At 41.8% G+C, this 288,358-nt stretch overlaps 3 protein-coding genes and 2 long non-coding RNA genes across 11 annotated transcripts in view; 2 read left to right on the top strand and 3 right to left on the bottom strand.

Annotated features, from left to right (window-relative positions):
• The first annotated feature begins 38,830 nt into the window (after window positions 1–38,830).
• On the top strand, window positions 38,831–180,320 carry CRHR2 (corticotropin releasing hormone receptor 2). Of its 3 annotated transcripts, XM_087946981.1 has the most exons (13): window positions 38,831–39,100; window positions 45,971–46,064; window positions 68,343–68,462; window positions 121,816–121,901; window positions 137,782–137,888; window positions 152,229–152,346; window positions 152,992–153,145; window positions 154,698–154,758; window positions 158,529–158,601; window positions 170,046–170,131; window positions 171,710–171,845; window positions 173,389–173,430; window positions 175,752–180,320. In XM_087946981.1, exons 1-13 carry the CDS (start codon window positions 39,032–39,034, stop codon window positions 175,890–175,892), a joined length of 1,287 nt encoding a protein of 428 aa, XP_087803107.1. In that variant the 5' UTR covers window positions 38,831–39,031; the 3' UTR covers window positions 175,893–180,320. The 3 variants fall into 3 exon arrangements, with proteins under 3 accessions (XP_087803107.1, XP_087803108.1, XP_026544544.1); XM_087946982.1 differs by lacking the exon at window positions 68,343–68,462; XM_026688759.2 differs by lacking the exons at window positions 38,831–39,100; window positions 45,971–46,064 and adding an exon at window positions 67,945–68,135.
• On the bottom strand, window positions 119,178–121,064 carry LOC148128752 (uncharacterized). The gene is made up of 2 exons (XR_015745924.1): window positions 119,950–121,064; window positions 119,178–119,830 (listed from the first exon to the last, which is right to left on the bottom strand). It is a non-coding gene; the product is annotated as an uncharacterized LOC148128752 (long non-coding RNA).
• A 35,796-nt stretch (window positions 180,321–216,116) lies between the features above and the next one.
• On the top strand, window positions 216,117–229,443 carry LOC113426405 (uncharacterized). 4 transcript variants are annotated; one of them, XR_015746028.1, is made up of 4 exons: window positions 216,117–216,354; window positions 221,371–223,343; window positions 227,702–227,792; window positions 229,325–229,443. XR_015746028.1 is itself a non-coding variant. In XM_087947700.1 (2 exons), exon 2 carries the CDS (start codon window positions 222,087–222,089, stop codon window positions 223,170–223,172), a length of 1,086 nt encoding a protein of 361 aa, XP_087803826.1. In that variant the 5' UTR covers window positions 216,117–216,354; window positions 221,371–222,086; the 3' UTR covers window positions 223,173–229,443. The 4 variants fall into 4 exon arrangements, 1 of the variants encoding a protein (XP_087803826.1); XR_015746027.1 differs by having other exon boundaries at window positions 227,702–229,443; XR_015746029.1 differs by lacking the exon at window positions 227,702–227,792.
• A 7,208-nt stretch (window positions 229,444–236,651) lies between these two features.
• Window positions 236,652–288,358, bottom strand: part of LOC148128753 (uncharacterized) — a 271,070-nt gene continuing 219,363 nt past the window's right edge. Inside the window, exon 2 of the long non-coding RNA XR_015745922.1 lies at window positions 236,652–237,566. This is a non-coding gene — a long non-coding RNA (uncharacterized LOC148128753). The remainder of the gene's footprint in view (window positions 237,567–288,358) is intronic.
• The window catches only part of LOC113426404 (glycine--tRNA ligase), an 87,677-nt gene continuing 35,970 nt past the window's right edge, over window positions 236,652–288,358 (bottom strand). Inside the window, exons 1-17 of one of the 2 annotated variants that reach the window (XM_087946968.1) lie at window positions 262,922–263,244; window positions 258,811–258,912; window positions 257,492–257,594; window positions 256,287–256,428; window positions 255,146–255,234; window positions 253,549–253,625; window positions 252,685–252,830; window positions 251,589–251,738; window positions 249,556–249,718; window positions 248,439–248,603; window positions 247,646–247,754; window positions 245,009–245,153; window positions 243,354–243,439; window positions 242,511–242,620; window positions 241,346–241,439; window positions 240,385–240,575; window positions 236,652–239,227 (exon numbers count right to left, since the gene is read on the bottom strand). In XM_087946968.1, the coding sequence (XP_087803094.1) occupies window positions 239,102–239,227; window positions 240,385–240,575; window positions 241,346–241,439; window positions 242,511–242,620; window positions 243,354–243,439; window positions 245,009–245,153; window positions 247,646–247,754; window positions 248,439–248,603; window positions 249,556–249,718; window positions 251,589–251,738; window positions 252,685–252,830; window positions 253,549–253,625; window positions 255,146–255,234; window positions 256,287–256,428; window positions 257,492–257,594; window positions 258,811–258,912; window positions 262,922–263,173 (2,250 nt within the window). In that variant the 5' untranslated portion in view covers window positions 263,174–263,244 and the 3' untranslated portion in view covers window positions 236,652–239,101. Of the gene's footprint in view, window positions 239,228–240,384; window positions 240,576–241,345; window positions 241,440–242,510; window positions 242,621–243,353; window positions 243,440–245,008; window positions 245,154–247,645; window positions 247,755–248,438; window positions 248,604–249,555; window positions 249,719–251,588; window positions 251,739–252,684; window positions 252,831–253,548; window positions 253,626–255,145; window positions 255,235–256,286; window positions 256,429–257,491; window positions 257,595–258,810; window positions 258,913–262,921; window positions 263,245–288,358 lie in introns of those variants that run through there. The other variant, XM_087946969.1, reaches the window with a different exon arrangement.

Genomic DNA, 288,358 nt, shown 5'->3' on the forward strand with positions numbered 1-288,358 from the left:
CATAGGTCATGTGGGCAGCACAGCCTTGTGTTCCTGCGCAGCCTGGATTAATTGCTTTGGGGGTGACATTTCTCTGCGGACCACCAAAATTTTCTCAAGCACTGTCTTGGAAGACTGCTATCGTGTCTCCCCTAGTCCTTCTTTTCATTAAACAAGACATACTCAATTCCTGCCACCATTCTTCATTTGTTTTAACCTCCAGTTCCCTAATCCTCTTTCTTGCTCTTCTCTGCACTCTTTCCAGAGTCTCAACCTCTTTTTTATATAGTAATTATCAACTTATGGCCACAATTGAGCTCCAATTTTCAATTGTTAAGCAAGACAGTTGTTAAGATAGTTTTGCTTTATTGTACGACCTTTCTTGCCACAGTTGATAAGTGAATCACAAAACTAGTTAAATGACTTTGGAGCCAGACATTCTCTCACTCCGCCCAGCACACCGTGCAAGCTGGTTGTTGTGGGAAAATAGGACATATCAAGTATTAAATGTGCTGCTTTTGTACACAATAAAGCTGACCCATAAATATATTGATAGATGGATACACATACTCCTCCGCTTACAACCGCAACTGGGGCCAGAATTTCTGTAGACCAGCAAGACAGTTATTAAATCAGCCAGTTTGTGTTAAGCAAATCACTGCAGATCTTAAATGAAGTATGTGGTTGTTAAGTGAATCCGGCTTCTCCTATTCACTTTGCTTATCAGAAGTTGGCTGGGAAGGTTGCAGATGGTGATCAGATGATTGATTGTAAATATATGCCAGCTGCCAAGCTACTACCAAACTTTGATCATGTGACTAGGGATGCTACAACGGCATTAAGTACCAGGACCGGTTTAAGTCACATTTCTCATTGTTGCTCTAACTTTGAATGGTCTCTGAATGAATAAAAATAGACTTATATACCGCTTTATAGTGCTTTACAGCCCTCTCTAAGTGGTTTACAGGGTCAACAATCTGGGTCCTCATTTTACCCACCTCGGAAGGATGGAAGCCTTGAGTCAACCTTGAGCCTGGTGGGATTCGAACTGCCAAATTGCAGGCAACAGAAGTAGTCTGTAGTACTCTGTGTGTGTGTGTGTGTGTATATACATATACACAAACATACATACACACCGTGTTTCTCACAAAATAAGGCCGAGCCTTTTTTTTTTTTGACCCCCGAAAAAACGGCTAGGCCGTCTTTTCGGGGGTGACTTAATTTCCTCCCCCACCTAGAGTGGCCCATATGCACATACCTCGCCGCGAGGCCACTTCTATCGGCCGGCGAAAGCTCCCTTGAAGGCAGAGTCCCCAGCCACTTTGGGGCATGGCAAGGTTGCCCATGTCCCCTCAACCTTTAGGCAGTCTCTTTCGGGCGATGGAAGCTCCCCAAGTGCAGTCACCAGCCACTTCGATCGGCCGGTAGAAGCGGCCTCGGGGCGAGCACACGCACACACACACTCCCCTCGCCGCGAGGCCGCTTCTACCGGCCGATCGAAGTGGCTGGTGACTGCACTTGGGGAGCTTCCATCGCCCGAAAGAGACTGCCTAAAGGCGAGGGGATACAGGCAGCCATGCCACGCCCTGAAGCGGCTGAGGACTCTGTCTTTGGGGAGCTTCTATCGGCTATCGGGGTATTCTAGCCGAGGCTACCTGCAGGGCACTCCTAAAGGCAGGTTTTCTCCCCATCCCCCCTCCTGCCCTTCCCCCCCCATTTCTCTTCCCCTTGTGTAGTTCTAACAAACGATGTGAGAAATGGCGGGGAAACGCATGGATTAAATAGGCCTAAATTTTGGGGGAGGGGCTTAATTTCACCTCATGCCTAGAAATCATGCTGGGCCTTCCTATTGGCGGAGGCCGTATTGTTGGAGAAACACGGTACATACATATATGTTGTGATTCCGGCATCTGCTACAGGTTTTTTGAATGACAGCTCCAGCGAGGAGGACTTATATGAATCAGCAAGTTCTAACGATGAGGAGGAGATGAATGCATTTGATTTGCAAGATCGGCTTGAACCTTCAAACTCCTCCACCCTTCAATTAGGTGGTCAGCCGGGAACGGGTGATAATGAGGAACCAATGATATCTTCAGGTGAAGAAGATGATAATTTGGATGATTGCTGGGTAGATGTCAGGACAAGACGTCTCCTGACAAGGAGGAACCAACGAGGATACAGTAGGAGAGCAGACCAGCAATTAGACTAATTAGTTACTCTATAAAGGGAGAGATATGACTTTGCACTTTGTCCGGAACAAAGTGTCTATTTGCAAGGAGAACTGAAGAGCACAGTTTGGAGGATTTTGATCTGAAATATCTTGTTGGGATTTGGATTTAATTCGTTGGAACTTCTACTTATTGGAATTATTTTGTGAAGGATTTTGATCTGAAGAATCTTGTTGAGTCTTGGATTTAGTTAGTTGGAACTTTTACTTATTGGAGCTATCTGTGAAAATTCCTGTTTGCTGCCTTTCTTTACAAGGACTGTTGCTTTCAGCCTTATCTGTTTACTTTAAAAGGTGGGACATAACATTTTCCTGTTTGCTGCCTTTCTTTACAAGGACTGCTGCTTTCAGCCTTAACTGTTTATTTTAGAAGGTGGGACATAACATTTTTGTTCGGACCCAACAGACCATCTTTGCAACGATGGATTCAACTCAAATGCAACAATTGGTGGAGCAGCAACAGATGCAAATAAATCAATTACTTCAGAGCAACGTATCCCTTCAAAATCAGGTAACACAATTATTATCGTTCGTTGCCAATTCTCAAACTGTTTCAGCTGCAGCTGGAGTTCCCCCTGCACCCCCTGTGAGAAAAATTCCGATAGCTATGCCAGATAAATTTTCTGGGCAAACGGACATGTTTTCAACATTTTTGGGTCAGTGCCAATTCTATTTTTCTGTGAGGCGGAGGATTTTCCAACCGATCGAGTTAAAATTGGCTTTATTATTAGTTTGTTAACCGGGCAGGCTGCCAAATGGGCTACTCCCTTATTAGTACAAGATAGTCCATTACTGGACGATTTCCAGGGGTTTATTCAACAGATGAACGTTATGTTTGAGAATCCAATTAAATCTCAAACTGTGGACAGAAAATTGAGGGATATTATTCAAGGTAAACACTCATTGCAAGAATACGTTGCAGAATTTCGCTTGTTGTGTATGGACTCCACCTGGAATGAACCAGCTCACATGGCAGCATTCCAAGAGGGTTTGTCTGACATTATCAAGGATGAACTAATTCATGCAGAGCGTGCTTCAACTTTGGACACATTGATTACTCAATGCTTACGTATTGAAGCTCGCCTACAACATCGTGGGTGTAAACGGACCGTTGCAGAGCCACCTGTGTTTCCTCGTTCACGCACCCGTCCTATGAGGGTTTTCCAATCCAGAATTCCAGCAGAGGAGCCGATGGAGATGGGCGCACTCCGCCCTCGTTTAACAGTTCAGGAACGATCGAGAAGATTTCAGGAAGGTTTGTGCCTTTATTGCGGGGGTTCGGGACATTTTGCAAATTCCTGCACTCGGAAGGGGACTCGTGGATCTGTATCAAAACCCATTGCTGGTCCGTCGGGAAACGGGGTAGGCCCGACCTCAGGGAAACCCTAGGTCGGGCACAGTATTCACTTTCATCTCAAATTGCTGAAGTTAATTCTGGCCCTCCTCGACATTTACTTTTGGACACTCGCATATTCTTGCAATCTCGGAAGGAGGGAATCCCTGCCGTGGCACTGGTGGATTCAGGGGCTACGACTAGCTTTATGGATTATGATTTTGTAAAACATTTCAAAGTTCCTTTAGTGCCTGTGAATCCCCCATGCAGGTGGAAACCGTAGATGGGCGCGAACTCAAGTCGGGACCTATTCGCTTGCCACCCAACCACTGCGTATGCGTATTGGGGATCACGAGGAGGCGATAAGTTTTATATCACTTGAACCTCCATCTTCCTTTGGTGCTCGGAGTATCCTGGCTGCGTCTACACGATCCGTTGGTGGCTTGGGCGCAGAACGCTGTTTCTTTTCCAAGCCTGCAATGTGTGGACCACCTGAGACATGTCTGCGAGGCCAACATATTGTTGCTTCTGCTGCCTCGATTCCTTCAGAGCTGTCGGATTTCCCTGATGTTTTCAGTGAACAGGAGGCAGATCAATTACCACCACATCGTGTTTACGACTGTCCCGTGGATTTGATACCGGACGCTCCATTACCAAAGGGGAGGTTGTATTCTTTGTCTGAGCCTGAACTAGTTGCACTTCGAGAATTTTTGAATAAAAATCTAGCTCGGGGATTTATTCGACCTTCGTCATCCCCTCTTTCAGCACCCGTTCTCTTTGTCAAGAAGAAGTCGGGAGAACTTCGTCTTTGTTGTGACTATAGACGCTTAAATGCTATCACTGTGAGAAATAGCTATCCTTTACCGCTCATCTCCGAATTGTTGGAGCGGTTACGGGAAGCTACAATTTTCACGAAACTTGACTTACGTGGAGCTTACAATTTGGTTCGGATGCGTAAGGGAGCGAGTGGAAGACGGCTTTTGGCACTCGTTATGGTCATTTCGAGTACACCGTTATGCCATTTGGTTTGACCAACGCTCCTGCTGTATTTCAACATTTAATGAACGATATCTTCGAGACATGTTGGATAAGTTTGTTGTCATATATTTGGACGACATTTTGATTTATTCAAAATCTAAAGAGCAACATCTTCAGCAGGTGCGTCAAGTGCTTCAGCATCTTCGGGAACATAAACTTTATGCTAAATTAGAAAAATGTTTCTTTTTCAGTCGTCTATCGAATTCTTGGGACACATTATTTCTCCTGTGGGCATTGCTATGGACCCCAAAAAGGTTGAGGCGTTGTGTAGTTGGGAAGCTCCTCGTCGGGTTAAAGATGTGCAACGACTTTTAGGATTTGCCAACTATTATCGGACTTTCATTCCAGGTTTTGCGAAGATAATGGATCCCATAACCCAGCTTCTTTGTAAGAAGGTTCCATTTGTGTGGGGCCTCCACAACAACAGGCTTTTGACACTTTGAAAAAGCATTTATAACTGAACCCATATTGAAGCATCCTGATCCGGATCGCCCATTTGTGGTCGAGACAGATGCTTCTAATGTCGCTATCGGAGCAGTGCTGTTACAAGCTTCGGAGGATGGCGCTCTTTTGTTTCCTTGCGCTTATTATTCTAGGAAGCTTACAGCTTGGAACGCAACTATACCATTTGGGAAAAAGAGTTGTTAGCTATTAAGGTTGCTTTTGAGACTTGGAGACATCATTTGGAGGGAGCTCGACACAAGGTGGAGGTTCGGACAGATCATAGGAACCTGGAACATTTGACCACGGCTAGGAAATTGAATCAAAGGCAGATTCGTTGGTCGTTATTTTTGCCAGATTTAATTTCTCGGTTACTTACGTTCCAAGTGGTCAGAACCGGAGGGCGGATGCATTATCTCGGAAACCGGAGTATACTTGTGCCGAAGATCCTCTTCCTTTACGGACAGTGTTACCACCGGAATCTCTAGCCGTACTGCAGGAACCGGTAGATTTACGGGCCCAACTACGAGAGGCGCAACGTTTGGATGCGTGGACGCAGCAGAGACGGGAGGACATTGGCCCAACTTCTCCATGGTCTTTTGAAGACGATCTGCTTCGATATCGGGGTTTATTATATGTGCCTACCAGACCGTTGAGGGCTCTCATCATGACACAAATGTCATGATAACCCAGCCGCTGGTCATTTTGGATTACACAAGACCTTGCATTTGGTCACTCGGACTTTTTGGTGGCCTCGAGTTCGTCATGATGTGTCTTCTTACGTCGCTTCTTGCGTTCAATGTAGGCAAGCGAAAGCAGCATCCGGTGCACCTCCTGGACTTTTGCAACCCTTGCTGACTCCAAGTAGACCATGGGGAGCGATCTCTATGGACTTTCTGACACATTTACCGTCTTCATCGGGGTTCACAACAGTGCTTGTGGTAGTGGATATGTTGACTAAAATGGCCCATTTCATTCCCTGTCGGAAAGTACCATCGTCCCTTTTCACGGCTCAGTTATTTTTGCAACATATCTTCCGTCTACATGGACTGCCTGATAGAGTGGTTTCTGATCGTGGGGTCCAGTTTACGGCAGAATTTTGGAAACAGTTAATGGCGGCTTTGCAAGTGAAAGTATGTTTAGCGTCAGCGCACCATCCGGAAACTGATGGCGGGACGGAGAAGGTGATTGGGATTCTTACTCAATATTTGAGATGTTTTGTTAATTTGCGACAAAACGATTGGATGAAATACCTCCCGTTAGCAGAATTCGCGTTTAACAACTCGCAGCATACCTCTACCCGTGTCACGCCATTTTTTGCAAATATGGGTTATCATCCGCGTTTCTTCCCATTAACTATGATGGATTCCCGGTTCCTGAGACCCGAGAGTTTTTGGAAGAACTACACGCAGTTCGCCGTCTACTGATACAACAATTGAACAAGGCAAAAGAAGATTATAAGCGGTTTGCAGATCGGTCCCGTCGAGATACACCTCCGTTAGTTGTGGGTGATAAAGTGTGGCTATCTACAAAACATCTGAAGGTCGATCGCCCTATTAGAAAACTTGATCATCGGTTTATTGGTCCGTTCCCGATTGAGGCAGTTATTAATCCCGTGGCATACCGCCTCACTTTGCCACGATCCATGCGTATTCACCCGTCTTTCATCGATCTCTTTTGATTCCTGATTCTTCTGTTTGTCGATTACGTGATTCTGCTGAACCGGGTCCGTTATCATTGCTTTCTGAGGAGCCTGCTGTTGGCGATACGGTGGTCGACGTCCTTGATTCCCGTTGGCTCAAAGGTCGCTTCCAGTATTTGGTCAGGAGGAGGGTAGATGACTCGGAGGTTTGTTCCTGGACGGATGCGTCTACACTTCATGCTTCGGATCTGCTTCGAGACTTTCATGCACGCTTCCCTTCGAAACCGCATCCGGATCGCCAGACCCGGGGGAAGGGCCCTGCGGTGAGGGATAGTGTTGTGATTCCGGCATCTGCTACAGGTTTTTTGAATGACAGCTCCAGCGAGGAGGACTTATATGAATCAGCAAGTTCTAACGATGAGGAGGAGATGAATGCATTTGATTTGCAAGATCGGCTTGAACCTTCAAACTCCTCCACCCTTCAATTAGGTGGTCAGCTGGGAACGGGTGATAATGAGGAACCAATGATATCTTCAGGTGAAGAAGATGATAATTTGGATGATTGCTGGGTAGATGTCAGGACAAGACGTCTCCTGACAAGGAGGAACCAACGAGGATACAGTAGGAGAGCAGACCAGCAATTAGACTAATTAGTTACTCTATAAAGGGAGAGATATGACTTTGCACTTTGTCCGGAACAAAGTGTCTATTTGCAAGGAGAACTGAAGAGCACAGTTTGGAGGATTTTGATCTGAAATATCTTGTTGGGATTTGGATTTAATTCGTTGGAACTTCTACTTATTGGAATTATTTTGTGAAGGATTTTGATCTGAAGAATCTTGTTGAGTCTTGGATTTAGTTCGTTGGAACTTTTACTTATTGGAGCTATCTGTGAAAATTCCTGTTTGCTGCCTTTCTTTACAAGGACTGTTGCTTTCAGCCTTATCTGTTTACTTTAAAAGGTGGGACATAACATTTTCCTGTTTGCTGCCTTTCTTTACAAGGACTGCTGCTTTCAGCCTTAACTGTTTATTTTAGAAGGTGGGACATAACACATATATATGAGTGAGTGTGTGTATATAGTATGTGTGTACATATATATATACATACATACATACATACATGCATATATTCATACATATCGAGAGAGAGAGAGAGAGAGAAATCTATTTGTCTGTCTCTAGTCCTTGACTTACAACTATTCATTCAGATACTCTGGTACTATTACTATTCAGTATTTATTAGACTCTCATACATTTACCAGGAAAGAAGATGATAGGTGGTTAGAGAGAGACAGATGAGAGAGATGACAAATATGAGATAGAGATAGATAGATAGATAGATAGATAGATAGATAGATAGATAGATAGATAGATAGATAGATAGATAGATTAGGATAGATAGATAGATAGATAGATAGATAGATTAGGATAGATAGATAGATAGATAGATAGATAGATAGATAGATAGATAGATAGATAGATAGATAGATTAGGATAGATAGATAGATAGATAGATAGATAGATAGATAGATAGATAGATAGATAGATAGATAGATAGATAGATAGATAGATAGATAGATTAGGATAGGATAGGATAGGATAGGATAGGATAGGATAGGTGGATAGATAGATAGATAGATAGATAGATAGATAGATAGATAGATAGATAGATAGATAGATAGATAGATAGATAGATAGATGGATGATAGGATAGGTCGATAGATAGGATAGATGATAGATAGATAGATAGATAGATAGATAGATAGATAGATAGATAGATAGATAGATAGATAGATAGATAGATTAGGGATAGATAGATAGATAGATAGATAGATAGATAGATAGATAGATAGATAGATAGATAGATAGGATAGGTGGATAGATAGATAGATGGATGATAGATAGATAGATGATAGATAGATGATAGATAGATGATAGATAGATGATAGATAGATAGATTAGATAGATTAGGATAGGATAGGATAGGATAGGTGGATAGATAGATAGATAGATAGATAGATAGATAGATAGATAGATAGATAGATAGATAGACAGACAGGGATAGATAGATAGATAGATAGATAGATAGATAGATAGATAGAATAGGTGGATAGATAGATAGATAGATAGATAGATAGATAGATAGATAGATAGATGATAGATAGATGATAGATAGATGATAGATAGATAGATTAGATAGATTAGGATAGGATAGGATAGGATAGGATAGGATAGATAGATAGATAGATAGATAGATAGATAGATAGATAGATAGATGTCAAAAGACAGAAAAGAAAGTAATAATTAGATGCATAGTCGCCCTACCAACTCTCTGGTTCAGGTTTCTCTGCTTAGTATTCCAAATCATGTCTTGTCATCCACCAGGTAGATGAGGGGCTGTGTTTTGTATTAGACATCAGCTCATCCATCTTCTACCAAGCTGACAGCAATATTGATCTCATGTAAGATGAATAGTTTTGTCTGAAGAAGCTAGCAGCCAAGCGAACAAGTAAAATTAGACTACCAAAATAAACAATCAGAATTAAGACTTGAACTTTAACCTTGAACATTCGGAGACAGGATGGGTAGAAGGTATTTCAAATTTATGTTGGCAGTACAAAAAACGAAAACGGCACTGAAGATATTACCTAGACAAGTAAGGAAACATCTGCAAGAAAACAACCAGAGAGCACCAAGAAAAGGGAATTTTACCATGCTGGCTGGATGTTTTAAAAAGCTAGAAAATTCTGAATTTAGATATATACAATGGTTCAGAGGATTTTAAAAATTAATATTCAACTGGGACCAGAGGTTTTTCCTTTAGGACAAACAGCTGGGGGGGGGAAAAGTCATAGGACTTTATTGTTGCATTTAATGACTGCAGTGATTACAGGTTCCTCGCCTTGTGATTGCTATTGAGCCCAAAATTTCCATTGCCAGTTATAAAGTTACCGTTTTACTTAAGTGAATCACTATAGTTGTTAAGTTAGTTGATAGATGAATCAGGTTTCCCTACTGACTTTGCTTATCAGAAAGTTGCAGAAAGGGCATCGTGGCAACTGTCATAAATATGAGTCAGTTTCCAAGCATCTGAATTTTGATCACATGACCAGGGATGTTGCAACGGTGGTAAGTGTGAAAAATGGTCCTAAGTTGCCTTTTTCATTGCATCTTATTGCACAAAGAAGCTGTAATGGCGCCTGTCTTGATACAGAAGGCTGGAGTACATGACACTCTAAGGTAAGTCGTTGCTATGACAGGTGCAGTATTTTGCAATTTATGACTTTTTTGCCCATTTCCGACAAAAAAAAAAAACCCTATTGGCAAAGCTGGATTCAGTTAAAGATCATGAGTACTCATTTTACAACTTGAAAAAATGGTCTTAAAATCAGATCTGGTAACATGGTGACTCAGCTAACGATTTCCCTGGCAACAAAAAAGCAGCAAGGATGATTAGGGGACTGGAGAATAAAACTTAGGAAGAACGGTTGTTGGAACTGGGTATGTCTAGTCTAATGAAAATAAGGACTAGGGGAGATAGGATAGCAGCCTTCCAATATCTCAGGGGCTGCCCCAAAGAAGAGGTAGTCAAGCTCTTCTCCAGAGCACCTGAGGCAGAGGTGGGTATTCAGCAGGTTCTGAGCAGTTCTGGAGAACTGGAAGTGGAAATTTTGAGCAGTTTGGAGAACCGGCCGTGACTGGCTCTGCCCCCTCTCTATTCTCTGATCGAGTCCCAGCTGATCGGCTGGGTCTTCTTTGGTTGCCCTGCACAGGAGAATGGAGCTAGAAAGCAGGTTAGTGTGGTGAGGAGGGAATGGGATCTTGCAGTAACCTTCACCCAGGACTGTGGAGGAAATGAGGATTTTACAGTATCCTTCCCCTGCCACGCCCACCAAGCAACGCCCACCAAGCGACACCATGACCACCAAACCACGTCCACAGAACGGGTAGTAAAAAAATTTGAATCCCACCACTGACTTGAGGGTAGGACAAGAAGCCATGGATGGAAACTAATCAAGGAAAGAAACAACTTAGAACTAAGGAGAAATTTCCTGATAGAATAATTAACCAGTGGAACAACTTGCCACCAGAAGTCGTAAATGCTCCAGTACTGGAAGATTTTAAAGAAGAGATTGGATCAACCATTTGTCTGAAGTGGTGTAGGGTTTCCTGCCTAAGCAGGGGGGGGGTTGGACTAGAAGGCCTTCCAGGGTCCCTTCCCAACCTTGTTATTCTATTATTTCAAATCAAGGACTCTTCCTCAGAAAAGAAGGGTGCAAAAATGAATGTGTAAATGCAGGGATGATGGGCCGGGCATTCGGAATGATCAGCTGCTTTTCCCTAAAATTAGAAATACAGCTGGGGGGAGGGGAGGGCAGGAATGTAGCTGTGTTGGAGTTGCAGCCTTGGAAACAGGCTTGGCTTGGAGTCAGCAATATTTAAGGAGGCTGGGTAAGAGACATAAGGCTCTGGAGGCAGCGCATCGTTATTCTTAGAAAATTAAACCTGTCCAGAGTTTTGCTTGGGAAGCATGCTCAGAATCAAAAGCAAAAGTAGGTATTGTTAACCTAGAATAAAAAGAGAAGAGACTTCAGGCCATCTAGTACGGGTTTCCCCCGCCTACAACCACGACTGACCCCAACATTTCTGTGGCTGTGGGACGTTTGTGGAGTGAATTTGGCCCCCGTTTTACAATGACCACGATTGTTAAGTGAAACGCTGCAGTTATTTAAGTTAGTGACATGGGTTGTTAAGTGAATCTGGCTTCCCCATTGACTTTGCTTGCAGAGGGGGAAATCACGTCACCCCCGGACACTGCAACCGTCATAAATATGAGTCTGTTACCAAGTGTCGAAATTCTCATTGCATGGCCATGGGCAGGGGTGGGCAGGGCCGCGGGGATGGGGCCTACCGGAGCTTCCTGTTTCCGGCTTCCGGTGGTCCTCCAGGGACCGGGAGAGGCCGTTTTCATCCTCCCAAGAGTCCAGAGGCCTCCCCTCCTTCCGGTTTTTCTGGAAGGTCCATATTTCCCCCTCCCAGAGCCTCCACACAGACTCTGCACTTACCTCCATCAAAAATGGGCTACCTGGAGACTCGTGGGAGGGGAGGGGAGAGGAGGAGGGGAGGGGAGGGGCTAGCCTGTCAGTTGAAATACCAGTTCGGTGAACCAGTTGTAACTTTAATATCCAGTTCGCCCAAACCGGTAGTGTTGTATATAGACATTTGCATACTCGTAATACTACGTTCCGATTGGACTACCACTGCCGCCTAGCAATTGGTGGTTAACAACTGTTATGATTGGTCCACCAAACGGCGGGAGGTTTAAAATGATGCCATTGGCCGCGAGCCGCGAGCAGCCGCTATAAAAGAGGCTGCCGCGGCTCGAGTTTAGTTGAAGTTACTAACAGTTAATAAAGAGCTGAACTCAACTCCCGTCTCGAGTCTGTCTTTGTTCTGCGACAGAACAAAAATCCCACCTGTGGCCATGGGGATGCTACAATTTATAATACCTTCATAAGACCAGCTGCGGGCAGGATCCAGCCTGCGGGGTTGCTTTTGATCTGGCCCATGGGGCTACCCTGGAAACAGTGAAGGACCGGCCCACGGTTCCTCGTGGTGTCAGCAAAGATCAGTTTTCATGGTCAGAGGATTTTAGGAGGCCACCACAGGCAAAAAGGGACTTCGTAGTTTTCGCTAGCAGAGCGCTTGAGTCACCGCAAGCATCCCTGAGCAGGGGTGGGCTTCAAACCTTTTAGCAATGGGTTCTCTGCCTGGTTGCCTGGGTGGGCATGGCCATGGTGAGCATGGCCTAGTCTGCCTCCTGCACCATGGTGGCAGGGGACGTTTTTGTCCTCCCCGGGCCCCGGAAGCTTTCTTCGAACCTCCAGGAGGGTGAAAATGGCCTCCTCAGGCTCCGGGGGCTCTCTGGAAGCCAGAAACAGGCCCATTTCCAGCCTTCCTGAACTTCCGGGTGTTGTGGAGCGGCGGAATAACCTGAGGCAAAACTCGGAGCGAACTTCAGCTGTTACTTTATTGAAACAATAAAGGGTTGCTGCGGCTGCCACGCTAGGCGGACAACAGCTGATGCCGTTTGACAGCTCCCTTTTATAGCCCGCTGTCAAACGGCATCAGCCAATAGGAACGGTCTGTGTTCCCGCTAGAAACACGGACCGGAGTGAAGACTTCGGCTTAGTCCATTGCGAACACTACACCGGGAGGCCCGTTTTTCACCCTCCCTGAGCCTCCGCATGCACCCTGCACTTACCTGTATCCAAAACGGGCCCTGTGGGGACTCCAGGGAGGGAGAGGAGGGGTGGGTGGGGCCAGTCAGGAGTGGGATTTGGGGGTTCCCCGAATTGCACAGAATCTTAGCTGGGGGGGGTATCTCCCGAACCCCTGAGGACCCTCAGCAGCCCAGCCATGTCCACAAGGGATGTTGAGCTGGACACACACACACACACACGCGCGCACACACAGAGCCTTCCCAAGGTCAAACACAATCCTGATGTGGCCCTCAATGAAATCAAGGCTGACATCCCTGCTCTAGAAAGAGTGCCAGTGAAGAGCAACCAAGATGATCAGGGGACTGGAGGCTAAAACATGAACACCATTTGGAGGAGTTCGGTATGTCTAGTTTCATGAAGAGGAGGCCTAGGGGTGACACACTAGCAGTATTTCAGTATTTGAGGGGCTGCCCCAAAGAAGAGGGAGTCAAGCTATTCTCCAAATCATCTGAAGGCAGGACAAGAAGCAATGGGTGGAAACTAATCAAGGAGAGAACCAGCCTAGAAATTTCCTGACAGGGAGAACAATTAATCAGTGGAACAACTTGCCTCCAGAAATTTGGAGTCCTTCAACACTGGAGGTTTTAAAGAAGAGATTGGACAACCATTTGTCTGCAATGGTGTAGGGTTTCCTGCCTAAGCAGGGGGTTGGACTAGAAGACCTCCAAGGTCCCTTCCAATTCTGTCATTCTTTTCTGCTCTGTCCTTAACATTGGAGTTGTATGACACCACGTTGTATTACAAAACCAGTGTGATCTAGGTGTTAAGGAGCTAGGCTAGGATTAAAGAGACTCGGGTTCGAGTCCCGCTCACAAAAGCTCCCTGGGAAATTAGAACACAACCCTTCCCTCTCGACCCAAAAGTTTGGGGTAGTGAGGAAAGGCTGAACTGGAGTGGAAAATCCCTTCAGCCGTGGAAAAAACAAAACACCTGAGTGACTTTGAGCCAATGTTTATCTTTCAATCCTGACTACCTTGCAGGGTTGCTGTGGTGGGAGAAAACTGAACTCCCCTCGAGCTCCTGAAATAAATCCAGGATTTATTTTTAGCAAATAACTCAATCCATATCACAGCTTGGATCAACAGACAATCTCTTCTTTGCAAAGTCCATAAAAAGGGGGAGGAATATGATAACGCAAAGGTTACCACCATCTTAACTTTTTTGACCTATCTTGGTGGATGACTATGGGTTGGAAAGCATGAAGGAAGCAGCCTGGCTGTTCCCCAATTCAGGTAAAGATGCATTTTCTCCAGAAGAACGTATAAAGTGGGAATAAAATATGAATATTAATAGCAATAATTTGATACAGCACCAACAGCCCATGGCTCTCAATGGTTTAGCATTTAAAAATACAGTTCCCTTACTGCATGTTTGAAAATCTAGGAGGTGCTCAATTATTTACTCTTTAAAATCATTTTTTAAATAAAACATTTGGCACCTCCTAGATTAAAATAGAGCAGGCAATAGCTGCATTAATTCCCTCCTTCACTACAGCACAAAGAAAACTGTCAGAGGAAGGTGCAGATAGATAAGAGACACATATAAAAGTACACATATAGACTGGGTGAAACTTGGCTTAATAGTAATCACTGGGAGGTGGATCTTGGAGTCTTAGGGGACAACCAGTTAAACATGAGCCAGCAGTGTGCGGTGGCAGCCAAAAAAGCCAAAGCAATCCTAAATTGCATTAACAGAGGGATACAATTGAGATCAAGGGAGGTACTAATACCACTCTGTAAAGCCTTATAAAGGGCACACCTAGAGTACGGCATCCAGTTTTGATCACCACACTATAAAAAAGATGTTGAGACTCTGGAAAGAGTGCAGAGAAGAGCAACCAGGATGATGAGGGGACTGGAGGCTAAAACATATGAAGAACAGTTACAGGAACTGGACTTGGCTAGTCTGGTGAAGAGAAGGACCGGGGAGACATGATAGTGGTCTTCCAATATTTGAGAGGCTGCCACAGAGAGGAGCGGGGTCCAGCTATGTTCTAAATCACCTGAAGGTCAGACAAGGAATAATGGATGGAAATTGAACAAGCAGAGATTCAACCCGGAAATAAGGAGAAACTTTCTGACACTGAGAACAATCAACCAAGGGAATAGAAGTTGCCCTTGGAAGTTGTGGGAGCGCCATCACTGGAGGCTTTCAAGAAGAGACTGGACTCCCATCTGTAAGAAATGGTGTAGGGTCTCCTGCTTGGGCGGGGGGTTGGACTAGATGACCTGCAAGGTCCCTTCCAACTCTGTTAATCTGTAAATCTGTAGACAGAGTAGCCCATAATTGCACAGGTTCTGCAAACAGCTGTAAACGCAACCCTGCTGCCGAGAACCCAATCATGTAACTGGGTTGGTGTGTGTATGTGTGGCTGCTGGAACTCCAGAACCCGGTCAAATGTCACTCTGGGGAGGTCTGTCAGCACTTTAAACAATTGTTAAGTGAGCGGTCATTAAGTAAGGACTAAGTCCAGGAATACCTGTATTTGTATTAAATCTACAGGTATTCCTGGACTTAGGACTACAACTGAGCCCAAAATTTATGTTGCCAAATGAGACATTTGTTAAGTGAGGTTTGCCCCGCTTTCTTGCCACAGTTGTTAAGTGAATCACTGCAATTGTTCACTTAGTAACACAGTTGTTAAGTGGACCTGGCTTCCCCATCGGCTTTGCTTGTCAGAAGGTCGCAAAAGAGGGGGAAATCAAATGATTTTGGGACACTGCAACCCTCATAAATATGAGTCAATTGCCAAGCGTCCAAAATATGATCACCTGACTGTGAGGATCGTAATACAATGGTCGTAAGTACGAAAAACAGTCTGAAGTCACTTTTTTTCAGTGCCATTTAACTTCAAACAGTCACTACATGAACTGTTGTAAGTCAAGGACTGCCTGTGTAGTTTAACTTGCCTCTCTAAACATACGAATTTTCCACCATGTGACTTTTCTCTTTATAATATGTCCTGTTTAATCAACAAAGTCATAAATCACAAATCTTGGGGGGTTTCCATCCCCCTCCCATTTTTTGTAAAATGTCCCATCCAGTCATTAATCAATGTAGATCATGTCTTTTCTCTAATCAAAGAAGTTGGTTTATACGAAGGGGGCGGAGCTGGCGTCGCGATGATACAGCATGCGATCTTGGAGGTCTGAGATCGCTGCTGATATCTTTGCTCCTGGACGGTCCTATTGGATCTAAACCGTCCCGAAGAGATGGTGAAAGTGAAGAGCGCATCCTGTTGATCCCAGGGATACCGCAAAGTCCCTGGTAGATCCAGGAGAAGCTCTTTTTGCCAGCGGCAAAGAGGCAGCCATTAAAGCTGCTGAAGTTGAGACAGCTCCGAAACGAAAGAGAACGGAAAGAGAGAGTGTGCCGGTTTGGTGAGAACTTTTTCTTTATTCTAAGATCTGAAAGGACACCCTAAGGAAAAGAAAGGAAAAGAAAGAATCTGTAAAAGTTTTGACAGAAGTGATTAAGCAATGATTTTAAACAGGAATGTCAAAGTAATGTTTTTTTCTCATTGCTGGATTTTCTATACATGATCTTATATTTTGAAACTGGACTGTTTTTGTCTTCTTTTCCATCTTCACAATTGGATTAAGGTCTAGATTAGAAGAACCTGAAGATTTTGAATTGTTTGAAATGAGTAGGAAATTAACAGCTCCTGGTTCTTCTACTTCCTCCTCTCCACCATCTGGAGGACAACGTTCAATACAGACAATGTTAAGGCAAGAGAAAGAACAAGAAAAAGTGACCCTGCAGATGATTATGCAAGGAATTCAAAACATTCAAACAAGACCAGAGAATATTGAAAAGAGAACAGAGAACATTGAACAAAGAACAGGGAAAACCGATGAAAAAGTGGAGAACATCCAACAAATGATGATGAAATATGATGAGAGACTACTAAAAATTGAAGAAGAAGATAAACAAAGAGATAAGAAGATTGGAGACATTGATAACAGATTAACTGTGGTTGAACAAGATAAAAGTGGTATGCTGAGATGGGAGATGGACAGATCAGAATTTTATCTCAGATTCCAAAACATAGAGGAAGAAAAAGGACAAAATCTAGCTGAGATAATGATAGAAATATTGGCTGAAGCTTTGGAAATAACTGAAGAGAAGATGATGGATGGAATAGATGAGGTCTATCCAGTCTTCACAAGATACGCAATGAGAAATAGCCTACCAAGAGATGTTCACATCAGATTTACAAAGAAAGCCATTAAAACGCAAATATTGCAAGTGGCAAGAGAGAAAACATTGAAATATAAAGATAAGGAGATTGTGGTTTTGAAACAAGTACCCAGAAGAGTGAGAGAGATGAGAAGAGAATACCGATTCTTGACCAAATTGCTACTTAAAAAAGAGGTGAATTATAGATGGCTAATTCCAGAAGGTTTAATGTTCACATGGCAAGAACAGAGATACAGAATTGATTCAATTGAGAAAGCTGAATCATTTTATACAGAATTTTTCAGAGGGAAAAAGGAAGAGGCAGAAAAAGAAATTTCACTAATTGAATTCCAAGAGGACTCCCAAATGACGACTGAAAAAGAGGAAGGTGCAGTAGGTGGAAAGGAGGAAGCCAAAGAACAATGTGAACCAAGATCCACGAGAGCTGCCAAACTTAATTATAAAATATAACCATGGAAGAGAAAAAAATGTACATATTAAAAAGCAATATGAACAATTGTTGATACAGCCAAAACTAGGGAAAATATTTACCTCCTTGACACAATGCAAGAAAAGAGGAGTGGTTTTATATATTAAAGAGACCATTCCAGCGAAATTGATTTATACTGATGACGACAGAAGAATACTAATGGTGGAAATAATGGATAATAATACAAAAACACTCCTGATTGCAATCTATGTCCCGAATGACAAATAAGAAGAATTTTATAAAAAAATACATATGAAAATAATTGAACTGGACTATGCTAATATAGTTATAATGGGAGATTTTAATGGAATTGTAGACAACAAACTGGACTATACAGCACAGAAAACAATAAAGCAAAACAGAAAGACTCTCCCTAAATCTTTTTTTAAAATGGTAGATGAAATAAACTTAAAAGGTACATGGAGAGAAAGAAATGCTAAAACTAAACAATACACCTTCTACTCAAATAGACACTTATCATGGTCCAGAATAGATATGATATGGATGTCAACAGAATTGTTAACTAATATTCAACAAATAAATATTGAAACAAGTACTTGGGCAGATCACAATCCAATGACAATTAAATGGAAAGGACAAAGAAGAAGATCTAGATGGACGTTAAATAATACTATTTTAAAGGAAAAAGACTTCACACAGTGGATGGAGAAAGAACTGGCTTTTTTCTTTAGAGAAAACAAAAAAGAAGATACATCAATCCAGAATGTATGGGATACAACGAAGGCATATGCCAGAGGCTTGATAATAGACTATACAAGGAAAAGAAATACCATGAAAAGATTAGCCTCTAAGGCATTAGAGGATGAGTATAAAGGACTTGAAAAAGAGCTACAGAAAATGCCACAGAAAAAGGACATTAAGTTAAAAATGGATATAACCAAACATAAAATGGGTCTAATAGAAAAAGAAGAATTAGCACAGAAAATTAGAGGTGCTAAACAGAACTACTTTGAAGATGCAAATAAACCAGGTAGATGGTTAGCATATAAATTGAGAACGGAGAAAGAATCAAGGAAAATATTGCAATTAATAGATGATCAAGGCCAAGTTTGCTATGGTAGTAAAGAGAAGAAGGAAATCATTCGAGACTATTATGGGAAACTATACACATAAGAGAATATTGATGAGGAAAGAGTCAAACAGTACCTACAGAATGCTAAGTTAACCCAGATACCTAAAGAGATTGAAACAATGTTAGAAAGCAATATAACGATGATGGAGTTAACTGAAGCACTCAAGAAGCAAAATAATGGAAAGGCACCAGGTCCAGATGGACTTCCGGCAGAATTTTACAAAACATTACAAGAATCGTTGAATCTTCCATTGCTAGAAGTTATGAATGAAGTTATGTTAAAGAAGAGGATACCTAAATCATGGTCAGAAGGTTATATTACACTTGTTCCAAAAGAGGAGACCGATCCATTACAAATCAAGAACTATAGACCTATTTCCCTACTAAATGCAGATTATAAAATTTTTGCTTCAATATTGGCAGAAAGACTTAAAAAATACTTAAATAATTTTATCCATCCTGATCAAAATTAGACAATATGAGAGTAATCTTGGACACTTTGGAATACTACGAGGCACATCCTGAAAAACAAATGGCTTTGATATTTCTAGATGCACAGAGGGCATTTGATAATGTAAATTGGCGATTCACGTTATTACTGCTGGAACAGATGGGCTTTGCTAGAAAATTTATTCAAGCAATAGAAGCTATATATCATAAGCAAACGGCAAAGGTAATGATAGAGGGAGAACTAACAGACTCTATTGATATAAAAAAAGGAACAAGACAAGGGTGCCCACTATCACCTCTGTTGTTTGTGTTAACTTTGGAAGTGCTAAATAGAAATATTAGAGATGAGAAGAATATAAAAGGGATGAAAATTAAAAAGGAAGAATTTAAGTTGCAAGCATTTGCAGATGATCTGGTTTTTATCTTAGAAGACCCACTAGAAACAGCATCAAAATTGATAGAAAAGATAGAGACATATGGAAAGGTGGCTGGTTTGAAAATAAATAAAGATAAGACAAAGATCTTGACAAAGAATATGCTATCATGACAAAAGGAAGAATTGGCAGACCTATTGAAAATTCAGGTCACGAATAAGATCAAGCACTTGGGGATATACTTGACAGCAAGATGCAGTACACTAAAAGAGAATAATTATATCAAACTTAAACAGCGGATAGCGCTAGATTTGGCAAAATGAGAAAATTTACAACTGTCATTAATAGGGAGAATTATCAACCATCAAGATGAATATATTACCCAGAATTTTATATTTGTTTCAAACAATTCCAATTAGGCTTGGAAAAGACTATTTTGAAGATTTAAATAAAATTTTGTTGAAATATATATGGCAAGGTAAGAAAGCGAGAATAAAGTTAAAACTTTTGCAAGATGCTAGAATAAGAGGAGGATTTGGTTTGCCTAATTGGGAGTTGTACTACCAAACTACAAATTTGATGTGGGTTAAGGAATGGATAACATTAAGAAATACTAGATTGTTGACATTAGAAGGACATGATCTGTTGTTGGGGTGGCATGCTTTTTTATGATATAAAGGAACTAAAACACAGGGGTACTTTAGAAGACATTAAATACAGGAGTCTCTGTGGTTAAATTGGGAGAAGATTAAAAGACAATGTTATTTGAAAATTCCAGTCTGGCTATCGACTATTGAAGCATTTTCTTATCCTATAATATACAAACAGGAACAAACAGTTAGATATGGTGAAATATTGAATGAAAAGAGTGAACTTAAATCTATACAAAAACTAGAGGAACAAGGTATAAAGATGAATTGGTTTTCATATGCGCAAATACATTCAAGGTATAATAAAGATTCTAAAATGGAAGGTAAGATTTTGACAGGTACTGATGAAAAGGTGATTAAAAAATTGTATGGATATTTATTAGAAATTAAACTAGAAGAAGAACAAGTTAAAGAAACTATGATTGCTTAGGGGAAGAATTTTGGATATGGGATTGATTTAGAGAAATGGCAAAAATTGTGGCCTCAAAATTATAAAATGACAATGTCAACAGCATATAAAGAAAATTTGTATAAGATGTTTTACAGGTGGCATTTCCCCCCGACAAGAATAGCAAGAATGTTCAAGAATAAATCCGAAAAATGTTGGAAATGTCATCAGACACCTGGCTCATATTACCATATGTGGTGGACTTGTGCGGATGCTAAAAAATACTGGACTAAAATCCACGCATGGTTGGAAAAAATGACAAAAAAACATATAGATTTGAAACCAGAGATATTTTTATTGGGAATTTTACCTGAAATATATAGTAAAGACTTGAAATACCTGATTGTAAATGTATTAACAGCGGCTAGGATTGTATTTGCTAAAAACTGGAAAAATGAGAAAACATCATCACAGGAGGAAATCATTAAGAAATTATTGGAATGTGCTGAAATGAGCAGATTGACATTTGAAATTAGAGAACAGGATGATAAACAATTTTATAAAGTTTGGGATCTATTCTATCAATGGTTAGACAATAAAGTATAGTAACGAAATATGTAGACTTTTAGAAAATACTAAATATATAAACGTGTATTCTTTCCTTATTATATCTACAAAATGATTTTAGGATAGATTTGGGATGAGAATATGAATTGTCACAAAACAAATTAAGTAAAATATGATTATTTCCTAAAGCATGAATGAATAAAAGTATAGTCAAATGATTGATTAATAATGATACCAATGTATTTAATATTGGATTGAAAATACGAGATCATTTACAATGTAATTGTAATTGAAGACTACGAAATGGAAGCACAAAACAATTTGTAAACCAACCGGCACACTGTATGTACATATATGGAAGATGGCCTGATGTTTTTATGTTTTGTTTGTTTTAAAAACCAATAAAAAAAATTTTTTTTTTAAAAAAAGAAGAAGTTGGTTTATCCACCAGTCTCATCAATCAATCATTCTCCCACATTGGTCTCTGTCGGTTTTTTCCATTGCAGAACATATAGTAGTAGTAGGGTAATCAATTAAAGGTAATCCTTGACTTACAAACCTACTGGAGTCTGTCTGTTACCGTTATATGTCATAACAGTTGTAAAGTGGATCATCCATAACTGTGAGGAGGGATCTTGGAGTACCAGTGGACAATCATTTAAATATGAGCCAGCGTTGTGCTGCAGCTGCCTGAAGTGCTCCGATATCTCAGGGGCTGCCCCAAAGAAGAGGGAGTCAAGCTATTCTCCAAAGCACCTGAGGCCAGGACAAGAAGCGATGGATGGAAACTAATCAAGGAGAGAAGCAACTTAGAACTAAGGAGACATTTTCTGACAGTTACTGCAATTAATCAGTGGAACAGCTTGCCTCCAGAAATTGTGAATGCTCCAACACTGGAAAATTTTAAAAAGATGTTGGATAACCATTTGTCTGAAATGGTGTAGGGTTTCTTGCCTAGACAGGGGGTTGGACTAGAAGACCTCCAAGGTCCCTTCCAACTCTGTTATTCTATCACACGTTCAACCCGGTTTTTATGGTCTTCTTTTGTGGAGTTGGTAAGCAAACCCATTGCCCACTGAATGGATATGCCGGGGTGTGTTTTTTGACAAAAACATAATAAATTCAGGTCAGTTGCCAAAAATGCAGTCATGTGACTGAGGGGAGGGGCAGCTGTTGGAATTCGGAGCTAGGTCATAACTTAATTTTGTGGAGGTCCATTGTAACTTTGAACCGACCATACATCAAGAACTATGTGTCCGCAGATAGGCCTCAACTTACAATCATTTGATTGGTGGCCATTTGAAGCGACAATGGCACTGAAAAAAGTGACTTATGATCAATTTTCACATTTAATGACCGCCACAGCATCCCCACAATCACTTGATCCAAATACGGGCGCTTGGCAAATGGCATGTATTTATGACAGTTGCTATGCCCTGGGGTCATGGGAACACCATCGGTAACTTTCCCAGTCCGCCAGAGGCGGTATCCAGCAGGTTCTGACCAGTTCTGGAGAACCGGTAGCAGAAATTTTGAGTAGTTTGGAGAACCGGCAAATGCCACCTCTGACTGGAGATTTTGCAGTATCCCTCCCCAGCCACGCCCACCAAGCCTCGCCCACAGAACCGGTAGTAAAAAAACAAGGATAGGCGAGCAGAATGGAATGGAATGGAATGGAATGGAATGGAATGGAATAGAATAGAATAGAATAGAATAGAATAGAATAGAATAGAATAGAATATGGAATGGGATAGAATATAACAGAACGGAACGGAATGGAGTAGAATGTGTGAAATAGAATAGAATAGAATGTGGAATTGAATGAATAGAATAGAATAGAATGTGAAATGGAATGAATAGAATAGAATAGAATAGAATAGAATAGAATAGAATAGAATAGAATAGAATAGAATAGAATGTGAAATGGAATGAATAGAATAGGATAGGATAGGATAGGATAGGATAGAATATGGAATGGAATAGAATAGAATATAGAATAGAATAGAATATGGAATAGAATAGAATGGAATAGAATGAACAGAATGGAATAGAATATGGAATGGAATGGAATAGAATAGAATAGAATAGAATAGAATAGAATAGAATAGAATAGAATAGAATAGAATAGAATAGAATAGAATAGAATATGGAATGGAATGGAATGGAATGGAATAGAATAGATTAGAATGTGAAATGGAATGAATAGAATAGGATAGGATAGGATAGGATAGGATAGGATAGGATAGGATAGAATATGGAATGGAATAGAATAGAATATAGAATAGAATAGAATATGGGAATGGAATAGAATATGGAATGGAATAGAATATGGAATGGAATAGAATAGAATAGAATATGGAATGGAATAGAATAGAATATGGAATAGAATAGAATAGAATAGAATAGAATAGAATAGAATAGAATAGAATATAGAATAGAATAGAATATGGAATGGAATAGAATATGGAATGGAATAGAATATAGAATAGAATAGAATATGGAATGGAATAGAATAGAATAGAATAGAATAGAATAGAATAGAATAGAATATGGAATGGAATGGGATAGAATAGAATAGAATAGAATATAGAATAGAATAGAATATGGAATGGAATAGAATATGGAATGGAATAGAATATAGAATAGAATAGAATATGGAATGGAATGGAATAGAATAGAATAGAATAGAATAGAATAGAATAGAATAGAATAGAATAGAATAGAATAGAATAGAATAGAATAGAATAGAATGTGGAATGGCATAGAGCAGAGCAGAACAGAATAGAATAATCCGGAATGGAGCAGAGCAGAGCAACAGAATCGAGTATAATAGAAAAGAACTTTATTGTCACTTTAAATGTATACTAATCAGCATACATTAAAATGACATTTTGTTGCATTCAGCTTTCAAAAAATAGCCTCTGTGCATATACGCATACATACGCACATGCATATATGACACAGAAACATCACAATCTAATTTGAACGAATACATATACATGGTGGGTGGGGAAAAAGAACCTTTCGCATTTACAAGAGGGATGGCCAGGGGATCAAAACTGCGACAGAATCCGGCAATCTAGATTTAGACAACCTAGATTTCACAATTGTGGGGAGGGGGGGGGGGAAAGGTTGCAAAATGGGACGAAAACCCCACTTAACCCCTGTTCTGCTTAGCAAAGGAATCTTTGGCCACTGTTGTCGTAAGTGGAGGACTACTTATAGTGCGGCCCCCATCTTTGACTTTATTTATTTATTTATTTATTTATTTATTTATTTATTTGATTTGCCAATTGTTTACAAGATAATAAGTATAAATGTATACATAGTTGTGAATACATGAAATGGGTACATATAAGAAAAATAAAAGAATAAGAGAAACAATAGGACAGGGACGGTAGGCACGTTGGTGCGCTTATGCACGCCCCCTACCGACCTCTTAGGAAAGGGGTGAGGTCAATAGTAGACAGTCTAAGGTTAAAGTTTTTGGGGTTTGGGGAAGAAACCACAGAGTCAGGTAGAGTATTCCAGACATTGACCACTCTATTGCTGAAGTCGTATTTCCTGCAATCAAGTTTGGTGCGGTTTACTTTGAGTTTGTATCTATTGTGTGCTCTTGTGTTGTTATGGTTGAAGCTGAAGTATTCATTGACAGGTAGGACATTGCAATGTATGATTTTATATACCATGCTTAAGTCTGACCGAAGGGCGTAATTCAAGGTTTTCAAGTTCTAGAATTTCAAGTCTGGTGGCATAAGGTATTCTACAACGAGTAGAGGAGTGGAGAACTCTTCTTGTGAAATATTTCTGGACTTTCTCAATTGTGCTAATATCAGATACGTAGTGTGGGTTCCAGACTGATGAACTGTATTCGAGTATTGGTCTAGCAAATGTTTTGTATGCTCTGGTTAGTAGTGTGATATTACCAGAGAAAAAGCTACGTAGGATTAGGTTAACAACTCTTAATGCCTTTTTGGCTATGTAGTTGCAGTGGGCTCTAGCACTTAGATCATTAGAGGTGAGTATTCCAAGGTCCTTTACAGAGCTTGAGTCATCAACAAGATCTTGACTATTCAGCTTGTATTTTATTTTCTGATTTTTTTTGCCAATATGTAAGACAGAGCATTTATTTGTTGAGATTTGAAGTTGCCATTTGTTTGACCACTCTGATACATAGTCAAGATCTTTTTGTAGGGTAGCAGTATTGTCTGTGGTATTGAACAGCTTTACATCATCAGCGAAGAGACGCAATTGCTCTTAATATGATCACAGAGGTCGTTTATGTAGAGTATGAAGAGAGTTGGTCCTAGAACACTGCCTTGGGGAACACCACTATTGACAGGTACTGGATTTGATAGTACGCTCCCGATTTTGACCATTTGTTGTCTGTTTGACAGGAATGCTTCTATCCAGTTATTCAGTTGTCCAGAGATACCATAGGATTTTATTTTTAGGAGTAGTTTGTCGTGTACCACTGAATCAAAGGCTTTACAGAAGTCTATGTAGATTGCGTCTATTGCTTTGCCCTGGTCGAGTTGTGTCGTCCATATGTTTTTGCAGTGTAAGAGTTGCAGATTACAGGATAGTTTTTTTCTGAAACCAAATTGTTTATTGGAGAGTAGGTTATTTGTCTCTAAGTGAAGGATGATGGATTGGTTAATAATTGATTCCATGACTTTACAGGTGACGCAGCATAAGGAGATTGGCCTGTAATTTTCAACTAGGCTTGGGTCTCCCTTTTTGAAGATGGGGATGACTGTGGCTTGTGACCATAGGTTAGGCAAGGAGCTGGTTCTGAAAGATTTTTCAAAGATTATGCTTAGAGGTTTGGCTATGGCAGTGGATAGCTTTCTTAAGAAGTAGGCACATATTCCATCCGGTCCAATAGATAGAGATGGTTTTAGGTTGCGTAGTGCTTTTTCAACATTGTCTTCTGTGAAATCGATATGTATTAGATCATTGTTGTTATCTGTGGTACGGCTAGGAAATACTGGGCATGATCCATTGCTGTTTACAAATACTGAGCCGAAGAATGTGTTAAAGATGTTGGCTTTAATGGTGTCGTCGTTGCAGTCTTTACCATCAGGTCCTATCAAGGGAGGGATGGACCTTGAGTCCTTTAGTTTGTTGTTTACAAAATTGTAAAAACACGGGTGGAATTGGTGCTTAGAAGGTTTTCCTCTTGTTTAATGTGATAATTGGTGCATTCGGTCTTTATCTGGTGGCATAAATTTTTGTATCGGTTTTTGAAATTGGCAACGTGACCAGATTTGTTTTTCCGCCAGAGTGATCTCTTTTTGGATTGAAGTTTCCTTATTGATATGGGTAATCTGCTTTTTTGTTTTGTTTTGGGAGTTGTTGTTGGTACATATAGTTTGATGACTCTTTTGACTTCAAGTAAAAATATGTTGTAATGGTCTTCAACAGTATTACATCCAGTGAATAGAGATTGCCAATCAAGGGATGAGAGATCGTTGTGTATAAGATCATAGTTGCCTTTTTTGAAGTTACAATTGGGAATTACATCATTGTGGTGATTTTTGTGTGGACGTATGTTGAGACAAAAGTCAATCATATTGTGGTCACTACTGGAAAAGGGTTCTTTAGTTTGTATTCCGTAAATTAAATTCAAACTATTGCAGAAGATGAATTTGTTTGACCTCTCTCCTCCGACATCATCCATCCTTCCGAGGTGGGTAAAATGAGGACCCAAAATTATTAGGGGCAATAGGCTGACTCTGTAAACCACTTAGAGAGGGCTGTAAAGCACTATAAAGCGGTATATAAGTCCAAGGGCTATTGCTATTGCTATCATGAATAGTTCAAGGCCAGGGGAAGGTTGATGGGTATGAGCCGACGGTCTCCATGCTTCATGCAAATCATGCCCGTTCTGGATATGGGGATGCCAGCTGCTCGGGGGGCGCCAGGGCAGGACTGAGACATCTGTCATCCATTCCATGCCTGTTATTCCTAAACCCCTTTCTATTTAAAAGGCAACAAAGAGCAGAGAGCTTAAAATACACTCAGGATTGACAAGGACTGACCACCAAAATGCCCAGAGATGGGTGACAGACTAAACACACCCCACCCCCTCCAACTCTCTGCATTTCACACATGATTTTGCACAGATTTTAAAATGAGACCTAAAACAAGACCTGCAAAAATGACAGGCGTCAGTTTAGTTGCTTTGGGGACATTTAACGGGTGGCATCCATTTGTGTGAACTTCCACACTTTTTGAAAGTTGTGGTGGTTGGGTCCCCCCCCCCCACTGTCAGAACACATTTGCGGTGATAACTCGGATGGGTGATGTCGAGGGAGGGTCAGGAACGAAAGTTTATGCAAGTTTTAAAGATGCGTTCCAAGATTACATTGTTCAGTTCATTTTAAAGAATGATAGCAATGAATCTTCTCGTCTGCACTAGCTGGGGGTAGAGTAAGCACACCTTTTGATTTTCCAAGCAGAAATTAGACATCCCATATGTAGGGACCTGGTGGCTCAGTGGCTAAGACTCTGAGCTTGTTGATCAAAAAGGTAGCAATTCGGTGGTTCGAATCCCTATGCTGCGTAACGGAGTGAGCTCCCGTTACTTGTCCCAGCTTCTGCCAACCTAGCAGTTCAAAAGCACTTAAAAATGCAAGTAGAAAAATAGGGATCTCTTTGGTGGGAAGGGAACAGCGTTCCATGCACCTTTGGTGTTTAGTCATGCCGGCCACATAACCACGGAGACGTCTTCGGACAGCGCTGGCTCTTCGGCTTTGCAACGGAGATGAGCACTGCCCCCTGGAGCCGGAAATGACTAGCGCGTATGTGTGAGGGGGACCTTTACCTAATGCATGAATGGTTGGAACATCCACAACTTCTGGAGACAAGCTGTTCCACTTGTTCTCACTGTCAGGAAATTCCTCCTTAGTTCTAAGTTGCTTCTCTCTTTGATTACTTTCTTTTTCTTTACTTTTTGCTTCTTATCCTGCCTTCAGGTGCTTTGGAGAATAGTTTGACTCCTCTGAACACTGGTGAGGTAGACCTGCATGAATACTAACACAAAGAGATAGAAACTAGAGAAAGAACTGGAAGATATGGATGGATGGATGGATGGGAGAAATGATGGATGGATAGATAGAGGAAAAGATGGACGGGAGAAATTATGGGTACATGGATATTGGGAGAGGATGGATGGATGGTCTTCTTTGGGGTAGCCCCTCAGATATTTGAATACTGCTCTCACTTCACACGTAGTCCTTCTTTTCATTAAACTAGCCATACCCAACTCCAGCAACTGTTCTTCATATTTTTTAGTCTCTAGGCATTTAATCATCTTAGTTGCTGTTCCCTGCACTCCAAGGCCCAGCCCTGGCTTTCTTAATTACATTCTTTCCACCTGCTGTCAATTGTTTCCAACAAATCCTGCCTCTGTTCACTTCTTCCGAGCTGTTTTAATAAAGCTCCTTTTTCAATCTGCTTAAGCTGGCATTACAGGCAGAGCGGCAGCCTGAAAAAAAAAAAGGGAAAATTGCCCGCCAGAATCCCAGGAGAGGCCAGTGGGGAGACCTGGGAATCGGGAGGTATAAATATATACTGTAGTAGAGTGTGAGCAGAAATGACTCAGCAATTCACAGCTTGTAGCTTGCCTCCTGATGTGGTTGGACTACACTTGCCATCATCCCCAGCCAATACGGCCATTGGTGGGCATTTATAAGAATTGAGGAGACGAGGGCAAAATCTATTGTTGGGGAACTTTGTGGCATTTGGAGAGACAGGGAGGGAGGGAGGGAAGGAGAAAAAGAGAGAGAGAAAGATAGTTTCTCCTCTGAACACTGGTGAGGTAGACCTGCATGAAGACCCCCACAAAGAGATAGGAGCTAGAGAAAGAACTGGAAGATATGGATGGATGGATGGATGGATGGATGGATGGATGGATGGATGGGAGAAATGATGGATGGATAGATAGAGGAAAAGATAGACGGGAGAAATGATGGGTATATGGATATTGGGAGAGGATGGACGGATGGATGGATGGATGGAAGAGATGATGGATGGATAGATGGAGGAAAGGATGGATAGGATAAATGATGTCTAGATGGATACTGGGAGAGAATGGATGGATATTGGAAAAAAGGATGGATGGATGGAAGAGTGGAGGGAGGGAGGGATAGGAGAAATGGATGGATGTTGGGAGGATGGATGGGTGGAGGGTGGGAAGGATGGATGGGAAAATGATGAATGTTGGGAGAGAGAATGAATGGATGGATGGAACGATGAGTGGATATTGGGAGAAATCATGGATGGATGGATGGAATTATGGATGGATAGGAGAGGTGAATAATGGATGGATGGATGGGAGAAAAGATGAATGGTTAGATCCATAAAAAAGATGAGAGAGACAACAAACAGATGTTGGAGAATCTATCTCTAAGATGATAAATCCTGGAGTTAGATAGACAAACAACAATACTCTTCTTTAAAAAAACCCCACTCAGGCATCCAGTCATTATCTCAACATGGTTTGGAGGCAAGAGAGTGATTCATTTCCCCCTCCCCTTCAATTCTCTTATCCAAAAGGACCCCTTTGAAAACCTGACCTGCCACTTAGAAACTTCTATACATACATATTATCTGCATTATTCTCTCTCTCATTTCTACCACCTTCCCTTCGGGTTGCATGAATGCCATGGACAAAAATGTCATCATCTGGAAGAAGTTTCTTTGTTTCCGTAATAAGCTCTTACCTCAATGGGCCATTGCTTTCCCAAGAAAAGTCCTTGAGCTTTTGTTACAAACTAAAATTAATTACACTGCTGGACTCAGAGGTCCTTGGGTGGGTTATTTTATCTTGAGAGAGATCAAGTTTGCATTCAGTAGACCGCTACTCTACCATGTTGGGTTTCATCAACCTTAAAAAGAAAATAGTGAGGAACTAGATGATGACACTTCTTTTGCCTCCTAGTTTTCTGCCACCCACTTTTTCTAAATATCTGCTTGAAAATGTTGTATATAGCTGGAGGTTTTTTTTTTCCATAGAAGGACATTTAATTGCTTTATGTTTCCTTGCTAATCATACACATATATATTTGACTTATAGTGAGAATAGTTCTCATATATAGGTAGTCCTCCACTTATGACCACAATTGAGCCCCAAATTTATGTTGTTAAGTGAGACAGTTGTTAAGTGAGTTTTGCTTCATTTTCACATCCTTTTTGCCACAGTTGCTAAGTGAATCACTGCAGTCGTTAAGTTAGCATCATGATTGTTAAGTGAATCTGGCTTCCCCCATCAACGTTGCTGGTCAGAAGGTCACAAAAGGGGATCAGATGACGGCAGGACACTGCAGCGGTCATAAATGTGAATCAATTGCCAAGCATCTGAATTTTGATCAAGTGACCATGGAGGGATGCTTCAATAGTTGTTAAGTGTGAAAGCTGCCATAAGTCACTTTTTTCAGTGCCGTTGTAACTCTGAATGGTCATGAAACAAACTGTTGCAAGTCAAGGACTACCTGCACTTTATCAAAAATGGTTAGATCAGCAATTCTGTGGTTTACTGAGTATATTTCCAAAACCCAGGTCTTTCAAATTCTGAATGAAAAAAAATATTTGATTTGAATACTGGCTCAGAAAGGTGAAAACAGAAGCCCATTCAAATGTGAAATTAAGTGAATGGTAATGATTTGGTGCTCCCACTCAAGACACAAATGATTACGCTCAGATTATTCCACTTTGGATACCCGATCTGAAGATCCAGTTCTCTTCAGAAGACCCTGATGCCTTCTGAAAGAAAGGAGAGGAGAGGGAAGGGAAGGGGGAGAGAGGGAGGGGAGAGAAAGGAAAGGAGGAAGAAAGAGGGGGAGGGAGGGCAGAAGGAAGGAAAAAGGAAAGGAGGGGGAGGGAGGGAAGGGAGGAAGGAAAGAAAAGGAGAAAGAGAAAGGGGAGGAAGAAAAAGAAAGGGGAGGGGAGGAGGAATGAAGGAAGGAAAAAGGAACGGGGAGGGAGGAGAGGAAGAAAGAAAAAGGAAAGGAGGGAAGGGAGGAAGGAAAGAAAAGGAGAAAGAGAAAGGGGGAGGAAGAAAAAGAAAGAAAGGGGAGGGAGGAGGAATGAAGGAAGGGAAAAGGAACGGGGAGGGAGGAGAGGAAGAAAGAAAAAGGAAAGGAAATGGGAGGGGGAAAAGAAAGGGAGGGAGAAAGGGAGGAATGAAGGAAGGAAAAAGGAAAGGGGAGAGAAGGAAGGAAGAAAGGAGGGAGGGATGAAGGAAGGAAAGGAAAGGAGGGTGGGAGGAAGGAAAAAGGAAGGAAAAAGGAAAGGAAAGGAGAGAATGACGAGTGGCAAGAGGAGTGGACTCATGTACAGTGGCGATGGGGACTGTCAGGGAATTGTGCCGCTGGTGTCCAAATGGAGTCAGATGCTAAAACAAACTTGTAGCTTTATATAAATAAATATATTTTACATTTATATTTACAGCCAACAAGATACTCAGGCACATCAGCACATCATGAGGTAAATCACAGAACCTCATATAGAACACACTGAAGAAAATGGGGCGGGGGGGGGGAAGCAGGAAGAAAAAGGCGGGAAACTCCCTCTTTACATCCAGCAACCAATCATAGCGTAGATTGCCTCACGCAGTCGCTCTCACTCTCCAACCGATCAACTACAACTGTGTGTTCTGGCCCATTATACACTTTATTCTTCCAACTGTTAATTTAAATATCTTAACAGGGATACTGCCAGAAGAGCTGACCCAATTAGGTACAGATCATCTTGGAGAAGGTCTACCTATGTGATTGGTAAGGGTCAACATTGACTTCATAGAACATCATGAGTCAACCAATGGAAAGAACCAGATTGCTTCAAAAATTCATAATCCTTGGAAAAGTGGAAGGAAAGAGAAGAGGAAGACGACCTGCAGAAGATGGATGGATTTGGTTAGTGGCGATGGGGGCATCATTAGACCAAGATAGAATATATTGTCTTGGAGAAGTTATCTAGGTTAACACTAAGAGTCATCAACCAAATAGATTTCACATCATCTGTCAATGTAAAGATTTACACTAAGAAGCACACGGGGACCACCATAAACCTGGTGGAAGGAAGAGAAGAAGATGACCAGAAACTAAGTGGATGACTCAGTTACAGTGTTGATGGGGACATCATTGGGAGACTTAAAGACCGATTGTCATGATGAAGATGTTCTTGGAGATCTCCTTGGGACAAAGAAAGTTGAAAGGAAAGAGAAGATGAGGACAACCGGCAACAAAATAGATGGATTCCAATAAAGGACACCGTTAGATGGATGCATGGTTGGAAAATTTTAATGATTCAGACTGTGACTAGATCCTTCTGGAGAAGATCTAGCTAGGTGGTTCCTAACTGATCTGATGGGACAAATCAATCAATGGGAAGTTCTAGCTTTCTGGAGAAGACTCCAGTGCTGGATAAGGTGGAAGAAAAGAGAAGCAGACAACCAGGAAAAGGCGGATGGATTTAATTATAGTGGAGATGTGGGTCCCATTCAAAGGAGCAAAGGACCAGGTTGAGACAGATCATCTTGGAGAAGGCTGATCTATCTGGTCATTAAATGTCAATGATGATGGCTCATTACCAATCAATCAGGAAAACAACACATCTTACTTAAGAAGTCCATAGCAGTGAGAAAATATTTCTTGAGAAGCCTACAATGCTGGGAAGAAGGCAAGGAAAGAAAAGAAGAGGATAATCTGCAGAAGGTGGATGTACTCACAGTGGAAATGGGGCATCATTGGAAGATCTGGCTGGAGATACCTCATCTTGGAGAAGCTGTATCCATTTGTTTGCTAAGAGTTGACATCAGTTTAATGGTAGTTGTTTAATATAATCCACCATTCCACCTGGTTGTCGTCTTGTACACACCCTATGTTAAGACTCCAGGAGATATCTCACCACACTTTTGACCCACCATCTATAATCTGAGGTTGTGTGAATCAATTTTCAAGAAAGTACAGTTCCCTGACCTGTTTTCTACTCCAGGATGCACCAACAGCAACTAAAACCTGACCATTGCTTGAGAGAAACCCTCCTATACTACCACCTCTTACAATACTAGACAATACAGTATCAACAGTAGAGACATTCAAGTTTCTCGGTTCTATCATATCTCAGGACTTAAAATGGACACCTCACATCAAAAATGTCATAAAAAAGGACAACAAAGAATGTTCTTTCTGCGCCAATCAGAGGTGGGTGTTCAGCAGATTCTGACCACTTCTGGAGAACCGGTAGTGGAAATTTTGAGTAGTTTGGAGCAAGGGTCTTCAAACTTGGCAAGTTTAAGACTTGTGGACTTCAACTCCCAGAATTCTTGAGCTAACATGACTGGAGGAGGAATTCTGGGAATTGAAGTTCACAAGTCTTAAAGCTGTCAAGTTTGAAGACCCCTGGTTTGGAGAACTGGCAAATCCTACCTCTGACTGTCCCCGCCCCCATCTATTCTCTGCCTCCCATTGAGTCCCAGCTGATTGGCTGGGTCTTTTGTTGCCCTGCACAGGAGAACGGAGCTGGAAAGCAGGTCAGTGGGGTGGGGAGGGAATGGGGATTTTGCAGTAACCTTTCCCCAGGAGTGGGGAAGAAATGGAGATTTTACAATCTCCATCTGCTCACCAAGCCATGCCCACCGAACCAGTAGTAAAATATTTTGAATAGAATTCTTTTATTGGCCAAGTGTGATTGGACACAAAAGGAAATCCCCACCACCAGCGCCAACTCAGAAAGCTGAAAGTGCCAAGGAGCTGCTGATCCAGTTCTACAGAGGAATTATTGAGTCTGTCATCTGCACCTCCAGAACGGTCTGGTTTGGCTCTGCAACCCAACAAGACAGACACAGACTAGAAAGGATAATTAGGACTGCAGAAAAAGCAATTGCTACCAACCTGCCTTCCATGGAGGATCTGTATACTGCAGGAGTCAAAAAGAGGGCTGTGAAAATATCTACAGACCCCTCACATCCTGGACATAAATTGTTTCAACTCCCTCCCTCAAACGATGCTATAGAGCATTGCACACCAGAATAACTAGACACAAGGACAGTTTTCCCCCGAATGCCATCACTCTGCTAAACAACTAATTCCCACAATACTGTCCAGCTACTTAGTAAGACTGTATTACTATTATTCTTCTCATCCTTCCTATTACCTATCTCTTCCCACTTATGACTATAACTGTGTTGCGTGTATCTTTACAATTTATATTGTTTTATTTGTTCCCTAGTATGATTTGATTGCTTATTTAGTATCCCATGACTGTCACTAAGTGTTGTATCTTATGATTCTTTATGAATGTATTTTTTTTTATTTTCTTATATACACTGAGAGCATTTGTACCAAAGACAAATTCCTTGTGTGTCCAATCACACTTGGCCAATAAAGAATTCTATTCTATTCTATCCCTATTCCCATTCCATTCTCTATCCTTTCCTATTCCTATTCCTATTCCTATTCCTATTCTATTCTATTCTATTCTATTCTATTCTATTCTATTCCATATTCTACTCCATATTCTATTCTATTCTATTCTATTCTATTCTAATCCCTTATTCTATTCTATTCTATTCTATTCTATTCTATTCTATTCTATTCTATTCTATTCTATTCTAATCCCTTATTCTATTCTATTCTATTCCTACTATTCTATTCTATTCTATTCTATTCTATTCTATTCTATTCTATTCTATTCTATTCTGTTCTTATTCTATTCTATTCTAACACACCCCAAAGAAACATCACTAGTGGCCTCTACTCATCCACCCATCCCTGCTAGCAAAATCGTTGAAGAGATGTATCTCCCTTGTCTTATAAAAGAACAGTCCCATTTCAGGTTTTGTTCAAACCTCAGAGACATTCTGCCATAAAATTAAAATATAATTTCTTTTGCTCAAAAGAAAAACATTTTTTTTTGTCATGCACACACAAGAACACAAAAGTTCAAGGAGCAAATGTTTCTAAGTAATGCAATTCATGTTTAAAATAAATCAGGTGCCAAGTTTTAAATATCTACCCAAATTGGATTCATTGTGGGATGTTTAAAGAACAGGTGGCTAATCCTAGAAGAGTCTAGAGTAGTATTTCCCAACCTTGGAAACTAAAATATATGGACTTCAACTCCCAGAATTCTGCAGCCAACCACTGCGGCATTTCCCTCCTAAGATCATGTGATCAAAATTTGGACGCTTGGCAACCAACTCCTATTTATGATGGTTGCAGTATCTTAGGTCACGTGACTCTCCTTTTCCGACCTGACAAGAGACGTCAATGGGGAAACCAGGTTTCACTTAACAACTGTGCTACTAATTTAATAACTGCAGTGCCTCGCTTAACAACTGATAACAAAGGTCGTAAAAAGGGACAACATTCACTTACTGTCTCACTTAGCAACAGAAATTTTAGGGTCAGTTCTCGTTATAAGTTGAGGACTACTTGAATACTTTACAAGAAAAATGTAGGATTTCTGGAAATATTATGAAGGGGCCGAGATCAAGTAACATGGTAGTCATAGCCTCCTGCTATTTGGCAGATTTTAACAATTTGGCACATTCTCACCCCTCACTAATGCCTCCATTAAAAACGTTGTGGAGATTATCGGAGTTAACAACTGTCTCGTTTAGCAACAGAAACTTTGGGATCAATTGTGACCATAAGTTGAGGACTGCCTGTAACCCAGTACATTTTGCATACTAAGCTAAGATGCAGCTGATATATTGGGATTTAGTTATTTTTAGGAAAAAGTAACACATTTCAGAAAAATTTGGGACATTTTACAGAAATGATCTCTAAAGTAAGACATATACATCAGGCTGTAGGCTAAGTAAATATTAGAATATCTATTTGTATCATTTTCCTCCCTGTCCCAATAATTTCCATTTAAGAGCACATATTTTATAATGGATATAGTACATATATATCATTTATAAATAAAAACAAACATGGGTCTCTACATTATTTTACTAATAAAGATATACAATCAAAAAGTTTATTATAAACAGAATAAGCTGTGGGCTCAAAAACATGGTTTATTGCTTAGTTATCTGAATCCAGCAAACTGACTAATTCATAAAACCATGGTTAAAACAAAGGATAGCTTAGCTAGGTCAATATGCAACCCAAATTTATTAGCCTCATCAGAACATTTTATATTATGGTTTTTATTCCCATTTTTGCACAGAAGCTCAAGGCAGCAGAAGTTCTCTTTTTCATGTTTTCCTACAAAACCCTTTGAGATAGGCTGTTTGGTCTTATTGATTCTTAATTCTTCATGTATCAGAATTGAGAGAAATTGAGAAACCAAAGATTCTGGTTAAATAAACCCGATAATCCAGCCCCGTTTGCCAAAAACTGTAGGCCTAAATTAATTTATTTTTCCAGTAAAAATTTCTTTAAAAAAAAAAAAAAGACATCATGCAGCCTAAAGAAAACTACAGTTCAAGCATGATCTTTACTTTCGCAAATCTAAAATGTTGAGGCAACTACGGGGTGTCCAAATGAGGGCACTCTATCTATGCTCAGAAGCCATCCCACCTCTCAAACTACATCGACATAAAGACATAAAAATGAAAACCGGAGGCGGGGAATCAAACCCCAATTTCCCCCTCTTCATCTGTCATCCTGAAACCATGTGAAATGCGAGGGATGACCAATTCGCACAAACGTCTTCTTTCTGAGTTCACCCAGTGCGTGTGTTGCACCGATACAGAGCAGCCAGAAATAATCAACAAGATGGGTTCTCACGACAACAATCCCTGGGGGGAAACGGGAAGAGAGTTGAAAAGTCTAATGTGAGGTGCGAACAAATCTTCTTAAAGGCTTTTGTGTCTTTGGAGATTCTCAGACATCCAGGTCATAGTTCTTTTTTTTTTTTTTCCATTAAAATTTTATTTAAGTTTTCCACATTTTAAAAAACATCTTCTTTTAGCGAACAGCATGATTCCAGGTTTTCACATTTCCATACAAACATGACTATAATTACATACTCAACTTTCACATTTAATTTCCTATCTTACCATTACTTTACATATTTTCTATTATTTTTCTCAGATACTTTCATCCAGCTTATTCTATAAGTTTTCCAATACATTCCTTAACCTATTTCCTTAAACTTTAAATAACTCTCATATCTTCATATTCATTGTACTTTTATACTTTCATCTGTCAGGTTTGCAATTTCATCGCATATTCTTATTTCATCATTTCACAAATTCTATTTCAATTCAAACATTTCAAAAAAGCTTCCCCCATAATTACTAATTTGAGTGTGCCACCCTTATAGATTATATATCATTAACTCCCCTTTTAATCCCAATAATCATTTAACTTTTAATTATCACCCAAAATAATTAATAATAATAATCTCCTAACAACTATATAACTTTTAGGTCAGATTCCACATGGTGCTTTCCCCACCAAAGGTGATTCGTTTCAAGAGGCAACTGGACTTTCTGTTTTTTCTCTGAAGACGTTTTGCTTCTTATCCAAGCAGCTTCCTCAGCTCTGACTGGATGGTGGGGAATGGAAGGACCCTATCAGAGCTGAAGAAGCTTCCTGGATAAGGAGTGAAACATCTTCAAAGAAAACCAGAAAGTCCAGTTGCTTCTTCAAAAAACACCTTTCGGTTAAAGGCTTTGCGTAAGGGAGGAGAGCCTGCATAACACGTGTTACAACATATTCCCTTCCAGTGAAGTTACTCCACGTGTGTTAGAAACGTCTAAAGGTGCTCTTTCAAAAGGCAATCGGGCATTCTTTATTTTGCTTGATGACATTTCCATCCATCCGAATAGAGCTGGAAGGGACCTTGGAGGTCCTCTAGTCCCACCCGCTACTCAAGAAGGAGACCCTAAACTATTTCAGACAACTGGTCGTTCAGTCTCTTCTTAAAAGCCTCCAGTGTTGGAGCACTCCAAATTTCTGGAGGCAAGTTGTTCCCCTGATTAATTGTTCTCAGGAAATTTCTCCTTAATTCTGGGTTGCTTCTCTCCTTGATTAGTTGCCATCCATTGCTTCCTCTCCTGCCCTCAGGTGCTTTGGAGAATAGCTGGACTCCCTCTTCTTTGTGGCAGCCCTTCAAATATTGGAAGACTGCTATCATGTCCCCACTTGTCCTTCTTTTCTTTAGACCAGGGGTCCCCAAACTCGGCAACTTTAAGATTTGTGGACTTCCAGAATTCTCCAGCTGGCTGGAGAATTGTGGAAGTTGAAGACCACAAGCCTTAAAGTTGCCAGTTTGGAGTCCTCTGCCCTAGAGTAGACTAAGCCATACCCAAATTCTGCAACCGTTCTTTGTATGTTTTGGTCTCCAGGCCTTTAAACTTCTGAGTTGCTTTTCTCTGCACTTTCCCCCAAAGTCTCAACATCTCATCCTTTGCTTCTCATCCAAGAAGCTTCTTAAGTTTGGGGCAACCATGCCCTGGAGGACTGAGAATCTCTCCATAGACCTAAAGTTCTTTAAATCCATGTCCAAAACAGGTGAACCTCCGCCAGGACCGCTCTCTGCATGTGCGGAAGAGGCGCAGATCTTTTTCAACGCGCACGCCTTCCACCCACCCACCCCCGATCCTCAAATGGTGACTAATTACTTCTCACCCCACCCCTCAAAATAATCTGAAATTCGCCACTGTTCTCCCCCACCCTCCCGAGCATGAGACTGGGGAGAGGAGGGGACGAATGCCCTCTGCGCATGTTCAGAAGCCCCGAGAATGAATTGACCTCCGTTTCTGGAAAGGGACTGGCAAGTTGCCGCAGTCGCTTCACAGGACCCGCGGGCGCAGAGCGCGTCGCCGCGGGGACGAGCGAGGGAGGCGGCCGGCCGGCCCGGAGCCTCGGAGACAGCGTTGGTCCCCCTGAGATGCACCCACGCAAGGGGGCAGCGGGACGGATGCTATGGGGCGCCCGACCCGGCGCCTGTGGAGACCCCCCGCTCTGCGCGCCGCCGCCTTTTTGGTGCTGCCCGTAAGTGGCCGGTGCGCTCCTGTCGTTCTCGGGTTGGGAGGGAGGGGGGAGCGGGGTAGAGAGGGAAGAGGAGGCCCCTCCCAGAATATTTCACCCTTTTAACCAGGGTGGGGTGGGAAGGAGGCCCCCGAACGGAGCCCCTTTTTACTCCTTTGCAAAAACAAGTTTCTTCTTTCCCTTTCCCCCCCTTCTGTCAAGGGGCCCCTTTGGCGAGGTGCAGCTGGTGTTGGCATTGCTGCGGGACGGTGGGTTGGGGGTGGGGAGGCGCTCTTCGCATGAGCAGAGGTTAGGTTGCCTCTGCATGTGTGTGTGTGTAAAGTAGTTGGTTACAGGCCGGAGAAGATAAAGACTTGGTGATGGGTTCTGAACTTTGACTTAGTTTCTTCTTCTTCTTCGGTCTTTAAAACAGAATCAGAAAAGCTTTCTGCTTTTCTCCTATCTCAAAAAGGAAAAAGAAATATATCAAAGAGAGCTCTCTTTTGAATCTTGGCATTTTTGGTGGGGGGCTGGGAGAGGAGGGAGCGGTTGCAGAGGCTACTTTTGCAAAAGCCGCTGGACTAAAAAAAGGCTGGATACGTTGTGGCCTGCTGTTTGTTGATTATTATTTTTGTTATTATTATTTAACCTTGTTAACCTCTCCCCGCTTTTTTAATTTAATGCCCCTATGGTTTGTTAAACTAGGGACCAAAGGATCCCATTTGCATTGAAGGAACGATCAACTAATTAAACAGTCTGGTTCAGGCTACATGCTCAGTTTCCAGGAAAAAAAAAAAACAAGCACGTTTAATACTAACCAGATTTATGCACGATGCAGAAACTCTGCCTCTGATTGACCTGATTAAGAATGCTGAGTGAACCCAACCATTTCCTTCTTTTAAAATGTATATATGGAGAAACCTATGGCTCTGAATGAGTGTACTTCATCCATAGAGCTGCTCTGAATTGGATATCATTAGAAAATGTGTAGCATCCAACCAAGCTCTGGATTTTCAGCCCCTGGGTAAAAGACAAGAGTTTCTCTGTGCATGTACAGGTGTCATTCCAACTATGGGAATGTTTGGAGTGAGTGATTTTCAAGATGACACCAATTAAAAATATTAAAATTATAAACATGATACGTTTATAACTTCCATAATCCTTAACCTGCACTTAGAATGGGTGTATACATTTCTTTTTCACAGTTGCAAAAAAAAAAAAGAGGGTCCTTTATAGTTGCAAGAAGCCATTAAATACAGAGATAGTCCTCTACTTATGACTGGTCACTTAGCAAATATTTGAAGTTTTGCCAAAAACCACCATTTACTTTCAGTTTTTGGCAAACCACGTCCATAATGCTTAATGACTCTGATGTTCACGTAACCACCACAGAATTTTTTTGCAAAAATCAAGTTAGTCATGTGACTGGCCCATTTTACGATCATCGTGACTTACAGCCATGATGGGCAGGCAACATTATGGTCTCATGTCAAGGACTACCTGTACCACTTTCCTGTTGTGTATAAAACCTGTATTCTAGAACAAGCACATGTCTAAATAAAGTGTGGCGAGTTGGCTGCCAAGATGGAAAAAGCAAGAAAAATAATCATCAGACATTTGGTGGTCCTATTAACAGCTGAAATACAGGTAATCCTCGACTTATGACCATAATTGAGGTAAGAGTTTCATAGCTAAGCAAGACTGTTGTTAAGTGAGTCATGCCTCATTTTACAACTTTTTGTGCCATGGTTGTTAAGCGAATACAGTTATTAAACGAATCAGGCAGTCATTAAGCAAGTCTGGCTTCCCTCATTGACTTTGTCAGAAAGTTACAAAAGGGGACTATGTAACCCCTGGTCACGGCAATCGTCATAAATATGAGTCAGTTGCTAAGCATCCAAATTTTGATCACATGACCATGGGGATGCTGCAGTGGTCGTAAGTGTGCAAAATAGTTAAAAGTCACTTTTTGCGGTTATGTTGTAACTTTGAACAGTCACTAAATGAACTGTTGTAAATCACAGACTACCCTAGAGAGAGAGAGAAAGAGAGAGAGAAAGAGAGAAAGAAAGAAAGAAAGAAAGAAAGAAAGAAAGAAAGAAAGAAAGAAAGAAAGAAAGAAAGAAAGAAAGAAAATTGGTCATCAGTCACTTTTCTTTAGTCCCGCTGTAACTTTGAACAGTCATTGAACAAACTATTAAGTCATATATAATCCCCTTTTGTGACATTCCTTCCTCCTCCTCTTTTTCTTTTTCCTTCCATCTTTCTCAAACTTCTCCGTGAAATCACGTTTGACACCCCTGCCCTATGGGAAAGGCCCATAGACAACAGCTCAAAATATTGTTATCTGCTCCCTTCTAAGCCCCTCCCTCCGCTCTCCTGGTCATGTGATCCAGAGGACACCCTGTGCAGCCCACCCTTTGCTTCCCAGTGAACAGATGTTGTATGTATGCATGCGCACTCTCACACCACTGGGTAGGAGAAAACACAAATACACACATAAATCTATCTATATATAAAAGCGAAATACCACTCACGCATCAACCCAAAATCTCCAGAACCGTAAAGCCTACAAACTTGAAATTTGACACCTATGTTCCTCTCGGTGCTCGCTAAGAAAGGATTTTTTTGAAATGACCCTCAGAGCATTAGTATTTCGTATATTATTGTTATTATTAACACGCTCTGATGCTAAGGAGTTCTACTCCCCCTCTCCACCTGAAAATAAATCTGTTCCAAATGCAAAACACAAGCAGAGGAGAGGAGTTTCAGTTTCACAGCACCAAGCTGCTTTAGTACAGAACAGTTGAGCTAAGCCACGCCCAGGCTCCTTGTGGTCTTGCTCACAGCAAATACTGTTTCAGTTTCCAAACAGCCCTCAACTCTCTCACACACTGACAGGACGCTAGCCAGATGAATACTGATGGATGCTGGCAGGCAAAGGCACAATTTCCCACCCACCCCTTATTTTCCTCCCCAAAAACTAAGCCTGACCACATAGTTCCGTAGCGAAGCACGGGTATCGAGCTAGTCTTTTATATTGTGGCCCAGAGGACCATAAAGATGCATCCAAGGGCCACCCCAGTAAGAGGGCTGGAAAGAAAATAGCAGCATTTAGAATTAGAATTTTTCTCCTTTGCTTTTCCAGTGAACCGATCTTCTCTCTTGCTCCCATCAGCCTACTTGATCGACTTCATGCATCTGCAGTTTTTAATTCCTTCGTATCAATGCCTATGGGTTGCTGCCCCCTTTCTCCCCTATCCCAAAGAACTAAAATGCCACTGGTAGTCAGAAAAATTCCCCATTTTGATTTGATTATGGACCATCTCAACTCTTAAGTGACCGTGTCAAACTGTCTTCTCTTGGAAGGTCTATTCTCATCCTGGTCCTTTATCTCTTCCAAGGATACTCGCATCTCCACCATGCCTACGTCTATTAACCTTCAACTGGTGCCCTCTTTCCTTCATTTTCTAGTTCTATAGACTCCTCAACAAGATAGATCCTGGCATTGCTTTGCTGATTGTTCCTTGATGTGTCCTCAAGTCACAATCAGTTCTTAGTAAGCACATAGATCTTCCCAAGACCTTATTCCTTGAGCTCTTCCAATGGCACATCCATCATCATTATGAGTAAGCCCATCTCACTTTCTATTGGTCCTTCTCCTCCTCCTCTTCTTTTTCCTTCCATCTTTCTCAACCTTATGAACTTCTCCAGAAAGCCGAATCTTTGCATTGAAATGATTAAGTGCATCATAATATCTCTTTATGAGTCATGATTCTTAGTAAGCACATAAAAAGATTCCCTTCGTGACTCAGCACTAACCTGGCCCTTCAGATATTCCAAGCATGTCCCCATCTCCTTGCTGATAATTGTTCTCTTCTTCTCTCTCTTACCCCATTTATCTACCATTATGGACTTTTCAAGAGAGCTGGGCAATTGGCTGACTCTCGCTGATCGATTATGTGCCTTCAAGTCAATGCTGATTGATTGATTACATGCCTTCTAGTCAATATTGACTTTTAACGATCGCGAGGATTGATTTTCTCCAGGAGAATCTGTCCCCAATTTGGTCCTTCTGATTTTCCAGCGTTCTTTCCATAACTGAGTCCTGCTCCCTGGCTGGTAGTAATGAATAGAATAACAGAGTTGGAAGGGACCTTGGAGGTCTTCTAGTCCAGCCCCCTGCTTAGGCAGGAAACCCTACACCACTTCAGACAGATGGTTATCCAACATCTTCTTAAAAACTTCCAGTGTTGGAGCATTCACAACTTCTGGAGGCAAGTTGTTCCACTGATTAATTGATCTAACTGTCAGGAAATTCCTCCTCAAATTCCAGGTTGCTTCTCTCCTTGATTAGTTTCCACCCAATGCTTCTTGTCCTGCCCTCAGGTGCTTTGCAGCAGCGGTCGCCAACCTTTTGGAACTCAGGGAGCACCAAACTCATAATTCTAAATCTTGCGGACCACTAATATGAATTTTGACAGACGGCGGCTTGCTGACATTTTCCCAGGGTCTCTGCAGAAAGCAGCAGAGATCCTGGGAAAATCCCAAAAAAAGTATGCAGGAGAATCCCCCACCCCATTTTCCTACCAATCGATCATTCTTTATTTGGGATCACAGGACACCGTCTCCAGCTCCGTTCTCAGGGAGGGAGGGAGAGAGAGACTTTTGGCTTCATGCAAGGAAAACAGCAGAAGCAGCAGAAGTCTTTCTTTCTCTCCCCCAAACGCCGCCAGAAATGAGTCTTTGTGAGACATGTCGTGCCGGCGCAGCCTCTTGGAACAGGAGGCCTTGCAGGGGCCCAAAGACTCATTCCTGGCAGAGTTTGGGGGAGAGAAAGAAAGACTTTTGCTGCTTTCCTTGTGTGCAGCCAAAAGGAGAAGAAAAAACAAGTGGAAAGAAGCAGCCCGGTGGCCAGGCGAGACACGTGGGATGAGTGGGGCAAGTTCCCCCCCCCTCCGCCCTTTCCCCCCTCCCCTCACTACCTCCTGTTGTTCGCAATGCAAGCAACGCAACCTTGTGTTCCCATGAGCCATGTGGGCGGCAGCATAGCCTTGGGTTCCTGCACAGCCTGGATTAATTGTTTTGGGGGGGGGGGACATTTCTCTGTAGACCACCAAAATTTTCTTGCGGACCACCAGTGGTCCTCGGGCCACAGGTTGGTGACCGCTCCTTTGGAGAATAGCTTGACTCCCTCTTCTTTGGGGCAGCCCCCGAGATATTGGAACACTGCCACCATGTCTCCCCTAGTCCTTCTTTTCATTAAACTAGACACAGGTTAATCCTCCTTCATCCTCTTCTCATTCCTTCCATCTTTCCCAGCATCAGTCTCTTCTCCAGAGAGACTTCACATAATGTGTCCAAAGTAGGATAATTTGAGTTGTATCTTTTGTGTTATTAGTGAGAACTCTGTGTCTCTTGCATTCTGAGGAGACCCAGAGAGGATTAAGGACAGAGAGTGTTGAAGATGCCTTCCTTGCAAATTTACCCTTAGTATTGACTAATACATGAATTTTTCAGCTCCAGTGGCTTTGCTTGGCACTTAGTCAAGTGGTGGGATGCTGCCGGTTTGCTAATCACACGCTTTGCGTGCTTGACATGTGCTGTACACACAATTACTTACTTTCAATGTTACTTCGGGGAAGTAACACCGCTGAGGAGTGGTGGGATTCAAAATTTGTTATTACCGGTTCCGTGGGCATGGCTTGGTGGGGCCTGGCAGAGGAAGGATATACTGCAAAATCTCCCTTCCCTTTCCTTCCCTCCCCACCCCACCCCACTAGCCTGCTTTCCAGCTCCATTCTCCTAGGCAGGGCAACCAAGGAAGACCCAGCCAATCAGCTGGGACTCGATGGGAGGTGGAGAAGAGATGGGGGCGGGGCCAGTCAGTCAGAGGTGGGATTGGCCGGTCCTCCGAACTACTCAAAATTTCTGCTTCCAGTTCTCCAAACCTGATCAGAACTGGCTGAATACCCACCTCTGATATGAGCCACATGGTACATTTGAAGGGGGTGAAGGGTTTTCAAAGCTGGCAGCTGCTCGGCCTGGATGCCATTAAATCTGGGCTTTCCCAGTGCAGGATTCCTTCTCTGTCAATGTTAATCCAACAGTCCATGTAACAGTATATGTCAGGATTGCTTTTCAATCATTTTTACACTTCGATGTGTTTAGGTTAACAATGACTGGATCGCTTAGATGGATTTGCTGTGCCTGGTATAAAAAGAACTTCAGACAGATGGAAAGAATGACATCTTTGCCAGTTCCAGTTGGCAACATCTGGACCAGCCTGGTTTAAACCTCTTTTGGCGATGGCAGTTAACTCTCTAATAATTTCTGCCAGTCTCTGAAGTTTTAGGTAGCACCAGGAAAGTTAGTTCTATCTCAAACATTCAGCCAAGTGTATATTTTCAAACCGATGAAAGAGAATAGGTCGCAGTTGAACTGTGGGGTCCTTGATGCTCTCTGAGCTTGGTTGTTTTCTTGCAGACGTTTCATGACCCAACTAAATAATGTTATCAGTGTTACAAGGGATTGGGGTTTGCTCACTTGCATATAGGGGAGAGAAAAACCCAACTCACTTCCGGATTCACTTAACAACCGTGTTACTAACTTAATAGCTACAATGATTCATTTAACAACTGTGGCAAGACAGATCGTAAAATGGGGCAAAACTCACTTAAATGTTTCACTTAACAACATAAATTTTGGAGTCAGTTGTGGTTGCAAGCCGAGGACCACCTATACAATGTAGAACAAATGGGTTTTTAGACACTGATTTTTTTTTTAAATTTGCAGTTTAAAATCTTCTGTTAGAAATGCAGAGTTGTACTAAATCGCCTTGGTTCCCATTCAGTCCTTTTTCTAACTTCTTCCTCCATGTTTTCTTTCACCCAGTTGGTTCTACATTGTGACTCTTTGGTGAACATCTCCCTTCCTGCTTTGCCACAGAAGTTTTGCGAAAACCAACCGTTGCTTCAAAACTTAACAGGTAAAAAAATAACCTAAAGAAAGCATATCGTTACCTGGTAGCTATTTGTAGAGATGCTATGAAAAGCTAATGTTGGTTGGCTTGTGGGTGGCTTTCAACCATAGTAGCATGGTAAAGCTTCCAAATTCAGAGTCAGTATATCTCTAAATATCATAGAACATAGGAAAAGAAGAATTGGGAAGGGACCTTGAAGGTCATCTACTCCAACCACCTGCTCAAGTAAGAAATCTTGCACCATTTCAGACAAATGGTTTAAAAACCTTCAGTGTTGCAGCCCCCACATCTTCAGGAGGGAAGCCATTCCACGGATTAATTGTTCTCACTGTCAGGAAATTTAACCTTAGTTCTAGGTTGCTTCTCTCTTGACAAATGTTCCATCCATTGCATCCATCTTAACCTTCTGGTGCTTTGGAGAATAGCTTGGTGGTCCCTGAGGTCCAAAAGGTTGCCGACCCTTGTTCTAGTCCAGCAGCCCCTGATGAAGCAGGAAATCCTATACTACAGGGGTGTCAAACTCAAGACCCAGCCTTTGGGGTGCTTAAATCTGCAGAGCTAGCCTGAAAATATCAAAGAACTGCTCTGTTTTTGGTCTCCCCATCTCCAGCAGCACTCTGCCAGCCAAAAACAGGTGGATGGTAAATGAGTATTGATTAGCTGATGGCAAGCACTTTTTTTTTTTTTTTTTACCATCCTGTAATCCCTTTATTTGGGGTGGAATTGGGGCCACTGAATGGAGCTGAGCATATGCTGGCCGGGCGCCCTTCCTCACTCCTAACATGGGGCTTGCAGCAGATATTTTCTCTTTGCATCCTGATAGAGAAACATCTGCTGCTGCCTAGGATTGAACTCACAACCTTCCAAGTGAGAGTGGAGTGTTTTTCACCTCTTGGCCACCATGCTGCTGTGTGGGGTAGAGGCAAGCCCTGATTGGTTGAAATCCTTTGTAACTTCTATAGGATTTTCAAACACATCTGCTCAATGCACCTGACTCGATCTCAGGTACTTTTTAAGCTGCAGTCAGAAGATTTGGAAGAAATATAGGTTCAAAATCTGAAATAGTTCTATAATAGGCCTGCGTTAGCACAAACTCCACCCCCCTTTAGATAAACATACAAATATTTGTACTTATAAACTTTCCCAGCTTTAATTAATTTGAAACTATGATAACAGGATCTCCATGTGGCTGATTTTCGGCCAGCAGAGTGCTGCAGGAGGCCAGGGAAGCCAAAAAAGAGCCACACAGGGTGGGTGCACATGGGCCCCTCCACCCCGTTTTGGCAGGGTGCTTCACAAGGGCATTCATCCCGTCTCTTTCCACCTACCACCCACCTCCCCGCGCCTGGCCCACAGAGGACAACTATCATGTTGATCCGGCCCGTCAAGAAATCCAGTTTGACACCCCTGCTATATCTTTTCAGGCAGGTGGCTGTCCAGCCTCTTCTTAAAAACCTCCAGCAACAGAGCAACCACAACTTCTGAAGGCAAATTGTTCCACTGGTTAGTTCCTTTCATGCTAAATATGAGCCAGCCGTGTGCAGCAGCAGCCCAAAAAGCTAATGCAATCCTAAGTTGTATTAACAGAGGGATACAATCAAGGTCAAGGGAAGTACTAATACCACTCTATAAAGCCTAAGTAAGACCATACCTAGAGTACTGCATCCAGTTTTGTTCACCACATTACAAAAAAGATGCTGAGGCTCTAAAAAAAGTACAGAGAAGAGCAACCAGGATGATTAGGGGACTGGAGACTAAAACATACGAAGAACGGTTACAGGAACTGGGCTTGGCTAGTCTAGTGAAGAGAAGGACCAGGGGAGACATGATAGCAGTGAATAATGGATGGAAGAAATAATGGATGGAAACTGAACAAGGAGAGATTCAACCTGGAAATAAGGAGAAACTTTCTGACAATGAGAACTATCAACTCATGGAACATATCAATGCCCTCAGAAGTTGTGGGAGCGCCATCGCTTGAGACTTTCAAGAAGAGATTGGACTGCCATTTGTCAGAAATGGTGTAGGGTCTCCCGCTTGGGTGGAGGGGGGTTGGACTAGATGACCTACAAGGTCCCTTCCAACTCTGATTTTCTGTTATCTGTTATCTGTCAATTCTCTCAACTAATAGGAGAGAATCTCTTGAACTGTAGGTTCCTTGGTTCTCTCTGAGCTTCGTCGTGGTTTTTTTGCAGATAGTTTATTACGCAAGTAGACAATATCTTCAGGCTAGAAAAGAGTGGGGTGTGGCAGTCGTGGGATTCTACCATTTTCCCTGCCAGTTCGGTGACCGTGCACTTCGTGTGTGCGCATGCACTTTTAACGCACGTACGCGCAGTTTTCCAAACATCAGCTATGGCTCTGCCATGCCAATCAGCTGCCAAACCGGTAACATTTCACCACTGGTGTGTGGGGTAAAGGAAAAGTAAGAATGGGAAGAGGAGGAGGAGGAGGAAGGGAAAAAAAGGGGGGAAGAGAAGATTGGGGTTCTTGGTGCTTTCTGAGCTTGGTTGTTTTCTTGCAGACATTTCATAACCCAGCTAGAGAACATCATCAGTGTTAGAACAGGTAGACTTTTAAACTGAGGGTTGCTTTGTTTCTATAGGCGTCAGGCTACTCCAGTTTTTAAATTGGATTGGGTTTAAAACTGTGTGGTTTGAATTTGGGTTACGTGGCTTCCCTTGCTTCTGTCTTTTCCTTCATTATATTTGCCATTTCTGTACGTTGGTAGGTTGTTGTTGTTTTCTCTTCTGCCTTCAAACTGCTTTTAAGGGACATTTTTGGCAATTTGAAATGGTTAAAACATTTGTATATAGGCACAGACTGAAACAAAGAAATGAAAAAGCCTATACAGTATAAATTCATACTCTAAGATCTTGGAAAACATCAAAATGAAATTTTTTCTTTTCTCTTACACTTTTTGCAAAATGAGGAAGGTCCGATTATATGGTAACCTGTCCAAGTTTGGGTTTGGGGCAATTTTGTTAGTTTTATACCAGTAGGATCTGATCTACCCTTTTTTCTGCCATCTGTCTCTGCTGTGTCCTACTTCTATTCTGTCAATTCAAATTTGCAGAAATAGATTGCTTCTTCTCCCACCTCCTTCTTCTCCCTACTCTGTCTTTCACAATCTCTAAGATAAAATTGAAAATGTTTACTTTTTCCTGTTTTATTGCTACTGTAACTCATACATGTGATACATTGGGTATGCTGCATTACATAAAATAAAAAATATCCATTAATTCTAGACAAGGGATCAGTTCAGTGGGAAATTCATATTTTCTCCTGGACTGAAATGGGTTTGTAGATTCTAGCTTGAACAAACCATAAATGCTGGCTCAGTGCAATCTAGGAAGCCAAATTTAAGTCATGTTAAAGGTAATCTTTGATGTGATGGTAATGGAATCTGCCCAGAATAGCCATATGATGTGGTAGTTGTAAAACTGGTTGGGTGTGTGACCAATCCAATATTATGTTTTATTGGCAGTTGTTAAGTGCATATGGTGGTTGTAAGGCAAACACCATGGTCATTAAGTGGACTACGAGCATAATTTTTCTGAAAACGAGATTTAAGTGATAATTTTCAGCAAAACTGTCATAAAATGTTTTCAGCAGACTATGGAATGTTGCAAAATGGCCATAAATGAAGCCATATTGCTGGGCACCCGTATCCAGCCATATGACCTGTCTGGCCTAGTGGTTAAATCATCAGACTAGAAAACAAGAGATCATGAGTTCTAGTCCTGCCATAGCTATGAAAGCTAGCTGAGTGACTTTGGGCCAATGTCCCCCGTTCTCAGCCCAGCCCTCCTTACAAGGTTGTTGTTGTGGGGAAAGTAGCAGGAGGAAGGTGCAGGATATATATTCACTGCCTTGAGTTATTTATAAAAATAATAAACTGGGATGCAAAGAAAAACAAATAAGAAAAAAATGAATAAAATTACCTCAAATCTGGATCACAAGTCCCCTTTTTCAGGTCAGTCATATCTTTGAATGGTCCCTACCCAACCTGCCTTAAAAAGAGGATTACCTATACAGCTTTAAATTCTACCTTTTCTATCAGACTTCTAGGATTTAATTTTGGGCAGATTTCTGGGGCAGCTTTCATTGAATTTCCAGTGTTGTGTTCAATATTCAGCGATCGTTAATTTTCTTTCTTTCCTCTTGGATGGATAATTGATTCTCTTTGTCTCAGAAGCTGAGATATCTCACAAGGGACCAAGCTATAGAGTTGACAATTGAACCCAAAATGTTTTTTAAAAATATCTTTCACACTGGCAACACTTCCATTTAGCTAATGAACTGGCCAAAGCTGTGGAAAGAATGGTAGCTTTAAGGCTTCACACCGTCTCTATTCATTTTATTCTCTGTTCCATTTGTTAAACTCTTAAAAGGCCCTCAAGGTTTTTTCCCTAAGATGTGTGAAAATATTTCTGATATCCCTGTTTTCTCCAGAAGAATTGCAATGCTGGTAATCCTTGACTTCATTTAGTGACCATTTGAAGTTACCGTGGCACTGAAAAAAGTAACTTACAACCAGTCCGGGCATTTATAACCATTGCATCATTCCCACGATCACGTGATCAGAGTTTGGGAAATCGGCAATTTGGCATTGTGTTTGTGAGGGTTGCGGTGTCAAGTGATCGCTGTTTGTGACATTCCCAGCACGCAAAGTTACTGGAGGAAGCAAGATTTGCTTAATGACCAGGTTTTTCACTTACCAACTGCAGTGATTCACTTAACAACTGTGGTAAAGGAAAGCATCGTAAAATTGTGTCGGGGTCATGATTTAAAGCTGACCAGCTGCTACAATGATGTAATACTGGGAATGAGTCAGCAAGGTTTTTGGGCTGATATCACTTTAAGATCCTGTAAGAAGAAGAGGCCCTGTTGGAGCATATCTCTCTCTCTCCGTATGTGCTTCTATGCTGGAATTGTTGTTTGTTTGAGGTCCGACTAAAGTACATGTACGTATATATTCTTTGTAGATAAAAAACACTATTTAAAATACAAACCTCTGTTTACTGTATTTGCTCCTCCTGGGTTGTCTCACATAGTCACACTGTGCTCACTCTGACAAATTGGCTGCGACTTTACTGAACAAAGTCTGGTTCCAGTTGTGGTTATTAGTCAAGGACTACCTGTAATTAGGGACGTGGTGGCTCAGTGCTAAGACACTGAGCTTGTCGATCAAAAGATTGGCAGTTCAGCGGTTCAAATCCCTAGTGCCACATAACGGAGTGAGCTCCCGTTACTTGTCCCAGCTTCTGCGAACTTAGCAGTTTGAAAGCACATTAAAAAAATGCAAGTAGAAAAATAGGGACCACCTTGAGTGGGAAGGTAACAACGTCCTGTGCACCTTTGGCGTTTAGTCATGCTGGCCACATGTCTTCGGACAGCGCTGGCTCTTTGGCTTTGAAATGGAGATGAGCACCACCCCCAGGGCCGGAAATGACTAGCACGTATGTGCGAGGGGAACCTTTACATTTACTTTACCTGTAATTAAAAAAAAGAGGTGAGCAACTTAATTAATTAAGAAATCAAATGGCCTCTTCATTTTTCTTCCACCAATGGAAGTTAAATCCAGTGAGATTCCTTGCTCGTATTAACCACCATTGCTCAACATCATTCGAACATGGTTACTTGAGCACCCATAGTTATCCACTTCCCCACTGGGTAAGATTGGGGTTTCCAAACTTGGAACCTTGGCTGGCTGAGGAATTCCAGGAGTTGAAATCCATAAGTCTTAAAATTGCCAAGTTTGGAAACCCCAGTTTTACAGGATTGGTGTATCCCAACAAGATAAAGAAAGAAAGAAATTACTGTGGTTTAATTTTTGCAGGAAGAAAGGTATTTATTCAACTGATGGGGGTCCCCAACCTCTGGTTCATGAATTGGTACCACGCTGCAGCATGCCAGAAACCAGGCTGTGCAAACAAGCGACGCCCCATCTGTGAGATGCAGGCAGCACACAAAACCATACAGCCCTCTGGTCTGGGGGAAAAACTTTCTCCGTGGAACTGGTCCCTGGTGCCCAAAAGATTTGGGGCCACTACCTTAAAGAAGGTGCAGTCTAAATTCTTAAGAGTCTTACTTCAGAGTCTCCAATGTTGCGTTGGTGCCACAAGGCTGTCATGAACCAACATCGACACGCCTATTTGCCTTTGAAGGTTCCTGACACATTTATACAGCCACACGTATGCATACATATAAACACAGACATGCTATTATTGCTTTATTGCCCTGAAGATGTTCAGTTGCAGCCCAGTTGATAAACCTATCAGTCTTATTTTGGATTTACTTTTTTGGTACTTTTTAATCAGTAGGATTTTATGTTTATGAATTGGACTGTGTTATTTTACTCTTGATAAAATATGCCATTCCCTGGACACATTGATTCTGTCATGGTTAAATTTGACTCCAGCATTGCTTTGTATTATTTGTTTGTTTGTGAATTTTATTGCACTTTTACTGTTTTATTGTAATTCAATGCAGCAAATATATCTACTATTGCTTCCTCCTTCTATTGTCCCTACAACAACCCTGTGAGGCGGCTTAGGGTAAGAAAGGACGACTGGCTGAAAGACACCCAAACAGCTTTTCGTGCCTAAGGAGGCACTAGAACTCAGTCTCCTGGTGATTGGCTCAGAGTCATCCAGCTGGCTTTCATGGCTCATGCAGGACTAGAACTCACTATTTCCTGGAATTGGCCCACTGTCACTTAACTGGGTTTTGTGCCTAAGGCTCAAAACTAGAACTCATTGTCTCCATATTTTGGGGACAGCACCTTAATCACAGGGGTGGGATTCAGCCGGTTCAGGCTGGCTCAGGCGAACCGGATGTTAAATTTACATCTGGTTCACCGAACTGGTAGTTGAACCGACCGACTGGCCTCGCCCACCATGCCCCACCCCCTCCCCTCCCAGTGTCAGCTTTGAAAATAGGCTGCCACATAATTCAAGGAGGGGTGGAGGAGTTGAAAAGTTCAAGGTTATTCTGTATGTCATACTAAGAAATTCCAGTTGCAGTTAATTGGTTCTCGTGATTAATGCGTGAAAATACTTTCACTTTGGGAAATTGCCTTTGACATGACAGATCTGTTTCTAAATAAATCAATTGGAGAGAAAATGTCTCGGAGTGATTGATGCCATGGATACTTTCTGGATGCCTTACATTTATTTCCCAAACCCAGGAGTCTCCACGCGGCCCGTTTTGGATGCAGGTAAGTACAGGGTCCGCGTGGAGGCTCTGGGAGAGGGAAAAACGGGCCTTCCGGAATTTCCAGAAGTCTGGAAATGGGCCTGTTTCTGGCTTCCGGAGGGCCTCCGGAGTCCATGGGAGGCCGTTTTCACCCTCCCAGAGTTCCGAGGAAAGCCTCCGGATTCTGGGGAAGAGGAAAAATGGCCCTCCAGGAAGTTCTGGTAGGCCATGCCCACCATGGCCACACACACCCAGCAACCAGGCAGAGAACCAGTTGTTGGGATTTTTGAATCCCACCCCTGTTAATCACTACGATAAACTGGTTCTTCTGTTCTGTTCTGTTCACTCTGTTCTGTTCTGTTCATTCTGTTCTAGTCTGCTCTGCTTGTCCTTTTCCATTCCATTCCATTCCCTTCTGTTCTATTCTGTTTTTCTGTTCTGCCCTGTTTTCATTATATGTCTGTGGTTCTTGAATTGGTTGATGTCTATAATAAAATTTCAGGCTGCGAAGCAGCAAATGAATCAATGAAGACATAACATGTTGGGATTGAGTTTGGCGTGAGAAGGAGGCTTAAGTACAGCCATCTTATTCCACAAACTCAGCTTTCACAACTGCCCAATACAATCAAGTATAACCGTGTGTCACAATTAAGCATTGCACATTCCAAGTCTGAAAAGTATAAAAGGGAATGTATAACTTCTCCTTAGGGCTGGAGAGATATTAAGCGCCATTTGGTTGTGCGTTTTAAGTTCTCTCTTCAATGCAAATACTGTTTTGGGCCTGCTCAGAATTAGGAGAAAAATTGCATCGTCTTGGCAATTGTCGGATCACTTCTCAAGAAAGAAGAAGGGTAAAGTTTTGACTGAAAGGATCCAGGAAGGCTGCTGTCTTCCTCCAATGGACAAAATGAAATTGGGCCACTGCTGAGGAAGACAGCAGTGATGGAGGTCCAGATAGTCCTCGGCTTACAATAGTTCACTCAATGACCATTTGAAGCTACAAAAGCACTGAAAAAATATTCTTATGTCTTATGACCATTTTTCACATTTATGACCATTGCAACATCTCCATGGTCACGTGAACAAAATTCAGAGGCTTTGGCAACTGACTCATATTTATGTCGGTTGCAGTGTCCTAGAATTATGTGGTCTCTTTTTGTGACCTTCTGACAAGCAAAGTCAACGGAGAAGCCAGATTCACTTAACAACCATGTTACTAATTTAACAACTCCAGGGATTTACTTAAACATGGCAAGAAAGGTCATATAATGTGGCAAAATTCACTTAGCTGTTTCGCTTAACATCCTAGATATTCGGCTCAGTTATGGTCATAAGTTGAGGACTACCTAGTACATAAATGTTTTAAATAAGTAAATGAAATAAATAAATTTAAAATATTATATTTAGCTTGGAAGGCCAGCAATATTAAAGGCTAAGCTTTGGATCCAGTTCACAAAACTTTTATCAGAATTGGATCTCATCTTGCACACCAAAAAAAGCTGCAGGAACCTCTTTTGTAAAGTGGGCAAAATATCCAGGTTTGTTAGCCACACACAAGCCACTAAAACAAAAACGTTCTTTTGAAAGATTAAAAGATGGACAAGGAAAAAAAAAAGAGGTAGCAAAGCAAATAAGCAGAATCCGCATACATCATAGAATTAACTAGGATTAAATTAGATAAGTATTTTCAAATTTCATTAGTTACTTTTATTAATACAAGTCGAAGATCTGAACAGTGTCTCAAAAATTGTTGTTCCTTGCTAAAATCCAATTAGTACCTAAAGAACAGCAACATTCTGCAGAGTATTAATCATGAAGTAAAATAATTACAGTAATGGTGCAATAACTTTATTAATCATAAAGTAAAACAGAGAATTATAGTAATTTTTTGTCTGAACAGAGAAATATTGCCAGAGAAAGATCTATCTTTATTTAACAGAGTGTTGAAAGTTAGAAAAATTAAGACTTTGAAATATACCGTAGATTAAAATCTAATAGAATAGAGCCTATTTTCCATGGTGAGGGCCTTGGAAAAATTATTCACAATCCGTGATCTATCTACATCAGGGGTGTCAAACTCAATATCATTGAGGGCCACATCAGGATTGTGTTTGAACTTGGGAGTGGGGCATGGCCAGCTCAACGTCTGTGATGACCTGGGACATGGCACAAAAGCAACAAAGTCACAAAAGTAGGTAAACTCCCTTTAATACCTCCAACTTGGCCTCCAATGTCCAGTTATCATCAGCTGGAGAAAAAACCTCTCCCAAGAACAGTTTTTAAAGGGAAGAAATTCCATTGGAACACAAAGTACATATAATTTATAAATAAAAACCAACACAAACCACAGCTGTAGCAATTAACAAGACAGGGCAGGATAAGGAATTGCAGACTTCAAAAGATAACGAAACACACACAGTTGGGAGGACGCCAGAACTCAGATAAGACTTGACAAACCAAAATAATTCACGCTTTGCTTCCAGCAAGGTGCTGTGTGCAAACGCCCTTTTTAAATCCTGTTTTCCCAGCTGCAGCTAATGAAGGGAATCAGGGCCCTTTTCTCCCCCGTAACTCACCTTGCTCCCTTCTCCATTCCTCCCTGTGTGACCTAGGATGAAGAGGGAGTGGTCCTGGGTCTTCCTCTGAATGCCCTTCCCCAGTTTCCTTCATAGCCACCACACTTCCACTCCCTGTCAGCTGTTCAACCTCCCCCTCCGAATCAGATTCCAACAAAGGCATGACAACATCATTCGTGTCGGGAGCACCTATGATGGCTTGAGCACTTTGCCAGCGAAAACGGAGTTTGGGAGGGCAGCCCTCCAGGCTCCATTTTCGCCGGCAGAGGCACTGCTGGCCGGTCCTTTGCTGTTTCCACGGGCCAGATCCAGCTTGCAGTCCTTGAGTTTGACATCAATGATCCACATCAACATTTCTCCATCTTGGCAGCTTTGAGATGTGTGGACTTCACACCCAGAATTCCCCAATAATACTGCTTAGGGAATTGTGAGAATTGAAGTCCATAAATGCTGGCAGTCTGAGCATCCAACTCCACACATCTTAAATTTTCCTTGGCTGAGCAGAACTACCTGCAAAGTTGAGAATTATATAAGCCGTATTTTCATGACATTCAAAGCGGAATGTGACTTATAATTGTTTTTCATAGTTACAACTTTGCAGCATCCTCATGATCACACGGTCGACATTCAGGTAATGCTTCTTGTTTCTAAGAAGGCCTACTTAACCTAAGAACTTACAGCTTACTACAGGTAGTCCTCAACTTACAACTGTTTGTTTAGTGATTGAAGTTGCAACAGTATTGAAAAAAGTGACTTACAACCATTTTTCACACTTACGACCATTGCAGCATCCCCACAGTCACATGATTAGAATCCAGACACTTGATAACTGACTCATATTTATGACGTTGAGGCATCCCGGGATCACATGATCCCCTTTTGCGACCTTCTGACAAGCAACGTCAGTGGGGAAGCCAGATTCACTTAACAACCATGTTACCAACTTAACAACTGCAGGGATTCACTTAATAACTGAGGCAAGGAAGGTCTTAAAGTAGGGCAAAATTCACTTAACAAATGTCTCACTTTGCCACAGAAATGTTGGGCTCGGTTGTGGTTGCAAAACAAGGACTATTGTAAACTCAGCCACATGTCTTGTAAGTCGTTCTTTGGGTCTTAGCTCAGCTTGCAAACCCCGGATTGTTAGCTTGTTAAAACCATGACTGGGACAAGCCAGTTTAATGGAATGTCTCAAACTAGCCTCACATCCCTCAAAATCCAGTTTCAGTTCCCAAGTGCTCAAATTGTATTTCTGTGTGTGTGTATGTGTGTGTGTGTGTGTGTGTAAAGGGACTCAGTGGCTCAGTGTCTAAGATGCTGAGCTTGTCGATCAGAAAGCAGTTCCTCGGTTCGAATCCCTATGCCGTGTAACGGAGTGAGCTCCCGTTACTTGTCCCAGCTTCTGCCAACCTAGCAGTTCGAAAGCATGTAAAGATGCAAGTAGAAAAATAGGGACCCCTTTGGTGGGAAGGGAACAGCGTTCCGTGCGCCTTCGAAGGCATTTAGTCATGCCGGCCACATGACCACGGAGATGTCTTCGGGCAATGCTGGCTCTTCAGCTTTGTAACGAAGATGAGAACTGCCCCCTAGAGCCAGAAACGACTAGCACGGATGTGCGAGGGAAACCTTTACCTTTACATTATATATGTGTGTAAGGGTCTGCATGCATTGGCGATGTCCCTAATTTTAATGTTTACTGCATCAAAAGCAAAACATCACTGCAAAACTTTCAAAAACTGCAGAGATGTTTAAAATGCAAAGCGATGGATAGATTAATGAGCTTGGTGCCAGTTTAATCTACAGTACCAAAATTTTATGCACCCATTTTAAACAGCTTTTAATAGACAGTCTCTGAAAAATTGTGTCCTTGTGTCCATACACTTAGTAGTCCCACCGCACACTGCATATTTTTACAACTTTGCAGCACTCATTGATCATGTTTCGGGTGTAATCAGATTGGTTCTTAGTTTATATTGGGCTGGGGAGCACAAAATGGTGCTCATTCTCCTAATAAAATATTGCCACAGTACAGGTAGAAAACATTTTTTTATTTAATCACTTTCTTCTTGTTGTGTTGCAGGCTGTAAATACTTCTCTCTTCCATTTTTCTTGCAGCTTAGGGATACATCATCAGCAATTTACATCTTGGCATTTTCTTTACAAATTCCCCAATTTTTAGGTTGTTTTTCTGTGAGCCCTAAATTGTTCATCTAAAAAAATAACTTTATTAAGGAGAAAGTTGGATAACATTACGATAAGATTTCCCGCCTATACTGGCCGTGGTATTCTGGGACTTAAAATCCATCCAATTTAAAGTTGCAGAAATTGTAAGTCGTCGCTCTAACCGTGCCCTGTAAACTCATCAGCAGTATATACAGGTAATCCTTGACTTATAACCATTCGTTTAGTGACTGTTTGAAATTACAAGGTCATTGAGAAAGGTGCTCACACTTAACACAGATGCCGACAGCCATATGGATTGTGGTGGCGCAATGATGAGAATGGAGTATTGCAGGCAGACTCTGCCCACTGCCAGCAGTTCGATCCTGATGGGGCTCAAAGTTGACTCAGCCTTCCATCCTTCCGAGGTGGGTAAAATGAGGACCCAGATGGTTGGGGGCAATAAGCTGACTCCTGCTTCCGACAAGCAAAGTCAATGGGGGAAGCCGGATTGGTTTAACGACTGCATGTTTCATTTAACAACTGCCACGATTCGCTTAAAAGCCATGATAGAAAAGATCGTAAATTTGGGCAAAGTTCACTTAGCAACCACTTTGCTTAGTTACAGAAATTTTGTTCCCAAATTGACCATAAAGTGGGGATTACTTGTGGTGGTGAAGGCATTCTGCCCGCCTCCAGAAGGGACTGGATGGATGATCTTTAGGGGACCCTTTTCTTTCCACGCTTCCACAGGAAGGAGAGATTTGGCAGGAAAACCAGCTGTTACAGAGATCAGTAGATCAGAAGTTAATCAAAAGTCCAGTGAGGGTTTCCTGGTAGGTGTGAATGGAGTTCTTTTTTAACCAATATGGCATGTTTCTTCTGGACCTTGCCTCACACAGCTGGATTTTTTTTCCCAGTAGAACTTGCTTACGTTTTTAACGCTAGCACGAGGCAAAAAGAATTGCGAAATGAAAAGATAGACACCCAAACCTCCTGCATCCATCATCACATCCCTCTCCATAGCAAATTTAAAACTCCATTCCAGATACATCCTCAATTTACATACATTTCTTTAATAACAGTTTGAAGAATTGCATTGAGCGAATAGGCGGCTGTATAAAAATCCTAAATAAATAAGTTTGCTGGGGGAAAAATGGTGTATAATAACCACTTTTGTGGCATATAATATAACCTGTCCTCACACTTAAAACCACCACAATATCCCTGCAGCCATGCGATCAAAAATTGGGTGGGCATGTGTTTACAATGGATGTTGCTTCCCAGGATCACATGACCACCATTTGCAACCTCCCCAGGATCACATGGTGACGATCCAAATCAAGATTCATTTGCAAAAAGGATCGTCAAATCAGCCACGATTCACTTTTAACAACTGCTTCACTTAGGGATCGAAGTTCCAGTTCCCTCTGTGGCCATATGTTGAGGATTATCTGTATTTCTCTGCTGCCAGTGGCTCTCTTCAACTGGCCTTCAATGGAACATGCAAGGAATTGTAGTACATTTGAAGTCTGCAGGATCGAACCCTCTTAACGGCTGATTTAGGGATATTGAAGACTATACCTGGTGTTTGTAAGTGCAAGGAAGGAAATTAAACCATCAGGCAAGAAAAGCAGGAGGCCAGATTCTGCTTTTAATAACACTGCCTAAAGTCGGGTTGAGAGATTCTGTATCTGATGCAGAATAAGGTGATATAATTACTTCTAGTGATCACTTCTGGTGAGAAAAGGACTAAGGGGTGACATGAGAGCATTCTTCCAATATTTGAGGGGCTGCCCCAAAGGAGAGGGGGTCAAGCTATCCTCCAAAGCACCTGAGGGCAGGACAAGAAGCAACAGATGGAAACTAACCAAGGAGAGAAGCAACCTGGAATTTAAGGAGGAATTTCCTGACAGTGAGAACAATTAACCAGTGAAACAACTTGCCACCAGAAGTTGTAAATGCTCCAACACTGGAAGTTTTTGAAAAGTGACTGGACAGCCAACTTGTCTCAAATTGTACAGGCTCTCCTGCTTGAGCAGGGGGCTGGACTAGAAGACCTCCAAGGTCCCTCCGAGCTCTATTCTGATGGGTCTCGATTCTATCCCTCTATTGACGCAGCCCAGGACTGCACTGGATTTTATGGCAGCTGAAGCACACGATAAGGCTCATCCTTAAGCGCAGCTCTTCTTTAAACTTTAATATTTTGTTTTTACTTAGCTCCAAATCTTTCAAGTACCCCTTAAAACCGGGAAACCAGCCAGCCAAGAGCAACGGTGGTTTTTGTCCCGAGTTCACGTGAAACCTCATCCCTTCTGCCTCAAATGAGCTTCTTTGGGGCTAGTTGGCTAATGGAGCGTGTTGAAAACGGGGCTGCGCGTGCGCGATGGGGACCGTGGAGAGGTCTGCGCTAAAAGGCATCCGGCTGCCACTTCAAAGATGAATAATGGGGAGGGCAGCACCTGTTGCCTAGCAACCCTCCACCGGGAGCCAGGTAGGCCTGTGCGCGAGGCTTGAGAGTTGTGCTCCTTCCCTTCAGATCGCGGAGCTTGTGTGAAAGATCCTCGCGTTGTTGCAAAGCCAGCACCGCTCCTTGGAGTGCGGGCTGCTCCGACAGCCATCGGCTGAGAAACTGCCGGGGCAGATTAACGGAGTTGGAAGGGACCTTGGAGGTCTTCTAGTCCAGCCCCCTGCTCGAATAGGAAACCCAATACCATTTGAGACAGATGGTTATCCAGCCTCTTCTTGAAAGCCTCCAAATGTTGGAGCATCAACAACTTCTGGTGGCAAGCTGTTCCACTGGCTAATTGTTCTCACTGTCAGAAAATTCTTCCTTAGTTCCAGGTTGCTTCTCTCCTTGATTAGTTGCTTCTTGTCCTACCCTCAGGTGCTCTTTCACAGCAGTTTTTTTCCGTTTTCCAAAGCACCTGAAGGAGGGCAAGAAGGAATGGAAACTAATCAAGGAGAGAAGCAACCTAGAATTAAGGAGAAATTTCTTAACAGTGATGACAATTAACCAGGAGTTATAAGTGCAATTATATTTTAACCCCTCGCTCTAAAGTTACATCATAACTCTCTTTCTACACTCTAGCCAGCCTGTCAATCATCAAAACCATAAATTGCTGTTGATTTTTTTATGCAAAAAAGACCATAAGATATTTCCAATCATTAATAAATGTGTATTAATCCAATCTTTCTCAATCTTGGCATTTTTAAGGGGTCCTCAACTCCCAGAATTCCTCGCAAGCAACGCTAGCTGGGGAATTCTAGGAGTTGCAGTTCAAACATCTTTAAAGTTACCAAGGTGGGAAACCATTGCTCTAATCTTACAACTGCAAGCTCATTAGAAGCAATGACAGGTGAAGAAGACATTGTGCCTATCTCCAAAAGGGACTGGGTGGATGATCTTCAGGGGACCCCTTGCTTTCCATGCTTCTGCTGGAAATAAAGACCGGCAAGAAAACCAGTTGTTACAGAAGTTGATAGATCAGGATTTAATCAAAAGGCCACAGAGGGGGATCTTTGCAGGTGTGAATGGAGGTTTAACCAATGTGGCTTTTGCCCGGGCTGCTAGCCTCACACAGCTGGATGTTTTTCACTAGAACACGTTCATGTCTCTAAATGTGCACACAAAGTAAAAAGGATTGTAAAATGAAGGAATCCTTCCACAACAGAGGAATGAACGATAAAGATATTGGTGCGTGTCTAAATTTACTTCTTTTCATTAGAGAAAAGATAGTAGGAAAACCCTCTTACGGACTTTTTGCATGAAACAGAAGATATGTATCTTATGTTTTGTGATTTTGATGACTGGACAGGATAGGTTTTAGAAAGAAGAGAGTTGTGCTGTAATCTCAGACAAGGGGTACATTTATATTTACAATCAAAAAGAAAATCAGAAATGACTTTGCCATATTTTTTTTTAACTTATTTTTGCAGTTTTGAATCTTCCTTCCTCCCTTCCCTTCCCTTCCCTTCCCTTCACCCTTTTTCTTTCCTTTTCTTTCCTTCCTCCAAAGACTCCTTCCAACTCTGATATTCTGTTATATTAGCTTCTGTTTTTTTTTTTTAATCTTTCTTCATTTTTTTTTAAAAAAAAACTGTATATTAAAAAGCAAAAATCCTTTGGCCAAATGCATTATATTACCTAAACAGATATCATATCACAGACATGAAGGCATCCTTTAAAAAAAATAAAACTCAATAAACTCTCCTTGTCATCAGCTGTTCTGCTTTGCTTACATCTGCAGCAAAATTTCCTATATTCTAGTAAAAAGGCTTTTTTTACCCGGTACTGGTTGGGTGATGGCATCTTTGCATTTTTCTTAGCATCGATGCAGGACATGTGTTCCACCACTTTGATTGGAGTTTTTCTTTTCCTTCTTTCAGTTTCACAGCCTAGCCTCAAGAGTTCTCGAACCAGGTAAAAATTAGGCTGACTCTCATGATTGCAAGCAAAATCGGAGTCAGCTTAATTTCCCCTTATTACCTGCCATCTCGGAAATTGCTCAAATATTGGATTTGTTTGCAAGGAGAAGAGGCTGTGTGACTGGAGGACAGAAAGAATTGCCGGCAAAATGGGAGGACAGGATGAACTGCGAAGAGGGTGTAATGGGTGCTTAAGAGGCAAGACTAGAAGTACTGGAGGTCAGGAAGATATTGCTGCTTTAAGGAGGCCCTGCTGGAGAAACACATGTTTGATTCTGTTTGGTACGTCAGATTCAGGCAAAATAGAGAGGATCAGGGGTGGCCATGCCGACCCAGCACTCTGTCCATCATGCAGAGAACCGGTTGCTAAAATTTTGAAGCCCACCCCTGGGGAAAAGACGCATTGGATCAGTGTTATCAGTCTTATTCTGGAGGGAAGAGTTAGAATCAAAGTATCGTCGAACTGAAAGGTACCCTTGTGGTCATCTATTCCAGCCCTCCCACATTCAGAGCAGGAATTCAAAATGAAACATGGTGGGTTGCTGGTTGACTAACGCCTGGTTTATGGTTTCACCACCACATTTATAGCTTGTTTTTCCTCCAGAAGCTCAAGGTATATAGCAGTCTCTGCTCCTGTTTTTTTCTTCACGACAGCCCTGCAAGGGAGACTCAGCTAAGAGGAAAATTCCTACTCCAAGGTTTCCATGACTGAAGATCGATCCTCACTCTCCCTAGTTCTAAAGGCAACACTTTCACCATTATATTACTATGGCTAAAGGTTTCTGTAGAGTGGGTGGTCAGAAAAGTCAAAATGGCAGCCAAATCATACAATGAACCTTTTTAAAGTGTATCCTTCTGTGGATGCTGTTGAGGTAATTCCCTGTTAGGAGAATGAGTGCACACTCATAGTAGTGAGAGTGGTATTGAATAACACATGACCAGCACACAGATACATTGAATAGTAAAATGTAGGTTTTATTTCCAGTAAATGGTTAAGCAAAGTCCAACAAGCAGTCCAAGTCATACACGGTTATAGCAGACAGTTTTCAGTCCAGCGATAATCCAAATAACAAAGTCCGGTATCATAAACAGTTCAGTAACAGACTTACAGCAATCCAAGAAGACCGACAGATCAGCAACAGTCAATAGGGAAAAAATGCAAACCAACCAACGTTGAACATCTAGCAACATCTAGCAACAAGGAAACCAGGTTTCTGGCTCCATCTTATGGCCATTTGAGGAACCACACCCAATTACAATTACATCATTCCCTTAAAGAGACAGTATTAAATGTCTATCCTGGTTTATAAATTTCCAACCCAACTGTTAGGTGACTATCAATTCCTAACAGATGCCACTGATCCTGGCTTTCGAACCGGATCTGTTTTTATCCAATCACTCCCAATTTCAAATAAGTTTGGCAGCTAATCTACATGGTACTCATTCCTAATCTTCATACTCCATATTCACATTCCAGTGATAAATGAGGGTGAGATTCACTTCAAATCAACCAGTTTACTTTGAAGCCAAGGGAAGATTTGAATCTAAGATTTTTCTGGTCTTCATGGTTGCCTTGGGAATTTCGTATCTGTTCAGGTTCAAATGAGCAACAAATAATAATACACCAATGCAGACTCTGAAAGCTTCCTGGATGGATAGTGTCATACCATGATTTAGGCACTAGGTGAAGCCAAACTTGATTATTGATTAATCCAATTCATATAGCTGCTCACCTCACAAAAGTAACTCCAAGCACTGTACAACAATCATTGTGTATGTCCTCAAGTTACGATCGCAATTAGGATCGGAATTTTGGTCGTAAATCATGACAGACATAAGACAAGGCACCCATCTAACCAGATTCAATTTTATACCCATTTTATGGCGGTCATTAAGCGAGCTACGCAGAGCTAAGTTTGAACCCATTCTCCCAAATGGACATTATTTTGGCAGAAAGCATCATAAATCATGATTGTGTGACTACAGGATGTTACGACTAATCATAAACAGGAAATGTGATCGTGTGATTGCATTGGGGGAGGAAATGACATTTTATGACAGTTAAAAATGTTTCATGAGCCGTAAAGCACCCTTCTGAAGCCAAAACAGTCAATTGGGTTGGAATGAAAAGGCTTCTGTTGGTTTTGTTCTTGTTTGAGAATGTTTTTTTTCATCCAACACTTTCCCCCAATAAGTTGGTGCTTCCTTTACTGTCCTCTTTTTCCATTCTTGAGTGTGCAACAAAATGCAGCCACATGGAGAAAAATAATGTGTGGATTTTTTTTGAAAAGAATATTCATAGAAAAGGATCTGTGACCAAGAACTAAAGCTCCAACCCCCGTCTCCTGCCCTCCCCCTTCTTCCCTGCTTTTTAATTTTCTTGCTGCAATTGCACTGCAAAAAACCCAGAGGGCAGAACTTTTCAGCTTTAAACATTCCACTTCCAATTTGTGTCTTGAATCCCAGACAATTTAACAGAAAAAAACGGGAAAGGACCTTGTCCATTCCTTTGTTCAAGCAGCAAACTCTATACTATCCCAATTCAAATGGCTATCCTTAAAACTTCCCGTGATGGAGCATTCACAACTCCTGAAGGCAAGTTGTTCCACTGATTTAATTTTTCTTACTGACATACAATTTCTCCTTAATTCTAGATTGCTTCTCTCCTTGATTAGTTTCCACACGTTGCTTCTTGTCCTGCCCTCCAGGTGCTTTGGAGAATAGATTGACCCCCTCTTCTTTGGGGCAGCCTCTCAAACATTGGAACACTGCTATCATGTCACTCCTGGTCCTCCCTTTCTTTAAGCTAAACATACCTAATTCCTGCAACCATTCTTCGTATATTTTAGCCTCCAACCCCCTGATCATCTTTGTTCTACTTCTCTTTCTAGAGCCTCAACATCTTTTTTTTATGTTGTGGTGACCAAAACTTAAATTTAAGTCATAAAAAGAAAAGGGAACGAATTCAGCCCTGGGGAAATTGTGTTAACTCCCTCAGGCAAGGTGGGCACTTCACATCAAGGCCCTGAAAACATACTAAAAATCGAAAAATCGATGGATCTGAAACAAATTATTAAAATGCCATTCCTTTTCAATAAAAAATGTAATGAAGTTAAACACAATCTGTATCCTCCTAGAAGGTGATTTTCTGAGATCAAAACTAATAAGCCAGCCAAGGGCTGGATGGGAGGCCACGAAGAGATCCCAGCACTTTAGGTTGGAAGGAGAATTTTAAAAATAGTGCTGGAAGAAAGATAGAGGCGACTCACTTCTGCCTCATGCTAATAGACAATGTATGTGGATACAGTGACATAGTCACAGGAATTTCACAGCTTGTGTTATGATTTTTTTTTATGCCTTAAAGACCTGTGTGCTTTAACACTGTCCACTCACGGGGAGATGGATGGCAAGCACATTTAATAAAAAGTAAATTGTTGGGAAAACTTAAGTGGACATCCGTGGCCTTGAATCTCATGAGGTGAGACAATAAAGTAAACAAAACTAAACTAAAACTAACAACTCTGAGGAAAAATGTCTGTCCTTGAGGCTCAGCAACTTTCAAAGATGTGTGGAGTTCAATTCCCAGAATTCCCCAGCCAGCCGGCATGAATTTCAGATCCCATAATTCCTCAGCCACCACACCTGACCTTCAACTTCCCAGAATTCCCCAGCTAGCATGCATAGACTTGAGCTCCCAGAATTCCCTAGGAAGCATGTGTGGACTTCAGCTCCCAGAATTCAAAGTTTTTCGGGCTGAGAAAGACTGAGCTGGGTCCTTTCTCCTTGGGCATTATCTGTTAGTCAGATTCCTGTGCTTCTTTCCCTCTCGATGATGCTTATAAGGTGCAGCAAAATAGCACTCCTTCTCTTCTCCTTACAACCACCCTGCGAAGTAGGCTAGGTTGAGCTTGAGAGATAAAGGGGGTCTCCAAATATCGGGTAAGCTTCCACCGCTTCAACCTCAGTTCCCATAGAATAGAATAGAATAGAATAGAATAGAATAGAATAGAATAGAATATGGAATGGAATAGAGTTGAGTAGAATAGAATGGAATGGAATGGAATAGAGTAGAATGGAATAGAATAGAATAGAATAGAATAGAATAGAATAGAATAGAATAGAATAGAATATGGAATGGGATAGAATAGAATAGAAATTGAAATAGAATAGAAACAGAATAGAAATGGAATAGAATATAGGGATAGGAATAAGAATTAGAATGGAATGGAATAGAATAGAATATAGGAATAAGAATAGGAGAGAATAGAATAGAATAGAGAATAGAAATAGAATAGAAATAGAGAAAAGAATAGAAATAGAATAGAATATAGGGATAGGAATAAGAATTAGAATGGAATGGAATAGAATATAGGAATAAAAATAGGAGAGAATAGAAATAGAATAGAAATAGAATAGAACAGAACAGAACAGAATAGAATAGAAATATAGGGATAGGAATAAGAATTAGAATGGAATGGAATGGAATAGAATATAGGAATAAGAACAGGAGAGAATAGAATAGAATAGAATAGAATAGAATAGAATAGAATAGAATATAGGAATAGGAATTAGAATAAGAATAAGAAATAGAATAGAATAAGGGATAGGACATAGAAATAGAATAGAATATGGAATGGAGTGGGATAGAATAGAATAGAATAGAATAGAATAGAATAGAATAGAATAGAATATGGAATGGAATGGAATAGAGTTGAGTTGAGTAGAGTAGAGTAGAATAGAATAGAATAGAATAGAATAGAATAGAATAGAATAGAATAGAATAGAAAATACGGAATGTAATAGAAAAGAACGAACAGAACAGAACAAAAAATAATGGAACAGAACAGAACAGAAAGAGTGGAGTAGAGTGAAGTAGGGTAGAGTAGAGTGGAATGGAATAGAATTCTTTATTGGCCAAGTGCAATTGGACCCACAAAGAATTTGTCCTTGTGTCGTGGAGCAGGATGGAACTTACAGAAAACCTTCCTTTCCTCTCTGGGCGCCCCCAAACTGGCCCAGTTGCCTAGAAAAGGAAGAAAGAGCCTTTTCCCTTCCCGTCTCCCTCTCATCCAGACCCCAACCACCCCCATTGCCTTGAGGGAGGCTCCCTGCTGGAAAAAGGAACCGCCAAAGCAAGGAGAATGCTGGCTGTACGGCGCGCACACACGCACGTGGGACTCCCTCCCCCCACTTCTTCCCCACCAAAGGTGGGGGGGAGAGGAGAAATAGATTAGTCCTCCCTCAGCCAATTGCCGGATTCTGGGACTGCTGGGGTGGGGTGGGGGGCTTGGGGGCTTGGCGAAGCTGTGCGGGTGGAGGCGAAAGCCCCTTCCTGGGAGTTCCTGCCGTGTTACTGCTTCTCCTCCCGCTGGTTTAAGAATAAGCGAGGAAGCTTCATCTGTAACACGCCTGCCTGCCTGGCCTCTAAGACTCAGAAGCGCTGAGCAGTGGGAGGGAGGGAGAAAGAGAGAGAGAGAAAGAGGGAGGGAGAAAGAGAGAGAGAGAGAGAGAGGGATGCACCCCGAGAAACCCGGAGAAGCAGCTTGGCTTTAATTCCGAACCTCTCCAGGCGGCAGAAGCAGAGCTGCACCTGGGGAAAGTCGGGATTCCTTGCCAAGACTCGCCATGAACAAAACCACAATTCTCCACTTTTTCATTGAGGATTGGGACATCAATTGCAGCCTCTGGGATGCCCTGCAGGAGAGCTTTGACGGTAGGGCGAAGGAGAGGCAGGCGCAGGGCAGGGGGCGGCGAAGGTGTGTGTTGGAGAATCTCACTTTTGCACGGCTTCGGCTTTCCACGCCGCCGGGAGCTGGAATGAATTTTATTTCTTTTCTCTCTTTTGTCTTCTTCTTCTCTCCCTTCCACGCTTCTCTTCCTTCACTTCTCCTCCTCCTCCTCCTCTTAACGGGGCGTTAAGGTCCATCATGTCGGGCCACCGTGGACCAGATTGGGACCTGCTGGCCACGGAGCAGCGGCGGGGATCTGGTGGAGCGACCTTGCCCCGAATATGTCAACGGAGTCAAATACAACACCACTCGTGAGTAGACCGGGACCCTCCCCAAATGTTCTTCCTCCTTTGGAGGCTTTGTTCCATTTCTAAGGGTTGGATCTTGGAGTGAGCTGAGCCCCAAGAGCTGCATCTCCACCCAAGTTATATTTCCTATATAAATCTCTCCCGCCCCATCCAGGTTTGGCTTATAATGAGTTGGGTTTCTTGCAAGTAGATGGGGTGGAATTAAGTTGGGGGTGGGGAATTAAGAACAGGCTGCGTATGTTGTCCCAAATTCTCTCTTCGTATGTGTGTAAAAATGGGTGTATTAGGTATTATTAGTAAACAGTGCGTCTATTCCAACTTCTGTAATGTGTAGAAATCTGTTTGTGCGTTGTGTGTGCAAGGCAAATCTTAACCTTACCTAGAATTCCTTTCCACCAGCCCAGGCAAACGAATTAGTTAAGAGAGCTCCCTTTTTTGCGATATTATTCCTCTGGTGGTGGTTAATCTTCCTTCATTCTGGAGTGGTGACTTCTTGCGAAGCTTTGATTTAAAAAAAAAGAGGTCACGATCCTGTTTCTAGACAAACTTAAGGCTTTCTTGAATTTCAGCTTTGCGGATGCCTCTGTTCATCTCCAGTTGCCCGAATAGCTAGTTTCTATTTTGTATCACACAAATCTAAAAAAAATAGTTTTATTGGGAGGGGGTATTGAATTTGTATAAAATGATCATCCCCCAAAGAGAGAGAGTGTTTAGTTGTACAGGTAGTCCTCGACTTAGGACCACAAGAGCCCAACCTTTCGGTTGTTAAGTGAGGCGTTTGTTAAGTGAGCCTCGCCCCATTTTATGACCTTCCTTCTTGCCTCAGTTGTTAAGTGCTGATAATTTAGTAACCCGGTTGTATAAATTGAATCTGGCTTCCCCACAAACTCTGTTTGTCAGAAGGCTGCAAAAGTTGTTGATCACATGACCCCGGGACCGTCATAAACATGAGTCACTTACCAAGTGTCTGAATTTTGATCACAAGATTATAAGGATGCTACAAAGGTTGTAACTCTGAAAAAACGGTCGTATGTCACTTTTTTCAGTGCCATTGTAACTTTGAACGGTCAGTAAACGAACCGTTGTAAGTCGAGGACCAGCTTACATGTGGGAGAAGTATTTTTGGTTGGATGCAGATAGCCCTCAATTTACGATCAATGAACCCTTAAAAGAATGATCCAGCCTTGAAGATCACCTGCTTACAATTTACAACGGTTTTTTACTAGCTCCCATAGCAAGGAAGGGGTCTGCTGAACACCGTCAGCTGCCAGGAAAAAAAAAAATATTGCAAAATTCAGGTGCTATTGTGCGATGACCTACTTTACAGGTGTCACAATTTTCAATCGAAATTGCCGGCTCAATGACGATTATAATTCAACTATTCATACAGAATTTTCATAGGGGGGTGGTATTCAGGTGTGAAATTTAACATTTATCACACTGGTACTCTCTGGGGCTAATGGCGAAGTTGGACAGAATTAGACAGAATAAGTTAATTACTTCCAGAAAGGAAGAATTAGATGAATGGTGGCAGTTTTTCCGTGGGATGAAATGAGTTTAGTAATAAACCAAAGCAACATAATGGTCTGGCTGAACTTTCAATGTTCTGTTTTTAAAATTCAAATGCCGACCAATTCCAGAAACCTTTTCTCTCATTTCAGAGTTAGTGAGAAAAAAAGAGAGTAAAACGACTTCTCCTTATGGGAAAACTCCCCTTTTACGACTCTCGTCCCTTAACTCAGGGTAGAGTTCGGGCGACTGAATGGAGCTGAGCTCTTACCAGACAGATTGCCCTTCCCGACGCCTACGTGGATTCAGAGCAGATTTTTTTTTCCTTGGCGCCCAGGGAGAGAAATTATCTGTGCTCCTTAGGATTGAGGGAAACGATTGCGTATTATTTCACACTGCCAAGCCTTGAGTGCAGGGTCTGAAAACTCATCCTGGCATTTTGCAAAAATCTATGAACGCCAACAACAAGCCACGTTACAGGTAGTCCTCGCCTTATAACCGTTTAGTGACCGTTCGACGTTTACAACGGCACTGAGAAAAGTTGACCTACGACCATTTCTCACACAATCATTGCAGCCTCCCTGTGCTCCTATGACCAAAATGCAAATGCTTGGCAAAGGGCTCGTGTTTATGACGGTTGTAGGTGATCCCCTTTTGCGACCTTCTGACCAGTGGAAGTCAATGGAGAACTACATTCATTTAACGGCCGTGTTACCAGCTTAAATGACTGCAGTGATTCATATTTAATAACTGTGGCGAGGAAGGTCGTAGAATGGGACAAAGCTGATTTTGTCTCGCTCGGCAGCACAAATTTTGGGCTCAGTCGTGGTCGTAAGTTTAATATGTTATATAAAAAGATATTTTCATTTGTCCTGCTTCTTCCAGCGTTCCATTTCATTAGGCTACCTTCGATTGTAATATTTTGGGAGAAAGAAAATCCTGTCTCCTTTTCCGCTTTATTCAATAAAGGTGCATAATTTGGGGCGCTTAAATCCTGTCCCCTTCATCTGCCCCCTTTCCAGGCTACAAGGCCCAAATGTCACAACTTTTCCTCCTAGTGAAACCTTTCCAACCTCCGGATCATCTTCGTTGGCTTCCTTTAGCTCCGTTTTTAACCCTTTGGAGTTGCAGTGACCAGAAGGGCACACACTGTACAGGTAGTCCTCGCTTAACGACTTGCCGCTCAGCGACCGTTTGGAATTATGACTGACCCTCAATGGTGTGAGCTTGTTCTGGAGGTCCAACAGTGACACACACACACATGGACACGGACACCATGGACACACATGCACACCACAGTTACCCATTTGCTGGCCAAAAGCAAACCTAATAGGGATGTCATCGATTTGCTTTTAACAATTCCAGCCTTTTTTTTTTACAGCTGTGGTGTTTGCTTATTGACCACTGCAAAAAAAATAAGTTCATAAAACTGGATTAGTCACGTAAGTGCCTCAACTTAACAACCATCATGACTTACAAAATTTCAGTCTCCGTTAATGTTGTAAGTGAAGGACTCCCTGTATGCAAAATGCAGGCACACAATTTAATTTCTATAAAAGCTTATTAAATTCCTGTACCGCCCATCTCACTGATAAGGGCAGTTATATGATTATGTTTTTTGGTATTTGTGATTATCCTAATATGCTGTTGGCCTTTTTTTTCTCTTTAACCCTTTATTTACCTAATTCCATGCTCACAAAGAAAAAAAATATCTGAGAAATTACAAACCTTTCATTTAAACCTGAACGGTCCCTATTGTGAATTTGAACCCCGCACCATGCTGATTAACACCAATTGTGCTAATTCTCCAGAGGAAAAAGTCCCCTTTAGAATCTTCCTAAGGATGAGAACAGAGATGCGTTTATGTGCTTAAGGATGCTAAGGAACAATTATTAAGGAGGAATTATTCTAAGTGATCTGGACTTAGTCAGAAATATGAATCATGTTACCATATGCTCACCCTAAGACCTCTCTAAATACATAATTTAAAATTAATTTTGCAAACGAACACCAGTGGATGTATAATAATTGAGCTATTATATTATGGCTCTGATTTTTTTTTTTAATTATCACTGCCTCTTTGAGATTCTAAAAGCCAACTGAACAGAATGACAGAGTTGGAAGGGGCCCTGGAGGTCTTCTAGTCCAACCCCCTGCTCAAGCATTATACCCTTTCAAATGATTGTCCAGTCTCCTCTTAAAAACCTCCAGTGTTGGAGTACCCACAACAAGTCTTTCCACTGATTAATTCTTCTAGCTGTCAGAAAATTTCTCCTTAGTTCTAGGCTGCTTCTCTCCTTGATTAGTTTCCATCTGTTGCTTCCTGTCCTGCCCTCAGGTGCTTTGGAGAATAGCTTGACCCCCTCTTCTTTGGGGCAGCCCCTCAGATATTGGAAGACTGCTATCATGTCACTTTTCATTAAACTAGATATACCCAATTCCTGCAAACGTTTTTGTTATGTTTTAGCCTCCAGTCTCCTAATCATCTGTTGCTGTTCTCTGCACTCTGTCCAGAGTCTCAACATCTTGTTTATATTGTGGCGACTGAAACTGGATGCTATATTCCAAGTATGGTCTTATCAGGGCATTATAAAGTGGTATTAACACATCACATCATCTTGATTCTAACTTCAAGAGGCAAAATGCAACATAGGAAGGCTTTCAACTTTCAATTTGCTGAAACTTCTTTAAAAGTACAGCTATGTTGGTTATTTTCAGGTGAATTTATTCTTTTTCCCCCTCATTTTTCCTCTTGGTTAGAATTCCTTCCCTGATTTGTCAGGATGGATATTTTTATTTATTTTTTATTTTTTTGTCATGGTATAAGTATAAACATAGTTATGAATACATGAAATAGATACATATAAGAAAGATAAAAAGAAACAGTAGGACAGGGATGGTAGGCACATTGGTGCGCTTATGCACCTCCCCTACAGGCCTCTTAGGAAAGGGGTGAGGTCAATAGTAGAGAGTCTAAGGTTAAAGTTTTGGGGGTTTGGGGAAGAAACCACAGAGTCAGGTAGAGGATTCCAGACATTGACCACTCTGTTGCTGAAGTTGTATTTCCTGCAATCAAGTTTGGTGCGGTTAACCTTGAGTTTGTATCTGTTGTGTGCTCTTGTGTTGTTATGGTTGAAGCTGAAGTATTCATTGACAGGTAGGTTAACTGACTTCTTAAAGAATAATATCTTACCTTGGCTTCTAATGACCATAGTTTGCTTCCATCTTAAACTTGTAGCCCTCTCTCTCCAACTGCAGTTTTGCAAAGGACCTTAAAACAATCTTTTTCTTCATTTTAACCCACCTGGTTTGCCGCTGCATCTTAGCTGGAGACGGGGGCTGGTTTAAATAATGGAATTTTGACCCAATCCAAGATAAGGAGCAATGTTTTAATGTGACCTTAGTTAAATAACTATAATTGAAATAGTCAATAGGCAGCTTAACTGTACCTGCAATCTATGGAATTTCATCTCCAGCCCATTTTTAAGAAGTAAAGAAAATCCCTAATCCTAAACCAGAATCAGGAAAAGAAAGAGCATCTAAGAGATTTGGTTGAGTAAGATCTCTGATTATCCAGCGTCTTAGTTGGAATGAGGAGGGAAAGAGGCCACAAAAGAGAAATTATTACATTGTTGTTGCAACTGTGGGATGCTTCCATAAATCTGTTCATTTGTAAGATTGCACTAAGTCCAGAACTTTTTCAACAACAACAAAAAAAAAAAACAGAAGCGATTTTTTTTCCCCTAAGAAAAAAAATTGTTAAATCATATCCTAGAATGAGTTGGTGGATTGTAAGCTGGTATGCTGCAGGGCCTGACTTTCTTATGATCCCATAAAATGTTTTGATTTGTTTATGGTTTGGCATGTTTGGAAAAAGCATGTAATGTGAATGCAGCCATTAGAATTTATTATCCCAGCAGGTGGCAGTGCCTGGCGTACCTTAGAATACAGAAAAGCATTGGAAGATACCTTGGAGATCTTCTAGTCCAGCCTTCTGCTCAAATAGGAGACTAGTCTATACTATTTCAGACAAATGAAGTATCCACGACCTCTGGAAGTAAGCTGTTCCACTGATCCATTCTTCAGAGCTGCAGGAAATTTATTTTAATGGTCGTAAACCAAAATCATTCACTTAATTCACCATTCAAAGTTGCAACAGCACTGAAAAAAAGTGACTTAATAACTATTGCAGAGTCCCCATAGTCACATGATCAAAATTCAGAAGTTTGGCAACTGAGTCATATTTATGATGGTTGCAGTTTCCCGGGGTTACTAACTTAACAACTCCAGGGATTCACTTCACGTGGCAAGAAAGGTCATAAAATGGGGCAAAATTCCCGTAACAACTGTCTCACTTAGCAACAGAAATTTGGAGCTGAATTGTGATCATAAATTGAGGACTACCTGTATAGAAATGTAAGGAAATAGAGGCATAAGAGGAGATCATACCAACCATTAAGAGCGGTCATGTATGAAAAGTTGAAATGGGGAACATTATCGTTACTTTTGAAACCATTTAAATTAAAATTTATTTGTTTAATGAAATACAACTAGAGAGGATGCAGTTCAGGTGGGCCCAGCGGTTGAAAATATGTTGTCTGCTATATGCTATGCCTTAGATATTTTTATTGTTACTTAGCAAGTAGCTATCTGGTTCATCAAAGGTGAAAAAACAAACAAGGGGATGTACAGCGATTAAAAAGAAGAAACAAGCATCATTATTTAGTGCACAGCAAAAAAATAAAACCCAACTTCATGTAAATAAGTCATAGTAGCAAGTAGTAAAAATGTTGTAGAAGATATCAAGATTCAAGGCATAGATTACGGGAAAATCTGGAAGAAAATCTAGAAATCTAGAAAATCTTTAACAGCAGTGAACGAAAAAGACTGATTGGCAGAAAGTCAAACTTAGATGGAGGAGCAAATATATCCACAGCAAGTTTTTTTCAACTGTGGAAACTTTAAGACATGTGGACTTCAATTCCCAGAATCCCCCAGGCAATCATGAATGGATTTCGAGTCCCAGAATGGGACTTCAATTCCCAGAATCCCCTAGTCAACATGCTTCTGGGGGAATTCTGGGGTTTGAAGTCCACACACCTTAAAGTTTAGTGTTGACAAATACTGCTCTCGGGACATATGAACAACATACAGAGACATTTAATCATGCTTGATATCCCTCCACGATTTGAATACATACATTGATGTGCAGTATTTTAAAGATTAATATTCAATTGAAGCCAGAACTGTTTCTTTCTAGGATCGGTGGATAAATAGAAAAGAGATGCAATGAATATTATTTTAATACATGATTTCTGTGGTGAGATTATTTATATGTACAAAGGTGGAAGGATTCAGCATTACCTGTCAAGAAGGGATGGTTGGTGAAATTGAAAGAACTCGCTCAGATGCACAAATAGACTTTGATTAGAGAAAGGTTATTATTGACATTCATCAGTTACTTGAAATCTCATATGGACTTTTTGTGTGAAAAAGAAAATAACTTTGTGATTTATGGTTTTGATGATTACAGGGAGAAGGGAATTATGATGAAATTGGACAGAGCCATTTTATTAGAATTGTATATATAACTGCCAAGAAGAATATCGGAAGGCATATCTTTATAGATGCTTTCCGGGGGTTTTTTATTTTGTTTTTACTTTCTATATTTTCTCTGCAACCTTCTTACACGTTTGAAGATGCCACTTTAATCATGAATTGGGATCGGTTGAAAACTTCCTATAAAACATCCTGGCAAAATCAGTGTTTTGGGGTCTCATCCAGGGATGGGATTCAATTTTTTTAACAACCGGTTCTGTGGGCGTGGCTTAGTTGGTGGCCGTGGCTTGGTAGTCATTTTATTGGCTGGGCGTGGCCAACTCAATATCACTCACATCGAGGCACGCATCTCCTCGCCTGGCCTCTCATGACTGCAACAGTCGTAAGTGTGAAAAATGGTCATAAGTCACTTTTTTCGGTGCCATTGTAACTTTGAATGGTCACTCCACACAAGCAAAGTACCAGTAAAGGAGGGGGAAAAAACTCCAGAGAAGTTCCTGAGACAGGAAGTCTAGTCCTGCCAAGAATGTAATAAGGATCAACGGAGTGGCAGTTTCTGTAAGCAACACCAGAATGTTTCCTTCCTGCCTTCCTTACAGGATTAGCCCAGTAATTTCTTCTAACAACCGGTTCTCTGAACTGCTTAGAATGTTAACAGCCGGTTCTAGCGAATAGGTGCGAACTGGTAGAATCCCACCCCTGGTCTCATCCAGGGGTGGGCTGCTAGGGGTCTGGGAGGGCCCCTAGCTAAGATTTTGTGCAGTTCAGAGAACCGCTAAATCCCATTCCTGGCTGGCCCCGCCCACCCCTCCCCTCCCCGGAATCCCCACACAGCCTGTTTTGGATGCAGTAAGTGCAGGGCGCGTGTGGAAGCTCGGGAGGGTGAAAAACAGGCCTCCCGGAAGTTCAGCAAGGCCGGAAATGGGCCATTTCTGGCTTCCAATGGAAAAAGAAGGGAAGATGGAAAGAGAGCAAGGAAGGAACAAGAAGGAAAGAGGGGAAGGAAGAAGGAAGAACGTTTCTGGCTTCCAAAACGGGCTCCCTACATGCCTCCGGAGCCCGGGAGCCCATTTTCGCCTCCTGGAGGCTCAAGGAAAGCCTCCAGAGCCCAGGGAGGGCAAAAATGCCCCCGCTGTCTTGGTGCAGGAAGTTGACTAGGCCACGCCCACCAGAGGTGGGTATTCAGCAGGTTCTGAACCGGTAGTGGAAAATTTGAGTAGTTCGGAGAACCAGCAAATCCCACCTCTGACTGGAGATTTTGCAGTATCCTTCCCCGGCTACGCCCGCCAAGCCATGCCTACAAAACTGGAATCCCACCACCGATGCCCATCATGGCCACACACCCTAGCAACCAGGCATAGAACCCGTTACTAAATTTTTGAAGCCCACCGTGGGTCTCGTCTCCAACTTCTTACCATGTTTGTGCCCAAAATTTCTTTTTTCTTTTTAAATAAAATTTTATTTGTAGACAAACATACACAAACAAAACATAAATACATAAAGCCGTGTTCCAATTATGTACATACAGTGTGCCGGTTGGTTACAATTTTTTTTGTGCTGGGTCTCGTCTTCGACTTATGACCATGTTTGTGCCCAAAATTTCTGTCGCTAACTGAGATAGTCGTTAAGTGAGTTTTGCACCATTTTATGACATGTCTTGCCAAAGTGATTAAGTGAATCTCTGCTGTTGTTAAGACAGTAACATGATCACTAAGTGAATCTGGATTCCCCATTGATGTTACTTGCCAGATCACAAAAGCAGATCACAACGTGACCCCAGGGTTACCATGCGACCATCATAAATAGAAACCAGTTGCTGAGCGTCTGAATTTTGATCATGTGGCCGTAGGGATGCAGCAAAGGTCGTAACTCTGAGAAATTATCCTAAGTCACCTTTTTTCAGTGCCATGGTGACTTTGAGCGGTCACTACCTGTATTTACTTATTTATTAAATTTAAGGGTGACTCTAGGAAGCCATTTCACCCTGTCTAGAAGTAACCACGATCACATGCACCAGTAGTTCGTATGACCAGTTGCTTAATAACCATTCAAAGATACAATCTACAGCAGGGGTGTCAAACTCCATTTCATTGAGGTCTGCGTCAGGGTTGCGCGTTGAGTGGTGAGTTTCCAATTTTTTTTCCTACCAGTTCTATGCGCGCGCGCTTTGCATTGACAGAGGTCTGTATTTGAGCCACATTTCTTTGCTATAGCCATTTTCCTATCTCTTCTACCAGATGTTCCTGGGAAACATTTATTACTTACTCTTCATACTCCAGTAAACTTCTTATTTCTAAATTTTATACCCCGTTGTTTAATAATAAATTGCTTTTCCAGGCAGAGCCTGATATTTCCAGGCTGTCTAGATTTAAGCAGCAGATCTTTAGGAATCTATATGACCCGGATCCAAATTTCCAACAGGATTACAACTGTTTGCAGCATTCCATGGTCACATGATCACAGGTAGTTGAAAACTGTACTTAACGCATAGCAAACAATGGACTTGCTTTTAATGACCAGAGCATACACTTAACTGTGGTGTTTGCTTAACCACACTATGTTCACACACCTGCCACATTCACTTAAAGACTGCAAAAACATTATAAAATCAGGCGAGTCACCTGACTAATCTCTTTTATGACCATTTGTGTCTTACGACGATAACGGACAGGCTCCATGACGGTCGTAACTCGAGGTCTAATTTAACAATCCAGGGTTTTTCAAGATTAATATCTCCACTTTCCAATAACATCTTGAAAAATGCGCCAGGATTTTTGCTGGATCAGAAAGCTGTGGGTTTTTTTTTTGTTTTTTGTTTACTTAGGTGGGATTCAGAAATATTTTTCAAAAGCTGCCTTATGTCACAGTTCTTGTTTCCTGGCCTTGAAAAGATGAAATCGTGAAATAGGTTGCTAGGTTTTTCTTAACTCTTTGCTGAGGTTTTTCTTTCTCCCCTCAGATTATCAACCAGCAAAAGAGGATTTCTCATTTCATCTCGTTTCATGTTTTGGCTTGTGCAATCCTTAATGAACATCAAGTCAAGTTTCTCTCCCTTTTCTCCTGTCGGTAGCAGCACAAAATCTCCCAGATAGCTTTTAGGGAATCACTAAAAATAGAGCTTTCCCCCAAAGAAGAGCGTTCGGTGACACTAGCTGCACCTCTTCTCGGTATTCTTTCACTCCTTCCCTGTGGTTTACACACTTCAAATGGTGCTTGGCTTCTGCTGAGTTGTGTTGAGCTGTTAGGTTTGCATCTACAAAGCAGAAAGAGACCGAGAGCCCCTGTTTCCACTCCTAAATACAATTAAAAGGGAGATTAATGCAGCTCCCTTTCAACACAAACGACACAAAAATTAAAACTAGCAACTGGTTTTTCAGTTCACCAAATCTTCCGCCTTTTCATAAGATTTACAGATAGTCCTCGATTTACAACTATTTGTTGAGTGACTATTCACAGCACTGAAAAAAAGGGGCTTACTATCACAGTCTCGTGCTTTCAACTGTTGCAGTATTCCCCGCGGCATGGGATCAAAATTTGGAGCTTAGCTAGTAGCTTGCTGGATGGACACAGGTATCATCCTTTAATGGTAGTTTAATCTGTTGACTCAACTGCAGTCGACTAGAGGTTCAAAGGTTAAGCAGGGAAGAAAGTCTAGGGTTACAAAACAATTCAACTGAAATCAAGCCACAGAAGATATTTATGTCCATTAGGCCTATACAGTATCTCTTAATATAAAAATATATAACCTGGAATTATAAGATCTGTTAAAGTTGAGCAGCTGGATCTGATTGAAAGATTATGGATGGCCACTAGATGGCAGCTAACGTGTTTCCTATACCTCTCAGCTGCCCTCTAGTGAGAACACTTGAATATTCTATTCTGTTCTATTCTATTCTATTCTATTTCGTTCTATTCCATTCCGTATTTTCTATTCCATTCCGTTCCATCCTATTCCATTCCATATTTTCTATTGTATTCCGTTCCTTTCTATATTTTCTATTCTATTCTATTCTATTCTATTCTATTCTATTCTATTCTATTCTATTCTATTCTATTCTATTCTATATTTCATTCTATTACATTCCATATTTTCCATTCTGTTCCATCCTATTGCATTCCGTATTTTCTATTCTATTCTATTTCATTCTACCGTGTTTCTCATATAATAAGGCCGGGTCTTTTTTTTTTTTGAGCCCCGAAAAATGGCTAGCCATCTTTTCGGGTGACTTAATTCCCCCCTTATATCTTCGGGCGGGCGGCGACGGCTTGGATGTTGACCTCGGCGTTGGTGGGGCACTTCATATCGGGGTCAACGCAGGCAGCACCATATCCGGGTGTGCAACAAAAGTACTTCCTAATGGCAAGCCCCCCCCACCATTCCCTCCATTTCGCATGTTTTAATATAGGCTTTAATTTGGGGGGAGGGGCTTAATTTCATTTCATGCCTATAAAACATGCTGGGACTTCCTATTGGGGGAGGCTGTATAGTTGGAGAAACAGGGTATTACATTCCATATTTTCTAATCCATTCCATCCCATTCCATTCCGTATTTTCTTTTCTTTTCTATTCTATTTCATTCTATTCCATTCTGTATTTTCTATTCTATTCCATTCCATTCCATTCCGTATTTTCTATTCTATTCTATTTCATTCTATTACATTCCATATTTTCTAATCCATTCCATCCCATTCCATTCCGTATTTTCTATTCTATTCTATTCTATTTCATTCTATTCCATTCTGTATTTTCTATTCTATTCCATTCCATCTCATTCCATTCCGTATTTTCTATTCTATTTCATTCTACTCCATTCCATATTTTCTGTTCCATTCTGTATTTTCTATTCTATTCTATTCCATTCCATTCCGTATTTTCTATTCTATTCTATTCCATTCCATTCCGTATTTTCTATTCTATTCCATTCCATTCCGTATTTTCTATTCTATTCTATTCTATTCTATTCTATTCTATTCTATTCTATTCTATTCTATTCTATTCTATTCTATTCTATTATTTCATTCTATTCCATTCTCTATTTTCCATTCCGTTCCATCCCATCCCTTTCCGTATTTTCTATTCCATTCCATCCCATCCCATCCCTTTCTGTATTTTCTACTTTACTCTATTCTACTCTTAGCCCTAGTGTTAATCCCAGGGTCATGTAATCACCATTTCCCAGCCAACTTCCAGCAAACCAAACTTAAAAACAAGCCAGAGAAGCTGGATTCACTTAAGAACATGCTTCATTCAACAACTGCAGTGATTCACTTAAGAACCATTGAAAACAAGATCATTAAATCAGAAAAAGCTCATTTAAACACTGCCTTGCTCAGTGTGAGCTTTGAAAACTTCTGGATGTACAAGTTGCTGATAACTCCTGTCCCAATTTTAGTCATAAGTTGAGGACAACCTGTGCTTACTTTATCTAGCAGTCATCCTAGAAGCTACTCCCAATTCCCTTCTCAAACTTTTTCTTTCATTATCAAAACCTCTTAATCAGAAAGCTTTATTGAGCTTCTAGAACCAGTTCCTTCCTTCAGCCCCATCACAAACTTTGAACAGTTAGTAAATGAACAGTCATAACTCAAGGACTGTATTATTAAAAAAACATAGATGATATTTCAACCAATGACCATTTTCAAATATATTTTTGTACAGGTGGGAATTTTTAAGTCAAGTTTAAGTAAAAATTTAAATTTTTTAGCTGTGGTTGATTAAGAAAAGCAAAAGGGCACGAGTTCAAATTCTACCAACTAGAACTTGAATAAGGGTTCCGTGACTGATTAAAAAGGAATAGGAGAGAAAAAACAACAACCTTGAAGTAAGTGAGTTGCTTATCATTTCCTTCTTAATCAGGGTTTCTACAATTTTTTTAAAAGAAAATTAACAAGTTCTGTAACCAGAAAAAGTTTAAACACCACAGATTTGGGCTCGGCATGGTACAGATTTCATGTTGTTTTTGCACACATCTAAAGCTACCTGGGCTGTCTCAAGCTTCGAAGCCCTGGTGTGTATTGCGGTAAGTGTGCCATTTGCTTCCCTCACTCACAAGGTTAAGCTTCTGTTTACTTTTTGTTTTACAGTGCTTATTTTAGCATTTACATTATGTACACAATCTGTTCTGAGTGCAATAAATTCAAGCTGGTGTAATAAAAAGGGTGGAGGGGAAGAACTGCTGACAATTTCCTAAATTCTTGGGAAAAACAGCCAGTAGAAGAGGAAGAAACAGATGGATCCAAGATTGTAGAATTGTTGTTGTAGAATTTTTGGGGCTTGTCCGTGTAAAAGGACCAGTGAATAGAGTGGAGTGGAGTGGAGAGGAGTGGAATGGAATGGAATGGAATGGAACAGAACGGAATGGAGAATAGAATAGAATAGAATAGAATAGAATAGAATAGAACAACAGAACAGAACAACAGAACAGAACAACAGAACAGAACAACAGAACATAGAGTAGAATAGAGAATAGAATAGAGAATAGAATAGAATAATAGAATTGTTGTGGCGCGCCGATGGCTGACGCAGTTGGCAGCAGAGTCAGATAGTAGTTAGGAGGTTGGGGAGGAACCTGGGCCAGTCTTGGAGACTGAGGAGGGCTCGGACGAGGGCTCTGCATCAGAGGCAGAGATGGGGCCAGAGCAGGCTGGCAGTCATCAGCTGCCTTCAGACTCAGACAGCAGTGAGGCAGGGGAGTTTTTGGAACCGGTTCCCATCCTGCGCATGCGCAGGGCTACCAGAAGACAAGAACAATTGAGAAAGCAGGATCGACTCAGGAGTAACGTCACAGCTCAGAAATGATTGCCCCTCCCTCCATAGGACATAAAAGAGGAGCGAACGGGACGTGAGCGTTTGCAGGAAGCAATTAGTTCGTCTGGTCGATTCAAGCTTTGAAAAGTTCTGTTTGACTCTGTGTCGAGTTTGGCCTTGCCCTGCGTCTGACAATTAGTTCTCTGGCAGCATTGCAAGTGTGATAAAGTGGGTGTCTATAAACATTCCCCTAAAAGACTGTTTGTGAAGACTTGCAGGCTGTGAATGAACGTAGTGGAAATAAAAGAGGCTTTGCCGGAATTAAGATTGTGTTTTTTCCTAAGGAAGCCTAGGTCAGAACAAGAATAGGACAGAATAAAAACCTTATTGTCATTTTAAATGTACACTAATCAGCACATGTTAAAATGAAATTTCATTGCATTCAGCTCTCAAAAGTTAACCATTATGCATACACCAACATACCACAAACATATGTGACACAGACAACACAGCCTGGTTCGGATGTAGATTTGTATATGGCAAAAAAATCAAAACTTGCGAGTTTACCAGACGGATAGCCTAAGGAACAAAGCTGTTATAAAACCTGGTAGTCTTGCTAAAACTACTTTGAAACCTCCTCCCAGAGGGGAGCAACAGAAACAGAGACTGTGAAGTGGGTGTGCGGGGTCTCTCACAATGCTTCCCTCACTAAGCACGCAGCGTTGGTAAGCAGAACCCTGAATAACAGGAAAGCGAGCCTCCTACAATCTTCTCAGCTGTCCTCACCACTCTCTGTAGGGGCTTTCTATCTGAGGCACTGCTTCCCCGCAACCAAACAGGGAGGCAGTTTGTTAAAACACTCTGAGTTGTGACTCTGTAAAAAGTGGCCAGGACAGAAGGAGAAAGGTGGGCTTTCCTCATTGCAGGAAATGCAAACGCTTGTTTTCATACTTCACGAAAGATAAGCATGGATGCAAACTTCTGCTGTGGCGGCCAATATAGGTAACTTGTGTGTCTTTGTTTAGGAATCACATACATGCAGTCCTCAACTGGGACCAGAATTTCCATTGTAGAGCCAGGTGATTTGGGTTTTTTTACTTTTTGTGTCACAATTTTAAGCTAATCGCTACAGTTGTTGAGTGAATCAGATGGTCAATAAGTGAATCCATCTTTCCCTGTTGTTGGAAGTCCTCCGGTGATCATATGAACCCTGGATGCCATAATAAATACATGCCCATTACAAAATTTTGTGACTTCTGTATGCTGCAATGGTTCTAAGTGTAAGTCATTTTTTTTCAGAGCCGTTGTAACTTCAGATGGCTTCTAAACAAGTGGTTATAAGTCAAGGACTGCCTGTATACAGCAATTAGGCTGAATTAATGGGTACTCCAACTAACATTTGGCTCAATGAGAATGTCATGCCTAATTATTAAAATTAGAAAGGTTGATATAAAACATATCTGAAAAGCAACTTGCAGGTAGCCCTCCACTCGCAGCCAGGACTGAGCCTAAAATTTCTGTTTTTAGATGAGTGAGTTTGCCCCGTTTTATGACCTTTCTTGCTACAATTCTTAAGTGAACCACTGCAGTTAGTAACATGGTTGTTAAGTGAATCTGGCTTCCTCATTGATTTTGCTTGTCAGAAGATCGCAAAAGTTGATCGTGTGATCCCAGGACACTTCAACCGTCACGAACCCATGCCAGTTTCCAAGCATCTGAATTTTCATCACGTGACCACGAGAATGTTGCAACAGTCATTAACCGTGAAAAACTTCCCTGAGTCGCTTTTTCAGTGCCACTGTAACTTCAAATGGACACTGAACAAATGCTTGTAAGTCGAGGACTACCTGTATGTACTGTATATAGCGCACACAGGAATGGAAAACAAATCTTTATCCCAGCCACCCACATTTCAAATAAATTGAATTAAGTGTATTTTGCTATTAGATTTTTTAATTTTGATTGAGTCACTCTTGCATGCTCCTTTCCCCCAGGAAGCACAAGTGGTAATTGAGTGCGGAAAAACAAATTCTTTTCAAGAAGACAAAGAAAAACAGATACTTTCTTTTTATTCTTGAAGGTATTCTCAGATTAGTTGAGCACAGGACACGATCTTCTAAAAAGAAGCACCAACATTTCTCCCACCCACCCCCAACGTTAACAGCTCCAGAGATCATCTGCAGGAATGAGCATCAAGGATGGGCAACTATGGCCTGTTGAAGACAAGGTGGACTCCAATCCCCAGAATTCTGGGAGTTGAAGCCCACAGGTCATAAAGGAGCCATAGTCACCCACCCGTTTTAAGGGCTGATTGCTTAATCTTCCATGTTCTAATTTTTCCCTTACCTGTGAAGATAGTGTTGGAAGAAATATCCATCTGATTCAGTTCCAAGCTGGGAGAAAGATACTGGAAACATGGAGACTGATTGGAAGGATGGTTTAATGATGAAGCAGAACCACCTAGCATGTGTGATTCAGGGCAGCTGACCACATGACGTTGGGAGTGAGGGTTATTATACCTTCTCTTGGGCTTTGCCCTTGAGCTTCCTGTTCCTGTGGCAAGGGCATGTATTCTATTGGCTGTTTGGTTGAAGCCTGGCGGGTGATGCAATGTCCCCAGGTAATTTTGCAATGTGGTGAGTTCTACTGCTACATAATCCTATTATGTCCTGGAGGATCATGTTTTAATCCATCAACCACCAAGAAAGTGAACAATTATTTGTTGGTTGAATTATACAGTCCTTCTCCCCTGTTGAATTACGGTTTTGAAATTTAAATGGCAGTTCTGGAGGGGGAAATGTGCAATATTTTTTTTAACACGGATCTCATCTGCACAGGTTTTATTTATGGAAAAATATATAACAACTAATGTAGTACAAGCAGTCCTCGACTTACAATAGTTCATTTAGTGACCATTCAAAGTTATAAAGCAGTGATGGCTAACCTTTTCAGCACCAAGTGCCCAAAACACGCCCCCACCCACATATGCCCCCTGCACCCCGTGCATATGGGTGTGTGTCGTGTGCCCCGCCCCACCAAGGAAGCACACATGACCCTGAGTGCAGGGGTGGGATTCAAATTTTTTAACAACCAGTTCTGTGGGCATGGCTTAGGTGGTAGGCGTGGCTTGGTCATGTGACTGGTGGACATGGCTTGGTGGTCATGTTATTGGCTGGGCGTGGCCAACTCAATATCACATCGAGGCACGCATCTCCTCGCCTGGCCTCTCATGACTGTGGGGATGTTGCAACAGTCGTAGGTGTGAAAAATAGTCATAAGTCACTTTTTCAGTGCCATTGTAACTTTGACTGGTCACTCCACACAAGTAAAGTACCAGCAAAGGAGGGGGGGGAAACTCCAGAGAAGTTCCTGAGACAGGAAGTCTAGTCCTGCCAAGAATGTAATAAGGGTTAACGGAGAGGCAGTTTCTGTAAGCAACACCAGACTGTTTCCTTCCTGCCTTCCTTACAGGATTAGGCCAGTAATTTCTTCTAACAACCAGTTCTCTGAACTGCTTAGAATGTTAACAAACGGTTCTAGCGAATAGGTGCAAACTGGTAGAATCCCACCCCTGCCTGCATGTGTACTCCCCCTGCACATGTGCATGCGTTCCCTGCGCCCATGGCAGAGATTCAAAGACCAGATGGCCAGCGGGAGGTGCATCCTTGCATCTGTAGTAGAGCTGAGCTGGAGCGACAGCTCACGTGCCCAGAAAGAGGGCTCTGCATGCCACCTCTGGCACTTTTTCCATAGGTTCACCATCACAATCATAAAGGCACTGAAAAGACCAATTTTCTTTTTTCTTTTTTTTGAGTTTTAAAATGAACTTTATTTGCAATGGATTAAAAAGATAGAAACCTATGAGTATACAGAAATAAAAAATAGCAAACATACTAATAGGACAGTAAACATATTTCTTTCTATTACATTTGATAATAGGTTTGATAGTTCATAATTAACAATAATAATTAATAAAAGACCAATTTTCATTCTTACGACTGTTGCATCATCTTCAGGGTCACGTGATCCAAATTCAGACGCTTGGCAACTGACTCATATTTATGACCATTGCAGTGTCCCTGAGATATGTGATCCCCTTTTGCGACCTTCTGACAAGCAAAGTCGATGGGGAAGCCAGATTCCTTTAACAACCATGTTACTAACTTAACAATTGCAGTGATTCACTTAACAACTGTGGCAAGAAAGCTTGTCAAATGGGGTAAAATTCACTTAACAAATGTTTTACTTAGCAACAGAAACTTTGGTCTCCATTGAGCTCATAAATTGAGCCCTACCTATATTTACTCATCTGGGCACTCTCTTGACGTGTGGACACCAGGATTCTCCAAGCGCTTTGAACACTGCTGAGAATTCTGGGAGTTCAAGGCAACCCACACACAAGTGGACTTCAGTTCCCAGAATTTTCTAGGCCCGTGATTGCAAATCTATGGCACGCATGCCACAGGTGGCACGCAGAGCCATTTGTGCCAGCATGTGAGCTGCAGGCAAACATACCTCACTGCACATGCGCATGCTCATAGCTGATTTTCAGCCGGTTTGAGGATGCCAGCCTCCCAGAGGAGGCTTGAGGAGCTCTGCAGGCTTTTCAGGCCGACACAGGGCCCGCTTCGCCACTTCCGGAAGTGACGAAACAGGCCTATTATTCATCCTGAAAGCCTGTAGAGGTTTCCTCAAGCCTCCTCTGGGAGGCTGAAAAAATCCTCAAACCGGCTGAAAAATCACCTGTGAGGCACAGTGCAGGTAAGTGGGGGGGTTGCACGCGCATGCACATGGGGTGTTGTGGGGGCACACATTTCCTTCTGGGTGCTGGCATGCAAGAGAGTGTGCAAGCACGCCCACAATTTTTGGCACAGGAGCCCAAAAAGGTTAGCCACCACTACTCTAGGCAGTGTTATAATTGCTGGAATTCTAAAATCAGAAGTTTGGAAGTGGCCCAGAATGCAGAATCTTGCAATGATGGAATGACTTGCAATTGTGAAGGACGGGATCCCTTGATGTAGAACCAGGGTTGTCAACTCACGTCACGGCGGCATTACGTGACATATCAGGACTTTTTTCAACCATTGGAATCCTGAAGACCTGTGGAATTCAACTGGCTGGGGAATTCTGGGAATTGAAGTCCACAGGCCTTCAAGTTCCCAAGTTTGAAAAATACTGGTCTAGAGCAACGATCCCCAACCCTTTTGGCTTTGCAGACTGGCAGGGTGTGGGGCATGGTTTTTTATTGAGTGCACACACACAGAGCTCCATTTACAGAAACAGCACACACATAAACGCAAATGGATTTGGGAGTGCGCTTATGCAAATGTAGCTGTGTATGTGTGTGCAGCCATGTACATTCACCCAGCATTTCCACGGCTTGATTCTGAATGGGCTTTGATCCAGTACTGGGACGCGGCCAGGGGATTGGGGACCTCTGGTCTAGACCAGGGGTCTCCAACCATAACAAATTTAAGACTTGTGGACTTCAACTCCCAGAATTCCTCAACCAGCAGAGCTAGCTGAGAAGTTGAAGTCCACAAGTCTTAAAGTTGCCAAGGTTGGAGACTCCTGGTCTAGAGTACTTTCATAAAAGTAAGGCCAGATTGTACTACATTGGATTGGTTAAGAGCCATAGCTGGAAACATCTGGATGATGTGGTGAACTACAAATTAAAGTTTCATAGGAATTAGCTTAACTCCATCCATTCTACTGGTGACTTCTCCACTATGCTTGATCCTAAGGAGCATAAAACAACCTTATTATTATTTCTGAGACTAGATTAGTGTTCTCAACCTTGAGAACTTGAAGATTTCTGGACTTCAGCTCCCAGAATATCCCCAGCCGGCTGCCTGGGAAAATTCTGGGAGCTGAAGTCCACAAGACTGAGGAATTTATGTTGACCAGGAAAGTCTTCCTATGGATTAACTGATCAGAATACCTTATTCTCCATTAATTCTGGTTTCTCAGCTTGATGGACGTTTCGGTCCAACTCTCACATTCTTCCAGGTGACCTCACCATGCCACCAAGTCTTTGTGGCAGAAAATTAGGAATGCAGAATTGTCAGGCGAAGCTCTTCAACCTTCTGCATCCTTATCCTGTTGGGGTACGTTGGCCAACCTTACAAGAAATCTCTGTGGTTGTGCTTCCCCAACTGCCAAAGAGAACTAGATGGCCTTAATTCTGCAAGCCTTTCATAAGATCTTAAGACAAGGGTCTTCAAACTTGGCAAGTTTAAGACTTGTGGGCTTCAACTCCCAGAGTTCCTGAGCTGACAGGACTGGAGGAGGAATTCTGGGAGTTGAAGTCCATAAGTCTTAAAGCTGTCAAGTTTGAAGACCCCTGCCTTAAGATCTGGGTATTCCTCCAGGCTTTGTGTACCCCAAATTAAGTGAGTCGTGTTGGTAATATGGCTTCTGTTTGGATTTTTTTTTTTTAACCAAAGCATCATGTAGTCCTTGACTTACAACCAGAGGTGGACTGCACATAATGTAACAACCGGTTTTCCTAGTGCAGAACTGAAAATGTGAGCTCGCATGCGCGCCATCTGTGGCTGCAAAAACACAGGGACTTCCTGCACGTGGCAGCTGCAATGAGTAGAGAGGGCGAGGCGCAGAAGTCAGCTGGGCTGCATGGACGGGGCAATCAAGCCAGAAATACAGAGTGGGATAGCACCAGGGCAGGCAGCCAGTGGTTGGAATTACCTCTTACGGGCCAGCCGGTCTGAACCGGCAGCAGCCCCACCCCTGCTTACAACCATCCTTTTAGTGACTGTTCAATGTTACAAAGGCACTGAAAAAGGTGACTTATGGCCATTTTTCACATGCACAACCATTGTAGTATCCCTATGGCCACATGATCAAAATTATGCTGCTTGGCAACTGGCTCATATTTATGACCTGTCAGAGCTTTTGGCAGCATGACTATCTTTATTTTTATTTATTTTTTATTTTTTATTTTGATTTGTCAATCGCTTACAAGATAATAGGTATAAGTATATACATAATTATGACTACATGAAATGGGTACATATAAGAAAAATAAAAGAAACAATAGGACAGGGACGGTAAGCACATTGGAGCGCTTATGCACGCCCCCTACAGACCTCTCAGGAAAGGGGTGAGATCAATAGTAGACAGTCTAAGGTTAAAGTTTTTGGGGTTTGGGGAAGAAACCACAGAGTCAGGTAGAGTATTCCAGACATTGACCACTCTGTTGCTGAAGTCGTATTTCCTGCAATCAAGTTTAGTGCGGTTAACCTTGAGTTTGTATCTATTGTGTGCTCTTGTATTGTTATGGTTGAAGCTGAAGTATTCATTGACAGGTAGGACATTGCAATGTATGATTTTATATACCAATACTTAGATCAGACCGAAGATGGCGTAATTCAAGGTTTTCTAGGTCTAGAATTTCAAGTCTGGTGGCATAAGGTATTCTACAACGAGTAGAGGAGTGGAGAACTCTTCTTGTGAAATATTTCTTTATGAGATAATCCCGGAGCAACACAAAGCACACAGAGTCTTAGATATTAACAGTGGTTTAATATACAGCAGGTATATACAGACAATATACACATGGTAGCAAAATACCTTTAGAAGCAAGCTTTCTTCTTCCTAACACACAGAGAACTTCTGCACTGAATACTGGTCACAAGGAAAGAGAACCATTCCCTCCAATGGTTGCCTTTATATACACACCTCTTAAGGGGAAGTTTACTCTCCAGTCTTAAAGGGAAATACCCATACTCTGCTGAATCACTCTTGTTACATCATCCAGACTTACATCAGCTTCACAGTATCATGTAGCTACTCACTGCTGGTCAGTTTTTAAATCTTAATACCTTAACATGACCGTTTCAATGTGCTGGGATCATGTGACCCCCTTTTGCAACCTTCTGACAATGAGGAAGCCAGATTCACTTAACAATCGTTTCACTTAACAACTGCATTGATTGACTTGACAACTGTACCAAGAATGGTCATAAAGTGCAGCAAAACTGACTAACTGATGTTGGGCGCAATTGTGTTCGTATGTTGAGGATTAGCTGAATATTTTTACGATGGTTTTGATGTTTATAGTTTTCTCCAGGTCATTGCTATGAAGCTGGGTGCTTTAAATAAATAACTAAGATTGCATGAGGGTGGGTAGAAAGAGTTGACTAGATTTATTGGGGGAATAAATCTTAATAACAATGGTCACCTGTGATAAAACAGAGAAGTTTCAGGATTAATGTCTTACTTTGAATTTTGTGATGGCATCTAGTTGAACTGTGAGGGTGTAGCAAAAGCAGAGCTCTTTTCATTTTCTTATATATACGTGGCAGACAATAAATAAGAATGATCTCCAATGATGATGGTTGGGGATTTTCTAGAGTGCTATTTTTGAAGTGATCTGGTCTAGTATATAAATGCATTTTCGTCGCTTAACAAAACTGCCTTTTTAGGTTTGTTCTTTTGGACACTGAAAAAATTGTTAGCTCTGCTCCTCTGTGACAAAATTGAAATGTTGGGGCCTGTAAAACAGTGTTTCTCAATCTCAGCCACTTTATGAGGTATGGACTTCAACTCCCAGAATTCCCCAGTTAACATAACTGCCTGGAGAATTCTGGAAGTTGAAGTCCACACCTCTTAAAATGGCTGAGGTTGAGAAATGCTGCTTTAAAAAAAATAAAAGAAACACAACCTGACCAGTACTTCTTCATTTCCCTCTATCATTTCTTTAAAAAGAGGTGGTCTTCGGCCGGTTCTGACCAGTTCTGGAGAACCGGTAGCGGAAATTTTGAGTAGTTCAGAGAACTGGCAAATGCTACCTTTGACTGGCCCCGCCAATCCCATCTATTCTCAGCCTCCCATTGAGTCCCAACTAATTGGCTGGGTCTTCTTTGGTTGCCCTGCACGGGAGAATGGAGCTGGAAAGCAGGTTAGTGGGGTGAGGAGGGAATGGAGATTTTACAGTATCCTTCCCCTGCCACGCCCACCAAGCCACGCCCACCAAGCCATGCCACACCATGCCCACAGAACTTGTAATAAAAACATTTTTAATCCCACCACTGTTTACAATGTTCCTTTTTCTTTGGAAAAGCGAAACGAGCATCTCTCTCCTTGTTCAATTTCCAGAATAATAGTTAGCAACCCTTCTCCCATTGTTTCTGCAGAGGTATCCCTTGACTTATAACAGATCTGGGCATTTAGTGACACTTTAAAATTACGTCTTCAATCAAGCAGATTGTGTCTTACTTGACTGAAGCAGCAGGTCTCCCTGGTTGTTGAGGAGAGGCACTCCATGGGCGCTGATTAGCTGAAAGCCTGCATTACACAAGTGGCAAAAATTGAGCTCCAGCTAAGTCCTGAATTTTCATGAGCCTCTGTTTGATGTTGGCAGGCTTCCCTCAGCAGGGGCCACATGCGCGTGTCAATTGGTATTCAGCAGGAAGACAAATGGCAAATCGCATCTGGCAGCCCAGTTAGTTGTGTTAGAGTTGCTAGCCTCCTCTCTTCCCTCCCTAATAGGCTACAACACAACATGGTAGATGTGTAACAATTAATCCTGTTGGGCCATTTAGTTTTGTGTTTGGCAACTTTGAGAAGCGTGGACTTCAACTCCCAAAATTCTGCAGCCAGCATGTTGGCCAGGGGATTATGGGAAGTGAAGTCCGTTCATGCTGGCTGGGGGATTCTGGGAGGTGAAAGTTCATGCTGGCTGCGGAATTCTGGGAAGTGAAGTCCATACTGGCTGGGGGATTCTGGGTGTTGAGGTCTATACAACACTGGCTGTAGGATTTTGAGCACTGAAGTCCATTCGTGCTGGCTGGGGGATTCTGGGAGGTGAAAGTTCATGCTGGCTGGGGGATTCTGGGAGGTGAAAGTTCATGCTGGCTGGGGGATTCTGGGAAGTGAAGTCCACTCATCTCAAAGTCACCCATGGTTGAGAAACAGTAGTATGAATTGTAAAATTGACACATCACAAATAAAAAACAAAAGGGCTGAAATTCCTCCTAAATAATCAATCCATCACCACCTGGAAGTGTAATATAACTTCGACCCACATAGCGGTCCTCAAAATACTGAATTTTAACCAAATCCAATTTTAACCAAAGTGCCCTGCTGCCTCCTTCCACAATCTTCACCAAACTGTGTAATGTTGGTCTGATCCTTAAAATAATTCATTGATAGATACAGCAAGCTTCTTTTTATGATCTTTTGGATTCAGATACAAGCAGTCCTCGACTTACAACGCTTCATTTAGTGACCATTCAAAATGACAAAAGGCAGTGAAAAAAGTGACTCGTGACCATTTTTCACACCTTTGTAACATCCCCATGATCACAGGATCAAAATTCAGATGCTTGGCAACAGATTCATACTTATGACCATTGCTGTGTCCCAGAGTCACGCAATCCCCTTTTGCGACGAGCAAAGTCAATGAGAATGCCAGATTCGCTTAATAACCGTGCTGCTAACTTATAAGCTGTGGCGATTCACTTAACAACTATGGCAAGAAAAAAACGGGGTCATAAAACGGGGCAAAACTCACTTAACAATAGAAATGATGAGCTCAGTTATGGTCATAAGTTGAGGACTACCTGTATTTTCAGGTCAGGAAAAAAACCCACCTCAAGGTTTTTGAGTTTCTGTGATATTATAAAAAAACAGAAAACGTGAGCATGGGTTTAAATGAAAATCAAATGTGAGGACACTCCAATTGTAAATTCAGATATGGCCATCCTTATAGCTCCTATATTAAATGTGATTCCCAGAAATACATTTTAGATTAGTGATCCAGTGGTGGTATTCAATTTTTTTTACTACCGGTTCTGTGGGCATGGCTTGGTGGGTATGGCTTGGTGGCCATGGCAGGGGAAGGATATACTGCAAAATCCCCATTCCCTCCCCACCCCACTAACCTGCTTTCCAGCTCTGTTCTCCTGTGCAGGGCAACAAAAGAAGACCCAGCCAATCAGCTGGGACTCAGTGGGAGGTGGAGAATAAATGAGGGCGGGGCCAGTCAGAGGTGGGATTTTCAGCTTCTCCGAACTACTCAAAATTTCTGCTACCGGTTGTCCAGAACTGGTCAGAACCTGCTGAATACCCACCTCTGTAGTGATCCCAGCTTGCTATTACAAAAATAAAGCCAGACAGTGGTTATTCCTCACTTTCTGGCCTGTTTCCCTGCAAGCCGAATCCGCTGCAAGGTTAAAATTATTTTATTATCCTTACTCGAGTTTGGCGTAGCTTTTTGCTTCCGTAAAAGTATTCATTTCACACGCTTTGCAATCTGCTTGGGAAGCATTGCAAATCTTGATGGAATTATTAAAGGAGGGGGAATTTCATTAAGAGCCAATGGAAGTGCAAAAATTCACGAAGTAATCGAGCAGAAGGGTGACTGCAAGGATATGATACCTGCTGTTTCCACTTGAACTTTTCCTTGGTCTACAATTCATTATCTGACCCTGCCCAAAAGTTCTTTGAAACAGAACGAATAAAACGGAGATATATCGCAATTTGTCTGCCGCAAAGGAGCAAATAAATAGAGAGCGTAGAAATTACAGGTAGTCCTCAACCTACGGCCACAATTGAGTCCCAAATTTCTGTTGCTAAGCAAAACATTCGTTAATTGAGTTTTGCCCCATTTTATGAGCTTTATTGCCACTGTTGTTAAGTGAAACCCTGCAGTTAGTAAGTTAGGAACATGGTTGTTAAGTGAATCTGGCTTCCCCATTAACTTTGTCATAAGGTCGCAAAAGGGGTTCACATGAACCCAGGACACTACAACCGTCATAAATATGAGTCAGTTGCCAAGGGCCTGAATTTTGATTCATGTGACCAAAGGGATGCAGCAACAGTCGTAAGTGTGAAAAACAGTCACTTTTTTCAGTGTCATCATAACTTTGAATGGTCACTAAATGAACTACTGTAAGTTGAGAACTACCTGTGTATTGTAGTCTTCGTTTAATGACCATTCAGAGTTACGACAAACTCCCCAGAGCTACTTACAACCCAGTTCTAGAGTTCTGACAGACACACATAGACAAACACACACAAACACACATATACACACAGAGATCACAATCATGTGATTGCATTTTGGGCAGTTGGTAAATGGCTCACATTTATGCCGCTTGTGTCAGGATTCCGGCAGTGGCCCTAATTTAAATCATGTGATTCGAGCCAAGCTTCAAAACTTCAAAGGATTTATTAGGAGCTAACATGACTCTGTGACTTGTGTGTAGCCGATTCTGAGACACGTAATTCACTGTCACCTTTGACCCTGGTTTTCCCCACCCCAACCCCTCTGGGTATATCATAATTCATATTCTCCAACGAAACACATCCATAGCCAAGAGTCATCAATCATGTTCTCCAAGTAGAGATTTGCTGCAGCAGAAACTCCAGTCACCTAGTTACAATCTCTGCAAGATATGAGTGGAATGCACTTTAGATTTCCAAACTGCTGCACTGCTCTTTCAAACCCCTCCCCCTGTGGGCAGCTATAAAACGGGCATAGAAATGCTTTATGAGTTGACAGCTTATAGCATCCTGTGGTGACGAGATTACAATTTTGGTGGGGTTTTTTGGCTAGTTTTTATTGTATACTTCGTGTTTCGGGCAAAAACCCCACACACTTTTAAGAAAACATGCTTGTTTAATGACCACAGCATTCATTTAATGACTGTAGCATTTGCTTACAGCGTCCAATGACTTCACTGAATTAAATGCAAAGCTATCCTACCACCATCCTATCTGTTTAGCTGGAAGTAAATTCTACTTAGTAAGTACGCGTAGGGTAGCATCAATAATATTTTAAGAAAGGAGATCTTGCGTTGCATTTTTAGTCATTTTTTAAAAAAATGTTCTGCATCCCTGTGCAATTCAATGCAAAATTCCAGAAATATATAGTCTATGGCCTAGGGCTTAAATCCCAGAGCAAATTCAATTTATCAGGCATGTAATTTTAGTTCAGCTGCAATATCCAGCTGGAATTAGAGCTCTGGGCAATAAAAGTTAAATCAAAGTATGTGGTTTAAAGCCCCCTCCGAAACCACCCGAGTGAATAAGAGCAAGCTCTGCAGCTAATGGCTTTTGAGACCACTATCAGCAACCTTATTAAAGGGATCATTATCATTTTTATTTTATCAGCCTACCTACCACCTTTTCTATACACACACACACACACATATACAAGGTGAAAAATAATAACATAGCAAAAGAAGTGCAATAAATAGAATTGCTATGGAAACCTACACCATACCTCAGATCTTTGGGGAAGGAAAGAAGAAGGGGGGAAAAATCCATTTTGTATTTTCCTTACATAGTGAGCAAGAGGAGGCAGAAACACGGCTTGAGTTAAACTCTGTTGGAATTAAATGCTGTGTGATAATAGTTGTAGTACCCAGGCATATGATCATTCAAGCCCTTAAATCTTTAAGACTAAGAGTTAATGGTCGAAAGCAGGAAAGAGCTCTTGAATTGCAACTTTTCAATTCTGCTGGTAATCCTCAGTTTATGACCACAATTGAGCCCCAAATTCCTGATGCTAAGCAAGACATTTGCTAAGTGAGCTTTGCCCCATTTTACAACCTTTCTTGCCACAGTTGTTAAGTTAGTAACACGGTTGTTAAGTGAATCTGGCTTCCTTGTTAAGTGAACGTGGCTGCCCCATTTGCTGGTCAGGCCACAAAAGGGGATAACATGACTACAGGAGACTGCAATCGTTATAAATATGAAGCAGTTGCCAAGCACCTGAATTTTAATCACAGGATCGCGGGGATGCTGCAATGGTCATAACTGTGAAAACAGTCCTGAGTCACATTTTTCAACTTTGAGCAGTCACTAAACAAACTATTGTAACTTGAAGATTTTTGATGGGGAGGGACAGAGGTGGGATTCAGCAGGTTCTGACCAGTTCTGCAGAACCGGCAGCGGAAATTTTGAGTAGTTCAGAGAACCAGCAGCGGAAATTTTGAGTAGTTCGGAGAACCGGCAGCAGAAATTTTGAGTAGTTCAGAGAACCGGCAGAGGAAATTTTGAGTAGTTTGGAGAACCGGCAGAGGAAATTTTGAGTAGTTTGGAGAACCGGCAGCGGAAATTTTGAGTAGTTCGGAGAACCGGCAGAGGAAATTTTGAGTAGTTTGGAGAACCAGCAGCGGAAATTTTGAGTAGTTCGGAGAACCAGCAGCGGAAATTTTGAGTAGTTCGGAGAACCGGCAGCGGAAAATTTGAGTAGTTCAGAGAACCGGCAGAGGAAATTTTGAGTAGTTTGGAGAACCGGCAGAGGAAATTTTGAGTAGTTTGGAGAACCGGCAGAGGAAATTTTGAGTAGTTTGGAGAACCGGCAGAGGAAATTTTGAGTAGTTTGGAGAACCAGCAGCGGAAATTTTGAGTAGTTCGGAGAACCAGCAGCGGAAATTTTGAGTAGTTTGGAGAACCGGCAGCGGAAAATTTGAGTAGTTCAGAGAACCGGCAGAGGAAATTTTGAGTAGTTTGGAGAACCGGCAGAGGAAATTTTGAGTAGTTCGGAGAACCGGCAGCAGAAATTTTGAGTAGTTCAGAGAACCGGCAGCGGAAATTTTGAGTAGTTCGGAGAACCGGTAGAGGAAATTTTGAGTAGTTCGGAGAACCGGCAGCAGAAATTTTGAGTAGTTCAGAGAACCGCAGCGGAAATTTTGAGTAGTTCGGAGAACCGGCAGTGGAAATTTTGAGTAGTTTGGAGAACCGGCAGCGGAAATTTTGAATAGTTTGGAGAACTGGTAGAGGAAATTTTGAGTAGTTCGGAGAACCGGCAGCAGAAATTTTGAGTAGTTCGGAGAACCGGTAGAGGAAATTTTGAGTAGTTTGGAGAACCGGCAGCAGAAATTTTGAGTAGTTCAGAGAACCGGCAGCGGAAATTTTGAGTAGTTCGGAGAACCGGCAGCGGAAATTTTGAGTAGTTCGGAGAAATGGCAGTGGAAATTTTGAGTAGTTCGGAGAACCGGCAGTGGAATACCACCTTTGACTGGCCCCACCCCCATCTCTTTACCGCCTCCCACTGAGTCCCAGCTGACCGGCTGGGTCTTCTTTGGTTGCTCTGCACAGGAGAACGGAGCTGGAAAGCAGGTTAGTGGGGTGGGAAGGAAATAGAGATTTTACAGTATCCTTCCCCTGCCACGCCCACCAAGCCACGCCCACAGAACTGGTAGTCAAAAAATTTGAACCTCACCACTGGAGAGGGAGGGGACTTCTTGGAAAAGATGCACATGTTGTTATTATTTTTTGCAACTTTCAGCCTCTTTTGGTCCCCAGTGCACCCTCTTTTGGATATCCAGCTGCTGAAAAGAGGCTGACCAGGAGGAGACATAAGCAAAAATTAAATTGTGCAATTTGTCCATCACCAATCCCTAGCCCCCCAAAAAAGGAAAAAGTCATATTAAAATGCAAAACTCAGAATCCATATAAGAAGGATCATTCCCTTCTATCTTGGTTTTTTTTTAAAAAAAAAAACCTATCTCTGTGAATGGGCCACAAAAATAGTGTTTTTCTGCTTTGGCAACTTGAAGAAGTATAGACTTCAACTCCCAGAATTCCCCAGCCACAATAAAAACTGGAATCGATGTGAAGGCAGCGAATCAGTTGCTGGGGTTTTTTAATCCCACCTCTGCCTCTTGCCCCCAACAATCTGGCTCCTCATTTTACCGACTTCGGAAGGATGGAAGGCTGAGTCAACCTTGAGCCTGGTGAGATTCGAACTCCTGGCAGTTGGCAGAATTAGGATGCATTAGTTGCTACATTCATTGTAATGTTGCTACACATTGGCTGCTAGATGATCTTCGTGACCCCTTCCTGCGGATAGTCCTCAGGGCCGTCTTAACGTATCGGCTTGTGGGCAAGTGCTTACTAATCTGTGTGTGTTACCCCTTCAATGCACCTTGTATCATATAAATACAGCAACTGTATGGCTGACTGAGTATTACTGTTTTTCAAGGCTCATGTATGGTTCAAATGCTTATCATGTTGATTAGTTGTTGTTGCACAGCATGTTTTTACTATTTCAACACCAATTTTGTTGGAAGTGCCAATAAAATAAATATATGTTTAATTTTATCAACCATTTATATTTTTATGAGTAGTTGTAGGGGCCCCAGGACACTGCTTTGTCCAGGGCCCATAATGTGTTAAGACGGCCCTGATAGTCCACGTTCATTGTAATCATACCTCTTCAGCCCTTATTCTTAACACTGGTAGACCACAGGGTTACGTGTTGAGTCCCTTACCGTATACTCTTTATGTGCATGACTGCATTCCCACTCACGCCAATAATACTATTACTAAATTTGCAGATGATACAACAGTGGTGGGACTCATCTCCAGGGGGGAAGAGTCTGCCTACCAAGCTGAGGTGGACCGGTTGCTTTCGTGGTGTGGAGACAATAACTTGGTCTTCTCTGGTAATATTACACTACTAACTAGAGCATACAAAACATTTGCTAGACCAATACTCGAATACAGCTCATCAGTCTGGAACCCACATCATGTATCTGATATTAACACAGTTGAGAAAGTCCAGAAATATTTCACAAGAAGAGTTCTCCGCTCTTCTACTCGTTGCAGAATACCTTATGCCACCAGACTTGAAATTCTAGACCCAGAAAACCTTGAATTACGCCGTCTTCGGTCTGATCTAAGTATGATATATAAAATCATACATTGCAATGTCCTACCTGTCAATGAATACTTCAGCTTCAATCATAACAATACAAGAGCACACAATAGATACAAACTCAAGGTTAAGAGCACCAAACTTGATTGCAGGAAATACGACTTCAGCAACAGAGTGGTCCATGTCTGGAATACTCTACCTGACTCTGTGGTTTCTTCCCCAAACCCCAAAAACTTTAATCTTAGACTGTCTACTATTGACCCTCACCCCCTTCCTAAGAGGCCTGTTGGTGCATAAGTGCACCAATCATGCCTACCATCCATGTCCTATTTTTTAAAAAAATTTCTTATAAGTATCTATCTCATGTATTCAAAACTATATTTATTCTTATACCCGTATCCTGTAAGTGATTGACAAATCAAATAAATACTAAGTACCAATAAGACCAAGGACCTTATAGTGGACTATAGAAGGAACAGATCAGACATCCAGTCCTTGCTTATCAATGGAGAGCGAGTAGAGCAAGTGGCCAGTTTTAAGTTTCTGGGTGTCAGCCTAAAAGAGGACCTGACCTGGGATGCTCACATTGCAACCCTGGTCAAAAGAGATTATACTACCTGAGACTTCTCAGGAAACAACAACTGAATGGAAAACTGCTGGTGACCTTCTACCGCTGCACCATAGAGAGCATTTTAACATACTGCACCTCTGTATGGTTTGCCAATTGCACAGTAGCAGATAGGAAAGCTCTCCAGAGGGTTCATGTCATTGCCCAGAAGATCATTGGTTGCCCTCTCCCCTCTTTGGAAGAGCTTTATAGCTCCCACTGGCTTAAGGAAGTTCAAAACATTCTCAAAGATCCATCTCATCTTGGGAACCCCTTTTTTTTTAACTATTATCATCTGGCAGACGGTACAGGATAATAAAATCAAGCACAAATAGGCTGAAAAACAGTTTCTATCCCAGGGCAGTAGCTCTGTTGAATTCTACTGTATAGTGCAATATTAATGCAATATCAGGGGTTTCCAATTCAATGTGTGGAGTGTGAAGGATGTGTGTTTGTGTTTATTTTCCTGGTCATGATATGCACTGAAGACGGTGTTTGATTTAGTTATATGAGGTGCAATGACAATAAAGTAATCTAAACTAAAGTTGCAACGGCACTGAAAAAAGTGGCTTATCAATGTTTTTTTCACACAGGACCATTGCAGTATCCCCATAATCATGTAATCCAAATTCAGACCTTTGGCAACTGACTCATATTTATGACAGTTGCAGTGTCTTGGGGGTCACGTGATCCCCCTTTTGCGACCTTCTGACAAGCAACGTCCATGGGTAAGCCAGATTCACTTAACAACCGTGTACTAATTTGGCAACGGCAGTGATTCACTTATCAACAGTGGCAAGAAAGGTCGTAAAATGGGGCAAAACTCACTGAGCAACTGTCTTGCTTAGCAGTGGAAGTTTTGGGCTCAATTGTAGCCAAGGAGTATCTGTAATCTGCAGTTCTTTATTCTGTAGGCTACCAGCCTGAGTCTCATTCCAGCTGTTCTGCTAAGAAAAACAACAAGAATTCCTTGATTGCTTATAGCGTTGTTGATGGAAGTGCCAAAATTAATTAATTAACACGGTCAGAAAAGTTGACTGGCTGAAAAGGAGAGTTTGCTTGGCATCACTTCCCTTCTGGGCCATTCCGTTTTGATCTCCTGTTCAAAAATAAATAACTACTTTTTGAGATTGGTGTCTCGTCGTTTGCTGTCTGGGAACGTGAGCCTTTTTTGCAATGAGACACTTTTATGGCGAAGCAAAATCTGTTCTGCTTTTCAGTTGAAAACTCCTGAAAGTTATATCAGGCATCTCAGAATGTGTTTACTTCCCCTGAATTTTTTTTTTCTGTATGAGTTTTTTTTTTCTAGCTACAGGGAAAAAATGATATGTAACTCAAAAGGTAGTTTGCCTCAGAAGCTGTGTTTTTAGGAATGTTCTTCTTTGGAGGAAAGGAGCTTTAAAATATAGGAGATTGAGGAAGGACTTTTGCAAATATAACCCTAAATAAAGAAATACAGAATAATAGAGTTGGAAGGGACCTTGGAGGTCTTCTAGTCCAACCCCCTGTCTAGGCAGGAAACCCTACAACACTTCAGACAAATGGTTGTCCAATCTCTTCTTAAAAACTTGCAGGTTTGGAGCATTTACAACTTCTGGAGGCAAGTTGTTCCACTGATTAATTGTTCTAACTGTCAGGAAATTTCTCCTTAGTTCTAGGTTGCTTCTCTTCTTCATTCCACCCATTGCTTCTTGTCCTGCCCTCAGGGACTTTGGAGAATAGCTTGACTCCCTCTTCTTTGGGGCAGCCCCTCAGATATTGTAACACTGCTATCATGTCACCCCTAGTCCTTCTTTTCATTGTGATTGCAGTGTCCCAGCATTTGAGGGGCTGCCACAAAGATAGCCTGGATGGATGGATGGACGAACAGACAGATAGCCTGGATGGATGGATGGACGGACAGACAGACAGATAGCCTGGATGGATGGATGGATGGATGCACGGATGGATGGACGGACGGACAGATAGCCTGGATGGATGGATGGATGGACAGACAGACAGATAGCCTGGATGGATGGATGGATGGATGGATGGATGGATGGATGAATGGATGGATGGATGGATGGATGGATGGATGGATGGACGGACGGACGGACGGACGGACAGATAGATAGATAGATAGATAGATAGATAGATAGATAGATAGATAGATAGATAGATAGATAGATAGATAGATAGCCAGATGATATAGATGGAGGGAGGGAGGGAGGGAGGAAGGGAGGGAGGGATGGATGGATGGATGGATAGACTGATAGACAGATTGACAAACATACATACAGACAGACAGACAGATAAAACTGATTCTTAGTATTCTTTCTGAGAGCTTTTGGGGCTACTTGAATCAGGGTGCAATTGGTTGTGGAAACTTCTAGGGACTTCTCCAAGGGCTGTGTTGTAGACAGGAGACAGGTGGTGTCGTATCCCTCCCCCTCTCTTGAGGGAGGGGTGTTCAATTCTAACATAGCGGGGGCTCTTTTACCCCTCTTTCAAACCAATGTCCAGAAGGTGGCTGGCTAAACATTGCAGCCTTGAATCTCAAACTTTCTCTTCAAGCAACCCTACTTTTCTATTAAAAAAAAGAGAGAAGGGACACTGTATTTGATCATGCAAATATCATACACGGCTACTAAATACAGATTTAGTGCACAGCACGAGCTGTCAGTGGCACGCTGAGAAAACGATTACAAAAATCACGAATTCTTCCCCTTCTTGCTTTCTCTGCCCAAATCCTGCACGGAGAACATCATCTCTCTTCCCGGAGAGAGATTTTCCCTTTAATACAAAATAAGCTGAGCATCATTCAGACCGGATTTTCTCAAGCTTCGCAACTGGAAGACCTGTGGACTTTAACTCCCAGAATTCCCCAGCCAGCATCTCTGGGAGTTGAAGTCCACAGGTTTTCTGGGAGTTGAAGTCCACAGGTCTTCCAGTTTGCTGAGGAATTCTGGGAATTGAAGTCTAACTGCCAAGTTCGAGAAACACTGATTTAGATGGTATTTTTCTCAGGAAAATATGTTATAAAACACTCCTGACTATACAATGCCTCCAGTTTTTTCATCCTTGCAGGCAATTTCTGCCGAATTTGGCCCTTCGAGAGGAACCATTCTAACAGTACTTGTAGAAAAAGGAAGGCATGGAAGCAGATTTTATTGCCGTAATGTTGGGAACCTGGACTTGATTTAGAAGTAGGTTGTCCTCCGAGAGACAGATTAAGTTCCCAAATTGGCTCTTGCTGTTGAATAAATTGCATATTACAAAACAACAGCAAACAAAAGGGGGCTGATTGAATTACTTCTTCCGTCTCCTTTTGTGGCTGAAGAGGTTTGGATGGAGAGAAAAAAACAACAACAACACCCTCCAAGGAGTCATTACAGGAGAATATCTTAAGAAGAGATCGAAACTTTGAATTCCTTGTTTTAAGAGCTTTCTGCACACAAAAAGGATTTGGACTTTTGAGATGGAGCAACATAGAGTAACAGAATAACATGTGCTTGTTAAACAAACATAGTCATTAGATGAACGTTGAGATAGTTAAGCAAACCCATTGTTTTAATCAATCAGGACAGAGTCGGAAGGGGCTTGGAGGTCTTCTAGTCCAGTGGTCATCAAACAGTGGGCCGGGGACCACTGGTGGTCCGTGAAAAAATTTTGGTGGTCCGTAGAGAAATGTTCCCCCCAAAGCAATTAATCCAGGCTGCGTGGGAACACAAGGCTGTGCCGCCCACCTGGTCGGTGGGAACACAAGGTTGTGTTGCTTGCATTGCGAACAAGATGAGGTAGTGAGGGGGGGGAAAGGGCGAAGGGGGGAACTTGCCCCACTCATCCCACGCGTCTCGCCTGGCCACCAGGCTGCTTCTTTCTGCTTCTTTCTTCTTCTGCTTTTGTCTGCACACAAGGAAAGCAGCAAAAGTCTTTCTTTTTCTCCCCCAAACTCTGCCAGAAATGAGTCTTTGGGACCCCGCAAGGCCTCCTGCTCCAAGAGGCTGTGCTGGGACGACAAGTCCCACAAAGATTCATTTCTGGTGAAATTTGGGGGAGAGAAAGAAAGACTTTGGCTGCTTCTGCTGATTTCCTTGCATGAAGCCAAAAGTCTCTCTCTCTCCCTCTCTCTCTCTCTCCCTGAGAACAGAGCTGGAGATGGTATCCTGCAATCCCAAGTAAAGAACGATCGATCGGTAGGAAAACGGGGTGGGGAATTTTCCTGCAGACTTTTTTTTTTTGAAATTTTCCCAGGGTCTCTGGTCCGTGGGATTTAAAATTATGAGTTTGGTGGTCCCTGAGGTGCAAAAGGTTGGTGACCCCTGTTCTAGTCCAACCCCTGCTCAAGCAGGAGATCCTACACCAGGGTGTCAAACTGGCGGCTCGCAGGCTGGATGCATCACACACAGGCCACACCCACCCCGGCTCCACAAAGGCAAAAAATGTCACCATACGTTGCACTACGTCATGTGACGGGATTGAGTTTGACCCCCGGGCCTTATACTATTCGAGACAAACGGTTGTCCAATCTCTTCTGAAAACCTCCAATGATGTAACACCCGCAACAGAATAACAGAATAAAACAGAATAGCGGAATAACAATTGAATAATAAACAGAATTACAGAATAACAGAAGAGTTGGAAGGGATCTTGGAGGTCTTGTAGTCCAACCCCTGCTCAAACAGGAAACCCTATAATAGTGATGACTAATCTTTTTGGCACCGAGTGGCCAAAGCGCACGTGCGCACACATCTCCAAAATACAAGGTGTGTACGTCACATGCTCCCTGCCCTCCACGCATGTGTCTCATCCCCCATGCGCATTCATCCACATGCATGCATGCATCTGTCCATGCATGAGCTGCACACTCCCCTCATGCGTGCATGTGTGTCTCCCTGCATGCACCCTATCCCACGCATGCACACACTTCTCCCATGCACACACCCCACCTGCGCATGCGCGACAGAGACCCAAAGACCAGCTGGCCGGTGGGAGGCGCACACTCATGCGTGGCAGAGGTGAGCTGGGGCAACAGCTTGCATTCCCACAGAAAGGGCTTTGCACGTCTCCTCTGGCATGTGTGCCACAGGTTCGCCATAATGGCCCTATACTATTTCAGACAAATGGTTGTCCAATCTCTTCTTAAAAACTTCCAGTGTTGGAGCATTCACACCTTCTGGAGGCAAGTTGTTCCGCTGATTAATTGTTCTTAACTGTCAGGAAATTCCTCTTAGTTCTAAGTTGCTTCTCTCCTTGATTAGCTTCCACCCGTTGCTTCTTCTCCTCCCTTCAGGTGCTTTGGAGAATAGCTTGACTCCCTCTTCTTTGGGGCAGCCCCTCAAATATTGTAACACTGCTATCATGTCACTCCTAGTCCTTCTCTTCATTAAATCAGACATAACACAATTCCTGCAACGATTCATGATACATTTTAGCCTCCAGTCCCCTAACTTTCTCTGTTGCTTTTCTCTGTGCTTTTTCCCGAGCCTCAACATCTTTTTCATATCATGGTGACCGAAATTGGAGGCAGTATTCCAACACAATTCTTTCTGGTTTTCCTTCCTTCTTTGCTTGTTTCCCTAGGAAATTGGCCCCGTAATCATGGTGGTTTATGCAGGCTAATCAAAGGCTATCCTGGGCCAATGACTTCAGTGCCATTCCTGCATGGAAATAGTCACATAGGTAGTCCTCAGCTTATGACTGGTTGCTTAGCGATTGTTCGGTGTTACGTCTTATCTAGAAAAAGGCAGATGCACCCAGTTCTGACCTCCTCAGCACCACGTAACTGCACTTCAGGTGCTTGGAAACACAGCCAGATTTTACTTCCTGATTTCAGCAAAATCACATCATAGTAAACTTTGGGGGTGGGGAAGTGCAGAGAAGAGTAACTAAGATGATTAAAGGCTTGGAGACCAAAACATATGAAAAACAGTTGCAAGACTTGGGTATGGCTAGTTTAGAGAAAAAGAAGGACCCGGGGTGACATTTGAAGGGCTGCCCCAAAGAAGAGGGAGTCAAGCTATTCTCCAAAGCACCTGAGGACAGGACAAGAAGCAACGGATGAAAACTAGTCAAGGAGAGACGCAATCTGGAACTAAGGGGAAATTCCCTGACAGTGAGAACAATTAACCAGTGGAACGACTTGCTACAAGGAGTTGTGGGTGCTCCATTATTGGAGGCTTTTAAGAAGAGGTTGGGCAGCCATTTGTCTGGAATGCCATAGGCTCTCCTGCTTGAGCAGCGGGTTGGACTAGAGGACCTCCAAGGGACCTTCCAGCTGTGACCAATTGATTAAACAATGGGTTGGCTTAACTATCTCAACATTCATTTAATGACTATCGTGTTTGTCTAACAAGCACCACGTTCACTTGACCACCACAAAAGTCATCATAGAATCAGGTCCCTTGCTTAATTGACCCAGATTACAACTATCATGGCATACAACTGTGATGGCGAACCTATGGCATGAATGCCACAGGTGGTATGCAGAGCCATTTGTGCAGGCACGTGAGAGCCAGGTACCTCATTGCGTATGCATGCGCCTCCCAGCTGATTTTCGGGCCACTTTTCGGCCTTTTTTGTCCCCTCCCAGAAACTCGAGGGAAGCTTCTGCAGCCTTTGTAGGCCGAAAACCAGGCCCGTTTCATCATTTCCTGTATTTCCGGAAATACTGAAAGTGACAAAACGGGCCCATTTTTCGGCCTTTTCTGTCCTCCCAGAAACTCGAGGGAAGCTTCTGCAGCCTTTGTAGGCCGAAAACCAGGCCCGTTTCATCATTTCCTGTATTTCCGGAAATACTGAAAGTGACAAAACGGGCCCATTTTTCGGCCTAAAAGCCTGCAGAGGCTTTCCCCAAGCCTCTGGGAGGCTGAAAAAGGCCTCAAAAGGCCCAAAAATCAGCTGGGAGGTGCAGTGCAGGTAAGGGGGTGGCGGGGGAGGGAAGGGGGAATCGCGCAAGCATGCACACGGGGCATGGGGGACCACACGCATTATAATTTTTGGCACAGGAGCCCAAAAAGGTTAGCCACCACTGGTATACAATGATAACGGGCAGGCTGCATTATGGTCATATGTAGAGAACTACCTATAATTTTCTTAACCTATAATTCTTAAAAAACCTACCTATAATTCTTTCCACTCCTCTCCTGTATTCATGAAAAGGAGAATTGATGCATTCGTCCAAATGTGACCAAAAATAGACTCCCAAATGTTCCTTCATACCAAGTTACCTTCTACAGATAGTCCTCGACTTATGACTCAATTAACTAACAAACTTATTACTTGTTAGTTTTCTGAGAAGGAGAAGAAAGCAAACCCCAATGCTGGTCTTCTCATTCCCATTTGAGCTAAGTGAGACAGTTGTTAAGTGAGCTTTGCCCCATTTAATGAACTTTGTTGCCACACTTGTTAAGTGAATCACTGCAGTCGTTAAGTTAGTAACTCGGTTGTTAAGTGAATCTGGCTTCCTCATTGACTTTGCTTTTCAGAAGGTCGCAAAAGGGGATCATGTGACCCCCCAAGACAATGCAACCATCATAAATATGAGTCAGTTGCCAAGTATCCAAATTTTGATCACGTGTTGCTGCCACAATTCTGAATGCAAAAAAAAAGGGGGGAGGGGGCATAAATTACTTTTTTCCAGTGCCATTGCAACTTTGAACGGTCAGTAAATGAACGGTTATAAGTCAAGGACTACTTGCAGTCCAGTCTGGAGCTGACTCGGGCACAAGTGATTGTAGACAACTTTAGCTAAAGTTTCAAAATTGGACCTCCACGGAGAGATCATCAAACCCATCTTGAAACGTGGTTCAGCATTCTTAATGCCTTTTGGGGTTGTGTGGGTAGCTCTCATAAATGTGATTGATTTCGAGGATGTCAAGATTTCTATAAAAAAAAAATACAGACTTGAACACCAAAGAGTTTTGGGAAGTGACCTTGGTAGCCAAAGAACTTGCAAATGACAGAAATAAATTAGTTCTCTCCTTTTGAAAAGTCAGCGGAGGAGCTGCCAGCAAGCAACGATAGATTATATTAAATATATATATATATTCTTTGCAAGAAAGGGAAGGGTGGAATCTGCACTCTAAGGAATTTATCAGTGGGCATTGGCTGGCTCGGGTTGTCGTTAATTTGCCGGTTATGCGTTTTATGATAATGTCATGCAAATACTTAGGATGTTCATTTTCTGGTAATTTATGACTCGTTAGTCTTTTGAGAAGGAAGAAAGCAAACCACTTTGGTGGTCTTCCCACTCAAAAGGCGGGCACAATTGCAGACCCTATATATACAAAATGAACGTGGGATCTCTTGAACTGCTAATTTTTAACAGGGGTTTGAGGATGGGGGAAATAGACCTGGATTCCATGGTTGATAAGTTATAAGATACTGTTCTTGCTTCCCAAGATCATACAGCTGACTCTTCGCCCCGATAAAACCCCTTTTGTTTAGGTTACAGGGAATTCCTCTCCAGCAAAGTCCCGGAAAAACTGTCTTTCATGAGATTTCACAACTACAGACCTTGATCAGGCTCGGAGAGCTGCCAGGCTGATATCTTCCAAATGCCACACTGTAGCAGCAATTACTTGGCAAGAAGTCAGGAACAGATCGTCACCCTAATGAATTGAGCTAATTGTCTCCTGCAAACACCCCTCCCCTTTCACTCCTCTTTATACCCTATGGGAGGGGTCATTCACCGTCCACCTGTGCCCTTACTCCCGAGTCAACTCTTGTTCCTTAACTGTTCCCTTCTCTTGGCAGCTCTGTGCATGCGCAAATCAGGAGCAGGCTCCAGCTGTTCTTCTGCCCCACAGATCTCCAACTTTGAAGGCAGCTGATAACTGTCGGATGGCCCTGGCCCCATCTCTACCTCTGATGCAGAGCCCTCGTCAGAGCCTTCCCCAGACTCCAGGACTGGTCCATGTTCCTCCCCAACCTCCTCGTTGTCTGAATCTGCTGCCAGCTCTGCTGGCGGCTGGCGGGCGACAACAGAAACAGGCAGTCCTCGACTTACGACCACAGTTGAGCCCAGAATTTCTGTTGATAAGTGAGAGATTTGTTAAGTGAGTTTTGCTCTCTTTTTAAGACTTTTCTTGCCACATTTGTCAAGTGAATCGCTGCGGTTGTTAAACTACTGATACGGTTGTTAAGTGAATCTGACTCGCCCCCATTGACTTTGCTTGTTAGAGGTCACAAAAGGGGACCACGTAATCCCTGAGACACTACAACCATCATAAATATGAGTCAGTTGCCAAACATGTGAATTTTTATCACCACGAGGATATGTAAGTGTGAAAAACAGTCATGTCACTCTGATCGGCTGGGTCTTCTTTGGTTGCCCTGCACAGGAGAACAGAGCTGGAAAGCAGGTTAGTGGGGTGGAGAGTGTTATGAACTAATAAAAACTATTTAATAAAACTTGTCAACCTCATGATAAGCAGGCTTGTAATCCTGCACCTTTGATTGGCCCATGGATAGTGAACAGGGATTGGTCCTTACGGAGCAGCCTGATTGGCTATTAGTTGAACATCTCTCATTGGGCAAAAGTTAAGCATTTGGACACAATTCATTGGTTAACGGGTCAGCAGCCAGCTCTATAAAAGAGCTGCTGCTGCCCAGGGTTTTCACGCTCTGTTCCTAATCCTTAATAAAGAGTTGAAGTTCACTAGTTCTCTGACTCGTCTCCGTTCCTTGCACCCATGCTCAGAATATAACACTGGCGACCAAGGTGGGATGCGGAGACGATAGAGCTGACTGAACACTAAAGAACGCCAAACAGAGCACGTGGCTGAACGCGCACCAACAACGGCAGTATGGCCAGCGGTGTTATACCACCCGCTCCATTTGACCCGGCAAACAAGGACTGGGACTCGTATATGGATCGGTTCCAGATGTTTCTGGAGACCAATAATTTAAAGGACGCTACAACCGGCAAGAAAGGAGCAATATTCCTGACCCATTGCGGGCCGGCCGTATTTAAGATGGCGAAATCACTTGCAAAACCAGCTGAGGTGAAATCGATGGACTGGGACACCCTCGCGCCCCTCCTACGGGCCCACTATGCACCCGCAGTGCCAACACTTGTCCGAAGGCACGAATTTTACCAGAGGGACCAACGGAAAAGCGAAAGTCTTGCAGACTACATCGCTGACCTCCGGAACTTGGGAGGCCTCTGTGGGTTTTCCAACCTCGAAGAAACTTTACGAGACCGCATAATTCTGGGATTAGATGACCAGACGGTGCAGAGCAAGATCATGGCCAAAGGGGACATCGATCTTGCCGATGCCATCGCAGACGCTACCGCAGCAGAAGCAACCAGGAAGTCGGCCGCTCGAATGCGCCGCACCAACGCACTGCTCCGTCAACTCGCGAATGACACCTCGCCTCGCCCCGAGAGGCACTCAACAACGGCGCACCATGAAGACCTGGAATCCCCATCAGAAAGTGATGAGGAAGAGGTCAACCGACTCCGGTCCGAACGAGACCAACAAAACCAATGATTCCCGCGACAATGCAAGGGTTGTGGGGCATCCGCCACACGCTCACCTCGCCAGCGCACCCTGCGGCTAATGGAAGGGTGGAGTGAATGGTACAATTCGTCAAAAAAAACCTACATAAAATGGACTATGGGGACATCGACGACAAGCTCAACCGAATACTTCTGCTCCAACACATCACCCCACACAGCATCTCGAATAAGACGCCTGCCAAACTGCTAATGAGGCGGAAACTTCGCTCTCACCTCGACCGTCTCCATCCTTCTTATTCACCAGAAAAACCTTTCGGATCTAGCGGAAAGTGCCGCGAATTCAAGGTAGGCGACTTGGTGTTTGCTAAAAACTTTTCTGGCGACCCATTATGGGTCCCTGCAACTATTACCCAACCCACCAGCCCCAGATCCTATTGCCTACAGACTAATGACGGGAGAGCATGGAAACGCCATATAGATCAGCTTCGATCCAGATTGGCACCCACCTCCCGTGACTTCCCTAATTCACAAACTAAGGGGGGAGGGAATATCAAGGAGGCCGAAAACGAAATAGATGACGACGTAATCACGGGGACCCAACAACCTAACCGAAGAAACGCGCAACCTGAAGAAGAATCAGGAAGCGGGGTGGCATCACCGCCCAGAAATAGCACGAGGGAGGCAAGCCCACGGGACCCGGAAGTAAGCCTAGGAGACTGGGATAACAACAACGAGAGCCGCGCCGAGTCCTCCCACACAGAAACGGAACTAGCCGTACCAGAAAACCTTGGAAGCGTTCACCGGAATCGGACTGCAGACAAAAACCGTGGAACTGCGAAAATCAAACAGGCAGGTGAAACGACCTGCATATCTACGCGAGTATGTTACCGCACCCCTCAAACGGAACCTAGGGGGGAGGGGTGTTATGAACTAATAAAAACTATTTAATAAAACTTGTCAACCTCATGATAAGCAGGCTTGTAATCCTGCACCTTTGATTGGCCCATGGATAGCGAACAGGGATTGGTCCTTACGGAGCAGCCTGATTGGCTATTAGTTGAACATCTCTCATTGGGCAAAAGTTAAGCATTTGGACACAATTCATTGGTTAACGGGTCAGCAGCCAGCTCTATAAAAGAGCTGCTGCTGCCCAGGGTTTTCACGCTCTGTTCCTAATCCTTAATAAAGAGTTGAAGTTCACTAGTTCTCTGACTCGTCTCCGTTCCTTGCACCCATGCTCAGAATATAACAGAGAGGAAATGCGATTTTGCAGTAACCTTCCCCTGCCACGCCCACCAAGCCACACCCACCACATCATGCCCACCAAGCCACACCCATAAAACTGGTAGTAAAGAATTTGAATCCCACCACTGTGTTGGTTGCCAAATGCCCAAATTCTGACCACATGACCGTGGGATTGCTGTAACCGTTGTATGTGTGAGGACTGGTTATAAGCCTTAATACTTTTCTCAAATCATTACACCTTGATAAAAAAAACTGGAAACCCTTGATGGACAAAAATTAACTTCATCTAATCCTCAACTTACAACCATTCATTTAAAGACAATTTGAGGTTATGATAGCACTGGAAAAAAATGACTTTTGACCAGTCCTCGCTGTTATGACCATTGACTTTTGACCAGTCCTCGCTGTTATGACCATCCTCATAGTCATGTGATCAGAATTTGGTTGTATGGCAAGCGGCAGGTATTTCTGATGCTTGCAGCATCCTGGGGTCATGTGATCACTATTTGTGACCTTCCCAGCCATCAATGGGGAAAAGCTTGATTCACTTAATGACTGCATGATTCACTTATCAACTGCAGTGATTCGCTTTGCAAACATGGCAAAAAAAAGTCAGAGTTGGGTACGACTCACTTAACAACTGTCTTACTTAGGGATTGAAATTCTGGTTCCTATTGTGGGTGTGAGTTGAGGACTAGCCTTATTTATTAATGGAAAAGCCAGCAGGATGACTCTGGGCCAGTCCCTCTCTCTCAGCCCAACCCACCTCACAGGGTTGTTGTTGTTGCGCTGTTTGAAAATAATGAAGGCAGAATGCAGATAAGAGAGAGAATGATAGAGGTAGGTAGGGATAGGTAGATGGTAGGTAGGCAGACAGACAGACAGACAGATAGACAGACAGACATGATAGAAGTTAGATTGACAGATAGACATGATAGATAGACAGACAGACATGATAGAAGAGATTCACCTGTACAAGATGTGGCCACAGCCAGTGCTTAGAGACAATTATACTGTAATTTCCTTCTGTGCATAATCACCATATGGTTCCCTTCTTTGCATAGATAAACCTTTTTAATCTGTTCGTCTGTCTGTCTACTTACTAGTCTGTTCAACTGTCTGCCTACTACTAGTCTGTCTGTCTTTCTGTTTACTTGTCTGCCTGTCTATCATGTCTGTTTATCTTTAATTTCTATCATATCTGTCTGTCTATCGATCTATCGATCTATCTCTTCTATCATCTGTCTAACTTCTTTTTTTTTTTTTAAACAAGTTTTATTAATTTTTAAAACACACAAATTGTCATTATTCATTACATGTTTAAACCTTTTTTCATTGTCAATTTAACAAGTCAGATAAATTATAATTCTGTTTTAAACCATTTCCATACAACATACCAAAACCTCTTATTCAATTTCTCTTTACTTCTCTTTACTCTTATTCAATATCATTATTATTATTTCATCTGTTTCTTTCTGACTTAGTTACCATTATTCTCAATCTATATTTCTACAATTTTTAACTAATTCTCCCCCAAAAAAGACATATACACACAACACACAAAACATAAAAAAAAATCTTTTTGGAAAGTAACTTGGACCCAGGTGTCTCTCTCTTCATGGACTTCAATTATATTCATGCTCATCTTACATATCATTACTTATTTTATTTACCATTCTAAGCCTTCTATATTAACTTCCCCACATGTTTCACACTTCTTACTTCTATCTTAATTAATCATCTTAATTTGAATCATTATATTTATATCTTTTGTCCATTTTTTATCATCCCTTTGTCTCATTCCTTATAAAAAAAAAGAAAATAAGTTTCTCCTGAAATCATTAATCAGAGTATGATGCCTTTCTATCTCCCCCCTAAGTTAATCAAATTAATCTTTAAAATAATATCTAATACCCAATCTGATTTTGCTTGGTACATTCTATCTAACTAATACATCCAACATAATTAAGTACATAATTAGACAATAAATCCAAATATTAAAAAAAAGATACTATAATAAAAATTTTATAATAACATCAATACCATAGTCTTATTAAACTCTTTAATTAAAACAATATTCTAAACCTCCCCTATTATTAAGTTTTAAAGCCAATCATTTTTAAACATTTTAACATTTTAATCTCTTATCAACTCTTAAATCATTACAATACTACCATCTCATCTTATGTACCTTGCAAAATCTTTTTTTTTTTTAAATTATACTTTATCCATTATCCAAAAAAAGTTTCTTTTTTTCATTTAATTTCAAGACATTGTAGCTTTTCTCCACCTTTTCCCTTTCTTTCTTCTCCCAACAAACCTTTCTACCCCCCCTTCTTCTAGCCTCTGCCTTGCCAGCTTCCCTTCTCTGTCGTATTCCTTTTCCCTTTTGTTTACTATCATCATATTGGTTTTGCACCTTATTTTTCCCTTTCTTAAATGTTTTTTTAGATCTTAAGTCCTTAAGTCCTTTAATTTTCTTCTTTTCTCTTCTTTTCTTTTCTTTCTCTCTTCCTTCTTTCTGGATCAAGTTCTGAGATTCATTAAAGATGGCTCCTTTCTTTCTTTCTTGTTCCTCTGCTGTCTTCATCTGTTGTAATGTTTGTTGATAATTAATAAGCGCCATTTCTAAGAAAAGGAAAGCTTCTTCCACACCATCTTTACCATTTTTTTTTGCTTGTTCATATTCTTTTCTTAGTTCCTCAACAGAAAGAGCCATTATAAATCTTTTCTTTTCTTTTCCCCTTCTTTCTTCTTACAACAACCAGAATATTCAAAAGAAAATAAAATAAAAAAAAACAGTCCCAAAGTTATCAGTCAGTCCAAACCAAGGCAGAATTCTCACTTTCTCCTTCTGGGGCAATATCAATCCAAGAGAAAGAAAGTCCAAATCTGTTTAAAATCTTATTGCAATATATTCTAGTCTTCAAATCCTTAAGGCATCTGCTCCAACAAATCTTAGCATACAAATGTTTTCTTTTTAATCCTCTCTCTTCCCACTCATCGCTTAAAACCAATTTTCACCTAAAAGAAATAGGTTTCTTAATATCCAGTTATTTATTCCGTAGGAAAAGAGGGAAAGCTATCCTTTCAGCACCTTCACAGCCGCTTTTTTCCTCTTCTGGCAGGTATTATTCAGAAAGTCATACTTTTCAGGAATTTTATTAGATATGTCTTAGAGTCCTAGGAGCCAAGAAAAACTTTCTCCTCTCAATCACTTTCTCCACTTCCTCCTGCGCATTCTTACCCGGCTGCCAGCTTCTTTGTGGCGGCCATTACAGACCGCCGCTGCACCGTCCTGGGAAAAGGGAGTTCTGCCGGCCAGGAGGGAGTCTGCAGCACCCCCAAACCCTTCTCCGGATCCCCTACCTTCAGCTGCCCCTGCAGGGCAGCCTAGCTCCGCACCCGGCTGGGTCGGAGCCCCAAAACGACTAGCGCGGCAGGGATCGCGCAGCTTCGCAAATCCCTGCCGCTCGCGAAGCCGACAAACCGGAAGTGCCTCCTGTCTAACTTCTGTCATGTCTGTCTGTTTGTCTGTCGATCTAATCTGTCATTGTCTGTCTGTCTATCTCTTCTATCATGTCTGTCTCTATCTATCTTTAATTTCTATCATCTGTCTATTTATCGTTCTATCTCTTCTATCATGTCTGTCTGTCTATGTAACTTCTATCATGCCTGCCTGTCTGTCTATCGATCTAATTTATCATGTCTATCTGTCCATCTCTTCTATCAGTCTGTCTGTCTATTTTTAATTTCTATCATCTATCTATCTATTTATTGATCTATCTCTTCTATCTTGTCTGTCTATCTAACTTCTGTCATCTGTCTGTCTATCTACCTATCTAATCTGTCATTGTCTGTCTATCTCTTCTATCATATCTGTCTCTATCTATCTTTAATTTCCATCATCTGTCTATTTATCGATCTATCTCTTCTATTATGTCTGTCTGTCTATGTGACTTCTATCATGCCAGCCTGCCTATCAATCTATCATGTCTATCTGTCCATCTCTTCTATCAGTCTGTGTCTGTCTATTTTTAATTTCTATCATCTGTCTATCTATTTATTGATCTATCTCTTCTATCATGTCTGTCTGTGTAACTATCATGTCTGTCTATCGATCTATTTATTGATCTATCTCTTCTATCATGTCTGTCTATCTAACGTCTGTCATCTGTGTCTACCTATCTAATCTATCATTGTCTGTCTGTCTACCTCATGTCTGTCTATCAATCTATTCCAATCTATGTCTGTCTGTCTATCTCTTCTATCAGTCTGTGTCTGTCTATCTTTAATTTCTATCATGTCTGTCTATCTATTTCCAGTATTAAAACTATGTCTTTATGAGAAAATAGTTTTGATTTTGGCTCAAGGCAGCTAGAGGAAGCCCAGCTAGATCACATCCAGCCTCCTTCGAACCAACTGTTTCTCTTTGCCCTCAATACCCCTAGAATGGAAAGAACATTTTAATGGGCATTGTTAGTCTGTAAGACATTTTGTGGTTTCATCCCCCAGGAAACCAGGTTTACTGCCTTGTTTTCACAGCTATGCATATCTAAAGTTATAAACATATCTCACTTTAATTATGGTGACCAGCTATGAACCCTGGTCAGAAAATAATTGGCCCTCAGTTCTTGATGCTCTCTGCTTCCACATCTCTCAATCATAATTTGATTTGTTGCAAGCTGCTACAATGCAAAATATGTCACAATAATTTAAAAATTACCGCTGGGATTCATCCCTTCTTAAACTGCTTTCTTTCAACTGCTGGAATACAGGCAAGCGAGGATATTTCCCACCTATCCTACATACAGCTAATTCCCAGAGCTGTGGGGTTTGTTTTCTGGGATTGATAAAATTTAGTTAGTAAGTGTGAGTGCAAATTGGCAAGGAAGGTTATTTCTGCAGTCATAGCTAAGGGTCATCTCGAAAACAAGTAAAAAAAAGTTTAGGCTCGGTCAGAATGTCAAAACTGCATCCACTTTTGGTCATCACATAACACAAAAAGATATTGAGACTTTGGAAAAAGGGCAGAGAAGAGCAACTAAAATTATCAAAAGCCCTGGAAACTAAAACATACGAACGGTTGGAGGATTTGGGTTTGGCTAGTCTAGAGAAAAAGAAGAATTAGGGGTGACATGATAGCAGTATTCCAGTACTTGAGGGGCTGCCACAAAGACGCGGGGCTCAAATTATTCTCCAAAGCCCCTGAAGGGATTGAATTGCTGGGAACATCCGCTCCTGTTGACTGAAACACAGGTAGTCCTTGAATTACAGCCGTTTTGTTTAGTGACCATTGAAAAAAGTGATTTGTGATCAGGGTTTACATGAGGGGACCTGGGTGCCTCCACCCGAGGTACAAATATTCTCCTTAGGATAATTTTTCACACTTATGAACGTGGAGCACAGGGTTGGAGGTAAGCACGGCCACATTCAAGGCCCCCCAATTCTTCTGGATGGTGAGTGAGCTCCTGTCATTTGCTCCAACGCCTTGATAGGGACATGGAAGGAGACCCCACAGGCAAGGGTGATGTTACCAGCTAATCCTTTCAACCCAAAAGCGCCTTAAATCAGTGGCCCCCAACTTTTGGGGGACTGATTCCATAGAGCAGTGTTGGCTAACCTTTTTGAGCTCCTGCGCCAAAAAATGTGTGCACGTTGGCATTCGCGCGCTTGCGTGACAGCACCCAGGAGGCAATGCGTGCACGCCTCCTGCGCATGCGTGCGCAATCACGCCCCCGTGCCTCACCCCACGCCCCCTTACCTGCACTGCACCTCACAGCTGGTTTGAGGCCTTTTTCGGCCTCCCAGAGACTTGAAAAAAAAACCTCTGCAGGTTTTGCAGGCTGAATAATAGGCCCGTTTCATCACTTCCGGTATTACAAGAAGTGATGAAAAGAGCCTATTTGGCCTGCAGAGGCTTTTTTCAAGCCTCTGGGAGGCTGAAAAAGGCCTCAAACCAGCCAAAAATTAGCTGTGAGGAGCGCACACGCGCCGTGAGGTAACTTTGCCTGCAGCTCAGGTGCCGGCACAAATGGCTCTGAGTGCCAACTGTGCCATAGGTTTGCCATCGTGGCTATAGAGAAAAGTTTTTCTCTGGGCTGGAGGGAGCATGGATTTGGGATTCTACCCACGGATGGGGCATCGCTTGCTTGCACAGCCCAGTTACTGGCATGCCACGAACTGGTGAGGGTCTACGGACCAGGGTGTGGGCCCCCGCCTTAAAGGGTACCTCTAACACAAATGGGAGTTACCACCTTCGCAACGTCCCCACGGACACACGATCAACAATTCGGATACTCGGCTAACAGGTTCGTCTTTTTGAAGGCTGCCGTGTCACCTTTTGCAACTATCCAAGCAAGGTCAACGGGAAAGCCAGATTTACTTAACAGCAGCGGTGATTCACTTTACAACGGTGGCAAGAAAGGTCGTAAAATGGGATAAAACTCACTTGACAAACTGTCTCAATTCACTTAACAGAGCAAACAACAGAATTTCATTTTTAATGTGTACCAGTGTGTCCAGAGTAAAAAATGACAGTAAAGATTATCTATCTATCTATCTATCTATCTATCTATCTATCTATCTATCTATCTATCTATCTATCTATCTATCATCTGTCTGTCTGTCTGTCTGTCTGTCTGTCTATCTATCTATCTTATCTTGTTCAGGAACAGAAAATTTGGGCTCAATTGTGGTTGTAAATTGAGGATTACCTGCAACTTACCTGATCTTCATCTCCTTAGCTAATGTGCAAAGCAATTACCAGAAATCCACAACTTATGACCATAATTGAGCCTGGAATTATGACTAAGTAAGTTGTGCTGATTATTAAGCAGGTGACCATGTCTGATTTTACTACCTTTTATGTGGCGGTCGTTAAGTGAATGCTGAAGTTGTTAAGCGAACCCTGTAGTCATTAAGCAAATGCTGCAGCCATTAAGCCAACCCATTTTAGCCAATAGGTATTTTTTTTTGCCAGAAATTTAAACCGAACCACTGATTTCCAGCCCCCCAAAATGGAGGGATCCTTGGTGCTGTACGAGCTTAGTTGTTTTCCTGTTGTTTTCTTGTTTTCTTAGTTGTTTCATAACCCAAACTAGGTAATGAAGCTCAGAGATCAGTAAGGACCCCCTCATTTCAACCCCAAGTGACAAATATTTTCCTTTGTTAGGGAAAAAAAGTTGTATATCACAGTTGTAACTGTGGGATAGTGCAAACAGCCATAAATGTAGAGCAGTTGCCAAATGCAATCACATGATTATGAGGGGAACAGTTGTCATAATTTTGAAACCAAGTCATTGATTCTGGAGAGGTCTGTTGTAACTTTGAATGGTCGTTAAGCCACGAATCATAAGTAGAGGACTATCTCTAGTTATGCATAGATCTTCAGATTTTCCACATGTTGCAACAGGATGACTCCAAATTGTAAAAACATGCTTTTTTTTGCTTTCACTCAAAAATGAATATTTTGAGGACGGAAATGATACTATGGAGTCATGCATAAACAGAGAGGAATGGAGTTATGAGATTCTCGTCCATGTGGAAGTGAACAGGACTGGAAATAGAGTTATGTGCAAAAAGTTGTTGGTGTATCTTAGGAGCTCATGTCCCTGAGACAAATTCCTTGTGTGTCCAATCACACTTGGCCAGTACATTTCATTTCTCTTCTCTTCTCTTCTCTTCTCTTCTCTTCTCTTCTCTTCTCTTCTCTTCTCTTCTCTTCTCTTCTCTTCTCTTCTCTTCTCTTCTCTTCCCTTCCCTTCCCTTCCCTTCCCCTTCCCTTCCCCTTCCCTTCCCTTCCCTTCCCTTCTATATTCTACTCTACTCTACTATATTCTATATTCCGCTCCACTCCACTCCATTTTAAATTTCCTCTTATTCTGTTCTGTTTTGTTCTGTTTTTCTCTGCTTTGCTCGACTCTGCCCCATCTGTGTAGTAGCAGCTAGAATAATAATTTCCTTAGCAAAGATTCTTATTCCAATCCAGAAATTTAATATATTGAAGAAATGCAGCTAATCCTGAATTTAGAACCATTCGTTTAGCATATTCAAAGTTACAACTGAACTTTGCACTGAAAAAAAAGTGACTTACAATCAGTCCTTGGACTTACAACCATTGCAACATTCCCACTCACCTTATCAAAATTTGAGTGCTTGGCAACTAGCAAGTAATTATTGCATCCTTTGTGGTCATGTGATTTGGTCATTTGCAACCTTCCCAGAAGTTTTGGGACAAGCAAAGTAATGTTGACCTCAGGATACCCTTAACAATTGCAGTGATTTGCTTAACAACATGGCAAAAAAAAAGTCATAGGATCGGACACACTTAAGCATCTTGAATAGCAGTGGAAATAGCACATAAAATAACAGAGTTGGAAGGGACTTTGAAGGTCTTCTAGTCCAGCCCCCTACTCAAGCAGGAGAACCTATACTCTTCTAGACAAGTGGCTGTCCAATCTTTTCTTGAAAACCTCCAGTGATGGAGCACTCACAACTTCCAGTGGCAAGCTGTTCCGTCGGTTGATTGATCTCACTATTATGAAATTTCTCCTTAGTTCTAGGTTAGTTCTCTCCTTGGTCATAAGTTGTGGTCAGAAATTGAGGACTACCTGAATTTGCTTGTCTGGAATAGCAAAAGAGAAAGACAGGCCCATTTCCATTAGAAACTATATAGATATAAGCATTGATTTCTACTTCACGTCCCCATTCCACCCTTTTCTGTGGAGAAAATGAATCACTTACTTTCCGTTCTCAAGAAAAGTCCACCTCCTTCTTGTCGGAATCTGGTTGAATCATCATAAAAATTAGATTGTAGATAGTCTGCCTTCAACATGAATATATTCATCAGTGAGGAAATGGATTCATAGCTTTTTTATCTTTGCTGGCAAAATAATGTGAGGGGGCTGGATGCTTAGAAATTAATTCCTTAGAGAGGAAGAAAAATCCTGTCACTTAGAAATGGGCTAAACAATTGCAACAATTGATATGATTCAATTTCTTTCAATATCGTGATTATCATAATTTAAGCTTGTGGTGTGTGTGTGTGTGTGTGTGTGTGTGTGTGTGTTCTGCATGTCTCTGTTTCTGTATTGAAACAAGTTTTTATCTCTCCAAATTATATCTTTTTGGCGCCAGTTTCTAATTCCAGACGATTTAGGAAATGTGAACCTTTTACAGTAAATCTAATATTCAAGTAAGCAATTTTGCTGCATCTGCCCGTGGTTTTCCATGGCGAGAGAAAACAAACATGGATTGAAAACTGGATTCTATAGAAAGCTGACTGCACAATGGTATAGTTTATGGGAGGGAGGTCAAAAAAGGCAAAATGGCATCATAACAACAGAAACAAAAGCTGCTGCCTGGTCAATTCTCCTTTAAAAGAAAGTATACAAGTAATCCTGGATTTACAACGATTCATTTAGTAACTGTTCAAAGTTACAACACCACTGGAAAAAAAGTGACATGACCATTTTTCACACTTACAACCATTGCAAAATGGGGCAAAACTCACTTAACAGCTTAATAACATAACTTTTGGGCTCAATTGTGGTTGTAAGTCAAGGACCACCTGTACACATATGGACGGTTCATCCACAATTCTGAATTTCACCGATCTATTCTATATTCCAAATCTCTTGCTCCTTGTAATTCGTGGCAGATGAGATTGTGTTTGGGTGTGACTATCTTTGATTAGAACAAAAAGGCTGACATCAATAGAAGCACAACAAAATGAATGAATGGGTGAATAATCTTGTGATTTGGGGGGGTCTTATTATGTAAGAAATAGAATAACAGGGTTGGAAGGGACCTTGAAGGTCTTCTAGTCCAACCCCTGCTTAGGCAGGAAACCCTACAATCTCTTCTTAAAATCTTCTAGTGTTGGAGCATTCACAGCTTCTGAAGGCAAGTTGTTCCAACAGAACTGAGAAAAGTGACTTATAAATGTTCCTCAAACTTACAAGCAATTGAAGTTATAATGGCACTGAAAAAAGTGACTTAAAACTGGCCCTTATACTTACAACCGTCCCAACATCCCCCCACAGTCACATGATCAAAATTGGGGTGCTTGGCAACTGGCATATATTTTTGACAGTTTCAATATCCTGGGGCCACATGAGTGCCATTTCCAAGCTACCCAGCCAGCTTCTGACAATGGGATGCTTAATGATGGTGTGATCCACTTAGCAACCATGGTAAAAAAAAAAAAAGGTCATAAAATAATTCATGATTCACTTAACAGCCGCATTGCTTAGCAACAGAAATCCAGTTTGTGGTTGTAAGTCAAGGACTATCTTTACATATTTGAGAAACTATCCAAATATGACAGCATTTTCTCTGTGTTTCGGATTGCTGAAATATTGGCTCAAAGACTTTTTGCTACTGTTCATATACCTTTGTCCCAGTGGGTATGTGATCAGTGTTGTGTTGGCAGAAAATTGTAATTTTTGTCATATTCGCAGCTGCTTAGCAAAGCTTCCCAGTGAAGCCAGAGCTGGTTTCCATATTTCAGACTTTTATCCTTTTTTTTTTTAAAGACAGAGTTGTGTTAATGTATTTGTTTGGAAGTTTGGCTTATTGTTTCTGTTGGTGTCTCTTTCCTTCCCTTAGGAAATGCATATCGAGAATGCATGGAAAACGGGACATGGGCTTTCAAAGTGAATTACACGCAGTGTGAACCGATTCTTGACGAAGAGGTATGTTGATCTGTCAGTGATTGGTTTTGCTGGGTGGAGGGATCGGGTCGGGGTGTGTGTGTGTGTTGCAGGTGGGTTCATAAACATCAAAAGTGGAACAAAGCCTCGCCCCTGTGGATCGTGTGATTGCATCCATCCATCTTCATATTTTTTTCTACACCTAATCAGGTGCATCTAGAAAAAGTGTCAAAATCTGCAAGGTGTTAGTGTCATATCCCTGTCGGAATCTGAAGGAGGAAGCTGGACAGCGGACAGTGAGTGGGAGAGTGGCTCCGTTGGCTGTGGAGGAAGGGCAAAGTCCAGCTGGGCAGAGCAGGAGAGAGGTAGAACAAGCAAGAGGGAGTTCAGAGGAAGACCCAGGCCCACCCCCTCTTCATCCTAGGGCACGCAGGGAGGAACGGAAAAGAGAGCAACGTGGGTTGCATGGCTTACTGCAACAGGGGAGGAAAGGGCCCTGATTCCCTTCATTAGCCACAGCTGGGAAGAGAATTTTAAAGAAATGCATGCTGAGTGCGGCAGCTGCTGGGAGCAAATGTGAGTTTATCTTGTGTTGACTTTGATTATCTGTGCTCCTGGTGTCTTCCCAACCATGTTGAGTTATGGCTGTTCCTTTACATCTAGAATTCCTGCTCCTGCCCTGCCAGACTAATTACCTCATTTTGCCTTGTTTGGACTTATAGTTACAGTTTTTGTTGACCATGTTTTGGACTTAATTCTCTGCAGCCAAAGGCTATTCCTGGGAGAGTTTTTCTCCAGCCAGAAGGTAACCAGGACATTGAGGGCAAAGTTGGGCTAATAAAGGGACTCCTGCTGATTATCTGGCAGTGTTGCCTTTGTGTCATGCCCCAGGTCATCACAGTTAGTTGCAGAATCAACGCTCAAAATCTTTTGCATGTATCACGCAGGTAAACAAGTAATCACGTGGTTACACCAAGCATCTCACTCATGTTGTATGCACCATTGGGATGCTTATGCTAGGAGGGATGAAAGGAAAACTGAACACAACATGCCCATTTTAAGAATTGCTTTCCATCTGCTTTTCTGAAGGCCAAAAGTAAATGTAAACTTCCTCCTTGGGGTATAAATCCTACGGTTCTTAGAGAATGCTTTGAAGTTCGTTGACCTTCCCTGAAAATAACCACCGTTCTTACTTTGAACAGCCTGCTGGATCATTAATTGATTTAATTAAATTAATGTTTAATTGATTGCTGGATCTTTAATTAGTCACCACATTAAAAAAAAAAAGATGTTGAGACTTTGGAAAGAATGCAGAAAAGAGCAACTAGGATGATTAAAGGCCTGGAGACTTAAACATAGAGAGAACGGTTGCAGGAATTCTGTTGGGCTAGTCTAAAGAAAAGAAAAATTAGGTGTGACATAATAGAATATTCCAGTATTTGAGGGGCTGCCACGAAGAAGAGGCGGTCAACTCATTTTCTAAACTCCCACAAAGCAAGACAAAAAACAACGGATGGAAACTAATCAAGGAGAGGAGCAACCTGGAATGAAGGAGAAACTTCCTAATGGAGAGGACAATTAACCAGTGGAACAACTTGCCTCCAGAAGCTGTGGGGGTATAGCGTCTCCTGCTTGAGCAGCGGGTTGGACTAGAAGACCTCCAACGTCCCTTCCAGCTCAATTCTAATTGATTGATATATTATTTTTAGGGTAGGGTAAGATAACAGAGTTGGAAGGATCTGGCTCATATTTATGACGGTCACAGTGTCCCAGGGTCATGTGATCCTTTTGCAACTTTCTGACAATCAAAAGTCAACAGAGAAGGGATTCACTTAACAACCATGTTACTAACTTAACAACTGCAGTGATTCTGATTGTATGAATGCAACTAACACACAGAGAGAGAGAGAGAGAGAGAGAGAGATACAGAAACCAGGGGTGGGATTCTACTGGTTCGGACGGTTTGGGTGAACCAGATGTTAAAGTTACATCTGGTTCGGTGAACCTGTATTTCAATGGGCCGGCTGGCCCTGCTTCCCTCCCAGGAATCTCCACGCAGCCCATTTTCGATGGAGGTTCGTGCAGAGGCTCCGGAAGTCCAGAAACGGGCCTGTTTCCTGCTTCCAGTGGGCCTCCAGAGTCCAGAGGAGGTTGTTTTCCCCCTCCCGGAGGCTTGGGGGAGGCCTCCGGACTTTTGGGAGGGCGAAAACGACCTTCCCCAGACTCTGGAGGCCCACCGGAAGCCGGAAACAGAAAGTTCCAGTAGGCCACACCCACTCCGCAACCCGGGCACCGAACCAGTTGGTGGGATTTTTGAATCCCACCCCTGACAGAAATTTAATGATCCTCATAATCAAAGTTCCTCATAGTGATCAACCCCTCTCAGTTGATTGATCTATCGAAGAGACCAATCAATGGCTGAGGGTCCATAGAACAAACTGAACCTGAAAGAGTGAAGCTAAAATTCACCAATCTCTCTCCCCCGCCCAAAAAAAAGAAAACACAGGTGGTCCCCGCCTTACAACTGTATATTTAATGCACTTTTGAAGTTAGCATGGCACTGAAAAAGTAGCTTAGGTTTGTTTTTCACCTTTTACAAGCCTTGCACTATTCCCATGTGATTAAAATTCAGACCCTTGGCAACTGACTTACATTTATGACCGTTGCAGTGTTTGAGGGGAGGGGTGTCATGTGAATCGCTGCAGTTCTTGATTTAGTAACCTGGTCAGCAACAGTCATAAGTGTGAACCAGTTGCCAAGCATCTGACTGTTGATCACGTGACCCTGGGAATACTACAACAGAATGTGAAAACAGTCATAAGTTTTTTCAGGACCATTGTAACTTGGAACGGTCACGAAATGAACTGCTGCAAATCGAGGGCTACCTGCACTTATTAAGTTAGTAAAAGCAGAATAAAAATGTCTAATAGTAAGTGAATAACTCAGTCGAGGTTATCAAAGACACTGTGTTGAAGTTCTGTCTGATAAATCAACAACCGGAAGGCAGGTTTCCAACCACGCCTGCAGTTGAACCAATTCTTAAATCGCTTTGGTTGCATTGTGAGTGTTGTCAAACTTGGAGCGGATCTTTTCAAAACCACTCAGGCCTGGAGTGTTGAATGTCTTTTTCAGCTAGACAGTCCTTAAGCTAGAAATGTTTCCAAAAGTTATCTCATTTTGAAAGGTACTCACAATTTCATTTGTTCACTGGTTTTGCTAAAAGGGCTTGATAAATATCAAACATGGAATATTCCCTGAGTGTTTTAGAGTTCAGATGTGTTTATAACCAAACATTTGTCAGAAATCTTATCTTTGATTAAAGCTCAGGTTTTTCTCTGTTTAGAAATGACCTTTTATTGCAGTTTATTAATTGTTAATCTTAAGAGGTGGCATTCATTGCATGAACTGGTTTTTTTTCCCCCTGAGTTTTTAAAAGCAGTATTTATTCCATCTTCTGAACTTGGATAAATAAAATTTAATGTCTAAAGACAGAAATAAAGCACTTCTGGATTATTTTGATGGGGGCAATATTCTCTGTTAGCATTCCAACTCTCTGTAACAAAAACATCCAGAGATATGATATGCAAATAGTTACTATTATTATCCAACTGCGGGCAGATATTCATTTTCCTGGTGTAAATCATGCTTTGTAGCTTATTAGGATCAAAAGCAGAGAGATGCTTCAAAGGGCACAGAGGCACAGATGCAGCTTCTGTCTACTGCAATTTTAAAACAGCCGTGCCAAATTCAGTGATTATATTGGTACTCTTGAGGAGGAGCAATTCTGGGTGATGTGTCCAATGGATCATTAAAGGAATCAACCCATGGGCTCTCCCTTGAGGTGCAAATGACCAGACTCAAATTACCCTACTTTGGATGCATGATGTGAAGACCCAGCTCTCTGGAGAAGACTGGGAAAGGTGGAAGGAAAGCTGGGAAAGGTGGAAGGAAAGAGAAGAAGACAATCAACAGCAGAGTGGATGGACTCAGTTATGGTTGTGATGATGGTGGCACCCTTGGAAGATCAGAAGAGCCAGGGTGGGCCAAATTGCCATGGGTCTATCTGTGTGGTCACTAAGAGTCATCACCAACTTGATGGCACCTATTCATTCAACGTAAAGACTTAGCACACTGAGAAGGACCACAATGGTAAAAAAGATGGAAGGAAAGAGAAGAAGAGGACAACCAGCAGAAGGTAGATGGATTTACATAGGTTACAGTGGAGATGGGGCCCACCATTGGAACACTTGAAGGATCATTGCGGACAGATAATCCAGAAGATTGTCTATCCTGTGTTGTTAGTTGAGAAGTCGTGTCCGACCCATCGCGACCCCATGATCAACATTCCTCCAGGCCTTCCTGTCCTCTACCATCTTCTGGAGTCCGTTTAAGCTCAAGCTGACTGCTTCAGCAACTCCATCCAGCCACCTCATTCTCGTCCCATTCTTCTATTGCCCTCAATTGTTCCCAGCATTAGGCTCTTCTCCAGTGAGTCCTTCCTTCTCGTGAGGTGGCCAAAGTCTTTGAGTTTCAGCTTCAGGATCTGGGCTTCTAAAGAGCAGTCAGGATTGATCTCCTTTCGGACTGACCGGTTGAATGGCCTTGCAGTCTTAAGGGACTTGAAGGAGTCTTTTCCAGCACCAGAGTTCAAAGGCCTCCACTCTTTGATGCTCAGCCTTTCTTGTGGTCTATCCTAACTGGTCATTATTATGGACATATATCATTGATAATCCTGATCAACAAATCAATCAATGCAAAGACCCATCATCACTGAGAAATCAATAATACTGGGAAAGATGGAAGTAAAGAGGAGAAGACAACCAGCAGCAGAGTGGATGGTCTCAGTTATGGTTGTGATGATGGTGGCACCCTTGGAAGATCGGAAGAGTCAGGGTAGGCCAAATTGTCCTGGGTCTATTTGTGTGGTCACTAAGAGTGGCACATATTCATTCAATGTAAATGGAGGACCACAATGATGGAATAGATGGAAGGAAAGAGAAGAGGAGGGCAACCAGTAGCAAGGTGGATGAACTCTGTTATAGAAGTGATGGGAGGATGACTGGAAGGATTAGTTGGAAACAATTATCCTGGAAAAGATCTATCCATAGGGTTTCTAAAGGTGAACATTGACCAGAAGGTCAATCAAGCAATCAATTACCCATTTCCCTTAAAAAAATCTGTAAGGGTGGAAAATGTGGAAGGGATGAAGTAGCAGTAAGACAGATGGCCTCAGCTATAGTGGTGATGGGAGCACCATTTTGCTTCAGAAGAGTGAAGAAGGTCTATCTATCTGGACACAAAGACTTGACACCAAAACTGATGGCAGATAATCAATCAATCGAAGCACAAAGCTGCTCCTTTGAGAAGTGCACGATGTAATCTGGGGCATGCCACAGAGGCAACATAGTCAGATAATCAGTAGGAGCCCCTTTATTAGCTCCAAGTTTGCCCCCAATGTCCTGGTTACCTTCTGGCTGGAGAAAAACTCTCCCAGGGACAGCTTTTGGATGCAGAGAATCAAGTCCAAAACATGGTCAACAAAAACTGTAACTATAAGTCCAATCAAGGCAAAATGAGGTAATTAGTCCATCAGGGCAGGAGCAGGAATTCCAGACGTGAAGGCACAGCAAAAACTCAACACGGTGGGGAAGACACCAAGAACACAGATAATTTATTTATTTATTTATTTATTTTATTTATTTTATTTATTTGATTTGCCAATTGTTTACAAGATAATAAGTATAAGTGTATACATAGTTGTGAATACATGAAATGGGTACATATAAGAAAAATAAAAGAATAAGAGAAACAATAGGACAGGGACGGTAGGCACGTTGGTGCGCTTATGCACGCCCCCTACAGACCTCTTAGGAAAGGGGTGACGTCAATAGTAGACAGTCTAAGGTTAAAGTTTTTGGGGTTTGGGGAAGAAACTACAGAGTCGGGTAGAGTATTCCAGACATGACCACTCTATTGCTGAAGTCGTATTTCCTGCAATCAAGTTTGGTGCGGTTTACTTTGAGTTTGTATCTATTGTGTGCTCTTGTGTTGTTATGGTTGAAGCTGAAGTATTCACTGACAGGTAGGACATTGCAATGTATGATTTTATATACCATGCTTAAGTCAGACCGAAGACGGCGTAATTCAAGATTTTCTAGTTCTAGAATTTCAAGTCTGGTGGCATAAGGTATTCTACAACGAGTAGAGGAGTGGAGAGCTCTTCTTGTGAAATATTTCTGGACTTTCTCAATTGTGCTAATATCAGATACGTAATGTGGGTTCCAGACTGATGAACTGTATTCGAGTATTGGTCTAGCAAATGTTTTGTATGCTCTGGTTAGTAGTGTGATATTACCAGAGAAAAAGCTACGTAGGATTAGGTTAACAACTCTTAATGCCTTTTTGGCTATGTAGTTGCAGTGGGTTCTAGCACTTAGATCATTAGAGGTGAGTATTCCAAGGTCCTTTACAGAGCTTGGGTCATCAACAAGTTCTTGACTATTCAGCTTGTATTTTATTTTCTGATTTTTTTTGCCAATATGTAAGACAGAGCATTTATTTGTTGAGATTTGAAGTTGCCATTTGTTTGACCATTCTGATACATAGTCAAGATCTTTTTGTAGGGTAGCAGTATTGTCTGTGGTATTGAACAGCTTTACATCATCAGCGAAGAGAACGCAATTGCTCTTGATATGATCACAGAGGTCGTTTATGTAGAGTATGAAGAGAGTTGGTCCTAGAATCAAAGCCAACCAGGATAAACTCACATTTGTTCCCAGCAGCTGCCGCACTCAGCTTGCATCTCTTTTAAACTCTCTTCCCAGATGTGGCTAATGAAGGGAATCAGGGCCTTTTCCTCCCCCATAAGCCACGCAACCCACGTTGCTCTCTTCTCCATTGCTCCCTGCATGCCCTAGGATGAAGAGGGGGTGGGCCTGGGTCTTCCTCTGAACTCCTCCCTTGTTCTACCTCCCTCCCTGTACTGCCCAGCCAGACTTTGCCCTTCCCCAGTTTCCTCCACAGCCAACAGAGCCACACTCCCTCTCCCTGTCAGCTGTTCAACTTCCTCCTCAGATTCAGACTCCGACAGGGGCATGGCAGTGAGAAAGGTAGAAAGAAAGAGAAGAAGAGGACAATCAGCAGCGAAGTGGATCAACTCGTTATGCTGGTGCTGGGTGGACCATTGGAAAACCTGAACGATCAGGCTGGGGACAGATCATTCTAGAGAAGGTCTACCCATGTGGTTGCTGAGGCACATAGTCCTTCCGTGTGAAGACTTAACTCTCTGGAGAAGATTGTGATGCTGGAAGGAAAAAGAAGAAGACAACCAGGAACAAGATGGAGGGACTCAGTTGCAGTTGTGGTGGAGACACTTGGAAGAGCTGAAAGACTCAATTAAATACATCAATCGCCTTGGAGAAGGCTTACTTCCAAAACTCAGGAATTGCAAATTTCTGAATTAAAAACTCTTGGTTTGGACACTGGCTTCAAAAAGATGAAAATAAAAGCCCATTCAAAATATGAAACTAAATGAATGTAATTATCTGGTTCTCTCACTCAAGACACAAATGACTAAACTCATTTGGATACATGATCCAGCTTTCTGGACAGGGAAAGATGGAAGGAAAGCAAAGAAGAAAATGACCAGTGACAAGATGGATGGACTCAGATGCAGTGGTGAAGGGGACACGGTGAGAAGAAACGAGAGACACAATTACCGTTAGGTGCAGATCATCATGGAAAAGTTCCGCCAATGTGGTTAGCAAGGGTCAACATTGACTTTATAGAATGAAATTAGTCAACTAATGGAAAGAACCAGGTTCCTTGAAAAAAATCATTACAGGTAGTCCTCGACTTAAGACCCCAACTGAGCCCAAAATTGACGTTGCCAAGTGAAACATTTGTTGATTGAGTTTTGCCCCCATTTTACGATCTTTCTTGCCACAGTTGTTAAGTGAATCACTGCAGGTGATGAGTTAATAACATGGTCGTTAAGTGAACCTCGCTTCCCCATTGACTTTGTTCATCAGAACGTTGCAAAAGGGGATCACGTGACCCTGGCAACCCTGCAAGCCGTGATAAATATGAGTCCATTGCCAAAGGTCCGAATTTTGATCACATGACCATGGGGGATGCTGTCATGGTCGTAAGTGTCAGGTGTGCCTCATTCAAAACCCAGGAAAGAAATCCCCCAACTCCATTGACGTAGAGAAAAAAGTAACTTTTACTGAGTTTGAAGTGATAGCAACAAAAGAAAGCAAGATCTGAAGTAAATAGGCGCGAATATTACATAACGAAAGTTAATCCCAAGTTCCCTTCCCCAAGAGTCCAGACTGGTCATCCAATCTGAGGTGTTATGATGTCATGTGGGCTACATCTTCAGGTGGTTTCTCACTCCTCTGGTATGCCAAGACGGTTGACCTTGGCTTAGTAGTGATAAGCCTATACAGGTGCACAGTAAGTAGGAAAACATCCCCTCCTTTTTAGTTCACACAGAAGATGTCTTCACTCTCCAGCAACCTTCCCCTCCCAATACCAAAATTACTCACCCACCCTGTTTCTATGGCAACCGACAAGAAGCAAGCAGCAAAAGATGTGGGGGGAAAAACTTAGTGGAGGCTGACAGTAAGTGTGAAAAAGCAAGTCACTTTTTTTCAGTGCTGTTGTAAATTCGAACATTCTGTTGTGATTCGCCGGCAGTCCATGCAGACAGCAGTGGAATCAGACAGTGGGGAAGGAAGGGGATCCGTCTGGGAGTCTGGAGGGGACTCGGACAAGGGTCCTGCGTGCGATGTTGAGATGGGGCCAGGACCATCTGGGAGTGGGGTGCTGCCTCTGGAGCTTCCAGAGCCTGGCAGCAGCGAGGCAGAGGACCCATGGGAGCCTGTTCCCCATGTGTGTGCACAGAGCTGCTAGAAGGTGAGAGCAGCTGAAACAAAAGGGGCGACTTGGGAGTAAGACTGGGAGGTGATTGCTCCTCCCATAAGGTACAAAGTACAGGCAAAGATGATGAAACCTTTGCAGGAAGCAAGATCATTCATTCTGTTCGGATTAAACCTTGAAGCTCTTTGTACTTTGATTGGTTTCTTTTCTTGTCCATTGGACACTTCTGTTATAGGCAGCAATTCACAGGAAAGAAAGGTGGGTGCTTATCTCAAGGGACTGTTTGAGATTAATTACCAGCTGGGAATGAAAATAATTTCCAGCATTGCAATAAAACAGGGGTGTCCAACCTTTCACCTTCCCTGGGCCACATTAGAAGATGAAAATTTGGTTTGGGCTGCACATAATTAAATTAAATAATTAATTAAATAAAATTAAATAAAATTATATTAAATTAATAAAATAATAAAATAAAATTATTATTTATTATTAATTATTTATTAAAAATTATTTATTTTTTATTTTATAATTTTCCGGTCAAATTTTGCGGGTTGGGGGGGAGGGGGAAAGAAAGCTCGCCCGCCTCGCGCCTACCTCTCCTCCTGCAAATGCAGCAGTGGTGGCGGCAGCGGCGGGGGCAGAAGCAGCAGCTACGGCGGCGGGGGCAGAAGCGGCGGCGGGGGCAGAAGCAGCAGCGGCGGCGGCAGGGGGGCAGAAGCAGCAGCAGTGGCAGCGGCGGCGGGGGCAGAAGCAGCAGCGGTGGTGGGGGCAGAAGCAGCAGCGGTGGCAGCGGTGGCGGGGGCAGAAGCAGCAGCGGTGGCGGGGGGAAGAAGCGGCAGTGGCGGCAGGGGCAGAAGCAGCAGCGGTGGCAGCGGTGGCGGGGGCAGAAGCGGCAGTGGCGGCAGGGGCAGAAGCAGCAGCGGTGGCGGGGGGAAGAAGCGGCAGTGGCGGCAGGGGCAGAAGCAGCAGCGGTGGCGACGGCGGCGGCAAGAGCAGGAGGTGGCAGGGCGGGACTTTTGGGCTGTGGCTTCCCGCCTTTTCTGTTGCTCGCCTCGCCCCGCCTCACGCCTGCCTCTCCTCCTCCTCCTCCTCGCTGGATCTTTCATGAAGGTTGGGGTGGGCGTTGGGCCACATTACGAAGCGACCTGGGCCGCATGCGGCCCGTGGGCCGCGGGTTGGACAAGCCTGCAATAAAACAAGACTTTTTTAAAAAATAAGCGTGTGCGTAATTATGGTCTCAGAAGCCTTGGTCAGAACACGTTCACTAAATGAAGTACTGTAAGTCAAGGACTGCCAGTATGCTTGGAAATATGGAAGGAAAGGAGGGGAGAAGAAGGGGGATGGACTGACTTACATGGTGATGGGGACATCTTTGGAAGAGCTGAAGGACCCAGATTGGAAACAGATCACTATGGAGAAAAGTGAATCTGTGAGGTCTCTAAGAGTCAAAAAACAATTTTGACAGCATATCATCATGGTGACCTTGTACACTGGTCACCCTTGATGTGACCCTTGACCTGCACCTTTTACTTAGCAACCATTTGAAATGACAATGGCATTGAAAAAAGCGAACTTAGAAGTGATCCTCACACTTACGACGATCACAACATCCACACGTGATCAAAATTCAGGCAACGTTGCAGTATCCTAGAATGACATGATTACCGTTGGCCAATGGTCCCAACCAGCATCCAACAACGGGATTCACGTAATGATTTCATGATTCACTTAACAACTGCAGTGATTTATTTAATGATGGTGGCAAAAAAAATTCTTGAAATCGGGGATGATTCACTTAATAAGCGCCCTGCAATGGGAATTCTGGCTTCAAGTGTGGTTGTAAGTTGAGGAGTACTGAAACAGCTGCAGCAGTTTAAGCAGACACGTGGGGTGTGAGGAGAGCAGGCAGCCGCTACGTGCTTGCCTCAAATATTCCAAAGTACCTTTTTGCTTTTGAACTGAAATGTTACCCAGCTCTAATAAATATCCAGTAATGGGGTAATAATTCATCAGCTGAACATCTGCTTGTTGACTGGTTTTGAAGGCACCAGAGTCACCATTAAAACCTGGGGAGTGGTATATGTCTTCACTGCAGATGGCTCGTTTCACAAAAGACATTAATTGACTGGAATCACGTGTCCCGCGTAAATCGCTCATGGGCAGGATTAGCATCTGGTGCAGAGATGAAAACCCCATTCAGCGGCGGGAGTGGAGGGGCCTCTTTTAACCCCAAATGGCTCAAGAATTTGGTGTGGGGGGAGGGGGGTCATCAGCCTGCTACCTTCCAGGTAGTAATGTCAGAAGGTGGAATAAAGAGAGATCCTGGACATAGAGATCAGTGTCTAGAGCAGCCCCACAAAAACAGGCTTATCTAGGCAACGGTCGGAGATAAAGAGATGGGTGTAATGGAATTAGGAATATGGGTCACTTGGCCTCCCCATCTGTAATGGCTCCCAACCCCAATGGGGTCACAGCAGATGTCCTTATTTTTATTTATTTTTTACATTCTAGAAGAAAAACTAGGAATGCCTGGAAGAAGAGCTTTGGAATTGTCATGGAGGAGAAAGTCTGGATACCAACCAGTAGGAACTCTCATTGTTGGAAGTGGGTAATCCTGCTTTCTCCCCATCCCTTCCAGACAGATCCTCAGAAAGTTACTCAGGATCATAGCAAACTGGGTTAACATCCATGAATAACAGTTGCAAGAATTGAGTATGTCTAGTTAAATGAAAAGACTAGGAGTGACAGGATAGCAGTCTTCCAATATCTAGGGGGTTGCCCCAAAGAAGAGAGAGTCAATCTACTCTTCAAAGCACCTGAGGGCAGGACAAGAAGCAACAGGTGGAAACCAACCAAGGAGAGAAGCAACTTAGAACTAAGGAGAAATTTCCTGACAGTGAGAACAATTAATCCGTGGAACAACTTGCCTCCAGAAGTTATGGGTGTTCCAATACTGGAGGCTTTCAAGAAGAGATTGGACAGCCATTTGTCTGAAATGGTATAGGCTTTCCTGCTTGAGCTGGTGGCTGGACTAGAAGACCTCCAAGGGCCCACCCAACTCTGTTGCTTTGTTTCATGGTATGTTTGTCAGGATTCCAGCAATTGCCCTCATGAAACCATGAGCCTCGAACCAAGCTTCAAAAACTTCGAAGGATTGATTAGGAGCGAACATGTCGGCACGACCTGTATGAAACCCATTCTGAGACATGCAATTCACTGTCTGAAAGACCTTGGGAAACAAGTCAAAGAGACATAGCCAAGGGGAAGGCCAGGTATGAGAAAGTATTATCCACTTTTGAGAGTGGTAGGGACAAGAGGCTTGGAAGACACCCTCCCTAGTTTCTTTGGTGGTAAGGGAGATTTTGAATGGGGGAGGAGAGAGAATTGTACTTTCAGTCTTGCAAGGTTATTGTCAGCACTGCAAGGTAGACCAGAACAATGAAGTAGTCCTACTTTATTGTAAAGCAACACTGACACAGTCTTGCAAGTCTAGAAGTCCAATTCCATCACCGCCCTTCAGCCTTTCTGAGAAACTAGGGAAGGTCTTTTCTGAGCCCCGCCCATTACGCAGCTGTGGATTATGGTGCCTCTTATCCCACTCTTCCTCTGGCACCACGTCTATTTCCAAATCTTTCTCGACTGTCATTGCATCTTGATCTGCAGTTCTAGGTTGACTTGTTCCATAAATATTACATTACACCTCTGTGGGAAACCGCTGTTATCTTATTTTGTATTATATTTATTTTAATGTAACATGGATATCTGCATTATCCCAAGATAGAATATTGCTGAGTGGGTTGCGTTTGCACTCCTAAATGATTCATAGCCCTGGGAACTATAGAAAATGTTCGGGGGGGACGGGGGACAGAGCAATAACAGGCACACAAAAAGAAATAGGAATATTACAGAGTTCCAGTTAATGCTGGCTGGGGGAATTCTGGGAGTTGAAACCCACACATCTTAGCACTGTCAATTAGCGCTATCATTTAGATTCAGATCGGTAGGCAGGCAGGCAGGCAGATTAATTAATTAACAGAATACAGAGTTGGAAGGGACCTTGAAGGTCTTCTAGTCCAACCCCCTGCTCAAGCAGGAGATCTCATACCATTCTGCCCACCCAATTTCTTCTTAAAATGAAAGAGATTTGGATGACAGAAGTAGATGAGAGAGGAGGGATGAATAGATAGAGACAGGCAGGCAGATGAAAGAGATATGGATGATAGAAATAGATGAAAGGGGATGAATGGATGAATAGAGATAGATAGACAGACAGACAGACAGATAGCACTTAGCACTTACACACCGCTTCACAGTGCTTTTACATGCCTCTGTAAGCGATTTTACAGAATCTGCCAATTGCCCCCAACAATCTGAGTTCTCATTTTACCAGGATGGGAGGCTGAATCAGGATCAAACTCCTGGCAGTGAGCACAGTTAGTCTTCGTGATTGCATTCTAACCACTGTGCCACCACGGCTCTTAAATTATTAATTAAGCAAATAACTACAGCCATTAAGTGTATTGTGCGGTTGTTAAATGAATCATGCAGTTGTTAAGTGAATTCAGCTTCCTCCATGGATTTTGCCTGATGGAAGCCATCTGGGTGTGGGAAGGTCACAAATGACGATCATACGATCCTGGCGTGCTCCAACTTTTATAAAATAACCAAGCACCCGAATTTTGATCACGTTGACTGCAGGGACCTGCCGTAAGTCACTTTTTTCAGTGCCGTTGTAACTTCGAACATTTGCTAAATTAATGGTTGCAATTCAAGGGCTTATCTGTATATGATCTGATGCACTTCATGAATCCTGGTTTAATTCAGTGTATGAATTGCATACTGCCTGCATAGAGGCTGGTTCTCCTAAGTTGGAATGGTTTGACAAATGGCAGGAAATACACTTTTTCTAGTTCATTTCAGAAAGCCCATGTTTTGCAGAACAAGAAATATCTCTCAAGGATCAGGTAGTCCTGGGTGGGAAATGTGTAAGCCATATATCTCAACCTTGTCAACTCCTAGAATTCTCCAGCCAACAAGCCGAGATGGATTCCATAAGAAGTTGGCTGAGGAATTCTGGGTGTTGAAATCCAGATGTCTTAAATAGAATTCTTTATTGGCCAAGTGTGATTGTGGGTGTGGCTTAGTGGTCATGTGACTGGCTGGGCGTGGCTTGTATGTAAATATTATAAATATTTATATAAATATTGAATTTTTTTTTATAAAAAAAGAGCAACTTTTACCCAAAATCAAGCAAAGCAGGCAGGCAGATTGAGTTACTCACAGAATCACAGATCCATTCAAAAATCTATCTATCTGCCATTGGCTAGCTCAGTCTGTCACATAAAATTTGCTTGCAAGCAAATTCACAAAATTAACTAACAACACACCATGTATGTAAATATTGAATTTTTTATTTAAAAAAGAGCAACTTTTACCCAAAATCAGGCAAAGCAGGCAGGCAGATTGAGTTGCTCATAGAATCACAGATTCATTCAGAGATCTATCTATCTGCCATTGGCTAGCTCAGTCTGTCACATAAAATTTGCTTGCGGTGAGTCTGCACTGAATAATAGAAACTTCACTCCTAAGGGAGATTCGGATGTGCTTAAAAGCAGAGCTGAAGATCTAAAGACTAGCTAGAAAGCAAGAAATCCAACTATTTCCTGCTTTCTAGCTAATCTAAATCTGCTGGCACGGCAGAACAGATGATGATCGGAAAAAGGAAAAATAGTAACTTAGCAGGCAAGTTTGCCGGGTAAGGAGTGAGTGGGTGAGGAGGGTTCCCGCGGGCCATGTGGGCGGCGCAGCCTTGTGTTTCTGCGCAGCCTGGATTAATTGCTTTGGGTGGGGCTCTGGGGTGAGATTTCTCTGTGGCCCACCAAAATTTTCTCATGGCCCACCAGTGGGCCGCGGCCCATCGGTTGGCAACCACTGCTCTATACCATTGCAGACCAACAGTTGTCCAATCTTTTCTTTAAAATTTCCAGTGTTGGTGTACCCACAACAAGTCACTATTTTTCCCCAAAAAACCAGGGTCATAACAGGGTCTTTAATGGGCCAGATTCCTCCTTAAATATATGGAGGTTCTGGTCCACTTGAGTGTATCTAGGGGTGGGATTCAAATTGTTTAACAACCAGTTCTGTGGGCGTGGCTTAGTTGGTGGGCATGGCTTGGTGGTCATGTTATTGGCTGGGTGTGGCCAACTCAATATCACTCACATCGAGACAAACATCTCCTCGCCTGGCCTCTCATGACTGTGAGGATGCTGCAACAGTTGTAAGTGTGAAAAATGGTTATAAGTCACTTTTTTCAGTGCCACGGTAACTTTGAATGGTCCCTCCACACAAGCAAAGTACCAGCAAAGGAGGGAAAAAAACTCCAGAGAAGTTCCAGAGACAGGAAGTCTAGTCCTGCCAAGAATATAATAAGGGTTAACGGAGAGGCAGTTTCTGTAAGCAACACCAGAATGTTTCCTTCCTGCCTTCCTTACAGGATTAGGCCAGTAATTTCTTCTAACAACCGGTTCTCCGAACTGCTTAGAATGTTAACAACCGGTTCTAGCGAATAGGTGCAAACTGGTAGAATCCCACCCCTGAGTGTATCTGGCCCTGGTCCTTTGTGGCTTTCTTTGGTAGGTTACACCTTAGTAGCCTTGCCGTTGTCACTTGCCTCTTGGCTGAATCCTCTTGGATTCTCTTATTCCTGGTTGGATCCTGGCTGGATACGGAAGCCCAATGGACAACATGTGATTGTTGGTGGTACATCTCCTGATCTTCTTGTTCTATATGTGAAGGAGCTTGATCCAAGCAGGATTAAGATCTTTGTTTTCAGGATCTTCTTGATCCAACCCACCAACGGTCTCCATCTGTCCACCCCGCACATTTAGGCCACCTCTCTTCATGAACTTCGCTCTTCTTCCTGACCCCCAGTTCTGCCCATCTCATGTCCCCAGTAATAGTAATTGTTATTGACCAACCCAACTCCAGTCCTTTCATTTTATGGGAAGTCCCATCTTTCTCTTTGTTTCCTGTCCTACAGACCAAGCCTGCTCTTCATTACAAGGTCGCCATGATTATCAACTACCTGGGGCACTGCATTTCTATTGGGGCACTTATCGTGGCCTTCTTATTGTTCCTCTGCTTGCGGTGAGTAATCCTTTTTTTCACCCAGCTTTGTCAATGACTTGGTTGAGCAAGAGCCATTGGAGGTGATGGGAAACAGCCAAATGAAATCAGGGTTGCAGATAGCAGTGGAAGGATGTTCTTCTCCCCAGATAGATGGATGGATGGATGGGCGGGCAGGCAGGCAGAAGGATGGACAGACAAAGATAGAGGGATGGTTAGAGAGATGGATGGATGGATGACAGACAAGGATTGAGGGATGGATGGGGAGGCAGAAGGATGGACAGACAGAGGTGGATGGATGGACAGAAGGACGGATGGAGGGATGGATAGACAGAAGGATGGATGATGGATGAATGATAGGGATGGATAAAGGGATGGAGGGATGGAATGGAATGGATGGATAGATAGATGGAGGGATGAATGGATGAAGGGATGGATGGATAGAAGGATAGAAGGGTGGACAGAAGAGTGGAGGGATGGATAGAGGGATGGATGGATGGTTGGCCAGAGGGACGGGATGAATAGAGGGATGGAAGGATGGGTGGATGAATGGACAGATAGCTAGCTCTTGCAAGGCATTAATGGATGGATCCTCCTGCAGATAGTTAAGTGGAGAAATTGGGCCAGTCTTGTTGGTGATTTTTGGTGCGTGTGGATTGAAAATGGATTTTAATTGAAAATTAAAGATGTTTTTAGACCCAAGTGTACATTACATTATTTTGTAAATTATATATTTATTTTCATGTACTGCTTTATTGAGATCAGTAGTTTTATCAATTGTTTAAATAAATAAATCAAACAAATAAGCATTTATTTTCAGGTTAATGACTTCTGCAGCTGTAGAGCTGCAATAAGAGCCATTTTGATCTAGGGATTCATACTTCAGGCCAGAGACAGGGAGAACATGGGTTCTAGAACTGTTTTAAGTATGAAAGCCAGCTGGGTGACTTTGAGCCAATCACCAGGGGGATGGTGAGTTCTACTCTCATTTTAGGCATGAAGATTGGCTTGGGTGACTTTGAGCCAATCCCTCAACTAAATCCACTTTGCAGGATTGTTGTTGTGTAGAAAATAGGAAGATGAAGAAGTATTAGGCGAATAGGCGGCAATAACAAATAAATAAATAAACAAATAACAAACAAACAAACAAACAAACAAATAATAAGGGGTGTTTGCAGTTGGCTTCTATAAGGCATAACTGGAACTCATTGCCTCCTAGTGATTTGGCCCAAAGTCATTCAGCCAGCTTTCATATCTAAAATGGGAGTAGAACTCACATTCTTCTAGTTTCTTTCCTGGTGCCTTAATCTGTAGAGTCTTCCTTCCTTCCTTTTTCCCTTTCTTCCCTCTTTCCTTCCTTCCATTTAATGGGGGGGGAAAACCCTGTGACAAAATTCAGAGAAAAAAATCTTATTTCAGGCACTGGGACAATGAGAACTTGATCATCCTATATTTTGCAAATAAATCCTTAGTTAAGGTAGCAATGACAGAAGCAGCTGTTAACCATAAAAATAGAACAACAACCTTGTAGAGGAGGCCACCGTAGCTTTGGCTACATTCCCATTCTCAGGGAAAGGAAGTTGTTGGCATCTTGACATTTTTCACCTTCCATTTTGATTGCTGAGATATTTTTACAGACTTGCAGCCACTGCAAATGGTGATGTATTATTTTTCTTTTCCTCTTTTTGTAGCTGAAATGATTTGAAGTGCTGAGGTGTCCCCCCCGCCAACACACACACACCTTTGGCCACCTAAGAACCAGATAGTGAATTTGGAGTGAGCCAGCTAAATATATTTCTGTCCTTAAAATCACGTTTTTTTGCTACGTGTGGGCAGATCAACACCATGTAATCAAGCACTTTCATGTAGCCAAGACAGAAGACAGAATTACAGTAATAACCTGAGTCTGTTTGGAAAGGTTTATTTTAGAAAAGGGGGGGGGGGGGAAATGAAGCAAGAATTTGGGACCGACTTGCTATTTTTGCTACTGAGTTTGCCTGGAAATAGTTTTAGAGTGGCCCAAATCACAAATGGGATACTGAGAGGCCATGTTGACTACAATTAAACATTTGTCAGCCATGAACGAATAAAAGCAAAATTTGTCAATGGACATACCCCTAATTAAGGTTAAGGTTGAATCAGAAACGTGCTGGGCTGCTTAATGAGCTAAGGAGCAGAATCCAATGACAACATGAGCAAAAACTTCCAGGGAATTTTAGAGACTAAAAAGTATTGGAAAAGAAAAGAAAAATATTTATCTGGCAAGATCTCTCAGGTGAGAGAGATATTCTAAACAGCTAAAGCAGAACAAATAAAAAAAATCAAAAGTTTTGGGAAGAACTGTGGGGGTTATTTGCTGCATTTATTAATGATTTTTAAATATATTTTATCCCTCTTTTATTGCTTTAATACAATGGCTCAAAACAATGTGAAAAGCAGTGAGCATACCTAATATTCATTTTTCCTCTTAGTTTCACAACAACTCTGTAAGGAAGGCTGGTCTGGTCTGAGAGAGATAGAGGGAGAATGACTGATTCAGCCAGCTTTCATATGTAAGGCAGGACTAGAACTCACCATCTCCTGGTGATTGGCCGAAAGTCATCCAGATAGTTTTCATGCCTAAGGCGGGATTAGAACTCACCATCTCCTGGTGATTGGCCAAAAGTCATCCAGATAGTTTTCATGCCTAAGGCGGGACTAGAACTCACCGTCTCCTGGTGATTGGCCAAAAGTCATCCAGCCTGTTTTCATGCCTAAAACGGGATTAGAACTCACCATCTCCTGGTGATTGGCCGAAAGTCATCCAGCCTGTTTTCATGCCTTAAGGCGGGACTAGAATTCACCATCTCCTGGTGATTGGCCAAAAGTCATCCAGATAGTTTTCATGCCTAAGGCGGGACTAGAACTCACCGTCTCCTGGTGATTGGCCGAAAGTCATCCAGCCTGTTTTCATGCCTAAAGCGGGATTAGAACTCACCGTCTCCTGGTGATTGGCCGAAAGTCATCCAGCCTGTTTTCATGCCTAAGGCGGGACTAGAATTCACCATCTCCTGGTGATTGGCCAAAAGTCATCCAGCCTGTTTTCATGCCTAAAACGGGATTAGAACTCACCGTCTCCTGGTGATTGGCCAAAAGTCATCCAGCCTGTTTTCATGCCTAAGGCGGGACTAGAATTCACCATCTCCTGGTGATTGGCCAAAAGTCATCCAGCCTGTTTTCATGCCTAAAACGGGATTAGAACTCACCGTCTCCTGGTGATTGGCCGAAAGTCATCCAGCCTGTTTTCATGCCTAAGGCGGGACTAGAATTCACCATCTCCTGGTGATTGGCCAAAAGTCATCCAGCCTGTTTTCATGCCTAAAACGGGATTAGAACTCACCGTCTCCTGGTGATTGGCCAAAAGTCATCCAGCCTGTTTTCATGCCTAAGGCGGGACTAGAATTCACCATCTCCTGGTGATTGGCCAAAAGTCATCCAGCCTGTTTTCATGCCTAAAACGGGATTAGAACTCACCGTCTCCTGGTGATTGGCCGAAAGTCATCCAGATAGTTTTCATGCCTAAGGCGGGATTAAAACTCACCATCTCCTGGTGATTGGCCAAAAGTCATCCAGCCTGTTTTCATGCCTAGGGCAAAGCTAGAACTCATCATCTGGTATTGGCCAAAAGTCACCCAGCCAGCTTTCATGGTTAACACGGGACTAGAACTCCCAGTCTCCTGATTTCTAGCCTAGTGCCTTCCACCAGTAAGACAATTTCCTGTTTATAAAAGAGAATTCATTGTAACCATATCTTCTCTTCCTTTTGGTGGAAAAAAAAAGAATGCTTCTTTTTTTAAAAAAAATGCATCATTCATTTTCTAGGCCTGGCAATTTCATTTTTCCACTCTTTTAAAAAACTAGGTGTGCATTTCCAAAATCAAAACCTGATCATTTTCTTTATGTCCTGGGTTATTCTGGAGTTAATATGCTTATATCAATAATGGGCTTTTTGTTCCCCAACAATACTTCATAGTGTTACTGGCATCATTTGTGCATCGTGGCTATAAGCTTAAAAGCAGATGCTTCACAAATGCGAGATCAATGAATATTTATCAGGTGGGGAATAACTAAATAAGCATCAACACTGCCAAGGTTTCAGAGACATCTCAAGGATGCATAATTTTTCTCATCCAATAGCAGAGTTGACCCTTGGGCCGTTAGGAAACTCAATATTTCTTGCAAACAAGGAAAGACAATAAGCCTTTATTTTAAATTCTGCATTTGGAAGAAGTGTGGCACTATTATTATTATTATTATTATTATTATTATTATTATTATTATTATTATTATTATTATTATTATTATTATTATTAAATCTTTAGTGAGATTCACAGCCTTTGGGGCTGGTTGGTAGCTCAACAACTCGAGTCCTAACCAAGAACCTAGGAACTCTTCAGGTAGCGTCGGAGAATATAAACTGTTCCAAGTATTGTTATAATACACAAAAATGACAGTGTACACAGCAAATGAGATAACCATGCTGGGTTTCGTATCACAAATCACTAGTCGAACACTTCCCAAGCGTTTAGGACTGCGTGATGTATCGATGGATTATGCGAGCAGATCCCAGTAAGGTGGCCTTCTGCAGCTGACCAATGGTGATCTTGTCAGCGGCAACTGTTTTTAAGTGCTTGCCTAGGTCTTTAGGCACAGCACCAAGTGTGCTGAGTACCACTGGAACTACCTGCACTGGTTTATGCCAGAGTCTCTGCAGTTCGATTCTCAAGTCCTGATATCTGGTGACTCTTTCAAGTTGTTTCTCGTCGATTCTGCTATCACCAGATAGGGCAATGTCAACAATCCACACTTTTTTTCTTATCTACAATCGTGTTATCCGGGGTATTGTGTTCCAAAACTTTGTCAGTCTGTATTCGGAAGTCCCACAGTAGTTACAGACTGACAAAGTTTTGGAATACTATTGTTATTGTTATTGTTATTATTCACATAGTCAGCCAGATGTTCAGACTGGGTTTGGTTTGGCATTTTTGGCATTTTTGTCTACCTATTGAGTCCTTACCGAGGTCCTGGGATAGGAAAATCTGGGTGTTTGATGGTGTTACAGATATTGTCACAGGATGGAAGCTGTTCCAAGTAAAGCTGCCTTCTGCAATTGACCAATTGCAAATTTGTCAATGCCTATGGTGTTCAAGTGGTGCTCCCATTGTTTTGGGACTGCGCCCAAGGCACCTGTGACTATTGGTACTACCCTTGCTTGCCTTTGCCATAGTCATTCTATGTCTATTTGTAGATCTTTGTATTTTGTTATCTTCTCCGGTTCTTTCTATTCTGCTGTCTCCAGGCACTGCCACATGCACTATCCAGACTTTTTGCTCTTTCTTATCGACAACTGTTAAGTCCAGGGTGTTATGTGGCAGGTGCCTGTCTGTCTGGATTCTGAAGTTCCAGAGCAATTTAACTTTTTAATTTTCTATGACTTTTTTCTATTTTATGGTCCCACCAGTTCTTGCTTACAGGCAAATGATATTTCTTGCAGATCTTCCAATGCACCATTGTTGCTACTTTGTCATTATTGTTGTTGTTCTTGTTGCTGCTGTTAATCTTGAATGAGATTCACAGCCTTTGGGGCTGGTTGGTAGCTCAACAGCTCGAGTCCTAACCAAGGACCTAGGAACTGTTCAGGTAGCATAGGAAGATATAAGCTGTTCCAAGTAGGGTGGTTTTTTTGTAGAATCAGGGTATTCAAGTCTGATAAATTCAGAATTTCCAAACAGCGAGGCAGCCCTTTAGGTATCGCTCCAAGGGCTTCAATCACAATTGGGATAACACAAGATTTCTTTTTTCCAAAGTTGCTCAACTTCAATTTGTAAGTCCCAATACTTTGTGATTTTTCTTGCTGTGTGTCTTCAATTTGTGCATCACCAGGTATTGCAATGTCAATGAACCAAAACTTTTTATTTTCAACTATTGTTATGTCAGGTGTGTTGTGGGCCAAGTGCCTGTCCGTCTGAATTCTGAAGTCCCACAAGATCTTGACTTTTTCATTCTCCAGAACCTTCTCAACCTGATGTTCCCAGTAGTTGTTACTATATTCAAATCCAAACTTTTGGCACAGTTTCCAGTGAATGATTTTAGCAACTCGGTTATGACATTCTAGATATTCAGTTTGTGAAATTTTGCTGCACCCACTTATTATTATTTTGCTGTACCTTCTTCCTTACAGTATTGTCATTCAACATTATGCAGCTCTTGTGCTGTGGGTACATTTTCAATAAATAAGGCAATGCCAACAAAGGAAATTGCAGAAACAACGTAGGAGGATATTCAGCGGTCAAGAGGTAGAGCTATTAACCATGATTAAGAGGAGTGTGAGAACAAATGATTCATGGTTCTTAATGAGGTCTTAACAAAAGTCTTGAGGCATATGAACAGGAAGAAAGTCAAAGCATCTATATTTGAGGTCAGGCAAAAGTCAGTTTTAATTGAGCTCCATCTCAGTGAATCAAAGGCAAAGTCAATTTGCCGTTGTTTGGAATAAAATAGTCCTCAATTTACAACCATTTATTTAGCAATCATACGATATTACAAAGAGAAAAGTAGCTTAAAACTGGTCCCCCTTCCGGTTTGAGTTCCTTCGGCGACAGATAGAAATCCGCGATCGTGTGCGGTTTCTGTCTGGGCTCGCCGCTGGAGCGCCTCGAGCCGGCTGGTTTCGGGGCTAAGCCACCCTGTAGAGGTGTGAAGAGGGGGGAGAATGCCAGCAGGGTTGAGGAGAGCCGCATCTCTCCTCCTCAGCTGGCCATTACTCCCTTTCCTGAAGGTGGTTGCAGCGGTGGTCAGAAATGGCCACCACAAAGAAGAACTCGACCGGAAAAGAATGTGCAGGAGGAAGATAAGAAGTGAACGTTTTGGCTGACCGGGTTAAATTGTAAAAGCAAAAACTAAGGTACCCTGGAATTTAAATTTACAAAAAAATAACATCACTCCCAAAGAAGAGTCGGAAGCAGCGAAGGAAAGTGAAAAGGGAAAGGTTTGGGTTTTTTTTTCTTCTCTCCCTTTCCCTATATTGACAACTAAGAGACTTAAATAAGAAATTGGAAAAATCCGCTTTGACATCAACAGGCAATTAAGCTGAAAATAAAACAAAATGTCAAAGGGATAATAAAGATTTCTGGACACTAATTTTTTTTTTCATAAGCAGGAAGGGAGAGAAAAAGAATAAAAGGGCAGGATCTGGAAAGAGGGAGGAGACTGCCTGGAATTAAAAAGAATCTACAGTAAAACTTCAACAAGACTTCTAAAAAATACATTTTAACTGAAACTTTGTAACTAAACAGTAGAACCCCAGGAAGAGAAAGGGGGAAAAAAAAAAAAGCAAAAAGAAACAGCTTGTGTGTATTTGGATTGCTTGGTGATCTTTGGATTCTTGGTTATTGCATTTGAATGACTAAAATTAATCGGATGGTTGTTTAAAAATTTATACAATGGCACTACTTCTGGATGAATTGAAAATAGAACTTAAAAAGTATAAAGAAGATGCACAAGAAGGGAGAAGTTCTTTTGGCTTCGTTTTTCAATTCTTAGAAATGGAGATTTGGAACTATGAGAAACAACAAGAAACGTCTGCAAAACAAGAAGACTGGGACAAAGAAGAAGCCATCTTTAATGAACAAGCAATTCTATGTGGGGAAGAAAAAGGAAAGGGGGGAAAGAGAATGGAGAATTTAAGACTTAAAAAAACAACCAAAGAAAAGAAAAATAATTCGAAAAATAAGTATAATACTGGAAAGCAACCGAAGAGGGGAATACAGAAGAGAGAAATAGAGGTAGAGAGACAAGGGGGTAAAAAGGGGAGAGAGAAGAGAGAGAAGAAGGAAAGGAAACGAAGTTACAAAGGACCAGAACAAGATATAGAGAAACAGGACCTATTTAGAGATAATGGGTGAAAATTTAACTGAAAAAGGGATTCTGTAAAGGTACATAAGATTGTATTGTTATATTAGTAATAGAAATAACTTTAGAAAATTGGAAACAATGTATGATTAAAATGAGGGCTAAAATAGTTAGTATAATTTAGTGAAATGTTTGTTAATAAAATAAGTGAAATAAAATAAATGAGAAAATTGAATTTGGAAGGGAAGGGAACATTTTAATTAGTTAATGTTTTATAAAATATAAGTGAAGGGGGGGAAATAATTATGGAAAGCTTATAATTGTTCCCATAGAAGTATGATATTTAATTGAAAAGTAATGTTAAAGAAGTTAAGATTTTAATGAATATTAACATTAATGATAGAATTGAATTGGAATGGAATGTGTTGTTTTAATTACATATATTTATAATTTTTTCTTTTTTTAATAATATAGTGTGTATTTTAAGAATGTACCAAGCAGAATCCGAATGGAAGTCATTTATTATATTGAATGTTATAACTTTAGGGTATATATTGAAGCCTAAATAAGAGTTAAATGGATAAACTTAAAAGATACAAAGGCGTCATACTCCAATCAGTAACTACAGGAGAAACTTTGTTTAATGAGAAAAGATAATAGATAATAGAAACAGGACAGACAAAAAATATAAATATAATGATTTGAATTGAGACGAGATAATTAAAATAAAATTGAGAAAATTAAAAGAGGGGAGAAGCTATGTAGAAAATGTAAAACAGTAATAAGATATGGAATAGAACATAAAAAATGAGCATGAAATTGAATTTGTGTCTGTACGAAGAAATGTAACCCGGGATTATGCTGCTTTCAAAAAAGATGTTTTATTTGTATTTTTTTTTTGTGAAAACTCAAATAAAATTTACAAAAAACAAACAAACTGGTCCTCATACTTATAACCAGCCACAACTGGTCCTCGTACTTATAACCAGCCACAACTGGTCCTCGTACTTATAACCAGCCACAACTGGTCCTCGTACTTATAACCAGTCACAACTGGTCCTCGTACTTATAACCAGCCACAACTGGTCCTCCTACTTATAATCAAAGTTTGGACGTTTGACAAAGGGCATGTATATGTTGGCAATATACAATCTGGATGTTTAATGGTGTTACAGCAATTTGCTTGTTTCTAACAAACTAAGTCAGTGGGGGAAACCGATTCACTTAATGACTGATTCACTTAACAACCATAGCAGAAACAATAAAATCAGAAATCACTTACTAACAACCACCTTATTTAGCAACAGAAATTCAGCTCTCAATTACGGCCATAAGTTGAGGACTACCTGTATTTTGAGCAAGAAGATGTAAGTATGTATGTACCCCAAACCTGTATCAAATGTAATGTTATAATTACAGTGCTGAAATTAAAAGAAATTGCATGTTTCTTCAGAGAAACGCAGGGAGATCTAAAGCTTGGATGATTATTTTTTCCTCATTATCTTCCCACTTTTAATAATAGCATAGACAACAACTGTTCTGTATTACAAGAATGATTTCTTGTGGGATTGATTTCCAGTACCCAAACTCCTGAAATTTATAAAGGTGATCCTCGACTTACATTGAGCCCAAATATTCTATATGCTAAGCAGGACAGTTGTTAAGTGAGTTTTGCCCCACTTTGCGACCGTTCTTGCCTTTGTTCTTAAGTGAATCCCTGCAGTTGTTAAATTATTAACACGGCCATTGGGTGAATCTGGCTTCCCCTTTGACTTTGCTTGTCAGAAGGTCACAAAAAGCGATCACATATCTCAGGGACGCTGCAACAGTCATAAATATGAACCAATTGACAAGCGTCTGAATTTTGGTGACGTGACCATGGGGACAGTACAATGGTCATTCCATACCTTTCTGTGTTGGGACTTCACCTCACAGAATTCCCCCACCAGCATGATTTCCCCACTCCTAGGAAATTCTGGGGGTTGAATCTCAAAATTAAGAACTTGCCAGATTGTGGAAAATATGTGAAACTCGGTGACTTAATTCTTCACTGCCAAAAAAGAGAATGCCTAAAATTTGCCTGAACATAGAAGCATTTATTAGCAAATGCTCAATGCTATTTTTATGCTTCACATCTCCCGTAGGGAAGAAAATGGTTGTTGTTTTTTCTGAAAAATTTCCAGCTTAGGCTTTTCGTTCCAAAATTCCTCTTCAGTACTTATTTTATTTTTATTTACTTATTTATTAGACAGACTGTAAAGGTGCACCTCAACTTACAACCACATTTGAGCCGCCAAGTTTCTGTTGTAATGCAGTATTGAGTTTTGCCTCGTTTTATGACTTAAATGGCCACAGTTCTTCAGTGAGTCAATGCAATAGTTCAGTTAGCGACAAGTTAAGTGAATCTGGCTTCCCCTTTGACTTTGTTTGGAGATCATAAAAAAGGATGATTGGACCAGGGACACTGCAACCGTCACAAATATGAGTCAGTTGCCAAGCATCTGAATTTTGATCACATGACTGTAGGGATGTTGCAATGGTTGAAAGTGTGAAAAATGGTCCCGTTGGTCATTTGTTTTCAGTACCATTGAAACTTTCGAACAGTCACTAAATGAATGGTTGTTAAGTCAAGGACTACCTGTACGATGCTCATCTCACAGTTAAGAGTATATATTTTACCACCATAGTTTGGTATGTTAGCTAAAAGACCTAGCCGTTGAGTTCCCACAACACTAGGTCAGTTGGGGTAGTCCTTGACTTACTACCATAATTGAACCAAAATTTATGTTGCTAAGTGAGACATTTGCTAAATGAGTTTTGCCCCATTTTATGACTTTAATTACTACAGTTGTAAAGTGAATCACTGCATTTGTTAAATTAGTAACCCAGTTGTTAAGTGAATCTGGCTTCCCCCATTGAGTTTGCTTTGCCAGAAGGTGTTGTGGTTTGCCGGCAGCAGCTGCGGATGGCTGAGGTCTCGGAGAGCGAGGACTCAGATGAGGGACCTGCATGTGATACAGGGATGGGGCCAGGATCATCAGGGAGTAGAGCGCTGCCTTTGGAGATTGTGGAGGCTGGCAGCAGTGATGAAGAGGTGCCCGAGGAGCCTGTGCCCAGTGCGCGTGCCCACCGGGCTACTTGAAGGAAACAGCAGCTGCAGCAGCACGGGTGACTCGGGAGTAAGGCTGCAAGGTAATGGCCCCTCCCTTAAGAGATAAAAGCCAGCTGAGAAACAGGAGTCCTTTGCAGGAAGCAAAGAGATTTTGCACTCAAGCCTTGTGGATGTTCGGACTCTCTTAGTTTGTGTTTGGAGACTCTTTGAAATATTTCTTAGTAACTTTATCTAGTGTTCTTGGCAGCCTTGCACAATCTTGGCAAGGCTCATTCATATCAGAGACAATTCGTTTGAAACAGCCTTTTAACCGTGAAGGAACGGAATTTGTAAAGAATCATTAAAAGGTTTGTTGTTACCTCTGTTTCATGTTTGTTTCCTTGGAACAAGGTTTGGTCAGAACAGTAGGTCGTAAAAGTAGATCACATGAACTTGGGATACTGCAACCATCAAAAATATGAATCAGTTGCGAAGCATCTGAATTTGGATCATGTGACCATGGGGATGTTGTAACAGTTGTAAGTGTGAAAAATGGTCACAAGTCATTTTTTCAGTGCTGTTATAACTTTGAATGGTCACTAAATGAACTGTTGAATGTCAAAGACTAACTGAATTTTATTTTGAGTGGTTGAATGTGTGAACTCATCTTACTGAGCCTTTTTTTTTCATGTTAGGATAACCGCAAGGCTTCCCTGGCATTCTATAATATGATTCTTTCTTTCATTCCGCTCCAAGCAATTTCTTTTAATATCAAGCTGTCTGGGGAATTATCGGAATTAAAGTCCACACATCTTGAAGTTGCTAAGGCGGAAAAACATTCGGTCTAGCCAGTAGGTTACAAAATATCTACATTTAGATTGCAGAAATCTAAAATACAATAGAATTGAACGAGTTTATCCCTGAATCTTGAGAAACGTAATTTTAATCGATTAATCAAAATAGAAATTGGAAGGGACCTTGGAGGTCTTCTAGTCCAACCCCCTGCTCAAGTAGGAGACCCTATACCAAGGGTCCCCAAACTTGGCAACTTGACAACTGGTGGATTTCAACTCCCAGAATTCTCCAGCCAGCTATTTTGACTAGAGAATTCTGGGAGTTGAAGTCCACAAGTCGTCAAGTTGCCAAGTTTGGAGACCTCTGCCCTATACCATTTCAGATAGGCCCAGTCTCTTCTTAAAAACTTCCAGTATAGAAGCACCCACAATTTCTGGTGACAAGCTGTTCCACCCGTTAATTGTTCTCACTTTTAGGAAGTTTCTCCTTAATTCCATGTTGCTTCTTTCCTTGGTTAGTTTCAAACCATTGTTTCTTCTCTTGCCTTCTAGTGCTTTGGAAAATAGCTTGACCCCATCTTCTTTGTGGCAGCCCCTCAAATACCAGAATGCTGCTGTCATGTCACTCCTAGTCTTCCCTTTCTCTAGACTAGCCATAACCAAACCCTACAACCATTTTTCATGTTTTTAAGTCTCCTTTAATCATCCTAGTTTCTCTTCTCTGTACTGTTTCCAAACTACATTAATGGCTAATTTATTTTTATTTTTTTCCTATCTCCTTCTCATCCCTTTTGATTTTGCATGTTTCACGTATTCTTCTTTAACTTTCATTAACGATTAGCACTTATTTGTCTCTTTCTCATCCTTTTAGATTATCTATGTATCATTTATTTTCAGCCAAGAGCAATAAAGATAGCTGATTTCACTTCGGCTTATGGCGGCTTTGAATCTTAAGAGTGCCGTTGCATTTATAAACCTGCTTTAAAATGCGCTTCCCAAGCTGCCAGCAGCATTCTGAACAATTTATCTACGGTTTGTATTGCTGCAGAAATGTTGAAAACATCATTAGAATACAATTTTGGAGTCCCCCATGATCATATCAGTCATAATATGCCGCTCGCTGTGATACACACAAGCTAAGCGTTTGCCATTTTATTTTCATTGCAACATAAATTTTTGTTCTAAAATACTCTGTCACGGGGTGTTAAATATTCAGTCTTCTGCAAGGTGGCAGGATAGAAGGAATGTTCCCTTCCTTTTTGAAAACAAGATGAAACAAAAAAGAAAGATGTTGAGACTCTGGAAAGAGTGCAGAGAAGAGCAAGAAAGATGATTTGGAGACTGGAGGCTAAAACATATATAAAGAACAGTTGCAGGAACTGGGTAGGTCTAGTTTAATGAAAAGAAGGACTAGGGGAGACATGATAGCAGTCTTCCAATATCTTAGGGGGTGCCCCCAAAAGAGGGAGTCAAGCTATTCTCCAAAACACCTGAATTTACAGAGGTGGGCTTCGTAGAATTCTTTATTGACCAAGTGTGATTGGACACCCAAGGAATTTGTCTCGGTGCAGATGCTCTCAGTGTTCATAAAAGAAAAGATACAATCGTCAAGAGTCAAGAATCGTAAGGTCCAACACTTAATAAATAGTCTACAATAAGCAATCAAATCATACTAGGAAACAGGCTTCAAATAATTTAACAACCGGTTCTCTGCCCAGTCGCTGGATGGGCGTGGCTATGCTGGGTGTGGCCTAGTTGGCCTCCTGCACCACCCTGGGAGTGAAAACGGGCTGTAGTGGGCCATTCTCGCCCTCCCGGGCTCCAGAGGCTTTTCTTGAGCCTCTGGGAGGTTCATTTTCACTCTCCTCAGACTCCGGAGGTGCTCCGGAGGCCAGAAACAGGCTCATTTCCGGCCTTCAGGAACTTCGAGGAGGCCCGTTTTTTGCCCTCCCCGAGCATCCGTGAGGGCCCTGCACTTATCTGGGATCTAAAACAGGCCGTGTAGGGACTCCTGGGAGGGGAGGGGCAAGGTGGGCAGGGTCAGCCAGTCGTCAGGACTACCGGTTTGCTGAGCCAGATGTAAAATTAACATCCGGTTCACCTGAACCAGTGTGAACCGCCTGAAGCCCACCAAGATAGGACAAGAAGCAACAGATGGAAACCAATCAAGGGGAGAAGCAACCTGGAACTAAGGAGAAATTTCTGACAATGCAAGCAATTAAGCAGTGGAACAACTTGCCTATGGAAGTTGTGGGTGCTCCAACACTGGAGGTTTTTAAGAATAGATTAGACAGCTATTTATCTGAAACGGTTTAGAGTTTCCTGCTTGAGCAGGAGGTTGGACAAGAAGACCTCCAAGGTCCCTTTCCAACTCGGTTATTCTATTAAGATGTCAAAATATCTTCTGTGAAATATTTATCAACTCCGGAGTAAAGATTGGGATCGAAGTGCCGCATCCATGCCCTCTGGAGTGAAGGAAAGGTAATTTTGCTGAGCAGGCCATATTTTTGATTGCACGCTTCAGAATTTCTTAGGGCATTCTCAGATGAATAAAACTGATCTAAATATATATATTTGCCGTTTTAGGAGTATCCGATGCCTCCGCAACATTATCCACTGGAACCTGATCACAACATTCATCCTGAGGAACATGATGTGGTTTGTGCTACAAACAATTGACCACAATATCCATGAGAGCAATGAGGTACTTCTTCCTCAAGAGACAGAATGACAGAAATTCAAGTAAAGGTCATCCTTGACTTACAACCATTCGTTTAGCAACCGGGTGTAAAATTGGGCGGAACTCACTTAACACAACCCCCTTGCCAGCCAATAAAAATTCTGGTCAAACTGTGGTCATAAAACAAGGATTACCTGTAGTGTTTGCCTTACGTTGCATTTTGTAAATCAGTCAAAGTCAAAGTGCAAAAGAAAACCGCAGACCATTATGTGAGTGCAAGTAGTCCTAAAACTTACAACAGTTTACTTAGTGACTGTTTGAACATTGAATAAAGTGACTTATGACCGCTTTTCTTACTTACGACCATTATAGTATCCCCAGGGTCACGTGATCAACATTCAAACACTTGCAACTGGCGGTTGCAGTGTCCCAGGTCATGTGATCTCCTTTTGCGACCTTCTGACAATTCACTTAACAACTATGTGATTAATTTTAACAACTGCAGTGATTCACTTAACAGTGTGGGGCAAAAAAAGATCGTAAAATGAGGCAAGACTCACTTAACGACAGAAATGTTGAGCTCAGTTGCAGCCACAAGTCAAGGGCTTCCTGTACAAACCTGGACACCGTGTGGCGCAAATAAACTAAAATATGCGTCTCTTCCAACAGCTTTGGTGTCGGTGCATCACAACCATCTTCAACTACTTCGTGGTGACCAATTTCTTCTGGATGTTTGTGGAAGGTTGCTACCTCCACACGGCCATTGTGATGACGTACTCAACAGACAAGCTGAGGAAATGGATTTTTCTCTTCATTGGGTGGTGTAAGCCATCTAAAAGCACAACCTACATTTGGGAGTTTCATTATTAGCCAGGCAACTCTCCTCAGTAATTTACAAAATTAAAGAGTAACAGGCCTGGTGGGGATCTTGGAGACCTTGTAGTCCAACCCCTGCTCAAGCAGGAAATCTTGTTTGATGAATCAGGGTAGCAACAAGGCAGAGAGAGGGGCTGGTTGTGCATTTGAGCTTTTGTCTTTACTGAGGTCAGGGGGTATCCCAAAAACTGTTGTGGTCTAGCAGTATCAGTGGAGGGAGGGAGGGAGGGAGGGAGGGAGGGAGGGAGGGAAGGAAGGAAGGAAGGAAGGAAGGAAGGAAGGAAGGAAGGAAGGAAGGAAACTATTATATTTTAGACAAACTATACCCCTGTTAGATCATTGTTTTAGAGATATTTCCTGGAAGGAAGGAAGGAAGGAAGGAAGGAAGGAAGGAAGGAAGGAAGGAAGGAAGGAAGGAAGGAAGGAAAGAAAGAAAGAAAGAAAGAAAGAAAGAAAGAAAGAAAGAAAGAAGGAAGGAAGGAAGGAAGGAAGGAAGGAAAGAAAGAAAGAAGAAAGAAAGAAAGAAAGAAAGAAAGAAAGAAAAGAAAGAAAGAAAGAAAGAAAGAAAGAAAGAAAGAAAGTATTATATTTTAGACAAACTATACCCCTGTGAGCATTGTTTCAGAGATATTTCCAGGAAGGAAGGAAGGAAGGAAGGAAGGAAGGAAGGAAGGAAGGAAGGAAGGAAGGAAGGAAGGAAGGAAGGAAGGAAGGAAGGAAGGAAGGAAGGAAGGAAGGAAGGAAGGAAGGAAGGAAGGAAGGAAGGAAGGAAGGAAGGAAGGAAAGAAAGAAAGAAAGAAAGAAAGAAAGAAAGAAAGAAAGAAAGAAAGAAAGAAAGAAAGAAAGAAACTATTATATTTTAGACAAACTATACCCCTGTGAGCATTGTTTCAGAGATATTTCCAGGAAGGAAGGAAGGAAGGAAGGAAGGAAGGAAGGAAAAAGGAAAGAAAGAAAGAAACTGCTGTATTATGTTTTAGACAAACTATACCCCTGTTAGATCATTGTTTCAGAGATATTTCCAGGAAGGAAGGAAGGAAGGAAGGAAGGAAGGAAGGAAGGAAGGAAGGAAGGAAGGAAGGAAGGAAGGAAGGAAGGAAAGAAAGAAAGAAACTATTATATTTTAGACCACCTATACCCATTAGGTCATTGTTTCAGAGATATTTCCAGGAAGGAAGGAAGGAAGGAAGGAAGGAAGGAAGGAAGGAAGGAAGGAAGGAAGGAAAATGGAATGTTTTCATGAGTGGGTGGATGGATAGACAGATGTGTACAGCAAAGCTTTTATAAATGGATCGATAGATTGAAGTAAATATCTAAAAGGGTGCATTTTTTAGGAGAACAAATCTTTGACGTAGCTCCTCTCTACTCCTTCAGACTTCTGAAAAGGTTCCATTGCAGTAGTGAACTTGTGGCAGCTCCTACACCTTTTCTCCCAAGCTTTGAAGGAGTCTCTTAGAACTTCCATTCTGTTTTTTTTCCCACCCCTTTTTTTCTTGTAGGTATTCCTTGCCCCATTATCATTGCCTGGGCTGTTTGCAAGCTTTATTATGAAAATGAGCAGTAAGTATAAAAATGACTCAGCCCGCTCCCTGTTTTTCTGCATGCAACAGGTTTTCACACTTTATGAAAAAAAATGTTCAGCAAAAATGAGCTTTGCATCAGGATAATGACCTGGGCCAGTGATGGCTAACCCTTTTGGTCTCATGTGCCAAAAACTGTGTGCGCGCTTGTGCACGTGCGCTTGCATGCCAGCACCCAGAAGGCAATGAGCGCAGCGCCCCCCCCCCCCACCCCATGCACATACCATCCCCCGCCCCGTTACCTGCACTGCACAGCTGATTTTTGGCCCATTTGAGGCCTTTTTCGGCCTACCAGAGGCTTGAGGGGAGCCTCTGCAGCCTTTGCAGGCCGAAAAATAGGCCCGTTTCATCACTTCCTGTATTTCCGGAAAACGGTCTCAAACAGGTCGAAAATCAGCCAGGAGGCCCACGCTTGCGCACTGAGGTAAGTTTGCCTGGGGCTTTACATGCCTGGAAAAATGCCTCTGCATGCCACCTGTGGCACAAATGCCATAGGTTCGCCATCACAGACCTAGGCCATTTTCAAAATTACTAATTTTGGTGTGGGGGGGAGGGAAACACTCTTGTGGTCTTAGAGGGCTTCATGGTTACTTCAAAATCCTGTGAGAAAGGTGGAAAAGAAAAAATATACAATGAATTCAAATCAAGCCAAGAATGCTTCATGTATTTATAGTTCTTAACTTATGACCAGAATTTTTGTTGCTAAGCAAGGCACTGTTAAGGAATAATAATAATTCCTTCTCCTTTTTTTTGCCATGGTTGTTAAGCAAATCACCAAAATTGTTATGTAAATCATGCAGTCAATAAATTAATTGACTTTGCCTATCATAAGCCAGCTGGGAAGGTCACAAATGGTAATCACGTGACCTGGGACGATGCAACTGTCATAATAAATATATGGCAATTGCCAACGCTTTGAGTTTTGATCAAGGAATGCAACAACAGTCATTAAGGGTGAAGAACAATTGCAAATCAGGTTTTCAGGGAGGGAGGAAGGAGAGGAGGAGGGGGAAGGGAGGAGGAGAAAGAGAAGAAGATGGAGAGAGTAGGAGGAGAAAGAAAAGATAAGATGGAGAAGATAAGAGGAGAATAAAGAGAAGACGGAGAAGATAGGAGGAGAAAGAGAAGCTAAGGGAAGAGGAGAAAGAGAAGAAGATGGAGAGAGTAGGAGGAGAAAGAAAAGATAAGATGGAGAAGATAAGAGGAGAATAAAGAGAAGACGGAGGAGATAGGAGGAGAAAGAGAAGCTAAGGGAAGAGGAGAAAGAGAAGAAGATGGAGAGAGTAGGGAGGAGAAAGAAAAGATAAGATGGAGAAGATAAGAGGAGAATAAAGAGAAGACGGAGAAGATAGGAGGAGAAAGAGAAGCTAAGGGAAGAGGAGAAAGAGAAGAAGATGGAGAGTAGGAGGAGAAAGAAAAGATAAGATGGAGAAGATAAGAGGAGAATAAAGAGAAGACGGAGGAGATAGGAGGAGAAAGAGAAGCTAAGGGAAGAGGAGAAAGAGAAGAAGATGGAGAGAGTAGGAGGAGAAAGAAAAGATAAGATGGAGAAGATAAGAGGAGAATAAAGAGAAGACGGAGAAGATAGGAGGAGAAAGAGAAGCTAAGATGGAGAAAATAGCAGAAAGAGAAGATAAGATGGAGAAGATAGGAGGAGGGGGAGAAAGAGAAGATGGAGAAGATAGGAGGAGAAAGAAGTTCAGATGGAGAAGGTAGGGAGGAGGAGGAGGGGGGGAAGAAAAGAAAGGAAGGAAGGAGAGAGAGATGAAGAAAAAGAGAAAGAAAAGAGAGAAATAAAACTCAGAGTTGGGCTCAAAATGAAGCTTCTTCCATGCAAGATATAATAAATTCTCCTTCATGAAATAAGGCATGTAGGGAGCCGAACACGGTACATGAACCTTCCATGCTGCCTCTTCAGAGTTTGCTCAGGATCAGAGAGAAAAAAATAATAATTGCCAGGGTGCCTTGGATTCTGTGAGGTGCTAATAAAGCCACAGTGGAGGAAGGAACAGAAGCAAAGTATATGGTGACTGGATTTGCCAAAAGAGGCCATCCATCAGTCTCATTTGCATAATTAAGCTGAAAAGCAAAACAAATCCCCAGCATAGCAAAGGCATAACTGAGAATCGTTCCTAAAGGAACACCACAACATTTCACATCTTTTATTTGATATATGGGATTTATACAAGTAGTAGTTCCCGATTTACTGCCACAGCCGAGCCGAAAATTTCTGTTGCTAAATCCATTCAGGTAGTTCGTAATGTTGTTAAGTGAGTTCACCCCCGTTTTATGACCTTTCTTGCCACCGTTGTTAAGTGAATCACTGCAGCTGTTAACTTGTGAAATGAATCTAGCTTCCCCGCTGACATGGCTGATCAGGAGATCACCAAAGAGGGCCATGTGGCCCTGGGACTCTGCAACCGTCATAAATACGAGTCAGTTGCCAAGTGCCCTGAATTTTGATCATGCGACCACGAGGATGCTGCAATGGTCATAAGTGCGAAAAATGGCCCTAAGTCACTTTTTTCAGTGCCGTTGTAACTTTGAATGGTCATTAAATGAATGGTTGTAAGTCGAGGACTGGCTGTAGTAGCTCATACATCCATACCAGGGGTGTGCTGCTACCGGTTCGCCCCGGTTTGAGTGAACCGGTAGCTAATGTTATCATTTTTAATAGCTGGTTTGGCGAACTGGTAAATCCAACCCTGGCTGGCCCCACCCACCCTGCCCCGCCCCTCTCAAGAGTCCCCATGCAGCCCATTTTGGGTTCTAGGTAAGTACAGGGTCCGCGCAAAAGCTCAAGGGAGAAAAATGGGCCCATATCCGGCCTCCAGAAGGCTTCCAGAGCCTGGGGAGGCCATTTTCGCCCTCCCGGAGGTTCGAGGAAAGCCTCCGGAGTCCGGGAGGCGAAACCACCCACCCCTGGGCCATGATGCAGGAGGCCAACTAGGCCACGCCCACCATAGCCACACCCACCCAGTAACCGGGCAGAGAACCAATTGCTAAAATTTTTGAAGCCCACCCCTGCATCCATGCACATATTGGATAGTTCGACAGTTTGGGCATTCAGGAACTGGCAAACATTTACCACCATTTGCAGTCACATGAACATGATTTATGATTTTGCCAAAAAAAAAACCCACCAATTTACTGCAAAAAATGGGTTCCCTTAACAATCATGGCTTTCGTTTGACGACCGACACAAAAAAAATGTTGTAAAATTGGGTCAGTCACAGGATGCCCGTTTAATAGCCAACTTGATTTAGTTCATAATTCCATGTTCAATTACGGTCCTAAGTTAAAGACTCTGTGTGTGTGTGTGTGTGTGTGTGTGTGTGTGTGTGTGTGTGTGTGTGTGTGTCCCTCATGTTCTTTTTTCTTAGGGTGAGCATGCAGCTTAATGCAGAGGATAATAAAAGAAGAAAGAAATAGCCAGTCAAATAAATTTGAAGCAGGAAATAAGAGAGAAGAAAAGACAAATGAATTAAATAGAATTTAAACGAAAGCATTCAGTATGTTTCTCCTGTGCTCCTTTCTGCGTTCACCAAGCATCCTTGCTGTCACCATGCTTATTCACTGCTTCCTATATTTTTCTCCTTTTCATCGTTTCATCAGCTCCATTCAACCAAAACCCTCTCAGGCTTCTCCCCTCTATCTCCATTCTTCCTCTCTTCTTTCATCAATTTGTTTTTCCTCTTCACTGTTTTTCATTCTCCCTATATCACCTTAATGCACGGTATCTATTTGCAGGTGCTGGTTTGGAAAAGAACCGGGGAAATATATAGATTACATCTATCAAGGACCAGTGATTCTTGTCCTGCTGGTAAGTCCTTTACTTCTGAGATTTTTATGAAGCTATGCAGAATTTATCCCACCTGAACTTTTTACTTGCTGACTGGGAATTCTGGGAGTTGAAGTCCATTTTCTATAGAAGTTTTGCTAAACCTTCCATACTGGTCTCTGGGATTCATTTTTAAAGCAACTGTCTCTCCTTTAAGCCAGTGAGTAAATAGAAAATTAATAGAAAATTAATAGAAATAGAAAATTCCATATCTTGGTGCAAGGGTCTTCAAGCTTGGCAAGTTTAAGATTTGTGGACTTCAACTCCCAGAATTCCTGAGCTAACATGACTGGAGAAAGAGGAATTCTGGGAGTTGAAGTCCAAGTCTTAAAGCTGTCAAGTTTGAAGACCCCCCTGTCTTGGTGTGATGCCCAAATTTAAGGAGCAAATTTTCCTGTCCTTTGGAAATGGGAAAACACATAGAAGCACATTTTTAATTGTTTTCTGTTATCCTTTTTACTGTTTGTGAGCCTCCCAGAGTCACCTTATCGGGAAATCGGTGCCATATAAATTAAATAAATATACAGAAATAATTGTAACAGAATAACAGAGTTGGAAGGGATCTTGGAGGTCTTCTAATCCAATTCTCTGCTGAAGCAGGAAACCCTATAACATTTCAGATAAATGGTCTCTTCTTAAAAACCTCCATTGACGGAGTACCCACAACTTCTGAAGGCAAACTATTCTCCTGGTTAATTCGTTCTCACTTTTAAGAAATTTCTCCTTAGTTCTAGGTTGCTTTTCTCCTTGATTAGTTTCCACTCCGTTGCTTCTTCTCCTCCCTTCAGGTGCTTTGGAGAATAGCTGGACTCCCTCTTCTTTGGGGGGCAGCCCCTCAGGTATTGGAAGACTGCTATCATGTCACCCCTGGTCTTTCTTTCCACTAAACATTAGACATGCCCAAATCCTGCAATTGTTCTTCATATGTTTTAGCCTCCTTACCCAAAAAAATTCACCTGGAAAATTCCAATGTCTCTTTGTCTCCCAAAGTTTCTTCAAGCTTGCTTCTTTGTTTGTGCAATGGACTGATTGGGGTTTTTCCCAACCCTATTTTTTCCTTGCTTAATATTTCATTTTTATTGCAAATGTTCTGTTACCGTGCCACGTTTTTATAGTCTGGGCCTTCTATTTATTTATTTATTTTTATTTATTTGATTTGCCAATTGTTTACAATATAATAAGTATAAGTGTATACATAGTTGTGAATACATGAAATGGGTACATATAAGAAAAATAAAAGAAGAATAAGAGAAACAATAGGACAGGGACGGTAGGCACGTTGGTGCGCTTATGCACGCCCCCTACAGACCTCTTAGGAAAGGGGTGAGGTCAATAGTAGACAGTCTAAGGTTAAAGTTTTTGGGGTTTGGGGAAGAAACTACAGAGTCGGGTAGAGTATTCCAGACATTGACCACTCTATTGCTGAAGTCGTATTTCCTGCAATCAAGTTTGGTGCGGTTAACTTTGAGTTTGTATCTATTGTGTGCTCTTGTGTTGTTATGGTTGAAGCTGAAGTATTCATTGACAGGTAGGACATTGCAATGTATGATTTTATATACCATGCTTAAATCAGACCGAAGGCAGGCGTAATTCAAGGTTTTCTAGTTCTAGAATTTCAAGTCTGGTGGCATAAGGTATTCTACAACGAGTAGAGGAGTGGAGAACTCTTCTTGTGAAATATTTCTGGACTTTCTCAATTGTGCTAATATCAGATACGTAATGTGGGTTCCAGACTGATGAACTGTATTCGAGTATTGGTCTAGCAAATGTTTTGTATGCTCTGGTTAGTAGTGTGATATTACCAGAGAAAAAGCTACGTAGGATTAGGTTAACAACTCTTAATGCCTTTTTGGCTATGTAGTTGCAGTGGGCTCTAGCACTTAGATCATTAGAGGTGAGTATTCCAAGGTCCTTTACAGAGCTTGGGTCATCAACAAGATCTTGACTTATTCAGCTTGTATTTTATTTTCTGATTTTTTTTTGCCAATATGTAAGACAGAGCATTTATTTGTTGAGATTTGAAGTTGCCATTTGTTTGACCATTCTGATACATAGTCAAGATCTTTTTGTAGGGTAGCAGTATTGTCTGTGGTAATGAACAGCTTTACATCATCAGCGAAAAGAACGCAATTGCTCTTAATATGATCACAGAGGTCATTTATGTAGAGTATGAAGAGAGTTGGTCCTAGAACACTGCCTTGGGGACACCACTATTGATAGGTACAGAATTTGATAGGACGCTCCCAATTTTGACCATTTGTTGTCTGTTTGACAGGAATGCTTCTATCCAGTTATTCAGTTGTCCAGAGATACCATAGGATTTTATTTTTAGGAGTAGTTTGTCGTGTACCACTGAATCAAAGGCTTTACAGAAGTCTATGTAGATTGCGTCTATTGCTTTGCCCTGGTCGAGTTGTGTCGTCCATATGTTTTGCAGTGTAAGAGTTGCAGATTACAGGATAGTTTTTTTCTGAAACCAAATTGTTTATTGGAGAGTAGGTTGTTTGTCTCTAAGTGGAGGATGATGGATTGGTTAATAATTGATTCCATGACTTTACAGGTGACGCAGCATAAGGAGATTGGTCTGTAATTTTCAACTAGGCTTGGGTCTCCCTTTTTGAAGATGGGGATGACTGTGGCTTGTGACCTTAGGTTAGGCAAGGAGCTGGTCCTGAAAGATTTTTCAAAGAGGTTTGGCTATGGCAGTGGATAGCTTTTTTAAGAAGTAGGCACATATTCCATCAGGTCCAATAGATAGAGATGGTTTTAGATTGCGTAGTGCTTTTTCAACATTGTCTTCTGTAAAATCGATATGTATTAGATCATTGTTGTTATCTGTGGTACGGCTAGGAAATACTGGGCATGATCCATTGCTGTTTACAAATACTGAGCTGAAGAATGTGTTAAAGATGTTGGCTTTAGTGGTGTCGTCGTTGCAGTCTTTACCATCAGGTCCTATCAAGGGTGGGATAGACCTTGAGTCTTTTAGTTTGTTGTTTACAAAATTGTAAAAGCACGGGTGGAATTGGTGCTTAGAAGGTTTTCCCTCTTGTTTAATGTGATAATTGATGCATTCGGTCTTTATCTGGTGGCATAAATTTTTGTATCGGCTTTTGAAATTGGTAGCGTGACCAGATTTGTTTTTCCGCCAGAGTGATCTCTTTTTGGATTGAAGTTTCCTTATTGTTATGGGTAATCTGCTTTTTTGTTTTGTTTTGGGAGTTGTTGTTGGTACATATAGTTTGATGACTCTTTTGACTTCAAGTAAAAATATGTTGTAATGGTCTTCAACAGTATTGCATCCAATGAATAGAGATTGCCAATCAAGGGATGAGAGGTCGTTGTCTATAAGATCATAGTTGCTAAATCAAATCACAAAGCCATTTTTCCCCCTCTCTCTGCTTTTGGAAGAAGATAAGCATTTCCTGGTGACATATCCAGGTCTGGATCATGGATCTTTAATTAACATGGTTGATTGAGATCAAGTGATGCCCGGGCTTAAACAAAGGGCCAGCAAACAAGCGCAAGAATAATTACATGAGATATTTTCCTCAAGGATGAATATTTGAGCAGATATGCCTCTCCTGTCTGTTAGCTGATCTCAAATAACCCTGTTAAAAGGTGTGAAGCAATCCATCTGTCTTTGCACTGTTTTCTTGTTGCTTTTTTTTTTTTTTAATTTCGGTGTATATTAAAACTGGCTGTCTGGGAGATTGGCTGCGAGCACAGGTCACTGCTTCCATGGACTGAGAATATTTAATTGGCATGTTAGTGAAATTTGGCAGGCCCAGTTAGAGGAAGAATAAGAGATAAAACCCAAAGCAGCAGGGGGAAAAAAAATCCCATTGGAGTGAAAGAACAGACCCAATTCCCTTTTGTCTCCTTTCCTTGTAAGAATCCTTTGCAAATCAGCCTGCAGACGAAATACTAGAAAAAAGCTGTTTGCAAATGAGGTGGCATCTGCCTGGCCCAGAGGTTGTGAGGCTTCACAGCTGTATGATGTGACTGCTTTGAAAATATGGGAAAGTTTTTCCCAATAAATCCCAGAATGTTCAGCTAGCAGATGAAAGGTGGGAAAAGGAATTGCAGAAGAAGGATGATAATTGAAAAGAAGGAGTAAGGGGTGACATGATAGCAGTATTCCAGTGTGAGGGTAGAAGTTCGTTCTCCGAGCTTCTGGGTTGATTTCCGAACATTTCCTTTTAGAGGGTCATTGAGGCCACTTGGAGGTTTATCTGTGTAAACCTCCAAGTGGCTTCAAGGACCCTTTAAAAGGGTGCAAATGACCAGCTCTCTGCAAGGAACATAAATCCTTCCATTCCCCAATTTCCTGTCAGAGCTAAAGAAGCTTCTTGCATAAGAAGCGAAAGGGTCTTCAAAGAAAAAACAAGAAATCCACTTGCCTCCTGAAAAAGCATCCTTGGAGACAGGTAGCCCTGAACTTACAACAATTCATTTAGTGACCGTTCGAAAATTACAATGGGATTGGAGAAAAAATAACTTAGGACCATTTTCCACATAGGACTTATTGCAATATCTCCATGGACATGTTATGAAAATACCTATGCTTGGATAACTGACCCATATTTATGATGGCCTCAATATCCCAGTGCCGTGTGATCAACTTTTGCAACCTTCCAACAAGCGAAGTCAATTGGGAAGCTCATTAACAACCGTAACTTAAGTGCAGTGATTTCACTTAAAAACTGTGGCAAGAAAGGTTGTAAAATGAAGAAAAACTCACTTTAAGAATTGTCTCGTTTAATAATAGAAATTTGGGGCTCACTTGTGGCTGTAAGTTGAGGATTCCCTGTGTTCTGATCTTTGTAGGTATAGAAAATCAAGAATATTTAACTTGGAAAATTAATAATATTTAAAACAGAAGGAGGCCTTCATTTATCTAGGCATATACTCAATACCTTTGGATATTTCAGCCTTCATGTCTCAAAACAATGGCACAGAAAGTTGCTAATGGAAGAACTCGATATGGTAGCTGTAAGGGGAATAACTTTCTTTTGACAGCACATAAATTATTCAAAGCCAAATAATCAAATCTGCTGGGTGGTTCACAAAGCTGGTGCACACAAGGATATCTCTGCACTAAAAGGAATCAGTTTAATTTTCTGAAATCTTTGCTACTAGTTTCTCACTCAATTACAAATATGTTCCTTTGGTTAGAAATCAGATGGATCTCTTGAGACCAATTTAAGGCTGGACTTTACTGGCTTAACGAAATACGTGGGAGGGAACTTTTGACCTAGTTAGTACCGATGGACCCAGTTACTCTGGAAGAATCTAATTATGTTTGATTTGGCTCAGTGCAGATTTACACCCCAATCTACATAGTAGGCTTAGACAAAATCTGGAATGAGGTCTACGAAAGAGCTGGAGGTCTATGGAGGTTCTACCAATGTCATTTTGTCCCAAAGATGTATTTTCCAATAAGCAACTGGACTTTCTTTGAAAATGTTGCATTTCTCATCCAAGAAGTTTTTTGGATGATGATCTTAAGATCTTAATATGGAAATGAATAGAGCTAATGACTTGCATCTCTGCTTGTGTATCTATCCTGATGAAACCAAATCATTCTCATACCAGGAATGTCTAAATATCGTTCATTATGCTGATAGTGAGTTTTCAAAATATTCTTTGTCAGGACCATGTATGTATTTACATGAACCATTTGCACATGTATTGTTCAATCACTCCATAGGTCATTCTTAGATTTTTTTAGCTAATGTCAACAGGCTAAAAACCAGGAGATGGTGAGTTCTAGTCCCACCTTAGCCATGACAGCTGGCTGGATAACTTTGGACCAATCACAGGAGACGGTGAGTTCTAGTTCTGCCATCTGCATGAAAAACCAGCTGGATGATCTTTGGCAAGGCCCCCTCTCTCGTCCCATCCCATCTCACAGGGTTGTTGTAAGGAAAATAGGAGAAGGAAGGCCCAAAGTTTATAATTTGTTACCTTGATTATTTATAAAAAATTATAAAGGAGGGATAATTTTTTTAATCTAAAAAAAAAGCTAACTAAAACCACTTAGGATAGTCACCATGAAGAACTGTTAGAGTAATCTTGCTAAGTTTTAAAAATAAGTTTCCCAATCTATTTATTTATTTATTTTTGTCAATTGCTTACAAGATAATAGGTATAAGTAAAAAAAAAACATAGTTATGAATACATGGATACATATAAGAAAAATAAAAAATATAAAAGAAACAATAGGACAGGGACGGTAGGCACGTATTGATGCGCTTATGCACGCCCCTTACAGACCTCTTAGGAAAGGGGTGAGGTCAATAGTAGACAGTGTAAGGTTAAAGTTTTTGGAGTTTGGGGAAGAAACCAGAGTTGGGTAGAGTATTCCCGACATTGACCACTCTGTTGCTGAAGTCATATTTCCTGCAATCAAGTTTGTTGCGATGAACCTTGAGTTTCTATCTATTGTTTGCTCTAGTGTTGTTATGGTTGAAGCTGAAGTATTCATTGACAGGTAGGACATTGCAATATATGATTTTATATACTATACTTAGATCGGACCGAAAGCAGCGTAGTTCTAGGTTTTCTAGGTCTAGAATTTCGAGTCTGGTGGCATAAGGTATTCTGCAACGAGTAGAGGAGTGGAGAACTCTTCTTGTGAAATATTTCTGGACTTTCTCAACTGTGTTAATATTAGATACGTAACATGGGTTCCAGACTGATGAGCTGTATTCGAGTATTGGTCTAGCAAATGTTTTGTATGCTCTAGTAATTAGTGTAATATTACCAGAGAAAAAGCTACGTAAGATTAGGTTAACAACTCTTAACGCCTTTTTGGCTATGTAGTTACAGTGGGCTCTAGCACTTAGATCATTAGAGACGAGTACTCCAAGATCCTTGACAGAGTTTGGATCATCAACAAGGTCTTGACTATTCAGCCTGTATTTTATTTTCTGATATTTTTTTTTGCCAATATGTAGGACAGAGCATTTATTTGTTGAGATTTGAAGTTGCCATTTGTTTGACCATTCTGATACATAGTCAAGGTCTTTTTGAAGGGTAGCAGTATTGTCTGTGGTGTTGAATAGCTTTACATCATCAACGAAGAGAACGCAGTTGCTCTTGATATGATCACAGAGGTCATTTATGTATAGTATGAAGAGAGTTGGTCCTAAAACACTGCCTTGGGGGACACCACTGTTGACAGGTACAGAATTTGATAGGACGCTCCCAATTTTGACCATTCGTTGTCTGTTTGACAGGAATGCTTCTATCCAGTTATGCAGGTGTCCAGAGATACCATAAGATTTTAGTTTTAGGAGTAGTTTGTCGTGTACCACTGAATCAAAGGCTTTACAGAAGTCTATGTAGATTGCGTCTATTGTTTCGCCCTGATCAAGTTGTATAGTCCATATGTTTTTGCAGTGTAAGAATTGCAGATTATAGGATAGTTTTTTTCTGAAACCAAATTGTTTATTAGAGAGTAGGTTTTTTGTCTCTAAGTGGAGGATAACGGATTGGTTAATAATTGATTCCATGACTTTACAGGTGACGCAGCATAAAGAGATTGGTCTGTAATTTTCAACTAGGCTTGGGTCTCCCTTTTTGAAGATGGGGATGACCGTGGCTTGTGACCATAGGTTAGGCAAGGAGCTGGTCCTGAAGGATTTTTCAAAGATTATGCTTAGAGGTTCGGCTATGGCAATGGATAGCTTTTTTAAGAAGTAGGCACATATTCCATCCGGTCCAATAGATCGAGATGGTTTTAGATTGCGCAGTGCTTTTTCAACATTGTCTTTTGTAAAATCGATATGTATTAGATCATTGTAGTTGTCTGTGGTACGGCTAGGAAATACTGGGCATGATGCATTGCTGTTTACAAATACTGAGCCAAAGAATGTGTTAAAGAGGTTTGCTTTGATGGTGTCGTCGTTGCAGTCTTTACCATTAGGTCCTATCAGGGGTGGGATGGACCTTGAGTCTTTTAGTTTGTTGTTTACAAAATTGTAGAAAGCGCAGGGGGAATTGGTGCGTAGAAGGTTTTCTTCTTGTTTAATGTGATAATTGGTGCATTCAGTCTTTATCTGGTGGCCTAAATTTTTGTATTGGCTTTTGTATAGTTTGAAAGAGAGACTAGCTCAAATAGCATCGCTGAACCTCACTCCAAGTGGAGAATCAGACCTATTTTGTGTTCCGTGCGAAATAATATTTTTCTGTATACTGCTCTCGTCTTTCACTCCCAGCAATTCCCTGGCTGGCTCTGAAGAGACGCGGGTTAATAACAGTACTTCAGCTCCCCACTAGTTCACAAAAGAGACTTTTGTAGCTGCCAGGTGCCTCTGTCTAGGAAGCCCTAAAGGCATCCTTCTAAAAGGATTTCTAAAATAGCTCTTTGAATGCAAAGAGTGAGCTCGGATATCTTTGCGGTCTTGATTTCCCCATCGATTCTCCTCTTGTGCTGAAGGACACCGCAAGGCCATCAGGAAATAAGCTTTTACTCGAAACTCACGACTTGCAACATTGGCCGATTATTCTTCCCCTAAATCAGCGGTCCCCAACTTCTCTGGCACCAGAAGCCAGTGTCAAGGAAGACCATTTTTACACGGGCCGGAGGGAAGGGATTGGTTTTGCACATGACCTACATCTTGTGTAGGTGTTGTGGTGCGCCGGTAGCAGGTGCAGATGGCAGAGGTCTCTGATAGCAAGGACTCAGACGAGGGGCCTGCGTGTGATGCAAGGATGGGGCCAGGATCATCTGAGAGTGGAGTGCTGCCTTCAGAGCTTGTGCAGTCTGGCAGCAATGATGAAGAGGCCCCCGAGGAGCCTATGCCCAGTGTGCGTGTGCGCAGGGCTGCTCAAAGGAAAGAGCAGCTGAAGGAGCAAGGGTGTCTCGGGAGTAAGGCTGGGAGGTGATTGCCCCTCCCATAAGGGATAAAAGCCAGCCCTTGGGGATGTGTTCTTTGCAGAAAGCAAAGAAGTTCTTTAGACTCAGAGTCCTCGTTGAAGCCCTGCTTACTCCGGTTTGCTTTTGAAACTTCTGTAGGTGGGTATTTAATCAGTAATTAGTCTTCTGTTCTTGGCAGCCTTTTGCAACCTTGAAATGGCTTGCTTTTGATATCGAACGATTAGGTTTAAATGTCTTTTGGCTGGGAATGCCCTGAATTCCCAGCACCGCATTAAAATAAGTTTGCTTTTATACACAGTTTGCATTTGTTTAATTCGAACAAGGCTTGAGTCAGAACAGTAGGTGACTTACGATCGTTCCTCACACCTATGACCTTAGCAATGACCCTGCAGTCCTGTGATTATGATCTGAGAATTTGGCAACTGTCACTCATTTAAGGACCATTTGTTTATGACATTCCACCATTCGTAATCTTCCCAGCCTGCTTCTGAAAAGCAAAGTCAAGGGGAAGTTGTTGTGGCTGACCAGCGGAGCTGGTGGCAGACTCAGACGACGAGGAGATTGGAGAGGAACTTGGGCCAGTCCTGGAGTCTGGGGAAGGCTCTGACAGAGGGTCTGCGTCAGAAACAGAGATAGGGCCAGGGCCATCCGACATTTCCCAGGACAACTTTTCTTGCCAAAATTGTTAAGTGAATCACTGTTGTTAAGTTAGTAACGTGGTTGTTAAGTGAATCTGGCTTCCCCATTGCTTGTCAGAAGGTCGCCACGCAGGATCACTTGACACACACACTCCAGGACGCTGCAACGGTCATAAATGTGAGTCAGTTGCCAAGCGTCTGAATTTTGATCACATGACCATGAGGCTGCTGCAGTGGTCATAATTATTGAGTCTGTCATCTGCACCTCTGTAACTGTCTGGTTTGGTTCTGCAACCCAACAGGACAGACACAGACTCCAGAGGGTAATTAGGACTGCAGAAAAAACAATGGCTACCCACCTGCCTTCCATCGAGGATCTGTATACGCACGAGTCAAAAAGAGGGCTGTGAAAATATCTACAGACCCCTCACATCCTGGACATAAACTGTTTCAACTCCTTCCCTCAAAACGATGCTATAGAGCACTGCACGCCAGAACTAGACACAGGAACAGTTTTTTCCCCGAAAGCCATCACTCAGCTAAACATATAATTCCCTCAACACTGTTCAACTATTTACAAAGTCTGCACTACTATTACTATTAATCTTCTCATCATTCCTTATCACCCATCCCCTCCCACTTGTGACTGTATGACTGTAACTTTGTCGCTTGTATCCTTACGATCTATATTGACTGTTTCCCAGTACGATTTGATTGTTTATTGTACCCCATGACTATCATTAAGTGTTGTACCTGATGATTCTTGACTCTTGACAAATGTATGTTTTCTTTTATGTACACTGAGAGCATATGCACCAAAGACAAATTCCTTTATTGGCCAAGTGTCCAATCACACTTGGCCAATAAAGAATTCTATAAGTGTGAAAAATGGTTTGAAATGTTACATATAGTTATATTATTGATTGTCAGCTGCCTAGAGTCGACTCCAGGTGATGTGGGTAGTATATAAGCTTCATAAATAAATAAAATAAGTAAAACAAATGAATATAGTTAGTCCTCTATGTACAACTGGTCACTTAGTGATTGTTCAGAGTTACCACTGATCTCCCCAGGGCTATTTCAAACCCACATTAGAAGTTGTGACTGTTGGTCGCATTCCCACATTCATGTGATCATGTTTGGCAATATTTTAACACCCCGCGGTCGCGTGTTCATGATTTACGATTTGCTTTTTGCAGAAATCAACATTTATTTCCAATTTCCAGCAATAGATGCCAGTTATGGGCAATTGATTTGCTTAATGAATGCTGCCTTCAATTAACTGCTGCCACAAAAAAACGAGTTATAAAATCAGGTGCAGTCACATGTAATATTCATTCTCCCTTCAGACTGCCGAAAAAAATCAGAAGGACCAGGCCTTGATTTTCTCAGCTACGAAAAGAAATCGTGAACCATGCATTGATCTGAAGGCGGAAAATGGTTTAATTTCGATTTGCTCGGGGAAAATTTAATTTCAGTCTCTCTCTCTCTTCTGTGAAGAGAGGCACAGAAAGTTTATCCAGTTGTCTTTATTCCCTACTGAACAGTGGTGGCATTCAATTTTTTTTTACTACCGGTTCTGTGGACATGGCTTGGTGGGGCGTGGCAGGGGAAGGATACTGCAAAATCCCCCTTCCCTCCCCACCCCACTAACCTGCTTTCCAGCTCCGTTCTCCTGCGCAGGGCAACCAAAGAAGATCCAGCCAATCAGCTGGGACTCAATGGGAGGCGGAGAAGAGATGGGGCGGGGCCAGTCAGAGGTGGGATTTGCCGGTTCTCCGAACTAATCAAAATTTCCGCTACCAGTTCTCCAGAACTGGTCAGAACCTCCTGAAGACCATGTTTGCTACTAAAGTTTGTTAATCTGGTTATCTCTTCTTTTTTTTTTTTCCTTTTCGCAGATAAATTTTGTGTTCCTGTTTAACATAGTTAGGATTCTAATGACGAAACTGAGAGCTTCAACCACATCGGAAACCATACAATACAGGTAAGTTCAGTATTAAAGGTGGACCTCGGCTTATGACGACAGTTGAGATCAGAACTTGCTAAGTTGCATCCAATTTCAGAACCTTTTTGTTGCAGTAGTCATTAAGCCAATCACCTCAGTTGTTAAGCAAATTTAGTTTCTCCCATTGAATTTTGCTTGCCAATAATGGTGATAACATGATCCCAGGCATTTAAATTTTGATCGTGTGACCATGGGGATGCCAGAATGGTCGTAGGTATGGAAAACAGTCGTAAGTCACTTTTTCAGTTCTGTTATGACTTCATACAGTCACTAAATGAATGCTTGTAAGTTGAAGAATACCTGTATGGTATGTTTTGGTTTCCACACTATAAGAAAGATGTTGAGACGAGTCTAGAATAGAGTGCAGAGAAGAGTAACAAAGATTATTAGGAGACTGGAGGCTAAAACATACAAAAAAACGATTGCTGGAATTGGGTATGTCTAGTTTAATGAAAAGAAGGACTAGAGGGATGACATGAGACAATCCTCCAATATTTGAGGGGCTCCTACAAAGACAAGGGAGTCAAACTATTCTCCAAATAGCAATGACGCTTAGACTTATATACCGCTTCACAGCACTTTTATAACTCTCTCAGCGGTTTTCAGAGTCAGCCTCTTGCCCCCAACAATCTGGGTCCTCATTTTATCCACCTTGGAAGGAAGGAAGGCTGAGTCAACCTTGAGCTGGGATGGATGGATGGATGGGAGGGAGGGAGGGAGGGAAGGAGGGAGGGAGGGAAGGAAGGAAGGAAGGAAGGAAGGAAGGAAGGAAGGAAGGAAGGAAGGAAGGAGGGAGGGAGGAGGGAGGGAGGGAGGGAGGGAGGGAGAGGCAATAGCACTTAGACTTATATACCACTTCACAATCTTTTCAAGATTGGGAAACATTGGTTAAAGGGCTTCTCATAATTTAAGGCTGCATATAGCAATACCACTTAAACTTATATATCGCTTTATAGTGCTTTTACAGCCGTTTCTAAGCAGTTTACAGAGTCAGCCTCTTGCCCCCAACAATCTGAGTCCTCATTTTGCCGACCTTGTAAGGATGGAAGGCTTTGTAAGGATGTAAGGAGTCAACTTTGACCTGGGATGGATGGATGGATGGAAAGGGGGAAGGAAGGAAGGAAGGAAGGAAGGAAGGAAGGAAGGAAGGAAGGAAGGAAGGAAGGAAGGAAGGAAGGAAGGAAGGAAGGAAGGAAGGAAGGAAGGAAAAAAATAGCAATAGTATTTAGACTTATATACCACTTTATAGTGCTTTTACAGCCCTCTCTAAGCAGTTTACAGAGTCAGCCTTTTGCCCCCAACAATCTGAGTCCTCATTTTGCTGACCTTATAAGGATGGAAGGCTGAGTCAACCTTAAGCCGGTGAAGATCGAACTGCTGGCAGTCGGCAGAGTTAGCCTGCAATACTGCATCTGAACCACTGCGCCAACAGGGCTCTTCAAAGCACCCAAAGGCAGGACAAGAAGCAATGGATAGGTTGGAAGTATGGTGGGTCTGGATTTTTGTCAATGGCGGTCAACCTTGAGCAATACTTAATCTCTGACTTGTCTTTAACAGGAAGGCAGTCAAAGCCACGTTAGTCCTCCTGCCACTTCTGGGAATTACCTACATGCTGTTTTTTGTCAACCCGGGAGAAGATGACATATCCCAGATCTTTTTCATCTACTTCAATTCCTTCTTGCAGTCTTTTCAGGTAAGTGGTGTGGAAGCAGGAAATGAGTATCAAGATCCCATGAAGTTGGCACCGCTTTATAAAGCTCCGGTAAGGCCACACCTGGAATACTGCATCCAGTTTTGGTCACCGCGATGTAAAAAAGAGGTTGAGACTCTAGAAAGAGTGCAGAGAAGAGCAACCAAGAGGATTAGGGGACTGGAGGCTAAAACATATGAAGAACAGTTGCAGGAATTGAGTATGTCTAGTCTGATGAAAAGGAGGACTAGAGGAGACATGATAGCAGTCTTCTAATATCTCAAGGGCTGCCAGAAAGAAGGGGGAATCAAGCTATTCCTCAAAGCACCTGAAGGCAAGACAAGAAGCAACGGATCTAAACTAATCGAGGAGGGAAGCAATCTAGAATTAAGGGGAAATTTTCTAACAGAACAATTAATCAGTGGAACAACTTGTCTCCAGAAGTTGTGGATGCTCCAACACTGGAGGTTTTCGGAAAAAAACCCAGACAGCCCTTTGTCTGAAATGGTATATAGAGCTGTGATGGCGAACCTAGGGCACACATGGCATAGGTGGCACACAGAGCCATTTGTGCCGGCACACGAGCCCCAGGCAAAATTACCTCACTGCACATGTGTGCGCCTCATAGCTGATTTTTTGGCTGCTTTTTCAGCCTCCCAGAGGCTTGAAAAAAGCCTCTGCAGGCTTTGCAGGCCGAATAATAGGCCCGTTTTGTCACTTTCGGCCTGCAAAACCTGCAGAGGCTTTTTCAAGCCTCTGGGAGGCCGGAAAAGGCCTCAACCCAGCCGAAAAATCAGCTGTGAGGTGCAGTGCAGGTAAGGAGGCGGGGGGATTGCATGCACCTGCGCAAGGGGCGGGAGGGGGCGCATTGCCTTCTGGGTGCTGGCACGCAGGCGCGCACACAGTTTTTGACACAGGAGCCCAAAAAGATTAGCCACTACAGGCATAGGATCTCCTGCTTAAGCAGGCGGTTGGACTAGAAGACCTTCAAGGCCCCACGGAATAGATCTCCAAAATTTTGTTCAGCATTCATTTCAAAAACTGGATCTCTGTATGTGAAGGTCTGGGTTATAATTGCTGTCCTTATCATCTATATTTGAAATGTATTACTTAAACTAGTTTCTTGCATCTAAAATCCAGCACTGTTAATAGAGTAGAATTGTAATTAAAAGAATACAAACCAAATTCTCCAGCTGAGGTTTCTCATATCTGTAGATCAGTGTTTTTCAATCTTACAAAAAAGTTAAAGATGTGTGGACTTCATAGCTGGCTGGGGAATTCTGGGAGTTGAAGTCCACATATTTACAATGTTCCAAGGTTAGGAAACACCACTGTAAACCATCATTAGATTTTGCCTAAAATTTAAACAAGTTTGGGAGAAGTTTAAACTTCTCTGAAACTGCCAGGCTGGGGATGTAATAATACATTAATATGTAAAAGCTTGCATCTAAACTTCACACAAGTACTTTTGTTCCTGTAAATGATTTCTCTTTTTTTTATCCCGAGGAGCGAAAAATCCATCTCTTAATATTAATCTTTTTTCTAGGGTTTTTTTGTGTCTGTGTTTTACTGCTTCTTAAACAGCGAGGTAAGTTGCATTATCTCTCTTTTTATTAAACCAAAAGAAATTGTTTGTGGAGAAATGAAAACAGTTCCAAATTGCAACAAACAACATGTGAATTATTAGAGGAATTTATTCTCCAATCACTCCAAGAAGAGCACCATTAATTGTACATAGGGAAGACTGAAATGAAAGATATGTGAAAAATGAGTTATTATCTGCTATAGGAAGGGGTAAATTTCAGCATGGTGAGCTGATTCCAATATCTGCCCTCAAAACCATATCTGTGGGATTATTTTCTCTTTTTAATATAAAGATGTCTTAAATATAATATATTGTAATATATTATTTATATTATATTTAACCTATCTTTATATTAAAAATGGTTACCTTTAATAAAAGAATATTTATATTATATTTAATATAAGTAACCTTTTGTTACGATTATCATTATATGAAATATAAATGAAGTGAGAAGGGAAGAATTGTGGGATGAAGGGGAAAATGAATAAGGAGAAAAAAGCACTGACTTCCAACATTTTTCAATGCAATAAAATACAAAATAAAATTACAGCCTCAACTTTTTTTACTTTTTCACACGTAGTAAATACTAGCTATTGCTATAACAGCAAAGTAATCAGCAAAACCTAATTTTTTTTCTATCTTGAGCATAAAATCAAGAAGTGGTTTCTGGAAACAAAATTAGATATATTATTTTCTCTAATTAAAACAGTTACAGGTAGTCCTTGACTTATGACCAAAATTGAGCCCAACGTTTCTTCTGCTAAGCAAGGAAATTGTTAATTTTGCCACATTTTATAACCTTTCCTGCCGCAATTGTTAAATGACTCCCTGCAGTTCTTGTTGGTAGCATGGTTGTTAAGTGAATCTGGTTTCCCCATTGACTTTGCATGTCAGAAGGTCTCAAAAGGAGATCACGTGACCCTGTGGAACATTGCAACTGTCATAAGTACATGCCAGTTGCCAAGCATTCTAATTTTGATCACGTGATCATGGGGATGCTGCAACAATTTTAAGGGTAAAAAATATCGTAAGTCACTTTTTCACCTTCCGTTGTAATGGAATGAATGGTCTTTAAATAAACAGTAGTAAGAGAACGACTACTAGTAATTCTCTGGTAACTCCATCATTGGGGGGGGGTGGAGTGTATTTATTTGCTACTAGCAGTCCTATATCAGCTTCAGGAAAGTGACAGTCAGTAATGCAGAGTATCTGACAAACGAGGATACATTCCAGATCCATTTTGCACACTTTCTTTAAAGGGTGGTCCTGATTTTTTGTGTGAATGTCATACATTTGAGGATGATACAAGTGGCCGTTGAGGGAGGGGATTCCCCTTGAAAACGGGATGCAGCAGGAACCCATTCTCCTCAGATCCCCCAAGATTTGGAGGAAAAGTCAGTACAAAATGATACAGGTATAGATACTCCTCAACTTACAACCATTTGTTTAGTGACTTTGAAGTTTCAGCAGCACTGACAAAAATGACTTAACGATCCCCATAGTCACATGATCAAAATTCGGACGCTTGTAAATCAGTGGTGGGATTCAGAAAAATTTACTACAGTTCTATGGGCGTGGCTTGGTGGGCATGGTGTGGCTTGGTGGGTGTGGTTTAGGCGTGGCAGGGGAAGGTTACTGCAAAATCCGCATTCCCTCTTCACCCCACTAACCTGCTTTCCAGCTCCGTTCTCCTGTGCAGGGCAATCAAAGAAGACCCAGCCAATCAGCTGGGAATAGGGAGGCGGAGACTAGATGGGGGCGGGGCCAGTCAGAAGTGGGATTTACCGGTTCTCTGAACTACTCAAAATTTCCGCTACCGGTTCTCCAGAACTGGTCAGAACTTGCTAAATACCCACCTCTGTTGCAAATGACTTATATTTATGATGGTTGCAGTGTCCCAGAGTCGTCATGTGTTCCCCTTTAGCGACCTTTTGATGAGCAGAGCCAATGGGGAAGCAAGATTCATTTAACAACCGTGTTACTGAGGGATTCACTTAACTGTGGCGAGAAAGGTCATACAATGGTGCAAACTAACTTCGCAAAATTTCTGTCTTGCTTAGCAACAGAAATTTTGGGCTCAGTTGTGGTCATAACACAAGGACTACCTGGACATAGTAGAAATCTTAGTGGGCCTTGGTTGTTGTTTTTTACAAATATTGGCAAAAAATGTACATATGAAAAGGGGAAACTGAGGGAAATGTATATTGAAGTATTCACACTTTTTACTGAGGTAATTCTGATTTGTTTTCACTTAAGAGAAGCGTCACTGGGCCCAGCCCATAGGACCACTAACCAGATTCCTCTCTTTTGGGGGGATTTTCCAGGTGCGTTCTGCAGCTCGAAAAAGGTGGCACCGTTGGCAAGACCATCACTCCCTCCGGGTACGCGTGGCCCGTGCCATGTCCATGCCCACCTCTCCAACAAGGATTAGCTTTCACAGTATAAAGCAAACTGCGGCTGTGTGAACAATCCCAAAGCCCCTTGATCGGCCTGGAGCAGTGTTTCTCAACCTTGGCCACCTCAAGACAAATGGACTTCAACTCCCAGAATTCCCCAGCCAGGAATGGAGATGAAGTTCACTCAAGCTAGCTGTGGAATTCTGGGATTTGAAGTCCACCAATTCCTTCTGGGAAACTCTGGGAACTGAAGTCCACCCAAGATGGCTGGGGGAATCCTCGGAATTGAAGTCCACATCTCTTAAAATTTCCGAGGTTGAGAATCACCGATCTGGAAAGATCTGTTTTCCCTTGTGGTTTTCTCCCTTCTCTTTTGAACCTATATTTCCCTCCCGTTTTTAATTCCCAAAAAAGCAACTTGGGTTTATTTCTCCAGAGAAAACTCTTCGCTTTGATATGATGCTCTTTTTTTTCCAGAGGAACTGCAGTTTTTCGTTTTTTTTAAGTGGGGACAGTGGGCAGAAGCAGATTTGGAAAGGAAATATCAGCGAGGAACCTTCCCTTGTTGTCCAAAATCCTAATTCTTTGGCTGGAAAGAATTACCAAGTTAGACACTTGCAAGGAAGTGGCGGGTTTCAAAAAGTCGAAATGGCAACTAGGAAAATGCAGTTGTGAAGGCCTGCCTCTTTGAAAAAAAACACCATTTATTTTTCACTTATATCCTGTCTCTGTTATGCATCTCAAGGCACCCTAACATCCCTTGTTTTCCCTACAACAACCCTATGAGGTAGGACTGAGCTGAGAGAGAGAGAGAGGGACTGGCATAAAATTACCCAACCAGCTTTCGAGCCTAAGGCGGGACTAGAACTCACTGTCTCCAGGTGATTGGTCCAAAGTCACCTGGCTGGTTTTGTGCCTAGGGTAGAACTGGAATTCACAGCCTTCCAATTTCTAGGCCAGCTACAACCGCTACACCAAACTCTCATCTCAACTTTTCCCTTTCCCCCCAGTACTCTAGCCTTTCAAAAAGAATTAATAAAATTATTTATTTATATGGTATTTATGAAATAGATTCCCCCTCCCCCTTCTGTTTAATCACTTTGCTGAGTCCATTTAAAAAAAAAAATGACTCGCACGCATAAGGTGATTCTTGGGGACTGACTGAAGAGGTCTCCGCGGTTTTCTTGGCAAGATTTTTCAGAAGTGGTTTGCCATTGTTTCCTTCCTAGAGTGATTGGCTCAAGACGACCCAGCTGGCTATGTGCATAAAGCAAAACTAGAATTCACTGTCTCCTAGTTTCTCGCCTGGTGCCTTTAACCCCAACTAGCTCTCCAATTTGTGACTTCCGCTCTATATTTTTCAGGGGGGTGGGTGGGTTATTTTTCGTCCTGGATTGGACACAGTCTATCGTGGCTGCTTTGTGCTTTTTTTTTCACCCAGACAGATTAAGCATGCAGAACCTGCTAATCGTGGGCCCAAAGGAACAGATGAACAAGTAATATTTTATGCTATTTTTTAATGAATAAAAAATCTATGCCTCTAGTTTCACAAAGCAGGGAAATCTATTCTTCAGAAGGCTCCAATACATGTTTACTCAAGAGTAAAAGAAGAAGAAGAAGAAGAAAATGACAGGAAATTAAATATGTTGCTTTTAGGATGAAAAAAAAGAACAGCCATCTTTTTAGCAAGCGTCAGAGATTAGATTTTATAGATTTTTGCTAAAGTGTGGTTGATGTTGGGTGGTTTATACAGCCTGCTAATAGAAAAGCTAGAAAACTGCACGAAGGCTTGGCATGATGTTGAATGATATATATATTTATATATCTCCTAGAGGGGAGTTTTTGCAACTTTCTTGGCAATAGAATTAAAGTAGCTTGCTATGGTTTTCCGCTCAAGCCTATACAGATAATCCTTGATTTACGGCCACTTGTTTAGAGACTATTCAAAGTTACACCAGTGCTGAAAAAAAAACCTGATTTGCAATCAGTTCTCACACCGTCACAGCCAGTGTCATCATCAGAATTTGGCCACTGAGCAACCAGCATTCATGATAAGTTTAGGGTCACCAGATCACATAATCACATTTCTGACTTTCTCAGGCTAGCTTCTGACAAGCAGAATCAATGGGGGAAGCCAGATTCACTAAACAATTTACTTAACAACCAGAGCAAAAAATAAATAAATCATAAAATTGGACATAACTCACTTAATAACCATCTTGTTTAGCGACAAGTTTCAGCCCCAATTTTGGTCATAAGTCAAGGAATATCTGTACCTCTTGGTTTCCCTGGTGGTTTGTTACTGAAATATTAATTGAACTAACTTGGTTTCTATAATTGGTCAAGGGTAGCTAAATCTATGCTGAATCTAATGGGATGCAGGATAACAGAAGAGAATTGGAAGGGATCTTGGAGGTCTTCTAGTCCAACCCCCTACTCAAGCAGGAGATCCTATACAATTCCAGACAAGAGGCTGTCCAAACTCTTCTTAAAAACCTCCATTGATGGAATACCCACAACTTCTGGGAGCAAGTTATTCCGCTGTTTAACTGTTCTCACTGTCAAGAATTTTCTCCATACTTCCAGGTTGCTTCTTCCCTTGATTAGTTTCCATCCATTGCTTCTGGTGCTTGCAAAAAAAAAAACCTTGCAAACACACATGAATGCTGCTGAGATTTCTATGATTGTGGCTTTGTTTCGTTGTTGCTTATAGTTAAACTCCTGCCACCTTTTTTTTTTTTTTTTTGCACAAGGCAGTGTTTTTGAGTTACTTCAGGGGGCATGATTGGCCCTTAAGAATGCCTTGATTTGGTCAAATGGACTTATTTTGAAAGTTCATGCAGCAGTAATTCTCTGTTTGTGAAAAGGGAAACCAGTGTAAGTGTGTTTTGCTGAGATGCTTGTGTAAAACTACTGTCTAGGGTTGTTTTTTGTAGGGGTAGTGACATTATTTGAGAACAGCCAAAGGAAAAAAATTATTGGGTCAGGTGGCTTAAGAAGCACAGCTGTAGGGGCTAAAAAAGTCAGCATAGGGCTGCAACCTCCTGATATAAGCCAAGTGTCTCCAGCCTTGGCAACTTTTAAGTCTTGTGAACTTCAACTCCCAGAATTCAATTCCCCTTACCATGGCTGGCTGGGAATTGAAGTCCTCAGCTCTTAAAGTTGCCATGTTTGGAATTACTTCATGTAAGCTTGTTTTTCTTACATAACTCACATTGCTTGTTTAAAGCAGATGGGGCTTTGCACCAGAGGTCCCCAAACTTGGCAACTTTTAAGACTTGTGGACTTCAACTCCAGCATAGCTGGCTGGAGAATTCTGGGAGTTGAAGTCCACAAGTCTTAAAAGTTGCCAAGTTTAGAGACCTCTGCTTTTCCTGTCAGCCATTTTGACTTTTCTGACCCACTCCTTTCCTGTGTAGGTGACTCTATTTTTAGGAAGTACTGCATTAGCAGTCTTGAAATAGAAAGGTAGATTTCTAAAAACATCTGCTTTTTCAATATTTCTTGACTGTGTGGAGAAAACATAGCTGAGCTTCGGTGAGGACATCCGTTTCCACCTTTAGAAACAAGGTTTTTAGGCTGGCCTGCATATTTGTCTAAATGAACTATGTTAGTGTATAATAGCCAAAATTCAAGAGGAATCTGATTGCCCCCTTTCCAACTAATGTTTTATTCAAAGGCAGAAGTTTTCATCAGATGCATAGAGTGGTTGTTGATATTTCTTAAACTTGGGCACATTAAGATGAATGGACTTCAATTCCCAGAATCCAATTCCCCTTCCCATGGCTGGCTGGGGAATTGGGAAAGATGAAGTCCACACATGCTGACTGGGGAATTCTGGAAGTTGGAGTCTTTGAATGCTGGCTGGAGAATTCTGGGAACTGAAGTCCACACGTGCTGAATGAGGAATTCTGGGAGTTGGAGTGTTTGAATCCTGGCTGGGGAATTCTGGGAACTGAAGTCCACACGTGCTGAATGAGGAATTCTGGGAGTTGGAGTGTTTGAATCCTGGCTGGGGAATTCTGGGAACTGAAGTCCACACGTGCTGAATGAGGAATTCTGGGAGTTGGAGTGTTTGAATCCTGGCTGGAGAATTCTGGGAACTGAAGTCTACACGTGCTGAATGAGGAATTCTGGGAGTTGGAGTGTTTGAATCCTGGCTGGAGAATTCTGGGAACTGAAGTCCATGCATTTTTAAGTTGTCAAGTTTGAAAACCTTGGACTAGTTTGAGGTGAGATTTAAAGGGGAAGGAGAAAATCTGTGACCTATAACAGAGTCATTGCTCTGGTTTTGGACCCCAGCCTCAAAAATTACAGTTTTGTTTTATAAAGGGAAACTTTGTATTAAAAATTACTCAAAATGAAGGAAGTGATGAATGGCAACTTAGTTCGAAAAAGTTGTTACACTGGAGTGATCTAGTTAGGCTCTCCAATAATTTTTATGTGATGTTGAAATACAGTGTAAATATTTTCAAAAATAAACACTTCTACATTTCTGGATATCGAGGTCTGTGTGATTAATTTTGGGAAAGGAAAGGGAACCATTTCTGATCGTCATCTTGCCTCCAAAATTCAGTACAGGGATCCCAATGGTTCGTTTTCCCAGTTGGGAATGGTTATGGGCAGCCAGTCCACTACTTACAACCATATTGGAACAACATGACCACCATGGTCCCAAGTCATAATGGTTGTAAATCTGCTCGTTAGGCAATGTGGTACTCATAAAATGACCTCTGGTCATTCATTTAGTGACCGTTTAAAGTTACAATGGCACTGAAAAAGGCGACTTATGATCAGTGGTGGGATTCAAATTTTTTTACTACCAGTTCTGTGGCGTGGCTTGGTGGACATGGTTTGGCGGGCGTGGCATGGCTTGGTGAGCATGGCAGGGGAAAAGTTACTGCAAAATCCCCCTTCCGTCCCCACCCCACTAACCTGCTTTCCAGCTCTGTTCTCCTGTGCAGGGCAACCAAAGGAGACCCAGCCAATCAGCTGGGACTCAATGGGAGGCAGGGAATAGATGTGGGCGGGGCCAGTCAGAGGTGGGATTTGCCGGTTCTCTGAACTACTCAAAATGTCTGCTACCGGTTCTGCAGAACTGGTCAGAACCTGCTGAAAACCTCTGCTTATGACCCTTATTCAAACAACTATTGTAGTCACATGATCAAAGTTTGGGAACTTGGCAACGGACTTGAATTTATGACGGTTGCAGTGTTCTGGGTCACATGATCCCTTCTTGCGACCTTCTGACAAAGTCAATGGAGAAGCCAGATTCATCTAACGAATGTATTATTAATTGAACAACTGCAATGATCCACTTACCACCAACTGTGGCAAGAAAGTTGTAAAATGGGGCAAAACTCCCTCAACAAATTTCCCACTTAACAACCTAAATTTGGGGGTCAATTTTGGTCAGGTCATTAGTTCGAGAACTACCTGAAAATGCTATTTATTGGCATAACTTTTTTTTTTAGGTAATACATTTTTATTTCAAAGAGAAGTTACTACATATAAAATAAATCCCTGCGAAGGCAATAAAAAAACAAAAAGTTACAGACTAAGGGGGGAAAATAAAGAATAAAAAAGTTTGCACAACATGTTTAGAATCAACATTAAATATTGATCACACGTCGTGTGAATGGTTTAATGTTGAAAAATATTTCTCAGATGCATCTAATAGATTTCCACACACACACACACAGTGGGTCTACAAACAATTACGAACCTTCTTGATTAATGAAGCTTCTTGAAACAGAAGCAAAATGTCTTCTTCAAATTAAAAACAGTCTAGTTGCCTTTTGAAAAATCACCTTTGAGATAAGGATGAAGTGGATGGCTGAGAATCTTGACAGACAATTCTCAAATCATAGCTTTTGTCATAACTGTCATTAAGTGGGGTCATATGATTGACACTACAAAGGACATCCACCTGTTGGTTGTCCTCTTTTCTGTCCTTCCGTATTTCCAAACAATTCATGGGTCTTTGTTTTGATTGACTGGTCATATTCTGTCAAGTCAGTGTTGAACCTTACCAGCCACATGGAAGCACCTGATGATCTGTCCCCACCCTGAATCCTCAACTCTTCTGATGCTGCCCTTAGCACCACCATAACTGAGTCCATCCACTCTGCTACTGGTTGTCTTCCTCTTCCTCCTCTTTCTTCTCCTCCTCTTCCTCCTCCTCCTCCTTTTCTTCTCCTTCCCCTCCTCCTCCTCCTCTTGTTCTTCCTCCTCCTCTTCTCCTCTTCCTCTCCTCCTCTTTTCCACACCCACCCCGGCCATGCCCACCCCCAGCCCCCCACAGTCAAACACAACCCTGATGCAGCCCTCAATGAAATCAAGTTCGATACCCCTGTTGTAGATGACTCCTATTTTTCCTTCTGGGGTTGTTAGGGTTCTTGAGTCGACTTGCTTTGATGATCTCTTAAAGTGGTTTTCTTGGCTGTCCATCAGTGGTGGTATGCTACCGATTCGGCCCGGTTCTGCCAAGCCGATAGTGGCGATGAGTGCTGCTGGGACCACCTGCGCTCCCATGCTCACTTTTCTGCTTTTGAAGCGCAGCTGCTTTGCGCGGCACAGAAAAGTGCCCCGCGGCAGCTGCTGAAGGGACTGGGAGAGTGCAGGGTTGCAGGAGGTGGAGTTGGAACTGCGCAAACCCCTCTTCATCTGGACAAAGTGCATGTTGTGTGCATGCGCGCAAAGCACACCCACCGAACCAGTGGTAAAAGTTTTTGAATCCCACCACTGCTGTCCATGTATCCTCAGAAATCTTCTTCAATTCCAGTCTTTAAAAACGTCAATACTTCTTCAAAATCCAACTTTCCCTTCTATAGAGAGTCATGAGGAATAGAGACAGTTCCCAACAAAGTGAGAGTCCTTGGTTTTTGTTTTTGTTTTTAATGAAGCTTTTAAGTTGCACAAAAATTTCCAAGCTGCTGATAAGTCAGTAAAACATAAGAAACTTCCTGAAAGAGGAATATTTTGTATTTCTCTGTAGAGACTCCTGTAGGCGTCAGATGTTTTCCTCAGGTCATTAATTTTTAATTGTTAATTTTAATTAGTTTAATAATTGTGAATTGCTCAAACAAGGCTGTTACAATCTCAGCAGATAAAAACAGAGTTAAAATGTTATCCGGCCAGAACAAAAATAACATTTGACAGTTAGAATGTTATTTTTTCACTTCTTAAAATAATCATTATTGCTTTTAAAATAATAATACAAATAGGAAAAAAAAATGGAACAAAACACAAAGATGTGTACATTATAAAAATACTTTTCCTATGCTATATTATTTTATGGGGAAATCTTAACATTAAAAATTGGGGGAAAGGTGGTGATATAGAAAAATTGGATGAAAGCAGAAATACTGACTTGGCAGAAAAAACATGAATTTTTAATATATTGCACTGAGACAAATATCATTCTGTCTTCATTCTGTGTTCATAACTGCAACCTGTAATAGATATGACCATAGATGGTCATAAAAGCAGATCACCTGCATGACTGACAAGATTTTTATCAACTTTTTTGCAGTCATTAAGCAAATACCGCAGTCATAAACGAACCACCCTGTATAGTCATTAAGAAAATTAGTGCTTTGCTATGAATTGCTTTTACTGAAAACCTGGAAGTAAATGCTGGTTTGTAATTTTAAAAAACATCATAAAATGTAATAATGTGATCACAGGGCACTGCAAATGGCAGTAAATGCACCCGGTTGCTAATTGCCTGAAGACAGTTATATAACCAGAGAGAGGCCATTATCAGAATTTCAAATCCTGGTTATAAGGGATGTCCGTCATAACTGAACAGCCACGAAGCAGCCGGTCATAACTCAAGGACTATCTATAACATCATCATAATCATCATCATCATTGTTTAACAACCCCATAATCCCTTGTGGGGTAAAGTCTGGGTAACTGAATGGAGCTAGCAAAGTGTTTACTGTCCGCTTGTCCTTCCTGTCACCAATGAGGAGTTTTGCTCAGCAGATAGATTCTCAGTGTGCCCAGCAAGAGAAATATCTGCCTCTACCTAGGATCAAACTCACAGCCTTCTGACTATGAGGCAAGAACTCCATCTTTAGGCCACCGTATCACTCCAAAGACTGTCTATACCAAGGCTGAGGAGTTCTGTGAGTTGAAGTCCACAAGTCTTAAAGTTGCCAAGGTTGGAGAACCCTGATCTATACCATGGCTTGCAAAATTAAAAACTTATAAAGAACCTGAATCACTGGACAGAGGGTGCAAAACTTTCCAAGGGCATTCTTGATGGTGACAAAAATCACCCTAAACCATGGTTAGAACCATGAACACAATGCAACAATATATTCAGAGAGTTTTGATGTAAAAAGGGAATAGGGGGCGTGCATAAGCGCACCATCGTGCCTACCGTCCCTGTCCTATTGTTTCTCTTATTCTTTTATTTTTCTTATATGTACTCATTTCATGTATTCACAACTATGTATACACTTATTATCTTGTAAACAATTGGCAAATCAAATAAATAAATAAATTCTTAACATGGGAACAAAAGGAACCCTATTGTAATACTTGCTGGCCCTGACTAATATATTGTGCAGCCCTGAGAAACATTCTTAGATCTGGACATTGATTCAAAGCTTTTCTGATCACACATTGGTTCCTTGTAAAGCTGTAAACCAGTGTTTTCAATCTTGCAATTTGAAGACGTATGGACTTCAAGTCCCAGAATTCCTGAATTCTAGGAGTTGAAGTCCACAATCTTCAAGCTGCCAAATTTGAAACACTGCAATAAATCAAATATCTCAACAGCAGATCTAACAAGCAGATCAAACAATAGGAATATGAACTTCAGAGTGGCTTAATTTAATTGCAGTTCTCAGTTTCACTGTCGCTCCTTGGAGAGAGTTGTAAATGGACATTTCCACTCCCATCCCTACTGCTTCCTAATAAATGCAGCAGGAATCAGTTTCTTGCCTGCAGGATCTTTCGCAACACCCTCTTCATTCTTTGCTGGGATCTGTTTCCCGAGCTTTGCAGAACTTTTATCAGCTGCCAAAGACAGTGCTGTTTTTTTGTTCTGACCTAGGCTACACAAAATCACGAAGCAGATTCCTTGTCCGAGGAAAAACCCTTTTTATTAGGCTAATGTGAATTCCTATCATTCACATCCAGCAAAGTCTTGGCAAACAGTCTTTCAGGGTTGCAACCACAGACCTTATCAGGCTTGGAGAGTTGCCAGGCCGATAGCTTCCAAGCGCAATGCTGTACAAGGAAGTATTTGGCAAGGAGTCTCTGTGAGTCAGGAACAAATCGTCACCCTAATGAATTAAGCTAATTGTCTCCTGCAAACACCCCTCCCCTTTCACTCCTCTCTATTCCCTCTGGGAGGGGCCATTCACCGTCCACCTGTGCCCTTACTCCCGAGTCGACCCTTGTTCCTTAACAGTTCCCTTCTCCTGGCAGCTCTGTGCATGTGCACACTGGGAACAGGCTCCAGCTGTTCTTCTTCCCCACTGATCTCCAACTCCGAAGGCAGCTGATAACTGTTGGGCGGCCCTGGCCCCATCTCTGCCTCTGACACAGAGCAGCCATCAGAGCCATGAGGTGTCTGCACAGCAAATAAGTCATTTAATTCCCTATTGTTCTGGCCTCCATTGTAAAAGGGGTGTCTCCAGGGAGATTAAAAGCTACGACTTTGCAGTACAATGCACAGATGACTCGGCCCATCTTAGGGGATGACTTAGCATTCATGAGCACAAGTAGATCTCGACTTACAACGGCACTGAAAAAAATGGAGTTATGGCCATTTTTTTCACACAACCTTTCTAGCATCCCTACAATCGTGAGATCAAAATTCGGACACTGGGCAACTGACTCATACTTATGACGGTTGCAATATCCTGTGGTTATGTGATCCCCTTTTCTGATCTTCTGAAAGCAAAGTCAATGGGGAAGCCAGATTCACTTAACAACCAGGTTACCTACTTATCAACTGCAGTGATTCACTTAACAACTGTGGCAAGAATGGTTGTAAAATGGGGCAAAATTCATTTTAACAAATTTCTCATCAACAACAGAAATACTGGGCTCAACTGTAGTCGTAAGTTGAGGACGACCTGTATAGTGAAATTTAGCAAAGGCAGAAATTCTATAACGGTGATAATGTCAGAGAGAAAAACCGTATAGTTTATGATGATTAAAGCGAGCCAGAATTCAAAGAGGAAAAAGTTCCCTATAAATTTCCTATATATTCCCTCCATAAATAAGATTTATCTAGATAATTTATGATTATATAATTTTACACATGCTCAAACACATGCTACTAGACAACTCATGCCCATTGGGTCATGTTATATTAGTGGCAAAGTTGTGAACAATAATAGTAAAATATTAAAAAAAACATTAAAATTCCAAACCTCTCTGTTAATAAACTGTTATTGAAATCCGCTCGTAGAAATTTTGTCACGGCATCTTATCAATCCCCAGTCAATGAAGCCAGTTTTTCCTTGAAACATTCTCCACTATTGGAGCCTAATTAAATATTACAGCAAAATCTTTATAACTGCTATGGCTTCTATTTCCCAGAGCTCTATTGATCGCTATAATGATAAAAAAGGAGCTTAAAAAGAGCATGATTCAGATCATGTGAGTTGGGCAGTCAATTTTCCGTTTGCAGCACCATGGTGCCTAAATTTTGCATTTTTCTCTAAAGTGTTCTGAAAGACCTGTACCCCTACAAGTGAAACTTTCAAGGAGAGACTGGACTGCCATCTGTCAGAAATGACGTTAGGGTTTCCTACTTAGGCATGGGATTGGATTAGATGACCTACAAGTTCCCTTCCAACTCTGATTATCTCTTATTTGAAAGCTTCTTTCTTCCTTTTTATCCTGAGTTCTTGTATCTGGCCAGGTTTCTGGCTGAGTTCACAGACACTAGCAACAGTTTATGGCTTGTTATTCCCTGAATATTTCATGAAACCAACCCACAAACAAGGCTTTCGTTTCTCCATCTTATTTTCAGCAACTTGAGGAATCGTTCCGAATTTCTCTCCTCTGCGGAGCTAAACCTTGAATGTATTCAGTCAGTAACCTTTATGGCTAATGAATTGCTAGCATTAATGAAAAGGGACAGGAAAAAAGAAGATGGAATTGAGGTAGGAAGGAAGCGTATCTTCAATATGTGGGTTTTTGTTCTGGTTTTTTTTTTAGCTTTCACTCTCTGCCTGACTGTCCAATTCTATTTCCCCTAACATTTTTACCAAGCCTTTAATTGGATTCCCACAACCAAGGAGCAGTTTATCATTCCAGGCGGTCCTTGAAAGATTTCCCACCAGAATTCAGAGCTGAGGATTGTTTGGTGGAAAGCAAGGCTGAGCAACATCCAACTTCTTTTGTTGCAAAGTATTTTCACCCATCTTTCTGCAGTAAAATAAATTTTAGAAAAGAAAAGGGATTCTCTCAAGTCCTCGAATCATTTTGTAGGCCAGTGTTTCTCAACTTGGAAACTTTAAGATGGATGGACTTCAACTCCCAGAATTCTGTGCAGACTGGGGGATTCTGGGAGGTGTGTTTTTTTTAAACCATCCTTCCATTCAATGGTGTATCGGTTGGGTACATATCTCTTGTGCTCATAATCATATTATCATACATTTCTTATTTGTTTATATTTATAATCATTCTAATCAATATTTTATATCACACTTATCAATAGTTATATTATCATTATCATTATAATTATTGTCTTTCAAGAATATATTTCATCTTTTATTTAGATTATATTCATTTTATTACTCAGTCTAATTCAATCAATTATATTATACTATTATTACATATTTCAATTTCTTACTCTTCTGTCTAGCCATTCATAGAATAAATTCCAAATTTTATAATACTCTTTTTCTTCCTGTTCTCTAATTGCCATTGTCAATCTACTCATTTCTGCACATTCCAGTATTTTCTTTATTACTTTTTCTTCCATCAGAATTTTTCCAATTTTGTGCAAATACAATTCTAGCTGCTGTTAATACATTAATAATCAAATACGATATCTCTTTATTGTAGCCTTCAGGCAAAATTCCCAATAGAAATGTCTCTGGTTTTAAATCTATGCATTGTTTTGTCATTTCTTCCAACCACATGTGTATTCTAGTCCAATATTTTTTAGCGTCAATGCATGTCCACCACAAATGGTAATATGATCCAAGTGTCTGATGACATTTCCAACACTTCACCAATTTATCTTTAAACATTTTTGCAATCCTCACTGAGGGTAAGTGCCACCTGTAAAACATCTTATACCAGTTGGGAATTCTGGGAGTTGAAGTTCACTCTTCGTCAAGCTGCCGAAGTTGAGAAATACTGATCTAGACAATTACAGACATTCCTCAAGTTACGGCCATTCATTTAGTAACTGTTTAAACCACCCAGAAAAAAGGTGGCTTATAAATGGTCTTTGCACTCATAGCATCCCCATGGTCATATGATCAACATTTAAATGCTTGGCAACTGGCACGTAGATATTGTCAACTCATAAAACATTTCTATGCTTGCTTTAGAGTTGCCATGAATGGGAGGGGGAGAAATTTGAAAGAGCAGTGCTGCAGTTTAAAACCAAACGTGTTTCGTTGGAGAAGAGGGGTAGGGTGGGAAAACAGGGTCATAGGTGATAGTGAATTACATGTCTCAGAATCTGCTGACAGGTTCACTCCCAATAAATCCTTTGAAGTTTTTGAAGCTTGGCTCAGAGGCTCATGATTATTTATTTATTTTTATAAATAAATTTTATTAATTTTACAATTAAAACAAGCCAACAACACATACACAAATGAAAGGAAAGAAAGAGAAAGAGATCTTACAAACTGTGGAAAATGAGAATGTTTTTAATTGCTTTCTATTCTTTCTGTCTCTTCTTTTCGTTCTTTTTTCTTTTTCTTTCTCTTTCTTTCCAGAGGCTCATGATTTAATTAGGGCAACTGACAGAATCCTGACAGCCAGCCGACTCTGAGACACGTACTTCACTATCACCTATGACCCTGTTTTCCTCCCTCCACCCCTCTGGGTGTATCATAATTCATATTCTCCAATGAAGCACGTTCATAGCTGAGAGTCATCAATCACGTTCTCCAATGAGAGATTTTCAGTGGCAAAAAAAGAGGGAGGGTTTCTAAAACCGGGTGCGATTCACTTAATAACCTCCTCACTTTGCAACAAAGCCAAGAGTGGTTTTCATTGAGGAGTATCTCTGTGGTAACAGTTACGGGTGGGTCCTTGATTTATGACCGCAATTGAGCCCAAAATTTCTGTGGTTAAGTGAGACATTCATGAGGTGAGTTTTGCCTTGTTTTATACCACACTTGTTAAGTGAATACCTGCGGTTGATAAATTAGTAACCCGGTCGTTAAGCGAATCTGATTCCCCCATTGCTTGTCTGGCGGTCACAAAAAGGGATCATGTGTGATGACCCGGGGCGTGGCTCAAAAATAACAAAACCACAAAAGTAGATAAGTTCCCTTTGATATCCCCAACTTGGCCCCCAATGTCCAGTTATCCTCTGCTGGAGATCAAACTCTTCCAAAAACAGTCCACAAAGGAAAAAATGCGGTCCGAACCCAAAGTACAGATAAATTAGAAATAAAAAAACCAACAGAAACCCTGCTGAAGTAATTAACACGGCAGGCCAGGATAATAAATTGCAGACTTCCAAAAGATAACGTAGCACACACAGTTGGGAGGACGCCAAAACTCAGATAAGCCTCAACAAAGATAATGCACGCTTTGCTTCCAGCAAGGAGCTGTGTGCAAACGCCCTTCTTATATCCTGTTCTCCTAAATGCAACCAATGAAAGGGACCAGGGCCCTTTTCTCTCCCGTAAGCCACGTTGCTCCCTTCTCTGTTCCTCCCTGCGTGCCTTAGGATGAAGAAGGGGTGGCCCTGGGTCTTCCTCTACACACCCAGCCAGACTGTGCCCTTCCCCCATTTCTTTTTATTTTTTTTATTTTATTTTTTTTATTTGTCAATCGCTTACAAGATAATAGGTATAAGTATATACATAGTTATGAATACATGAAATGAGTACATATAAGAAAAATAAAAGAAACAATAGGACAGAGACAGTAGGCACGTTGGTGAGCTTATGCATGCCCCCTAGAGACCACTTAGGAAAGGGGTGAGGTCAATAGTAGACAGTCTAAGGTTAAAGTTTTGGGGGTTTGGGGAAGAAACCACAGAGTCAGGCAGAGTATTCCAGACATTGACCACTCTGTTGCTGAAGTCGTATTTTCTGCAATCAAGTTTGGTGCGGTTAACCTTGAGTTTGTATCTGTTGTGTGCTCTTGTGTTGTTGTGGTTGAAGCTGAAGTATTCATTGACAGGTAGGACATTGCAATGTATGATTTTATATACCATACTTAGATCAGACCAAAGACGGCGTAATTCAAGGTTTTCTAGGTCTAGAATTTCAAGTCTGGCGGCATAAGGTATTCTGCAACGAGTAGAGGAGTGGAGAACTCTTCTTGTGAAATATTTCTGGACTTTCTCAACTGTGCTAATATCAGATACGTAATGTGGGTTCCAGACAGATGAGCTGTATTCAAGTATTGGTCTAGCAAATGTTTTGTATGCTCTGGTTAGTAGTGTGATATTACCAGAGAAAAAGCTACGTAGGATTAGGTTAAGAACTCTTGATGCCTTTTTGGCTATGTAGTTACAGTGGGCTCTAGCACTTAGGTCATTAGAAGTGAGTATTCCAAGGTCCTTTACAGAGTTTGGATCATCAACAAGGTCTTGACTATTCAGCTTGTATTTTATTTTCTGATTTTTTTTGCCAATATGTAAGACAGAGCATTTATTTGTTGAGATTTGAAGTTGCCATTTGTTTGACCATTCTGATACATAGTCAAGGTCTTTTTGAAGGGTTAGCAGTATTGTCCGTGGTGTTCTTCTACAGCCACCGGAGCCAAACTCCCACTCCCTGTCAGCTGCTCAATCTCCCCCTCAGAATCAGACTCCAACAAGAGCATGACATCATGTGACCCCAGGACCCTGCAACTGTCATAAATATGAGTCCGTTGACAAGCAACTGTTGTAAGTGGAGAACTCCCTGTCTTCGTGGCAACAAAGATAATTGTGTTCCAAATATAGTCCATTTTTAGAATATAAATACTGCTGCTCCTTCTGACCAACTTTATATAAATTCCAGCTGCTTTTTAGCATATTGAGAAGTGTTAAGGGGCCTATCCAAATATAATGATTCCATATTGTTGCTTCTCGTCTTCCTTTGATTTATTGTAACTATGCATGTAACTATGCAAGGCTGGAAACTTTCCATCAGCATTATGGAATAGATCTGTCAATTAGTGGAGCTCAGGAGAAAAAGGGGGTGTATATTTTTTTAAAGCAAAAATGAAATATTTCCCCCTGTCTGCCAAAGATCTGAGATTGGCATAACCCATAAAAATCATCCTTTTTTTTTTTTTAGCAGAATGAATAAACTCTTGGTGGAGAAGCTCCCAAAAATTAAAAAAAACCCAATCACATTGTCAGAATGACTGCATTTTAAAATTTTAATTCTTAGTTACAGCTTGGATCAGCTGCCACCAGATTTCTCCCAGTTCTATCCATTTCAACTGTATGTTTTTCTGGTGCGCAGCTGGGTTAGAGCTCCCAGAATGCATCACTCTCGTGGCCTATCCCATAATTCTTAACCAGTGGCTAGTTGCTCTCTGGGAATTCTGGGCAATGTAGTCCCAACGTGAGTTTTCTGAATTTAAAAAACAAACAAACCTGAAGATGTTTATTTAGTGTAATGGAGAGGAGTTACAAAGGCGTTCCAGAAAAAGATGTTGAGACTTTGGGAAAAAAAAGCAGAGAAGAGCAACTAAGATGACCAAAGGCTTGGAGACTAAAACATATGAAGAACAGCTGCAGGATTTGGATCTGGCTAGTCTAAAGAAAAGAAAAAATGAGCTGTGACATGATAGAATATTCCAGCATTTGAGGGGCTGCCACAAAGAAGAGAGGGGGTCAACTTATTCCCCAAAGCCCCTGAGGGCAGGACAAGAAACAATGGATGGAAACTAATCAAGGAGAGAAGCAACCTGGAATTAAGGAGAAACTTCTTATCAGTGAGGACAATTAACCAGTGGAACAGCTTGCTACCAGAAATCATGGGCACTCCATCACTGGGGTTTTTTAAGAGACTAGACAGTCACTTATCTGAAATGTATAGGTTCTCCTGCTTGAGTAGAGGGCTGGACTAGAAGACCTCTAAGGTCCCTTCCATCTTCTATTCTATTCTATTCTATTCTATTCTGTTCTGTTCTGTTCTGTTCCATTCCACTCCACTCCACTCCACTCTATTCTATGTTCTGTTCTGTTCTATTCTGCTTTTCTTTGGTTTTTGATTGAAGATGCTCTGCTTCTCCTCTAAGAAGCTTCTTCAGTTTTGGTGGAAGTGAAGACATGGAACTTCATAGAACTAAAGAAGCTTCTTGGATGAGAAGCGAAATGTCTTCTAGGAAAAACAAAGGAAGTCCAGTTGCCTCTTGAAGAAAAAGCACCTTTGGGACAACTGTGACCTTGATGATGGAGAATCTGCACAGACATTAAAGAAGAGTGTAGGAAGTCCTTGACTTACAACTTACAACTGACCCAAAAATGTCTGTTGCTGAGAGAGGTGTAAAGTGAGTTTTGCCCCATTTTACAATCTTCCTCCAGTGAACCACTACAGTTGTGAAGTTAGTAACACCGATGGTAAGTGAATCTGGGCTTCCCCGTTGACTTTGCATGTCTGAAGGTCACCAAAGGGGATCACGTGACCCTGGGAACACTGCAACCATCATCAGTACAAGTCAGTTGCCCAGCGTCTAAATTCTGATCACATAACCGTGGGGAAGTTGCAATGTCATAAGAACGAAAAGCAATCATAAATCACTTTTTTTCAGCGCCACTGTAATTTTGAACAATAATGAAATGAATGATTGTAAGTAAAGCACCTTGTAAATTCTGTTTGGGCCAGTCCCTCTGTTTCAGCCCAATCTACCTCACAGGGTTGTCATTGTGGCATCCCCCCCCATGGTCACGTGATCAAAATTCAGATGCTTGGCAACCGACTCATATTTATTCACTTATTTTTTTTCAATACATTTTTTATTTCTATTTCTTTAAATACATCTTTGGGTGAACAGTGTGGTTCCAGGTCTTTTAACATTTCGAAGCAAACATGGCCATAATTACATATTCCTACTATTAACTTTCTTATCTGATTTCATATTATTACATATTACCAATTTTTTTCATTAAATATTCTCATATTCTACTTTGTATCAATCTCAATAGTCTTAATATCATTCTTTTTTTAAAAAAAAATACATATTAATACATAAAATATTTCTATGGTCTTTTTAGATTTGCCAACAGAAAAGGAGGGGGGGAGAAGTGCAGCATCTTGCAAAACCGAAACTGCATTCCATAAATGTTTTCAAAGATAGTAACTAGGTGACTGGAGTTCCTGCCTTGCAAAATTCTAACTGGAGAGCATGATGGATGATACTTGGCATATTTGTTTCTCCTCCAAGAAGCCCTTTCAGTTCTATGAAGTTCCATGTCTTCAGTCCCACCAAAACTGAAGAAGCTTCTTGGATAAAAGGCAAAGCATCTTCAATCAAAAACAAAGAAAGTCCAGTTCCTTTTTTGAAAAACATAATAATATAATAATATAATATAATATAATATAATATAATATAATATAATATAATATAATATAATATAATATAATATAATATAATATAATATAATATAATATAATATAATATAATAATATAATATTATAATATAATATAATATAATATTATATTATATTATATTATATTATATTATATTATATTATAATATAATATAATATAATATAATATAATATAATATAATAATATAATATAATATAATATAATATAATATAATATAATATAATATAATATAATATAATATAATATAATAAATAATATAATAATAATATAATATAACATAACATAACATAACATAACATAACATAACATAACATAACATAACATAACATAATATAATTAATACAATACAATACAATACAATACAATACAATACAATACAGTAGCAGCAAAAAATATCAAAAACCGTCATTGTCTGAGCGAGAATGCTGCAAATGGCCACAAAGGTGAGGTGGTGTCCAGTCACCCAAAATACGTTCATTTGTGAGAGGGATGGGGCAGGAAACAACTGAACTGCAATAGCTTCAAAACTAGGTTGCAAACAGCCTTTGGGGGAGTCCACTGTAACTTCAAATGCTTCCTAAGCCATCCGGTCATAAATCAAGGACTGACAGCTTGAAGCATATGATCACATAGAAAAATAGCAAAAAGGGAAATATTATTTCTTCTCCTCCTCCTCCTCCTCCTCCTCCTCCTCCTCCTCCTCTTCTTCTTCTTCTTCTTCTTCTTCTTCTTCTTCTTCTTCTTCTTCCTCCTCCTCCTCCTCCTCCTCTTCCTCTTCCTCCTCCTCCTCCTCCTCCTCCTCTTCTTCTTCTTCTTCTTCTTCTTCTTCTTCTTCTTCTTCTTCTTCTTCTTCTTTCCTCCTCCTCCTCCTCCTCCTCCTCCTCCTCCTCCTCCTCCTCCTCCCTCCTCCTCCTCCTCCTCCTCCCTCCTCCTCCTCCTCCTCCTCCTCTTCTTCTTCTTCTTCTTCTTCTTCTTCTTCTTCTTCTTCTTCTTCTTCTTCTTCTTCTTCTTCTTCTTCTTCTTCTTCTTCTTCTTCTTCTTCTTCTTCTTCTTCTTCTTTCCTCCTCCTCCTCCTCCTCCTCTTCTTCCTATTTACAGCTCTGGAACTGAGACATCTACATTCCTCCAATGTTTGTTTATTCCCAAAGTTTTCCCACTGGGGTCCTTCAACAGACAGCCAACTCCATCAATTTTCCTCTCTCCAGGGTTGAGCTTAGAACAGTTTGATAACACACAAGATGAATGATCAACACACCAAGCACTAAATAAACTCTTACATATTTCTCAGCTGAGTCAAAAGAAATGGCTGAATTATTTATGATACTCTCTATTGAGTAGAAATACTTCCCCTACTGGTGTGTTAATCTATTTTAGCGACTGTAGGCTAAAACATATGAATAATAGCCGCTGGCATTAGGTATGTCTAGTTTAATGAAAAGAAGGACTAGGGGTGACATGACAGCTGCCTTCCAATAAGATTTCTCCCCGTCCTTCTCTTCTCTAGCTGCCATATCCAATTCTTGCAACTTGTTCATTATGTTTTTGCCTCCAGGCCTTTAATCATCCTAGTAGCTCTTCTTTGCACTCTTTCCAAACTCTCAACATCTTTTTCGTAATGTGATGAGCAAAACTGTATGGAATATTCCAGGTGCAGTCCTACTAAGGATTTGTAAAGCGGTAGTACTAATACTCCATGTGATTTTTATTCTATGCCTCTGTTTATACCAGGGGTGTCCAACCTTGGCAACTTTAAGACTTGTGGACTTCAACTGGCTGAGGAATTCTGGGAGTTGAAGTCCACAAGTCTTAAAGTTGCCAAAGTTGGACACCCCTGGTTTATACAACTTTACTTCAGGCGATTAAAAGCAGAAGAGGGAAGTCTGTGCCTTCAGACTTGGAAAAATTATGTTAATGTAGCTTTACAATAAAGAAGATTTAGCTCATCTAATCATGTTTCCACTGTGTTTTACGCAGGAGGGCTGGCCTATAGCCTGCTGATGGAAATCAACCACTACAGGTAGTCCTTGATTTAAAACCATTCATTTAATGATCTTTTGAAGTTAACAACCACACCGAAAAGGTGACTTATGGCCGTTTTTCACACTTAATGTCCACTGCAGTACTTCCCCCGTGCTCACATGATCACAATTCTAAAGGACAGATTGGATTGGTTTACCCAAATTTCTGGACTGTATTTTTACTACTACTCAACTTGAAGAACTTTAGGAAACTATTGGAAAACAATCTTATTCAGAGACATATTGATTGTAGTTAAAGTGTTTTAATTCAGCGAGTTTTGCTCTCTTTCAAAAACCCAGCGTGCTTTGAACATCTTGTTACAGCCTATTGTTTACAGAGTAATAGCAGCAGCAATCAGAGCAATAAATTCCTCCCACCCAGTAAATCACAGCTGCTAGCAAAACAATTAACCCTTTCCTTGCAGACTCTCAATACTACCTCATTACTTTAATCAAACACTGATTAATTCGTTACCTCAAAACTTACAACTTTTCTACCTCATCACCTCTATCAATGATTAGATAACCAATTTCTATAAAATATTTCATTAATGGTTTAATTGATTTATTGTTTTAATTGATTAGTGTGATTAGAGTGTTTAGTGCAAATAGTGTGATTACTGATTAGTTTAAAAGATCAAGATTCATGTAATTTAATTGATTAGTAAAATCAGTGCTTTAGTGAATTTAATTGAACAGTGTGATTAATGATTAGTGTAATTAATTGATTAGGCTGATTGTTGCTTAGGAAAATTATTTGACTAGAGAGATTACTGCAATTGATTGATTGATGTGATATTGGCTATATTGATTACCCAAAATTGTTTCCATTAATTAATTTAATCAACGTACCATCTTAACAAACCTACCATGCCAAGAAAAAAATCCAATGCCAAACCACAACCTAAAGAGAAAGTAATCCCCACCAATGAACCACAAGACTCCTGCACATGCCTTAAATGCTACAAAACTCTAAAGGATAATGAAAACTCCATCAAATGTTCTCTATGTAACAAATACGCTCATCATGACTGCTTGGGATTACCTGAGCAAATGATTCAATACCTAGAATCATCCAATGAGTTGGGGTGGGGGTTGTACTTACAGCCCAACACCATGCAGGACGTTTGGCATTTGCCAGAGAACACCAAGATTGGCAAATTGGCCACTGGCACCCTGTGCTCTTCACAGATGAAAGCAGGTTCACACTGAGCACATGTGAAAGGTATGACAGGGTCTGGAGATGCCATGGAGAACATTCTGCTGCCTGCAACATCCTCCAGCATGACCAGTTTGGCAGTAGGTCAGTAATGGTGTGGGGTGGCATTTCTTTAGGGGGCCGCACAGCCCTCCATGTGCTCTCCAGAGGTAGCCTGACTACCATTAGGTACCGAGATGAGATCCTCAGACCCCTTGTGAGACCATATGCTGGTGCGGTTGGCCCTGGGTTCCTCCTAATGCACGACAATGCTAGACCTCAAGTGGCTGAAGTGTGTCAGCAGTTCCTGCAAGACGAAGGCATTGATGCTATGGGCTGGCCTGCCCGTTCTCCAGACCAGAATCCAATTGAGCACATCTGGGGTATCATGTCTCGCTCCATCCACCAACGTCACGTTGCACCACAGACTTTCCAGGAGTTGGAGGATGCTTTAGTCTAGGTGTGGGGGGAGATCCCTCAGGAGACCATCCGCCACCTCATCAGGAGCATGCCCAGGCGTTGTAGGGAGGTCATACAGGAACGTGGAGGCCACACACACTCCTGAGCCTTATTTTGACTTGTTTTAAGGACATTACATCAAAATTGGATCAGCCTGTCGTGTTTTTTTCCACTTTAATTTTGAGTGTAACTCCAAATCCAGACCTCCATGGGTTGCTAAATTTGATTTCCAATGATAATTTTTGTGTGATTTTGTTGTCAGCACACTCAACTATGTAATGAACAAAGTATTTAATGAGAATATTTCATTCATTCAGATCTAAGATGTCTTATTTTTGTGTTCCCTTTATTTTTTTGAGCATTTATGTATTTATGATCGTTGCCGTGTCCCAAGGTCGTGTGAACACCATGTGTGGCCTTCCCAGCCAGCTTCCAGCAAAAGACTCCATGAGGGAAGCCAGATTCGCTTAATGACTATGTGATTCACTAACAACTGCAATGATTCACTTGACCACCAAGGCAAAAAAAGATTGCAAAATGAGGCATCCCTCACTTAACCGCCTTGCTTAGCAACAGAAATTTTTGCTGGAGGGGAGAAGCAGATCTCCGATCATTTAAAGAAGCAGTAATTCTTCTTTTTCCACTTGGAAAATACATACATACATAAACTGGTTCGTATAAATCTAACTGAAATGGCTGCATGACACCCCAGTTCAGATCTCTGATCATTTAAAGAAGCAGTAATTTTTCTTTTCCACTTAGAAAACTACATACATACATACACACACACACACCACACACACATATATAACTGGTTCGTATAAATCTAACTGAAATGGCTGCATGAATCCCCAGTTCATCTAATCCACTAAACCCACATTAAAAAAATTATATATATAAAACATATAATATCAAATATACATTCTCTTTGTCACATTTTTCTGGTATTATGCCTAACAAAAATAGTTCTGGCTTAAAATCTATATGCTGTCTTAATGTCTTTTTCAATTTAAGAAAAATTTTCCCTATGTTTGCAAACCTCGCTGTGCTTAAATCCCAATAACCACGTTTTCCCAAAGCATCCATCCAGAAACCCCCAATTCTATTTTGGACTACAAGTAGTCCTCGACTTCCGGCCAAAAATTGAAGCCAAAATTTATGTTGCCAAGTGAAACAGTTGCTAAGTGAGCTTTGCTCCAGACAGTTATTAAGTGAATTGCTGCAGTTGTTAAGTGAGCAACACCGTTGTTAAGTGAATCTGGCTTCCCCATTGACTTTGCTTGTCAGAAGGTTGCAAAAGGGGATCATGTGAACCCCGGGACAATGCACAGTCATAAGTACATGCCAGTTGCCAAGTGCCTGGATTTGAACAATGGTCCTAAGTGTGATAAATGGACAGAAGTCCCTTTTTTTTTCAGTGCCGTTGAATGGTCACTAAATGAAATGTTGTAAGTCAAGGATTATCTATAGTCTCTAGCATGTTTTTGAAAAATGAGCCTGGAAGGGATCAGCCATGCAGGTCTAAAGCCCAAGTTGTGGTGAACGCTTCCTTCCTCAAAATGATTAGATAATTATTTTCACCCGTCCTGAAAATTCATTAGAATTGCGTTTCTGAATTTTCAAGGCTTCTCGCCTAGAAGAGACCTTCCCACCTGCCCACCCGCTACAATAAGAGGTACTACACCGCCTACGGTTGGGCTTAAGCATAGTACACAGAATTATCTGCTGCAATGTCCCACCTGTCAATGACTACTTCAGCTTCAACTGCAACAATACAAGAGCACGCAACAGATACAAACTCAATGTTAACCGCTCCAAGCTTGATTGCAGGAAATACGATTTCTACAACCGAGTGGTTAATGCCTGGAATGTACTACCTGACTCTGTTGTTACATCCTCTAACCCCCATTCCTTTAACCTTAAACTATCCACTATTGACCTCACCCCATTCCTAAGAGGTCTGTAAGGGGCGTGCATAAGTGCACCAGCGTGCCTACCGTCCAGTGGTGGTATTCAAATTATTTTACTACTGGTTCTGTGGACGTGACTTGGTGGGTGTGGCAGGGGAAGGATATACTGCAAAATCCCCATTCCCTCCCCACCCCATTAGCCTGCTTTCCAGCTCCGTTCTCCTGCGCAGGGCAACCAAAGAAGACCCAGCCGATCAGCTGGGACTCAATGGGAGGCAGAGAAGAGAAGGGGGCCGGGGCCAGTCAGAGGTGGGATTTGCCGGTTCTCTCAACTACTCAAAATTTCTGCTACCGGTTCTCCAGAACCATCAGGACCTGCTCAACACCCACCTCTGCTACCATCCCTGTCCTATTGTCCCCATTTACTCGTACCTATTTCCTGTAGTCTTACTCATGTTTATACCTGTAACTATCATCTTGTAAGCCATTGACAAACCAAATCAAATCAAATAAATAAATAAATAAATAAATAAATAAATAAATAAATAAATAAATAAATAAATAAATAAATAAATAAATGTTTTCATTTTCTTCAGCCCACTTTAAATTAGGTGAGAGGAAAAAAGCATTTTTTTTGCCTGGACAAGCCATGCATATAACCTCAGCATAAAAGAAGAAGGGAAAACTACATGCAAAATCACGGCGCCTAATCCGAGGCGTCCTTATGAATTTCCAGCAATATTAAAAAGGCAATTATTATATTACTCTTTTTTTTTTTTTTGCACTGGCTACTTTAAGAACAAAGGGGGGAGAAATAGGGTTGCTGTAAGTAAGGAATATAGAAATTTGTGCAAAGGGGCACCTTTGTTGTTGTGGTTGTTAAAATCTTGCTCATCATCTCCCCTTTGTGTCTGTTGCTGTTGTTCCAGCCAGTCCTCGGGTTATGATAGTTCATTTAGTGACTGTTTGAAATTACAGTGCCCCTGAAAAACGTGACTTGACCATTTTTCACATGGCAGACCATGGCAGAATCCCCATGGTTACGTGATCAAAATTCAGATGGTTGGCAACTGGCTCACATTTATGACGGTCTCAATGTCCCGTGGTCATGTGATCCCCTTTTGCAAACTTCTGGCAAGCAAAGTCAAACGGTCAAGTGAGATTCATTCAACAATCACTGACCACTACAAGAATTTCCTTAACCACTATGGCAAGAAAGGCTATAAAATGGGGGTAAAACTCACTTAAAAACCCTGTTACTAGCTTAACAATTGCAGTAATTCAGTTAACAATGGGGGCAGGGGTGGGATTCTACCGGTTCGGACCGGTTCAATGGAACCGGTTGTTAAGATTCTGCGCAGTTCGAAGAAGGGGGGCATAGTACACACACCCCTGGCCCCTCCATTTTTTGTCTTCTTGAACCCCAGGGAAAACTTCTGGGAGCAAAAATGCCCCCCGGAGGCTCCCCTGAGGGCCAGGAGACCCCAAAAATGGAGGAGGGGTACTGCCCAAAAAATAAGAAGCCATGTTCATCCAGTCACAAGGCCACACCCACCTAGCCATAGCCAGAGAACCGGTTGTTCCTTGACCTATGACCAAAATTGAGCCCCAAATTTATGTTTGCTAAGTGAGATGGTTGTTAAGTGAGTTTTGCCTCACTTGGCTTTTTTTTTTTTTTTGCAAATTATTAGCACCGCTGTTGTTCTGAATATCCATCCTTCTGTCAATCAGGAATCACAAAGTGTTGTGCACCTGGATGTTGTTGGGCACCAATGAAATTTGGTTCTTTATTACGTTCATTAAAAGCAAATGAAGGCAACGTAGAATGAAGATTAACAGATTAACAGAGTTGGAAGGAACCTTGTAGGTCATCTAGTCCAACCCCCCTCCACCCAAGCAGGAGACCCTACACCATTTCTGACAGAGGGCAGTCCAATCTCTTCTTGAAGGTCTCAAGTGATGAAGCTCCCACAACTTCCAAGGGCAACTTCTGTTCCATTGGTTGATGGTTTTCCCTGTCAGAAAATTCCTCCTTATTTCCAGGTTGAATCTCTCCTTGTTCAGTTTCCATCCATTATTTCTTGTCTGGCCTACAGGCACTTTAGAAAATAGCTTGACCCCTTCCTTCTCTCTGTGGCAGCCCCTCAACTATTGGAAGACCGCTATCAATTCTCCCCTGGTCCTTCTCTTCCCTAGACTAGCCAGGCCCAGTTCCTGCAACTGTTCATCGTATGTTTTAGCCTCCAGTCCCCTAATCATCCTGGTTGCTCTTCTCTGCACTCTTTCTAGAGTCTCAACATATTTTATTTATAACATTTAATGATGGAGAGAAGCAACATGGAATCAAGGAGAAACTTCCCAACAGTAAGAAGAATTAACCAGTGGCTCAGAAGTTGTGGGTGCTCCATCACTGTGGGTTGGACTAGAAGACCTCCAAGGACCCCTCAGCTCTATTCTGATTGATATTACCAGAGAAAATCTCAGCGCCTGCTGATCGGTGTAATAAATGTAATAAAGCAAGGAGAGTAAACCAAATTCATGGATTTGGTTTACTCTCCTTGCTAGCAGATGGTAATAAACTCACACGTCCCTGCAGATTACAGACTAATTAGCTAATAACATCAACGATGCCCTCCCTTTTGGTTTACACTTTTCGTCTAAGTGATCACTGACACTTTAATCCTGAGAAATGTGAATCAGGATTTGGGATTTCCCAACAGATTCTCTTTACTAGGCCATCGGCTCTAACGAAGACTAAACAACAGAAAGGGGGGAAAATACATAAGATGCCAAAATTCTCTTTCTCGCCTGACAAACAGGAGAAACACACCTTTAATTCCATGCCTTAATTTGATTATCTTAGATTTTCACATGATTTTTTTTTAGAAATACAGAGAAGGCTTAAAAAATAGAATAGAATAGAATAAGAAATAGAATAGAGAATAGAATAGAATGGAAGGGAATGGAATGGAATGGAATGGAATAGAATAAGAAATAGAATAGAATAGAATAGAATAGAATAGAATAGAATAGAATAGAATAGAATAGAATAGAATAGAATAGAAAAGAATACAGAGTAGAATAGAATAGGGAATAGAATAGAATTAGGATAGGATAGGATAGGATAGGATAGGATAGGATAGGATAGGATAGGATAGAATAGAATAGAATAGCAGAGTAGAATAGAATAGAGAATAGAATAGAATTAGAATAGAATAAAGAATAGAATAGAATAGAGAATTGAACAGAATAGAGAGTAAAATAGAATAGAGAGTAGAATAGAATCTAGAGTAAAATAGAATAGAGAGTAGAATAGAATCTAGAATAAAATAGAATGCAATATAGAATAGAATAAGAAATAGAATTAGAATTAGAATTGAATTGAATTGAATAGAGAATTGAATAGAGAATAGAATAGAATAGAATAGAATAGAATAGAATAGAATAGAATATAGAATATAGAATATAGAATATAGAATAGAAAGTAGAATAGAATACAGAGTAGAGTAGAGTAGAATAGAATAGAATAGAACAGAATAGAATAGAATAGAATAGAATAGAATTCTTTATTGGCCAAGTGTGATTGGACACAAAAGGAATTTGTCTTGGTGCAAATGCTTTCAGTGTAGTTCGAAGCCACACCTGCAACAATCTTCTCTGCTAATGGGATAAAGGTTGTCCTTGAGTTACGACTGTAATTGAGCCCCACAATTATGGTCATAAATTGAGATGGCTGTATAAAATGGGTCATTATTTGACTGGACCCAATTTTACAACCTTTTTTTTTCAGCAGTCATTAAATGAAGCATTGTTCATGATGGGCTTCCAACAAAAAACATAAATCGCAGTTACATGACTTGTGACATAAATCGCAGTTACATGACTTGTGCCAATGGTCAAGCATGCAAATGCAGCCAAATGACTGTGAGAGAATGGTGGTACACCAGAATTTAGATAATGGCAAGTAGGTTTTTTTAGGGGGGGGGGCTCAAACTGGTTGTAAGTCAAGGACTACTTTTAAAGTTTTGACACAATTTGGCCAATGCAGGGGATCCTTGAGTTACGACCACAGTTGAGCCCAAAATTTCTGCTGCTCAGCAAGACAGAAGCAATTGGTCTTCCAAGACCTCCTATGCAAGCATGGTATTATCTTCTCTTGAACCTGACGCAATCTACATAGACTTCTGTAAAGCCTTTGATTCAGTGGTACATGACAAACTACTCCTAAAACTAAAATCTTACGGTATCTCTGGACACCTGCATAACTGGATAGAAGCATTCCTGTCAAACAGACAACAAATGGTCAAAATTGGGAGCGTCCTATCAAATTCTGTACCTGTCAACAGTGGTGTCCCCCAAGGCAGTGTTCTAGGACCAACTCTCTTCATACTCTACATAAATGACCTTTGTGATCATATCAAGTGCAACTGCGTTCTCTTCGCTGATGATGTAAAGCTATTCAACACCACAGACAATACTGCTACCCTTCAAAAAGACCTTGACTATGTATCAGAATGGTCAAGCAAATGGCAACTTCAAATCTCAACAAATAAATGCTCTGTCCTACATATTGGCAAAAAAAATCAGAAAATAAAATACAACCTGAATAGTCAAGACCTTGTTGATGATCCAAACTCTGTCAAGGATCTTGGAGTACTCATCTCAAATGATCTAAGTGCTAGAGCCCACTGTAACTACATAGCCAAAAAGGCATTAAGAGTTGTTAACCTAATCTTACGTAGCCTTTTCTCTGATAATATCACACTAACTAGAGCATACAAAACATTTGCTAGACCAATACTCGAATACAGCTCATCAGTCTGGAACCCACATTATGTATCTGATATTAACACAGTTGAGAAAGTCCAGAAATATTTCACAAGAAGAGTTCTCTATTCCTCTACTCATTGCAGAATACCTTATGCCACCAGACTCGAAATTCTAGACCTAGAAAACCTAGAACTACACCGCCTTTGGTCTGATCTTAGTATATAAAATCATACATTGCAATGTCCTACCTGTCAATGGATACTTCAGCTTCAACCATAACAACACAAGAGCAAACAACAGATACAAACTCAAGGTTAACCGCACCAAACTTGACTGCAGAAAATACGACTTCAGCAACAGAGTGGTCAATGTCTGGAATACTCTACCTGACTCTGTGGTTTCTTCCCCAAACCCCAAAAACTTTAACCTTAGACTGTCTACTATTGACCTCACCCCTTTCCTAAGAGGTCTGTAGGGGGCGTGCATAAGCGCACCAATCGTGCCTACCGTCCCTGTCCTATTGTTTCTTTTATATTTTTTACTTTTCTTTTATGTATCCATTTCATATATTCATAACTATGTTTTAACTTATACCTATTATCTTGTAAGCAATTGACAAAAATAAATAAATAAATAAACCTTGCAAATGTTGTTACTGATGGGTCTTTTGGTGTTATCGTTGTGCCACCTAGTGGCCCACTGAGAAAATGCTTTATATCTGTGCAATGGTTGTCCAACATCTTTTTAAAAACTTCCAGTGTTGGAGCATTCACAACTTCTGGAGGCAAGTTGTTCCGCTGATTAATTGTTCTTAACTGTCAGGAAATTCCTCTTAGTTCTAAGTTGCTTCTCTCCTTGATTAGTTTCCATCCATTGCTTCTTGTCTTGCTCTCAGGTGCTTTGGAAAATAGCTTGACTCCCTCTTCTTTGGGGCATCCCCTGAGATATTGAAACACTGCTATCATATCTCCCCTAGTCCTTCTTTTCATTAAACTAGACATATCCAGTTCCTGCAACATTCTTTATATGTTTTAGCCTCCAGTCCCCTAATCATCTTTGTTGCACTCTTTCTAGAGTCTCAACATCTTTTTTACATTGTGGATGTAAAAACTGGATGCAGTCTTCAAAGTTGATCTCTCTCCATGCCCTACTTTTCACAATCACAGGTAGTCCTTGACTTACAATCATTTGTTTAGTGACCATTCAAAATTACAATGGCACTGAAAAAAGTGGCTTAGGACTGTTTTATTTTCACTGGCGTGTATCTATGACGGTTGTAGTCATGTGATTCCCTTAATGACCCTGTTATTAACTTAACAACTGTCTTACTTAGCAATGGAAATTTTGGGCTCCATTGTGGTTGTAATTCAAGGACTGCCTGCATCAGGATTTTAATGGCCAAAATCCATTAATGCAACATGGGGGAAGGCTTAAAAATGTAACCTTTTCATCGGCTCCTCTTTTAACATTTCGCTAATCTTTAGAAAGTAATGATGGCTTTATTATCAATGATTTCTTTTCCTTTAACAGACAATAACCTGTATATGAACATTTCATAAAAAAAATAGTAGATGGCTGCTTCCTTTTTGGCTCAAGTTAGCAAATGAACATTTTGCTTCAATAAAATATTTTGTAACAGAGCAACATGCTTTAAAAAGAAATAGAGCTCATTTAGTCGGTGAAATAATGACAGGAGCATTTTAAAATCATAAGCCTTTCCCCACCCTTGAAAGAATATCTGTAATTATACTTAGCCTTCTGACTACCTTTAAAAAAAAAAAAGACAGAAACCTGATTCTAATAGATAATTGCTCTAATTTTCCATTTCGTAATCTTGCAATTCAGGACTGTTGTTTGTCTTTTTTAAAAAGGCCAAAAATAAAACCAATCAAACCAAATAAATGGAAATCACAAAACTTGGTATCTGCAATTTATTCAGTTTGATTGTCTTTAGCTGAACAATTGAATATCATTTGATATTCAGTACCCCTTCCTCTCCTTTCTTTAATACTTTTAACTTTCACAATGGTTTCAAAGTCAGATGAATTGAACCGTCTGTCAACTTCATTCTCCAAAAATTATCAAATGGAGGCAAAAAGCATTTTCTTTCAGCTAGGAAATAATGCACCCTAAACACTGAACAATAGCATGAATCCAAATTATATCAAGAGGAACATGGAACAGCTTGTAAAGTTGCCCTTAATTCAATTTGCTAATCACAAAGAATATTCTTGCAGGTGACACGATAGCAGCATTTCAACATGAGAGGCTCCCACAAAGAAAGGGGGTCAGCCTATTTTCAAAGGATCAGAAGTCAAGACAAGAAACAACGGATGGAAATAATCAAGGAGAAAAACAACTTATAGAACTAAGGAGAAATTTCCTGACTGTGAGGACAATTAACCAGTGGAATGGCTTGCCACCAGAAGTTGTGGATGCTTCATCACTGGAAGTTTTTAAGAAGAGATTGGATAACCATTTGTCTGGAACGAAATAGGGTCCCCTGCCTGAGCTGGGGTTGGACTAGAAGACCTCTAAGGTTCCTTCCAACTCTGTTATTCTGTTACCTGTTTGGAAAACAGAAAGTTTCAGGAAACCATTAATTCAGAGAGAAGTAAAATAAGATTGCCATATGTTTGCATTTCAACGATTTGATTCTTACTAAGATTAATCTATTTTGCTTCCTGTCAATTAGCTGAGAATAAAATCTCAGCTGCTTTGAGGAGGGGGCAGTGGGTTCATTAAGTCCGAAAGGCAAATTTAATTCCACCCACTCTCTTTATATTGTTTTAGGTTTCCTGCCATCTAACTCTGCATTTTTCATTCCGTGCCAGATTTCAACCTTGTTATGGCTGTTTATTGTGGAAAGCATCCAGACTGAACAATTTCTATTAAGTGCCAGTAAAATCCACTGGCAATTTATTATCATGTAACTAGAAGTAAATTAATTTCAATGAGACCGAACTACGACGGAGGTAGCCTAAACTACGTGGCTCAATTCTCTAAACAGCCTGCTTAGAAAGATGGTGCAGCGAGATATTGACTAAATAAATGTAAAAGGCTGCCCTTTGTTCCCATAACATACATGGTATTGATCACAGGCGTGTAGAATGTCACGTATTAAACTGAACATGGGCCCCATATTATTATTTTGAGCCTGCAGTGCAGGGAGGATTGGGAAGGACTTGAGAATGAAGGGCGAACATTAATGGACAGAGTTGGCCAAGGGTGGGGTAGTTCTTAACGTACGAGAGCAGCTGAGCACCAAAATGTTTCATTGCTAAACAAGACACTGAGTTTTGCCCCATTTTATGACCTATCTTGCCACCGTTGTTAAGTGAATCTCTGCAGTTCATCAGTGAGTAAAGGTTGCAGAAAAGGAGATCACTGGGACATTAGAGCCATCATAAGGATGAACTGGGTGTCAAGCGCCCAGATTTTGAACACGTGACCGTGGGAATACTACAACTGTCTTAAGTGTGAAAACAATCCTAAATCACTTTTTTTTCCAGTGCCATTGTAACTTCAAATGGTCAGTAAATGAATGGTTGTAAGCCGAGGACTACCTGAGATGTATCTCCCTATCTCCCTATTTCATTCCCATTATATTTATAGGTTCTCAGTTCTCGTTCAGTGACCAATCAATGTCACAGAGCTGAACAAGTGGTACTTATAAGTCAGAATAACAAAGTTGGAAGGGACCTTAGCGGTCTTCTAGTCCAACCCCCTGCTCAGGCAAGAAAAACTGTATCATTTCAGACAAATGATTGCCCAATCTCTTCAGTGTTGGAGCATCAACAACTTCTGGAGGCAAGCTATTGCACTGATTAATTGTTCTCACTGTCAGGAAAATTCTTCTTAAATTCCAGGTTGCTTCTTTCCTTGATTAGTTTCCATCTGTGGCTTTTTCTCCCGCCTTCAGGTGCTTTGAAAAATAGCTTGACTCCCTCTTCTTTGGGGCAGCCCTTCAAATATTGAAACACTGCTATCATGTCACCCCAAGTTCTTGTTGTGGTTAGCCGGCCGCAGGTGAGGTGGCTGAGGAGAGCGAGGACTCAGGTGAGGGGCCAGGACCATCAGGGAGTGGACTGCTGCCTTCAGAGGTTGTGGGAGCTGGCAGCAGTGATGAGGAGGTTCCCGAGGAGCCTGTGCCAAGTGCACGTGCACGAAGGATTGCTCGCAGAAAAGAGCAGCTGCAGCAGCATGGGCGACTCAAGAGTAAGGCTGCAAGGTAATGGCCCCTCCTTCAAGAAGATAAAAGCCAACTGTGAAGCGAACATTCTTTGCAGGAAGCAAAGACGTTTTGAAACTCCAGCCTTGTGGACATTCCAGTATCCTGAGTTTGTATTTGAAGATTCTTATTTTGCAAACTATTTCTTGTCTGTTATTTTTTTGGCAAGTCTTGCACAGTTTGGCAAGTCTTGTGCTTATCACAGCTCATTAACTGGAACCAGGTTTGGGTCAGAACAGTTCTTCTCTTTGTTAGACTAGACATACCCAATTCCTGCCACCGTTCTTTATAGGAATATAAAGTAAAAGGATGATTCTTTGGACCTCTAATCATCCTTGTTGCTCTTCTCTGCACTCTTTCCAGAGTCAAAGTCTTTTTTTACATCATGGTGACCAAAACTGGATGCAAATATTCCAAGTGTTGTCTTGCCCCAGGGTATTATAAAATCCTCAGCGTTCCAGCCATCACAATGCCCTGCAATCGTGTGGTTATCATTTGGGTGCTTGATAAATGTGATCACAGTGTATATAGGCCAGTTGTGCAGCAGCTCACCCCTAACCTAACCCATCCCAGCCTCCTTTTGCAAACCATCCAGGACTTAAGGTTCCCCACTGACTTTGGATGGAAAGCCGGCAGGAAGCCGTGAAGAGATTCCCCTGTTAAGGACCCCGCAATCCTCACCTAACAACAGCAATGGGGGCAGCCAGCATGGCCTTTGCTAAGTGATGTGGTCCTGTGACATTCCGTTTTGCATTGCTTAACGAGAGAAAATCCCCTATTGCTGTCCTTGAGGAAGAACTGTCTTTATGGCAGGGGTCTCCAACCTTGGCAACTTTGCTGGCTGAGGAACCCTGGGAGTCGAAGTCTACAAGTCTTAAAGTTGGAGACCCCCTGCTGTATGGACCTCTTGTTGGAAGAAGAAAAAAAATTAAATTTATGACTTTTAATTAAATGCATGCATTTGGGTTAAAGTAGGAGTGAAGATGGGAGTTGCTTGATAGAAAGAAAGCTCTTTTCTTTCCTTCCCTTCCTTTCCCTTCTTTCTTCCTACTCTCTTCCTGTCTATTTTCTCCTTTCCTTCCCCTTCTTCTCCCCTTTTCCTTTCTTTTGTTTTTCTCCCAGCCCTTCCTTTTTCTTTTCTTCTTCCCTTTCTTTTCCTTCCCTTCCCTTACTTTTCTTCCCACTCTCTTCCTTTCAATTTTCTCCTTTCTTTCCCCTTTCTTTTCTTGTTATCCTCCCTCACTCTCCCTTTTCTTTTTTCCTTTCCTTTCTCTTTCCTCCCCCCTTCCTTCTCTCTCCCTCCCCTTCTTTTCTTTAACTTCTTTCCTTTTTTTCCTTCATTTTCCAACTTCCCTTTTTTTGCTTTTCCTTTAATTTTCTTTCTTTTGTGGTGTTCCAAAACTCAAACAAAATAAACAAACAGCAGTTCGTCTGCACAACACCTTATTTCTTTCCTTCTCCCGAGACTATCCTCCTCCACCCCTTAAAAATACCCTGGCAATTGTGATGAGGCTGAGGTTGTGTCTGCTTCGCTGCCTGCCTTGCGTGCTCCTATCACAATCTCTGGCTGCCTTTATTGTCCGCTCCAAATTAGGCAGCGAATATTCTGTTTGTTGTTCCATTGCCAAGCCACATCCTAACAATCTCTTTCATGTCTTAAAATTTTGTTCCCAGGTTTTTTCCGATTGTTACAGCCGGTCTTCATGGAGGCTGAAAGCTCTACTAACTCTCTTCTCGGAGATGAAAAGCAAAAAAACAAAAACAAAAAACCAAGCCTTAATGCAGTTTCAAAACTGCGCAGAAAATAAAAAGAAAGGACTCTCCGATAAACATAGATGTACATTAGCCAAACAACGGATAAAAATTATGTGAGATGGAGTCCTCTATATCCTCTCTACCAAAAAAAGGAGCCTCAAAAACTTAAGTCTTGGTTTTTGTAACTTCAATTAAGCAGGATGATTAAAGAGCAACTTGAAAGATTAAAGGCCGGGAGGCTAAAACATACGAAGAACTATTGCAGGAACTGGGTATGACTGTTATGGGCGAAAGAAGGATTTAGGTGGAACAGGATAGCGGTAGAGTAATGTTTGAGGGGCTGCCCCTCAAGAAGAGGGAGTCAATCTACTCTCCAAAGCCCCTGAAGGGAAGACAAGAAGCAACGGAACCTGGAATGAAGGCGAAACTTCCCGACAAGGAGGACAATTAACCAGTGGAACTGCTTGCCACCAGAAGTTGTAGGTGCTCCAACACTGGAGGTTTTTAAGAAGGGACACCTGTCTGAAATGGTAGGCTCTCCTGCTTGAATAGGGGGTTGGACTAGAAGACCTTTGAGGTTCCCTCCAGCTCTATTCCGATTGAAGGCCACGTTATGTCCCACAAATGCATTTGATACCTAAAGCCACACAGTTTAGGATCAATGTTTTGAGTGATTGTTTTGAATATCACCTGCAAAACTCTCATATTCTGTACAGGTAGTCCTCAACTTACGACCACAAAGCTTCTGTTGCTAAGCGAGACAGTTCTTACGCGAGTAATGCCCGCTTTTATGACCTTTCCCTCCACCATCACTGCGATTATCAAGTTAGTCACACCGTTGTTAAGTGAATCTGGCTTCCCCATTGAGTTGGCTTGTCAGAAGGCTGCAAAAAGTGATCCTGTGACCCTGGGTTATCCTGCAACCGTCATAAATATGAATCAGTAGACAAGTGCCTGAGTTTTGATCCCAAGACTATGAGGATTTTGCAACAAGTCACATGAAAAACAGTTGTAAATCACTTTTGTTCAGTGCTGTTGTAATTTTGAACAGTCACAAAGCGAACCGTTGTAAGTTGAGGACTACATCATTCTATAAAGGCTTCTGTCTTGTTTAACGCCACCAATTCCCAATTTAAATTAACTTTGGGGCGGTTTGTTTATTGGCTGGGGAGAAGCAACACGGGACAAAGCTGGCCTGATGTCGGTTATCTTCTGAACACCCCTGTGAGGTAGGCTTGTCTAAGAGGACCTAATTTGAAGTAACCTAGTTAGCCTCCATGGTTGAAGCGGCCTCCGATCTCAGACTATCCTGCAACTCAGACATGGCCTTAACCAGGTTTTTGAGGTCTGCGGGTGCCAAACACACCATGCTGATGTTTGGCTGTAACTTGGTGACTCTTGAGGACTAGTGCCCTGAATTGAATGCTAGAAAGCTTTCATCCCCTTTTCTTAACAGAACAACAGAGTTGGAAGGAACCTGGTGCTGCTCAAGCAAGGGAACCTACACCATTTTTCCCACCAACACTTTACTGGGTTTTTCCGTTTATACACAATACCATTACTAATTGAACAATAATACTGTGACAATATATACACATTTATACATCCTATCCAATCTTTCAATACACACTACTTCCATACCCTCATAACTATTATACGCATTTATTACATACCTTTCTTTCTTTCTTTTTTGATAAGAATTTTATTAATTTTCAATAAACAAACATACACATACAAAACACAAAACATAAAAACATAAAACTTCTTTTTGGAAAGCGGCTTAGTCCCGGGTTACATCTTTTTGTGCAGACATAAATTCAAATTCATGCTCACTTTATATACCATTTCATATCTTATTCATTCTACATTTTCTATATAGCTTCTCCCCTCTTTTCATTCTCTTAATTCTATTTTATTTATTTCATTTCAATTAAATCATTATACTTATATCTTTTGTCTGTACTGTTTCAATTATCTATTATCTTTTCTCATTGACACAAAAAAAGGGAAAAATAGGATGAAAAATCGTTACAATGTCAGAAAGCAACAGAAAAGAGGAATACAGAAGAGGGTGGAGATTAAGAGGGTGGAGATTAAACAAGGGGGTAAAAAGACTAGATTGGAAAAGAAAGAAAGGGGAAAAGGGAAGAGAAGTTACAAAGGTTTGAAACAAGATGTAAAGAAACAAGATTCATTCAGAGATAATGGGTAAAAATATAATCTAAAAAGAGATTCTGCAAAAGTACATAAGATTGTATTGTGGTATTTGTATTTGAAATAATGTCAGAAAACTGGAATATTATATGATTATATAATGGGATAAAATATTAAAAGGAACGTGTAAAATGTTTAAGATTTAATGATGAGTTTAATTTGTTATGGATTATTGTTTTAACTATATTATAATTTTATTATTCCTTTTTAAAATAAATAAATATAGTATGTAGTTTTAGAGTGTACTAAGCAGAATCAGAATGAAAATTATATATTATTTTAAGTGTTATTTAGGGGAAAGATATAAAGGCGTCATACTTCAATCAGTGATTACAGGAGAAATATTATATACCTTTCAGTATACATTTATTTACATTTTCTATTCTTATGTCTATTGTCCAGATATACCAGGTTTCCCATATCGCATTGTATTCCATGTCAGACTTCCCTTTTAGTTCCATAGTTAATTTATCCATTTCCACATACTTGAAGGTTTTTTTTTTTAAATTATTAAACCTTCGGGAGGCATGGCGTTTTTCTTCCAGTACTGTGCGTAGGAAATTCTAGCTGCTCTTACTACATGTAATATAAGATATTTTGTATTTCGAGAACCTACACCATTTTTGATTGGTTGTCCAATCTCTTCTTGAAAAGCTCCAGTGTTGGAGCACCCACAGCTTCTGAAGGCAAGTTGTTCCAGTGATTAATTGTTCTCCCTGTCAGAAAATTCCTCCTTAGTTCTAGGTTGCTTCTCTCCTTGATTAGTTTCCCACCCATGGATTCTTGTCCTGCCTTCAGGTGCTTTGGAGAATAGCTTTTATTTATTTATTTTATTTATTTATTTATTTATTTGATTTGCCAATTGTTTACAAGATAATAAGTATAAGTGTATACATAGTTGTGAATACATGAAATGGGTACATATAAGAAAAATAAAAGAAGAATAAGAGAAACAATAGGACAGGGACGGTAGGCACGTTGGTGCGCTTATGCCGCCCCCTACAGACCTCTTAGGAAAGGGGTGAGGTCAATAGTAGACAGTCTAAGATTAAAGTTTTTGGGGTTTGGGGAAGAAACTACAGAGTCGGGTAGAGTATTCCAGACATTGACCACTCTATTGCTGAAGTCGTATTTCCTGCAATCAAGTTTGGTGCGGTTAACTTTGAGTTTGTATCTATTGTGTGCTCTTGTGTTGTTATGGTTGAAGCTGAAGTATTCATTGACAGGTAGGACATTGCAATGTATGATTTTATATACCATGCTTAAATCAGACCGAAGACGGCGTAATTCAAGGTTTTCTAGTTCTAGAATTTCAAGTCTGGTGGCATAAGGTATTCTACAACAGGTAGAGGAGTGGAGAACTCTTCTTGTGAAATATTTCTGGACTTTCTCAATTGTGCTAATATCAGATACGTAATGTGGGTTCCAGACTGATGAACTGTATTCGAGTATTGGTCTAGCAAATGTTTTGTATGCTCTGGTTAGTAGTGTGATATTACCAGAGAAAAAGCTAGTAGGATTAGGTTAACAACTCTTAATGCCTTTTTGGCTATGTAGTTGCAGTGGGCTCTAGCACTTAGATCATTAGAGGTGAGTATTCCAAGGTCCTTTACAGAGCTTGGGTCATCAACAAGATCTTGACTATTCAGCTTGTATTTTATTTTCTGATTTTTTTTGCCAATATGTAAGACAGAGCATTTATTTGTTGAGATTTGAAGTTGCCATTTGTTTGACCATTGTGATACATAGTCAAGATCTTTTTGTAGGGTAGCAGTATTGTCTGTGGTATTGAACAGCTTTACATCATCAGCAAAAAGAACGCAATTGCTCTTAATATGATCACAGAGGTCATTTATGTAGAGTATGAAGAGAGTTGGTCCTAGAACACTGCCTTGGGGACACCACTATTGACAGGTACAGAATTTGATAGGACGCTCCCAATTTTGACCATTTGTTGTCTGTTTGCCAGGAATGCTTCTATCCAGCTATTCAGTTGTCCAGAGATACCATAGGATTTTATTTTTAGGAGTAGTTTGTCGTGTACCACTGAATCAAAGGCTTTACAGAAGTCTATGTAGATTGCGTCTATTGCTTTGCCCTGGTCGAGTTGTGTCGTCCATATGTTTTTGCAGTGTAAGAGTTGCAGATTACAGGATAGTTTTTCTGAAACCAAATTGTTTATTGGAGAGTAGGTTGTTTGTCTCTAAGTGGAGGATGATGGATTGGTTAATAATTGATTCCATGACTTTACAGGTGATGCAGCATAAGGAGATTGGTCTGTAATTTTCAACTAGGCTTGGGTCTCCCTTTTTGAAGATGGGGATGACTGTGGCTTGTGACCATAGGTTAGGCAAGGAGCTGGTCCTGAAAGATTTTTCAAAGATTATGCTTAGAGGTTTGGCTATGGCAGTGGATAGCTTTTGAAGAAGTAGGCACATATTCCATCCGGTCCAATAGATAGAGATGGTTTTAGATTGCGTAGTGCTTTTTCAACATTGTCTTCTGTAAAATCGATATGTATTAGATCATTGTTGTTATCTGTGGTACGGCTAGGAAATGCTGGGCATGATCCATTGCTGTTTACAAATACTGAGCCGAAGAATGTGTTAAAGATGTTGGCTTTAATGGTGTCGTCGTTGCAGTCTTTACCATCAGGTCCTATCAAGGGAGGGATGGACCTTAAGTCTTTTAGTTTGTTGTTTACAAAATTGTAAAAAGCATGGGTGGAATTGGTGCTTAGAAGGTTTTCCTCTTGTTTAATGTGATAATTGATGCATTCGGTCTTTATCTGGTGGCATAAATTTTTGTATCGGCTTTTGAAATTGGCAACGTGACCAGATTTGTTTTTCCGCCAGAGTGATCTCTTTTTGGATTGAAGTTTCCTTATTGTTATGGGTAATCTGCTTTTTTGTTTTGTTTTGGGAGTTGTTGTTGGTACATATAGTTTGATGACTCTTTTGACTTCAAGTAAAAATATGTTGTAATGGTCTTCAACAGTATTGCATCCAGTGAATAGAGATTGCCAATCAAGGGATGAGAGATCGTTGTCTATAAGATCATAGTTGCCTTTTTGAAGTTACAATTGGGATTACATCATTGTGGTGATTTTGTGTGGGCGTATGTTGAGACAAAAGTCAATCATATTGTGGTCACTGCTGGAAAAAGGGTTCTTTAGTTTGTATTCCGTAAATTAAATTCAAACTATTGCAGAAGATGAGATCCAGGCAGTTGTTTAGTCTAGTGTTGTTGGTTACTAGTTGTTCCAGTCCCAGATTTGTAATAGCATTGTAGAAGGTTGCGTGTATGATTTCAGTTGTACAATCATTTAGGGTCCAGTCAATATGAGGTAGATTGAAATCGCCAAGAAAGATAAAAGGGTATGGGAAGGATGCAGCCCATGTTAGTAATGTATTTAGCTTGTTTACATGTTCGATGTCATAATCAGGTGCTCTGTAACATAGTAAGAATCGAATTGTGATATTTAAGGATAGTTCACAGATGATGGTCTCAGGAAGAGCAAGCTCCTGGGTAACTTGGATATTTTTTAGATGTAAGGACTTTTTATAGAAGATAGCAACACCACCAGCTTGGCTCCCTCTTCTTTGGAGCAACCCTTGATATCTTGGAAGACTGCTATCGTGTCTCCCCTAGTCCTTCTTTTCTTTAGACTAGACATACCCAGTTGCTGCAACCGTTCTTCGTATGTTTTATCCCCTAATCCTCTTTGTGGCTCTTCTCTGCACTCTTTCTTTAGAATTTCAACCTCTTTTTTTTCTTCTTCACTTCGCGGTGCGCAAAACTGGACGCACGATTCCAAGGCTAATGAACTGGAGCCCCTTCATCGTATCCTCTATTCCTGCCCTTTGGAGACGGACCAGAGATTTCCCCCAACGCAGAGTTTCTCTTCCTTTAGGAAGTTGGGGGCCGGGGGAGGGTCGTGCGGACAAGAACTACAATTCCCAGGAAGCCTTGCGGCCCCGAGCCCGTGCCCATGTCCTGGCATGCCACCGTGCTTCTGGAGAAGGCGATTTCCGGGGGGTGGGAAGGGAGACACCCCTTTCCTCTCCCAGGGACGCCCTTTGTACGAATCCTCACGTCGGGATCACCCATCCCTGGTCCTGCCCGGGGCAAAAGTTGCCTTTCCTTTGTTGAATTCAGCTTCCCTGCCCTGTGTCCCAGCGCTTTTCCTGCGGGGGCCCTCCTGCCCTCCTTGGCTGGAGCTCAGCCCGGAAGGATTGCACGGAGCTCGGTAAGGCCGTTTCCACGTCCTTCTCCTAACCCACCCGCGTCCGAGTTTGCATTCGTCTCGCCCCCCGCGTACGGATGAAGACATTTCCCACTCACCACCCACCGGGCCCTCCTGCATCATCATCATCGCCACCCACGATTCCCACTTGGACGGGATTCAGCTCTGGCGCGTTCACACGAGACGCCCAACGAAGCCAACACGCGGGATTCCGCCGGTGGTGGGAACGCGGGCATTGGCTTTGGCATGTGGTGCCCGCGGAGCCAGAGCAATAAAGCTACGAGCTGGGCTTGCTTGAGCAAAGCCAACTGGGTGAAGACAGCCAAGGTGGCAAGTTAACTCTGGAGTTTGCGGGTGGCGTGACTCTGTCAAGAAAACCTATAGGGTTGGGGGGTCTTGGAGACGTTGGGAATGACCGCTCGCCCACCCTCTGGGGCAATGAATCTCTGCTGAAAGTGGGCACATCTCAAGCACTTGGGGTGACAGGATCGGAAGGCGCTGCTCCTGTGCTTCGGCTGGCCCAGATAACAGTTTCCACAATGTCTTCAAGGGCAACCCCTGGCAGTAGTCAAGGCTGCACTGAAGCCATTGGATGAACCTGGTGGGCAAAACGGCTGTGGTGTTTTTCTCCTTTTAATCTGTATCTATTAAGAATGTTTTTATAGAATAAAAGGGAAGGGAGAGAAGGTAGGGAGGGGGAGGAAGAAAGAAAGAAAGAAAGAAAGAAAGAAAGAAAGAAAGAAAGAAAGAAAGAAAGAAAGAAAGAAAGAAAGAAAGAAGAGAGGGAGGGAGGGAGGGAGGGAGGGAGGGAGGGAAGGAATGAAAAAAGGAAACTAGGAAGGAACGAACGAACGAAGGGAGGGAGGAAGAAAGGTAGAAGGAAAAGGGAAGGAGGGAAGGAAAGAAGGAAGGGAGAGAGGAAGGAAGGTAGAAGGAAAGGGAGGGAGGGAAAGAAGGAAATAAACTAGGAAGGAAGGAACGAAGGGAGGGAGAGAGAAAGGAAGGTAGAACGAAAGAAAGATAAGGAAGGAACGAAGGGAGGGAGAGAGGAAGGAAGGTAGAAGGAAAGAAAGGGGAGGGAAGAAAAGGGAGGGAGGGAGAGGAAGAAAGGTAGAAAGAAAGGGAGGGAAGGAAGGAAGGAAAGAAACTAGGAAGGAATGAAGGGAGGGAGAGAGAAAGGAAGGTAGAAGGAAAGAAAGAGAGGGAAGGGAGAGAGGAAGGAAGGTGAAAGGAAAGAAAGGGAGGGAGGGAAGGAAAGAAGGGAGGGAGGAAGAAAGAAAGAAAAAGAAAGAAAGAAAGAAAGAAAGAAGAAAGGAAGGAAGGAAGGAAGGGAGGGAGGGAAGGAAGGAAAAAGGAAAAAGGAAACTAGGAAGGAAGGAACGAACGAAGGGAGGGAGGAAGAAAGGTAGAAGGAAAGAAAGGGAGGGGAGGGAGGAAGGAAGGTAGAAGGAAAAGGGAGGGAGGGAAGGAAAGAAGGAAGGAAGGGAGAGAGGAAGGAAGGTAGAAGGAAAGGGAGGGAGGGAGGGAAAGAAGGAAAGAAACTAGGAAGGAAGGAATGAAGGGAGGGAGAGAGAAAGGAAGGTAGAAGGAAAGAAAGATAAGGAAGGGAGGGAGGGAGGGAGAGAGAAAGGAAGGTAGAAGGAAAGAAAGAGAAGGAAGGGAGGGAGGAAGGGAGAGAGGAAGGAAGGTGGAAGGAAAGAAAGGGAGGGAGGGAGGGAAGGAAAGAAACTAGGAAGGAAGGAACGAAGGGAGGGAGAGAGGAAGGAAGGTAGAAGGAAAGGGAGGGAGGGAGGGAAGGAAAGAAGGGAGGGAGAGAAGGGAAGAAGGAAGGGAGGGAGGGAGGGAAGGAAAGAAGGGAGGGAGAGAAGGGAAGAAGGAAGGGAGGGAGGGAGGGAAGGAAGGAAGGAAAGGAAGGAAGGAAGGAAATCAAACAAATAAATATTAAGAAATATATGGGTGATTTCCAGACTTCTTGTCAACAGATCATTAGAATTGAATTGTTCCTCCTTCCTCGTGAATATTATACATACCTTTTGTCCTTCATTTAATCTTATGTTTTTCTCAATCTTCGAATCCAGAAATCGTTACGCCATTTTCCTTTTTTCTTTCACAAAAAGTCCATACAGATACTGCTCAGTTTACAACAGTTCATTTAAGTGACCGTTCAAAGTTACAACTTCACTTTAAAAAGCAACTTACGACCATTTTTCACACTTATGACCATTGCAGCATCCCCATAGTTAACATGATCGAAATGCAAGAGGCTTGGCGACTGACCCCTATTTGAAGACCTTTGCAGTGTCCCTGAGGTCAAATGATCCCCTTTTGGGGAATCCAGATTCACTTAACAATTGTGGCAAGAAAGGTCGTAAAATGGGGCAAATGTCACTGAACAAATGTCTCACTTAGCAACAGAAATATTGGTTGCAAGTCAAGGACTACCTATATAAGGTTTCCAGCCTTTCAGACCAGGTTTTATTGAGATTTTGTGTGTGCGGGGTGTTTGTTTGTTTTTCATTGCATGAAGTCAACACCCCCTAACCAGGGAATCATTTTAATAAATCTCCCCACTTAATTCGATATACTATGGTTAACTTCTTGGTGAGATGTAAGATATTAGCAGGCCCAAAATCCGCAACAGAAAGCAGAAACCACATATTTAAATTGAAAAACGCACAGAAAGAATTCAGATAGTCCTTGACTTACATCCACAACCGAACCCCAAATTACTCTGGTTGAGAGAGACGTTTGGGACCTCTGCCCTCTTTTACAACCTTTCTTGCAACGGTTGTTAAGCGAATCACTGCCATTGTTAAGATAGTTCACATGGTCGTTAAGTGAATCTGGCTTCCCCTTTGACTCGGCTTGTCAGAAGGTTGCAAAAAAGGGGGAATCACATGACTCCCCGGGATGCTGCGACCGTTGTAAATATGAAACAGTTGCCAAGCGTCTTTGAGTTTGGTTCACGGGACCATTGGGGATACTGCAATGGTCGTAAGTGTGAAAACAGTCATAAGTCGCTTTTTTCAGTGCCGCTTTAACTTTGAACGGTCGCTAAACGAACCGCTGTAAATTGGAGACTACCTTTATGACCTTACTGGATTCACCAAGGGACCTCCCCCACCCCGCATCTAAATACTTCTTCAAGTCCCCTCCCTCAAAGGGTCACTCCTTCCTTCTCCACTCTTTATGCTACTATGTCCACCAGCCTTCACCAACACTTTGGTCAGATATTTTGAAGGATCTTTATGGGGATACGGTCGGCATTGATTTTAGGATGTGTTTGGGTCAGTTCCTAGGCCTGAACCAGATGCAGGTATCTACCAGGAAGTCAAAAAAGTCAAAATGCCAGCCCTGGTGATTCCATAATGTATAGGCAATCCTTGACTTACCACAGTTCATAGAGTGACCATTCAAAGTAGAAAGGGCACGGAGAAAACAGACTTACGACCATTTTTCCAACAACCATCGCAGCAGTGCAACGGTTACGTGATCTAAATTCGGACTCTTGACCACTGGGTCATATTTATGACCCATGATTGCAGCGTCCGGGGGGTGTCATGCGATCCCCTTTGCGACCTCCTGACAAGCCAAGTCGATGGGAAGCCCAGACTCACTTAATGACCATGTGACTAATTCAACAACCGCAATGATTTGTTGAACAACGGTGGCAGGAAAGGTCATGAAATGGGGCTAAACTCATTGAACAAACATCTCATTTAGCAACAGAAATGCTGGGCTCAATTGTGGTCGTAAGTTGAGGACTACCCGTATTGGGGGAAAAAAAGTAACATATGTCTATTTTTCATTATGATTGTTGCATTGTTGCAGTTGGTCAATTGATCAAAATTCAGACGCTTGGCAACTGGCTCGTATTTATGACGGTTGCAATTGGTCAATTGATCAAAATTCAGACGCTTGGCAACTGGCTCGTATTTATGACGGTTGCAATTGGTCAATTGATCAAAATTCAGACGCTTGGCAACTGGCTCGTATTTATGACGGTTGCAATTGGTCAATTGATCAAAATTCAGGACGGCAACTGGCAAGCTCCGTATTTATGGCCGGTTGCAATTGGTCAATTGATCAAAATTCAGGCGGCAGCAACTGGCTCGTATTTATGGCGGTTGCAATTGGTCAATTGATCAAAATTCAGGCGCAGCAACTGGCTCGTATTTATAGCGGTTGCAATTGGTCAATTGATCAAAATTCAGGCTTGGCAACTGGCTCGTATTTATGAAGCGGTTGCAATTGGTCAATTGATCAAAATTCAGGCGGCTTGGCAACTGGCTCGTATTTATAGCCCGGTTGCAATTGGTCAATTGATCAAAATCCAGGCGGCTTGGCAACTGGCTCGTATTTATGCCGGTTGCAATTGGTCAATTGATCAAAATTCAGGCGCTTGGCAACTGGCTCAAGTATTTATGACGGTTGCAATTGGTCAATTGATCAAAATTCAGACGCTTGGCAACTGGCTCGTATTTATGACGGTTGCAATTGGTCAATTGATCAAAATTCAGACGCTTGGCAACTGGCTCGTATTTATGACAGTTGCAGGGTCCTGGGGGGGGTCATATGATCCGCTTTTGTGCCCCTCTGACTAGCAAAGTCAATGGGGGAAGCCAGATTCACTTAACAACCGTGTTATTAGTAACTTAATTACAATGACTCACTTAACAATGGCTTAGCAATGGAAATTTTGCTCAATTGTGGTCAGAAATAAAGGACTGCTTAGTTGTCCCTACCATTGTTTGACCAACTCCCACTGGACTTTTGCCAGATGTCTCTACTTGGAAATCAATCAAACAACTTCCAGCTAATTTGGGATTATAAACCACAAGTGGATGGTTATTCTCATCCCATTGATATAACCAGGTTTGGTCCCCAGCTGTAATTTTATACAAAAGAAAATGCAGGAAGAGAATTAAAATAAGATGGGGGGGAAAAAACCAAGAAAGGCTTCAGATATTTTGCAATCCCCTTAAGATCTATTTCTTTCTTTTTTCTTCAATCAAACAGGTAAAACTAAGAATATCGCCCAAAGAATTTCATGAGGATTAGAATATCAATTATATTGATTACAACAGTGCTTCTTCTATTGTAGTGGAAGACTGAAAACATGTCAATAAAAAGTCCGAGCTGAAGTCAGAAGAAAGAACAAACTTGTGCAAACTTTGTTTCATTTCTCAAAAAAAGAAGAGAGAGAGGGGGAAAGAAGAAAGGAAGGAAAGGAAGGAGGGAAGGAAAGAAAGAAGAAAAGAGAAAAAAAGAATATTAAGAATTGCATGTCAAGCGACAAGTATAACAAGGGTTTTGGCATTGAGAGATAATCTGTATATCAAAATATCTTCCAGAAGAAAAAAATTGTTCTACTATGCAGTACATATGACAGCAACTCTGATCAAAGAATTGTTTACCTTGAAAAGTGAGCCATTCAGTCTTCCTCTGCTCTGAATTCGTGGTCAGTTTCAAAAATTCATAAACGGCTGGACTTTGCATCCTTCAAACACAATGAAAAGGATATTGAGGAAATGTTAATCAGACTTGCTCAGGAGGGGAAAAAGTTTGTGACCTGACCTCATTGTTACGCTTTTCTTCCCAGGTAGTTCATTTGTCTATATGGCCCTGGAGAGAAAAGGGTACCACCAGGTGATGGAACCAACCGGTTAATTCGGTTCCAAACAACACACAGCAAACAGGAGTTTTCTTAGGAAAGGCCCCAAACTCAGGTGCAGATGGCATCCGAGGAGAGAGATGTTTGGGAAGCTGCAGGCAATCCAAAGATGGTTAAAGGTCCATGGGGAATTCAGAATAAAAAGGAAATAGAGATAAATCCGCCATGGAACTTTTCTATGGAAGAAGATCTGGCTCTACATTTGGGGTCTCTCGGTGGGAAAAAAACCCTGGATTCAGCCGAGCAAAAGCACTCGCCGAAGAAATATTCCAATTTTCCTCTGGAATTTCAGCCAGAGGAGGAAGCAGAGAATATTGAAATACATGCCAGTTGCTTAGCGGGTGCATCCCAAATCGGCATCAAAGAGGAGGATTTAGAGCACCCCGAATATGAGTGGTCCCTGTGCCAAAACTCTGTCCCGTTCCTGTCTCAAAGGATAAAAAAGGAAGCCAACGCCAACCCTCCCCTCGATTCAGAGTTTGGGGAAAACATTGACCCGCCCTCAATATTCCTCAAAAGGCGCCCCCCCACCTCCATGTTCACCAAACAGGACGGGGGCTTTGCCAAGTCCCAGAAAAATCTCCCCGTCCTCCTGGAAGAGCCGAAAGCAGAGAAAACGTTCCCCTGTCCCGTTTGCAGCAAAGAATTCAATCAGAAGTCTAACCTCACTCGGCACCATAAAATTCACACGACCGAAGGGTCGTACAAGTGTGCCAAGTGCGGGGAAAGCTTTCGCATGAACCGGCAGCTCCTTCGACACCAGCGGATGCACCTGAGCGACCCGTTCAAATGCACCGAGTGTGGGAAGAGCTTCAGCCGGAGGTCCAATCTCATCCGGCACCAAAAAATCCACACGCGGGAAGCGCCGTATCAGTGTCCCGAGTGTGAGAAAACCTTCAACCAGAAGACCAATCTTTTCAGACACCGGATGATCCACATCCAGATGGGGCCTTGCAACTGTACCAAGTGTGGGAAACTTTTCACGCAAAGAAAGTACCTGGTGAAGCACCAAAAGCTGCACCTAAGCGAGGGAGACCAAAAATGCTTCATTTGCGGGAAGCAATTTCGGCTGAAGAAATATCTCCGGCGACATCAGAAAATCCACAGCCGTGAGATGCCGAATGTGCACGAAACTCAGATGGAGTGACCAGGCTTGGCAAGAAGAACTGGAATTACAGGCGGATGGAAAACTCAGAATGGCAGGAAGGGCCGCCCTTGCTTAGCCACCGCCTCTTTTAGTGACCCTTCGTAGTTAACGGTGGGAAAGCGAAACAATCATTTTTTTTGGTGGCCAGTCTTCCATTCATAACCTTTACAGGTTTGTAAATCAAAGGAAAGCGGAAGGAAGATCATTAAGCACAGTCGTGATTTTACTTAGCAGTTGCTTCACTTAGCGACTGACAATTATGGTCGCTAAATGAGGACTGCCTGTAGACATATCTGGAGATGCGGACACCTGAGTGAAATAGGGAGGTTTCATATGCTTAATTAATCGCATTTGGAAAAAAAATCATAGGATCTTGCTTTTTGCAGTCTTGGGGGGCTTAAAGCAGCGTGTTTCCCCCTGTGTGTGTGTGTGTGCTAATTCATAGGACTAATTTTGTGTGTGTTCTCCAGGAAAGCAGAAGGTGGCGCTAGAAGGAATAGAACCCGTGTCATTGTGAATTTCTGCCTTGTTGGGGGATAGAGAGGGCACCAACTTTCTAGTTGCCAAGATACTTTCAAAAGAAATGGGAGTTCCTAACTAATTTCATTTCTGTTGTTTAAATGTTGTGACAGCTTCATTCTGCCAAACAATTTACCTCCTCCACTTCCCCTAACAAGAATTGTGCAAAAAAAAAATAAGAGAGGTTATATAAACTTTCTGGATTTGTGTAAGATGCCTAAGACGTCTCCAGGATTGTTTTGGGTGGAAAGACACACACACATGTATAATTTCCGTCGGAGTCTCAGCCCAATGACCCTGTCATTTAAGAGAAAGACGGTTCCTATTTCCTGTCATTTCTAGCCAACATGTCAGGTCTTGTGGGGTAAATCAGGATCTAATTCTACTTTATTGTAAAGCTGCATTAACAGAATCTTGCAAGTCTGAAAGTGCAGATCTCCTGCTGCCTTTTTTGAGCCTCTTTCTCTGTGCATTATGCAGATGTGTCATCGGTGGTGAAATACTACTGGTTCAGCACGGCTCCCCAAACCAGTTGTAAAAAGTGCACAATCACTGAACCGGTAGGGAAACTGGTAGAATCCCACCACTGTGTGTCATCTCTTATGTGACTGTTTCCTTGGCATTGCTTCTTTGCCCAGCCTTTTACATGTCTTCCATGTAACATGGTGGATTGTCAGAGACAAGAGGATTTTAAAACATCTGGTCCTCGGGGCACTTCTGCAAGGGCCTGAATAACAACACTTGGTTTCAATTCTGCTTCCTGAATCATGCCACAAGATTCCTCTTTGCAATTACAGGCAGTCAACAATTCATTTAGTGACTATTCAAAGTTACAACAGCACTGAAAAAAAAGTGACTTACGGCCATTTTTTCACACTTAAGGTCATCGTGGCATCCCCGTGATCACGTGATTACAATTTGGATCCTTGGCAATTGATTCGTGACCTTTGCAGTGTCCCCGGGGGTCACGTGAACCCCCTTTCCAATCTTCTGACAAGCAAAGTCAGTGGGGAAGCCAGATTCACTTAACAACTGTGTTAAGGGGTTGTAAAATGGAGCAAAACAAGTGTCTCACTTAGCAACATAAATTTTGGGCTCCATCGTGGTTGTACATCAAGGATCAAAATGAAGCAGGAAGTTGTATCTAGATGTTTAGAGCCAGGATGCACCAAAACGGAGGATCTAGCGTCACTCAAAAGCTCTGTCCAGCCCTGTCCATCTAAGAGGAAATAAGTGGTCAGTGTAGGTCAGTAAGGACTGTCCAAGCATAGTGTGAAGAGCAGCCCAAGAAACAACCTCGGGAATTTATTCTAGATTTAGCGATGGCGGGAGCAGGTAATAAGGATGTAAAAATTTGTTATGGACATCTCAAAGCATGTTCTCGAAGATGTAATGCAGACAGTCCTCAACTTATAACTATTTCCTTAGCGGCCGTTGGAGGTTACAACCTACCTAGAACCAGGATTCAGTTCTGAGGATCTCGTGGTGTCCCCTTCCTGGGTGGTCATATGATCTCCCTTCAGCTGCTGGTCAGCACAGCTGCAAGGATGGTCCTTACTTGTGTCCTGCAAACACATGGACCTCTTTTGCCGTGGCTATGCCAAAACCTGGAAGTTATTTCCAGTTTTCGGCAACACTGCCATAGCAAACCGTGGGTTTAACCAGGGGTCCCCAACTTCCAGTCTGTAGACTGGCACAGGCAGTAGTGGGATTCAAATAATTTAACAACCAGTTCTCTACCCTAATGATTTCTTCCAACAACAAGTTCACCAAATGACTCAGAAAGTTAACAACCAATTCTCCTGAACTGGTGCAAACTGGCTGAATTCTACCACTGGGCCCGGGGCCTTTGGCATGTCAGAAACTGGATCGTGAAAACAAGCAAAACCCCACAAGTCTGTGGGATGAAGGCAGCACAGGAAACCACGAATCCCCCAGTCCCTGGAAAAACCTCGATCCATGGAATCTGTTCCTGGCGCCCAAAAGGTTTAATGCGTCTAAACTTTTTGCAAGGAGAGCCAGATTTGGTGAGGTGAAAATGTGTGGAGCCGACAATTCAGCCTGACATTTTTTTTTTGAACCATTAACATTAAATGGGAAAAACACTGGCCAGTGGGGATGAGTGACAGGCTGAGCCATCGGGGAGAAGAGGCTGTGGGCCGCTCAAAATTTGAAAATGGGCCGCAATTGGCCGCCAGGCCGGACTTTGGTTTAATGACTGCCGGCCTGGTTTAATGACTGGTGGGGGGGGAAGGGTGTATAATTGGATTGCTCATGAGACTGACCCGATTTACAATTGTCACACAACCTATGGCCATTATGGCAGGGGTGTTCAAACTTGACACGTTTTAAGACTTGTGGATTTCAGCTCTCAGAATTCCTGAGCTAACATGACTGGAGGAGGAATTCTGGGAGTTGAAGTCCACAAGTCTTAAATGTGCCAAGTTTGAAGACTCCTGCCATAATGGTTAGACTGCATTATTGCCATGTGTGAAGGACTACATGTATGAAGAGAATCCGAAGAATTTTGAGTTTTGGGCATCAGAATTTTCACTTGCTTAGCCCCATTGGAAGTCGTGTAGGTAGTCCTCGAGTTACGATCACAATTTAGCCGGAGATTTTCATTGCTAAGCAGGACTATTGTTAAGTGAGCTATGCCCCATTTTACAAATGTAAGCAAATCTCTTCAGTTAGTAAGGGAAATGTGGTTGTTAAAGCGAATCTTGCTCCTTAATTAACTTTGCTTGTCAGGCGTTGGCTTGGAAGGTCACAAAAGGAGGGTCATGTGACCCTGGGGACACTGCAGCCGTCATAAATATGAGTCAGTTGCTAAGGGTCTGAATTTTGATCATGCGACCCTGGGGATGCTACCGGGGTTGTAAGTGTGAAAAACGATCTTAAGTCACTTTTTCCAATGCCGTTGTAACTTCGACAGTCACTAAATGAACTGTTGTAAGTCAAGGACTATCTGTCCTTACATCAACAAGATGAGAGGGGACATATTAGGACGTCTCAATGTACCCCTATTTCCTTTGAAAGAGAAACTTATATTCATACGAAAAGCCTAGAAAATGTAGAGACTTACGTCCTCTTTTTAAGCACAATACAAAAAACAGGGTGAAAATTGTCCATTCTATGATTCTGTGACTTGATTTATCCACCCACGTAGCTTTTCTGGCACGTTTTCCCTGTTTAACCCACAATCCTGGGATTTGCTGGGGTTGCTGTCTGAATATTGGGCAGAGCATGAGTTGAACAATTCAATAAATAAACTGATCAGTCGCCTCTTTGCTTTGAAGACTGCCATGCATCCTAAAAAGTCAATGTTTTGCTTTCTTTTTTTTCAAGATCTGGTGTCTTCATGGAGTTTTCCATAGAGTTTTCTTATCGATAAAAAAAATTGGTCTTTTCCTCATCTATCTTCTCCTTTCTATCTTCTGTTTCTCCTTCTTTTCTCCCCCCTCCGTGCCTTCTCCTCCTTCCTTATATTTATTTTCTTCTTCTCCTTTTCCTATTTTCTCTATCTCCTCCTCCTCCTCCTTTCCATGAATCCCACTCCCTTCTAGCATTGATGATGTTATTAAGTTTGGTAATGAAACGTCTGCAAGGAAATAACCAAGCTCAAAGAGTAGAAAGGGTCTCACAATCCTTCTTCTCTTGCTGCTGCTCCTCGATTTTCTTCCTATCTTCTCCTCCTTTTCTATTTTCTCCTTCTCTATCTCTTCCTCCTCCTCCTTTCCATGAACCCCACTCCCTTCTAGAATTGATGATGTTACCAAGTCTGGTAATGAAACGTCTCCTATCTTCTCCTCCTTTTCTATTTTTTCCTCCTCTTCCTATCTACTTTCCCAAGGTCTCCTAATAGGTTGCCATGCAAGCACAGGTAGTCCTTGACTTACGAAAATTCATTTAGTGACTGTTCAAAGTTACAACAGCACTAAAAAAGGGGCATCCCCATGGTTTTGTGATCAAAATTCAAATTCTTGGCCATTGACTCACTTTTACGACAGTTGCAGAGTCCCGGAGTCACATGATCCCCTTTTACGACCTTCTGACAAGCAAATTCAACAGGGAAGCCTGATTCACTTAACAACCACCACGGTACTATGTAATTATGATTTATGAGATATGATCCATTATTTGTTGTTTATATATACACTCTGGGCTTATGCACGAGACAAATTCTTTGTGTATCCAATCACACTTGGCCAATGTAGAATTCTATCTATCTCTATATCATATCTATATCCATCCATCTATCCAATCTCTATATCTCTATTTTTATACTTATCTACCTCTATCATGTATAATCCATCTACATCTCTATTTTTATATTTATCATCTATCATATCTATCATTTATCTCATCATATATCTATCGCTATTTATCTAATCTCTGAATCTCTATTTTTACTTATCTATATCTGTATCTATCTATTTCTATCATCCATCTATCATTTGTTTTTATATTTATATCTATCTACTATCTAGCTAATCTATCATCCATCTATTATCTATCTATTTTAATATTTATATCTATCTATATCTATCTACTATCTATTATCTATATAATCTATCATCCATCATCTCTATATTTTTATACTTATCTATATCTTTCTGTCTACTGTCTGTCTATTTTATCTATCATCCATCTATCATCTATCTCTATTTTTATATTTATCTCTACTGTCTATTATCTATCTAATTTATCATCCATCATTATCTCTATTTTTATACTTATCTATCTCTATCACTATCTATCTATCTGTCTATCTATTATCTATCTAATCTATCATCCATCTCTATATTTATGTTTCTATATTTTTCTTTCTACTGTTCATTTTTTCTATCATCCATCTATATCTCTATATTTATCTCTATCTACTGTCTATTATCTATCTGATTTATCATCCATCATCTGTCTCTATTTTTATACATCTATCTATCTCTATCACTATCAATTATCTACTGTCTATTTATTATCTATCTAATCTATCATCTGTCTATCTCTATTTTTATATTTTTCTATATCTTTCCATCTCTATCTACTGACTATCTTATCTATCTATCATCTATCTAACAACTGCAGTGATTCATGTAAAAACTGACAAGAAAAGACGTAAAATGGGTGAAAGCTCACTTTATAACTCTTGCCTAAGAACAGAATTTTTGGGCTTGTCATCGTAAGTCAGGGGCTACTTTAGCCAGGCCAGACTACCAAAGCTATGGTGAGATTTGCCACCTTCCTCTATCCCCACCCCCTCAAATTATTCCTCCTTCCCCACCTTCTTCCTATCGGAAATTCAGGGCAGACCTAATTAGTTAGCAAGGCCGTAAATCCAGCCAGACTTTATCTCACTTGTTGGTTTTGTTTGATTTGTAAAATCAGCGTTGGGTGGGAGCAGATGGGTAGGAAGAGATTGCATATGGATCGCAGGTAAGGATGAAAAACTGGGTCACTAATCCAACGGCGTGGCCTCTTTAATAATCCTCCCGAGCGAGAGCCTAAAAATGGGCTCCTTTGCTTATGGAAACCATGACTGTAAAAATAAAAATCTACGTAAGCTTTGATCCCACGGAAAGAGGTCAGCCAAAGGATTAATGTGCTCAAAAACATTTTTGTCTCTTGGGCAGGTGCAGAGAATAAACATTGGAGGAGATTATCGTTAGATTTAACACCGGAGAACACTCAACTCTGTTCTGTGTAACTAATCAATAAAGAGTAAAGAGAATAAAAGTTATGTGTCGCTGCAAGGAAATTGTGTTGAGGTTTTTTTTCCCCCTGCAACAAATACAGGTGGTTTTTTGTTTTTTGTTTTAAATTAAACTTATTTTCCAGGATAAGGATGTTAGAACAGAATCCTGATCAGATGGCCCCTATTCATAATATATACGGTGTTTTTCCCCTGGCTAGATTAAAGTGCTGGGTTTTCCCCCAAATTTGGTTACTTTTAAGATGTGTGGGCCTTAAATCCCCCAAATTCTCCAGCCGGCAAGCTCTAACCACAGTAGAACCATAGTTCTCCCCAACCACAGTAGCTCTTGGAATTATCTTTCAATAAGGCCAATGTAAAGGTAAAGGTTCCCCTTGCACATCTGTGCTAGTCGTTTCTGGCTCTAGGGGGCGCTGCTCATCCCTGTTACAAAGCTGAAGAGCCAGCGCTGTCCGAAGACGTCTCCATGGTCATGTGACCGGCATGACGAAACGCCTTTGAAGGTGCACGGAACGCTGTTCCCTTCCCACCAAAGTGGTCCCTACTTTTCCTACTTGCATTTTTACACACTTTTGAACTGCTAGGTTGGCAGAAGCTGGGACAAGGAACAGGAGCTCCCTCCGTTACACAGTGCTAGGGATTCAAACTGCCGACTTTTCTGATTGACAAGCTCAGCATTTTAGCCACTGAGCCACCACATCCCTATAAAATAAAGAATGCCCTTATTTGTGGGTTTTTTAAAAAAATATGCTGTGTCTCTGTGGGTATAGTGTTTGAGGGTTTGTAACATTTAATTTAATTTAATATGTCAAAGTTCAGACCACTAGATTCCATGATGACTCTGAGTGACTCATGTTAGTGACTTACCGAGCACATCTAAATTATATTAAAGTAATCCAAATATCTTTACAATCCCCAAGGCATGTCACAACTTTTGAGCATGCCTAAAGTTTGGAAACTGAAAGCTTGAAAATTTGACACGGCCTAACAACTGGCCACAGACGCCCCCCAAGATTTAACTCAAGATTTAAAATTTAAATCATTTCTTCAAGCCTTCGTTGACCCCCAGTGATGACATTGTGGTCCCCCACAGCCACAAATTGAAAACAACTGTCCTGGGTCAAACTCCAAAGGGCACTGATCAGTGGTGGGATTCAAAATTATTTACTACCAGTTCTGTGGTGCATGGCTTGGTGGGCGTGGTGTGGCTTGGTGGGTGTGGCAGGGGAAGGATCCTGCAAAATCCCCATTTCCAACCCACTCCAGGGAAAAAATATACTGCAAAATCCCCCTTCCCTCCCCACCCCACTAACCTGCTTTCCAGCTCCATTCTCCTGTGCAGGGCAACCAAAAAAGACCAGCCGATCAGCTGGGAGTCAATAGGAGGCAGAGAATAGATGGGAGCAGGGCCAGTCAGAGGTGGTATTTGTTGAGGTAATTCCCCGTTAGGAGAATGAACGCATACAGGGAGACGTATTTGAGAGTAGTGTTTGAATAATACACACAGAGAGCACACAGATACACTGTACAGTAAATGTAGGTTTTTACTTGCAGAAAGGTTTAAGCAAAGTCCAAAATAAGCAATCCAAAAATCAGTCTCAGGTAAAATCAGTCAGTTTTTCAATCCAGGGATAATCCAAATATCAAATTCCAGTGTCAAAAACAGTTCAGTATCAGACTTACATTAAATCCAGTAATATCAGTCAATTAGAAGAAATGGAGCAAGGGCAATACTTTCCAACAGAAGGAAACAGAGATACACTCACACTCTCTTCTGAGACTCAGACTAAGACAAACCAGGTTTCTGGCTCCATCTTATGGCCGTTTGAGAAACCACACCTAATTACAGTTTTGCATTTTCTTAAAGTTACAGTTTTAAAATGTTTATCCTGGTTTATATATTTCTAACCCAAATACCTGTTAGGTGACTTATATTCCTAACGGTATTGGCCAGTTCTCCAAAACTACTCAAAATTTCTCCAGAACTGGTCAGAACCGGTTGAATACCATTTCTGGCATTGTTCCCCTCTTCTTTCTTTCCTTATACAATTTTCAGAGAAGAAAAAATACTAAGGGTTAATGGACAGAAGGCCCTGTTAGGAGGTTAGTGTGTAGTTTACACATCCATCTTTCCAAGCTGCACATTCTTTGGCTGAGACCAATAGTTAGTCCTCAACTTATACATTTTTGTTTAGGGATCATTTCAAGTTTACAACAGCATTGGAAAAAGGTGACTTTGGATCATTTTTCACACTTAATGGCCATTGCAGCACGGTCACGTGATCAAAATTCAGATGCTTGGAAACTGGCATGCACTTATGATGGTTGCAGTGCCCCAGGGTTATGTGATCCCCTTTTGCGACCCTCTGACAAACAAACTCAATGGGGAAGCCTGATTCACTTAACAACTGTGTTACTAACTTAACTACTGCAGTGATTCACTTAACACCTGTGGCAAGGAAGGTGGGGCAAACTTCACTTAACTCTCTTACTTAGCAATGGAAATTTTGAACACCATTTCGGTTCTAAATTGAGGACTACCTACGGTATAAGACTTTAAAAATGATTCCTGAAGTGTTAAAGGGGAGATGCTATCAAGTCGCACTCCCAACAATTTATTTTCCACTACAAGTAATCCTGAACTTATGACCATAACAAAGCTCCAAATTTCTGGTGCTAAGTGAGACAGCTAAGTAAATTTTGTGCCCTGTTTTACGACCTTTCTTGCCACAGTTGTTAAATAGATCACCACCGTTGTTAAGGTAGTTAAGACAGTTGTTAAGTAAGTCTGGCTTCCCGCTGACTTTGATTGTCAGAAGGACACTTTGACCGTCATAAATGTGAACCAGTTGCCAAGCAGCCGAATTTTGGAACATGTGACCATGGGGAATTCTGCAATGGTCATACATGTGAAAAACAATCACAAGTCACTTTTTTCGGTGATGTTGTAAGTTTGAACGGTCACGAAATGAAATGTTTTAAGTCAAGGACTCCCTGTATTGTGACACCGTCATTGCTTTCTTCCATATTTTGTCCTGGTGGTTACGCAACTATCTAACCAGACAAGATCTGATTGTTTCACTGACTTCAATATTTTTGAAGGCAGGTTGACCCTAAATAATTAAAGCAAAGTCAACCATACCTAATCATGGCTTATATCCGTGATGGCGTGTGCCAATTTGTGCGGGCACATGAGCCCCAGCCAAACTTACCTTCATTGCGCATGTACTGGTGCCACCCAGCTGATTTTAGGCCAGTTTGAGACCTTTTTTGGCCTCCCTGAGGCTCGAGGGAAGCCTCTGCAGCCTTGGGAGGCCGAAAAATGGGCCTTCTGGAAATACCGGAAGTGACTAAACGGGCCCATTTTTCGGCCTCCCAAGGCTGCAGAGGCTTCCCTCAAGCCTCAGAGAGGCCGAAAATCAGCTGGGAGGTGCGTACATGCGCAGTGCAGGTCAGGGGGAGCAGGAGGTGTTGCACACACATGCTCAGAGGGGCGGGGCATATTGCCTTCTGGGTGCTAGCATGTGAGCATGCGCACAATTTTCGGCACGGGAGCCCAAAAAGGTTAGCCACCACTGATATCCTCCATGGTGGCTTGTAAAACCCTGGCATTTTTTTGCCAGAAATGTTAGGTAAACAGCCAATAAGTGAACCAGGGTCAAATTATAGCTTAACGAAGCATTCTCAGCTTTAATGTGAGAGGAAAAAATTCAAAACCGCTCTTCCATACCAGAAAAGAAGATTAAAATAATTACCGGGCGATTCTCCTGAGAGGACTTGGAACGGAGGAACGGGTGCCTCAATGAAAGCTGACAGCGGGGAATTTGCCCTGCATATTAATCCAAGCAAATGCCACCTGTGTCTTAAAACTGCTCGGAAGAGAAAAATATTCTGAACTTTAAAATAAATAGCAACTTTCTAATATGAGAAATTGTTTTAAGCAAGTCGCGCCCCAAGAGGCACAGAAAAGGATCAAATGCTAATTCCACCTCTTGTATAAACTCAGATTTGCCGTGGATTCCTTTCATATTGTTCAAAATGGGAGTCGACTTGTAGAAGACTGCTTCGGGCTTTTACTAGTCCTTGACTTAGCACCATAACGGAGACCGGAATTTATGCCGTAAGTCATGACAGCTGTAGGTCAAGGCATCCAAGTGACTGGCTCAATTTTACGATCTTTTTTTGTGACCATCATTAGGTGAACACCATGGCTGAAAAGCAAACGTGATAGTCATTAAGCAAGTATGGTGGTCATTAAGTGAGTCAATACATTCCTAGGTGTGAGGAGGGGTTGTTTCCATCAAAAAAATATTTGAAATCACATTACGGGAAGTCCTTGACTTATAACCATTCATTTATGATCATTCAAGGTTAACACCGGCACGGCAAAAAAGTGACTTATGACCATTTTTCACACAACCATTGAAGCATCCCCAGGTCACATAATCAAAATTCAGATGCTTGGAAACTGGTTCATACTTATGACGGTTGCTATATCCCAAGGTCAGGTTTGCAAACTTCTGTCAAACAAAGTCAATGGGGAAGCGAGATTCACTAAACAACCTTGTGACTAACTTAACAACTGAAGTGATTCATTCAGCAACTGGGGCAAGAAAGGCTCTGCAATGGCGCAAAACTCAATGAACATTTGTCTTGTTTATCAAAGAAAATTTTGCTCAACTGTGGCTGTAAAGTTGAAGGCTACCTAGTTGTGCCCATTGTTTTTTGATTCCCATTGGACTTTTGTCAGATGTTTCTCCTCCTTTCAACTTGGGAAACCTATGTTCCCCAATCTGGTCCCCAAATAAGCCACAATTGTCTGGTCATTCTCATCCCATTGACATAACCAGGTTCGGTTCCCCAGCTGTAATTTTATGCCTGAAATACAAAAGAGAATGCTCGGAGGGAATTAAAATAAAGTGGGGAAAAACAGGGCAAAGCTCTCTTCATGGAAATTTTGGGTTTTAATTGTGGTCGTATGTTGAGGACTGATTGTGATTATGGAACACTTGCAACCAGCTAATAAAGGTGAGCCAGTTGCCAAGCGCTCAAAATGTGGCCACATGATTGTGTGTGTGTTTGCTCCAGAATAGATCATCTGAACCTTTTGGGGGAGGTTACTCATAACTTTGAATAGTCTTTGTGTGGCTACATAGAGAGTCCATTTCTGTTCTGTTCTGAAAAGGAACAAGTGTGGTTTTTCGTGGAACTTTAAGTCCTGCAGCGCCATCTGGTGGAAATGAGGTACAATGCGCTGAATAAATAAGTACAGGTGAGTCCTCCATTTACAACCACAATTGAGCCCAAAATTTATGTTGCTAGGTGAGACATTTGTTAAGTGAGTTTTGCCCCATTTTATGACCTTTCTTGCCACAGTTGCTAAAAGAATCACTGTAATTGATAAGTTAGTAACCTGGTTGATAAAGTGAATCTGGCTTTCCCATTAGCTTTATCAAAAGGTTGCAAAAGGGGATCATGTGATCCCAGGTCACTGCAACTGTTATAAGTATGAACCAGCTGTCAAGCATTCAAACGTAAATCACGTGACCGTGCAGATGCTGAATGGTTGTGTGAAAAATAGTCCTAATTAACTTTTTTTTTTGAAAGTGTCGCTTAACTTTGAATGGTCACTAAATGAACTGTTGTAAATTGAGGACCTCTAACTCAATGAAATGTTCAGTAAAAGATGTAAAATTTAAGGCTTATCAGATAAATCCAGGTGTTACAGTTTTGTTTCCTTTCAGAAGATATAGCTTTTTATCTTCTTTTATATATATATATATAAAAAAGCGAAATACCACTCATGCATCATCACAAAATCTCCAGAACTGTAAAGCCTACAAACTTGAGATTTGGCACTTATGTTCCTCTTGGCTTCTAAACGCTCACTAAGAAAGGATTTTTTGAAATGACCATCAGAGCATTCGTATTTCCTATATTATTATTATTATTAACACACTTGATGATGATTTCTACTTCACCTCCCCACTTGAAAAGAAGTGTCTTCCAAATGCAAAAGACAAGCAGAGGAGTTTCCGTTTCAGAGCAGCCACCAGCTTTACTACAGAAGTTAAGCTAAGCCACGCCCAGGCTCCTTGCTGTCTCCTTCTTGCTCGCAGCAAATACTGTTTCAGTTTCCAAACAGCCCTCAACTCTCTCACATACTGACAGGATGCTAGCCAGATGAATACTGATGGATGCTGGTAGGCAGAGGCAGAATTTTACCCCTTTTATTTTCCTCCCCCAAAACTAAGCCCGATCACATAGTTTCATAGTGAAGCATGGATATACCCTGTTAGTCTTACATAATCTTATATTGAGTTTTTTGAGATTTCCCCCAATAATTTCCTGGGAACAGATTGTGAGACAAAATTTATTTTTGAAATTTGTCTTTTTTTAAAAAAAACATCCTCTCTTAAAAAGTTAACTGTATTTAATAGTCTTTATTGTAAGTGGGCATACACTTGTAGCCATCCTTCTCCTCCAATCTACTCCTCCCCCAATCTATTACTAAGCTGAAATTGAACACATTTATAGAGTCTCATATAGCATAAATCCTTGATGATTTCCAACAGCGATATGGATTTAAAACGCCACACCAAAATGATGAAAAAATGAAATTGTAGTTTCAAAATTTGCTTAGCAAAACCATACAAGTAGTCTCGACTTATGACAACAATTGAGTCCGAATAGATAGTTGCTAAGCAAGTTTTATGACCTTCCTTGACACAGTTGTTAAGTGAATCACTGCAGTTGGTAAGTTAGGAACCTGGTTGTTAAGTGAATCTAGCTTCCCTGTTGTCTTTGCTTGTCAGATCACAAAAGGGGATCATATGATCCCAGGACTCTGCAACGGTCATAAATATGAGTCAGTTGCCAAGCCTCTGAATTTTTATCAGGTGACTGTGGGGATGCTACCATGGTTGTAAGGGTGAAAATCAGTCCTAAGTCACTTTTTTTCAGTGCCATTGTAACTTAGAACAGTCACTAAAGAAATAGTTCTAAGTCAAAAACTACCTGTAATGAATAAAGTTTTGGCCAAGCCTGTACTTTGTAGCTCAGTATTTCCAATGAACATTAAATGTAGTTGAATATCACACAAAGTTTAGCAAAATTGCAAGGCAGCCTTCAGAAAACTTGATGGCACGTTATGTTTCTCTAAACCACCCTAGCCAACTCCTTGTGGAGATGGGCGACAGGTTAATTTAGCAAATAATAACAAAACGTAATAAATAAGACACAGGCTGGTGTTCTCAAAACCTCTTTGTTAAGCTTAGAAGCACCTACAGACATACAATCTTTTCAAAGGAACAGACAAGAACAGGATACAAAAAGCCACAAAAGCAAGCAAAGAAGAGTTATTCAGAAAAAGCAGGGAAAATGTCACCTTGGTATTTCACCTGAGAATTCTGTTTTAATGAAGGAAAATGTAAAGACACTCTGGCATGGGGAGTTAACATTTTTCTATACAAGCAGTCCTCGACTTACGACTCTAATGGAACCTGCCTTTTATGGTTGCAGTGACCAACCTGATTTTATGACCTTTTTGTGTGTGTGGTAATCATTATGTTAAAAACCCATCGTTTGCTGTGGGCCTGCTTGCTAAAAACCGGAAGTGCCGGAAAAATTTTCAGCAAAATCGTCATAAAATTGTGATCACATGACTGCCCGATGTTGAGAATGGCTAATGTGGGGGCAGTTTGGGAGCATCGACATCAATGGTGGGATTCAAATAATTTAACCGGTTCTCTGCCCTAATGACTGGGTAGTCGTGTGACTGGGTGGGTGTGGCCAACTTAATTGGTTTTACCTGTAGGAAATTCACCTATAGAAAACTTTCAGTATTGGAGCATACACAACTTCTGGAGGCAAGTTGTTCCACTGATTAATTGTTTTAACTGTCAGGAAATCTCTCCTTAGTTCTAAGTTGCGTCTCTCCCTGATTAGTTTCCACCCATCGCTTCTTGTTTTGCTTTCTGGTGCTTTGGAGAATAGCTTGACTCCCTCTTCTTTGGGGCAGCCCCTCAAATATTGGAACACTGCTAACATGTCTCCCCTGGTCCTTCTTTTCATCAGACTAGACATATCCAGTTCCTGCAACTGTTCGTATGTTTTAGTCTCCAGTCTCCTAATCCTCTTTCTTGCTCTTCTCTGCACTCTTTCTAGAGTCTCAACATCTTTTTTACATTGTGGCAACCAAAACTGGATGCAGGATTCCAAGTGTGGCCTTACCGAGGCCTTATAAAGTGGTATTAACAAACTTCACATGATTTTGATTCTATCCCTCTGTTTATGCAGCCTAGGACTGTGTTGGCTTTTTTGGCAGCTGCTGCACATGGCTGGCTCCTATTTAAATGGTTGTCCACTAGGACTCTGAGATCCATCTCAGTTATACTGTACCTGTGCGTTTGATTTTTCTTGCCTAAATGCAGAACCTTACTTTCTCCACCATTGAATTTCCACCATTGAAGCAATACAGCTGGCTGGATCGTATATGCATTAAATTCATGGCCTGTAGGATCAAGCTGCATTGTCCCCCTCCTGAATTTTTCCCCCCCAGGAAGAAACAAGAAGTAGCCAACACTGCAGCAGCTATAAAAGGTCTTGGGGAACTCCAGGGAGTATCAGCTGATGTTTGTAACCATGTCCTTCTCCCTGAAGGGAAGAGGTTAATCCCATCCCTAGATAGGTGATGGATGCGTTTCCCTGCCCTGTTGTTTATTGACTTGACTGATGATGTATAGCTGCATTCCAGCTGTTAAACTATTCTTGGCTGTCTGCCCTGAGCTGTTAACTGAAGGGGGAGAGGAAAAAAAAAACTCTTGCACTTTATTTTTAGCCGTTTCTCTGAACTGCATAAGCAATTAATTAAGGTTTGGACGAACAGGTGAGAACTGGCTGAATCCTACCTGTGATCAACCTGCGGTCACGTGACTGGGGAGGTGGCAGCACTCAGAAATTCAGAACTGGATTGTAAATATTCCTGGCTGTCTGATTGAATTTCAAATAATTGCTAAGAGCCACCCTGAGTGACTTGTAAAAAATAAATGTGGGGCAAAAAATAATGACAAATGAAATCAGTTCCTTCCTTCAAAAGCCAAGAAATATCTGCAGGGTAACATTAAGGAAGGAACTGATTTTATTTGTTATTATTTTTTTACCCCACATTTATTTTTTACAAATAACTCAAGGTGGCAAACATATCCAGCATACCTTCATCTTAGTTTCCCCACAACAACAACAGTAACAACAACAACCCTGGCTTTCATGGCTAAGATGGGACTTGAACTCTTGATTCTACCTTGATGTCTTAACCACTAGACCAGGGTCTCCAAACTTGACGGATTTAAGACTTGTGAACTTAAACTCCCAGAATTCCCCAGCCAGCATGACTGAGGAATTCTGGGAGAAGAAGCCCACAAATTGCTAAGTTTGGAAATCCTTGCACTAGGCCAAACTGGTGGCCTCCTACAAAGGAGAGACTTGACATTAAGACAGCAACCGTTAAGACAACCTGGTCTGTTTTAAGCCATTTTAATTGGGGTTATTGGAGATGGGAATTAAGGGACTGGATAACCAGGGGGGGGCCCTGGGTGTGCGAACAAAGCCATGTCAAATAACACATATCATAAAATCTCTATTAATGCAGACAATTAAAAGTAGACTTCGTGACAAGGTTTCCTTTCCGCCATTAGCTTCAGACCTCCATCGCGTCCTTCTTGCCTGTCTCTTGACCCTCGAAGGGAGGGTACTTGGCCTCCACATCAGCCCAAGTTATGTTGCCGTTGGCCAGGTCGCCCACCAGGACTGGTAGATTGGAGGTCTAAAAAAGCAAGAACAGGTGACATACTGATCAATCCAGGATTGAGCGTCCATGTCCCTGAGGCTCTTCCAGAATGCAAGAAAGTCATGCGCGGGGACTTAGTCCAGGGGCAGAGCTGGTATGCTGCTGGTTCGCACTGGTTTCTAGCGATCTGGAAGCGCCGCCCAGCAGTTGGCCCCGCCCACCCACACCCGCCCTTTTCCTGTCCTATACTTCCTGTTTGTAGCTCAGCTGATAGCACGCCTCAGCTATTTTAATCACCAGTGCTGAAGGTAAATTTTCATCATGCTTAAAATTGCCCCGTTTAGAACGCTTCATGTGCGCGCAAAGCCCACACCCAAAAAACTGGTAGCAAAATATTTTGAATCCCACCACTGCCAGAGGGGTCAATTTCTCCCCACAAAGCCAGATGCAGCAAGGCAAACACACCTACCACCACCAGAGAACACAATGGTGCTTTTCCAAAAGACCACTGGACGTTGTTGTTTTTTTTTTTTGGAAAATGTTTTGCTTTTCATCCAAAAAAAGTTTCTTCGGTGCTAACTTTAGTTCTTCAGTTAGAACTGAAGAAGCTTCTAGGATGAGAAGCGAAACGTCTTCCAAGGAAAATACCTTTTTTTTTTTAGAAAAGTACCTTTGAGACAAGCGCGAATTGGATGATTTAGGCTCTTCAAAGACGTTCACCACGAGAGAACAGCATCTCCTGTCCCCCAGCCATCTCCACCCAAGAGGGTGACTTTCAGCACTCCACATTGGCCTTCACCTCCTTTCTTAACTGGTCCTTCTCTGGATGCAACAAGGAAGCCCTGGGGACTTCTAGCCTCTCCACTGAAGTTCAGTATATCTTTATTCGAAATATTTACAATCCATCCATCATCCAGAAGATCTCGCAGCAAATTCTAACTTATATTTAAGACGTGTGAACTTCAACTACCAGAATCCTGGGAATTCAAGTCCACATGTCTTTAAAAGCTGCCCAGGTTGAAAAATGCTGGTTGATAGAGATGGATACGGATTCTGTGAGTGGGTGTTTGTGAGGCTTTTTTCTCTCTCCAACTTTCCTTCCCAAGGGCATATTTTTATTTTCTGCATTTTTTTACTCCCCCAACCCTTGTGCAAAAGCCACCTCTACCTCTGCTGCCCACAGGCCAACTTACCTCGGCCCGTATCTGCCGCATGGAGTCGCGATCTCTTAAGGTAGCTGTGTGTGGGGTTTTGTTGACGGTGTCGAAGTCAATCGTAATCCCAAATGCCACCCCGATTTCATCCGTCCTCGCGTACCGCCGGCCGATGGATCCAGAAGAATCATCCACTTTGTGGGAGACCCCATTTCTGGTCAAGGCTTCAGCTGGTTTTTAAAAAAAGGTGTGGAGGCTTGATTCCTTACTACATACAAAGTCCCTTACTGATTTGTCTTGTCTGGAAAAGCTTACAGGTAGTCCTTGACATAAGACCATGGTTGAGCCCGGAATTATGGACATTAAGTGAGTCATCAAATGATTATGTCTGATACACACACACAAATTGTGGTAGTTAAGTGAATCGTTATTGTTAAGTGAACTTGTGTTCTTTAAGTGAATGCATTATCCATAATGGGCAGTTTTTGCTGGAAACCATAAATAAATGCCTGTTTGCAGCAAAAAAAAAATGTCATAAATCATGGCCACATGACTACCTGATGCTGCAAACAGCCATAAATGTGAGCCAGTCGCTGCGCAATCAAGTGATTGTGGGGGACAGTCAGTAGAGCTTTGATCGCAAGTCATAATTTTCTCCTAATTTTGAATGATCACTAAACGACCAGTCGTAAGTCAAGAACTATCTGTAAAGATGAATGTAGTATGGGTCCCCAAATTGCTGGCTAGGAATCTTAGCTTCTGTAAGTAAAGGAGAGCCTTATTTACAGGATAAAATCTTTGGAAAAACGCAGCCCCTCTCGCGTCCCAAAAACACAGCAAACTCTACAGGTTGTTTTAGGACTGAAATAAGGAAAACGTGAATTCTGCCATTCATGGAATTGGCTCAATCGAAGTCGTAAGTCAAGGACTACGCGCAAGTCCCCTTTCCAGAAACAATTCATTCAGACCATGACTATTTACAGGGAAGCTTTTTACTCACAGAGTTCCTTCACAAACGGGATGAATTCCTGGTTCTGACTCAAAGGAAGAACGGAGCATTTGAACGGAGCCACCACAGCAGGGAAGCTGAAGTACTGTTACAAAGAGAAAACAGCAAGCAGCCGCTCAGAAAAAAGTGGGAGCTGGTAGAATCAATATCTTCGCGTGGCGATTTACGACTGTTTGGAACATTCCTCTTCAAGAAATGTTATGAAAATATATCATAAAACACAAATGAAAATAAAGATGAGGGGAAAAAAGGAGCAAAGGGATGGTGTAGGGATAAAAAAAAACCCAAAAAAGACAGTTACTTCCAACTCTTGTCAGTATGGTACAATACCGAATAGCCTTAACTTTTTGCATTTCTGCATTTCTATACCATTTTGGTATAGTGGTTAAGATGTTGGTTTAAAAACCAGGAGGCAGCGAGTTCTAAGCCTGCCTTAATCATGAAAACCAATGGTGGGGACCTTGAGCCACTCACTAAGAGACAGTGAGTTCTAATCCCACCTTAAGGATAAAAGCCAGCTGGGTGACTTTGAGCCAATCACCAGGAGACGGTGAGTTCTAGTCCCGCCTTAGGCATGAAAGCCGGCTGGGTGACTTTGGACCGGTCCCTCTGTCTCACCCTAGCCCACCTCACAGGACTGTTGTTTTGGGGGAAATAGGAGGCAGGGATCATACGTCTTTTCATCACTTGATCCATTTATAAAGCAATGAAGGCAGGTTAAAAATCTAATAAGCGCAGGTAGTCCTCATCTTACATTTCATTTAGTGACCATTTGAAATTACAGGGGCACTGAAAAATGTGACATCACCATTTTTCCCACTTACAAAGGTTGCGGCATCCCCACAGACCCATGATCAAAATTCAGAAACTTGGCAACTGGTTCATATTTACGACGGTTGCAGGATGCCGGGGTCACCCCATGACCCCTTTTGCAACCTTCTGATCGGCAAAGTGAGATTCATTCAACAATCATTGCCCACTGCAAGGATTCCCTTAACCACTGTTGTGCCAAGGAAGGCCGCAAAATGGGGGTAACACTCACTTAAAAAACTGTCCTGCTTTAGCGACAGAAATTTTGGGCCTCACTGTGGTCATAAGTTGAGGACTACCTGTAATTCAGGGTTCCCTAGGTCAATGCCTTAGAAAGAAATCCTACCGTTCGCTGTTCATCTCCCTCCCTGATGTGGAATGTATGCTCAAATATCGTGTACATGATCCTTCCAAGCCCAAAGGAAGGTTCGATCACGTTGGGGACAATCTCTTCCACTAGGAAACAAGAGGCAAAGGTCAAACAAACTATGTACGTTTCCAAGTTTAAGACTGTTTTAAACTTGGAATGACTCACAACCCTCGGGATGGAGATATAGAAGCACAGGCAGCCACACAGACAGGCTGAAGAACAGGCTTTATCCGTGGGCTGTCAAGACTCTGGAACGGAAAATAACTTTACAATAACACAGTACGAGTGACTTGCGGGGCCGGCACGACGTGCAGTAAGTCCACATGGTGCAACAAGATTGTGTGTTTGTTAGGAGGATTCACTGGGTTAGGGATTTTCCGTCTTTCACTGGGAACTGTATTGTGTTGGGGGTGCACCATGGGAGGCTCATCTCATTGTACACATGTTGTACTCTGACAATAAAGGTTTGAAAAGTTTTTTATCATCAGTGTCCTTAGGTGGTAGGAAGGAAGGGAGGGAAGGAAGGAAGGAAGTGGGAGGGAGGGAGGGAGGGAGGGAGGGAGGGAAGAAAGGAAGGAAGGAAGGAAGGAAGGAAGGGGGGGAGGGAGGGAGGGAGGGAGGGAGGGAAGGAAGGAAGGAAGGAAGGAAGGAAAGAAAGAAAGAAAGAAAGAAAGAAAGAAAGAAAGAAAGAAAGAAAGAAAGAAAGAAAGAAAGAAAGAAAGAAAGAAAGAAAGAAAGAAAGAAAGAAAGGGAATTGTAACATTCTGCTGCCCCCTGAAGGTGATTTTTGGAACTTCAGCTTGAAGCAGCTCTACTTACCATGCAAGGTTTTCTGGAATCTCTTCACGTTGACCATGTCCTTTGTTACCTGAAAGGTTTTCCCTTCTGTCTCAATTGTAAATTCCCTATCAGGGAGAGAAAGGGGTGTCAAAAGGATGCTGAACTATGGAGCTAAAAGGATATTTGGGGAGCTACAGCTGATACACAATGCAGAGGGCTGACAATTCCGGAGCGGCTTGTGTGACACCATTATTATGTGATCGATATGGGTTGCCAGTTTCCTTCTGGGTCCAATTCAAGGCATTGGTGATCACCTTGAAAGCCCTTTATGGCTACCTGAGGAACATCCTCACCCCAATGGGATTGGCCTGCCCTCACCTGCCAACAGAAGCGGCATGACACGGTCCCTGTCGGTCAAGGAATTCTGGCCGGGGGATCCAGAAGAGTTTTTCCTCTTGTGGGTCCCATCCTGGGATACTGTGTCATTTGAGGGGAGACCTGGCCCAACCTTCTTGGCCTACCAAAGGGGCCTTAAAATCTTGTTGGCCCTTTTAGCAGGCCAAGAAGGTTGGGCCAGTTGACTGGAGTCCCCATGGGCGCCTCCCACTCTGGAGGAGGTTAGTAGATTAGAAGATCCCACCTGTTTACCTATCGGCCCCTTTTTATCTAGATTTTTATTAATGTTAGTGTTTCAATTCTTATTGCAGAATGTTTTAACGTTGTTGATGTTTATAGAGATTCTTAAATCATTCAGTTCATGGTGGTCCCAAAGGTGCTTTTTCTAAAAGACTTTGTTTTTTCTTTAAAAAATATTTCGCTGTTCACTCAAGTAGCATCTTCAATTCATTGATGAGAAGTGAAATGTTTTCAAAGAGGAGGGGGAAAAAAACCAAGAAAGTCCAACTGCCTTTTGGAAAAAATGCACCTTTGGGATGATGTTTTCATTGTTTTATTTATATTATGCTTCTATGATGCTGTAAGACACCCAGACTAGCTTGACAGTGAGATGAAAGGAATAGTTAGTTAGTTAGTAAATAAATAAACACGCAACAAGGAACTGGTGATGGAGGTTGCAATCCATGCACTCTGATGCTAAGAAGAAATTTAGGCTCCTCAAAAGCAGAGATTCCAATTAAAGATTCGTTGCACCAACAAAACCTAATTAGTTCTTACAACTGTGCCTTGCACACGCGTCAGCTCACTCTTAGGTGGCTGCAGGTTTCTTTATAAGAAGCTGCTCTTGCAAGTCACTTGGTGACTGCTGGTTATTGTTACTGGTTTTATTATCATTTCTCTGAAAGGCGCCACGAAGATCCATCAATAAGTATTGTGAAATAAGAGAATGTTTTCTTTTTACGACCCCATAATTCCTTGCATTGGGGTGGAGCTGGGGCAACTTGAATGGAGCGTGAGCATTTATTGGCCGGATGCCCTTCCTATGCAGAGTTCACAGCAGATATTTTCTCCCTAATAGAGCAACGTCTGCCATTGCCTAGGATTGAACTCTCAACCTCCTGGGTGGAAACCAAGTTCACCTCTAGGCCACTAATAAGATTCACCTCTAGGCCACTAATAAGATTCAACTCCATAGAATCGCGCCGGATTTCCACATTTATTCTGTTGGAATGCTGGGTTTAAAAATCCTTGACTCACACGATTCCCAAGGAGACCGAGATCTGCCAGGCTCAGCTTACCCTTTTTCACTCAGCTGTGTCTCCATCTCACTGATGTAACACTCATCACAGATGGCAAGATACTCCAGCACCAGCTTGGCATCCTTCTTGTATGCCTTTCCTATGGCTCCCTTGTTGGCTTCAAACTGAACCACGTTGGCGATTCTGTACAGGTGGCGCTAAGGAATCCAACTGCAAGTGTGTTTGTGCATAGGATGTCACATGGGGCAGGTAAATACTTTTTAAAAACTGATCTTTCCCACCCTTTCTTTCGCGCTTTCACAGGTGGGTCCTCGAATTATGATCACAATTGGGAGCAGAACTTCCATTGCTAAGCAAGGAGGTCGTTAAGTGATCTTGTTTTATGTCCTTCTCTTTACGCCATCAGAGGTAGCCCTCGATTAACGACCACAACCGGGACCAGAATTTTCATTGCTAAATGAGACAGTTGTTAAGTGAGCTGCTCCAGTTTTAAAATCTTTTTACCATGGTTGTTAAGGGAATCCAGCTTTCCCCATTAAGTTTCTCAGCTTTCCTGTCGGAAGCCAACTGGGAATAGTGGGATAGTGATCATACTATTCCAGGTCACTGCAACCATCATAAATACATGTCAGTTACCAAATGCCTAAATCTGGATCACAGGACCAATTATAAATTATTTTTTTCACTGCTGTTATAAATTTAAATGGTTGCTAAATCAATAGCTGTAAGTGGAGAATTATTTCTCAAGATGCAAAACTTTGATTAGGGATTGTAAGGCCCCCCCTCTTCTTCAGCTATTCAGTGGCTTCACAAAATCAAATTTCTAGGTTCTATCATATCTCAAGACCTAAAATGGAGACCTAACATCAAAAACATCATCAAAAAAGCACAACAAAGAATGTTCTTTCTGTGCCAACTCAGGAAGCTCAAAGTGCCCAAGGAGCTGCTGGTACAGTTCTACAGAGGAATGATTGAGTCTGTCATTTGCACCTCTATAACTGTCTGGTTTGGTTCTGCAATCCAACAGGACAGACACAGACTTCAGAGGATAATTAGGACTGCAAAAAAAAAAAAAAAAATACTACCCACCTGCCTTCAATCGAGCACCTGTATACTGCACGAGTCAAAAAGAGGGCTGTGGAAATATTTACAGACCCCTCACATCCCGGACATAAACTGTTTCAACTCCTTCCCTCAAAACGACGCTATACAGAGCACTGCACACCAGAACAACTAGACACAAGGAGTTTTTCCTGGATTCCATCACTCTGCTAAACAACTAATTCCCACAACACTGTCAAACTATTTACTAAGTCTGCATTACTATTATTATTACTAATCCCATCCTTACTTTCACCCATCTCCTCCCACTTGTGACTGTATGACTTAGCTTTGTTGCTTGTATCCTTACGATTTTGTTTCCTAGTATGATTTGATTGCTTATTGTACCCTATGACTATATTCTATATACTATATACCCTATGACTATATAACCCTATAACTATTAAGTGTTGTACCTTATCATTCTTGACAAATGTATCTTTTCTTTTATGTACACTGAGAGCATATGCACCAGGATAAATTCTTTGTGTGTCCAATCACACGTGGCCAATAAAGAATTCTATTCTATCTTCATCCATTCATCTTCCCTCTCTCATCTATTTCTATCATCCATATCTCTTTCATCTGTCCATCTATCTATTTCTATTCATCCATTCATCCCCCCTCTCATCTATTATGATTTATATTGACTGTTTTCTAGTATGATTTGATTGCTTATTTGTACCCTATTAAGCATTGCACCTTATGATTCTTGATGAATGTATATTTTATATACACCGAGAGCATATGCACCAAGACAAATTCCTTGTGTGTCTAATCACGCTTGGCCAATAAAGAATTCATTTATTCATTCATTCATTAACTTTCAAACCCAGAAGCTGCTCAAGCTGCCTCTTCTCTATGCAGTCTTTCAAAACATTTGACAATTTCAACTTTTAAAGAACTGGATTAGCCTCCCAACAAGCCACTGGTATTCAAGGAAGTGAGGCAAGAGCTAGCTGCAGCATAGGGCACAAAGTAGTCCTCAACATATGACCAAAATTGAGACCTTAATTTTGGTCGTAACTTGTGATAATCATAAAGCGAGTCACCACATGACCGTACCCAATTTCACAACTTTTTTTTTCCCCCAGTGGTCCTTAAGCAAACATCACAGATGTTAAGCGAACCCACTATACAGGGTTTTTTTGTTTTTTTTTGCTGAACAACAGAAGCAAATACCGCTTTCCAAAAAAAAGAAAAAAGTACATTGCAGTTATGTGACCCCAGGATGCTACAAACAGTTGCAAGTGAGGGCCGCTTGCTGAATGCCCAATTTGCACCCACGTGGCCTGAGGGGGCATCTGGTTATCCAAACTTTTTCAGGGTCTATTGTAACTTTGAATTAATTGCTAAGCAATTAGTTATAAATCAAGGACCACCTGAACTGAGATCGTTGATATCTCACTTCAGGTTGATGGTGGCATCGCAGGAAAAAAAAAAACCACAGCTCTTAGCTCAGAGCAGTTCCTTGATTTTACTTTAGTGGCCCCGAAGGCTTGTAAAGCTCATCCACGTCAAAATGGACGGAACCAGCCACAGAACACAGCCGTGGCTTTCTTTCAGAAAAGGATATCGGCTCCTTCAAAAGCTTCTCAGCAACGAGAGGGACTTTGGTGGCTCTGGCGTGGCACGAGAGGTCGTAGCAGGAGCGATCAGCACAGCCAACAATTTCAATCCAACCCTGGAAAAGTAAAAATAACAGAATAAAATGAGGCCTTCGCTTTAGACAAATCATGACATGGAGAACCTCCAGACACTTGGGATAAAAGGTTTCAGGCTCAGGTTTATAACAGTTCACCTTAAGATGCACATATGCATGCACCCACCCGCACACCCACCTACAACTTGGGCTTCCTACCAGTGGTGGGATTCAAATTTTTTTTACTACCGGTTCTGTGGGCGTGGCTTGGTGGGCGTGGCAGGTATAAAGGATACGCCTCAGTTTCGCTGGACAGGGATTTCTGCATTTTCTCTCAAAATTCTGAAATCTCTTCTCAGATACACATTACGTAGGTTCCTTAGGGCATTTGCTGGTTTTCCAGAACTACTGCCAAACTACTCAAAATTTCCGCTACCGGTTCTCCAAAACTGGTCAGAACCTGCTGAATATCCACCTCTGCTTCCCACCCAAGAACTCAAAAGCTTGGCATTTGGGTGGTGGCACAGTGGTTAGAATGCAGTATTGCAAGCTAATTCTGCTGCCTGCCAGCAGTTCAATCCTGACCAGCTCAAGGTTGACTCAGCCTTCCATCCATCCGAGGTCCCAGATTGTTGGGGGGGTGTTATAAGCTGACTCTGCCAACTACTCAAGAGAGGGATATAAAGCACCGTGAAGCGGTATGCAAGCACTATTGCTATTGCTTACATAGGAGGTTTTGGACTCCGCGTCCCAGCAGTCACATGCGTAATGAGCCATCTCGTTCTCCATGTGCTGCCGGAAGCGAAGTTTCTCTGGAGAGATGCCAACTTTGATGAGGTAGAGATAGATCCGGCCAATGAAGTAGCCCAGGACGGAATTGTTAATAACACCCTGGGGAAGCAAAGAGAAGCAAGGAAGTTTTTCAAAGGAACAAGCACTGTAAGGAGGCATAAAGGAGAAGAACTTTTCTTCAGGGAACTTCCAAGCCTTCCCATCCTTGGCATCTAAAGATCCTGGCAATGCAATTCCGCAAATTCTTAGCCAGTAGAATACAAAATAAGAGAGCAGGAAGGGAACCTGGAGGTCTTTTAGTCCAACCCCCTACTATAATACTCCAGAAAAGTGGCTCTTCTTAAAAACCTCCAGTGTTGAAGCACCCACAACTTCTTGAGGGAAAGCCTTTCCACTGATTAATTGTTCCCACTGCCTATTAAGAACATTTCTCCTTGGTTCGAGACTGGTTCTCTCCTTAATTAGTTTTCCTCTGTTGCTTCTTGTCCTGCCTTCAGCTGCCTTGGAGAATATGTCGAACCCCTCTTCTCTTTCAGTACTGGAAGACTGCCTCATGCTCCCCCTAGACCATGTCACCCCAATCCCCCTGCCGCCTCAGTTTCGCTGGACAGGGATTTCTGCATTTTCTCTCAAAATTCTGAAATCTCTTCTCAGATACACGTTATGTAGGTTCCTTAGGGCATGAGGAGTATTCAATCATGACTATTTTACCTCGGTGTTTCTTAACCAAGGCAGCTTTGAGATATGTGGGCTTCAACTCCCAGAATTCCCCATCCAGTCGTGCTCTCTCTGAAGGCTGCCAAGCAGCCTTCCCAATGTTTCGTAGCCCAGGTTTTCTCTGTGCTTAAACCCCAGCGGAAGATGGCAATGATGGATAGAGATTCTGGAACTGGAAGTCCAACTCCTCAAACTCCGTTGCAAATGGCTTGAACATTTCCACAAATCCAGGCGTTGTCTGTTTCTGATTTCATTCTCCTTCCACACTGAATGTAAGACTAAGGGAGTCAAGAGGATTTTTTTCCTGTTCACAAGAACGCCCCAGAGTCCTTACCTGCTCAACGGCATCCCCCAAACGCATGACACGGGCTGGCTGCCCACTGGTCTGGGCTTTGGCAGAATACAAGAGGATGTGGAGGTCGGCTACATTCTGAAACTTAGGGTGACATTTTTCACTGGGGTCCACAAAATGTTCTATTTCTGCCATTGTGAATTCCCTGAAACACAAAAGAGAGAAATGCTTCGGATTGTAATGTCTCTTGATGAAGAAAGCAAATCTTAGGGGGATACAGACAGTCCTCAATTTACGAATGGCTGCTTAGCGACCATTCAAAGTTATGACCTGCCCGAAAAGGGCGACTTACAACCTGGATCTAAAGATCCAACGATCAACACGGTCCTTGCTCATGTAACCACACTTCAGATGCTTGGCAATGCAATCATTTGCGATCGTTTGCGGCAGCCTGTGGTCAAGAGACTGAATTTTACGACGATTTTGCAAAAAACAAAAAAAACTGGCACTTACTCCTGGGTTTTGGCAAAACCGTGCCTAACGCGAACTGTGGGCTTGCACTTATGACCACCACATTCACTTCATCGTAGTGGTCACACAACCGCATTTTAGAATGCAGTACTGGACGCTGACTCACTGCTCACAGCCAGGAGTTTGATCCTGACCAGCTCATGGTTGATTCAGCTTTCCATCCTACCGAGATGGGTAAAATGGGGACCCAGATTGCTGGGGGCAATAGGCTGACAATGTAAACCGCTTAGAGAGGGGTCTATGACAGTTTTCCATGGTCAACTCACCGAGCTATCTTGCTACGGCCAACTTGCTGTGGGAAAACGTTACACTAATATCAAACAAATAGTGGAATAGAATCATTTAAAAAAGGACGCAAAAGGAGGGAACAGAATGAAATGTGAGTGGAAAAAATTAAAAATATTTTTTACTTATTTTAAATAATTAAATAGAATTGTTAAATGGTCCCACAGCAAATTGTCCCACGGCGAGTTGGCCCATTCCATTAGGGCTGTAAAGCACTGTGAAGCATTTATATAACCCTAAGTGCTACTGCTATCTGCTTAACCACTAAGAAAAATGTTGTCAAGTTGGGTCAGTATGTGACCAACCTGGTGACTAACCTGTTTTACAAATGTTATGACTTATGAACATAGAAGGCAGGTTGTAACTCAAGCATTGCGTCTTCAAAGAGCCAAATATTCAGTGTCCTCTTTATCACAAAAAAAAAACCCTCCCTAATGCTGCTTTCTCTGTGACATACGATAACAAAAGATTTAAGAAGAAAACAAAAAAACCAAAACTCGGTACATTGCAAGGCAGCTGAAAGTGGTGATTTTATCACTAGAGGGAGCTTGGGGAAGTGCAGATTTAGGCCGATAGCAGGAAAAGCGGAGTTGGATGTACAAGTGCATTCTGAGAAGGAGGCATTTGTAAAGCCATTTTGATCTCTAAATCTTACACAGTCTAGGATTTACTAGGTAGTCCTCGGCTTATAGGTAGTTATAGTCCCCGACTTACAACCGTTCATTTAGCAACTGTCCAAAGCCACAATGTCCTGGAAAAAGTGACTTATGATCAGTTCTTGTACTTACAAGCCAACTGCAGCATTCCCCATGATCATGTAATCAAACTTCGGGAGCTTGTGGAAAATAGCATGTAATTTGCTGCTCATCTTGCCACAAAAGGCAACTCTGGACAACTTACAATAATAAAAAGAACACAGGTAGTCCTCAACTTACGACAGTTTGCCTAGTGGCCGCCTGAAGCTACAACAGCACTGAAAAAAGGGACTTGTGACATTTCACATTTATGACCATCATGGCAAGACAAGTCGTAAAATGGGGCAAAATTTTCTTAACAAGGGTCTCAGTTAGCAACAGGGATTTTCGAAGACTCCCTGTATATTATTTTAGCTTTTGTTGTGTGTCACTAGACTCCCTTGATTATAACTGAGGCGGCTGTAAAAATAGGATGAACCAGTAAAAATAAAATCAATACATCTATCAAATTCAGTAAGGACCAAGTCCCCTCCCACTCTTTACCCAAATTTTCAGAGCAATTACCTGACCCTGATGAGACCTGAGCGAGGAGAGATTTCGTTCCGGAAAGAATTGCCGATCTGAGCAGCAGCAAAAGGCAGTTTGCCCTGGTTGAATTCCAAAAGGCGTTTGAAGTTTAGAAAGATTCCCTGTGCGGTTTCTGGCCTCAAGTATCTATCAGGGGAGGGGGAGAAAATTGGAAGAAACAGAAAGCAGGGAGCTCTTAGCAGCTGATAGCAAGACAAGACAGCCCAGTTTCCCAAATGTATCTTTGTGGAAATCCCTCCTACTATGAGGAACTAATAGTTGAACAGGTAGTCCTCAAAACCTACAAGCATTTGTTTAGTGACTGCTTGAAGTTACAACAGCAATGGAAAACAATATTGACTTATGGTCAGGCATCCCCCAGAGTCACGTGATCCCAAATTCAGGCGCTTGGCAACTGGTTCACTTTTACGCCGGTTGCAATATCCCGGGGGGTCACGTGATCCCCTTTGGCGACCTTCTGACAAGCAAAGTCAACGGGGAAGCCCAGATTCATTTAACAAGCATGTTACTAACTGAACTGAAGTATTTCACTTAACAACTGTGGCAAAAAAAATGGCCGCACGATGGAGCAAAACTCACTCTACAGCTGTCTTGTTTAGCAACAAGAAATTTTGTACTCTATTGTTGGTCTTACGTTGAGGACTACCAGCAATAATAATAACTGCCCTGACAGAGCCCGGTATATTGATTCCCACTCAGTTCGCTTTGCCCTGCGCCCCTAAAAAGCAGGGTTTCTGAGACAAATGGACTTCAACTCCCAGAATTCCCCTGAACTGTCTCTAATGTGAATCCCCTGGCATTAGGTCTGCTAGATCTTCCCAGATGTGAGGAAACTACAAGGCAGAGTTTTTGTGGGCTGTCCTCCGGCACACCTTGCGGTTTCTTTTCTCTTTGGAGGGATGGGTCATCCTGTCCACCAGAATGAAGCAACGATCCCCAGATCCTCCCTCAAATAAGGAAACTCAACCAGCTGGAAGCACAAATGCAGGGACAAATTGAAATCCAGTAAAACCCGAACACCCTGTCCGTCCGTCCGTCCGTCCCCCAACCCCTTTTCCATACACCCACATACCCAGGCATGTTTCCTCCAGGGCCAATGGAGGTCTTGAACATGAGATTGAAAGATACTGGAGCGGTGAGGTCATTTCCGGTTAGGGGGGACTTCACGTTGTAATTGACAAACAGATCTGCAAGTTGCTCCTGACTGTAGTTGTCCAGCTAGCAGGAAAAAAAAACAAAGACTGTCTTATTTACCCAGGAAGATATGATCCAGTCTAATACAGGTAGTCCTTGGTTAGAGCAGTTCATTTAGTGACCGCTCGAAGTCACAACAGGACTGAAAACAAGCGGCAGGATCGTTTTTCGCAAGAGTGCCTGTCGCAGCACCCCAGTGTTCAAAACTGTGATCAAAATAAGATGCTTGGCAACTGATTCATACTCATGACGGTTGCAGTGTCCTGGTGACCTTCCGACAAGCAAAGTTGATGGGGACGCCAGGTTCAGTTAACAACCGTGGGACTAAATTAACAACGGCAGCGACTTGCTTAACAACGGTGGCAAGGAAGAGCATAAGCACGGGGCAAAAACTCACTTAAGAACCATCTGGCTCAGCAACAGAAATGTTGGGTTCAATCGTGATCGTTAAGTCAAGGACCCCTTGTATTAATTATCCCGGTTTCTCCCTTTGGAAGTCTACCTGTCCACCCTTCCTTTGAAAAGCGAGGGCCACCGAGTGCTTATTTAACCAGCACAAAACCACAGGCACAGGTGGTTCCGGGAAAGACTTTTCCCAGCGAGGGAAACGCACGGCCAGGAGCAGCTCCTGCGCTGTTTCCAAACATATGCTGTGCAGGGAGCTTCAGGGGTCTCTGGGATCACAGTCACAAATTTGTGGGATACGAGGGAGCCGTTTCTGCTCGCCAGGTCACCGACTGACCTGCGTGATCACGTTCTCCATTTCCACCTTTTTCTCCGCAGGGCATTTCTTGTCTGACATCAGCTTCTGCAAGTGGGCTGCAAAAGGAGAGAAGGAAATAATGCCCATTAAGTTTTTTTTAGTTTTTTTTCCATTTTAATCAATCTATCAGAATAGAGCTGGAAGGGACTTTGGAGGTCTTCTAGTCCAACCCCCTGTTCCAGCAGGAGACCCTGTACAATTTCAGGCAACTGGCCATCTAGTCTCTTTTTAAAAAACCTCCAATGATGGAGCATCGACAACTTCTGGTGGCAACCTGTTCCACTGGTTAGTTGTTCTCCCTGTCAGGAAATTCCTCCTTAGTTCCAGGTTGCTTCTCCCCTTGGTTAGTTTCCACTGTTTCTCGTCTTGCCTTCTGGTGCTTTTGGGAAGAAACAATGGATAGAAACTAATTAAGGAGAGAAGCAACTTGGATTTACGGAGAAACTTCCTGTCAGTGAGAACGACCCTGTAATCCCTTGCACCAGGATGGAGCTGGAGCATTTACTGCCTGGATGCCCTTTCTGCCCCCTACACGGAGTTCACAGGAGAAAATGACTCGTTGTGCCCAGAGAGAAATATCTGAAGCTATCTAGGATCAAACTCACAGCCCCCTGATTGCAAGGTGAAAGCTCCCTCTCTATGGCCATGATGACGTTTCCATAGGTAATCAGGGAGCCTGCACAGATACTGAGAAGTGGTACGGTGGCTGACAAACAGACAAGCTTCTTAGATAAGAAATATCAGAGATCTTTTCCTCACGGGGCCATTCTTCAACGTGCAGGTAGTCCCTGACTTATGACGACCACTGAGCCCAAAATTCCCATTGCCAAGCAAGGCAGTTGTAAGCCGGGGACTATCTGCTGTCTTTTATCCAAAAGCCGTTTCTTTTTTTTTTCCCCCAAAGGGCAAATGAATTGTTTCTTCCCCTGAGGAAGAAGAAGAAATTTTTTGCTTCTCATCTAGGAAGCTTCATCAGTTCTGGCAGGATAGTGGGGGCAACAGAAGGATTAGTTCTGACAGGATTGGCCGGGGGAATTTGGGGGGGAGGGTTTGGAAGGACGGCATTTCTTTGCAGTCATCTGGTCATTAGTCTCCCTGAGTGCTCTTGAGGCCACTTGGGGGTTTATCTGTCCCCTCAGAATCGCCTGAGTCAGGATGCAAATGGGGGTGGAACTTTCTGGGGACTGCTGAAAGGAGTGCCTTGTAAAAAGGAGACAGGTATTCCCTCTCCCTCCGTTAACATAATGTTAACATAAATGGCCTCTTTTACCCCTCTTTCAAACCAGCAGTCCTTTCTGTCCAGAAAGTGGACTTTTCTGTCTTCAAAAATATTCTTCTTCCTCCTCAAGGAAAAAACAAACAAACAAAATCCAGTTGCCTCTTGAAAAAGCACCTTGGAGATAACGATGACCCAGATGACTGAAACATTATGCTGCCTTTTAATTCTTATTTGTAAGATACCAATGGTTGCTGTGGAGTGGAGGTTAGGACAAGAAGTCACAGACAGCCTTAAACATCAACGTAAACTAATCTTATGATGACATTAGACAGAGACAATGAATAACACAAAGCATACCCTTCAGGAGGTGATCAGCTCGGAAGCATTCTCCACTTTTTACATCTTTCACCATGAAGTCTGCAAATTTGTCCACATGTCCAGAGGTCCTGCAAGGGAAAAATACCAATATTACCCAAAATAGAGTGGACACTGGTAACTTAAGACCTCCATTGAGTGACAGACGCTATGACATTGTAAAATGTGACTTACAATAAGCCATCACACTTACAAATATCAGTTTCCCTACATCGTGTGGTCAAAATTCAGTCACTTGGCAACTGGCATGTGTTTATGATGTTTGCAGCGTCCCAGGATCACGACTGCCATTTGCAAAAAAACCCGCCCTAAGGATTCCGGTGAGCAAAGTCAAGGGGCGGGAGGGAAGCCCGATTTGCTTAACAACTGTGTGATTCATTTAATAACTGCGGTGATTTTAAGAACCATCCAATTCAGCAGTCTGTTTTCACAGGGGCCCATCAACGCTTCCCAAAGTCCACAAGCCTCCCAGCTGACGGCTTCAAAGGGAACCCCACCGCACCAAGGCTAGTAACAGTCCTGATCTCCAGTTCTTCCTCTCAATTGGTTTTTTTGTTTTTGAAGCCAATTAAAACTGGCTACCAGCAACGCATGTCACAGTAGTGAATTCTAAAGCTGAATTATCATTATATTTCCTTTTGGTCTGTCCGGATTCTTCCAGCATCTGACTTCACTGGGTGACTTCCGACTGCAATATTTTTGGGAAGAAGAAAACAGCTTCTCCTTTTCCACTTGATCCCTACTATATGCTTAGTTTTGTGCACTTAAATCATGTTCCCTCTCGTCCACCTCCTTTCCAGACGACGAGGCTCAAATATTACAATTTTTTCCTCCTTAGGGAAGCTGCTTCAGTCTCTGCATCATCTGAGTTAGCCTCCTCGGAACCCTCTTTAGTGTCTTTGTTGTTCCAGCGACCAAAAAGGGCACACAATATTCCAGATGCAATCACACAATTTAATTTTAGGCCAGACAGATCACGTTTTATAATAGGGAGGTTACTCCCTGAGAAAGAGAACTGGGTTTGTAGAAAGTTGCAGTAAAGGAAGATTCTTTTTTTAAAAACGTTTAAAGAGATCGAGGACTCAGAAAGCTAGCTTTTACGTGGAGAGGGTCTGTTGCTTACTTCAGGACAGCTTCGGGTGTGAGCATGGTACAATCTATCTCAAAAATCTGCTCTTCCTGGATGAAGTGCTGCCTCCAGGCTTGTATTATATTGTTCTTCAAAGCACAACCCACAGGACCAAAGTCATACAGGCCACTCACTCCTGCAAGAAACAGTGCAGGTAAACACAAATCCACAAATCCTGTTAACATCTTCTGTTCGATCTGAGAGAAGGGAGGGAGGGAGGGAGGAAAGAAAAGGAGGAAAGAGATAGAAGAGGAAGGAGGTGGGAAGAGACGAGGGGGATGAGGCAGAGGAGGAGGAGTAAATGGGAAGAAGACAAAGAAGGGAGGGAGAGAGGGAGGACAGAAAAGAGAAAGGAGGGAAGGATGAGGGAAGAGGAAGAGGAAGAGAGAAATCAGGCAGAGGAGGATTAGATGGGAGGGAGAAGACAAGGCAATCAGGCAGGAAGGAAGGGGAGGAAGGAAAGAAGGAAAAGAGAAAAGAGGAAGAGGGGAATGAGGCAGAGAAGTAGTAGATGGGAAGGAGAAGACAAAGGGAGAGAGGGAAGGAGGTAAGAAGGAAGAAAGGCAAGCAGGCACCTTTTGGAATACTAGGGAGTCAAATCAGATTTGACAAACACAAGAACACAGAATCAGATTTGACAAACACAGAACACAAAACTTGTACCTAGCCTTTAACCAGAAAGGCCTGTGCTTACTTCAAGCTACAGGTTACAGAGAATTGAGTTTCTTCTATTGTTCCTATGAAATTTTAATATTAAGCATTTATATTACCTGCATCATTCTGTCGGTGAGCAAAAAGAAAAATGTTCTGTCCCTATATGCTTCCACCTCTCTTCATGGGAGAAAGAAATCACTTTCTCTAGTACTCTTTCAGGTGAGTTCAGCAGTTCACCTTGAGGCTTTAACGCATGGTTTCATTATTTCAATGTGAATTTTTCTTTTGTTGGTTAAAGTCACACACAGGTGGCTTAGGCCAGTTTCAAACATTAAAATAAGTAATTTAAAACAAAGATTTTTTTAAAAACCGTATTTAATATTTTGCCTTCCTTTGAGCTGGACTGAGAACATTAGGATATCTATTGCTAATTAAATGTCTCATTTATATACATATTAAGTATTTTAAAAAATAAATGATACATGTTATAAAACTGACAGCTAATTACAAGGAAGAAAGTCATGCTGTGGAGAGGGACACAGTACCTCCATAAATAGAAAATGCTTGGTCGTAGAAAAATCTCCGTTTCAAGGTATCTTCCATTTTAACCCTGTCCACAATATCATCCTTAGGCTGCAGAGCCAGCTCCTAAAAAATAAAACACACAGAAGGCATGTGCACCCACCATGTGTAATTATACTTTGCCCACATGGATAGTTTGCAACATATAAAACGAGGGACGTCCAGAAAATCAACAGGGACGGAGCTGAATCTTTGGGGGCGGGGGGGAGGCTGAGGGTGTTCCATAAGGCAGGCATCACAGTGGAGAAAACCCATTGCCTGAAGATCCTTACAGATGTGCCATGCGTCTCCTCTGCCGGATCTCATAGAATGGGCAGTTAAAATAGGGAAAGAGTTATCCCTTATATAACCCAGACCCATGCCATAAAAAATTACCGTTTAAAAAGACTGATATATAGGCAGCGCCTGACTTACAACAGTTTGTTTAGTGAACATTCAAAGTTACAACAGCCCTGGAAAAAGGGACTTATGACCTGTTTCCACACTTACGACTGTTGCAGCACCCCCAGGGGTGCGGATCCAAAATCCAGGACGCTTGGCAACCGATTCATATTTATGACAGTTGCAGTGTCCTGGGGTTATGTGATCCCTTTTAGTGACCTGCTGAGAAGCAAAGTCATTGGGGAAGCCAGATTCGCTTAACAACCATGTTACTAGCTTCACAACTGCAGCGATTCACTTAACAAGCGTGGCAGGTAAGGTCGTAAAATGGGACAAAATCCACTTAACAAATGTCTCGCTTAGCAATAGAAATTTTAGGCTCAGTTGTGATCGTAAGTGGAGGACTACCTGTAGTTTCAGAAAAGGAGCATGGGAAACCTACTCCAAAATAGAATACCAGCCAAAGTATTACCTGATGAAGTTAGAAAACAATGACCAATGGCTGCTGCAATCCTAAATTATAAAGTTGAGCACAAGGGCCATAGGGAGCTCAGAAAATTTTGTTTCTGATGCAATTAACTTCATCTCGTTCTTCCACCTGCTACTCCAAAAACCTGGATATTAGGTCTGATATGCAGTTATCAGCATTGCCAATCTCAGCCCAAAATATAGGAGCTGTCTTATTTGTATGTATATGATTAAAATGAATGGGAGTTTAGTGTAACTGTATTTCATTAAAAATGAGGATTTTTGTGTGTGTGGCTTTGCTAGGGAACTGAGGAGAACTGTAGAGTCTTGCTGAGTATTTTATCCTGCTGATATGAAACTCTGAATTAACATTTTATGGGCGAAATTAGCAATTTATTCTGGATAAAATAAAACAGGAAGTTTGAAGACTCACCTTGGCTTCTAGGATTCTCTTCCGAGCTTTGAGTTCAGCCACAGCTTTGTCCACATCCATCTGAGGAGCCTTCTCATCCTTCAACTTTCGAACAAGCTCTCCCTAGGAAAAAAAAAATAGTTCAGAGATGAAGTTTAGACCAGGGAAACCTAGAGTTCACCTCTTGAAGGCATCAAGTTCACTCTCCTGCTCAGAACAGAAAACTAAATTCAAGGATCTGTGACCAATGGCTATCTGCCCTCTGCTGAAACACAGAACAAGCCTATAAACTTGGTGTGCGGAAGAAACTGCATAGAAAAAAAAAAAGGAAAGAAAATTAAATGCAGCAAGACAGGCAGCAAATACATTTTAAAAGTAATTTTCTAATTTCCTGAAAGACATGAAATAGAATAAAGAGCAAATCATGAAGTTGGTTTCATTTTAAGTATCAAATACAAGACCTTGTCTTGGACTTCAGAACAATCATACTTACAACGGCACTGAAAAAGGTGACTGTCACTGCTTTTCATAGTCACGACCACTGCAGTATGCTCATGGTCATGTGATCAAAATTCAGACGCTTGGCAACTGATTCATACTTATGATGGTTGCAGTATCCCAGGGTCACGTGCAACCTTCTGACAAGCAACCAGATTCATTTAACAACCGGATACTAACTTACCAACTGCGGAGATTCATTTAACAACTGTGGCAAGAAAGGCCCTAAAACTCACTTAACGAATGTCTTGCTTAACCACCGAAATTTTGGCCTCCGGCTTGAGCAGGCGGGTTGGACTAGAAGCCCTCAGTGATCCCCCCTTCCAGCTCTATTCTGATTGATTGATGATGATGGTGTTATCCATTCAGTTGTGTCAGACTCTGGGTCTCTCCACAAGGGGGCAACTCCAACTAGGACAAATCATGAACTTTAACAATACCAAGCGGGAAAGAAAGACATCTGCCAGTTCTCAAGAACTGCCTCTATTTTTAAAAGAAAGCTGCCGTTTGCGTGGCAGGAGGGAGGGAACTGAAAGGGTTTTTTTTTTAAAAAGAGAAAATTCAGACAGTGTGGATTAAAGGAAAAGGGAAGACAAGCATGGCTATTGCAGGAAGCAGCACTGTAAATCTGCAGCGCTCTTAGTAAGAAGGGAAAGCGAAATAGAAAGCTAGGTAAAGCATATGTTAAGGGTCTTCAAACTTGGCAGCTTTAAGACTTGTGGACTTCAACTCCCAGAATTCCTGAGCTAACACGACTGGAGGAGGAATTCTGGGAGTTGAAGTCCACAAGTCTTAAAGCTGCCAAGTTTGAAGGCCCCAGCATATGTGTTTTGAAGGGACCAGAGATACTAAGATTTCTTCAAGCAGCAGAGAAAGAGGAACTGGGGTGAAAAATGGAAGGAGGGAGGGGGTCACCAGGCAACCCCTTGTTTGCATACTGATGTGGCAAATTTTAGTGCAGCTGTGTCCTATATATAACAAGCAGAAGGATCTGCCCTTTAAACATAGTCCTTTATTGCATCAGGCACCACTGCAGCACAAAAACATTAACCCATCCTGGCCACACGGATCTCTGATCAAGGATATCTCCTGGGTGGATTCAAAAGAGCTCCACTTCCTGCCCCGCTTAAACAAGAAGGATGACTTTACGCAGTGTTTCTCAACCTTGGCGACTTTGAGACGGATGGTTGGGGGAATTCTGGGAGTTGAAATCCACCCGTCTCAAAGTTGCCAAGGTTGACAACACTGCTTTAGAACAAAGGCTGAAATTGTCACTGCAGATAGTCCTCGACTTATGACCACAGTTGAGCCCCAAATTTCTGTTGTTTTGTGAGACATTTGTTAAGTGAGCTTTGCCCCATTTTACGACTTTTTTTGCCAGCGGTTGTTAAGTGAATCACTGCAGCTGATAAGTTAAGCAAATCTGGCTTGCCCATTGATTTTGCTTGCCAGGTCGCAGAAGCGATCACATGACCCTAGTGCACTGCAACCGTCATAAGTATGAACCAGTTGCCAAGCCTCTGAATTTTAATCACATCATCATGGGGATGCTGCAAAGGTCGATAACGATGAAAACGGCCATAAGTCCCATTTTTTCATTGCTGTTGTAACTTTGAACAGTCACTAAACGAACTGTTGTAACTCGAGACTGCCTGCATAAGCTTCCCCTTCATTTGACCAAGGAGCCTCTCTTGGCAATGATACATCACATTGTGATTCTCCAATTCCATCCTGGATCAGCCTGAATTTTTTTCAATTTTTTTCCCTTAACTCGGCAGACAAAAAGCAGTATTTCTATGAAAAAGCACATGGCATTCAAAGGTTAAGCCGCTGCTCATGGATGCTTTCAAACTCGGATCCTTGGGCTTTTTTTCTTCAAGCACTTCTTGTACTTCAATCAGTTTTGGGAGGTGCAGGATGATTCAGAAAAAGACAAAGCTTATTCCAATTAAGATGCTACCAATCCTGTTCCCCAAAAGACACTTTGATGCACCTCTGACTAGCTAAGCAAAAAATAAGAGGCACAAGGGAGAATTCTACAGCAGCAGAACTATCCACTTAACTAAATGTAAATCTTGAACAAACAGATCTACAGTCTTTAGTCCCCAATTTGTGACAGTTCAAACTTACAACAGCCTCGGAAAAAGTGACTTATGACCCATCCTCAATGTTATGACCCTCGCACACCACCATTCTACAGTTATGTGATTGCAATTCTGGCGCTTGGCACCCGCTTACATTTATGATGGTTACAGCATCTTTCAGTTACTGATTAGTTAGTGACCTTCCCAATCTGACAAGCAAATCAGCTGGGAAAGCCGAAATTACTTAAAGATACTGTGGTCCATTTAACAAGCATGTAAAAATGATTGTTTTAAAAAAACAAACAGGTCTAGTGACATGAAATTCCAGTCCTGATAAAGCTATAAAACAAGGGCTACCTGTATCCATTTGACTGTCAAATAAACCCAGCCTGAAAGGCTGGATAAGTTATATAAAAAGCCGATCCAAAGAAAGGAAATTTTATCCTAACAATTGGAAAGGGCCTTTTCTCTCCCAAAGAAAACCAAAGAATAGAGGCTACGTCAAGAAAATGGATGAAACACATGTGCCCCAAAACTTCCCAGACACATCTACAATCCTGGTGGTAGATTTCTGAGGTCAAACTTAGAAACTTGAGCAAAGGTCACACAGGGAGAAGCACATTATCAACATTGTCCTCCAAGCGCAAGAAGCCAAATCACGAGGATATACCCAGGAGCACCAAAAGGGACCAGTTTCGTTGGGACAAGCCAAGTTTCCATAAAAGCCATTGGATTTCCTCTTCTGGAAGTGGCACTGGCTGACCTCCTGGGGAGGTGGGAGGGCCTCAAATGACCACAAGGCATTGCAGAAATCCTGAGAAATCACAGGATAACTAGCAAACTGGGGGGGTAAGGGGATTGGGGGGGGGGAGAAAACAATGATCAGAAAGATAAGGAAGATTTGCTTCCAGCAACTATGAAGGAAGATCAATCGGATTTAATGGGTGGAGGGGCGTGAAGTTTTACCAATTGGCCAATTATACCAAAAACTAAAATGGTAATTTAAGGAGCCATAAGAGCCAGCCCCCCCCAATTATGCAAATTTGTGTTGTTTTTGTTGTTTTTAATGACAGAAGATTCAAGAAAATTCTTTGATTCAGAACCTTATTTCTCCCAAAACTCAACAGGGCAACCTTCCTCTAGCATGCATATATATGGGAGGGCATATATATATATATATATATATGCCCTCCCAGGGACGCATGCCAAGACGTCAACTCCCATCTTCCCCAGCCAACCCAGATGGGAGTTTTTGTGTAGCTCACCACAATCTTGATCGGAGGAGCCCCCTCGACATAAAAGGAAGGTGTGTGTGGGGGGGAACCCGCCTCAAGAGCTAAACTAAATTTTCTCCCCGTGAGACCCTTTGGGGGTGGACTACACTTCCCATCATCCCCACCCCGAGGCAGCCCAAGAGATGGGGGTGGCGGGGGAAGGGAGAGGACCCCTAGATCTGGGAAGGCCGATCTGCCGCCTTCCTCCCCGCAAGAGCGCCCATCCTCCACAGATGGGATATGTAGTCCAGCGATCGGCGGTTTTTTTTTCCTCACCTGCTGCCTCACCGCCTGCCTGAGCGGCGCCAGGAGCGCTTCGGCGGCGGGTCCGTCCATGCTGGCGCCGATGCCGGGACCGGGCGGGATCGGGCGGCGAGAGCAGGGCCGGGGGCTGGCGGAAGAAGAGGAGGAGGGGCGGGCCGCGTGGAGAGAGGCGCCGGGCAGGAGGGCGGCCAGAAGGAAGGCGCTGCTGCTGCTGCTGCGGATGAGGAGGAGGCGGCCGATCGCGACGCTAAAGCGCCACGGCATGGAGGAGCGGCGCGGCCGAGGGCGGGAGGGCGGGCCGAGGCGGGCGGGCAGATGTTGCCTTCCGCATGATGAAATCGCACCCTCGTCAGCTCCGCCTCAGCCGGCGCAGGGGGCCGAGACACGCATGCGCGCCGCGCTCGGGCCGCCGCTCCCGCCCGAGGTTGCTGGGCGACGGGGCTCCCGCGTTTGCCGCCCCCTCCCCTGCGGCCTGCCGGGCGCGCGCGCGCGCCAGCCGCAGGAGAGGAGGCGGAGCCCGCGCTCTTGCGCACGCGCGCGGGGTTGAGGGGCGGGACGAAAAAGAGAACGGGAGAGAGAGAGAGAGAGCAAGAACAAGCAAGCCCCGCCCTCCCTCCTCTCCCTGCGCCCTCCCGCCATTAGGGGAATAGAGGTAGTCCTCGACTTACGTCCAACATTGAGTGCGCGTGCCCCACCAAACTTCTGTTGTTAAGTGAAAATCTTGTTCGTTGAGTTTTGCCCCGTTTTACGACCTTTCTTACCACAGATGTTAAGTGAATCGTTCCTGTGGTTAAATAAGGAACCCGGTTGTTAAGTGAAACCTGGTTTCCCCCTGTTGACTTTGATTGCTAGAAGGTTGCAAAAGGAGATCGTGTGACAGGTGGGGGGGGAGGGAAACGCTGCGGCTGTCATAAATAGGAGTCCATTGCCAAACGGCTGAATGTTGCTCACCGTAGCAGCCATGGGGATGCTGCAACGGTTGTAAGTGTGGAAAATGGTTTTTTTTCCACTACTGTTGTAAATTTGAACGGTCACTAAGTGAACTGCTGTAGGTCAAGGATTTACCTGTACAACCTCTGCAAAGCTTTTCGGTTTCTTATATGTGAATCAGCCACTAGGGGGCGATCACCCACCACCCTTGACTGTCCAGTTGGGAAGCGTTCTTGAAGGCCATCTAACAGAGTTTGTCAACCTTTTCTGGTTGGCAGCCCAGGGGAGGGAGAGGGGAGATGGTTTTGTGCAAGGGGCAGGCAAAGTTTCATTGTGGAGCCCCAGCACCTGCCTCTTGCCCAGGTTGTGTTGTGAGCAACACACCCTGGTTGCAAATAGACCACAACGCCTATCTAGCCCAAAACCCATCCACCCCAACGCAAGGCAGGAATCCAACCTGCAGCATTATTTATTGATTTATTTCAAGACTGATAAGGCTAACTCAACTCAAACAAGGGAGGGGAGGGGAGGGAGGAAGGGAGGAAGGAAAGGAAGGAGGAAGGAAGGAAGCAAAGAGATATGAGAGGAAGGAGAAAGAGGAAAGAAAGTTGGAAATGGGAAGGAGAAGTTTTAGGCGTTTCCTATTATTTTTTCTAAGAAAAATGAAGTGTGCACACATACAAGGGGAAAGAAAGAGAGAGAGAAAGAAAAGAAAGAAAGAAGAAAGAAAGAAAGAAAGAAAGAAAGAAAGAAAGAAAGAAAGAAAGAAAGAAAGAAAGAAAGAAAGAAAGGGTGGAAGGGGAGGAAGGAAGGAATTATAGTTCTCTCCTTTTGAGGAGTCTTTCCTGGGTTCCTTCTTGCAAAAAAGCAGCTTCCACAATTTTATATCCCCCTTTTTTTTGTTTTTCCATTTTGTTTCCTTTTGAAAAACAACTCTTTTCCAGGGTTGATTATGCAACTGCAGGTGTCAAGCAGAGGGTTGTAACCACAAGATGGCAGCTGTCCTTCTTCCCTTGGCTCCACTTCTTCCCCCGTTAGCAAAGCTCTTTTCCACCCCTCCCTCCAACAGTGATTCTGTTCCCCCAACCCTACACGGTGGGCAGCCTTACAAAGAGACCAAAGACTACGTTGTGGCCCCAATTAATCACATCTGGCAAGCAAGCAAGGAAAAACATTTTGCAGGATTGCAACTACACACTGCCATCCTTTCTGAATGCGAAAGCCAAGGATATGGTGGGGGGAAAAACAACAACTCCAACATGTCTTTGAGACTTGGCTATGCCCCCAGGATCTCCTGGTGTCTCCCAGGATTAAATGATCCGATCTAATCTAGTTTTCTCGGATTAGCCAAGTTCATCTCAATGCTTTCATTGGAAGGCACATTTGAGTAGAGTAAACTAATATTAAAACACTGCAGGAAGAATTCAAGACTACCCAGATTCTAGGCAGAGTTAAGAGCCAACAGATCAACAGCTAAATCTGGTTAGGAATCTATGGAGTTACAAGTGCTACAGGTAGCCTTCGACTTTCAACGGTTCATTTAGTGACCATTCAAAGTTACAACACCATTGAAAAATGTGATTTAGGACCATTTTTCACACTTACGGCTATTATTGCAGCATCCCCACATGGTCACATGTTCAAAATTCAAGTGCTTGGCAAGTGACTCATCTTTATGACGGCTGCAGTGTTCTGGGGTCATGTGATCCCCTTTTGCGACCTTTTGACAAGCAACATCAACGGGGAAGCCAGATTCATTTAACAACCATGTTACTAATTTAACAACTGCGGTGATTCACTTAACAACTGTGGCTCAAATGGGGCAAAACTCACTTTAACAAATCCTCACTTAGCAACATAATTGTTTGGCTCAACTGTTAAGTCGAGGACACCTCTACTTTCTATTCAACCTTTTATCTTTGTGGTTTGTGTCAAATGTAGAGTCCTGCTCTCTATCTCCTGCTATATTCCCAGTCTTGGTCAGTTTTTCTTAACTTCATCAATTTTAAGCTATGTGGAATGCAACTCCCAGAATTCCCTAGCTAGCATGGTTGCAGTTCACACAGCTTAATGTTGCTTATGTTGGGAAAATCTACTCTCATACAAGAGTGTATAATGATGATATCTCTTCGGGAATTAAAAATTGGAATGTCTGAGTGAGTATTGTATTGGATTTACATTCTTTAACAAGCTGCCTCCCTGTTTGGCTTGGGGAAAGCAGTGCCTCGGATAGAAAGTCCCTACAGAGAGTGGTGAGGACAATGGAGAAGATTATAGGAAGCTCGCTTCCCGTTATTCAAGCTCTGTGCTTAAAACTCGAAGCATTGTGAAAGACCCACACCCACCCACTGCAGGGTCTTCGTTTCTGTTGCTCCCCTCTGTGGGAGGAGGTTTCGAAGTATTTCTAGCTGGACTGCCAGGTTCTGTAACAGCTTTGTTCCCTAGGCCATCCGTCTGGTAAACTTGCAAGATTTATTTCTCTCGCCATGTACATGTATGCATCCGAGCTAAACTGTTGTTTCTCTGTCAAAATATATGTGGGTAGGTGTGGATATGCATAATGGTTATCTTTTGAGAGCTGAATGCCATAAATTTAATTTTAATGTATGCTGATTAGTATACATTTAAAGCGACAATAAAGTTTATATTCCATTCCATTCTATTCTGTTCTATTTTCTCTTCTCTTCTACTTTTCTCTTCCCTTCCCTTCCAATTCCAGTTCCAATTCCATGTTCTATACTACCTTTTGCCATCTACTGTACGCCACCTTGAGACTAGCAATTAATTATGCAGTTGAATTTCAGTGATGCGATTGGTGAAAATTAGCTATGGTGTTTCCTATTATTTCAAGACCGAGAACACACAAACTTCAGTTTAAACCGTTGATCAGTGTTTTTCGAGCTTGCAGAACTAGACGACTAATAAATATTGCAAAAATGTTAAAGGAGGACCACATATCTACCATTTTATTTTAAGAGGACGGGAATTCATATTTTTTTTTCAGCAAACAAGATGAGGATCACAGTAGCATGCATGCATACTTTCCCATCTTTTTCATTTTTAAAACATCTTTTTAAAAAATAAACTTTTTCTATCCCAGCCCCCACGGATAGGGAGTCCTCCACTTACGGCCACAACTTAGCCCAGAATTTATGTCGCTAAGAAAGACAGTTCTTCCGTGAGCTTTGCCCCCTTTTTATGATCTTTTGTGCCACCGTTTTGTTAAATGAATCGCTGCAGTTGTTAAACTAGGATCACGGTTGTTAAGTGATTTGATTTGCTTGTCAGAAGGTTGCAAAAGGGGATCACGAGGTCTTTCCAGGACACTGCAACCGTCATAAATATGAATCGGTTGCCCAAGGGCCTGAATTTTGATCCCATAGGGATGCTGCAATGATCATAGGTGTGAAAAATGGTGGTTAAGTCACTTTTTTCAGTGTCGTAACTTTGTACAGTCACTAAATGAACCGTTGTAAGTCGAGGACTACCTGTATTTATTACCACTTCAGTTAGTTAGGGTCCCCATGTTGGTATTCCCAACATTCCTTGCTAGTCAGGAATCCCCTCAGTAAAAAATCTCTGAATATCAAGATGATTCGAGAAATAGCTCTCTAGCCAAACAAACTTCAGTTTTAGATTCAGTCAGTTCTTGGTTACATTCCGTGTTGGGATTGCTGGTGCAAAATCTCAGCTCACGCGTTATACAGGTAGTCCTCAGCTTACGACCACCATTTCCTGTTGCTAAGTGAAACGTTTTTAACTGAGCCTTTTGCCCCATTTTGCAGTCGTTAAGTTTGTAACGTGCTTGTTAAGTGAATCCGGCTTCCCCATTGACTTCGCTCATCAGAAGGTCGCAAAAGGAGATCACGTGACCCCGGGGACACTGCAAACCGTCACAACTAGGAGTCAGTTGCCAGGCATCTGAGTTTTGATTACCTGACCGTGGGGACGCTGCAGTGGTTGTAAGTGTTGAAATTGGTCGTAAACTATTCTTTTCAGTGCCGTTGTAACTGCAGTATTGATTATTTTTTAGCTCTGGCAAATTCAAGAGTTTTGAGATTCAGTATCCACCACAATCTTTTCCCCTTCCCTTTCCCTCTTCCTCCCTCCCTCTCTCTCTCTCTCCCTTTCCTTCCTCTGCCTGTCCCTCTCTCTCCCTTTCTCTCTCCCTCCTCCCTCTCCGTTTCCCTTTCCCTCCCTCTGCCTGCCCCTCCCTCTCTCCCTTTCTCTCTCCCTATCTCTCCTGGTCCCCCCTCTCTCTTTCCCTCTCTCACTTTCCTACTCCCTCTCTCTCCCTGTCCCTCCCTCTTCCTTTCCTTTCTCCCTCCCTCTCCCTCTCCCTGTCCCTCTCTCTCCCTTTCTCCCTGTCTTTCCCTATCCCTCTCCTTTTCTCTCTCCCTCTTCCTGTCCCTCCTCTCTCTCCCTTTCCCGCTCCCTTTCTCTCCTTTTCTCTCTCCCTCTCCTTCTTGCCCTCCCACTCTCTCCTTTTCCTTTCTCTCTCCCTCCCCCTGTCCCTTTCTCCCGGTCTCTTTCTCCCTCTCCTTTCCCCTCCCTCTCCTCCCCTCCCACTCTTCCCTTCCTTCTCTCCCTCTCCCCCTCTCTCCTAATACATACAAACACACTATAGAATATTTGATTGTGTGCGTGTGCATATATATCACACTTGAGTCAACTTTCTAAAAATAAGATTATGACTCTTTTTTGAATTGCAGCCAATAGTTCTTTGGAAGGACAGAATGGCCTGCAGTAATGAATGAGCACTTTGGCACATTAATTTCACCTTGCATAATTCATTGTGCCAATGATGCACACTATCAGGGCTTCTACAAATGATGAAGAAGGATAGAAAGGTCTAAACATCTGGAGAAGAATTCACACTGACTACTTCGGAAAAGATTGGTAGTTGCAATTTCAATTTGAGGGCCCCAAAATTTGGGGACAAAGTGCCTACTGTTTTCTAGGTGTATCAACCTATTAAAAATAACACAAATAAATAGCAAATAAAAATGTTTTTACAGGCAGTCCTTAAAGAAAGGTGATAAAATGGTGCAAAACTCACTTAACAACTAAACTCAGTAAGTAACAGAAATTTGAAGCTTGTCATCATAAGTTGAGGAACAGTTGTATTTAAAAACTTGAAATGATCAGAGTTATGTCTTAATTCTGATTTAAAGCCGACATCTTTTGTATGTGTCCTTTTGAGAAACACCTGTGCATTTCAGAAGCTGGCTTCTGGGTTCCCACGAGAGAGATGAGTTTTCGGCAGCTGCCAAGGTAGGAAGTTTTAAAGTTGTATGTTTTGGAATGGAAAAACTGAATGTGTCCTTTTCATAAAGGGACATTAGCCAATTAGGAAAAGCCCATGCCTGTTATACTCCCAGATGACATTTACAAAATGAAACCACTCAAAAAATATTGCCAGGAAATTTCCAAGCATCAAGACTGATTTGAAAGCACCGTGTGGCAGCCAGGAAGGAAGTTGTCGCCTGATTGGCTGGCGGCTAACTGTCCCGTGGGGCCAAAAGCCTGGGACAAACGGCGTTTCAGCCAATGGGCTGCACTGAAGGGCGTGGTGTGGAGGGGCAGAGGCCCATTGGCCAGGATGAATGGGTGACGGAGGGCCAGCGGAGGAGGAAAGCTGCAGTTAAATGGGCAGGAGACTGAAGGTCCCATTCTGTGCTTCGAAATACATGTATATAATTTATACAGGGGAGGGATCCAACTGGTGTAACAACCAGTTCGTTGAGTGTGCGCGCAGCTGTCTTGCTCCGGGCATCGTACCGGCTACCTCGGAGCCCGCCAGCTTCGTAAGGGCTCGATTGGGGAAAGCGGCTGTGGGATATCCTGGATCGAGCCTCCCGAGAGCTAATGACATTGTGGATCCGCCAGAAGACGTCAACCTGGGATGCGGCATCTGGTGATCGGCGGTCCGAAAAGAACCCTCTGAAGCCAGCCGCAACCCACTGGGGCACTGAAGCTGAGGCACAGGGGTGGGATTGGGCACCGGGGTGGTAGACATAAGGGGGAACACAGGGTGAGTAGATGTTTGGAGGATAAGGTGAGAGAGAGCTCTTTAGGCAGCTTTTAGAAAAAGTGCAGAGAAGAGCAACCAGGATGATGAGGGGACTAGAGACTAAATCATACGAGGAACGTTTACAGGAACTGGGCCTGGCTAGTCTAGGGAAGAGAAGGACCAGGGGAGACATGATAGCGGTCTTCCAATATTTGAGGGGCTGCCACAGAGAGGAGGGAAGGGGTCAAGCTATTCTCCAAGGCACCTGAAGGCCAGACAAGGAACAATGGATGGAAACTGAACAAGAGAGATTCAACCTGGAAATAAGGAGGAATTTTCTGACAGTGAGAGCGATCAACCAATGGAACAGAAGTTGCCTTTGGAAGTTGTGGGAGCGTCATCACTGGAGACCTTCAAGAAGAGACTGGGCTGCCATTTGTCAGAAATGGTGTAGGGTCTCCTGCTTGCAGGGGGGGTTGGACTAGATGACCTACAAGGTCCCTTCCAACTTTGATTATCTGTTAAATCTGTTCGACCAAGGATAGAATAATAGCCCATGATTAAAGCATGGAGGGGGTGTAATTAGAAGTAGGCAGATGACAGGAGGTAAAATGCGTGTAAGCGGGGCCATGGCCGCAAAACTATAAAGGCGCTGGGAGGCAGACACTCCCAGCGCTAACCTTGATCGGCTTCCTGCCATTCTTGCTGGAGGAGGGAGATCGATGTTTGTGAATAAGTCAAGCTTTAACTACATGAACTGTGAGAGTCGACTTGTTTATTCGGGCAAATCTTCAGGACCTTAGAAGACCGGCTGAGAGCAGCGTTTGAAAAACCCAATTTTTGGCTTTAAAACTTACCTTCTGCTACAGCCCCGGTGAGTGAAACAGCTTAGGCGTGGCAAGCCACTGTGCTGAGCAAATCAGCTGGTCTGCAAAACACGGAAGTAAAGGACAGACTAGGGCAGGGATGGGTAAGCGGGGCCAACGAATTGCCAGAACTACCGGTTCGTGTGAACCGGTGCAAACCGGCTGAATCCCACTCCTGAATTTATACACACAAAAAGCATTTATTGTGCTGGTAATGAGAGTTCAAACGTTTTTATACAGGCAAAGTGTGAAATTAAATTAGTTTGGAGACAAATGTTTTAGCAATGTTATCCAACCTGGGCAACTTTAAGGGTTGTTGACTTCAACCTCCAGAATACAGCTAGTCTTCAACTTATGACCACAATTGGGCCCAACATTTCTGTTGCTAAGTGAGACATTGCTTAAGTGAGTTTTGCTATATTATGCGGTCTTTCTTGCCACTATTATTAAGTGAATCACTGTGGCTGTTAACACAGTTGTTGCATGAATCTGGCTTCCCCCTTGATTTTGCTTGTCGGAAGGTCACAAAAGGTGATCACATGACCCCGGGACACTGCAACGGTCATAAATATGAGTCAGTTGCCAAGTGTCCAAATTTTGATTGCATACTGTGGGGAAGCTACAGTGGCCGTAAGTGTGAAAAATGGTCATAAATCATGTTTTTCAGTGCCATTGTACAGTTACTAAATGAACTATTCTAAGTCAAGGACTATCTGTATCGCAGCTCTCTGGAAAACCTAGCTGGAGGCTAAAACATATGAAGAACGGTTGCAGGAACTGGGTATCTCTAGTCTGATGAAAGGAAGGACCAGGGGAGAAATGATAGCAGTCTTCCAATATTTCAGGGGCTGCCCCAAAGAAGAGGGAGTCAAGCTATTCTCCAAAGCCCCTGAGGGCAGGACAAGAAGCAATGGGTGGAAACTCGTCAAGGAGAGAAGCAACTTGGATTTAAGGAGAATTTTCCTGATAGAACAATTAATCAGTGGGACTGCTGGCCTCCAAGAAGTTGTGAATTCTCCAACACTGGAGGTTTTTAAGAGGAGATTGGATCAACCATTTGTCTGGAATATTGTAGGGTTTCCTGCCTGAGCAGGAACTAGAAGACCAGAAGACCTCCAAGGTCCTTTCCAACTTATTCTATTCTATTCTATTCTATTCTATTCTTATCCCTTATTCTATTCCATTCCATTCCTATTCCTATTCCTATTCCATTCTATTCTATTCTATTCTATTCTATTCTATTCTATTCTTATCCCTTATTCTATTCCATTCCATTCCATTCCATTCCTATTCTATTCTATTCTATTCTATTCTTATCCCTTATTCTATTCCATTCCATTCCTATTCTATTCTATTCTATTCTATTCTATTCTATTCTATTCCATTCTATTCTATTCTATTCTATTCTATTCTATTCTATTCTATTCCATTCCATTCCATTCCATTCCATTCCATTCCATTCTTCTACATTCTATTCTATTCTATTCCTATTCCATTGTATTCTATTTTACTACATTCTATTCTATTCTATTCTATTCTATTCTATTCTATTCTATTCTATTCTATTCTATTCTATTCTATTCTATTCTATTCTATTCTTATCCCTTATTCTATTCTTATCCCTTATTCTATTCTATTCTATTCTATTCTATTCTATTCTATTCCATTCCATTCCACTCTATACTTTTCTATTCAAACCTTACACACTAACTACCAATCCATTCTTAGCTCCTTCTTGTTACCCACATCCACTTTTTAAAGTCCTCTTTCCTACCATATTTAACTTGATGTCCCGCATCCCACTCTCAATTCTCACTTCCCATGTGGGCAGAATCCCGTTCTTATAAAAAGGCTTTCTTTCCCGCTTCTTCCGGCCGTCATTCATTCCTTGCCACAGACCGCAGGCTGTCCATTAATCTTCTACCAGTCTTTGCACATCTTAAAATGTCTCCCTCCGTCTTCCCCTCCCTGGTAAACGCTTTCGCCCCCGAAGCCTTGAGTGTTGGCATCTCCACACCCTCTAATTTATCCTGCCTGGTAAACATTTCACCAAAGAACATCGATTTCTTCCCTTTGCCCTCGTTTGTTGTCATTTCTGCATAATTTGCAATCATGCGCTCCATTTTGCTGTCAAATGCTTTGCTTTGATGCGTTAATGCTCAGACCTCTGCTCCATGCAATTGTTTACATTCTTAGGCAGCCACACAGCATCAGCCCCATAGAAAAGGGTCCCTGGATTCATCTCCCACCTAACCTCACCACCAGTGGTGATCAGCTGGCCCTCCCACAAACCCCTGACCTACCCTGGGACGCAGCAATATGAAAACAGTTGCTAAGAATTGGGCTAAGTGATTTATCCCATTCTCCTTTTTTAATAATTTTTTTAGTTTTTAAAGGCAAACACTAACAAACACAAACATAAAACATCCACATAAAACTATCATCCAAAATACAGCATGTCAGTTGGTACATTTCTTTTGTGCAATGTCATATCAATGGTCTTCCCCTTTCAAACATACATTCATATTACATAACTCTACGTATTGTATTGTATTATAGTGTATTATTATTATATCATTATTAGACTCAACTATAAATTCACATAATTCTTATCGAGCAAATCTCAGTTTTGACCAATCTGAGAGCATACAATTCATTTCATTATATTCAATTATATAATATCATTGCATTATATTATCTTGCATATTATACTATTCCTTTTTTATAACACATTTTACTTCTCTGTTTTCTTATCTAACCATTGATAAAATAGATCCCAGATTTTGTAATATTCTTTATTTTCTTGCTCTCTAATTTCTAATGTCAATTTACTCATTTCTCCATATTCCATCATTTTCTTAATCACCTCTTCTTTTATTGGAATTTTTTCACTTTTCCAATTTCTAGCAAATACAATTCTAGCCGCTTGTTAACACATTTATAATCAAATACCTCAATTTTCTACTGTATCCTTCAGGCAAGATACACAATAAAAATATCTCTGGTTTCAAATCTATATGCTGTTTTGTCATTTTTTCAAGCCATGTATGAATTTTTGTTGTGATTTATCCCATTCTAGGATCTTCCTTGCCACAGTTATTGAGGAATCACTGCAGCTGTTAACCTAGTTGTTGAGCAAATCTGGCTTCCTCCTTGATTTTCCTTGTCGGAAGGTCACAAAAGGTTATCACATGACCCCTGGACACTGCAATGGTCATAAATATGAGTCAGTTGCCAATATGTTGATCATGTGACCATGCTGCCATGGTCATAGGTGTGGAAAACAGTCATATGTTGAGTGCCGTTGTGACTTTCAATAGTCACTAAATGAATGGTTGTAAATCGAGGGTTACCTGCACTAGAAATTTTGTGTTTAACTTTCACCTCCTCCCCAAAAGGTTTCGGTTTGCGATGCCAGCCACTGAGTTGTGTCCATTACTAGGAAAAAAAATCCAAAATTCTCTCCTTTTTTAATTGTTTAGCATAACTAAACTTTTGTGCATTTGTGTTCCTTCTCTCTCTGTGTGTGTGTGTGTGTGTGTGTGTAGAGAAAGTTTACCTCCTTAACAGTCAAGATTTTTTTTTACAACTAAGTCTTTTTTTTTAATGTTTTTTCTCTCCCAGAAGGAACAAAACTTTTGATTACGGTGTTGATTGTTTCCTATCTGCAGAAAAAGTGCTAATTAGATTTCTTTTTCTTTTAATGTAGAGCATACATTATAGAACAAAAAACCCTGTTTTCCCTTAAAGATTCTCTTTAATCTCGTTGAACATTATCCCAGGAATAAAATGCTAAATCTATAGGGAAATTAATGTGTTTCTTGTTTTTATTCTATTGTCAGAATAAAGCTAACATCAACAATAACAGTTAATATCAATGGAAGGGTTGAATGAAAAATCTCTGATTCTCCACTCCTACTTCTAAAGCTGGACTGGAGATCAGGTTACATATAAAAGTGTTTAAAGTGGTTTTTTTAAAAAAGAAGTTAAATCAGGAATACCCAATTTATTTGTTCTCTCAGTTATGTGAAAGACAAATGAAAGCAGCTGATTGTCTAATCCAGTGATGGCGAACCTTTTTGTTGTGGTGTGCCAGCCCCCACAATGCAATGCGCCCTGCCCTCCCTGCACTGTGCATGCATGCACCTCCCAGCTGATTTTCGGCCCGTTTGAGGCCTTTTTCGCCCTCCCGGAGGCTTGAGGGAAGCCTCTGCAGTCTCAGGAGGCCGAAAAACGGGCCTTCTGGAAATACCGGAAGTGCCCGTTTTCAGCCTCTGGGGGGCCTCTGGAGCCCGGGGGAGGCTGTTTTCACCTTCCTGGGGACACAAGGCAAGCCTCTGCAGCCTTTGGAGGCCAAAAAATGGGCCTGTTTTTCGGCCTCCTGAGCCTGCAGAGTCTACCCTTGAGCCTCCGGGAGGATGAAAACAGCCTCAAATGGCAAAAATCAGCTGGGAGGCACGCACTTATGCACAGAGGCAGGTAAGTTTGGCACTGGGACTCGGCGTGCGTGGGTTCGAAACATCATGGGTCTAATCCTATCCTCACCTAGAAAAACGAGAGATGAATTTCTTGGAAGAAAAATAAATAAATACTAAATAACCCCTATCTTGCCACTATTCATTTAGTGACCATTCAAAGTTACAAAGAACTGAAAAAATTGACACGATCATTTTTCACAACCATTGCAGCATTCCCCATGGTCAAGTGATCGAAATTCAAACATTGGGCAACTGATTCATACTTATGACGGTTGCAATAGGCCGGGGTCATGTGATCCCCTTTTCCGAATTTCCGACAAGCAAAATCAACGGGGGAAGCCAGATTTTGCTTAACAACCGTATGGTTAATTGAACAACTGCTGCAATTCACTTAACGACTATGGCAAGAAAGGCCATAAAATGGGGCAAAAACTCAAAATGTTTCATTTAGCAACAGAAATTTTGGGTTCAGTTGTGGTCATAAATCAAGGACGACCTGTATAATCTAGCTGTAAGGATTATAAGAAGCTTTATGAAAGATGTTTTAAAAATATTTTATGTGAGGAAAAATACGTTTAGGTGTGTGTAAAAGTAGAGGAAATGTCTTGCTGCATCAAAAGTTTGACTCTTTTTCCTATGGTTGAGGAGGTGCTATTTATTTACAAGATTCCCATTTGAGTATCATATAAGACTTTTCCTCCTATTTTCCCTAAAATAATAAGTCTGTGAGGTGAGTTGGGCTGAGGCAGAAGGACTGGGCCGAAGTCACTTAGCCAGTTTTCATGCCTCAGGAGAGTTTAGAACTCACTGTCTCCTGGTGACAGGCTCCAGGTAATATTACCTATTTATAGAGAAGTCCTGAAGATGTCTTGGCAAGATTTTGGGTGTGGTTTGTCCTTATCTTCTTCTTGAGGGAGAGCAACTGCATCAGAGTCACCCAACTACAGCAGGACTAGAACTCACAATCTCCTGGTTGAATCACGGCAACTGAACCAAACTTTGTAAATCTGGGGCGTTTCAATGCTCATCAAAGCAACTATATCAGTCAGAACAAAACTAGTTAGGAAGAGAGTCAGGCAGTCATTGGAATCTACCATCTCTTGCCGCACAGACACCTCAAATTTACAAAGTTTGATCCAGTTGCCATGATGCAATCTTTAGACACCTTTTGGCCCAGTGGTGGGATTAAAATATTTTTACTACCGGTTCTATGGGTGTGGCGGGAAAAGGATATCGTAAAATCTCCGGTCAGAGGCGGTATTTGTCGGTTCTTCGAACTACTCAAAATTTCCGCTACCAGTTCTCCAGAACTGGTCAGAACCTGCTGAATACCCACCTCTGCTTTGGCCCAGTAGTGGGTCCCTACGTTGGTCACTACCGTTCAGTGGGTGATTATGTGCATGCACATGTGTGCCCCTACCACGCATGTGCACACACCCCTAACGTGCCAATCAGCTGACAGGATGAAGAAACTAAAAGCTAGCAGTGATCCTCCCACCTGCCCATGTGCTTCTCGCTTCTTTATCCTCTCAGCCGATCGTCGGAGCTGAACCAGTAGTGTTTTTTATTACCTGTTTGGCCGAACCGGCCAAACTGGTAGCATACCACCACTGCTTTGGCTTGGATTATTGACATAATCTCCTGGTTACTAATCCAGTACCTTTAACAACTTCCCCAGTCCTGCTGTTCTCTCAAAATTTGCTGTTTTTTATTTTTTATTTTTGCTTTGTTTTTGAGAAGGTGTGCAAGGCCATCGATCCACAGGCAATCCATCCATATGGCAAGTTTAGGGACAGGCTCTGTTAGAAAGAAAGAAAAGAAAGAAAGAAAGAAAGAAAGAAAGAAAGAAAGAAAGAAAGAAAGAAAGAAAGAAGGAAGGAAGGAAGGAAGGAAGGAAGGAAGGAAGGAAGGAAGGAAGAAGGAAGGGAAGGAAGGAAGGAAGGAGTGAGAAAAGAAAGAAAAAATGGAATTATGACAATCAAATTATTGCCATCATCAATTTTCCTCTGCCCTCTCTAACTCTTTTTAACCCCCAAATCCATAATCATTAATTCAGTCTTTTCTTCCTTTTAACCCCCAAAAAAAAATACTTTATTTTTCTTCTTCTCTGGTATTTGGCAGTTGGTTTTGAGATATTTATTTCAACTTCCCAATCTAGACTTCAGATGTAAGATTTCTAAATAGCCTCCCGTCCCACTAATAACCTTCACTCTCCTAAATCAGTCAGCTCAGAGAAGAAGATAATTTATCTACAGGTTATTCTCCACTTAAGAACACAATTGAGCCCAACATTTCCATTGCTAAACAAGACAGATGCTAAGTAAGTTTTGCCCCCCTTTACAACCTTTCTTGCCACAGTTGTTAAGTGAATCATTGCAGTTGTTAAGTTAGTAACACAATTGTCGTTGAATCTAGTTTCCTGTTTGTTGAAAAGTTGCAAGAGATAATCACATGATCCTGGGACACGCAAATGTCATACATACAGGCCAAGCAGCTGAATTTTGTTCATGTCATTGTTCATGCATTGGTCTTATGTATGAAAAACGGTCATAAGTCACTTTTTCCCCAGTGCCATTATAATTTTGAAGGTTCACTAAATGAATGATTGTAAGCTGAGAACCATTTGTATTCTTTTCAAAGAAGGTTTTAGGGATCAGAGGGGGTTTCATCAGAGGTTGAATGGTACAGACCTTGTTGGGGAAAGAGGCCGTCAGCAGAAGGCAGAAGACAAAATATCTGTGAGATGGGTCAGGATGACTGCTTGAATTTCGTCAAACAGCTCAGCTTCAAAGAGACAACTGTGGTTTATTGATTACTCACCAAACCACAAACCCACTTGGGTCCTCCTGTGTAAAGATTAGAAAGCCTAGCCTCCAGAAAATAAAAGTTATCTCTCTCCATCCGAGCTTGTCCTGTAGACAGAGAAGAAAACTTAGACAAAATATTTAGAAGGTAACATCGAAAAACTTATCTCTCTCCATCCGAGCTTGTCCTGTAGACAGAGAAGAAAACTTAGACAAAATATTTAGAAGGTAACATCGAAAAACACGCTCCTGCAGATTTACTTTCAAGGACTCGTGAATGTCTCCTTAGGGGTGAGCTGTGGTCATTGCTGGAGTTTGGAGGGGGAGAACGGTTTGTTTGTTTTTAACCAGAAAGAATACGTGCAAAAATTTTGGATTTGACATTTGAGCAAAAAAAACGGATTCATATTTATGACGGTCGCAGCATCCCAGGGTCACATGATCCCCCTTGGGGACCTTCTGACAAGCAAAGTCAATGGGGAAGCCAGATTCACTTAACAACCGTGTCACTACCTTAAGAGCTGCAGGGATTAACTTAACAAACTATGGCGAGGAAAGTCACAGAACGGGGCAAAACTCACTTAATAAATGTCTTGCTTAGTTTTGGGGCTTGCCGTTTCCCCCCGAAAATAAGATCGGGGTCTTTTATTAATTTTTGCTCTGAAAGACACATTATTTTCCAGTAGGTCATTTACAGGAAAATAAGGTTCTAAGTGTGTCTGGCTGGCTGACAATCTTAACTGGGGCTTATTTTGGGGGGTAGGGCTTATATTATTAGCATCCTGAAAAATCATGCTTGGCCTTTTTTTCCAGCTGGGTCTTATTTTCAGGGAAACAGAGTAGTTGTGGTTGTAATTTGAGAATTATCTGTATTTTCATGCACATTCCAACACATGAAGCTTTTAAAAAATATAATTAATTTCAGGCCCAGCAGAAACAGGTCAGGTATAAAATGACACGACAGAGAAATCCAAATTTCTTGCACAATAATGAGCCCAAATATCACTGTCAGAAAACAGGAGTAGGCCATTAAAAATCCTGCAGCCAGAAATTCACAAAAGCGTCGTGATTTTCGATACATTAAATGGGGTGGGAAATTTTTTACTCAAACAAGCAGTTGAAAAGAGAGAATGGGACATTGTCTGAACACAGAAACTATACAATCTCTTGGGGCAAAACAGTTGGAATTTGAATTTCGTTCTGAATGAATAAGGCTGAATTCGGACAGTGGAGATGAAACTGCTTTGAATGCAGCATAGAGCAGGGGTCTCCAACCTTGGCAACTTTAAGCCTTGAGGACTTCAACTCCCAGAATTCCCCAGCCAGCTTTGCTTAAAGTCTTCCAGGCTTAAAATTGCCAAGATTGGAGGCCCCTGGCATAGAAGACTTTAGGTTCGGTTCCTTATCCCTTCGGTCAAAACAGATTTTAAAATTTGGTAAACAGGTGACCAAGAGGAACTTCTCCTATTTGCAGATTTATAGCTATCACTGTAAATAATATTTTCCTGGCCAATCTTATTCAGCCCAGCAAACCTGAGGTTTAAGAATAGATCATCCCCAACTTATTTCTACAATTGAGCCCAAAGTTTCCCCTGATAAGCAAAACAGTTGCTAAGTGAGTTGTGCTCCATTTAACAACATATCTTGCCACAGTTGTTAAGTGAATCATTGTCATCATTAGGTTAGTAACACGGCTGTTAAGTGAATCTGGCTTCCCCATTGACTCTGCTTGTCAGAAGGTTGCAAAAGAGGATCGCATGAATCTGGGATAGTGCAACGGTCATAAATACGAGTCAGTTGCCAAGAGTCTGAATTTTCAATCATGTGACCATAAGGATGTGACCACATTCCTAAGTACCTTTCTCAGTGCTGTTGTAGCTTCGAATCGTCCACTAAGCAAAGGTCGAGGACTACTTGCTGGCTGGGAAATTGGGGTTGGCAATTAGAACCAGGTTCATAATCCCCGAATAAAACAATTAGGTTGTCATCATGTCTCCTCTCATGTAAAATTATGAAGATTAGGGTTGGAGACTATGAAAGGAATTAATTCTTCATCTTATTTCAAATCAACCATCGGACATTGATGTTGATGGTTTCTGCATCTTCTCCTGAAGGTTAGCAGCTTTCAAAGGGTCAGAGATGGGAAAAAAAGAACAACTAGACACAAGGACAGTTTTTCCCTAAATGCCATCGCTCTGCTAAACAAATAATTCCCTCAACGCTGTCCAACTATTTACAAAGTCTGCACTACTGTTGCTATTAATCTTCTCATCACTCCTTATCACCCATCCCCTCCCACTTGTGATTGTGTGACTGTAACTTTGTCGCTTGTATCCTTACAATCTATATTGACTGTTTCCTAGTATGATTTGATTGCTTATTGTACCCTGTGACTACCATTAAGTGTTGTACCTGATGATTCTTGACTCTTGACGATTGTATCTTTCTGAGGGCATTTGCACCAAGACAAATTCCTTGTCTGTCCAATCACACTTGGCCCATAAAGAATTCTATTCTATTCTATTCTAAATGGCAGAACAGAACATTTTTTATAAACAAAGCTGCTAGTAGTAACTCTTGGAGTCCCAGTGGACAATCATTTAAATAGGAGCCAGCTGTGTGCTGCCAAAAAAGCCAACACAGTTCTAGGCTGCATAAACAGAGGGATAGAATCAAGCTCACGTGAAGTGTTGATAGCATTTTATAATGCCTTGGGAAGGCCAGACTTGGAATACGGCATCCATTTCTAGTGAAAAATATGTTGAGACTCTACAAAGAGTGCAGTGAAGAGCAACAAAGGTGATTAGGGCACTGGAGGCTAAAATATAGAAAGAATGGTTGCAACAATTGAGTATGTCTAGTTTGATGAAAAGAAGGACCAGGGGAGAAATGATAGCAGTCTTCCAATATCTCAGGGGCTGCCCCAAACAAGAGGGAGTCAAGCTATTCTCCAAAGCACCTGAGGGCAGGACAAGAAGCAACGGGTGGAAACTCATCAAGGAGAGAAACAACCTGGAACTAAGGAGAAATTTCCTGAGAACAATTAACCAGTGGAACAACTTGCCTCCAGAAGTTATGGGTGCTCCAATACTGGAGGCTTTCAAGAAGAGATTGGACAGCCATTTGTCTGGAATGATATAGGGTTTCCCGCTTGAGCAGGGGTTGGACTAGAAGACCTCCCAGGTCCCTTCCAATTCTGGTATTCTGATATTCTGGTAATTTCTCAACTTTAGGCCTGTGGGTATAATAATTCTCGTCCATACCCCTGCTGGTAACCTTGCTTAAACCAAAGATTTTCAAATAGTGTTCTGTGTCGAATCCTGGATATCAATAAAGGTTTTGTAGGAATTTGTGAGCAATGAAATTGTGTGTGTGTGTGTATGTGAGAGAGAGAAAGAGAGGGGGAAATGTTCACTTAAATGCATCCCATTTTTTTTATCTCCGTTCTTTCACCTCTTGATCAGGGTTTCTGGGACGATTGTGTCTTTCTCTTTTTAACGAAAAGGTTCCCGTAAATGTTTGGAAGTTTCTTGTCTAGACTGCTGGTGGGATTGTCGAGTGTGGTTTTCACTCTCCTATCTCTCACGCACCGTATCTCAATGTCAACAACTTTCTGACGTGTGGATTTTCCAAAGCAGGCCGTCCTGTAATCAAGCAACAAAGAAAAGCTTATCGCTTGAAGTACTTTATGCTTTTATTTTCCTTATCGTTCGGGATGAAGCACTCTTTCGCTTTAAAAAAAAAACAACACAGAACAAGAGCTGTCTTTTATCTGCTATATAAAAAAAATGTTATGGCTTCTTGGGGGAAAGAATGGAAGGAGGCCTTTTGAGCACACGTGAGTCTGAAAGCTATGGAGTGCCTTCTTTCCAAAAGAAAGAAAAATATTTTTCCTTTTAGCACCTGAACTATCTGGCCACGGGTGCAGAACTTCTATCTAGGCGATTGCAAAGTGTCAACATCAGCTTAATGCCCCCGATTGGTTGGAGGTTAAAGTGACCCTGTCTCAGGGCTGCAGAAAAGCAGAGAGGGTTGAAACTATGAGGATTTAATGGGGAGGGGGCTGTGGTCCGGAGAAGGGATCAAAGGAGAAAGTCCCATAAAATGAATCCTCATCTTATGGACACAGTTGAAGCCAACATTTCCATTGCTAAGCAAGACAACTGCTCAGTGAGTTTTGCCCCATTTTACGACCTTCCTTGCCACAGTTGTTAAGTGAATCACTGCAGTTGTAAAGTTAGTCACATGGTCGTTAAGTTAATCTGGCTTCCCCCATTGACTTTGTTTGTCAGAAGGTCGCACAAAGGCGGATCACGTGGCCCCGTGACACTGCAACTGTCATAAGTACATGCCAATTGCCAAGCATCTGAATTTTGATCATGTAGCCACAAGGAGGCTGCTAAGGTCGTAAGTGTGACAAATGGTCATAAGTCATTGTTTTAATGCTGTTGTAACTTTGAATGGTCACTAAACAAAACGTTCTAAGTCAAGGACTACCTGTATTTTGTTGATAAGACGAGAACCTGCCCACTAGCTTGAAGGGGTTGAATTAATTGCAGGGGAGATGTTCCTTTAGAATGATGGCCTTATGCAGTTGGTTCTCTAGTTATGACCATAATTGAGTCTGCAGTTACAGTTTGTGGCAGTCATTAAACGGGTCACCATGTGACCTCACCCAATTTTATGACCTTTTTTTTGCAGCAGTGGTTAATTGAACGCCACAGTCATTAAATGAACCCATTGCTTGCTGTAGAGTGTTTTTTTGCTGGATATTAGAAGTAAATGCTGGTTTCTAGCAAAAACATCACACACACAAAAATCATAATCACGTGACTACAGGATGCTGCAAAATGGTTGTACATGTGACTGATTGCTGAATGCCCAAAATACAATCACATGTGTGGAGGCACAGATGTTGGAACTTTGAAACTGGGTCATAAGTCCTGTTTTTGAATTTGGTCATAATTTCAAAATTTGCTAAGTGACCAGTGGTAAGTCAAAGACTACCGGTACACAGATCATGTTTTAAAATGTCGCTATGTGGCTTACTTACCACTCTCCCCATTCTTTGGGGTTTTATTTATTAATTTTTTTTATAAACTTTTAATTTTTCCTGGTTATATTTTTTAAAAATATAGTTTTTACATTGTTGCTTTCTCTAACAATTGCATGTCACTCAAAGTCACTCTTTGTAAAATGGGTAGTTCATATCAATTTGATAAATCAATAAAATATGTAAGAAATAAAATATTCTGAAGGTGACATACCTCAAAAAGGAAGAGTTTTTCAACCTTGGAAGTTTTAAGATGTGTGGACTTCAACTCCCAGAATCCCTTAGTCAGCATGAGAGAGTTTTACCATAGTTGACAAACTTGCTCTGTTGCAAGCAGATTTTGATCATGTGGCTGTTGGGATACTGAAATGGAATTCTGGAAGATGAAGTCCATAAATGCTGCCTGGGAATGTATGGATGTTATTTCTGAAGTCCGTCTATGCTAGTTGCAGAATCCTGGGAGTTGAAGTCCACCTATTGCCTTCTTTGATATAGGGACTAATGGATCAGGGAAATGCTGTGGACGTAGTATGCTGGGACTTCAATAAGGCATTCAACAAAGTAGACCACAGTCTATTTCAATAAGGCATTTGACAATGTAGACCACACCCTACTTCTTGCTAAGATAGAATGCTGTGGAATAGACTGTGACGCAATGAATTTGCAGTTGGCTGACCAACCACACCAAGCCCGTAGTCCTTAATGGAACTACATCTACATGGAGGGAAGCATACACTGGGCTACCTCAAGGTTCTGTCTTGGGCCAAGAACTCTTCAACACCTTCATAAATTATCTACATGAGGGGATAGAAGGGGAACTCACCAAATTACTGGATGACACCAAGCAGTTGGGAATAGCTAATATCCCTGAAGACAGGCTACAGATCCAGAAGGATCTCAATAGACTTGAGCATTGGAGGGTATCTAACGAAACGAAATTCATTGGTGAGAAAAGTCAAATCCTACAATTAGACAGGAAAAAGTATGGAACAGGCGGCACCTGACTCAACAGCAGTAACTGTAAGAGGGATTGATGGACCATCACTTAAGGATGAGCCAGCAGTGCGCCGCAGCTGCCAATAGAGCCAATGCAGTCCTAGATTTTATCAACAGGAGGACATCATCAAGATCATGAGAAGTGATAGTGGCCCAGTGAAAAGAACATGATAGCTGTCTTCTAGTACTTGAGAAGCTGTCATAGATAAGTGGAGGCCGATCTATTCTTCAAATCAGGGGTCTCCAACCTTGGCAACTATAAGCCTGGCAGACTTCAACTCCCAGAATCCCCCAGCCAGCAAAGCTTTGCTGGCTGGGGGATTCTGGGAGTTGAAGTCCGCCAGATTTAAAGTTGCCAAGGTTGGAGACTCCTGCTCCAAAGCACTAGAGAGCAGTACAAGAAGTAATGGGTGGAAGTTTGTTAAAGAGAGAGATCCAACCTAGAGACAAGGAGAAATTTCCTATCGTTGAGAACAATGAATCAGTGGAACAGTTTGTCCCCAGAAGTTGTAGGTGCCTCATTTTAACAAGAGTCTGGACAGCCATTTCTCCAGAAGGGCATAAAGTCTCCTGTCTTGGCAAAAGTTTGAACTAGAAGACCTACCAGGTTGCTTCCACCATTTTAAAGTTGACAAGATTGAGACGTCCATATTTCCTCAGCATACAACTCACCAAATGGAGAAGGAAGTCATTTAGCCCTCCAACTAAAAGTGTTGAATTAATTTCACAATCAGGTTTTGTCTTCCCACACAACTTCAAAACACATTGTTCTGAATATTATTTTTCATTGTCATATTATGGTTTAGCTGGAACATTATAGCCACTTCCTTATGCAGAGCTGTAGGTGTGTGCACAAACACTTGTGTTTTAAATGCACTTTATTATTCAGTGGCAAGCAGCAGAAACGTTCCTTCTTTCTTTCTTTTTAATTTTTGAAAGGACATCACCAGCCAAAAGAGGAAGGCTTATCACTTGAAGAATGTTTTTTCTTTTATTTTCCTTATCATTCAGGCTGACGTGCTGTTTTTTGTTTTTTTTCAAACAAGACAGAGGTACCCTGTCATTACTATAAAAATGTTATGGCTTCTAGGTGGGGGAAAAAATGGAAGGAGACGTTTTGAGGAAGATACAGGATGCGTGTGTCTGAAGGCTACAGAGAGTGTTTTCTTTTAAAAAGTGGGGGGGGGGAAATTCCTTTTAGCCCCTAAAATGTTTGACGGTGGGTGGAGAAAACCTATCTAGGCGATTGCTAAGAGTCAACCTCAGCTTAATGCCTCTAATCTGACAGTGGAGGTTAAAATCAGCCTGTTTGCAAAAAAAGAAGGGAGGGTTGAAACTATGAAGATTTAGTGCAGAGAGGGCTGGGGGAGCCCTATATTTTCAAGACAAGGGGGTCAAAAGAGAAAGTCTCGTAAAATGAAATTACAAATAATCCTGAATTTAAAGTCCCGTTGAGGCCAAAATTTCCATTATTTCAACACTTTTAGTCGGAGGGCTAAAGTTGAGCAATGTTCAATGGGATTTGCTCCATTTAACAACCACAAATAGTTTTTTGTTTTTTTAAAAAATTTTTTATTGATTTTTTAAAAACAAACATATACAGACAAAACATAAAAACATCAACCTTTCTTCCATGAGTATACAAGCAGTGTGTCGGTTGGTTTACAAATTTTTTGTGCATCCATTTCATAGTCATCCATTAGAGTTATATTGTATAGTAGCTCATATTCTCAATCAGAAATTATATACCCTAGTATCATTATTATTCAATCATTTGACAATAATTTTATTCATTCATACTTTGCGAGAGAACTGTAATTTACTTGGTATCATTTTGTAGCAATTCATATAATCTTCCCAAGTCTATCCTAAAAATTTTTTATAGATATAGTAAAAAAGAAAAAAAAACATCTTTATATATTTATTATTTTCTAAGATGCTACGTATTTCATTATTGTATTTTATTGTATTTATGATAAAAAAGGTCCCAAGTTTTATAGAATTGTTTATCCTCTTGCTCTCTAATTTCAATACACAAATAGTTGAAAAAATGGAGCAGTGGCTAATCGACCAAAATATACTCAGGGGATGTTTCGCTTAGCAACAAAAACATTGGGCTAAATTGTGGCCATAAGTCAAGGACTATCTATACAAAAAAAAAAAAGGATGATGAGGCCTCAGAGCGAGTATAGAGAAGAACAACAAATATCTATGTTAAAAGGGTTTGGAGGCTAAATCGTATGATGAATGTTGGAAGTATGTCTAGGCCAGGGGTGTCAAACTTGATTTCATTGAGGGCCACATCGATGGTGGGATTCAAACTTTTTTACTACCCATTCTGTGGCCGTGGCTTGGTGGTCATGGCAGGGGAAGGATACTGTAAAATCTCCACTCAGAGGTGGGATTTGCCGGTTCTCCGAACTACTCAAAATTTCTGCTACTGGTTCTCCAGAACTGGTCAGAACCAGCTGAATACCCACCTCTGGGCCACATCATGGTTGTGGTTGAGCTTGGGGGGTGGTGGGGGGCATAGCCACCTGGAGCTCACTGCAACAGCATTGCCAAAAAGGCATTAAGAGTTGTAAATCTAATCTTACGAAGCTTCTCCTCTGGTAATACTGATTTGCAAACTAGAGCATACACAACCTTTGCTAGACCAATACTTGAATACAGCTCTGTTGTCTGGAATCCGCATTGTATATCAGAAATCAATACAATTGAGCGAGTCCAGAAGTATTTTACCAGAAGAGTACTACATTCCTCTGTTCGCAACAGAATACCCTACACCAACAGACTTGAGACTCTAGGCTTAGACAACCTTGAACTACGCCGGCTAAGACTGGACTTAAGCATAGTACATAAAATCATATGTTACAACGTCTTACCAGTTAATGAATATTTCAGCTGTTGGGGGCCTGAACACTCTTGCCAGTGTAAACAGCCTCCAGAGCTCCATTTTTGGCTGCAGTGACTTCCTGCAACCCTCTGCCAGTGGAAACGGAGCTTGGGAGGAGGGGCCTGTGGCCCTCATGACCTCCGTTTTTGGCTGCAATGGCCTCCTGCAACCCTCTGCCAGTGAAAATGAAGCTCGCAAGGGGCCCTCCCAAGCTCATTTTCACTGGCGTAGGCACTGTGGGCCACTCCTTCGCTGTTTCCAAGGTGGTCCCGCCAGCCAGATCTAATCTCCCCGAGCCTCCGTGTGTGCCCTGCACTTACCTGCATCCCAGGGGTGGGATTCAAATTTTTTAACAACTGGTTCTGTGGGCATGGCTAAGTTGGTAGGTGTGGCTTGGTGGTCATGTCATTGGCTGGGTGTGGCCAACTCAACATCACTCACATCAAGGCACGCATCTCCTCACCTGGCCTCTCATGACTCTGGGGATGCTGCAACAGTCGTAGGTGTGGAAAATGGTCATAGGTCACTTTTTTCAGTGCCATTGTAACTTTGAATGGTCCCTCCACACAAGCAAAGTACCAGCAAAGGAGGGGGGGAAAACTCCAGAGAGGTTCCAGAGAAAAGGAAGTCTAGTCCTGCCAAGAATGTAATAAGGGTCAAGGGAGAGGCAGTTTCTGTAAGCAACACCAGAATGTTTCCTTCCTGCCTTCCTTACAGGATTAGGCCAGTAATTTCTTCTATCAACTGGTTCTCAGAACTGCTTAGAATGTTAACAATCGGTTCTAGCGAATAGGTGCAAAATGGTAGAATCCCACCCCTGCTGCATCCAAAACAGGCCACGTGGGGACTCCTGGGAGGGGCATGGTGGGATGGGCGTGGCCAGCCAGGAGTGGGATTTGGGGGTTCTCCAAACTGCGCAGAATCTTAGCTAGGGGCTCTTCCGAACCCCTGCCGACCCCCGTTAGCCCACCCCTGGCTGTGACCATGAGGATTCTGCAACGGTTGTAGGTGTGAAATACAGCCATAAGTCACTTTGTCCAGTGCCGTTGTAATTTCAAACGGTCGCTAAATGAACTGTTATAAGTCAAGGATTATCTGGATTGTAACCAGTAAATTTTTGCCATTGTTGTAAATTCACTGGCGCTCCTGTATTTGAAAGAACCAGTTGGGCCTCGTTTGTTGAAAGTGTTGTGTGGGGGGCTGTTTTCCAGGTGTTGTGAGTTTGGAGTGAGTGACCATAATTCGAACCTGGGGCACACATGTAACATCCCTTCCCCCACACGTTGTTTCTCTAAACTCTCGGTGACATGCCATACTGCCAAAAACAAAAACAAAGCACAATTTATAGACATTTTTCATAAGCCCCAAGAGCCATTGTTACATTTAAAGGAACAAGGAAGGCTTGCGATGCTC

The sequence above is a fragment of the Notechis scutatus genome, chromosome Z (genome assembly GCF_049901735.1).
Source record: "Notechis scutatus isolate UNSWTSFEM ecotype Mainland chromosome Z, rNotScu1.2, whole genome shotgun sequence".
Taxonomy (NCBI): domain Eukaryota; kingdom Metazoa; phylum Chordata; class Lepidosauria; order Squamata; family Elapidae; genus Notechis; species Notechis scutatus.

Bases quoted from the DNA above. Each gene is read 5' to 3' on its own strand.
- CRHR2 (XM_087946981.1), top strand. From the start codon at position 39,032: ATGGGGCGCCCGACCCGGCGCCTGTGGAGACCCCCCGCTCTGCGCGCC. The intron at 121,902-137,781 runs GTATGTTGATCT...CCTGTCCTACAG, and splicing joins AACCGATTCTTGACGAAGAG to ACCAAGCCTGCTCTTCATTA. The intron at 158,602-170,045 runs GTAAGTCCTTTA...TCCTTTTCGCAG, and splicing joins CAGTGATTCTTGTCCTGCTG to ATAAATTTTGTGTTCCTGTT.
- LOC113426405 (XM_087947700.1), top strand. From the start codon at position 222,087: ATGGCATCCGAGGAGAGAGATGTTTGGGAAGCTGCAGGCAATCCAAAG.